Below are 288,358 nucleotides of genomic sequence, written 5' to 3' on the forward strand. Positions count from 1 at the left end.
ATCTGCACTCTGAATCTGCACTCTGCACTCTGAATCTGCACTCTGCACTCTGAATCTGCACTCTGAATCTGCACTCTGCACTCTGAATCTGCACTCTGCACTCTGAATCTGCACTCTGCACTCTGAATCTGCACTCTGCACTCTGAATCTGCACTCTGCACTCTGAATCTGCACTCTGCACTCTGAATCTGCACTCTGCACTCTGCACTCTGCACTCTGAATCTGCACTCTGCACTCTGAATCTGCACTCTGAATCTGCACTCTGAATCTGCACTCTGAATCTGCACTCTGCACTCTGAATCTGCACTCTGAATCTGCACTCTGCACTCTGAATCTGCACTCTGAATCTGCACTCTGAATCTGCACTCTGAATCTGCACTCTGCACTCTGAATCTGCACTCTGCACTCTGAATCTGCACTCTGCACTCTGAATCTGCACTCTGCACTCTGAATCTGCACTCTGAATCTGCACTCTGAATCTGCACTCTGAATCTGCACTCTGAATCTGCACTCTGCACTCTGAATCTGCACTCTGCACTCTAAATCTGCACTCTAAATTTGCACTCTGCACTCTGAATCTGCACTCTGCACTCTGCTCTCTGCACTCTGCACTCTGCACTCTGCACTCTAAATCTGCACTCTAAATTTGCACTCTGCACTCTGAATCTGCACTCTGCACTCTGAATCTGCACTCTGCACTCTGCACTCTAAATCTGCACTCTAAATTTGCACTCTGCACTCTGAATCTGCACTCTGCACTCTGCACTCTAAATCTGCACTCTAAATTTGCACTCTGCACTCTGAATCTGCACTCTGCACTCTGAATCTGCACTCTGCACTCTGAATCTGCACTCTGCACTCTGAATCTGCACTCTGCACTCTGAATCTGCACTCTGCACTCTGAATCTGCACTATGCACTCTGCACTCTGAATCTGCACTCTGCACTCTGAATCTGCACTCTGAATCTGCACTCTGAATCTGCACTCTGAATCTGCACTCTGCACTCTGAATCTGCACTCTGAATCTGCACTCTGCACTCTGAATCTGCACTCTGCACTCTAAATCTGCACTCTGCACTCTAAATCTGCACTCTGCACTCTAAATCTGCACTCTGCACTCTGAATCTGCACTCTGCACTCTGAATCTGAATCTGCACTCTGAATCTGCACTCTGAATCTGCACTCTGAATCTGCACTCTGCACTCTGAATCTGCACTCTGCACTCTGAATCTGCACTCTGAATCTGCACTCTGAATCTGCACTCTGAATCTGCACTCTGCACTCTGAATCTGCACTCTGCACTCTGAATCTGCACTCTGCACTCTGAATCTGCACTCTGCACTCTGAATCTGCACTCTGCACTCTGAATCTGCACTCTGAATCTGCACTCTGAATCTGCACTCTGCACTCTGAATCTGAATCTGCACTCTGAATCTGCACTCTGAATCTGCACTCTGAATCTGCACTCTGAATCTGCACTCTGAATCTGCACTCTGCACTCTGAATCTGCACTCTGCACTCTGAATCTGCACTCTGAATCTGCACTCTGAATCTGCACTCTGCACTCTGAATCTGCACTCTGAATCTGCACTCTGAATCTGCACTCTGAATCTGCACTCTGAATCTGCACTCTGCACTCTGAATCTGCACTCTGCACTCTGCACTCTAAATCTGCACTCTGAATCTGCACTCTGCACTCTGAATCTGCACTCTGCACTCTGCACTCTAAATCTGCACTCTAAATTTGTACTCTGCACTCTGAATCTGCACTCTGCACTCTGCACTCTAAATCTGCACTCTAAATTTGCACTCTGCACTCTGAATCTGCACTCTGCACTCTGAATCTGCACTCTGCACTCTAAATTTGCACTCTGCACTCTGCACTCTGCACTCTAAATCTGCACTCTAAATTTGCACTCTGCACTCTGAATCTGCACTCTGCACTCTAAATCTGCACTCTAAATTTGCACTCTGCACTCTGAATCTGCACTCTGAATCTGCACTCTGAATCTGCACTCTGAATCTGCACTCTGCACTCTGAATCTGCACTCTGCACTCTGAATCTGCATTCTGCACTCTGAATCTGCACTCTGAATCTGCACTCTGAATATGCACTCTGAATATGCACTCTGAATATGCACTCTGAATCTGAACTCTGAATATGCACTCTGAATCTGAATCTGCACTCTGAATCTGCACTCTGAATCTGAATCTGCACTCTGAATCTGCATTCTGAATCTGCATTCTGAATCTTCACTCTGAATCTGCACTCTGCACTCTGAATCTGCACTCTGCACTCTGAATCTGCACTCTGCACTCTGAATCTGCACTCTGCACTCTGAATCTGCACTCTGCACTCTAAATCTGCACTCTGCACTCTAAATCTGCACTCTGCACTCTAAATCTGCACTCTGAATCTGCACTCTGAATCTGCACTCTGCACTCTGAATCTGCACTCTGCACTCTGAATCTGCACTCTGAACCTGTACTCTTTATGCACGGATTAGTTCATAATGGCGAACCACACCTGATTGGAAGTGGGGCCCACTGCTCAATCTGCATACGTTAATGGCGGGCTCAGTGAGAGAGCCGGAAAGACCCTCCCCCTAATAGATGCCCATCTGCCTGGGAAAGGCCGCTCAACCCCCCACTGGCGGCATCTGAGACAGCCCAAATTGGCCACCACCCTGGCCAAAAGGCAGCTTCTGGCTTCATCTCAGACACAAGCCCATTCCAGAGTGCCTGCCTTACCAATCGCCCCAGTTTTGCAAGTGAGCTGTGGGAACACATTTTTTTCCAGTTGTATTCAGCACAAACTCGACCCGAAGATATTGGAGCGCTTTCCATCAGCATCAGTTACATAAGTACACAAGAACACATTTTTTTGTAGGCATCACGGGAAAATTAAAACGATTTGCCCAGAATCACAGGACCTCGAACCCACGCCAAAACTCGAACCCTTTTCCCTAGTTGCAAAGTTGGCAGCTCTGGACATAACGCACATCTCTCACCAGGGACCGACGGGAGCAGAAAAAAGGCCAGGCTTTCAAAATTAAAGTGCCCACAATAGCGAATCTAATAGCAAAAAAAAGCGTCCCACGTGAAAATCGGGCAGTTTTGAACTTATAGAGACACGTTGTGTAAGTGTTGGTAGTGTACCCCTGCCACTCCACTCCACTCAGCTGTCAAAACAAGTCATTGTTTAGTTTTTTCACGCTGGTGAGGTAATTATCCGTTCAAGAAGGGAATGTTTTATACACGCATGCATGATTGCGTATTTTACTTTTTCATGCTGGGCCACTGAACAGTAAGCACATTTGAGCTTCGCCCTGGGTGTGGTTAATTATTTCACTGACGGTCGGGGACGGTAAGGTCTTCAGCGGGAGGGGGGCGGGAACGGCCACACACTGACAGCAGGGGGGAGCGGGAACAGACACACACGGACATAAGGCAAACACAAAGCACTCACGCAAAAAGCCGTCATTTTAAAGTCACCCTTGGTTCATTTGGTATTCACCGACGTCCATCACTACCAACTAATGTGGCATGAATGTAAATGTATAGTGCGAGAGAAAGCTACGGGAGGAAGCCCTAACTCACGTCGCTGTTTTGACAGAAGCTGTTAACTTTAAGCCTCGCGACAAATAGTTTGCACTGCCGAGAAACGCCAGAGAGCAACAACTTAATGGAAGCTGAAGGGTTAGTCTGCGTTATTTATTTGTTTCGTTTAAACAGGATAAATGACCCCAGCGGAGGCGCCGTTCAGCACCAGCGGAGCCCCGAGTCAAACACATGCACGACTGTGAGCCATTATAATCAACAGGCGGGCGCGAGGCATCGTCCCGCCATTTCACCATTACAGGATGAACATTCCACCAGGATAGAAATGCAATAATTTGCCTCAGCAATTTGGATTGCCAGGGGAATGCGTTTCAGTTCAGAGTCGACGCTGAGAAGTACAAGAAACTAGAGGAGGGGGCAGCGGGGGGGGGGGCGGGGGTGCGCTTAAAGAAAGGGGCTGCCGACTGCCATGGTGTTGTTTGACCCGCCGCGTGCCTGCCTGTGTGCTGCCCGAGCTCAGCCGACTCTGCTCCGCTGGTGACCTGTCCTCCGCACCACAATGCCTGGCTGGTGAGGGACCGAAGGCACAGATGATGAAGCCCGGGTCCTCGCAAGCTGCCCCTGCTGCCGCTACACTGGGTGAGTTGTCTGGAGCCAGGCTGCTCGGTGGGGGCCAGGAGCACAACACCTGTAGCTCGGCAATTACGTGCAGCTCCTGGCGGAGCTCATTATTTTAAAACTTCAGCCTTGCCGTGGCCTAATCACGATTACGAATGCGGGAGGGAGGGGTTATGGCCGGGGAGCGGCAGAGCACGACGGAGGAGAGCTGCAGCAGAGGGGGGGGGGGAGGGGGAGGCGAGAGCACGACGGAGGAGGGCAGAGGGAGGGGGGAGGCGAGCGGAGCCAAGCAGCTCCTAAAAGCAGCAGGGAAGGGAGGCGAGCAGCTATGAAAACACGACCACGTCTCTCCGAGGCAAGGAGACAATGCCTCGGAGAAACGCACGGCCATTTTCGGATTCGGGGGCGTGTTTTTGCGCCCTGAGTGACAGACAACGTCACAGGGCTAAAGAATGCAAAAAATCACGCCCCCGAATCCGAAAAAGACGGAGCTTCTTTGGAGGGACGGCTCTCTCCTTCAATGGCTGGCCTCCTTTTAGGAAGCTAGCCAATGGGAGATGAGACGAAAAGGGAGGTGGGATAAAGGAGCCACTCTAAGTAGCATTAATTCTCCTGACTTCCGGTCTTGGCCTTCGGCCAAGCCTACAGTCCCTCGACCTAAAAAGCCATCTGTCACATGCTGCTGGCCTGCTCTTCCTTATTTATTGTGGATCAGGTTCTGCCTATATTGTTGTGTCTTCACACGTCTAAGACTCCAAAACTAAAGGTTGCAATTGTGCATTCTTACCATCCTAATTGGGCAACAATGTTCTATGCATCTCAAACTCAAAGAAAGATAAACATAGTGAAAATAGATGTCATATTTACTCCAGATAGAATTACTAATTGATTTTGGAAAGTTGCATGTTTCATCAACACAATGTAGATCATAATGTATGACCCACAAATTGCACACACATATTTGCAGCAAGTGATTACGTGCCAAGCTATTCAACTTGACAATAACCACTTTACAACCATTGCTAAACATCTATATAGAAAGTTCTGCTAGTAATGGTTGATTTATGAACATAAGAGAAACTATATGTGCAATAAAGTTTAAAAAACAGGTAGCAGACAATATATGCATTCTGTAATCAAATTGTTTGCAATGCTATTCATTTTGTACCCAATTTAGATTTTATCTTTAGTGCCAAGAGTCAATTTAGGGTTTTGTTCATGTTGCACAATTTTTCTTTGAAATAGATAGATATTAGAAGGAGCAACAGGTGAAAACATTATTGAGAGAGAGATGCTAATATGGAATGGCAGTGTGGGAATTTTTAAATCTCAATCTTCTGGTGTAATTATTAGAAAACCCCCACCACTGGTCACATTGGCCTTTGTTTGTCGACTTAGAGAATTTAACAGGAGCAATCATTTAATTTAATCTTTCAGTAGTAGCAATTCTTTTATCATCTGTAAGGCAATAAAGAGAATTTGTGTGAATTAAATAGCTTTACATTCCCCATTTTTGATGTCCAATAGGATCTCAGCAAACCATGGGAGAAGGTTAACTCCATAGGCTCTCACATCTTCACAGTGGACAGCATAAATAAATCCTTGAAAAGATACTTTATCTACATCTTGCCATTCAGACAGTTCTTCCCATGAGTCATGCTTCCTGCCATCTCCTCTCCTCCTGGTGAGAACCTCACTATCAGCTGTCTAATACAAAACATATGCCTATTTGGACAAAGAGAGATTAAAAACCAGCCTTAGGTCATATAAGGAGCACATTAGGAAAGCTAAGAGCGATTTTTACACGGAGAAAATTGAGAAGGCTAAGAACTCAGCAAAGGAACTTTTCAACACGGTGGTCAGTTTAACCTCCCCAAAATTGGTGGCTGTACCTCCCAAGATCGAATTCGTTCAGTCACTGGCTGACTTCTTTTTAAATAAAGTTCAAGTATTTTTTTTACACACTTGAACGGCAAGTGACTCTGAGCAGGGCAGAGGATCTACAAGGTGCCCTCCCGGTCGGGACATTAGAAGAGACTTTTGCGGCCTTCAACCCAGTAAACTCAGATGAGGTCTTAAAACTTTTGATGGACACTAAGTCCGGCTCACCCCAAGATCCTTGCCCTACGTCAATTGCAAAGCTGGCAGCCGTCACTATTGCAGATTCTCTGACTGGCATTTTTAATTTAATGTTTGAAAAAGGTGACTTTCCCTCAGTATGGAAGCGGGCATCCATCAGTCCACTACTTAAAAAACCCTCACTGGACACTAATGACCCGAACAGCTACAGACCAATTGCCAGAATACCCCTACCTGCAAAACTGGTTGAGAAAATCATGAACTCCCAGCTATGCTCCTTTCTGCGTCACGCAAAGGGTTTAGATGCGGCTCAACACGGGTTTAGAGAGGGACACAGCACCGAGACCGCCCTGATTAAATCTACAGAGGAGATCCGGAAGGTGCTTGATGATGGGGGCCAAGCAGTGCTGATCCTCTTGGATTTGACGGCGGCCTTCGATACGGTTCACCATGCTTTGCTGGTGGACCGGCTGGAGGGCTGCGGGATCCAGAGGCAAGCACTTAACATCTTGAAGGCCTTTCTGAAAGACCGGGTACAAGTGGTGGCTATGGGGGATGTCGAATCAAGATCTTTCAAACTCCCCGGGGGGGCCCCTCAGGTATCCTCCCTTAGCCCCACTTTGTTTAATATCTATGTATCCTCCCTTGCTCCGGTGATTAGAGCCTTCGGGTTCGAGTTAACCTCGTACGCAGACGATACTCAGATCGTGGTCTCGGTGCATCCGGAGAAAGAGCTGGGGCTGGCAGCCAGGTTTCAGGAATGTATGTCTGCTGTCAGTGCTTGGATGGCAAAAAGTTGTTTAAAACTAAACTCCTCCATGACTGAGGTGATCGTCTTTGGGTCCAACTCAAATCTCTGGAGTCCAAGATGGTGGCCAACAGATATGGGAGACCCGCCCGCTCCAGCTCAAAAGGTAAAAAATCTGGGAGTCATCATAGACAGTCAACTCTCTTTCAAACCCCAAGTTATGGCATTGACCTCGTCCATATTTTGGCTCTTGAAAACCATTAGGAAAGTGCTCCCCTTTTTACCTGAGGGAAGCAAAAAGACGGTAGTGACTGCACTTGTTCTCTCGCGCCTCGACTATTGTAATAGTCTTTTTCTCGAGGCCCAACAGGGAGTGCTGAACAAGCTGCAGGTCCTTCAAAACGCGGTAGCCCGCCTTATTGGATGTCTGCCCAAATTTGCCTCAGCTACCAAGGAACTGTAGAAATTGCATTGGCTCCCGATGCGAAAGAGGATCATGTTTAAGGCCCTCTGCATTGTCTTTAAGGCACTGCACGGATTGGGCCCAGTGTCTCTTCAGGATCAGTTCCAATGGTAGAGACCAGAGAGACAGCTGAGGTCTGCCAGTATGGGACTGATAAAAATAGCTCGGATCAGGAAGGCATGCTGGGGGGGCAGGAGTTTTGTCCGTGGAGCGGCAAAGGCTTGGAACTCCCTCCCCCTGACCCTTAAATCAATCACCAATCTGTTAGCGTTCAGAAAACATCTCAAAACATGGCTTTTCCCCTTTAGCCGGGGAATCTTATTCTCAGGGAGTTACCACTTCAGCGCCAGGATATCGGTTGGTATTAGTGTGCTTTATAAGTGTCAAAATAAATAAATAAATAATAAATATTTAGTGACCAACAGATAGCTTCTGGAAAGTTATAGTATCTTTGGTGAATGAGAAAGCATATTTTACAAAACAACACTTCAACAAGAAAAACATGCCTTTCACAACAAAACTATAAATTGCTCTTACTATGGCAGCAAAAAGCAAAATACAATCTAACTTAAATTATAATGCTGTGTTATTCTACATATGTGTATACAATGAATAAGTATGACTACCCATTACAAATTAGCATTTTTCATAATTGAATTACTTTGCATAAACATTTGCACCTTTCACATAAATGCATCTTTATTTTAAAAATTTGGAAATTCACATCAGCAGATTTCCCCCTCTGATCACTAGAATAGCCATCACAATTGTATCACAAATGAATCTCTAAGGTGAACCTTCCTCCCTTGCTGCATCATCAACATTACTTTTTAAAGTTTCAACTTCCTTAAGCTTCTTGAAAGTTTTGTTTTTTAAGTCTTCCATTTCTATTTTTTCTCTCCTTTCCTTTCTGTGGTTTTGTCAGTGTTCAATAACACCTAAATCCCTAATGAAATGCATAAAAACATTTTAAGCAAATGACAATGATTTATAACGTTTTTAATATTACTCCTCAAAATCCACTCCTTATAATTCCAAGCTAACTACTTATAGCAGAAGCTCCATTGCCTAAGGTTCCTAACACTCTAGTAGTTTCCAAAGGTTCTAATTCAGCTTTAAGGTTAGAAATGTTCTCTGCAAATTCTTCAATCAGAGTACTCTAATCAGGTATGTATGAACAGCGCTGTTGATCCTCCAACATTTTGCAGACTCTGCCTTTTTCTGCCAACAATACATCTAAAATGAATCAATTTTGAAAGACCATTGATCTAATAGTCACTAATTTTGTATTAACTACTAACAAAACGCCAAAATGCTCTAATAGCCAGCTTATTTGCTATTGTAGAGAGCTTCCAAATTTTCTCATCATTCAGACCTATTTCTAGTGGTTGAATGATTACCCCAATAATATCTGCCACTAATTGTGCTTCATCAGTGGCACTGTGTTTATGTCTGTATGATGGAGCCATTATTAAAACATCTAAGCTATTTATACATTTTGAGGAACAATCGAGCTAAATGCCAACCCCCCAATCAGCAGGTAATAGAAAATATGCACCTTGCCCACAACAAAATAGAGTCCAGAAAAAACTGCTTCTTCTCCTGCTAGCATTTGAACAGTTCCTTCAAGTGGCAGGACGAAAGGCAGAGGGTCAAGGAGAAATACTCCAGGATAGGACTGAGCAGAATCCTCCCTGCTGCATGCCCTGGAACCCGCCTGCAGCTCACCACACTGGAGGAGGATATCCTCACAACTATACACCCCCACTTGGTCCATGGGCTGCCTGTCAGTGATGTCCGATACGTGGTACCAGGTAAGTGGAATGAAAAGAAAAAGTGCATGAAGAGATTGTCTGTGTTACACTGTCATAGTGATCATGGAAATTGTCCTAAGTGTATATAAATATATGGTTAGTCAGAGACTCATGTGTCACCCAGTACGTAGCACCACAAGTCCCAGAATCCTTTGCATCAGAAAAGGCTAATACCCCCCCCCACCCTATTAAAAACCTGTGCACAGTACTGATGTCATACATACACAACCCAGCTAATTCAACAACTGTACATATTGACTGAAAATGTGCAATGACAAATGGAAATTGAAAAGTAAGTTAACAAAATAAATTAGCTAAAGACAAACATTAGCAGGGAAGCGCCAGTACCAATGTGACATGCAATTCAACCCTCGCACAAACACGGATGTGTTGTGTACATATGGTGGTGCACTGTGGTGCAGGGATAGACAGATGTGTGTTGAATCTGATGGTGTCTAGGGGGGGCTTTGCTGAAGTTGTGTCGCAAGAGCGTTGCAACTCCAACAATGTCCATGCACTGCCCATAATTAACGTGCTGCGCCACTCCTTACGTCTGCTTCAAGCAGGCGTAAGGTTACGTCGCAGCGGCCTCTGATAAGTGATACTGTGAAATCATGTAGATTACACTGACTCACTTGGACGCGGCTTATTCCAAAGGAGTGCACACACTGCCGACCTCCAAGCTGACATTGCGCAGGGCCTCACAATATGACGATTCACCATAGTAGCGTCACGTTGTGAATAATCCTAAATGTGTTGTCTGTTGTACACCACTGTTTGTCACAGAAGGGATGCAACAGCAGTGTAAATTCATTTTCTAGGGGGTGTAAACCTGCCACAAAATCTCCAAAAAGTACATCACCCTGTTCCAGCCTAAATCACAAAGCAGATGGTGAAAGTATCCTCTGATGTAAATATGTCCAACACATATCCTGTTGTCCAATTTCCACTCTGCCACGCCATTACATCCCCAACACACCACTGCTCCTACCTGCCCCGTCTGCGGCAGTTCCACGCAATACTGTTATCCCACAGAAGATATGGGCAAATCCACGAAACGTTACACACGCACATTCACCATTTGTCTACCTTTCTCTCTTCTCATCCATTGACACATCCAGCCAGAGCACAGACAACTGCAGTAGCAGAGGTCACCGCATCGCATATGAGGAATCGGACACGTACCGAGGAAGGCATGTCAACCACACTAACTGGTAAGTCAAAGTGGACAGGAGATGGTCAAAATGCATACATCGTCAGAAGACGACAGAGGGACAAATAGTGCCCAGCTATGTAAGTCAACCATTTATGCTACATTTGCTGCATTACAATTGGAGTTGTCAATGGACATTCACCTTTAACATATGACATTTGTGAACAGCGAAAGACAAATTATAAAATGTCTTGGCTCATCATACCTTTGTAAATGTGGTACACAACATGTATTACACCAACAGACCCAGAACGGGGAAAGCAATCCTGTAATCGAGGGCCACAACATGTCAAAAGGGTGTACACACCATATTGTAATAGTGTTTGTAGACCTAATCAAGAAATAGCATTTGCACCGATAAGGAAATGAAGACCAAACAGTTAGATACCAGTCTCTGTAGTATTGACAATGCATACACTGCCCAACTTCTAATCTTTCAAACATACTTTATTCAGCACAGTCCACACAGCTGATCATGTACTGCGTACATTGGATGGATAATTTCCGGACATCAACAAAACACGATAGTGGACTTTACCTCTGGATTCGTAGGCATGTCATTGTGATATGGGTAGCATCAAGGTAGTGGGCCCAATCTAAGTTATATGTGGGATCACTCATTACATAATGTATGACACACTTCTGCAATGGTGGTGACCATGACTGCTTGTGCCCGTCCTGTGCCAGAAATTGAATGCATCACATGTGGCAGCAGGAATGTAAAGTTGCTAAACAAACTTATCATTGTAGGTACAATGCGGTCCTCCCAGAACCCAAGACACCCACTGACTTCTGCTACTAGGTTGGACTTGACATCTGTCCAGGGACCACATACTGCTCCGGTGCTGGGCCACGGTAAGTCAAGCTTGCTGAATGCTTATTAATTGTGCCTTTCACCTCCACCGTCTGTGTTGTACAACACTGTTATCCTGCATCACAATATGCTCACATAGGGCATTTGAACACATGGCCGATCAGACCCTGGTGGCAAATGAGATGCTGACACTAAATGTATGCCAAGTGTGCGCGCAATGGACATACAATAGAACAATGTGTCAAAAGAAACTTGCACAACACAACAGGCTTGCAATTCAATAATATGCTAAATCCCTAGCAAAATTAACATGGTCAAATCAATATGAATTTGGTATGGTTGAGGCACACACTGGTGCCAGGTGTGTACCTGTGAGATGGGTGTAGGGGCTGCTAAGGTGAATCTTCATGCAGTTACACCTGCAAAATGATTTAGCTTGAAGAGCAACAGGATAATCCAGTGCAGGTGGGAAGATTCAAAGCTTCTCACCTCATCTGCAATGTGTTATCTAAACCAAATGTTGTCTTCTGCTTGCCTCCCTTCTACCATATTCACATGTATAGGTGTGTGTATGAAATATGAGGTTTGGATGTCTGCTGCACAAGACACTATCTGTTGTCATGTAAGTAGTACCATGATGTTGGAAATGGAGCATGGGAACAGAGAACACTCAAAGGATGGACATTAGTAATCTGTGTTCTCTCATACAAAAATGAGCTGTGTGACCTTGTGGGTAGGGAAGCACAAATGGGAAACATCAGGCCCCTGACAACTGCACATCTCACACTTGAACTCCTTTTTGACTTGTCAACAGACAACATTACACCCATGAAAAAAGTCAGTCACAATGGTAAGGGTGAAACCAGTAACCTTCTCATACAAGTTTGTCAGTTGATGTGTCATCTTATTGATGTCAGTGCTGCATGGCTGTAAGTTTGCAAATGCTGCTTGTGAGCAGGTGCACACATGTTAAGTCAATGAGCTACACATGCTGCACATCGTTCTTGATTATCCACAAATGGCTAATGAGAATGCAATTTGATCTCATAGCTACAATCTGTTGTACTAAAATATGGACATGTATTTCTCATCACAGGCGCTGATAGGACGAGACCACTGCAGTGGACACCATCCCGGGGGATGCATGACATCCTGGCTGCAGCTGTGAAACCGTCGCGCAGCTGTCCCTCATGTAAATCAGGCATGAGGAGTGTCAACAGCTTAGATTACAAAGCCATGACAGAGATCGAGATCCCCTTCTACATGGAATCAACAGTTGCTGATTACAAAGTGAAATACAGACCAGGAGAGACACATATGCATGTCTGTCATTTGGTGAGGCAGTTAATTGAGAATGTTGTTTCTACCCTCTACAGCTATGTCTACAACAACTATGAGGAGACAGGTGCAGCAGGATACACCAGGGGGGAACGCGAAGGTACAGAGACTTGTGGCTAGAGCTGGTGAGTTTGCTAGTATCATGTAGATATCCGTGTAACACCTCGGTGCTATGGTGTGAGCGGCCATTTGTGGTGGTACCCTAACCTGATCACATGATCCTCATCTGCTGATGCAAAGTGATGCAAAGTGCAGTAAATACAACCCTGGTGTTGCTGCACATGTAATACCTGGTCAATCACCAATACAGTTGCAACCTCTGTGTTTCAGATGATGCTGAGGGAGAAGCTGACAGACCGACAACCAGTGCTGGCCGACGGGCAATCCGAGGGGAGCTCTAATCTGGACAGCTATAATCAGTGTTTTAATACAATTCATAGAAGATAAAAGTATATGACTAAAACTTTACTCCAATCTTCATTGTGGTCAGTGTGTTCTGTTTCATATTGGTATAGGTACCACTATCATTGTACCCTAACAGGGACGGATGTTGTGAGTAACAAACCAGGGAATACTATATTACTGTGTATTTCAGTCCGACAGAACCATCTGAACTAATTTCTGCTCGGAGCTTTTCAGAATTCTGGAACCATATTTTGGCAGGTCTCACTTTACCATCCTAGGTGACACGAATTTCCATCTAGAGGACTTGGCTTCTAAGGATACCTCTTCCTTAGTCAACTCATTGGAATCATGTGATTTTGTCCAAAGAGTGATCCATCCTACTCACAAGGCTGGCCACATCCTTGATGGGATATTCTCTAATGATCCCAGATTAACTGTCGGCGTTCCTGTGCCGATAGTCTGGTCTGATCATCTAGCCATTCCATTGTCATTGGACATGCCCAGTTCGGAGGTCAAGGTGGGGACTATCAAGACATGTCTCAAAAGAAGCTTTAAGAATTTTACGAATGAGGCCCTGGCCCCCTTTATTCGTAGTACTAATATTACATCTCAGCGGATGGTTGATGAGACGGCTCTAGAACTCTCTGACTCCATCACTAAAGCAGTTGATGAGTTAGCGCCTGCCTCACTCAAACTTGTGGCGCGGCAGAAGCCGACAGCCCCTTGGTTCACTGAAGAATTGAGACTCCTCAGGCAAAAATGTAGAAGGAAGGAGCGATGTTGGCGCAAGTCTTGGGATCCCAGAGATCGAGAAGTCTACAAGGACCTGTTACGAGTTTACAAAAATAGGGTCATCAGGGAGAAACAGGATTATTTCACCAACTTAACCTGTTCTCTCACGTCTTCTAAAGAGCTTTTCAAGATCGTTGACTCCTTATGCACACTCCAGGTTCCTGACCCCGTGATTGCTTCACAGGAGCTATGTAATAACATCTCTGATTTCTTCTATAAAAAAATAGATGACATCTATGTGGCTCTCCAATCACAGAGGAACACTCTCAGTGAGGAAGACCTCTCTCGAGTTAAACATCTGGAATCCTGGGATGCGGGTTCTCCCCAAGTCTTGAACCAATTTCCCCTGCTCTCATTGGAGGGTCTCAACCTCCTATTAGACAAAACGAAATCTGCCTCCCCTCTGGATCCAGTCCCTTTGAGAATACTAAAGGACTGTAGGGATATCATTCTTCCTCCATTGTTGGAAATCATGAATGGAGCTCTGGAGCAAGGTATCTTCCCGGTGACATGGAAGAGGGCCATTGTTAAACCTCTCCTTAAAAAGCCCACCCTTGACCCCGGTCTATTGAAGAACTTCAGACCTATATCCCTTTTGCCGGCCCCTGCCAAAATGTTGGAGGCCCATCTGAACTACCATCTTTCCAGCTTTCTGGACGCTTCAGGATTCTTGGACGGGTCCCAACATGGCTTTCGAAAGCTACATAGCACAGAATCTGCATTGACGAAAGTCGCGGATAACATCGGTCGGAAAGTCGATTTGGGACAGACTACCGTGCTAGTTCTGCTGGATCTTACAGCAGCATTTGATACCCTGTCTCCCGGTACTTTAACATCTAGGTTAAGGGAGGCAGGGGTAGCAGGACCGGCCTTGAGTCTCCTGAATTCCTTTCTTCATCAGCGAGAGCAGCGAGTGATGCTTGGGGATTACCTCTCCCCTGTTAAGTCGTTGCAATGTGGGGTGCCACAGGGGTCGGCATTGAGTCCGACCCTGTTTAACATCTACGTGGCCCCCCTTGCAAGACTGGTAAGATCTCAGGGGATGGAGGTAGTGTCGTATGCCGACGACACGCAGATCATGGTGTCTCTGACCCACTCCGTGAATGTCACCGCGTCCAACTTCAAGTCCTGTATGCAACTTGTTGCAGACTGGATGATTCTCAACTCATTGAAGTTGAACGGTGACAAAACGGAGGTCCTGGTCTTTGGCAAAGACCAGGAACTGTGGTCAGATGAGTGGTGGCCCTCATCTTTAGGCATCTGCCCCACTCCCACACTATCTGCCAGGAACCTAGGCGTCATCTTCGACACTCGGCTCTCTATGGAATTGCAGGTGAACAGAACGGTGGCCACCTGTTGGGGTGTCATTAGGATTCTGAAAAGAATCGCGTACTATCTTTCACCACAGGCACGAAAACAGGTTGTGATCGCCCTCGTTGGCTCAAGGCTGGATTATTGTAATTCACGCCTGCAGGTTGTGCAAAATGCCGCGGCGCGCTTCGTTCTGGCCTTGCCGTGGATGTCCTCTGCGACCTCGGCAAGGAAGAATCTCCATTGGCTGCCTATCCCATTCAGAGTCTCTTTTAAACTTCTCTGCTTGACATATAATGCCTTGAAGGCAGGCCCGACTGATGCCCTAGGCTCTTTGCTCTCTAGGTATGTTCCACTCAGATGCCTTCGCTCTTCAGAGCTTAATCAATTGGTAGTCCCTCGAGCTAGGACGGCACGATGGGGAAGCAAGGCTTTCTCCATTCTTGCACCTCAACTCTGGAACACGCTTCCTTTGGAGATCAAACAACAGCCCTCACTTGATCTTTTTAAGAAAGCTCTGAAAACCTGGTGTTTTACCAAAGCCTATCAGTGAGCTCCTGTCTCTGTCTGCCCGCAGCTAAGTTTGAGTTAGGCGCCTTGACGCCCACTGGGCATAGTAGCGCGTTTATAAATTATATTTCATTCATTTCATTATTTTTCTATTACCCACCCAGGTTCTGAGGGTTACAGGGTCACCCCATTACATGTAATGTTCTTCCGACAGCAGGCAGATGTGAGGCAGGACATTCGGGCCATAGGGGCTACCCTGTCAGCCATTTCTGGGTCCCTGCAGGACATGGCCCAATTCCCTCAGGTGGGGGACAGGGTGGGCCAAGCTTTGGATAGGATGGATAGCACTTGGCAGGAAATGTCTAGAAATATGACTGACCTGATATACATCCAAAGGGAAGAGAGTGCAAGACGCCATGCCATGGCCATGAAGATGATGGATGGTATGGTGAGAGTGATCCAAAGTCTACCTTCACGGCCAATGCAGGGAGGGGAACAATCATGTCGGCCTGTAGGACAGCACATCCCCACACCTGTAACACCAACTGCACAGCACCACAGCCAAGGTTTACAAACACACCCGCACCCTGAACAGGCACGCCCACCACCCCAACTACCTGGCCAAACACCACAAACCTCTGGATTGTCAATCCCCCCACCCACACTACCTACCCAAACACCACCAACCTCTGGACTGTCACTCCCACCACCCCCACTACCTGCCAAAACACTACCAACCACTGGACTGTCACTCCCACCACGCCCACTACCTGCCTAAATACTACCAACCACTGGAATGTCACTCCCACCACCCCCACTACCTGCCCAAACACCACCAACCTCTGGATTGCCACTCCCACCACCCCCACTGCCTGCCCAAACACTACCAACCACTGGACTGTCACTCCCACCACCCCCACTACCTGCCCAAACACTACCAACCACTGGACTGTCACTACCACCACCACCCCAGCTACCTGCCCAAACAGCACCAACCTCTGGATTGCCACTCCCACCATCCCCACTACCTGCCCAAACACTACCAACCACTGGACTGTCATTCTCACCACCCCCACTACCTGCCCAAACACCACCAACCTCTGGACTGTCACTCCCACCACCCCCACTACCTGCCCAAACACCACCAACCTCTGCACTGTCACTTCAACCACCTGAACAACCAGCCCTTGTACAGCCACAGACACCTAATGTGCAGACACCATCGGCACCTGCACCTCTTGATCAGCCTGGACAACACCCACAGACACGAAGGCGACAACCTCAACCTCACCCCTCACCGCGTTCCTCCCCCCCACTATTGCGGAAACGCAAACATGATTGCCATTGACATGGCCAATTTGTATTGGGCTCCTTAGGAGTATTTTGACAATAAATATCTACTAAAGTAATATCCTGTTGTGTACCATGTCCCTTCTGACGGTGTAGGCATGTGTGTGTTTGTGTGTGAGACAGGTACAAGTGTAACACATCATAGCAACACGTTGTAATGTGCATAGCATATGACGTACTAAATATGTGTCTATATTTGGGAACAGATATTCAAAATGAAGTCAAACTAGTCAGACAAAGTATAATTCAGCAAAGTTATTTATGTAGGAACACAAACAAACCGTCCGTTTGGTAGGGAGAAAGAAAAACAAGTGATGATCTCAATGCAGAAGGAGAAGGGAACTTGGATTTGGGTGGGGCAAAACAAATATAATACGTCAGGTAGCGTCATGGGAACCTGTAGTGTAGTTCCTAGTTTCCCACTAGGCCCTGCGCATTGGAATAACATAAACAGTAGTATCGACGTGGAACTGCAGATATTCCAGGCCTCCACTGACTATGCTAAACTTAATTGGGTTGTGTTACCAACTAGCTCAGAGGTCACTGGAAACTTTCTTCTCTGCATAGGAAGTGATCAGCTTCCTTGGCACAGACAAGAAGGGATTCAGTTTTCCAACAACCGTGCAACATGACAACTTTGCTCCTCAGATCAAGAGTCAATCTCTAGGGTCGTGTGAAACAATAGACATAGATTTCACTCAGTCAGTCTAGTGCAGTTTACTTTCACGAGATGTAGAGAATAGAGAGACGGGCGTGTATCAATAAAGGTTAACATTTATTGAACAGTCTTTCTTCTCGTACAAGAGAAATGTATTGCCACAATTGCAATAATTGTTATTATAAAAAGTACGTACAGTAAGATAAGTATTGCGAAATAGAACTGTAAAAGCATTGATATGGTTTCTTAGCCATACAATGGTTTAAAAGTAATAAAACACATATACAGTCATATATACATTAGGCTAACATGCTCAACTGGTGCTTCTAACTAAGCCTACCCCAGTGTGCCTGACCTAAGCCTAACACGTGAGAAGGGGAGTAAGTAAGTAGCTTTAAGTTAAGTTGGTTTTGCCAAGGTTTGTTTCAAGAATTCTCGTCTAAGGGTTTAGTCAACACCATACCTCTGAATAGAATGATGGAGGATTGGTATCTCCTTCAGGGGTCTCTCTCGATATCCCAGTCACCCGCGAGGGTAAACCGGAAGCGCCGGGACTGGATTTCTCTGCACGAGAAAGGCAGCGGGTCTCTTAAGCGCGTCGAGAAAGGAGGGGGGACAGCGTCCGCGGGCAGCTGGAATCTGCTGGATGTCTTCGCAGAGGGACGGCTGTTCAGCTCCTTAAGCGTACTGCACCATAGTTCGCGCTGTAGCGGCGATAATGGTAATCAGCAGCTTCACCACCACAGGATAGCAGGCTGCAGCGACAGAGTGCTAGATTTACCAACACAGGGTCATGCAGGCAGCTGGCATCAGCAACAGGCAACGAACATTGCTTAAGGCAACGTTGGTAATATTTATACCTGACAGGTGCCGGGTTTGACGCAAGTTTGCTGGACATAAGACGTCAATTAAAGATGTCACTAGGAAGTGATAGTTATCAGTTGCTCATTAGAGTTCCATTACTAATCAAAACATAGCAAGCGGGGATTTCCAGGTTTGCTAAGTTTTTATCTTGTTGAAGAACTCGGAGTGTTATCTAGGAATATCAGATAGGGACTGCTGCACTGTCATTGCACTAATTGGTCGCAAAGGAAGTAGCAGAGAGTCATGCTGGAATGTGGCTCTGTTCGTGTGAGGCCAGAGATGACTTTTCAGAAAATCGCACTTGAACGGTTATGCCAATATAGGGAATAAATGGATTTATAGCCGAATAGGGGCATAAGGTCACAGTATCGATCAGGAACCTAGATAAACACGCAACACCCACTCCACGTTTTCATGTCCATCAAAATTACTAAAACTAAGCAATTAGATGCATGTGTAACATTGCCCACCCCAAAATACATAAATGCATTCGAAATAGGCGTACTTGTAATACATGGAATTTAGGTACTGTACGTTTTTTAAAGCATAGTAATCATTCAAAAAATTATTGCATATGAAATCAATGAACGATTATGCAAAAGGAATTACACATGAAGTATCTCTGACAGAAGAAAGGCGAGATAAATCATCACATAAAAATGCATTGTAATAACATGTGTGCTAGAGGCTGGTGTAATGTTGTTATGTCTCTAGATGTGTTTAGAAATAGAAGTGTGAAGCTTCTGTTCTCTAAGAATAGTTTATACGTTAAGCAAAGAATTGTTCGTGCCAAAAATGGTCAATATTAGAAAAATTGTCCAATTCAAAGAAAATAGATTTCCAAAGCTCTTGGCAGTTTTTGTTGATCAAAACTGAAGGCCGAATTCAGAGTTTATGGGAACGCTGTGTGTCGGAAAGCTTCTCAAAAAGTTATTGTTTCTCTATGGGTGAGAACATCGTATCAGACAGGCTCTCAAAGAATTGGTCTACAAAATCAGGTGATAGTTCAACCAAATTAGATAGCGCTGTAACTTGGCAGGTGTGAGAATGATTGCTGTCATCGAAGGCAGGACCAGCAATGCTCACAGAACGTTGTACCTGGATGATGTTGCTTTTGTCACTCGCTCCACTGTTACCACTTGGCTGTAGTACAGGAGTCTCCACGAATGCCGTCATCAGGATTGGTAGCCGCTGGGGACAACACAATGCGTGAGCCGTTATTGGACTGAGCAAAGTATCGACGTCCATTGGTACTGCTGATGGAAGTGAAAGACAGATGTCCAACACGCATTCATCGCCGCAAAGCATACACCGTAGCACAGGTAAAATGCAATTTTGCCATATCGGTCTGAATGAAAGGAACCAGGTCATGTTTAGATCTCTCAGCCTGGCCAATCCGAGGACGTTAGTTATCCTGTCCCGGTAGCGCATTGCTAGGATTGTCTCTTCCATTCCCATGGGAGCTATGTCTGAGCCGAGGCTTGCCATAACGTAGCAGGAGGGTCAAAAATAGAATCCCTGCAACGAGTCCCAAAAATAATGGTATGCCGCCAAAAATGGAGTGCACAAAATTAGGAAAGATTCCCAAAATTGCCTGGAAGGGTGTTAGCAGTCCCGTAAAGACTGTCTTAAATATGCCTGGGATGCTTGTTGCACTAGACATGTTAAGGAGTTGGCTGAACATTTCTACGAAATGCACGGGGCAATTTGTTGATAAAAGGTCATGAACCTCAGTAGCCATCCTTGCGACTAGAAGATCATACGTCTCTTTAGATGACGTTATAGGCACTGTTGTCTGTAAAAGTACAGATTTCATTTTGCTTAATGTATCAATTCGTATAGAATAGAGATTCAGACGAGGCCAGAGGGGAGTCACTATGTCTGGAGGCCCGCTCGGGAACAATGCTTGCATACAACATTTGACCATGGACGTAACTTGTACTAGATAACTTTTCCCTGGCGTCAGGCCACAACATCTGTGATCCGTTCTAAGAATGTAACTCCCGTTTGCGAGTTGCATAAAGAAGGGCTCTATCTGAGTTGCAGGTGTGACTAGCTGGTGGCATGAAAGGTTGTTTGAATTTCCATCACATGCTCCGTGTAAATTAATACCCTGACACAAAAGTATACCGCTTAGTGAGTGTTTACAGTTGTCACCACTAAGAAATACATTTTTGTCACTGTCACTTTAGCAAGAATGAGTGTATGGTAATTTCCATTCGGATTTTACATATCCCTTACCCAATTGTTCATATTGGCCAGCAGGTATGTACTCAAGGCACTTTTTAAATCGGAAAGTTGTAATCGGAATTGTGATAATTCCGTGTATTATCCATTCAATGACAGGACTCTCTGACATTGTCAATGATAATCTCTCGAGTTTTTCGATGCTCAGGATTGTATAGTCTGCTCCTTTCTGTGCCAAACTGATCTGTTTATCAGTAAGGTTAAAACTGGGAAAAAATGACATTGTGTTGATTAAACGCCAAGGCACATAGCCTGAACGAAGATTTTGCAGCGTCCAGCCTAATTCTATAATAGAGCGTAATTGAGATTGGCCATGTTGTAACATTAGCAAATCTCTGTCTATCACATCAAAGGCAGAGGATACAATATTGTCCAAAGAATATATTCTGGAAGACAGAGTCGTTAACCCATTGTCTACCACAGAAAGTGATTTTTCCAAATTAATACGATCAATTTCTCGTATTTTTTCAGCAGTTTCAATTTGCTTTACTTTCCAAGCCTCGTTGTAAGCAGCATAGATACTGGTCGCTATGAAACGCTTTTGACGCTGTTTGCGTGGTCCAAGAATGAAATAGCGCAAATCAGCACCATCTTTTAATAAAGACAAGTGTTGCTTAATTTCAGCCAGTGTGGATGTAGTTAGCCATTCTAGGCAGAGTTTTCCTACACTGTATGTTGTTATAATCCCTGGATGTTGTCTCTGGGAATATCTCGGGTCTAATCTGGTCATTTTTAACCCCTGTGTTTTATTCAGGAACCTATCTTGACAGCTATTTGTGTCTGTAGGCCAGATTAACCATTTTTTCCAATCAGGATGTGTTCTGTTGAAATGTAAAATTTGTGACACGTCTAACTCAATATCTGTGGTTGTATTCTCAGGTATTGGCTTCGATATAGACGGTGTTTTAAGGTCTTTGATCTTAGCTAGGCCAAGACAAGATGTTTGGTGTATTGTGTCATTTAAAAATAACATTTGTTCTGGTATCATGCAGGTTCTAAATAGTGCTTCAATGCCTTGCACCTGCCAATCTTTTGTACCCCAAATTGTTTTCGTTTCAATATTATTTTTCCAATAATCAAAACCAAATGTCATCATTTTGTCATAAAATGCTTCTGAATATATCAATTTAGAACTTGTCAGCATTGTTTTCATTCCTGTTTTATCTAACAGTTTATAATAAAACGTTTCTGCATTACTGGTGTTAAACCCTGAGAAGTATTTGAATTTCTCAAAAAATGCTTTAGAACTGCTTTTAGGTGGTGTAGCACAATGTTCCCATTGATTATACATAAAAACATTTCTAGGCTGTGCAGATTTATGCAAGTAATGATTCCCATAGTGGGTGTAACAGAATAACTGCTCATAACTAGATGAACCTTGTAAATAATCATGATCTGTGAATCTAGCTGACATTACTAAATCAGACATCATGTCATTAATACTGTTAAAGTCCCAATCATCAGAGAATGTACTAGGTGTCAAAAAGTCACTTAAGGAAACCTTTAGTTGATGAGAATACTTCAGGATTTCGACCGGACCATAGATCTCATAGTCTGTTTTCTCCCATACTACCCCACCACGTATTGGAATTGCTGTGACATTTACTGTTGACAGTTCTCTTTTCTTCAAGTGGGATGATCTGTGTGGTTTCAGGACTAGGTTGATGTTCTGACTTGCTGTGTCCATTCAATTGTAATAAACTTTCCTAAAATTAAAACTAAAATTAGGCATAGTAGGAGTATGAATACCCCTGAGATAATCCAATGCTCAATCAACGGTGAATCCAGATATAGTTCTTTGATTTGTTGAAGGAGTCCTGTTGTATTTTCTTTAAAATACTTTTTTGTTTCTGGCATCACTTCGGGGTCGTTTTGATCTTCAGAGAAGTTGTCGAAGTTGATGAAATAACCAGAGGCAGTTCTGTCAATTGATGGGATTGTTCTTTCAATCTGTCTCTCGGTAGCACTTTCTGATGCCACATCATTGTAGACTGGTGTTGTTTCTTGACGAACTGTTTCAATCTGTGTTTCAAGAGGCACGAGTTCCATGGCATTATTGCATAGTCCTTCATTGTGCACTGCAGGCTGATCGAATGTGATTAGTCTTTCAGTTTGAACCTCTTGGATTGTTGCAAGTTTGGGTATTCTGTTGTTTCTTGGGAGTCCACTGGGCCTACTGTTGATTATAGGCCACATGCTTGTGGTTTTACCAGATCGATAGACACGATTCTGTTCTCCTTTTTACCAGCAAGGGGCGGTAGCACAACTGATCTTGTTCCGGTGACTGCTAAGACAGGTACTGCTTTTCTGTAAGAAGGCCCAAATTCCTTCTTAACCGCGATCTTTTCTCTGACTAGATCCCCAATCTTTGGAATCCAGACAGGCCTTGCTGGGGCTGTTGCGGGTGGTGCCTCGTCAGTGGTACTTGGCTGTTGCTTTAACTTTATGTTGCTTAATGATTTTCTTGTTTCATTCAGTTCCTGTAAAACAGCCAAACGGTCTTTTACATCAAAGTGCGTTGTTTCTTCTTGTACCACTGACATCTGACTATCGAGGTCCTGAACGCGCATTCTAATTCCGAACAATAGTTCGTATGGGCTGAAACCTTTTAGAGAATTTCTTGGCATGTTGTTAAGACTAGTCTGGACACTTATTAAATGTTTGACCCACCCAGCGCCTGAACCTAATACCTTCGCTGTTATAGATTGCTTTATGTCCAGGTTTTTTCTTTCTACCACACTATTCCCTTCGGGGTGCGATGGACAAGAATACCGCAACCCAATTCCCATGCTGGCCATGGCCTCCCTATAAGCTCGAGAGCTGAAAGCAGGACCCTGGTCAGAATGGAACGTGGTAATTGCGTATGTGCCGATAAAGACTCGCAAATCTTTTATAACCGTTCTAGCGTCAGCCGAGCGCTGGGGCCACATCCATATGAACCTCGTACAGGAATCCACTGCTACCATGATATATCTATAGTTACCGTCCCTTTGTAGGGGACCACAGTGGTCCAGGTAAACGCATGCAAATGGTTTATCCGAGATGAGAAGGGGTGTCTGCGCTGGTCGTTTCACTGTTGATACTTTTATCCTTTGGCATATGTCGCATTCTAATACATACTTTTTAGTTTGTATTCTCAAGCGAGGCCACCAATATCTCTGTTTTAATAGTGATATTGTTGCGGAAACGCCAGCGTGTGCAGAAGCAAGCCCTTCGTGTGCCGCTTTGATTAGTCCTAGTCTGTGTTCCCTGTTTGGAATTACTCTATCCCCCACTCCAGGGATTCGAGCAAAAGGAACATTATTTTTATCCGTTAAGTACAAGTACTTTTCAGGAAAGCCTTTTGGGAGTGTTTTCTTATCATTTTTTACTGACGTACTGACAGCTTGTAGAATATCGCTGTCTATTTTTGTTTGTGACCGAGTTATCACAGCTACGGAAGCCGTTTGCACAGCAGCCTTCACGGCTTCATCAGCCAATGAATTCCCTGCAACGTGAACGCCATCACGTTGATGACTCAGTGTATGTATCACGTGAGTCTTTTGTAGTTCTTTCTGTAAAAGAACTACCTGTTCCCAAAGCATTTTATGCTTTATTGTGCCACCTTTTGCATCTTTGAAACCATTTTCCACCCAATTCTGCAAGTATTCATTATAAGATTGTACGCAATAAAAAGAATCGCACACTATTAGTGTGGGGAATTCGCGATCAGTATTTTCTAGCGCCATCTTAAATGCTACTAATTCAGCTCGTTGAGCCGAGCAATCTCCTAGAGATTGTGTTTTGGTGACCATTGGTCTAAATTTACCTTTGTGCCAGCGACCTTTAACAATCGCGCACGCAGCACTGTAAGCTTGCTTACCCCCAACTGCGGGTTGTGCCGATCCGTCTGTATATATATAATACTTCCGTATTCTTCGAGAGGCAGGATTTCAATTGGCAGAGGACATTCATATTCATATTGTAAAAATTCCTGTGTTTTTAAGTTAGGATCAAATTCGTAAACTACGTCTGTTGCAGCAAGAGAATTAACCCACTGAATCCATCTCGGATGCAAAGCTTTAGCATTAGGAATGCTTGCTTTAGTTACCGCTTCTAAAGCCGGTATGGGTGTTATGATTATTATTCGTTTACCTTGTGCTAGGGGCCTTTCTTTCGCTACAGCAGTCTGAACCGCAGTTAGAATTTTCTCCGTTGAACTGAATTTTATTTCAGCCTTTGTGTACAAATGTGATTTGTAAGCTATTGGTACCTTTTCTCCCTCATTAGAGGTTAGGTACGTGAATCCGCATCTTCCTGGGATGACTCGGATTACAAGATCACGTGTGTTGTCACATGTATCTAATTTAGTTTTTGCTAACATGTCTGTTTGCAGTGATCTCAAAATTTCTGTGTGTTTTTGAGTCCAATTGATTTGTTTAAAATCAGGTTTAATTAGTTCGTAGAGAGGTTTAACCCTCTCTGCGTAATTTAGTATGTAAGTTCTTCCGAAATTCAGAAAACCTAGTATGGATTGTAAATTCTTCAGCGTTTTTGGAGCTTGGAGTCCAGCGCACTTCTCTAAGAATTTGTCCGCTAGGCTTTTCCCTTCACTTGATAATTCGTACCCTAAAAACAGTACTGTCAGATGGGCAATTCGGGACTTTTTAAAGTTGAATTTGTAACCCTCTGCTGCGAACCCAAGTATAATGGTGTTCACTCTTTTCAAGTGAGTATCCAAGTCGTCGTCTGTGAGATAAATATCATCTACGTAAGACAATGCTTCATCATCATAGATTTGTAGTAACTCTGTTACCCTAGCTGAGAATAGTCCTGGGCTGTTCTTGAACCCCTGTGGGAGTCGACAGAATTTTTTCTGTGACCCAAATGCGGAGAAAGCGGTCAAATATCTGCTTTCTGGTGCAATGTTTTGACAAAAGAAACCATTAGAAATGTCTAATGTCGTTTTATATTTTTTCCTAACTATGTTATTCATTAGGGCTGCACTATGCGAGTTTTGTACTGCAAAAGTTTTGCAACATGTATTAAGGTGTCTGTAGTCCAAAACTAGACGATATGAATTGTCTGGCTTGGAGACAGGAAACAAAGGATTGTTCATTTGAGAGGTGCATGTTTCAATCACCCCCTGGTACTCAAGTTGATCTAAGATCTCCCTGACTTGTTTTTTAGCTTCTTGCTTTATGGGATACTGCCGTTGGGCAGTTGGTTCACTTTTTAATTGGATTTTGTGAGGCGGTGAATCCTCATCCCATCCTACATGATTTTTATATAATGCAGGTGCCTGGGCTACTGCCCATTTCCTTGCATATGTATATTTTTTGTGAATCGGAATGTGATTCGAGAAGGCAGGCATAATCACTTCTTCGCCACGAGGGCACTCCCTGACAAACTCCGGGGGCCAATCTTTTTCAGCTAACAGAATATCATAGCCTTTTGAGAGCTTATCCCAAAATAGACCCTTAATTTTCCTAGTCTTATCACCCTCTATACGCAATGTTATTTCGTATATTTTATGGGGCTCGCTAAGTCTGGCGTCGGCAGTTTCAACCTGAATGTATTCATTCGTGTCCACTGTCTCCAGATGACTCATTAAGATCTTGCGCGCTATACTGATTTCTGCTGCACTGTCCAACATTGTCAATGCCCACTCCCCGTTTTTCAACTGTGTCCTCAGTATTCTCGGCATGGTTGATTACTCTAATACTGGCTACCTTCTTTTTCTGAAATTGAGATTTCTTATTTTGAGCAGGTTCCTTGTCTTTGGACTTGGTGTGCTCTCCTGGGTCTGACCGTCCTCTTCTTTCCGAATTCTGTGGAAGAGATCGAGAGGGACGTGTATCAATACTTTGATATCTATCAGGTTTTTTCAGATTATCCCTATTTCTAAGGTTATATCTTTTCTCAGAGGGCTCCCTCTGGGGAGACTGGCGTTCTCGAGTCGGAGTTCTTTCCCTCCGTCGAGGAGACCTTCCTCTGGACTGGAAAACTTTTTCCTTGGGAGTGGATTGTTTATTTCCATCCCAGTTCTTTTTAGGAGTGTTTGAATTATTTTTAATAAATAATTTTTCAGGATTTTCGAGCAGTTGGGGCTTTACCGGTTTCCCACCCAAGCTGTCTCTACCTAATTCTTCATAGCACTTTTCTATGATTTTTGCAAGCTCAACAGGATCTTTTATATCTGTTTCCCTCAACTTCTGGCGGATCGCCACAGATGCTGCTTCCCCTCTTATATTGGCTAATAATATAGCCGAGACCTGCTTGAAGTCTTTCAGTAATTTCATACCTAGATTTAAAGCGGGCTCTGGACCGAATTCATTTTGAATCTGTTTTAGCACTTCTGGTATTACCGCCATAGACGGAACACCGTGTGTTTTTGTGTAAATGGAAGCAAAGACTGTACCCCAAGTGTCACAGTCCTCCACGTGTGGTGCGATTCCCATAGGAAGGCAGATGGTCAAGATTCTGTGTTTCTCAATGGGGGTAGTATCAGGAAATTCTGCCTCTATTTGAGTGATTTTCTGTGCTAACCAGAAAGGAATTTGTTCCCGTTTTAGGGGTGTTTTACCAAGACATGACTGTATGTTCTGTGGTGTAATTTTATTTGTGATCCCCTGATGAGGGGTCAGCTGTGGTGTATTAACAGCTGGCTGGACTGTTGCATTCCGCATTACATATTGGACTAATTGCCTATGTATTTTTATTAATGTGTTTAGCTGTACTAACAGCTCTTCTCTAGACATTTTTGCAATGTCAGGATGTGGTGTGTAGCTGGCTAGAACCGGCCACGTGGCTCCTGGTCTACCTAGTGGACCGAGCCTGGTTATGTGATCATTGTGTTTTAGGGCGCCATTAAACCAGAGCAGGTGCTCTTGAAATTTAAGTGGAATTTCAATCTCCTCGAAAGGAGCGTACTCTTCCGGAGGTTCCTCTATTTTGTAATAGTGAAACTCTTTTGTTATAGCGTTTACCGCTGGAAAGTTTATCCTTGAATAGAATACCTCTGTCTGCCGATACTCGTGAGCCTCTATCACGAAAATTACTGTACCACCTTGTGGTGTCAGTCCGTTCTCTATAAGTTTTAAAGTTATAGATCTTCTTAAGTGGACCGGGATGATAATAGCATCCGGGTCTGTGTATTCGGGACCTTGCTGAGTCGCATCTGCTGCGGCCCCAGTGGTTCCGTTTTCTGGCATTGTAAAAATGCGAGGTTTGCAGCGTGGGTCTCCAAGGAGACAAAGATTAGGTGCACAATATTTTGGAACACTGTATCCTTCAACGTTGAATAAACCAGAGCTTTACATAGGAATCTCTTCCTACTAAGGTCGGGCGGATTTTAACCTTTCACCCACTCCAGACGTCTATTGGAGTATTTACGGGAGAAAGGGGTGTGAAATATGCACGACTGAGTTACTCTACAAGTCTTGCGTTAATTTATCGCCTTACCAAACGTTTGGGCGCCATGTAGTGTAGTTCCTAGTTTCCCACTCGGCCCTGCGCATTGGAATAACATAAACAGTAGTATCGACGTGGAACTGCAGATATTCCAGGCCTCCACTGACTATGCTAAACTTAATTGGGTTGTGTTACCAACTAGCTCAGAGGTCACTGGAAACTTTCTTCTCTGCATAGGAAGTGATCAGCTTCCTTGGCACAGACAAGAAGGGATTCAGTTTTCCAACAACCGTGCAACATGACAACTTTGCTCCTCAGATCAAGAGTCAATCTCTAGGGTCGTGTGAAACAATAGACATAGATTTCACTCAGTCAGTCTAGTGCAGTTTACTTTCACGAGATGTAGAGAATAGAGAGACGGGCGTGTATCAATAAAGGTTAACATTTATTGAACAGTCTTTCTTCTCGTACAAGAGAAATGTATTGCCACAATTGCAATAATTGTTATTATAAAAAGTACGTACAGTAAGATAAGTATTGCGAAATAGAACTGTAAAAGCATTGATATGGTTTCTTAGCCATACAATGGTTTAAAAGTAATAAAACATATATACAGTCATATATACATTAGGCTAACATACTCAACTGGTGCTTCTAACTAAGCCTACCCCAGTGTGCCTGACCTAAGCCTAACACGTGAGAAGGGGAGTAAGTAAGTAGCTTTAAGTTAAGTTGGTTTTGCCAAGGTTTGTTTCAAGAATTCTCGTCTAAGGGTTTAGTCAACACCATACCTCTGAATAGAATGATGGAGGATTGGTATCTCCTTCAGGGGTCTCTCTCGATATCCCAGTCACCCGCGAGGGTAAACCGGAAGCGCCGGGACTGGATTTCTCTGCACGAGAAAGGCAGCGGGTCTCTTCAGCTCGTCGAGGAAGGAGGGGGGACAGCGTCCGCGGGCAGCTGGAATCTGCTGGATGTCTTCGCAGAGGGACGGCTGTTCAGCTCCTTAAGCGTACTGCACCATAGTTCGCGCTGTAGCGGCGATAATGGTAATCAGCAGCTTCACCACCACAGAATAGCAGGCTGCAGCGACAGAGTGCTAGATTTACCAACACAGGTTCATGCAGGCAGCTGGCATCAGCAACAGGCAACGAACATTGCTTAAGGCAACGTTGGTAATATTTATACCTGACAGGTGCCGGGTTTGACGCAAGTTTGCTGGACATAAGACGTCAATTAAAGATGTCACTAGGAAGTGATAGTTATCAGTTGCTCATTAGAGTTCCATTACTAATCAAAACATAGCAAGCGGGGATTTCCAGGTTTGCTAAGTTTTTATCTTGTTAAAGAACTCGGAGTGTTATCTAGGAATATCAGATAGGGACTGCTGCACTGTCATTGCACTAATTGGTCGCAAAGGAAGTAGCAGAGAGTCATGCTGGAATGTGGCTCTGTTCGTGTGAGGCCAGAGATGACTTTTCAGAAAATCGCACTTGAACGGTTATGCCAATATAGGGAATAAATGGATTTATAGCCGAATAGGGGCATAAGGTCACAGTATCGATCAGGAACCTAGATAAACACGCAAGTAGGCATGTGTGTGTTTGTGTGTGAGACAGGTACAAGTGTAACACATCATAGCAACACGTTGTAATGTGCATAGCATATGACGTACTAAATATGTGTCTATATTTGGGAACAGATATTCAAAATGAAGTCAAACTAGTCAGACAAAGTATAATTCAGCAAAGTTATTTATGTAGGAACACAAACAAACCGTCCGTTTGGTAGGGAGAAAGAAAAACAAGTGATGATCTCAATGCAGAAGGAGAAGGGAACTTGGATTTGGGTGGGGCAAAACAAATATAATACGTCAGGTAGCGTCATGGGAACCAGTCTATTCAAAAGGGGAAAAATAAATCTTCGTCCAAAACAATGTCTCAGTCCAACAGTCAAGTGTCTTTCTGGTCATCCTCCAGGACACAATGTCTAGATCCTCCGGGTCTGACCCATCCACATGGCTGGCTGATGCAGGAACAGGCACCACATGGGAACGTGACACACGAGGAGTATGGGGGGAAACAGTGTGGGGCAACGGACAGGGGGACACATTGACGGTGGTATGGGAAGGCACTTGGGAGATCAAAGACCTAATGGCTGTGTTCAGGGACTGGACTTGGGTGCCGAGGTTGTCCATAGATCGGACTAGGCCCGAGTTCAGGGACTGGACTTGGGTCGGGGGTTGTCCATAGATCGGACTAGGTCCGCTCGCATCGACCGTATCTCCAGACACACCTGTAGCAAGATGCAAGCGGACATGTCAGGTTGACCCTCGACCATCCAGATCAAGTCCCCTGGCACAGCCACAGGAGGAACTGCACCGGCACTGGGGGGGGGGGACAGAAGGGATGTGGTGCCTCAGGTCCGGAGCGGACGGGTTCAGCTTGGCGGCTACGAGGAGGGGGACAGGTATCAGGGGATCGAGCTGGAGCCCCCGATGGCATGGGGGACTCTAGAGGTAGGGAGGGGCAGATGGCAGGCCCAGATTGAACGTTGGCCTGCCCCGGGGACACCTCTTCGTGACCCACTGGTGATGTATGTGTGGGTGAGTGTCTATCCCCCACATCATGGTTCGAGGTGTCCGGTCCTTCACCCCCCCTTCAATGTCCAAAGCCTCCACCCGGGACATAGTACCAGTGTTGTGTTCTTCTTCATCCCGGGTGGGTGAAACCCCCTGGCCTGCAGATGTTGAGGGTCCCTCCTCCTCATCCTCCTCCTCCTCCTATCCTTCATCGCTGGTGAAAAGAGGGTTTAGCCGCCGCTGAACTGATGGTCTCCTTCTCCGGACTTGTTCCTGCGGATCTCCTGTCTCACCAACCGTGCCTGCAGATGTGTAAGCAAAATCCTGATGTGGTGGTTTTTCTATGCATGACGCTACACATACATAGAATAGCCTAGGTCCGATTTTGTTTGCCTCTGATCACACTGTACAGTTATCAGGGGCCAATTTACAAGTTCTGGCGCATCTCCGCTAATCAGCAGAGGTGTGTCTGATGAGTTGCAACGCATCAGCCCACCCGTGCGTCACCCCTGATGGATTGCATGTACAAAGCGGAACACCGTGACACTTGGGTGGGCAGATGTGTGATGCATCCCCGGTGGAATAGCCTGGCTTTGCTGGAGTGGGGTGGCAAGTGCGAACCCGCCTCCAGCAAGGCTCGGGGGTGCACGATCGCTAACATGCTGCGGCAATCCTTACGCCTGCTTCAAGCAGGTACGTAGATTTGACTCCGCTTGGCCCTTTTAGTGACTGAGTGAAATCTTGTAGTTTCACTCAGCCACTTTTAGGATGCGATCCTGCACCATATGCGTCACGTTGTGATAATCCAGCAGCACGGCGCTTTGTGTGATTCGCCGCTGCGTCACTAAAGTGACCCAATGGCGGTGCAAGGAGGCGCAAGTGCCTTGTTGATCTGCCCATCAGCCCTTATGGACTTAATGGTGGTTGGGAGCACACTGCCTCACAGTCCCAGCACAGTTTGCCCCTTTGCATCCGGGTAAATGCTGTTTACAGTACCAACTGACTCCTGAATCATCTGGGTTTGCTGGGAATGCTGCCAAGTTCCTCTCAGCTCACAGTAACACTCACAGGCACACAGCAAACCCAGATGAAACTGCTGCTCTCTACTGATGAAGCTCATTCCAGGAACACGTAACTAGAGATATACAGCTAAGTCAGCAGCAAATTTGGTTTATGACTCCAGATTATTCCAAACTAAGTTTAAACTGTGTACTGCATTTACCAGGATGCAAAGGGAGAAACCGTGTGGGGACTGTGAGGCAGTGTGCTCCCAACCCCATTATGTCCATGCACTTACATTACATGTATGCACACTGTCATATACTGATTTGAGTTTGATACGGACATCTCATGTGTATTATTGTGGCTTGCGCAACTGCATTATCCAAACCTCAACCTTGGCATTGTTGTGACCTGTGTCTCGTGTCACTGCTGCATGTGCCACTTCAACTACAAGTCCACCAGAGGAGAACATGAAGAGTTCAGATATAATAGATATTGGCCATTGATATGGATTAGCAGCTATTTAACGTCTGGACAAGTGTCATCTGCTTTGTAGCATTGTATGGGACAAGACAAATGTGGGTTCCTGTTAGCTTGCTGGCCCAGGTCATGTGCCCATGTCAGCTTGCTGGCCCATCCACCTCCTCCCGACCGTCTGTTGTCTGAGTCCATGCACCAGCCCCCTCCCTCCAGCCCTGCATGGTCCGATGTGCTACCACTGTCCTCCATTTAGCTTGATGTCCCTGCACACTCCTCTTGCCCTCTACTGCCCCAAACTATGCCCAATCATAGCTATCCTACTTAGCCTCTGTGCTTAGCTTGCTGCCCATACTCTCCTTCCACCTGCACCCTGATGTCTGTGTGCATGCCTCTACTGCCTCCCTTTTTGCCTACCATGTTCCACGGCCCTGTCTTCCCCGCCTATCCACTCTGAGTGTTCTGTTGAGCTGCCACTGCCTCTCCCACTGCCTAGCAGAGTCAGATGGCTGCCTTCTGTTCCTGCCACCTCCGCCCTGCCTGTCTGAGTGCCATGCCCTTATCCCCTCCCTCTTGTCCTTCTTAGTCCATTTTGCTGCCACTCCCTTTTGCCTTCCATGCTCTGTTGTGCTGCAACTGCTCCACCTGCTTGCCCTGCGTGGTCTGTAGTGAACTCACTTCCCCTGCCCTCTCTTGTCTGTGTCCAGCCCCTTTTCCTCCCTTCTCTCCTCCATCGTCCTTTGTGCATGTCCCTGCCCTTTCCCTATTGCCCACCATGGCCATTGCGCTGCCATGCATGATCTTCAGGTTCCAAAATTAAAGGGAGAGGGGAGTGCAGCCACCTCCCTGAGTAGCATTAGGTCCCAGGGGCCATATCCATCAAGACTGAATAAAAAAAAAAAAGGGACAAGAGGCTGTGTGGGCCCCCTCCTGAGCCTCAAAAGGCTGTGTGTTATTCAAAAGGGTATCTGGACCGCACAGTAAACCCCTTCCTGAGCCTGAAAAAGCCCCAGGGACCCCATCCCCTTGCACCTGCTCAATTACTCTGCCCAGGGGAGCTCAAACCCGGGACGGTGTGGTTTCCCTGCCCGCATCAGTGTGGGCAGAGTAACATATTGTAGCATAATGAAGGTTGTCTAAATCCAAATAGTTTTCATTTACATTTATTGAGTAGCAGTTTGCATGTAAGAGAGCCCCGCCAGGAGCAGCTTCCCTGCTGCTCAGCCCATCACCAACTGACTCAGGCACTCCAACATTCTACACACCACCATTCTTTCACACAGTCATTCTGGCTGAGCAGCAGGATACCACACCCAACGGGAGCATTTTTAAATCTCTGACCAGAACGGAGCTAACATGCCTTCCATTCCTGCAGCATCGCAGGCAGGGAAGGCATGTCTGCTGCCAGCTGGTGGGACTCTAGGAAATGCTGAAGCTGTGTGGGAGAAGGCTTCTGTTTTCCTGCCCACTCTCCTGCAGCTAGGGAAACAGATATTGCTCCCACCTGGAGGGAGCAAGCAAAGACAGCTTCTCTCTCCGGGTAGGAGCAATGCCAGATCTCACACCATGTGGTGAGCTGGCTTGGACTGCAGAGCCCTGAGGCTATCCCAATAGCCCCCAACTAGTGGTTTGTGGGTGTCCCTAGTGGGCTCTGGCTTGGATGGGGTCCCAGTGGCCCAAAAAGGCTTAGGAGAAGAGTGCCCCATGCCCTCTTACTTTAATAATGCAATTCAGCCCCAGGTGATGAGGTCCCCGGGCCTAAGAAGGCTTTGTAGAGCCCCCCTCCCCTTTTCTATCTCATTTGGCCCTAGGGGATGGGACATTAAAAAAACCTTAGAAATTAACTGAAAAAAAACGCGGTTAAAGACAGTGACATTACTGGCAGGTGTGTTGATAAGATCTGATTTTATTTTTTAATTTTAGACATTCACTGAAAAGGGTAAAGTGACATTATATATAGGTGTAATAATAAGATCAGATTTTTTTAAAAAGTAGAAGTGAAGATATAGTTAGTTAAAATGTCAGTGCCAATTGCACATTTGAACAAAAAAAACACAGAAAATCACCAGTTATAGTTAGCAGAGCTAACTACAACTTGCTCGCCTGCCATGCATTGCTTATGATTTCGCACATTACATCACTCATGACATGCTCTATGACATAATTTATGACATCAATGATGACTAAAATGCCTCTGATGCTACTGCTTCTGTTCTGAGGCCCGGCAGCCCCAAACACCATACCAGGACCATTGCAGTCTGCCTTGTTCCTCCTGACTCTCCAGCACAGCAGTACGACTGCACCCACCAAGACTTGATTGGACACCACAGAGGATGCCATTCCTGCTCTAAGACCCTGCAGACCTGAATAACATGCCAGGGCCGGCATGGCCTTCCTTCCTTCTTATATCCCTTCAGTGGGACATCACGGGTAGCAGCCACCAAGACTTGGGCTGCTCCTGAGGGAGCAAAAAAAGCCAAATGGGTATGCCCTGCCTAAATTAGAGGCTTTCCTTGTAAAAAAACATACCCTGCCAATATCAGAAAAAAGGTGACAATTATTTTTCTTTTAGTTAAACCCTCACCTGCTCTAGTATTGGCATACTTCATCATCGGGTTTCATCCTGGTCCCTAAAAACCAGGATGTGTTTGACCATATTTAAAGAAGCACTTTCAATATTTTCAATGCTGAGGTACCAAAGAAGATAACAGTACGTTGGGTATGTGTGGGAAATGCGGGAGCCTCGCTGGTGTTCCTTGCGTGGAACTGGGGCCTCGCTGGTTTTCCCTGTGTGGAACTGGGGCCTCGTGGTTGTTCCCTGCATGGAACTTGGGAGCGGGGAGGACGGCTGTTGCTGCCAATCGCAAATGCCGGATGGATGTGAATAACATCCTATATGTCAGTCTCCCTTTCGGCGACGAGCGGTCCATATGTCTTTCCTGCATTCCCGAGCTGGCCATTGCTCATTCCTGTGATGACCAGAGTATTGATTGGAGCTAGCAGTTCTCTCTATGCTTAGAGGTTCTTGCCGTGCCTTTTCCTGCACTGAGTGAGGCATCCGTGGCACTCACGCCACCCTGGTAGGGCGTTTGCCTTTTGCTCTGCTGTTTTGGGGGCACTGTTCAACTGTGGGCCTGAACTGTTGGTCCAGCGACGTGTGACGCCATTCCTTTCTGTGTCGGTGCGCGGACGCACCCCCACCTCAACTGTGCTAATAGAAATCACATGCATTGTGTGCAATGTTTTGCCATTTTGGAATGGGCCAGAAATGTTTACAGAGGCAAAACAGCACTGTGCCCAATTTCCTACAGAAATCATGCATTGCGTGCAACATGTTGCCATTTTGGATTGGGCCAAAAGTCATCTTTCTTATCCAGAGGGGAATTAGCACATAATCTTCCATTGAGAAGAACACTCTTGCTATCAAGCCTGTACCTTACCTGCGCAACGTTGGTGAAAGGCACACCTATCTTGCACCATGTACTGTATTGCGTGTTTATTTTTGGAAATTTACAGGTTTGCATATTGCTATATTTTTATACTTTGTGTTACTGTTGTGTGGCAGCAACTCACCCATGTAAATTCACAATGGATCGAATTTCTGCAACTCCATCTTTTTTTGCAAACAGTTGGCACTTCCCCTATGATCTGGCAACTATGGAAGGATACTTTTGAGGCTTATTTAAAAGCCATTGGTGGGGACACTTTTACTTAAAAAAAAAGAAGGCACTTTTAGTCTACAATTTGGGTGCTGAAGGCAGGAATATATTGAAAATGTCACCGTTAGAAGTCGTTAGCACCAATGTCAGTGGCGATAATCACAGCGATTCCATATTAATTGATGATTATGCATCCATCATCAAAACTCTTGACAAGAGATTCAACCCCAAGAAACATGTTGTGTTTGAACGTCACAAATTTTTGCAACAAGCACAGATTCCTGAGGAATTTATTGATGATTTTGTCGCTTCTTTAAGAACATTGGCCGCTACTTGTAATTACAGTTAGTTCACAGATGAAATCATTCATGATCAATTAATTGAAAGAAGTTATAAAAAGAAGGTTAAAAAAAACTACTCTCCACTGAAGATCCTGATCTTGAAATTGCTCTTAGACTTGCCAGGGGTATTGAACATTCACAATTGTGCAGGCAGGAGATGAATGATATGGCCAAGTCTGATGGGGTTAAACTCATATGTACAAAATGTGTTTCTCAACCTGCTTAGGGAAGTTCTAGTCAACAGGCTGAAATAACTCCCAATAAAGCACAGAATCCCGAGACTTTACCCAATAAGGCCAAATCCAACTGGTCTGAACTTGTGTGTTTTAGATCCGGCTGCAAATCTCATCTCAAAAGGCTAGATTTTATTTTGCTCTCAATCAGACTAGTTTCAAATGTGGTAAAAAGGGACATCTTGTAGGCATGTGTAAAACGACATCTTCTCACAAACCCTCCATGCACACTGTCAAAGCCATTGAGAGTCTGGACAGTTCAGATGAGAACTTTGAGTTATTAATGATATCTTCTTCATCTGTGCACACTGAGGTGGAACTAGGAGTATCTGCTTTGCTGGAATCTCATAGGAGAAAACCTCCAGTTTGTGTGGTTGAAGGTAACAAAAAGAAAATCAACTTTTTAGCTAACTCTGGTTCTCCTTTTACACAGAAGGATTTTAAAGAGTTGGTAGACATTATTACAGCATTCTAGTATAAAGATCTTCTCTTACGGAGGCAGGAGGGTGGATGTTTTAGGGAAATTTGAAGGAAGTTTGATGTTCCAAGGGAATTCTGCCACAGGATCTGTCTATGAAGTAAAAGAAGGTGCAAATTTGTTAGGGTGGCACGAGCAAGGGGATTTAGGTATAATTTTGGAGCCCAACCATCCTGACATGGTATTATCAAAGCAGAGAACGATAGAATCTTGTGGTGTATCCATGCCAACTTCTGCGTCTTGTACGGAGATTGTTGGACATTTGATGGCTGATGATTGGGTCTGCAACTATCCCGAGGTGTTTAGCGAACATTTGGGCAAATTGAAGGGCTTCCAGCACAAAATCATTCTTAGGCTTCTGCTCGTGCGATCGCTCATAGAGTGCGGAAAGTGCCTCTAAGTTTCCGTAATGAATTGAAATTAGAAATAAAAAGGTTGTGTGACACAGGGATAATTGTGCCAATTGAAGGGTCTGAGTCGTTAGCACCCATAGTTTTGGCGCGCAAGGTTGACAAGTCCATGAGACTTTGTGTGGACTTGCGTGACCTCAACTCAAACATTTGGATTGATCGCCAACCCTTGCCAAACATAACGAAATGTTGGCAACGTTGGATGGTGTGAAGTTTTTCACCTCTTTAGATGTTTCCTCAGCGTACCATCAAATCGAGTTATGTAAGGATTCTAGACATCTCACGTCTTTTGTCATACCTGAATGTGCCTACCATTACATACGTATGTCCTTTGGTTTGGCATCAGCTTCTGCAGTAGTTTCCTTGGAAACACCTTGGGGCTGGTATTTTTTTCAGGATGACATTCTGATTCATGGTAAGACAGAAGCTGAACACAATGACAGAGTGAGAGTGGTTCTGGACATTGTAAAGTCGAGTGGCCTAACTTTAAGAAGGATAAGTGTAAATGTTTCCAAGAAGGTGTTGATTATTTGGGCCATCACATTTCTCCCAAGGGTGTTGAACCTACGATGAAAATTTTGGATGCCATACAGAATGCTCCCAGACCTGTTGATAAGGATCAATTGCGTTCTTTTCTTGGAATGGTTGAATATTACGCCAAATTTGTAGGGAATTTCTCTGACGAAGTTGTGTGTTTACGTGTGTTACTCAAAAAGAACAATAGATTTGTTCGGAATGAGGAATGCAAAAATAGTTTTGAATGCATCAAAAAGGAGATTGTGTAGGTTCGACCTTTAAAGCCATTTAACATAAATGATGTAACTATTCTGTCCACTTATGCTAGTGCCGTGGGTCTTGGTGCTGTCCTTATGCAGAGAAGACAAGATGGCTCTGAGGAAACCATTGCGTTCGCCTCACATGCTTTGCGAGGAGCAGAGAATACTTACTCCACCATCGAAAGGGAGGCTCTGGTTTTGTGGTGGGGTATACAACATTTAAGGAATTTTCATTGGGGGAACATTTTCATCCGCAGGACTGACCACAAGCCCTTTGTGGACCTTTCCACCCCTAAAGGTGGTAGTAGAGCTACCCCACATATTGCCAAGTGGCAGCATAGATTATAGGAGTGTCACTACAAGCTTGAATATGTGGCTGGTGTTAAAAACCTTGTTGCTGATTGTTTATCAGGGTTACCCCAGATTGAAACTACTGAATGGAAATTGTGTGCCTTGTATCTTCTGTACATGATGTTGTCAAGGGTGCTTTGACCTACAAAGAACGGTTGTGTGCAGTTTCTGATGATGTGGAGGGGAACATTTTATTTAATTTGGTTGGCCCAATTGCAAGGACACCCCCACGGAATTGATTCCTTATAGGACAGTAGGAGAAGAATTGACAATGGTGGATGGCATTTTGCGCAAAGGTGGTTTGTTGGTAGTTATTTCCCTGTTGTGTGCGTAAGAGAATTTTGGACCTTGCCCACGAAGAGCCATGAATAGGAGGGTGAGAGAAGATTTTAGGTGTCCAGGTGTGGACAGAACCATTGAGCATTATGTGCGTGATTGCTGCACGTGTGTGCTTAGTGATAAGACTTAAGTTACTTGTCCTTCTCTGGTGGATACAGTTATTGTAAAAAACGCCCCTTGGTGTAAACTTGCTTTTGACATTGCGGGACCTTTCAGAGTCACAGGTTGTTCTTCTAAATATGTCTTGGCATTGATGGATTACATGTCCAAATCGCCAGAGGTGAAGTTTGTCGATAACGTGACTAGTGAGGTTGTGATAACATTTCTCAAAGACGTATTTTTCAGGGAGGGATTTCCTGAGGAATTGGTGACGGACAATAGGAAACAACTGGTGTCCAGAGAATGAATGAATGAAAGAAAAGTTATACCACACAACTAAAACCAGAAGGCATCAAGGCGCCTATAAAATAAATCATAAAAGACAGAGGCAAAACTACGGGTATGCTTTGGCAAATAGCCGTGACTTCAAAGCTTTCCTAAAGGTCTGAAGAGTGGGAAGGGCCTTGATTTAAACGGGAAGAGCATTCCACATTTTAGGTGCTACTGTGGAAAAAGCTCTGCCACCCCATTTGGCCCTGGGAATGCGTGGTACAGATAACAAAGATTTGTTAGCAGAGCGCAAATTCCTCGAGGGGCAATAGGGGGCCCAAAGAGCCCCAATCCCCACTGACCTATTTCTCGCTAGGGCGCCAAAGGTAAGGCACAGTATTTTAAAAGAAATCCTGTCCTCAACAGGTAGCCAATGCAATGCCTTCCTAGCGGAGGTGGCCGACGCACGTTTGGGTAGATCCAACACGAACTTGGCTGCCGCATTTTGGACCAGTTGAAGGCGCTGCAGCAGCCCCCTGCTGAGACCTGCATACAGCGCATTGCAATAGTCAAGTCGGGAGCCTATAAAAGCAACCACGACTTGCTTTCTGGCCTGCTGGGATAAGTAGTGTTTGATTCTCCTCAAGATGTGAATTATGCCCCAACAGGTAGAGACTGTTCTGTTCACCTGCTGACGCATATTGAGGGTAGGATCAATCAGAACTCCTAGGTTTTTTGCCAGGGCGGTAGGTACCGGACACGCCCCCAATGAGGCAGGCCACCAATTAGCCGACCAGATGTCCTCTTTTCCCCCAAACACCAGAATCTCCGTCTTCTCCACGTTCAATTTTAATGAATTGTAAGTCATCCATTTTGCGACTGCCTCTAAACAAGATCTAAAATTGGAGGCAGCCTCGTTAACGTGCTGAGAGAGGGAGACCAGGATCTGGGTGTCATCGGCGTAGGAAACTACCTCCATCCCAAAAGATCTTATCAACCTGGTAAGTGGGGTCACATAGATGTTAAAGAGGGTCGGACTTAATGCCGACCCTTGGGGGACCCCACATTGCACTGACAGGGATGGAGATAGAAACTCCCCCAGCATCACTCTCTGTTCCCTCTGGTTTAGGAAGGAGGTCAGCAGATCAAGAGCGGACCCCTCCACTCCAATCTCCCTCAGGCGAGATGTTAACACCGAGGGAGAGAGGGTGCCAAACGCAGCAGTGAGATCTAGCAGGATGAGGAGGGTGGTCTGGCCCCTATCAGCTCGAGTGCAGATATTATCCAGCACAATGGTAAGGGCCAACTCGGTGCTATGCTCCCTCCTAAATCCGTGCTGCGAATGATCTAACAAGCCAGAGTTCTCCAGAAAGGCCGCAAGGTGCTTATTAAGATGTGTTTCAAGCATCTTTGCGCCAGCAGGGAGCAGCGAGATGGGGCGAAAGTTTTTAAATACCCCAGGGTCAAGTGTTGCCTTCTTAAGTAACGGTTTCACCACAGCCCTTTTCCATGGCTGAGGGAAGGTACCAAACCTCATTGCCCCATTCATGATCTCCAAGAGGGGAGGTAAAAGGGTCTCCTTACACTGCTTGAGAAGCGTGAGAGGACAGGGATCTAAGGGGGAGCCTGATCTAGTCTTAGAAAGAAGGTCCTCTAGTTCCTGAGATACAAGGGGAGGAAAAGATGCCAAGCGTCCCAAAGGAGCAGCCTCCACCGTGGATAGAGCAAGCTCAGCAGAACCAGAGGAATCCGCAGTATCGGCCTTCTGAAGCTCTAATGCCGAACACAGATCAGCAATCTTCACCTGAAAAAAAGAGGCAATGTTGTTACACAACAACTGAGAGCAAATAACCGGATCAGGAACCTGCAGGGTAGTCAGAGAATCCACAATCTTAAAAAGCTCTTTCGGGGAGGAGAGTGAGATGGTACAAGCAATAAAGTATTGTTGCTCTTATTATCTCCGCCTTATAGCCCCTCAATAAGGTTTTGTGGGCCTCCTTTTCCCTCAGGTCCCAGCTGGCCAACCAGAGACGCTCCTGCCTCCTAACTCCCTGCCTGAGAAGTCTTAAAGACTCTGAGAACCAGGGGGCCGACGGCTTTTTCCTGGCAGAGTATCGTAAGCGGACCGGAGCAAGTTCATCTAGAGCCACAGTGACAGCCTTCTCAAACTTCGAGACGGAGAGACATACGTCTACCTCCTGGGAGATTGTCATACTGGGGATCATAGGGGCAAGCAGGTTGTTTGAGATGTTCTTAAGATTTCGCCTAGCTACCCTCTTACTTGGAATCCTTTCCAAACTGTCCAGAGTAGTACATGACAGTTCTATTGGCACCGCATAGTGGTCGGACCATGAGAGGGGGAAAGGGGTACTAACTATCAACCTTTCATCATTAGAAAAGATTCTGTCAAGCGTATGGCCCGCCTGGTGGGTGGTACCCCTCACCAGTTGGTTCAGCCCACAGGCAGACATAGCATCGACCAGGGAGAAGGTGTCACTGGACTCCGTGTTCTCCAGATGGTAATTCAGATCTCCCAGAACGGTAAAATGCTCACAGCCAAAATATGGTTCAAGAATGTTAACCATATTTTGTGCGAACTCCATTCTAGACCCAGGGGGGCGGTAAATAAGGACACCAGTAAACGGAAGCTCAAAAGAGCCTTTCAAGGAAAAATGTAGAACTTGCACATCATCCTTAGGGTCAGAAAGCGGTATAGTGTGGCATAGGATACTATCCCTGTATAGGATACCTAGACCTCCTCCTATGCGACCTGTCCTATCCAGCCTAGCAAAGAAGTAACCTTCCGGGACTGCTTCCACTAGGTCTGGACCCGAGGAATCTTTCGCCCATGTTTCTGTAACAAACACCCAGGTGGGTTTCCTATCCAGGACAAAGTCCTTGAAAGCAACATTGTGCTTAATTAAGGAGCGAGCATTAATGAGGAAGCCACTCAGAAGCCAAAGTAGAACTGGGGACCCCATGGCCCTCCATAAAGCAGCCACAGCGAGGATGGGTTAGAAGAACCTCGGGGGCAAGACTATGATGACAGGGAAGACCAGATGGCTTAAGCATTAACAGGTCTTGTTTGGCATACCTGACGCCTATGGAGGCAGAATCGGCAATAGCATCCGGCCAGGCGTCCAGCCCGTCCTCAGCGCGGACGGGCGCAGATGGGCTGGACTCTGGCGTGACTCCGGTGGTAATCCGGCGCACACGCTGCGCGCACACGCTGCGCGCACACGCTGCGCGCCATCTTGCTGATGATTTATAGGGCTATGACCAGTCAAGTTGACTGCTAGAGCGCACCAAGAAAAGCGTCAGCGTCCCTGAGTCCCCCCAAGATGGCGCTCAAAGTGGAGGAAGCCTCGCTGGTCAATCCGCCAAAACAGCGGTGCAGGGCACAATTTAAATGCAGGAATGCGGCGGTGAGTTTAAAAACAGGGGATAGAATTACAAACCATACAAACAAAAGAAAACGGGAAATTAAAATACACAGAGCGCCTAGAAGCAAAGCGCTGCGCGTAATAATGCGGAGCCTTACAGGCAGACTCTGCCTCTTACCGGCTTTAAGCAAGCACTGCCAATTGCCTCTGACCAGTCAAGCTGGCTGCTAGAGCTGCTAGAGCGCACCAAGAAAAGCGTCAGAGGAATTAAGAATTGTCTTTCAGAGAATAGCATCACACATGTTCTGACGTCTCTTTACCACCCATGTAGTAATGGTTTGGTGGAGCATTTGAACCGCATGATCAAGGATCAGATGCAGTTGGCTTTTGTAAATGGGTTGCATTGGAGACAAGTAATCGAAGATTTGTTATGGGATTTGAGGACTACACCTCACATCAGTACTGGTGTTTCTCCTTTTACCCTTTTGAGAGGTAGAGTGGCTAAATCTAAATTGAACATGGACTGGATGTCCAGTAAATCTGTAGAGGAAAGGAAGTTGGATGGTGTAGTCGATGTGAAGGCTGCTGTGCAGAAGAAGTACTCCACCAGAGATGTGTGTAGCAGAACATCCCCAGTGTGTGTTGGCAAATGGGTGAGAATTAAAAAACCTAGTTTAAATCGCAAGGGGTTGTCACGTTTCTCTGCACCTGTTCATATCAGGGAAGTGAAGGATTGTGTGGCCATTTTGGAGAATGATAAGGTTTGGAATAAGAGTGTGGGTTCGGTGGTGCCCAGATCTAAGGCTGCCTATGTGAATTTTAAACTGGGTGGACAGGTGGATTCCAGTCCGGCACCATGTGAGTGTGCGCCTTCCAATGAACGTGGATGTATTGACTCTAGCCCAGTGCACCCTAGCAGGGTGTCTTCCAGAGTTAAGGCAACACCTGCTAGATTCAAGGATTATTATAGGTTCTAGGTACCATATGTATTTATTTTTCATTCTTATTTGTTCTGCATTTCCTTGTTGTTCTTCTTCGTGTTCACTCTTCCATGATTTCTCTTTCTTTTATTATAACTTGTTTCTTTCTTTGTTCTGTGAAGGAAGGTGGGTTTGTTGGGTATGTGTGTGGAATGCGGGGGCCTCATGGGTGTTCTCTGTGTGGAACTGGGGCCTCGCGGCTGTTCCCAGCTTGGAACTCAGGAGCAGGGAAGACGACAGTTGCTGTCGATCGCAATTGCTGGATGGACACGAATAAAGGAGCTGTACTACTTGTCAGTCTCCTTTTCACAGTACCTCAAACCAACCTTGGTTTTCCTATATTAACAGTTGTTTGGTTATGGTTTAAAGAAATCTCAATTGCGGGTAAAGATATATTGGTCTTCTAACCCTAACAACACTTTGACAAGTTTCAGCCCCTAAACTAAAGCCACTTGGGTCCAGGGATTTCATCAGGACATCACATTCACACTGCCCTGGATTAAACATCACTCCACGCAGAAACTTGCAGCACTATCTTGCATGCAAGGTGAGATACTACTCACCTTTCATTAGCCGTAATAGGTCTTGATTCCCTTCTGGGGAATCCTAAATAGCCACATGGAAAGAGGGGTCAGCATGCCTCTGTAGTAACAAATTCATGCAGGGTAACATGCTGCTCTTTTACCTATTTGGGAGACTCAGTCTCCATCAGGCTCGTTTCTAGGGGACACCCTGAACAATGTTGTGTGCAATGAGTGTCCAATTCCTGTTTTACTGCTGCTTGCCTGAGTCCCTGCTCAGACTACTGATCGGCCTCTAGGGAAGGCCACACCTTACTACAAGAAGAGATCTGTGGGCCTCTTGTTCTCTCCCATGCAACAGAGACCTACTGACTCACAGGGCCTCTCTGTCCAGCTGGTTCACTGCACACCATAGCCCCCATCCTAGGTTGGAGAGTGGTGTCCAAGGGGTGCACTGCACTGAAAAGAGTCTGGGGCCTCCAAACATCGCTACTTCCTGACTCCCCCCCACATTTGCTACCGCCTGAAGGGCATCTAGCTTTGACACTGAACATGGAGTGACCAGCGGAGACCATTGTTTTCTCTGATGACAGAGGGCCCAGCCCAGTCTAGCCCCCCTAAGACTCAGACGTCTGATGCAGGGTGACATCAGGGCAGCATCTGGTGTCTGCTACCCCTCAGGGAACTCACAGGTTTCTTGCCTGCTGACAGAAGGACAAAGAAGACACCACTGTTACTCTACATGCTGCAGTCTAAACAGCCCACCAACTGCTTTTCTCAGAGGCGGTGGTATGCTCCAAACCACCGACCACCTGTGCGCCATCCTCCAAGCAATCTTCCCCACACAAAAGAGATGGACAAATTACTGAAACAGATATCAACCATGGGAGGCCACCCTCACTGACATGAACTGTAAAATATCTTATCTCAACTCAGAGGCTAAATACCAGAATTTTGAAGTGACCACGTTTTGCAAGTGTCTGGATATGCTGGATCAACATTTGGACCACCTGGACATGCTGCATGCATTTTTACCCGACTGGGGTACAGACATCGATTTTCTTATTCATAAAGTTATTGAGCTGGAAGACAGATCCCGCCAGAACTATATATGTGATTTTCAACGGTACCTGTATTCTTCACGGCCGGGCTCAGCTCCGCCGCAACGCCGCAGCGCCAGCAGTAAAGGGCCGGGCCTTGCTCCGCCTGTTTCCCGGCCGGGCTTGGCTCCGCCGGGCCCCTCCCACCACCAGTGACGCCCTCAACAGCGCCAGGAGGCGCATAAAGGCAGCACCAGGTCCGAGTCCTGTGGGGGTGATTTTCAACGGTACCTGTATTCTTCACGGCCGGGCTCAGCTCCGCCGCAACGCCGCAGCACCAGCAGTAAAGGGCCGGGCCTTGCTCCGCCTGTTTCCCGGCCGTGCTTGGCTCCGCCGGGCCCCTCCCACCACCAGTGACGCCCTCAACTGCACTAGGAGGCGCATAAAGGCAGCGCCAGGGCCGAGTCCTGTGGGGGTGATTTTCAACGGTACCTGTATTCTTCGCGGCCGGGCTCAGCTCCGCCGCAACGCCGCAGCACCAGCAGTAAAGGGCCGGGCCTTGCTCCGCCTGTTTCCCGGCCGGGCTTGGCTCCGCCGGGCCCCTCCCACCACCAGTGACGCCCTCAACAGCGCCAGGAGGCGCATAAAGGCAACGCCAGTCCCTCGTCCCGCGGGACGCGCCGGGCTAAGCCCGGGCAAAGGGCGGGCCCTCTGTGGCCCTCAGAGGCCTGAGGAGACAGGACTGGCCAGGGACCCTACACCTATTAATCTGGACCTTTATTGTGTATCATTCGCGTGAGACTTTATTTTTATCTTTGTGTACTTCATATGAGTGTGTAGTGGATCTTATACGACCTTGAATATTGCTTTCTATTTACATAAGATGTCTAAAACTAAAAATGATAAACCTGCAATAGGCCCCGGCACCATTGACAACTATATGGTGAAAAAAGTAAGTCAGATTAATAATGAAAGACGTGCTTCACTAAGGAAGGGGACTCCGATACTGGATTTACCAGAGTTGTCTCCTCAAAGGGTGATCACAGAGGCTGAGGCAAATACGAGCGGAACAGTCATAGTAGATCCGCAGACGGCCACTACGATGAGTGTCGAGGTACATTTAAACCAACACGTCCTGTCAAGTGAGGAAACAGGCGAAGCTCCGCCTGTCATTAGGCCGATGCGAACCTGCAGGATAGCACATCAAAAACGGGGGGGGGGGGGGAAACATAGCACTAAAAGAAGGGATCTGGATGGGAAAGAAACAAGTAGCCCTGTCATAAACCCCTTTGTGTTCACTGGAAATAATGATAGTGGTCTTAACTTAAATGCTGAACAGTTTGCTTCTCTTATTAAAAATCTAGAAGCGAAAATTGTAGTGAAACTAGAGGAGGTGATTAAACCACTGACCATTCAGATAGAGAGCCTGGTCACGGAAGTGGCTAGGCTGGGCGGCCTGGTGTCTGTACACCAGACTGCACCCACCAGTGGTAGGGTTAAGGCAGGGGGAAGAGGGCAGGAGGTGACGAGTGTTAAAGACCATCAGAACACTGGCAATACTGTTGCAGTAGTTACTACTGTGAATGATGCACTAAGTACACCAGTCGTCCCAGTAGCACCTTCTTTGTTGACACAACCCAATTTAGCCCCACGAAGTGGATCAGCTCCAAGGCCCCCCAGGAACAATCGATACTTGAATCCACCACCTGACTGTGCACCGTTTGTGGCGGTATTGACTAACGTTCCACCATGTGGTACTCATCCGCCTCACCATATGATGAATCTCACGCATCATTGAAAAATAAGACAGTAGCATGGCTTAACAAAAATGGTGGCTTTCCTACCTCTTATTCAGATCAGATAATGGCAGTAAGGAGGGTGAACTGGGTAGGCCCGTCCAAAAAGCTGGGAAGTGGGGATTGTATTGTTGTAAATTTTAAACATCCACAACATGTGGCAACTGTTCTCTTAAGAGCATCCTCACTAGTATACAATGAGAACAGCATTTGTGTGCGCCCGCTGGGGTACTTCTACGCACACCTGTGCAAACCCACTCCCCAACAAAGGATAACTAGGCGGGTGTTTGAACCTCAGACCCCAGCCATGGATACACAATTTATATATAACATTACTAATCCATGTGGGCCTGGAAACTTGGATGAAACCTACAACAGGATTACTAGCGCTGTACGCTATCACCATGGGTCTAACATCTACACACAGAACAGGTATGATGCTTTGTCTGGACTTGAGATGTGTGATTGACGGGAGGTACCTGCGGCTCAGGGCACTGTGGCTTCAGGTGAACCAATACCCGTAGAGAACTCACTGGACATAATATCTGGATGTTTTGTTGTTTCATGGAATATTGTGGGTTTGGCAGCCAAAATGGCTGATGAAAACTGGGTTAATTACATCAAGTAATTCAAGGTCATCTGTCTACAAGAAACTTGGCTGGTTGAGTGTGATCTTTTCCTGGAAGGGTACAAGGCCTTCTATGTGCCTGCCACTCCATCTGTAAGGGGTAGACCAAAGGGGGGACTTGTGATTTTTGTTTCTATTTTAGTCCCTTGGAAAATGCGCAGAATTGAATCACAGTATTCTGGAGTGATGGGCTTAGTTTTAAATGGAGTAAACTGTTGCGCTGGTTTGGTGAATTTTTATAATGCAACTAATGATAGTGCAGGCTTCAATCAAATATCGCTATTGAACTCTTTTATTACTACTTCTATGAAAGATTTTGGTCATAATCTTATGATCATGGGAGATTTTAATGTGCATCCTTGCGGTGATCCACTGAAAAAATGCTTGACAGATTTGTGTTGTGAGCGCCTGGGAGGTATACACATGGAACATACAGGGGATGGGGAACTTTGTAATGATCTAATGAATAAGTTTGACCTCTCACTGGCTATGACACTCAGGGATCCGTTAAAATGCTTTGATATTCCTACTTTCAAAGAGCATGGCAGGGGCACTTTTATTGATCATATGTTAGTCTCACTGACGATGCAGACTTTTCTGGATTCGTTCTGTATTGAGCAAAGTGAATTCAGTGACCATAACCCTCTAATAATTCGTCTGAAGGGACCTTGGGTTAACAAGGGAAATCAGAACTGTAGCTCAGGCAGGCTGTGTACAACAGATGGGAGGCGACGACTTAAATGGTCAATGGTTACCCCATATCTTCTCTACAAAAAATTGTGGATAAATGTACTGAGGATATTAAGAACTGTACACACGAGGGGGGAGATCCCAGGCAGGTACTTATTGTCTATCAAAACTTGTCGGAGAAGGTGTCAGACTCATGACGGCCCCCGCAAAGAACTTGGTGAAAGGGGGTCCTAGGTGGTTTAACCACTATTGTACTAAAGCTGCACGTAATCTCAGGTTAGCTCTGTCAGTTACCCCGAGAAACCAGGAGGGTGTAAAACTGTGTCGGAAAGAATACAAGTCTGTTATTGCATCCCGTAAGGAGTTTTTAAGAAAAGAGGCTTTGGATGAACTACTTGACCCCTCCACCTTAAATAATAGCGCTAAATTCTGGGCTTTATTTAAAAGACCGTTCCTGGTAGAAGACCCGAGTGATGGACTAGACTGCTGCATAACTAAGGAGGAGTGGGAACTTCATTTTAAAAAATTGTATCATTCAGCGGACCCTGTAACAGTTGATGTTTTACCTTATGCTAGGGGAGGTACAATTACATTTGATATTAGAGAGGTAATGGACGCCATAGAAGGACTTACAGCTAGGAAGGACCCTGGACCTGATGGAATCCCACAGGTTCTTTATAAATCAGATCCAGGTTTTTGGGCGCCCATCTTGGTAGCTGTATTTAATGCAGCTGCTATAGTAGGCTGTCCCCTGTCCTGGGGTTTATCAACAATTGTCCCTGTGTTTAAGAAAGGAGACAAGGGCAGCCCCCTCTGTTATCGTCCGATTTCACTAATAGATTCCATGGTCAAGATTATGGGGAGGATCTTACTGCAGCGTATATCAAGTTGGACGTCTGACAATAACATTATGTCCATCTCCCAATATGGTTTCTGTAGTGGCCGTTCCACCATAACCCAGTGCCTCAACCTCTTCCTTATACTGAGCAAATATATTGTTGTGCAGAAGGGAGCCGTCCACCTTGCCTTCATGGATCTGTCATCGGCCTTAGACTGTTTCAACAGGGGAAGGCTGTGGCATACCATGCGGGAGAGAGGTGTGGACATAGGGATTGTGGATTTTCTGGTGGACTTGCACAGTAACACTAGTGCAAATGTTAGGCACTCAACAAATGGGGAAACCCCTGGTAATTTTAACATTAATAAGGGAGTGCGCCAAGGTTGCATCTTGGCCCTATTTCTTTTTAATTTTTACATTAATGACTTAGATGCTGCACTACAGGAGGTAAAATCAGACTGCCCTAGAGTTGGCAGGCGGGGTATTCCTGTACTTTTATACGCAGATGATGCGGTTTTAATTTCTAGAACGGAAAAGGGTCTCCAGGCACTTTTGAATGCTTTTAATATCTTTATGACCAACAGAGACCTATTGGTCAACAATTCTAAATCATATATAATGCATGTTGGCCAACAACCAAAAAAGAATTTTATTTTTAAACTTGATGATGCTCTGATCCCCATCACTCAAACATTTTCATATCTTGGTGTCTTATTTGACACAAAGCTCAACTGGAGCCCTCATGTGGCAAGAAAGAAAGGGGAAATGACAAGGGTAAATGCCTCTATTTTTAATTTTGCTACAAAACTAGGGTAGAAGCCAAATACTGCAATGATGAAACTCTATAATGCTAAATCGATAGCTACTGCTGTATATGGCAGTGAGTTATGGGGCTATGTAAGTGGTGAACAGTTACAGGTTACTGAAAACAATTTTCTAAAACGTCTCCTCTGTGTTCCAGCCAGCACATCGAACTTAGCGATACACGAAGAACTGGGGACTCAGTACCTATCCGATATATCTGCGCTAAGACCACTGACATGCTGGGTAAAATTGTAGTTAAATCAAGATATTCCGCTTACCCACTTGATTGTGAAAGACCTTGTGTCTCAGGACAACTCAATGTGCGTGCCCTGCTTAAAATATCAGAAATCTTGTTTTTGAGACTTGGATGCTTGAATCTGTTTGAAAACCCTTGTAGGATTGTAAAGGGAGATGTGGCAGCAATTAAGCTGGCTTTTCATATGGACAGGAGGGCCCAAAGAGAAGGGGAGGAGCTCATGAAACCTAATATTAGGAAATATGTTATACTAAAAACCTGTGACACCATGGAATTATATTTAACATGTACTTCACTTCTCATGAGAAATTTCTGCTGACGAGGTTCAGGTTTAATATTTTTCATCATCTTTTAATTAGACCTAAGTCAGATATTTTTAAAACTGCTGCTCCCTGTGGCTGCGACGGGAAGTCTCCACAGGATATGCTGCATTTTATATTTTTATGTAGGTTTTATGAATACCCAGGCAGACGTTACCTTGTTGCTCTTTTAAAGAAACTGAATTTTAACCAAATAAGACCAGCACTTATGTATTTACAGCTTTTGCACAGTGACAGTGTTCTTCATGTCTTAGAATTTTTTTTAATTAACTGTCAAACTGAGAAAGTGCCTGGATCAGTGATTTCACACCTCTGAAGGATGATGTGCATATTTAATGAAGGACCTTATATCATGTTGTAAATCCAGAATTAATAGCACTTTATTGTTGATTTCGCCTACTTACTCATTAATGAAATACTTATAATATGTCCTTTTATAATTGTGATTTTAAATATGAAATGTTCAATGTATTTTATATGTGTACTTTTTATGGTTTGAAATATAATCGAAATAAAGTCTCTATTGAAATAAATATTGAAATATATGTGTCTTTGGAGTCCCCGAAGCGGTGGAGGGAAATCAAATGCTGAGCTTTCCAGAGGGCTTTATCACCAAATTACTAGACATTTCCTTCTGTGAGCCCCTGGAGTTCCAATGGGCTCACAGTGTACGATCACGCTCCACTGCCCCCCACCAGCCTCATGTCCAATAATCTCTCGCCTCCTGTGGCACCAACATGCTCTTCTTATTCTCCAAGTAATGAAATGAGCTCAAACACTGCTGCTCTTTAACGAACACTGCATCACCTTTGCAGACTGTTCACAGGCCACCAACATCAGGTGTAAGAAGTTTCTAACTCTCAGACCCCGGCTCCTATGCTGGGACCTGAACTATGTACTGCTTCATTCAGTGCACATGTAGGCCACCATAGATGGGAAAACCAGGCAATTCATTGAGCCTGGGGAACCGGAGACATTTCTAGACTTGGAGGATCCCTCCATTGACACAAGGGCCCCACAGATGAAACTGTTGATTCATTACTTTCTGAAGATGAGTGGTCTCAGCCACACCCAAGGCAGTTACACCATTACAAGCAGCCATGTTGTGCAAAGGATCAGACCAGCAGGGTCTCAACCAGGTGGTGGAGGCCTTTCATTTCAAGGGGAGTGGAACACTGCTGGTTGCAGGTATTAGCTCTCTTTCACCCTTACCCTAAACATCTCATTATTTTCTATTGACATCCCCCACCATTCTCCCACCCTACTTGCTAAAGGGGAATTCGGACATCACCCCTCTCCTATGAACCATGACTGGGTGACAGTAGCCACATTCTTACATCTACCATCACACCTACAGATACATACCTACATCCCTCACAACAGGATCATTGAATGTCACCAGCCTATCACACTTTAATAAACTGAAGTTAGTCCTTCACTACCTGAGAACAATGCGGGTGGATATCGCACTCATCCAAAACCTACTTATCATTGGCTGAGTCCCTAAAACTCAAATGGCATTGGGTAGGCACTGTGAACACATTTAAGCACATTAGACAAGCGGGCCACCCTCTCCCTCCCATAGCTGCTCAAAGAAGTATGGTGTAGCCATCCTTCTTTGATACAACCCTCTCTGCAGACTACTTAAGTCCTGGGTAGATGACGAGGGGTGTAAGGTATTTGTTAAACTCTGCTTCCCAGACCAGTAGCTTGTTCTGGACTCCATTTATGTACTCAGCACTAATAATAATTGTGTTCTGGCTGGTTTCTCCTGCATGTTCCTGCCCTTTGTCTGCACTCCCTCCTTTTGGGGGGCAACCGTTACATAACCCAGGGCCTGCATCTGGGCTGGATCTGGCAGGATGGACTCACGTATCTGTGAGAGAGGACTTTACTCCATGACCTAATGTCAAACCACACCTTTGTAAACATGTGGCGCCTCCTGCATGCTTTGGACAGGGAGTATACTTTTCTCTCAACCCACCATGGCACCCAATCCTGCATTCAGTATTTCCTCCTGCTGAACCACTTTCCCTTTGTTACTTGTTACACCATTTAAGAAGGGGCTGTTATATATCACGGTATGATTTGCCTAGAGCTGGATCTGGGCCCCACGTCTTCGCCACCCACTCGCTGGTTGATGTAATCCTTTGTCTACTCACTCCCAGAGCACAAGGAGTCCCTCCACACACACATATGTTCCTACCTACTGGATAACGAGGACTGGGTTACCTCATGCTGGATGCTTTGGGCTGCCGGGAAGGCAACCATGAGAAGCGTCATGGTAAAATACTCCACAGCAGCCAAACGTTAGTTCTGCACTGTCCTCCAGGACACAGAGAGGGAGGAGACTGACCTTAACCAGCAGTATACAGGAATTTCCATTGACACCTATTGTTGAGCCCTGAAACTTCCAAAGATAGGATTGAACGCACTTCATTGAACTGTGGCTGAAAAAGCCCTAATGAAGCTCCAGTGGCACCAGAACAACTAGAGTGAGAATGCTGGATGTTTGTATGCCGCCCAGCTGCATCATGGGGCTTCACAGCTAGTGGTTCCAGCTATCCGAGATGCAACCAGGGACCCTCCTGACTCATCCCCTGGACATTGTGGAGAGGTTTGCTGAGTTTTTAATCTGAATTTTACCATTCAGAGTTCACCTTCATTGCAGCGCAGATTGACAACTTCTTATGTCCTCATTGACTGTCCTCCGTAACGTACAAGGGATGAGTGGTGTTTGAGGGAGACATCGCCGTAGACAGGATGGTAGAGGCCATATCCTGTAATTCTCCAGGAGAAGATGGGTTCCATGGAAATTTCGATAAGACGGCTAATCCAATTTTGCCTCCAGTGCTGACAAAAAGCCTACAAGGAGGTCACTGAATAAGGCTCCATGGGGCTGAGCTGCAATTCAGCCATTATTACTGTCATCAAAAAAGAAGGTAAAGACCAACTGGAGAGTGTCAGCTTTTACCCAATCTCCCTGCTCAATATAGATCTACAGATCCCAGCCATAATCTTAGCTACTCTGTTTGGGAAAGTAACCCCGCAACTGTTCCATTCCTCATGTGTTTGCTTTGTCTTGGGCAGCACTTCCTGAGATCACCTTCAGATTCTTTCATATATTCTGTGCATGTTACAAGTGACCCAGATGACTGGGGCTCTCCCTCAATGTCGTAAAGGTTGATTTTACCTGTGTAGCTTTAAACCAATCGCCCCTCGGCGCAACGCTTGTAATGCTAGAATTTATGCGAACTTTTTAAAATTTGCCTTCTGCACAAACACCGCCTCTCGGTGCAACGTTTAATTGGAATTGTATTTCACTCACCCTGTACTGGGCTTCGTTCCGCCGCGGCTTGTGCCGTTAGAGCGGCGGGCCCACAGCAACACCATTTCCGGCACCCAACTCGGAAACCTCACTTCCGCCCTGACCTGCTGCTGAACAGGCAGGTTAGCGGTACAGTGAATGTTAGTGCCACCGGTACTTAAGACCTCGGCAGCTCTCACTCTGGGCTGACTGGCGGCTAGAGAAGGCCGTGTAGGCTCTACGCAGGCAATCAAATAATTGCAAATACCGATTTTAAAACTGTTGATTTTACCTGTGTAGCTTTTTTTTGAGTTCAAATCTTTTTTATTGAGCAAAAACAAAGATGATAACGGCCATAATGCATCAGTAGATTTACATTTGTATTGGAGTGACGCCGTGGTCAAGCATGGATCAATGCATATAGAACAATACATACAGGAACGGAAAATAAAGCATAATGAAAACAAGAAGGTAACATCATACCAAATCTGTAAATGAGATGAGATGAGTGAATAAATAAATGGATAAACAAATAAATAAATAAATGAGCAAGGTAAACAATAAAATATGCCATCATTGCAATCTTCACGGTTGTGCACAGTTCCGTAGAGCTCTCCATCCAAATTTTATCCGATAATACCAGGTATACTTGTCATCCCTGCACATTGTGTCTAAGTCTGGTAAGCCCATATGGGCAGGATATAACCAGTACAATTCGTGCGTCCAGCACCCCCACATTTACTAAGAGTTGATCTCATTGCTGGTGTATCACGGTGGATCGAAGGTAAAGGAGGCCTGGTCTAAAGAAGACCATAGTTTTTTGTTGGTAACCTGCCATGGTGATGAGTGAAGAGCAGGATTGTCAGTGCCCCTAATGCAGGATAGCCATTCTCTCCAGGCATTAAAAGATACCTCAGATGTTGATTTCCAATTGCATAGGACTACCTTGCAAGCTAGTGTTAGCAGGAGATCTAGGAGCTGACGGTCATGATCACCCTTTAGTAGTGGGTCTAAAGCCCCCAGGATAATGTAGATGAATTCCCTTGTAGGGTGTATGTCAAACGTGTGCCCAATGTAGTCAAAGATTCTAGTCCAATATGTTTGGAGCATGGGGCAGTTAAATAACATGTGTGGAAGGTCCCCAATACCCGAGGAGCAGTTCCAGCAATTCGGTGTATCTCGTAGCCCAACCTTAAATAATCGTTGTGGGGTCCAGAAAGCCCTGTTAAGAATCATATATTTGGTCTGTGATAGTATCGGCGAGACCTTATGTGTGAGTGCTGATGCATGTATCCTGACCCAGTCTATGCTTATGCCAGTGTTATTTGGTTCTGATTCCCATTTTGCTTCGTTACGCCTTATCGATTTGTTGGGTGTTGGTGCAAGAAGTTTATATATTTTTGAGACAAAATGTCCAGAGGATTGAAAGTGAGGGAGCATAGATTTCAGCCAAGGCGTCGCTAGTTTGAACGTTCTGCTGGATAAGGCTGACTTTAGTTTCAGGAATGAGTAAAAGTCAATCGGTAGTAGGGAGTGTCTAGCCTGCAGAGTCGAGAATGGTAGTGGCATGTTATTTTCGTGTAGGTCTGCAATCACATTAACACCTTTATCAGACCAGTGTTCCCATATTATGGGCGATCCGCCAATTTTGAGTGACGGGTTACGCCATAAAGAAGCAGATGATGAATTATGGATTTGTAGACCAGTTTTGTGAGCGCGGTCTAACCGCAAGAGAGCTCTCTTGGTATTAAGTATGATGTATTTAGAATTCGTAAGATGTGAGAGATCCATTGTGAGCACAGCAGAGAGCGGGGCCTTTCCGATAATGGATCTCTCGATTTCAATCCATAAGGGCGTATAAGTAGGGTCTTCGGTAAACCAGGAAGCTCCTTGTTTGCAGAGAAAGGCGGTTTGGTAGTTTCTGAAATTTGGTAGACCTAAGCCCCCTTTAAGCTTTGGCAATTGCAGTTTCTTCATGGCAATTCTTGGTTTCTTCCCCTTCCACAGGAAGTCCGTTAACGACTTCTCAACTTTATGTAGAAAATCCTCTGAGAAGGTCATGGGGAGCATACATGCCATATAATTTACCAAGGGACTGATCATCATTTTTAATGTTTCCGCCCTACCCCACCATGAGAGGAACTTTGGGGACCAGCCATCTAAGAGTTTTTGTATTTTTTTGTAGAGTATCTCCTCATTAATTTTTAGGGTGGTTACCAAATCCCTTTCAAATTCCAGACCTAAGTATTTAAAACTCTTCGGCTGCCAGGTCAGCCCGGAATCGCCCAGGATGTTTTTATCACACAGATTATTTAACGACTTCACCTCAGTTTTATCCTTGTTCAGGGAGTACCCAGATACACTTGAGAATTCTTCGATTGTGGAGAGTAACGCCGGTATAGCCTTATCAGCCCTTGCCCTTTCAGCATGTTTCCCTAAGTGTACCCGCACATTTCTTCTGGGGATAGAAGCTGACATCTGGAGTGGATGGCACTCAAGACTGAGGGCTACTGGACTCTGGGCCAGCACAATGGCTGGAAACCTTCACCTCCTTCCCATCTCTTTCCATAGCCTGGCCTTTGAACTCTGCAAGATAGCCCCTTACATGGGTGATCCCAAGTAGGCACCGGTATGTGCCACCACTGATAGTCACCTCAATCGGTCTGCGAGCACATCCCCTCCATGCTGTCTGATGTTGTCATTCCCCCAGGTAGAATAAACAGGCCAGAGCATGGATGACAGCCCATAAACGTCTGTGAGTTGGCCCTCTTCTCCAGAGCATGGCACTGGTGTAGAATAACGCCTCCCACTGCATTGATGGAGAGCCTTTTTTACTGGATGTTTTGGAATGCGAAGGGTGAAGCAAATCAATAATTTCCTTGGTGAGGACACTCTTAAGCCATTCCCAATTTCTTAGAGGTTAGTTTAAAGTCACTTAGGCAGACTATTGGATGCACCACCAACTATCCCACTGCCTCCAATCCGTATCAGACCCCCTCTGGTAGAACTTCCAGTCTCGCCTACATTACAATACCTCTGAGTATGGGGTGCTCTATATGGGGTGCTTATTGGAGAAGCTCATTCGAAGCCTACCTTAACCTTGACCTTCATCAAGTGGCAGATTGCCCTAGACAGAAAATACACCCAGACAGATTAGACGGAATTGCTTCACTCCCATGACAGAGTCCTTAGGGAATCCCACTTCAAATTCCTGGTCTTCAAGATATTACACAGTTAGTACTGGTCCCCAAAGAAATTGTAACAGATGGGCCTCCTGCCCCACAACAAATGCTGGAGAGGTTCAGGCACGGGTGCTAGCTACTGCACATACTATGACACTGCCAGAGAATACAAAAGTTCCACTTCATTATGTTCTCTCCACCATACATCTAGCCCTCCTACATGACGTGGACGATGCCCCTGAAATGGTCATTCATACTCACCATTGGCTGGCCACAGTACTGGTGGTGGTATGCATCCTCCACCCTTGGTGCCAACCAACATGCCTTACCCCAATGGAATGGGTTATAGAACTTCATTTACTGGCCCTGCAAGAAAAATTCAAGTACAAATTTAATGACAAATTGGAATGTTCAATAGAGTATAGGGTGCCTTCCAATAGGTGGGCGAGACCCTAGAATAAACCCTGAATTAGGGTGCTGCCCCACTGCGCTCTACCGAGACTTGACGAACAACTCGATGCCAACCCATGGCCAAGAATTTCATGCATCACTCTATGCCTGACTTTCATAAAATGTGTGGCTACCCAGCACATACTCACACACTTACAGCTGTTCACTAAGCTTCTATACTATGCTGCTGGCCATGCAGCAATTATGCTTTAATAGACCCTCCAACAGCCTGTTTTTCTGTTTTGTACCTTGTTAGGAATGATTTCTGACCCCATTAAATTCCTTGCCCCTTCCCAGCTCCACCCCACCCCTGCATTTCTCCCCTCTTTTGCTTTGCTAATATTGTATAGTCAATACGATTTGCTACCATCACTCCCTACCATGACTGACTGTCAATAGACTAGCCAAGCCTGCAAGGCATAGGGCCCTCACTGCAAGGACTCTGCAATGCCACCCTACTTACTAATCATTAGAACGCAATTCACCTGATTCACCCGCCTTCCCAGACACTGCTGCCCATTGCACGGACCAGCTGAGGGGTGACCTCACCTGGTTATGATGCTTCCCTGCTGTATTTTCTCTGAAAATATAAATAATGGTTGCAAAAAAAGTAGGACTTGTACTTTTACGTTTTACATGTCATGGCAGTGAAAACTCATATCATCTTTTTTCACTTCCTTGAATCCTACCTCTTCTATAAAATTACATTGCGTTATATATTACATTTAATAAGTGATAATATTTTTTGGGTTTCCTGGGTGACATGACTAGTTGTAGTTGGCAGTTGGGCTTTGACTATTCCTTTAAGACAGCCACACAATGGAGGCACTGGATGTTGGCAGGATGTCCCACACAAGGCAGAAATATGGGGCCAAGCTCTGCACAACCCTACCTGCACTTCAAAGACATTGACCCAACTTCTTAGCCTGTTGTGCCCCCAGACAGACTGGGATCAGAGCAGGAAAGCAGGAAATTCCAGGCACTTCTGTGGGGAGAAGTCCAGAAGCTTCTTGCACTTTAAAGGAGGCACAGGTATGAAAATAGGGTCCTGAGACCCACTCCTTATTCCACTCCTGGAACTGTGGACACCACAGAAGGACTGCCCTGCTGTCTGTGGCCTGCAGTGCTGTCTGAGAAGGAAGACTGGAACCTGTCCCTTCATCCCAGGCTACCTGAGTAACTCCAAGGACTAGTTATCTGGCATCATGTTCTGAGCTACTTGGACACAACAAGCTCCAGAGGCCTCCCTGAAACTGCCCAGCTGGCCTGCTGCACTGGACCTGGCTGGACCTGCAACTGGACCTGCCCGAGCCCTGCTGGCCTCTCCAGGAGTGAGTTCCTGATCCCCAAGAGGTGCCTTCCAGGTCCCTGAACCTTGGTGTGGCATCGGTTGAGCTCCTCCATTTAAGAAAAAAGAAAAATCCTGAGGTTTTGGGCTCTTTGTGACTGCAACGGGTTTGTTCACGCCTAGATATTGCAGCCCACACCAGCCGCCAACACGAAGCTCTGGTGAAACAGACCTTTTAACACTACCGTGACTGCCAGCGACATCCAGCAACACTAGATCTGTAATTTGCGCTACTAAATTGACAGCCCTCGGTGACCGCCAACTGAAAGTTCCTGCAATGACCGTCCACAATGTCTAACAGAATGATCAATTGCAATGCCCGGCCTGCTCTTTGCGCTGCAGCAGCGACAATCCACAAAGCTTTCCTCGCTATTCGCAGCCTCCTCCACTGCGAAAGGAACTCTTCATACTGGACTTTAGAAAGTAACTTTTCAGTGGGCTAACCTGACTTCTGTAGCCGGCCTGTGCTCCATCACAGTCAGCCTTAACTCGTGACTTTTACCCTGTCTTGCATGACCAGATAACTGCTAGTGTCGCTTTTCGGTTTTAGGTGCTATGCTTACCTTACATTTTTTTTATTGCATATCTCCGGGTTTACTGATTTAATTTTTGTTGTTTTGATGTCACATAATGTATTACATTTTACACATTGCCTTGAAGTTAAGCATGTTTACATTTTTGTCAAGCTACCAGTAGGTTAAACACAGGTTAACTTAGCAACTTCTGTGGTCCCTCCTAACAAGGATTGTGTCTGTTGCTTGAGAAGGGCTCTCAAGCAACAGGTGTGGCTCACTGGTTAGAGGCGGCAGACCCGGAAGCAGAGAACGGCCCGGGACCAGGGTTCAATTCCCGACGTGGCAGGGTCGTGGACCAGGGTCAGCGGACTTGATAATTCTCGCCTCGGAGCCTACTCTAACCAGGGATCACACTCGGCAACTCTGGCCATTAACCTGCCCCATCTCTACAACGGCCCCCCACATTCGCCGGGGATGCCTGGTTTCACCTTGGAGATACCCAGTAGGGACCATCTCACAGGGATTGCCAGGACGGGTTCCCCAGCGGTCTACACAGTCATTTCTTTTGCTGTGTGGCCACCTAGTACATCAACTGCAGTGTAAAATGAATGCAGAGTTGTAAATCAGTTGGTATGCTAAAAACATTAAGCTTTACGATGCTAGCTTTTTGCATCCGGTCCTTCATTGTTTTTAGAACATGAAAACTTCATCCTACCGGAGAAAGTGTGAAGATGGAAAGCATATCTCGTGATTGATACAAATCTTTAGGCTTCGTATTTATTACGTTCTTTTTTCTTGGAGGTCTTGCAGTTCAATATATGCTCTTCTCATTCCTCAAAATGGGTATAGGTTCGTCATCTGATGTGCCTTAACATGTGTGTTTGTGCTTGTGTCGTGCTTCTCTGTACCTCCTGTGTGTGTGTGTGTGTGTGTGTTGTGTGTGCGTGTGTGTCTGTAGGATCTTATGGTTTTTTCGTTTTACAAGGCAGTGCAGGACACGTCTTTCTTGTTTTCCTTAACATGATTCTAAACATATTTGACTTACTCATTTGAAAGCTATCCATGCAAGAATAAACATTGCATGAGAATTCTGATAATGAAGAAGATGGAATAAGGATTATGATTCTTTTACAAATTAAGCACTTGCTCCGTCTCACATTGTATACATCTATTATTATTTTAGTAGTATGATGCAGGGCCCTGGAGGGTCCATTTCTCTGTAATGCAAACATATTAAATCTGACAAATGTTATTTTGCACAATTTGAGCCACAGTGCCAAAAATATTTCTGCATTACGAACTGAAGCACGCACTGTTGATTTATTCCATGTAAGCATAGGGGCAACTATGGAGCAAAAGAGCATGTGCTCCATTTTTGTGCCATTGCACATCTCCAATAGCAGCTCCATTATGAAAGCGCAGGGCTCGGTTTTGTGACACACAAAAAGAAACGATGCCCTGTCTGATGCACATGTTAACATGGAAGCCCCATTAGTTACCACATGTGCTGCAGACAGACCAGAACGGAAACATTAAGCACCGCGGCGAAGGCAGAAGCATTAGAGCATGAGCACCAGGCAAGGTGATTTCTTTGTGGAACGTGATCACTAATCATCGTGCAATAACCACACTCCATGGTGTTGTGATGGTGTAAAAGGCCATTTATGAGGACAAGGTTGTTCACATGCTAATGAACTTTATTAAGATAAAAAATTAATTCCAAAATATGAATCTTGACATAACCCAGACAGTTCCATTTTCCCAGCAACATTCACAACTCACCACCTTCCACTTTCCCAGTAAGACCATATAATTTGCTTCACTCTTCCCTTTCTCACTCACTGGCCTCATTCGATGTACCCAATCTTTCTTTCACTTGCCCCCCAGAACATCCTCCCTTGAATATCCTTCCCTTGCTTATCGCACCTAGCACACTGCGATCAGTCACCTGTGCACTCTCCCCCGAGGGGTGGATATGGCCATATGTTACTCACCACCCACAAAATGTCACTTAGCACAGCAACCTGCCCTAAACTGGCAACATGTAACAAATGACATACCACACATTTTTCTTATAACATGTAGGATGTATGGGAGGCCTAAAAACCAAACCCCCCTCCTGTTGGTATTTGGTGTCATGAAGAGGCCGGTAGATGATTGATACCCCTCTCCTGACACCTTTATAGTCCTATCTAATATTTTTATTTATTTTTTATTTAACGATTTGTAGAGCGCCTGGTGACCCGGAGGCATCCCCGCGTTGTAAGGACTTGTGATGACCAAGGGGGGAAAGGAGGTCCTATTTGGGGAAAAAGAGAGTTTTCAGTTTTTTGCGGAAACGAAGATGGCAGGGTTCCAGCCGCAAGCAGCGTGGGAGCGAGTTCCAACCTGAGGACGCTTTTACTGCGAAGCGTCGACCGCCAGTGCGCACCTTCCTGAATCTTGGGACGTTGGCCAGACGCTCATTGTCCGAGCGCAGGAGTCTGGGTGCCTTATACGGGGTGACCATGTCTCTCAAGATCAAAGGGCCTAGAACGTTGAGGAGTTTGTGGGCGGTACACATAGCCTTAAATTATATCCTCTGTCGCACTGGAAGCCAGTGTAGGGCCTTGAGCGCTGGTCTGGCAGAGGCTCTGGAGGGAAGACTCATTAGGAGCCGGGCAGCCGCATTTTGGGTGCGCTGAAGTTTTGCCAGAGTAGATTCGGGGGCTCCTAGATAGACGGCGTTACTGTAATCCAGACGAGCAAGAATCAGGCCTTGAACCAGGAGTTTCCTCGATAGGGGAGGGAGTAGCGGAAGGATCTTCCGGATGGAACGCATGAGTCCGAAGCAGGTTCCTGCTGTTTTGGCTGCCTGGGTCTTCATGGACAAATCAGGTTCAAGCCAGACTCCCAAAGTCTTGATTTCCTTCTTCGGGGTGGGCACCTCGCCAAAAACATCGGGCCAGACCGATGGAGGAATAGTAGCCCATTTCTTGCCCATAAGCATGACTTCGGTTTTAGATCCGTTGAGCTTAAGTGATGACTCGCACATCCAGTGGTGGATTTCCTAGAGGCAGTTCAACAGATTGTCTGGGCGGTGGCCAAGATGTGAGAGTGAGACGACCAATTGCGTGTCGTCCGCGTAGCTCACTATCTTGATCCCGAATGGGGCAACTACATCCTCCAGAGGGGCCATATAGGCGTTAAACAAAGTGGGACTTAGCGAAGACCCTTGGGGGACTCTGCTAGAAAGAGGGAGTGAGGCTGAGCGGGAGTTGCCGTCCCAGACCTGGAACGAGCGGCCCGATAGAAAAGACTCTAACCAGGCGAGCGCGGTGCCCCCGAGTCCTGCCCTGGCCAGCCGGTGGAGCAAGACGCGGTGGTTCACCGTGTCAAAGGCTGCACTAAGGTCCAGGAGGATCACTGCCACTGACCCTCCTGAATCCAAAATGCACCTTGCCTCCTCGATGACTGCGAGGAGGGCGGTGTCCGTGCCGTGGCCAGGACGAAACCCAGTTTGGGATCGACGCAGAAGGTTGTTGGATTCGAGGAACTGGGACAGTTGGACATTGACCAGTTTTTCGGCCATTTTACTAATGCCCGGGAGGAGCGAGATCGGCCTGTAGTTTGCCAAATCGGTGGGGTCCAGTTGAGGTTTTTTGGGAAGAGCTTTGACTACTGCACCCTTCCAGCTCGGAGGGACAGAGCCTTGGGACAGCGAGATGTTAATCAGCTCCGTGATAGGGGACACGATAGCAGGGGCCACTGTTTTCAGGAATCTCATGGGAGCGGGGTCACAGGGGGAGCCGCTTTTCATCTTGGCCAGAGTCTTTCCCACTTCGTCCAGAGATACCGCCCTAAACGCGGTCAGCTGTGGATGTGGGATGTTTCCTATATGGGTAACAGGCACATCAATGTCCCTGTGGTTTGAGTGACTGGGAGGTGGGAGTGAGGCTAAGATACAGGAGATTTTGGAATAAATACAGCCCCTTCACCCTAGTTTTGCCTGTTCTAATGGCCCCACACAAAGCACCCCGGGGTAAGACGGGTCTGTGACCTTCACTTCCCCCTGGGGCTGACATTGTGTCTATATACCTCTGTACACAGAAAAAAAGGACCTTCCAACACCTTTCTATAGTATGATGTATCATTTGTAATAATGTGGAAAAAGGTAGGGCTATGACCTTTTTCAAGATTTGCCCGGCGCTAACCGCCCTTGTACCATTCAAATTACCAAGCAATGAGGCAGGCGCCGGAGACCAGAAGGCAGGAAACAGAAGTTTTATTCCGACGGAGCAGAACTCATCAGATCAGACAACAAGGTATCGTCTCGAGGTGCTCTAACAGCCTCTCGGAGGCCTGGCCTCTTATACACTGGTTTATGGCATGTGACCTTTCTTTATTACAATCAGAACATTGTGAAGTAAGGAAAAAGACATCCCCGTAATCCTCGTGTCAATCCCGCCCCATATACCTTCACAATAGAGGTCCTCAACCTGCTGATAAGAGGAGGGGGTCATCACGCAGCTGAGTGTTTCGCCAAGTCTTAGGATGTGTGCGCCTGATCATATCCCAGGGGGTGGGGAGGCCCTGATCAACAGCGTGTCCTTTGAAGAGGGGCGACTCCATACAATGAGGGGCAGTAAATGGTATCTCCCAGCTTAGGCGATGGCCTCGGACTTGTGTGGACAGTCGGACACGGGGTAAGGGGTCATCAATGGAGTGGTATTCATGCCGCGTGGACAATTGAGCGCGGAGGGAAGGTTTATCAACAGAGGGGCATTCATGGGAGGAGAGGAGGTGCTGGTCAGGCGCAGGCGTGACTCCCAAGGACAGGGTCATGCAGAAGGGTTAGGCTCGTGAGAGGGAGGGAGGGGGAGCCAGGATGCGCAGAGGATGCTTGCTGGGTCAGAGGGGCGCGCTGGCGATCGATCGTGGACAGGGAGACCATGATACCTAAAATGGCTGTCGTGCACGTCGTACGTGGGTGACAAGCTGGCGCAGATGATGTTAGCTCGCAAACTAAAATTCCACAGTCCTCCCTTTTAACATGTCTCGCCAACTTGTCAGTTCGGATTTATCCCCATAAGGCCACGTATTTCTACTTCATAGAGGGGACTCATGTGCTCATTTCGGAAGTCCAAAGTCTTTGGGCACATACAGTTAGAAACAAGGCCGCACAAAGATGGCAGACATTGGATACCTAGGCAACACCCACATAATATCACAACAGGTATCAGTATGAAGGAAAACAACCTCCAACCCCAGTTCTTCAAAGTGTCCCAAAACCAGCTCCCAAGCGACCATCCTTCTTGTTCTTGGTGAACCTCCGAGGAAAGTCTGTGGAGGTGTTCAATGGCTTTGTAGACTGATGGCGAGTTATCTGGCACGTAGGTGCAGCAGCTAGATCCGATGATGCGGCATGCTCCTCCTCGGTCGGCTAGGACCACGTCTAGGACAAGACGGTTTTGAAGGGTCACAAGACGGACCGCCTGAAGCTCTGCCGTGTTGTTAGCGAGGATGCCAGCCGTGATGTTGATCGTTGTTTCTACTGCCTGGGTCAGGTGTCGGATAGCGCGGCTGTTTGCCATTGGGCCCCACAGAGGAACAAGTCCCTTTGCTGCATCTAGGAACTGTGCTCCAGTGGAGTCGGCTTGTCCAATGTCATCTGCACGCCTCTGCCGGTGATGGTTGGCAGGGGCTACATACGTGGGGGGAAGAACGAAGGCAATGTAGCAGGTACCCTTCCAACCTTTCGGGAGCCAGGTGTAAGCTTTCGTGCCACACACAAAGTACATATTTGGAGAGGCAACAAAAGAAGGGGGGTCAGCTGAGTCCAATGTTCTGGTGATTCGGCAGGAACTGTGACCCACCAGCTGCGTTCCCTGGCCTTCAAGGCACACAAGACCGGTGATATTGATAGCAGACAGGGCCACAGTCAGAGTGGCGGTGGTTTGTTTTTGCAGATGAGAGAAGGTGGATCTAGCTGGATTGTGGAGTACCTGTACTTCGACACGTTCTTTGGCTGGAATGTCTTTAAGGAAGGTGGCGCCTGTGAGCGCAGGACACAGGGGAGCAGAGGTCTTTCCGGTTTTGTTCAGCCAGAACCCAGAGTAGAAGTGCGACACTGTCTGGCTGGAAGTGGCGTTGTCCTTGTGGCTCTCTTGCATGAGGATCAACCAGGCGAGGCAGGAGCCGTGAACTGAGAAAGGAGAAGGGATGAAGGGGATGGAGTGTCCAGTGGCATGCGGGAGCAACCCGCAGATCCAGCAGTTCGTAGCATTTGCAGCAAGGTTGTGTTGGTGCAACAGTTGCACGAAGGAATTGTTCCAGAATTCCCTGCGCCTTTCTCGGAGCTGAGGCGACAGAGAGATTAGGTGATGCTCTTTCAGGGGTGTTGGTGGTGCAGTAGGTAGCAATGCCTCATGAGCCGGTGTGCTTTCCTCCAGAATCCAGAAGGAGGTCATGAGGAGGAGGCAGAAGAGGAAGACAATAAAGAGGGCGATTGTCTTTGATTTGTGCAAATTGTCAGTCTTTGGGTTTCTATAGTGGGTATTTCCTGTTGCTTCCATCATCTTCTTATCTGGCATTTCCATCATCTTCTTATCTGGCGCTTCCATCACCTTCAAGGGGCTCGGTAGCGGGCAGAACCACAGACCTCATTTTAACTTCTCTCCCGGCAACCCTTGGTTGTGCTTAGGTCACCGTTCTGAGATTCAACTTAGTCCGTGGCCTACTTAGCCGAAGCTCCCTCCTTTCGACGCAGGAAATACCCTTCTCAGGACGGCACAGTGGGATCAGAGAATTTTGCAAGTTCGAGTGCCTCAGTATCGGGATAACAGTTCAATGTCGGTCGGTCTTTGTTCAGGAGCTCTTCTTGGGTGCTGACGTTTTCTGTCGTGGCCAGGTTTGCAGAGACCTTCCGGCAGTGATGTGCGTGCAGCCAGTGCCTCTTCCCCTCCACTCGAAGCGCCGTCCGTGTGGTAATTAGCACTTGCCAGGGGCCCGTCCACCGGGGTTCCAGACTCTTGGTCCGTTGGAAATTTCGTATTAGCACAAAATCTCCCGGTTGGATGTCATGGCCGGGGCCCCTGGAAGCATCGGGGATGGCCTGCTGCACCTGTTGATGAATGACAGACAACATTTTAGTTAACTTGCACAAATAATCAGACAGCAGGACGTCCGGTGTCGTAATTGGCCCGCTTGGATTAGCGACTAGCTGAACCTACACGTTGTCCTCCTTAACTTGGCTATATACGATAAACGCCATTTTGAATGTTGCAGCGGCCATCTTAGACCATGAGCGGCCTCGTGGCCGACGTGCCCTTTAGTCCTTTGTCCGTTCCACTGACCACTCTCATCTGCCCAGCAACAGGCTATTTTTAGTACTGGTCAAGCCACACATGCGCAGTTCTTACTGACCCGTAAACCCTCAGGAATGTGCCGCTAACTGACCAGCAGGTTTGAAACCCACCAATGAGCTGGCAGTGTTCCAAAACATGACCATATATGTCTCTAAAACTGTGTCTTAACTTGTGCCGCCTATCTTTTATTGCCCCAAAATTGTATATAAACGGGGTCACACCGGTGTTCGGTGTGATACCTCTTGCATTACCGAAGGGTGCTGTTTGAGTGTACCACCACCCCATGGGGTCTTAATAAACTTGTTCTTTGCATTTTACAGTTTCCGTGCCAACAGTTCTTGTGTGTAAGTGGGTAATCTCTGGAGCGTGTAGGCCTTGGGAACCCCGCAATACTTCAATTGGCGACCACGAAGGGACTCATCGGCGACTCGGATGCCCGAAGGAGAGGTCGTGACGAAGGCTTGGAAATCCGCCATGGGCGCGCGCTGCCACGAGTGACCCGAGTCTTGGCTGCCACGGTGTTTTTTCCTTTCCTTCCGATCTGACCTTCCAGGTGGCGCCGGTCTCCGACTGAGTTTTCGAAGTGTCCGCATCACTGAGAGAGTGCCGTTTGGCTGATTTGGCTTACAAGACCTTGGCAGTTGGAACCTGGACAGTTGAGTATTTGGTAAGCTTTGTGTTCGGTAAGGTAGTCTTCGGACGCTTACTGAAGTCCTACGAATTGTGTTCGGTAAGGTAGTCTTCGGACGCTTACTGAAAATCTGTGCTTTGTGATCGGTGAGGACGCTTGCCGAATTCTATGAACTTTGATTTGAGTTAGCTAACATTTTGAATTTGTGATCTTTGAACTTATATGTGTAGTGCACTTCACATAGGCAGGCATGTAGAGATGTTTCTCTAACTTTGTTTTTTTCCTTTGAGCGGCACAATCGTGAGAAGAACTGTAAGTGCCATTTGGTCCGGTGTCACGCTTTCGTGATACTCTTTGAACATGCCTGTTTTCAGCACACTCCGGGGAATGTGTTGTTTAGGAGATGGTACCTCAATTAGGTTAGCGGAATCACAGCCGGCTCCCCCAGAGGGAACACCAAATAGGGAGATGTATATTAAGTTTGGCCTCCCCCCTATTATGTACGGTAAATTATGGCATAAGTACACTAAGGCCGATCCCGAATTGCAATGGCCCCTACACGGGTCGTACGATTTGAGTAAAATCCAATTTGTAGAGCAATGTATGTTTCAACGCAGGTCTAGACAAAACATGTTTGATTGTGTGCGAATGTGGGAGAAAGCGGCGCGTGAACGAATGAAGCGTGAGGTTGCCTTGGCGGACAAAGAGCAGCGCAAGGCTGATCGGGATAAGGCTTTACAGCTGGAGGAGAAGGAGGCTCAGGAGAAGAAAGAAAGGGAGGAACGGGAGCGTAAATTGCTAACGACTGGTCAATTTCCTATTCGCCGACCACTTTATCCTGTCCTTAATAATGAAATTGATGATTTCTCTTTGTTAGATCGGTCACCGCCTCCGTACGTTACGCCGACGGCTCCAGCTGTGGATTCTGATGATGACGGACGGGATAAGTTGGGCAAGAAGGGTGTATCGGCTCTCAGGTTTACCGCGGAGAGGTCCGCTCATTTACGTAGTTGGGCTCGCAAAGTGAATAAGCATAGTGTTACTCAGGATCAATTGATATCAGAGAAAACGGGGTGGTCGGATCTTGAATTAATGTATTTTTTGTCCAGCCTAGCGGATGAAGTTGTAAGCGCATATCGTGAGTTTTCTGATACGTTAGAGCCTAAAGTTTTGTCGGTGTATCGTGAGAATTTAGCTAAAGGTGATTTTGATCTTACAGATGTTGATGACCTGTTCAAGCATTTGATCGCGCTGCGGGATGAGACAACCTATCTGCGACAGGAACGGAAACGGAGGCAAAAGGAGTCTGAGCCGGGAAATGATGAGGCGGTTAAGGAGTGTTCTCTTCGTGGTTCAGATAAGAGCTTTGCGTTGCATGTTATGCCTATGCGTGAAGCTGCGCCTTTGTATGTTCCACCAAAAGGGGAAGGTACGGATGATGATAAGTTGTCGAAGGATGCGAAAGGGTATTTTGTGTATAATTGGGTATATACGCCATGGAATAGAGCAGATGTGATGGCCTTGAAAAATTCTTTACCTGATCTTCGGAAGAATCCGGCAGCATTTTATGAGGGGGTGGAGGGGGCTATATCGTCTTGTGTGATGACTCTTGTAGATATAGATTTGTTTTTTGGGCTAATTTTACCACCTGATATGTGGAGGCAAATTCGTAAAACTAATGACGAAACGATTTTGGGGGGGACCTGGAAAGAGATAAATGCTGCAGATTTAGATAGAGAACCAGCATGTAAGCCTTGTCAGCTAATTCTAGATCTTCCGGCAGCTATTTTGCATAAATTGAAAACGCTCGTTCCTGCCAAAAAGATAGATTGGACCATGTTAACGTCGTGCAAGCAGAAACTCGATGAAACTGTCTCAGATTTCTTTACACGCTTCGAGGAGGCATTTCATGATTACAGTGGTCAATCTTTAACTGACGATACGGGTCGGCATTTGTTTGTAGATAAGTATGTGGCTAATCTCCTTCCAGAGATTGCAAAGCGATTGAAGTCGAGTGAGAGTTCCTGGGCCACGGCGACCCCTGCGTCCTTGTTAACCATGGCTCAGTATTATGAGCGGCAGGAGGTGGAGGCTAAAGAAAGTGTAGAGAAAAAGACGAAGGAATTGAAAACGAAGGTGATGTTGGCGCAGGTTCGGGGAACACAGGGTAGAGGGAATGAGAGAGGTAGACGAGGTGGAGGTAACGCATCGTATGGTCGTACGGACATTGCGGAGGATCAGTGTGCTTATTGTAAGGAGTTTGGGCATTGGGCCGACGATTGTCCGGTACTTCGTGAACAGCGTAGCCAGCGTGGGCGAGGTAGTGGAAGGTCAAGAGGAGGTTATACTGGAATGAGAGGTGGCGGAGGTGATCGTAGACAGGTTGAGGAGAGGGGCCGTGGCCAGGACGAACGAAATACGTTTGATAGACGGAATCAATATCAGATTTTGGAAGGAGAGAATGTAGAACATCAGGATTATGTGCATGCATAGGATTGCGTAGGATGGGGTAAGGAATCAGTTGAAGTGCCAGTAGATCAGCAAGGTCCATATGTAACAGCGGGTATTTTGGGTTCTACTGATCAGTTTCCAGTCGACACAGGAGCTACTCGTAGCGCTCTGTCGAAAAACTTGGTTCCGAGGGCTCCCCTGTCTGGCGAAATGATTACGTGTGTAGGGTTTGATGGCACACCCTCCCCCAGCCCATTGTCCAAGCCCCTTGCACTATGCATTGACAAGTACTTTAGTTTTGGCCAATTTTTGTTATCGCCCCATACCCCAGATAATATCTTGGGCATTGACTTGCTTAAATATTTTCGAGCAACAATACGCTGCGCTCCAGAGGGAGTGCGGGTTATTCTGAATGACAATTACCCTGACCCTGACGATTGCCCTGAACCTGACAGATTTTGTGTCATTTTAGATATTCCCGCTTTGGCCTCTCTGCCGCACACGTTGTGGGCGACATCAGATACGGATGTGGGAGAGATGCGTATTCCACCAATACACATTACTGTTAAGGAGGGGGCCCCCCTACCACGAGTGCCACAGTATAAGATCTCGAAGGAAGGCGAAATTGCACTAACACATATTGTCCAAGATTTGATTTCTGCAGGGGTAGTGGAGGAGGTCCCTTATAATGTCTGTAACAGCCCTATTCTACCAATTCTTAAGAGAGACTCAGATGGCAAGATCTATCGATTTATTATTGATTTGCGTGAAATAAATAAAATTGTCATTCCCCAATACCCAGTGGTGTCCGATATTACGACCTTGCTTACATTGGTTCCTCCGACGGCCACCATTTTCACTGTTATCGACCTAAAGAATGCGTTCTTTTCTATCCCTGTCCATCCAGATAGTAGATATCTGTTTGGTTTTACGCTCAATAATAAATCATATAGATTTTGTCGAGTTCCCCAAGGATATACTGAGAGCCCTAGCATCTACAGCCAGGCTTTGAAACGACAACTAGATTCCTTCGAATTGCAGTCTGGCGTTGCGCTCATCCAGTACGTGGATGACCTTCTGCTTGCCGCCGACTCCTATGCACAATGTGAACAGAGTACGCTTGCGTTGCTTTCCTTTTTGGCACAAAACAATCACAAGGTCTCCAAGAAAAAGCTTCAATACTGTAGACCCCAGGTGACCTACCTCGGTCATCTGTTGTCTAAGGAGGGGAGGGCATTAACATCTGATCGAATTCAAGCAATTTTAGACACACCAGTCCCCCGCACGCAGAGAGATGTGCGTGCTTTTATAGGGTTGACATCTTTTTTTAGACAATGGATTATGGGTTTCTCACATATCATAAAACCTCTGCTAGCATTATTGTTCAAAACTACACCGATGCCTCTTGAGTGGACAGACGAATGTCAGAAAGCCTTTGAACAGTTGAGACAGGCCCTTTGTTCTGCACCCGTGTTAGGAACACCAGACTACACGAAACTTTTCACATTGTACGTGCATGAGAATGATGGGTGCGCGTTGTCAGTGTTAGTGCAGTTACACGGGGATAAGCAGAGACCATGTGCATACTTCTCTGCCATTTTGGATCCTGTAGCACGAGGGTTGCCTGGGTGTTTTCGAGCGGTAGCGGCAACAGCAGTAGCCATACGACAGAGTGAGGGCATAGTGTTATCACACAAACTGTTGGTGTTAGTTCCTCACGCAGTAGATGCCCTGTTAAACCAAACAAAGACCCAATACCTCACGAGTGCACGACTTACAGGATATGAGCTGACACTTTTAGCGCCACACATAACATTGAAAAGATGCGCTACTTTGAACCCCGCGACTTTATTGCCCTATCCGGCCGAGGAGGGTCAGGAAGAAAAACATCATGATTGTGTTTTCCTGACTGAGGAACAGACAAAGGGTCGTGTTGACTTACAGGATGTGCCACTTCCAGATGTGGATGGGGAACTGTGGGTTGATGGATCGTGTTTGAGGCTGCCAGATGGTACGACTTCCGCAGCATATGCGATCACGACTCTTAAGACGGTGGTTGAAACAGCTAGAATACCACAAAAATCGGCTCAGGCAGCAGAGCTGATAGCTTTAACAAGAGCCTGCGAATTGAGTGCTGGCCTATGTGTGAACATATACACAGACAGCCGGTATGCCTTTGGAGTGGCCCATGACTTCGGACTTCTCTGGAGGGAACGTGGGTTTCTGACATCACACGGAGAGCACATTATGCACGGAGAGTTAGTGCGTGATCTCCTAAACGCGTTGCTTTGCCCCAAGAAAGTAGCGATAGTGAAGTGCAGTGCCCATAAAAAGATCACGGATAAAGTGGGTCAAGGAAATGCCTTTGCAGACAGCATAGCAAGGCAGACGGCTATGTCCCGAACTAGCTCCCCTATGTACGTGGTACAATCACAGGCCGAGAGATGGAGTGATGCTAGAGCAGAGATACGGGATATTCAAAAATCAGCTACAGAATCTGAGCTTGCGGCTTGGGCAGCAGAGGGGGTGCTAGATGACGAAGGTTGTTGGAGAAGCAAAGACATGGAGAAGTGGAAATTGCCTGCGGCTTATTTACAGGCGATGGTCCAGATGACTCATGGACTGGCCCATGTCGGAGCTCTTGCAATCACCCGGCTTTTAACACGAGTTTGGGAACATTCTGAGATTGCGAATACTGCAAAGAGAGTAGTGCAGACCTGCCTGGTATGCTTGCAACACAATCCTGGGAAGGGGACCCATACTCCGAAAGGAGGGTTCGTTCCACCTTCAGCACCGTTTGAAGTGCTTCAAATGGATTACATCCAACTCGAGCGCTGCAACAACCTGAAGTACGTCCTAGTGGTGGTGTGTGCTTTTAGCAAATGGGTTGAGGCCTACCCCACGAAAGACAATACAGCTTTGACAACAGCTAAGGTGTTGCTTAAGGAGTTCTTTCCTCGCTTTGGAGTTTGCAAATTTCTGTGGAGCGATAATGGGCCCCATTTTGTTGGAAAGATTGTGGAATATGTACTGAAGGGATTGGGGATTCAGCAAAAGTTCCACGCTGTATTCCACCCTCAGTCAGCAGGTTTGGTTGAACGGTACAATGCCACCTTGAAGCTTAAGCTGGCCAAAATAGTGGCGTCTACATCGTTGAAGTGGCCAGACGCATTGCCGTTAGCACTACTATCTCTCAGATCAGTACCCCACTCACGAACTGGCCTTACGCCCTATGAGGTGGTGTTTGGCCGCCCAATGAATATCTGGGGGGTGCCCAAGCCGCGATTAATACATGATGTGCCTTGTGTTATGATGAATGATTATTTGGCACGATTAACAAATGATTTGCTCTCTATTCACCAACAGGTTCGAGAAGCGCTCCCTGACAACTCTGCTGGAGAAGGCCACGATCTTCGTCCTGGGGATCATGTGATGATCCGTTCGTTTGAAAGAGCAAGCAGTCTGGAGCCCAGGTGGAAGGGCCCCGAGCAGGTCCTTCTGGCGACCCGCACCGCCGTACGAGTGACCAACAGGAAGCGGTGGGTGCATTCGACACATTGTCGCCGAGTCTCTCCGGATCTGGTGACTCCTGTTGTGCTGACTGATTATAAGGAGATCTTGGAGAAAGAAAAGAGCCCAGCTGTGACGTCGGCCGAAGTGGAGGGAGCCTTCCCGGACCAATCTGCTACCGGAAGAGAGCGCTACAATCTACGTCCGCGATAAGAAGTTTTTTTGTTCTTTTTTTTTATATAGACTGGTTGGTAACCGCTCCAGGTTTGTGAAACGGAAACCGGGAATTCCAAGGGGGGGGGGATCAGTTCTGCCAGAGTAGCGACACCCGTCTTGGCCCGGAGAAGAAAACAACGGCTACCTCGGAGTTCAGCACCGCATTTTTTCCTTTTTTTTAGGTATACACGTACGTGTATCTGAGACTATTTGTGAAAACTTGTGAACAATTTGTGTCATTTGAGACTTTGCACAGACTTTCTTGAACTATGGCATCAACGGCATCTCGTGACAAGAAACTGTTGGGTGCCTTTCTTTTTGTTCTAACCATTGTGGTGATAGCTGTTATAGCCTGGGTAGTCGAACTTGTGGTGCCTGTACGTGAACATTTGCTGCCGACTACCCCGGCACCGTCTGAACATTTCCATTTTACATTGCCTTTCCATGAAGAACGCCATCGCCAAACGTATTTAAATAACAGCTTCATTCAGATTCTTCACCACACGCATAACATGACCAATACCTCTAACTGCTGGGTGTGTGGAATGTTGCCTGGGCACCAGAGGAGAGGGGGCACCCCACTTATTCCACTCCCGTTTTCGCACAATGGGTCTTGCAATGCCTGGTACACTCTCCTCTTTACTTTGAGATGGCCAACAAAAGGGGGGGTGCTTTTTCGCTTAAATAAAGAATGTCCCCATGACAAGGATGGGTTTCAACGGGCAGAGGGTACACGTTTTGAATGGGAAGAATACAGGCCTGATAATGTGTCTGCCCCACGAATATATAGCAATCAGCGAAACGTGAATGTATCCAGTGCTCATGTTATAAATGTCATTGCCACCAAAGCCGATTTATGCATCAGAAACAAGGGCACGATTGCAGTGGGGAAAAGTGAATGTAATATTACTCTCACGTTTGATAGCCCGAATGGCATTTCATTTGTTGCATCTCGAAACACCTACTTCATCTGTGGAACGAAGGGGTACCATCAGCTTCCGGTGGGGTGGTTGGGCACATGTTATGTATCGTTTGTGCTACCTCCTGTATTCATTGCCCCTCCGATGTATCATAACGACTATACTCTGTACCACGATTTTGTTTTGAACAGAGTTAAGCGAACTGTTGCTTTAGAGGACATTGATCAAACGGACACTGCATTACAACAGTATGTGGATTTCAATCTGGGACTATTCTCCTTTGTGGGGGCTGCATTGAACAGCCGGAAAATCAGACGGCTGACTCGCGTTGTCGAGGCTGTTGCGAATGACACTGCTATTGCCCTGGGGAATATTACCGAAGAACTGCAGATTTCCAGAATTGTCACCCTCCAAAACAGGATGGTGCTGGATGTTGTTTTGGCTGATCGTGGGGGGGCATGTAGAATCATCGGAAGCAGCTGTTGTGTTTACGTGCCTGATAATTCTCCATCTGTGTATGATGCGATTTCCAAGCTGCATAAGATAGCTGCCGAAATACACCCGGACAATGGAACTTGGACACTTTCTGGATGGTTCTGGTCCATGATTGCAACTTGGGGCTGGAAACTGTTGACAATTCTCTGCATACTTGTGGGAGCAATGTTCTTTATATGCTTGTGTATCCAATGTGGCCCTGTCTTATGTTCAATGTGTCTATCAGCTTGCTTACCATCGAGGCGAGCTCTTGCCCATGACAAAATAATGCTACACAAAGAGGTGACACAAATTATGTTAATAGACATCGAGGACGAACATCCAGACTATGTTCATTATGAGGTAGATTCAGCTAAACGCTAAAAGGGTCGTCTGTCGTAATTGGCCCGCTTGGATTAGCGACTAGCTGAACCTACACGTTGTCCTCCTTAACTTGGCTATATACGATAAACGCCATTTTGAATGTTGCAGCGGCCATCTTAGACCATGAGCGGCCTCGTGGCCGACGTGCCCTTTAGTCCTTTGTCCGTTCCACTGACCACTCTCATCTGCCCAGCAACAGGCTATTTTTAGTACTGGTCAAGCCACACATGCGCAGTTCTTACTGACCCGTAAACCCTCAGGAATGTGCCGCTAACTGACCAGCGGGTTTGAAACCCATCAATGAGCTGGCAGTGTTCCAAAACATGACCATATATGTCTCTAAAACTGTGTCTTAACTTGTGCCGCCTATCTTTTATTGCCCCAAAATTGTATATAAACGGGGTCACACCGGTGTTCGGTGTGATACCTCTTGCATTACCGAAGGGTGCTGTTTGAGTGTACCACCACCCCATGGGGTCTTAATAAACTTGTTCTTTGCATTTTACAGTTTCCGTGCCAACAGTTCTTGTGTGTAAGTGGGTAATCTCTGGAGCGTGTAGGCCTTGGGAACCCCGCAATACTTCACCGGGACGTCATGAATGGAGGTTGGCTTGGGAGCGGTCCAGAGGTTCATCGGTCGCCCGAATACAACCTCGTAGGGGGTCAAATGGTGTTTGGTGGGAGTGGAGCGCATCGATAGCAAAGCCAGTGGGAGGGCATCTGGCCATTTAAGTCCGGTGGTGGCCACTATTTTTGACAATTTCAACTTCAGTGTGGCATTATGGCGTTCCACCAGGCCGGCGGATTGGGGGTGGAAGACTGCGTGAAATCTCTGCCTCACCCCCAATCCTTTTAGGATTAGTTGGATAACCTCAGCTATGAAGTGTGGGCCATTGTCGCTCCATAAAATTCGACAAAGGCCATAGCGAGGGAAGAATTCTTTCAGTAGTACTTTGCCAGTAGTCATGGCAGTGTTGTCACGGGTTGGATAGGCCTCTACCCATTTGCTGAAGGCACATACGATGACTAGTACATACTTCAAGCTTTGGCATCTCTCTAGTTGGATGTAGTCCATCTGAAGGACCTCAAAGGGGTGATTGGGGGTCCCAAACCCTCCCCGGGGTACCACAGTTCCTTTCCCGGGGTTGTGTTGCAGACAGATGAGGCACTGTTGGACTAGGCGTCTGGCTGAGTCGGGGATTTTGTCGTTGTGCCAGACTTTGGAAATGAGTTTGATCATGGGTGCAGATCCTATGTGTGCGGGGGAATGTGCCATTGTCAGTATGGGGATCAGGTATGAGTCGGGCAGCAACCATTTGTTTGCATCTTTTGTTCGCCAGCAGCCCTCATCATCCTTCAAACCCACCCCGGCCCACTTAGTCAGTTCGTGAGGGGTGCTGGCCGACTGGATGTCTCTGATCTTTTCCCTTGCGTCAGTCCATTTCTCTGCTTGTGACCTGGTCACATACATGCGTGTCACCGTCCTATTCTCAGCTGTGGTTCGTGCAGTGATGTCGGCCAGTGCATTCCCTTGTCCGACTAAGTCTGTCACCCTTTTGTGTGCCTGACATTTGATCACCGCTAATCGTTTGGGGAGGAGAACTGCATCAATCAGGGCGGAGACTAGATCTCCGTGGAGGATAGGGGTGCCGTGGGACGTCAGGAATCCCCTCTCCCTTCACAAGAGTCCAAAATGGTGGACCACCCCGAAGGCATACTGACTGTCTGTATATACATTCGCGGTGGTCCCTGCGGCTATGATGCATGCTCGTGTGAGGGCTATCAGCTCTGCTGCCTGGGCAGATCGTTGTGTGATGCAGGCTGTCTCAACTACTGTTCGGGCTGTCGTTACCGGATAGGCAGTTGAAGTGGTGCCATCTGGGAGTTTGATGCATGAGCCGTCTACCCATAGCTCTCCATCGGGGTCAGTGAAAGCAGTGTCTCGGAGGTCAACTCTACTCCTAGTTTGTTCGTCCGTGAGGGTCACACAGTTGTGTATGGGAGGAACGTCGGGGTCATTTTCAGGCAGGGGCAACAATGTGGCGGGATTCAAGGTTGTGCATCTCTTTAGTGTGATGTGGGGTGCAAGTAGCGTCAGTTCGTACCCTGTAAGTCGTGCGCTAGTCAAGTGTTGAGTCTAGGTTTGGTTCAGAAGGGTGTCGACAGCATGAGGTACTAACACGGTGAGGGAGTTTGAAAGTACTATTCCTTCGCTCTGGCGGATAGAGACAGCAGCGGCAGCTACTGCTCGAAGGCAGGCAGGCAAGCTCTGGCTACAGGATCAAGAGTGGCGGAGAAGTAGGCACAAGGGCGTTGCTTAGGACCAATTGATTGAGTTAGGACAGACAATGCACACCCCTCCCTTTCGTGGGTGAAGAGGGAGAAGGGTTTGGAGTAATCCGGGGTTCCTAGGACGGGTGCTGAACAGAGTGCATTTCGTAATTCACAAAAGGATGCTTGACACTCAGGGGTCCAGGGGAGCGGGGAGGGGACATCTTTGGCCAACAGGGCAAGTAGGGGCTTCACAATGAGGCTGAAATTAGGTAACCACTGTCTGCAAAAAGAGGTTAGGCCAACCAAAGAGCGGACTTGCTTTTGTGTTTTTGGGACGGGGGTGTCTAGGATGGTTTGGATTCGGTCAGGTGTAAGTTTCCTCCCTTCTTTGGACAGGAGATGGCCTAGGTAAGTCACTTGTGGCTGGCAGAACTGTAATTTCTTTTTGGAAACTTTATGGCCATTCTCTGCAAGAAAGTGTAGGAGTTGGACAGAGGCTGTGGTTGCGAGGGGGGTGGTGTCGGCTGCCAAAAGGATATCATCGACATATTGGATCAACACCACTCCATCTGGTAGCTGGAAGGCATCCAGCTGTCTTTTGAGGGCCTGGTTGTAAATGCTAGGACTTTCAGTGTACCCCTGGGGAGCTCTACAAAATCGGTACGAGCGGGATTTTAAAGTGAAGCCGAAGAGATAACGGCTGTCTGGATGGATGGGGATAGAAAAAAACGCATTCTTAAGGTCGATAACAGTGAAGGTGGTGGCAGTGGACGGGATGAGGGTCAGAATGGTGGTGATATCAGAGACTACAGGGTATTGGGGTACAACCACTTTGTTAATTTCTCGCAGGTCGATGATGAAGCGGTATGCTTTCTCATCTCCTTCGCCTTGCTTCTTAACAATAGGTAGGATTGGGCTGTTGCAGACGTTGCTAACCACTTCTTCAACCACTCCTGCATCTACCAGAGACTGAATGATCGCTACCAGTGCTTTCTCGCCTTCGGGAGATATCCGATATTGTGGGAGTTTCGGAAGCATAGCGCCCTGTCTTACAGTTATATGAATGGGGTCAATCATCATTCGTCCCACATCAGAGTCATTTTTGGCCCATAGGTATGGAGGCAGAGTATCAAGCAAGGACAGGTCAGCATCGGTTATGGGGCACATGTGTCGGCAGGGCAAGATTTAGGCATGTCTGGGTTGTCGTACAGGATGACTCGGATCCCATCTGGGGAACACCTAATGGTAGCTCGGAAATGTTTCAGTAAGTCAATGCCCATGATGGCGTCAGGGGAGTTGGAGGAGAGCAGAAATGTCGCGTCAGTGGTGTTGTTTTCTAGGTCAAAGGTGATAGGTACGGACAGGGGGTTAGTGGAGGGCGTCCCATCGAAACCTATCGATGTAATGTGTGAGCCAGACAAGGGTGCCCTTGGAATCAGTCGTTTCGATAACACACTACGTGTCGCTCCAGTGTCTACCAAAAATGGAGACTCTGTACCCAGGACCTTAGCAGTGACGTAAGGACCTTGCTGGTCAACACAGAGCTCGACTGGATCCCTCCCTTGCCCCTGGCAGTCCTATGCAAAATCGGGGGCATTCTCACCATCGGATAGTTGGTATTGGTTCTGTCGGGGCGGTCAAATGTGTTCAATCTCCCTGATCTGTCATTGTTGGTGTTGTTTGTGTGCCCTCGTCCTTGTACTCTATTTCTCGGGCTACCTGCCACATCCCTGGGGTCCCTATTTCTATTCATCTCTAGCAAAACCGGACACTGGGATTTCCAATGGCCAAATCCTTTGCAGAAGGCGCATTGGTCATTGCTAATGTCTCTACGTCCAGTGTGGGGTGTTGGGGTGTGATCTTTAGGAGGTAGATTTCTGGGGGTGGTCGATTGGTAGTTCCCCCTTTGGTGTTCCCGTCCTACCGCTATACCTTGTATCTGGGCTATCATTACCCTTTCTTTTAAATCTTTCTTCTTTTTCTCGGACGCCCTATCATTCTCATTCTTTTGGTGCTCGTAATACTGAGCCATCTGGAGGATAGCTGCGGGTTTGGAGGCCCCCCAACTACTCTCACTCGTCTGCAGTTTTTGGGAGACCTCTTGTGATAGGCCCTTTACATAATTTTGTACGAACAGGTGCTGTCCGGTTGCGGTGGTCATGTCTTGGCCACTGTAGTCGGAGAACACTGTCTCGAATCGGGAGAAGTATTCTGACACATCTTCCTGGGGTTTCTGTCGACAGGCCGTGACTATCGACCAGTCTACCTTTCTTTCTGGGATCAGTGTCTTTAACTTCTGAACTAGTTTGTCTGGGAGTTCTAGTATGTCCTTTACTGGTTTCCTTCCAGGCTCTCGCTGTCTATCTAGTTTACCGAGTTGGTCCCAGGTATGTCCGAACAGATCCGTGTGGTCAGCCTTCCGGATTTGCTTCCACACATCAGCTGGCAGGCATAACCCGAAGAACAAGTCGATGTCCGCTAAAGTCATTATCGTCGAACCCAAGGCTGTGCCTAATTCGGTATAGAATGCTGTCGGGTTCTTTCTCAAATCGGGCAGAGTTTGTTTAAAGGTTAGGATATCTTGTCGGTCCCATGGTTGGTAAACCCAATTGTACACAACTCTCCCTTTTGCATCTGCATGATTAATATCATCGCTTGTTCCCTGGCCACGTGGCGGGATCCAGTAAGGGGCCGCCTCTCTGATGGGCATCATAGTATTGGCTACTTCTACTGAGGTCGTTTCAGGGACTGTAACCTTGGCTTCTGGTTTTTGTTCCGTGAGGTGGCGGAAGACCTCAAGCATCTGCATGAAGAGTTCCGTCGCCTCACATTCAGTCCCATCTCCAACATCAATCTTCCTATACAGCGTTGTTAGTTTAGCGGGACCCTTACTTTGATACCTATCTTCATATGCGTTCAGGGTGTGGTAGCTGAATCGCAAAATGAAATTCCGTCTGTGGCTGTCGGCATGCGAATTATATGTGTTCATTGTGTATTCTTTGCTCTCCCTTCGTTCTACTAATGTCTTTGCTATTTTGTCGATCCCATCCCGCTCATCTTTGCTCAACCTATTTGGTCTGGCTGGTGGTTGTTTGCTAGCCTCGGGGTCGTCTGACGATGTTGTTAATGCGGCTGGTGCGGAGGCCGTGAGGGCTGGTGCACTAGCACTAAGGTCACTTTCGCTCGCACTCGGGGCTTGCAAGCTTTGTCGGCTGGGAGCATATGGAGGGGGCATGTAGATGATTGGGGGACCTAGCAGTAACTCATCGTTCGCCCGTTGTTTGGAGGGCAATTCAGGGTAGAGTGCAGAGGGGGTCCTAATAGGGCATTGACCTGTTGACCCTGATTCTTGGTTTTGTGCAGCTTCTTTTCTTTCTTGTATTTCTTCTTCTAGTTGCTTAGCGGCTAGGTGGGCTGCCTTTCGTAATTCTTTCCCTATTTTTGCTTCTTCTCTTTTCTTTCGTTGTTCCGTTTCTTTGCGCCACATGCCTATACTATCAAGCATAGTGGGCGTGGTCTTATTTTTCTAGAGCGCTATTTCCAATGTTTTTATTTTGTTTTCATCAAAGGAACCTATCAGTGGCCACTGACTTTCAGGGTTCTTCTTTGTATATTTATGCCATAGCTTAGTATAAGCTATAGCGACTAGTCCATGCTTAGTGAACATGTCCTTATTAGGGGTGCCCTCCAGTGGAGCTGGATGGTTCAACTCTAATAAGCGGTCCGGGCTGTACAGGCTACCAATCAGTGGGGAGAAGATAGGCATGACGGGTTACAACGGGGACAAAGGTCTGCACTACCTATCTTATCACGGCGGGCAAAGACTAGACAGAATATTTCTATTCTCCGTTGTTTGCCGGCTGTGAATACCTCAAAAGAACCAATACCGAACAGTCAATGTTCGGTCAATCAAACAATCAGTGGGGAGAATAAGTGGGTGCGAAAAGGTTTGCGTTACCCACTCTTTCTCTACCTGCAAAGAGAGACCTTGTTCTTCCCTGTTTGCAGACAAAGAATCTCCAGACAATAATCCACGAACGACAGTTCGGGAAAACAGTGGGGGAGGAAGATAGGCACGACGGATTACAATGGGGACAAAAGTCTGCGTTACCTATCCTTCACTGCTTGCAAAGAGAGAGCCTGTTGTTTTCTCCGTTTGCAGACGGTGAATCTCCAGAGGTTTCAACAAAGCGTAATACTAGTATTATCCAAACCAAACAATCATTTCTCAGTTTGTCGTGTCTACACGACCTTACCCGGACCGCATGGACGGTTTCCTGTCCTCTGAATCCAGCGCCCGATCGTCCTCTCTTCTTCGTGATGTTCGTGGCACTCCTGATGGTTCCCAGTCAGGACCGTAGATCACTCGAGAGAGGTCTGTTCGGAACTAGTGAAGGTCGGATGATCGGCTGTCAGACGAGGGTCTATCGGACACGAGCTCTCCCGATCGTTGCAGTCGTTCACTCTGTCGTCGAGACCTCTCCCACTGGATCCACGTGTCGCTGATGGGCCCCACATTGGGCCCCAATTGTGGAAAAAGGTAGGGCTATGACCTTTTTCAAGATTTGCCCGGCGCTAACCGCCCTTGTACCATTCAAATTACCAAGCAATGAGGCAGGTGCTGGAGACCAGAAGGCAGGAAACAGAAGTTTTATTCCGACGGAGCAGAACACATCAGATCAGACAACAAGGTATCGTCTCGAGGTGCTCTAACAGCCTCTCGGAGGCCTGGCCTCTTATACACTGGTTTATGGCATGTGACCTTTCTTAATTACAATCAGAACATTGTGAAGTAAGGAAAAAGACATCCCCGTAATCCTCGTGTCAATCCCGCCCCCATATACCTTCACAATAGAGGTCCTCAACCTGCTGATAAGAGGAGGGGGTCATCACGCAGCTGAGTGTTTTGCCAAGTCTTAGGATGTGTGCGCCTGATCATATCCCAGGGGGTGGGGAGGCCCTGATCAACAGCGTGTCCTTTGAAGAGGGGCGACTCCATACAATGAGGGGCAGTAAACGGTATCTCCCAGCTTAGGCGATGGCCTCGGACTTGTGTGGACAGTCGGACACGGGGTAAGGGGTCATCAATGGAGTGGTATTCATGCCGCGTGGACAATTGAGCGCGGAGGGAAGGTTTATCAACAGAGGGGCATTCATTGGAGGAGAGGAGGTGCTGGTCAGGCGCAGGCGTGACTCCCAAGGACAGGGTCATGCAGAAGGGTTAGGCTCGTGAGAGGGAGGGAGGGGGAGCCAGGATGCGCGGAGGATGCTTGCTGGGTCAGAGGGGCGCGCTGGCGATCGATCGTGGACAGGGAGACCATGATACCTAAAATGGCTGTCGTGCACGTCGTACGTGGGTGACAAGCTGGCGCAGATGATGTTAGCTCGCAAACTAAAATTCCACAATAATGTGTTTTGCAGTCCTTATAAACTGTCTCTATTATCTAAAGTTCCATAATGTGCATTTCATATTTTTTGTATCATTATGATAGTCTTAATCACGCAGCCACAAGATTATGTTTTGCCATCAATTTGTTGAAAAAGACAAAAACTGCACTGATGTAATGAAAAAAAAGTCAAATCAATTTATGGAAGTTTATATTAAGCAAATTCAGGTATAGGTGGCTTTGTGTATTGGTCTGTGTGAAGAGGAGCCCCAGTTATAGACAACAGACGGACCTATTCCATAACAAATATGATAGATTAAAAGAGTAATGCAGGAACTTGTAAACATAAGTCCGCCTGAGATCATGAGGGCTTACTGCTTATACATAAGCAAATTGCAAACTCCTTGCAATAATTCGAGAAACGACAGAACTTTGCATTGGGATCAAGAAAGGCTCTCCTTCTGAAAATGCTAGCAGTGCTAGAATTCTTTGCAACAGGGAACTATACAACAGACAGTAGGATTGGTGCTTGGCATTACTCAAACAATACTCTAACAGGTGAGGGATGGTTTGGTGAAAGTGAATTGGCAGCATATACACATCCCAAAAGGCATCCACACAACCAATGCCATCAAAGCAAAGTTCTATGCAGAGTGCGACTTTCTAGCATCCTAGGGTCAATTGACTGCACTATATCTCAGTTGTACATCTCAACTGGGGATTTTGGGTGCCTGGGGATCCCTACTGCTTCTGAGCTGGGGACTCCCTGCACTGTTTCTCTGGTGTTTCTTTACACTGTCTCTGTTGTGGCACTGCACATGCCCTGCAAACTATCCGGCAGTTTCTGTTTCCCTGGGAGCAACTGGCTGGGACTTCAGCAGACTTTTAACTTCTACCATTCAGCCTTAATCTCCTGCCGTTCACTCAGGAAGCTTTCTTCCCCCTAACACTCCACAATCTTTCCACAAAATAAATAAAGGACGTCAACTTGGTCTAGATATGATCCTGCAGGGCAACTAAAAGAGGATTCTGCCCTATCTACAGACCTGGAGCACAACCCAGTGGACTAAGGCTCAATGACGACCTCCTTCATAATGACACTCATGGCCCATTAATTACTCACTGACCTCTGAACTGTTGTCTTTAGTTAGCTAACCCTGTCTCATCCTTTTCCAAAACCTGCTCACTCCTCTGTCCTGAACTCTGTCATAACTACACCCCATTGGAACTACGCCAATACCCAATTCCTAAGTCCAAGTGTAGTAGAAGCTGGACTCTCCCTCTTCCTAGTAACTCTGCAATCAAACCTTTAACACCCATAAGCAAACACCCTCTCACACTGCTGCCTCTATCCTAACATCTCTCCCCTCTCTATCCTATAACTACATACACACTCACTTTCTCACACACTACTATGTCATCAAATAGCACCTACTTCGAAAGGCACAACCTAATTCCTACTGCAGAAAAAACTTTCCACTAAATCTCTCACAAAATGCAGTGAAAAAACGCAAACTCCACAAAGAACACCCAGAAACACTCATACCCAACATCTACTATAGACCAATACAAGGAGGCCATATAATGGACTTTATCTTCTACACCAAGAAATCTGCCTAATGGAGTGATAACTTCCTCCATCACCTATATGTAGCCAACACTATCAACATCCCATATGGATTCAAACTCAATATATCCCCATCCCCAAAATTAAAAGGGGAACTATCCATATCAATCTATGGAAATGAACACTATACTGGATAAAATATCCTCATTACATAAGGACATAAAGACTCGCTCCAACTCACCTCCAGACCACACAATGACGTGCACACTGATACGATCACAAATATGCATCTCGACTTACTGTCCCCTGACCTACTACCCCCTGCAAACACTATCACCACAAATCTAGAAGCACCGCCATTGAAATGTGGGAGCAAGAAGCTGAGCGTCTGAGCTGCACATACAACAATGCTCCCAACCTTCATCACCACAACAACAAGATTCTGGTAATCCTTGGCACTAATAAGATCTCTACCACAAATCACCCAACCCCCAGACCACCGGTACGACTCACTACCATCCAACCCACTCAATCTGAACCAAGAAAACTATCCAGACTAAATAGTTTGCTATTAAACTGTCATTCAGCAGTCAAGAATGGCACAGAAATATCAGAAACCATCCTTTAACATAAAACTGACATCTGCTTTCTAACTGAAACATGGCTTAGCACCCATTATCCACCAGTATAGATTGCCTTACCCCTCCAAGCTTCTCAATCCTTCATCGCGACTGCAAAGATTGTGTCAGTGGTGAATTAACAATCATTCACAAAAGATCTGTACCTAAAACCCTTCCATTCAGCGGAATACCCTATCTTCTAATTGGCTCCAAACCAATCAAATGTCACCTCATCTACCACCTACAAGGTGAACACCCCAATTCTAAGAGGATCTAACAGACCTAATGACCCAAAACTCCTTGCAGGACTCCCCAAAAATTACATTAGGAGACCTCAACCATCACCTCAATGATGCTGGAAATATAACAGAACGAGCCCTATCCAACCTTCTTGAATCAAAGAATTCCACACAACACTGCTAAGCAAATCTACAAGGACTCTACCCTCGACACAGTCATCTCCAAACTTAATACAATATCCCTCCAGCCCATACTATCCACCAACTGAACTGACCACCACAACATTCTTTTTTATCTCAATGTCAACCAACCCAAACTTTGCACTCAAACAAATCACCCCAGGCCTGGCTGAAAAAATAGACCATAATTCCCCAATCTGAATCAGAATCCCTCATCAGCTCCTAAATCTTTCCTCTGCCCAACCTTACTTTCAATGAGGACCTCACCTCCTACAATAACAGAAATTGACAGAACTGCTTGACACTGTTGCCCCCGTAAAACTCAAGACATAAAGAAACATCCCATCCAGATCCTGGTTTAGCAAAGACCTAAATATAAAGAGATGTCAACTCAGGCTGACTGAAACAAACTGGCAACATCCCTCTCTGCCCTATCTCTCCCTCCTCCAAGCTGAGTGAATGAAATATAAAAAAAAACATATCTACAGAGAGAAGTCCTCGTTCTTCGAGTCCAACGTAACCACTCTAGATACATACTTAAAGGTCTTATTCAACATCATTAAACAGCAATCCCCCTCCTTCCCACTACACTTGTAAGACGACTCTGTGAAGAACTTTGAGGAATTTGCCAGATTTTTATCTGAAGAAATAAAAAATATTGAACTCTCAATGGATACCACCACCTTCTCATCCCTTACCAATGATGCCCTCTCCACCAATGATGACCCCACCACTGCTAAACCTCCAACCAATGGCAACTCACCCAAACCCTCCCCCTCATTGCCCGAGAATTCCAACCTCAGTCCCATACAACTGGAAAACAATGCAGAGTGGACCAAGTTCAAAACTATCTCTGAATACGAAGTCACTAAAATTCTTTCATGCATGAAGCTGACATCACACATAAAAGACCCCCTTCCCTCATCCTTTGCCTAGGACCTCAGACACATCATCTCCCCAACATGGATTAAAATCATTAACTCCTCTCTATCCAGTGGCTCGATGCTGGCCTCAATCAAACTCGGCCAAGTCACCCCTCCATCAAAAAGCCGGACGCTAATCAGAAGGACTTTGAAAACTACAGACCCAGAACTCGCCTTCCTTTACTGGCCAAAACTAATGTGTAATGTGTGCTATCACAACTCAACAGTCACACTGAAAAATGTGACCTTTATGACACCTTTCAATTCGGGTCAAGGAAAGTCTGCAGTACGGAAATTGCAATCCTCAACATCATTGATAACGTACAAAGAACTCTTGATGATGGTCAAGCCTGCTTCCTAATTCTCTTTCACCTCTCACCTGCCTTCAGTACCGTTAATAACAACACTCTCAAAAACACCCTCTCACAACGTGCAGGCATCAATGGTGTCGTTCTTCAGTGGTTTAACTCATACTTGAACCAACAATTCCAACTGATCAAACTCAACAAATCCCCCTCAGCAACACTATCAGTGCCATAAGGAATCCCCCAAAGATCAATTCTGTCCCCTGCCCTGTTCACCCTCTATACTGAACAACTCAGCACCATCTTGAAGCAATCTAATATTGCATACCATCTCTATGCTGATGACAGCCAATTATACATCAAAATCCTGTCCTCCAAAGACATTCAGCACCTAAAGTACATGTGGTATCATTCTGACTGACCAAAAACCATCTGAAGATAAATGTAAAAAACTGAGCTCCTCCTCATCCAACCTAATGGAATGTCCCATCCCATAGACAACTGGTTTGACAACTTAACTGCACTAAACTGAAACTTTTTATCTCAAACTCTGGCAAATCTCTAGAGATTAAATTCGACAAAAACCTGAGCATGCAATGCCATATTACTGCTTCAGCTAAAAGTGCCTTCTACTTGTTTAAACACCTTAAAAATGTCAAACCCTTCATCCCCCTTTAAGACCTAAAGACCCTAGTACAATCCTTAGTTGTCTTTAAGCTGGACTATTGTAATACAACGCTCACTGGTGCCCCAAAAATACACCTTATTCCTATGAAATCTACACTCAACGCAATAGCCAGACGTCTTTCAGGAGAAAGTCGCTATGATCACATCACCCTCACACACAAGAAACTCAACTAACCACCAATCGAAGTAAAAAGTATGTTAAAAAAGGCCTGCATAACCCACAAATCTTATTATGCCTAAACTCAAAAAAGAAAATTCACTCACCCATTCCTTCTCTGGGAACACGCTTAGAATTTGCAATGCCCAGCCGCAGGAACTGCATGACAATCACTCATTCCTACACTTCAGGAAAAATCTCAAATTACTCCTTCTTGACAAATACTTGAAGCCACCGTCCTAAAACAACTAACCTCCCCAACGATCTTCCCCAGAAACAAGCAAGTAGCCTGAACAACTTTACCGCTGACTTTACGATCTTTTGAATTAACCAACCTATGTGTACTACATTGTATATTCACTTCAAACACTGCTATTAACCTGTCTACTAGGCCATCATTTACATATTAATATAATGTTTGCACATTGCCTTCATTATTTCCCCTATATATTGTCTGTAAATGTTGCTCTGCATAACATGAAAAGCGTTCAGATACCCTCGGTCTAGTTTGCGGTAGATAAAACTCAGAGAAAAACAAAACTGCCCTTGTGTAATCCTGGTGGCCGCACACAGATGGTATCAAGTGTACCACAACCATCAAATGTAGCCTGACATCAATGTGCATATGGTGCATGATGCAATCCTTTGTGCAACCACTATGACTTGGTCATGCGTAACAGCAAGCAAACAGGTGGGCTAGAAATAAAACAGACTACGCTTTTGGTGTCGTGAATTTGGTGTCATGAAGGGAAGGACTTCAATATCTGCACCATATTTAAGTCTAAGTACAGTACACACCTAATAGCATTTTTTTCATCCTAGTGGCATGTCATTCTCCATAGCATTGCCACTTGGCATAACATACTAGTGCAGATGGCGGAGATAGCACAGATGAAAATTATCTTCAGCAAACAACAACAAAGATAGAGAATGTGATGGGAAATCGCATATTGTGTAATATCATCATGCATTTTGTGGCAATGAATAAATGTATCATGTTGTCACATATTGATGGTAGTCCTGTACTTCAGGCGAAAGTATCAAGTGAACAAGGTACATTAGGCAGGCCTTTTGGCACAGCAAAGTATAATGTTTTGAAGTGAAGTCATGATGTATGTCCATTCATGCTCTGTTATGGAATTACATTGTTTTTATATGTTTTTAGGACCCTTATCATTATAAATTGTGATGGGAAGGGAAGGGAGTGTTGGAGCATCAACCAATGTATTTTAAATTTGGTGAATGTGTTTGTTGCACATTGATCCTTACATACAGATTCAAAGGGGTTGATATTACAATGCTCTGGCAGGCATACACTCTAAAAATATAGGCGATTAAATCCAGCAACTCCTCCATCACTCCTCTCATGTCTCTTTTTTTTTCTGTTTAAGTATTCTATTGAACTTTTAAGGATAACAAACACAAGAAAAAGAAATGGTAACAACATGATCAGAGCAATAAACATATTGCAAATAATATATAAGCATTTAATATATAACTGTAAAATGAGAAAACGCTAGCAGAAAAAGGAGAACAAAAAGAAAAAGAATAGGAGGGAAAAGAAACATAAAAGAAAAGTAAGAGGAAAATATACATGCATAGAATGAAATATTAAATTGAAAGGAGGAAATAGTTTAAGGTACAGGTGCATGTAAAGCAATGTAAGATGTAAAAGGTAACCAGAGAGATCCGATTTAATTTTCTGAGATAAAATAGACGAGGACACAGTAGCAATTCTATGTTCATCACAAATGAAATTCTACCAGATTAGTGAGAATAACTTAGAATTATCTTTCCAACATGACAAACAACCTTTAAAAGCTAATGCAATAAATAGGTCAAACAATAAAGATATAGAAGAATACTCATCTAAGTCAGGTGAAGGTGAACCTAGAAAAACATTTTTCAATAATAATGTAATATCACAGTTGAAGATTTTCATGCATGTAGACCAAATAGAACACCAAAAGGTCAAACCATTAGAACATTCATAAATTTGATGTGTTAAAGTGCCAGTAAATTCAGAACAAGACCAGCACAAGGGAGATGAAGAAGGGGAAATCTTGGATATACAATCAGGAGTAAGGACTGCTCTATTGTAAATAAAATAGAGATATTGAGTTATACGAGCAACAGCAGAAATTTTGAATAACTTAGACCATAATATATCCCAAACGGAGACAGATATTGAAAAGGATAAGTCAGTTTCCCAGGCTAATTCTGTAAGGGATTTAGGTCTTTCAGTAACATGTAATGACAAAAACTTTTAAATATGAGCGGCTTTAGGTTTGCATTCTTGAGCAATATTATATAGTTATGTAGATGGAGTAAGAGAGGAGGAAACGTTAGAGAAATCAAAAGTAGCTAAATGAGACTGCAAAGCTGTTGAAATTAAAATATATTCATGAAAGAATGTGTTGGGTAAATTATATCGCAATGTAATTCAGAGAAGGAAATAACAGAATTTTGTTAATATAAAGTGATTGGTAATATTCATAAAATAAATTAGCAATATCCTCGTCCAATGATGCAAGGGTATTAGTAGATTCATTTAAAATGGGTCCAATATTTTTTGCACTCAGATTTAATTGGCCAGCATCCTACCAGCTTTATTTTGGTCCCATAATATTTAGATTTAATTTTAAAAAGGACATTACAAGCTTCAACTGTAGCAAGTTTATTAAGTTCAGATTTGGCCTTAATCAATTCATGAAGAGCAGAAGGAGATTTAGAAGTAAAATAAGTATGTTCCAATAATTTGAATTGTTGTAGTAATGCTATATACTTATTTCGCGTAATTTATTTTTTCTTCGCTACATATGCAATAGTAAAGGCTACAAAAGGAGCCTTAAAGGCATCGCAATTATGAGGAGTAGAGGTATCAGAGGGGTACTAAGAAAGAAAAATTCATTAATAAAGGCAGTGGCTTCAGTAATGATCAGGGTATTAGACAATAAAAAATTATTTTAACTTCTAGCGGCTAAATTTTGGGGAACTTAACGAGGGGTCAAAAACAGAAAGGACATGTGCATGATCAAAAATAAAAATAGATCCAATCTCCGAGGACTAAATAGAGGGGAGAAGGGATTTACCAACCAAAATATAATCAATTCTAGAGCGTGTTTGATGAACATTTGAGAAAAAGGTAAATTCAAGGGAATCAGGGTTACAGGTTTTCCAAACATCGTACAGTGAACGAGAGGTAATGGCAGATTGAAAGGCTTTATGGGATTTATCCGGATTAAATTTACACTTAGGTTGTCTGTCGAAAAAAGGATCTATCCATTGATTAAAGTCACCAGCAACAACAATATTCGGACACTCACTGGAAGAAAGTAAAATCTTAATCGAATTCGAAAATTCTGTATCAGGTCTGACTGGGCTATAAATGTTCAAAAGAACTAGCTCTTTTTTGTGTATGACAACCTTAGCCATTACCCATCATCCACCAGAATCATTTTGCGCAGATAAAATTTGTACATGTAATGACTTATGAAACAATATCGCAATGCCCCCTTTATTGCTAGCTGAAGGAGAGCACACAACCTGACCCACCCATTGTTGTTTTAACTTGAACTATTCAATTCCCTGAATAAAAGAAACCTGAGCATTTAATTTTGATAAATAAGAGAGTACCTTTTGTCTTTTGACGGGGTGTTCAAGACCACAAACATTCCACGTGACAAATTACTCATAATGGAGGGGTGGAAGGGTAGTACATGAAAGGAGATGATGCACTTCAGGGAAGCATCTGGAAGGAGAGAAACACCATATATGAGATGAAAGTAAAAAATATGTTATATAACAATAAACAACACTAGTGGACACATGCAACAAATGGCACAATGTCAAACAAATAAGAAATGAATAGAGTAAATGCGTTATAAAAAACAATAAACTTCACAACACATGCAACCCATTGAACCCATTGAACATCATCAACTTTGAGACAGAAAGCAAAAATGAAAAAGAAGAAAAAGAAAAAGAAAAAGGGAGCAGAAATAGAAGAAAAAGAAGATAGATCAAGGAAAGAGATCCAGATCTAAGAGGAAATGGTAATGACTAATGCATGGGGCGCAACAGCACCGGAGAAAGAAGAAACGGCAAAAAAACATATAAAAAGAGTAGAATTATAACAGCCATAGTGAAAAAGATGTAGAAGAAATACATAAAACGTAGGAATGAAAAGCAGAACCAGTTGCAGGGTTTCTGGAAAGATTCTGGAGAAAAGACCTCAGTTTAATATGATCGTCGTAGGAACGTGTAAAGCCACATGAGTTATTTTACACAAGCAAGGATGAAGGATACCATATTGAATATTCATTTGTCTCATTTGAGGGCGAAGAGCCAGAAATTACTTCCTTCTTGCATTAGTAGTGTTATAGAGATCTTGTGATAAGAAGATGTTGTGACCAGGCCATTTGAGGTGACGTTTTGCTTTTGCTGCAGAGATGACTCACATTAAGTCAATAAATTCCAAAAACAACATAATAATTCTTCTAGGTTTGGAAGCATGAGGTTGAAGACTACCAAGGCGATGGGCTCGCTGAATATTTAATGAAGGTTCTGGAGGAAGGTCTAAAAGTTCTGAGAGGAATTTCTTTACGAAGATAGGCATATCTGGACCTTCAAGATTTTCTGGCAGACCATAAAGATGTAGGTTGTTGCGTCTATTACAATTTTCAAGGTCCTCAGTGTGGAGTTTGAGACAATGGATTTCTTGTTCCAAAAACGGAATTTTTGTGGGTACATCTTGTAACGCACTGATGCATTGCTCCACCTTAGCTTCCATATTAATCCATTGGTCTTCTATTTGTTGAAGATTCTCATTAGTTGTTGACATAAAAGACTTAAGCCCCCTCACCTCATCCAAAATGTCAAGTACAGGATTTTGAGAAGATAAAATGGGTGATGTAGGGTCATTTTTGGCTCTCTTGGGTCTAGTACCTGTAAATGATGCTCTGACTGAAATTGGTGCCTTATTGGCCATCTTGAAATGATGTGAAGAGCGAGCTTGTTAATAAGCCCCAAAAGGCCATTAAAACTGATTTGAAGGAAAAAAAGAGGTTTTTTTGTTCGTAAAGTCAGGCAAACTTCTACCCATACAATGCAAACTGCTTATTTAGTTAACATATAAAGCAGCAGTGTTCAGAAAATATAAAGGGAGCAGGTCACTCATTCCATAACTTAAATCAACCAAGGCAATGTGTCATTATATGTTCAAGAAATAGGTCAAGCATATAGTCGCAATACCTGTATGATTTTCAGAACAGAGGCGAATGAATGACGGTCTGTGGCATGAGAACATAAGCAGAGGTTTGTTGCTGAGAAGATCGTCTTCTATCTCCAGGACAAGAGAAATGTCTAATTGAGCAAAACAACTAATTGTGAAAACAATAGTAATAAATTTATGGCCAAAATGGTCACAGTAAAAATAAAACACAAACTTATTTGATATTAAGTGAGTGAAAAAACATCTAAACTCCGACAGGTATTTGAGGACTGAAGAAATATTTGAAGCCATAACGCAAGGTGTGTAATGTACCAACATCAATAGACATAATTGACAAAATGATCCTCCCTGAAACTTGAAAAAACAAGAAAAATGGCCTAAGTCAATTGAGCAAACAGAAAGCAGGAGAAAAGTGCACTTAAGATACTCACAAAGATAATGAAATTAAATTAAAAAAGGATTTATAAAGAGCAATACAAATACCCGAAGGTGTCAAGGTGCTGGTTCATCACTCTTAGTTCAAAGATTAAACATCTGTTTAACTGTGTTTCGTCTTTTAACCTCTGGGGAAGAGAGTACCAAAGTCTGGTTGCCAAACCAGGAAACTTCTGCTGCCCTAGGAGCTTTTCCTAAATCTAGGGATAACCAGATTGTGGGACTCAGCTGAAAGTAAGTGACACGTAGGAACATATCAGTGAAGGTTTTGCTTGAAAAAGGCTGGACCTATGTCATGGGTAGCCTTGAATGCTATGCAAAGGGCCTTAAACTCAATACTTCTCCTCACTGGCAGCCAGTGTAATTCTTTAAACGCAGCAGCAGCAGATTTGTGCTTGGGAATGTCAAACAAGATGTGTGCCAGTACATTTTGTACAATCTATAGTTTGGTCAGATATTTTGCTCTAAGGTGGATGAAGAGATCGTTACAGTAACCTGCTCTGAAGAAAAACAGAAAGAGATCACCACCATCTGCAGATTGACAGGAATAAATGGAAGGATCTTTCTGAGAAGTTTTAATGTATAATAAGATGCAGAGGTGACCTGATACACATGGCATTCAAATGTAAGCTTGGAGTCAAAGGTGACTCCTAGATTTTTTACCTTAGTTGCAGGGACCGGTGAAGGACCCAATTCCGATGGCCAGAGAGCTTGGGACCAAAAAGAGTTGTTGCTGCCAAAGAGTAGAACCTCAGTTTTATTTGAATGTATTTAATTTCAGACAGTTAGCTGCCATCCAGTCCCTGACTTGACGAAGGCAGGTAAAGAACTGTGATGCTGTGTCCGAAGGTGGACCTGTCATTGATATCACAATTTGGAAATCGTCAGCATAAGAAATTGCTGAAAAGCCCAAATATCTGATCAGCTGCACTAGGGGTGCAACGTAGATTTTAAAAAGGGCCGGGCTCAATTTTGAGCCCTGTGGTACCCGCACAGCAATGCAAAATTATCTGATTTGATTTCAGAGAGAGTATCAAACTGCTGTCTCTGTCAGACAAAAACAATCTAAGTAAGGTAACAGCTTTTCCTTTTATACCTATCCTCTCAAGGCATTCCCGTAATTTAGTGTGACTGACTAACAGTGTCGAAAGCAGCAGAGAGATCAAGCAGCACAAGTGCTGCATTGCCCCTTGCTCCGACTGTCTGCCTGATCTGTTCTGATGCTGAGATTAAAGCCAGTTCTGTGCCATGGTGCTCCCTAAAATCAAACTGAGTGGCACCTAGGAAAGCATGTTTCTCAATGTAATAAAAAGAAGTTGCATTCATGGCCTTCTGGCCCATTTTTGCGGGCAGGGGAAGCCTTGAGATAGGGCGGTAGTTGTTAAGATCCATCCCATCTAAATTAACTTTATTTAGAAGAGGGAGGACCGAAGCAAATTTCCAGTTGGTGGAAAATGTGCCTGAGGAAAACATTTGGTTAAAAATGGGAGAGAAATGAGAAGCAATTTTTGGGTGAAGATGGAAGGTCTTGGGGGACCATGGATCTAGAGGAGATCCAGAATTAGTGGACAGAAGTAGTTCAATAATCTGACTGGGTGTCTTGGAAGGAAAGTAAAATAGTTCCGTAGGTTCAATGGATTTTAGGGTGGTTGGCGAGGCCTCCTCTTTCCTGTTAGGAATGTCTAACGCCCGTTGAGAGAGGGTCCGATTTTGAGACACGGACGTGTAAAAACCATTGCAACTGATCTAACTTTGTCCTGATGAAGGTAGCCAAGGAATTGCAGAAAGATTGGCTTGCTGGAGTGTTGACTATTTCAAGGGGTTTGACCAGTTTTTTTACAGTACCAAATAATTCTTTAGATGAGGTCTCTGCTGCTCTAATGGCTCTAGTGAAATAACGTGTCTTTTCCTCGTGCATCGATTTTTTTTAGTTGAGTAAAGCCTGTTTATAGGGTATTCTGTCATTCATATCATACCAACATCTCCATTTCCTTTCGAGTCAACAGCAGTTTTGTTTCTGAAGTTTGAGCTGTTCAGTAAACCAGGGTTCAGGGTGTCTAGAATAGATCTTTGTTTAGTGGTAGACTTTTCAGGTAAGACCCGATCTATTGATCTGCAGAGCCAGTGTTCAAAGGCGACTGCCGCTGTGTTGGGGTCCTTATTCATCTTAGGGGGATTCTGGGCACGGGACCTTTCTAAAGTATCTGTTACAATATTGTTCCATGGGCGGAACCTTCTGGGATGCTTATTTCTCAGGTTCTCTGATCCCAGATGATGAAGAGAGAGGGAGAACATAACAGCTTTGTGATCCGACCAGGTAAGCAGGAGGGACGGAAAACATCTAAGAGCATTGTTATTAGAAATAATTCCGTCCAGCAGGTGCCCTGCAGAGCGGGTGCTTCCAGTTACAAGCTAAGTGAATACTAGGCTATTCATGATATTGGTGAAATGTATTGCATTCCTATCTAACTGGTCCTGAAGATTGAATTCCCCCAAGAGTGTAATACCCGGTACCCTGAGATATCACATCCAAGAAACATTTAATATGCAGTGAGTTAAAAAACGTTAAAAAAGTCAAGTCAAATTTCAAATTCAATATACGGTACGTAATGTGCAGAACCAGCAGTCAGCAAGACGATTAGTTGCGTGGTAGGAAACAAGTAATTTAAAATAGCAAAGCGTATCCCTTAATAAAAAGGACACTCTGGAAAGTGCGGCGTCTGGCCTGTTTACGAGATAAGAGCTATCTCTGAGACAGAGCTGCGGCCGTTCTTTTACCTCCCCCGATGCTCGACATCCAGACTGCCAACCCTCCCTTCCTGTGTTTCCGGGACTACCGGAAGAGTAATAATCCCAGAAGCCCCCTTTGCCCGCCCTAAGGAAAGTGCAAGTAGTTACAGAGGGTAAGTTTAGCTAAGCTAGGAACATTTAACATGCAGCGAGTTAAAAAATGTTAAAAAAGTCAAGTCAAATTCAAATTCAATATACGGTATGCAATGTGTAAAACCAGAATTCAGTAAGACAATTAGTTGCGTGGTAGAAGCAGAGTAATTTAAAATAGCAAGGGTATCCCTTAATAAAAAGGATACTCTAGAAAGTGTGGCGTCCAGCTTGTTCACAAGATAAAAGCTATCATGGTCCTTATAAATGAAGACTGCATGCCGCTTTAATTAGAACAATGTAATGACTTTCGCGCATCATCATGCAACTACTGGCCTAAGTAGACCACTATTTAAGGGAGAGGTGTAGGGCTACTAATGCTGGAATCTGGGAATCACGTTTCGATCCCTGGCGCCAGTAGCAGATTAGCCCAGCACCATGTAACTCTGGGCAATAGCTTGTTTAATCTTCCTGACGGCCCCTTGTGCCTGGAGACCAGTGAGGGTGATTGTTCGTGCTTTACAAATGTGGATTATTAATATTATTACTATAACCAAAGAACCAGGAAGGCATAAAATATGCACATCTTTACACACATGACCAATTCTTCATTAAACAAAGTACATGGCAGTGATGCAACCATGAGCATTACAGTGACCTAAAATGCTATGAGAAACACTGTATACTGTACTATACCTGCTCACATAGCAAGCAGGTTGACACTATCCTTGCATGTATCCCAAACCAGAGGTCAAACACAGCCTACTGCAGTACTATACAATGAAGGTAAACTGAAAGCTATCATATGGTTAGGCATAGTTCAAACATCTGTTAATCTCCAATTGCTGATTTTTTTGAATCAATAATTTTGTTAACTATTGACACTCACTGTAAACTACATGATGAAAATGTATGGGCCTGATGAAGGATTACAAAAGATAATACAAGAAATACCGGAAAGACTATTATGAATTTAGTTTACTTGTCTCTATTAGAGTGTTCAATATGTGTACGCATAATTAAAGTTCTTCTGGTGAAAATGTGAAATGAAGACAAATTTTGCAATTGAGAAGTCGTAAAGTTTCATCACTTTGCCAAAAATCACGTGGAAGACAGGGAGAAGACTATTCTGCTAAAATCTGTACTGTGTAAGGTTTTTACCACAAAAAGTATGTTTGGCTGTTTTTTTAAACAACTTTGTTTCGTTTTTAAAAGTTTAAAAGAATAAAACTCATGAAATTTATTGAAACTATGATCCGCAATTTCGCACACTTGTAGTGCCCAAATTTACTCCAAAGCATTTTATGCAGTAACCGTGGGTGGCATCATAACTTTACCACTTTGCTGTTTAGACACTGTCTTTAAGTTTTAGTAGAAAGAACAGCACAACGTGAATATTAGCTGTGTCTCTAAAATAACCTCCAGAAATGCCTTGCAGTATCAGTAGTTTTCAAGACGTTTAGATTTATCTTTGTTACAGTTAAGGGGCAGGATATTGTTGGCTGGAGAATCTAGTTAAATAACTTTCCCGTCGTCTATTGCTGATAATTCATGTTATTAAACCCCACTGCAATGCCCCTAGTCCCCAGTAAAGCTCTTTCTATCATGTTCCAAATTGTTCAAGAAATAATTCTTACATTGTTCCAAGTTTATTAAGACTACCATATGACTTCAATTCAAATGCTATAGTCTTGTGTTCAGCTTTACTGTGGAAAATGGCTATCTACCATGACATAAAATGTGACATTGCATTTAAGCTTTCATTATTAGAAACCAGCTTTGAGCTTGTTCAGTGAACACTTTGTTGGAACAGAAAAACTAAAATTACTTGATTTGTACTTTTAGATATAAGTCTTACAGAATGTGAGATTCTGTTTTATAGTTTGGTCACAATTTTGTTTTTAAGTGTGGCGCGTTACTGCGCAGTAACATCTCTTTTATCAAGAAGAGTACAATATGGTTTTAGATGCTGTTTAGTAAGGGATAACTACAGAAAAGAGTGGTTGTTAGCTTATATTGAATTGTAGATTGCCTTTAATGGTGGTAGGAAATGTTTGAAGAGAGCAGTATTCCCTACATATACCTCATTCATGTTTGGTTCAAATTGGATGGACCTATGCATGGCATTTACACACAACACTTGCAATTTAGAGCATCTGAGTTCAAAATATACTTTATTTGATTTGATAGCAAGACCATAAAAGCTCTGTACAATAAAATATCCAAGGATACAACAAGAAGGATATAATATGGTTACCACAATCAGATAGTCATCAGATAAGTGTGTGCATAATCACAATTAATATAATCTCAAACCTATACAATTGGCTTGCTAAAATGTGGTCCAGTTATATGCAAATGTTGTCAAATGAAAGTCTTATGGGAGCTTCAATAGTGACGCTAGTTATACCATATGGATGGGAAAGGAGGGGGAAGTGAGAAGGGAGGATGGATGTCTGGGAATTGCAAAAACCGAACTATGTGGTTAGCAATGCATCTCAATCCACCGCCCGCCTCCTAGCTAACTAATAGTACCTCCTATCTGACTTGTAACTACAAACGCTTGATTAACTGAACTGCTCCCAGTATGTAATTCATGATGCCAAAGCATAACTGCTTAGTGGAAAGCATTTGGAGATACGTAACATCCTTTTCAACCTGGCCGAAAATCATCCCTCTCAAGAGTGGCAGAATAAATTGTTTACCTAAATCAATAAAGTGCTAAAAAAATATATATATATTGTGGGTTGTGTCCTTGATGGAAAAATTATGGGAGGTAAATAATCCAGTTTGCTCTGTTTACACTGTTGATCTTGCAACTCATGTAATTGATTTAATCTAAATCTGGATTAACTGATAGTTCTTGCTTGTTACAAATGTCAGGTAAGGTTCAACACATTCTGTGTAAGGGCACTGACTTTTTTTGTAATTCGTCAACTTCACTCCTCACCAGCACTGAAGTAAAACAATCTTTGTTCCAAACTAGGAGCCCTATTTAGATCTTGGTGGACAGGTCACTCCATCAAATTAGTAACGGATATCCTGTCCACCGAAATATAAATCCCTTCATATCCTATGGGATTTATATTTAGATGGAGCAACCTGTCCGCCAAGATCTACATCAGGCCCATAGCCTGCTTTAGTTATTTTGTCCAGTTCAAGGAATACATCTAGTTTCACATATGCCTCTTTATTAGACCAAATGTTAATCCATCTCAGTAAAGAATGCAGTACATTAAATTTGAGGGGTAAATAATCCCTACTTCTTCATGCAAAGCATATGTAGTGGTGGGCTGAGGTAAGGATAACAAACTAACAAGAAATGTTGTTTCCTCTACCTGTAGGGCAGGCATCCTGGTATAATCCCAAATATCAGCACCATAGAAGACTGTGGATAAACATTTGGATTAAAATAGTTTTTTTTTATTTCAATTTTTTTAAATTTTATTAAGAAAATTCCAAATACATTAGAGTAGTGATGCAGGGGGGGGGGGGGTTTCTTGGCGCGTTCTTGGTTACATAAGGTCTGCTTGCATTCTCTGTATAGGTTGGTTTTCACTGTAAGTTCTGTGAGACCCCCGGCAAGCATGAAAGGAGAAGAAAAGAGGAAGAGAAAGGAGGGGGGGTGGGGTTGGGGGTGGGCGGAGTCCGTCGATACAATTCCCCTATTTGCTCTAGCTGCGTGCTTGCGGTAGGCGTTGATGGGAAATTTGTTCATGAGGGTTTGTGTGACCCCAGATGCGCATCGAGCGCCACCCACATCTCGTTCTTGGCCTTGTAGCTAGTTGAGAGTTTCCCAGTGATGTTGTCTGCTCCTCTGAGGAAAGTGACCCAGTTAACCCAGCCTTTGAATTATGCTTTGGCTGTGTTTTTCCGGTTCGCTAGTATGGTTTTGACTGCTGCGGTAAGTAGGAGGTCAGTTAGATCTCTGGCTTCCTTACTTTCTAAGTCTGGCGCCTACTTCTGCTAGTTATGTTATGTTATGTTATCCGGATTTGTAGAGTGCACAGATGCCCCAGCAAAGGGGCGTCCTGGCGCTAACAGGATAGAAAACCGGACGAAAGCAATACCAGGGACATAAACACAACAACACTAGGAATACGAAGGAAAGAGGAAAGTTTTAACAGCCTTCCTGAAGGCCAGAACTTCGTCAATCGCACGGATATGAAGGGAAGAGAGTTCCATAACCTAGAAGCAAGCACTCTAAAGGAGCGGCCGTCGGTCCTAGACCTCTTGAAGCACGGAACTGTAGCCAGGTGTAATCCTGAGGACCTCAGAGACCGCGTGGGCGCATATGGAGAGATGACATGCTCCAGAATCTGAGGAGAAGAGTGTTTCAGGATTTTAAATGAGAGGCAGAGAGACTTAAACTTAATTCTCTGAGCAACAGGGAGCCAATGGAGCTTATGAATAGTTTCTTGGGCCGAACAGAATCTTGGTAAGCCTACCAGGGCCCTTGCGGCAGCGTTCTGAACGCGTTGAAGTCTGGAAAGTTCAGCCTGATTAGCTCCAAGCAAAAGAGAGCTCGCGTAATCCAACCTGGACAAAATCGTAGCTTGTACTATAAGCTGTCTGGTTGGAGCATCAAAGAATTTAAAAATGGGTCTGAGCCTGCGAAGAGTCCCGAAACACGTGGCGGCAACTTTTTTAGTATGAGTAACAAAACTAAGTTTGGAATCAAGCCAGACCCCTAGATTTTTAACCTCGGTAGCAGGGCTGGGGATCGGACCGAGCCCAGATGGCCACCAATTGTCACCCCAGAGATACTCTGCTTGCCGACGATGAGCACCTCGGTTTTTTTGGCGTTCATATGAAGGTAGTTATCTGTCATCCAGTGGGCCACAGAGATGAATCCCTCTCGGAAATTAGCCGCCTCAAGGTCGGAAGCCCCACTTATTGCAACCGCCAGCTGCGTGTCGTCAGGATACCATAGTCAGGTTCCAGCGCTTGGCGACAGAAGCCAGCGGCTGCACATAGAGGTTGAATAATGTGGGGCTAAGAGCCGAACCCTGTGGAACTCCCTGGACAATAGGATAAGGTTTAGATTCGAAAGGTGGAGTGGCAACCTTGAATGTACGACCAGATAGAAAAGATCGAAACCATTCGAGTGCCACGTTGTCGACACCTGCCTCAACCAAACGCTGTAATAAAATAGCATGGGAGACCGTGTCGAACGCGGCACTGAGATCAAGAAGCGCCAGTGCCGCAGTATGACCAGAATCTACCAATGTTAGTAGGTGTTCAACCATTGAGAGTAACGCAGTCTCGGTACTGTGGCCGGGCCGAAACCCATTCTGCGAAGGATCTAATATATTGGCAGAATGGAGATGATTAGATAAGATGGTATTGACATAGGCCTCGGTCAGTTTTGCTACCCACGGGAGAAGGGAGATGGGACGATAATTCTCCAATTTCAGTGGGTCCAGGGCAGGCTTTTTTAAGATGGGAGTCACCTGGGCCTGTTTCCAACTACCAGGGACAGAGACTGAAGACAAGGATAAATTAATACGGTCAAGTAAGGGAGGGAGGCAGAATGGAGCAGATTCTCTGAATTGGGCAGGTCGTAGAGGATCCATTGGTGAACATGATTTAACTTTCACCACAAGTTTGTTAAATTCCTCTATCGAAAGCTCTGGGAGATAAGTCAAGGACATAGTTGTTTTCGAAACAGATTCCTGTTTCTCCAATGACACGGTAGAACCGGGAAAAGAGCGGTAAATGGCCTCCACCTTTTCAACAAAAAAAGCAGCCAGATCCTCACAATGGGAGGAGGAGCAGATCTCAGCAACTGGGGCTCTACTGGCTGTGAGATCCTTAAGCACCTTGAATATTAGTTTAGTCGGGTTAGTGCTGGTACTAAATTCAAGAGAGAAGTAAGCAGCACGTGCCTTACAGATCACTCTATGGTACTTCTTAATCCTAGCAAGGTACTGAGTTGTCCTTTCAGGCTGATATGACTTACGCCAGGCTCTTTCAGCTTGTTTACAGGATTTTTTTAAGAGCCGAAGCGAGTCATCGTACCAGGGGCTGGATCCGGCGAGCCGATGCTTACTCTCAGCAATTGGAATCAACCTGTCTAAGGCTTTAATCAGCCTTAATCAGCCAGTTAAAAAAGGGATCGTAGCCAGACTCAGCATCAGTAAAGGTGCCCGGAGGATGAAGACTAAGAAGCTGATGAAAATCGGCCAATTTCAGTTTTTTCCAAGGACGTCTGAGAGTGACAGGAATAGGGGCTCTAAGGGGGAAATCACTAAATGTAAGGTGCAGCTCTATTAAATGGTGATCAGTCCAGGTCATAGGCCTCGGGGGCAACACCTTAGCCATAGTTAAGTTGGTAAAAATAGGGTCCAAAATATGGCCACCAACAAGGGTGTGGTGATTAACTAGCTGAAATAGCTGGAGAGCCTCCAAGTTGGCGAGAGTACCACTAGCCGCAGGGGAGCGGGGGGAGTCAAAGTGGAGATTTAAATCACCCACAATGCTAAAATTGGCAGCTCTTAAAGCGAATGAGCTGACTGCATCAGGAAGAGCTGCCCTAAAGGCATCGTCCGGACCCGGAGGCCGGTAGATAAGCAGGCCAGAGAAGGTAAAATGGTGGCTGACAGAGACACAGAAATGGGCACTTTCACAACCAACTATGTCCATAGCCTTCCATACACATGGATAGCAAGATTTAACAGCAACCGCAATGCCACCACCTCTCGAGTTGCGGTTGAGGGCGAATATCGAGTACTCAGAAGGGAGTGCCAGATTAACTGCCGCCAGAGCTTCCTCATGTAACCATGTTTCTGACATAAAAAGAATGTCAGGAGTCTCCTCCGTTAATAGATTATAGATGTCCAAATGGTGCTTAACCAGGGATCTCACATTGAGATGGCACAACTTAAAGTCATAAAGGACCAGAGATTTCACATGAGGGGAACCAGTAGAATCTGGACCTCCTAAGGGAGCTATCCTATGGGCAAGTGTAGGGGCCGGGGATGTAAGTTGAAAAGCGCACCCGGGGCACTGAAAAGGGCCGCAAAGAGGGTGTAAAGGAGTATAGGTGCAGGGCAGCGAAAGATTGCGTAGACGGAGCAGCTCAGCTCTAGAATACATTCTTACAGAAATGAGTCGAATACAACACAGAAGAGAGAAAGCTATAGAGCCCTACCCTAGCACTGCCTTAGCGCTGACGAGCGCAGACGGGCAGGACTCTGGCACGACTCAGGCGCAGTGAAGGCGCGACCGCTGCGCGTCACCGCTGCGCGCTAGAGGGCAGGTTTAAGTAGGACGGGCGGGAAACAGCCACACCACTAGAGCGCTCGGTAAGGCGCCTCCAGAACGGCACAACCACACCCAAGATGGCGGCGAAACCAAACAAGCTAAGAGCCCACAGACCTGGACCCGCTAAGCAGCGGTGCTTCAACAATTATGGTGCAGGTGAGGGGCAAGAAGACCCAAGTAAAATCAGGGAATAAAAAATAAAATCAACAGAGATACGAAAACGGGCTAATTTTAAAAGCGAGTAGCGCAACCTGCAGAGTAGCGTTGCAGCGTGCGAGTCCTCAGCATACTATTGCTCGGGCACCTTGTCCAGGCTGACCCCCTAGAGGACTGGACTTAAGTAGGGCGGGCGGAAGAAAGCCGCACCACTAGAGCGCTCGGTAAGGCGCCTCCAGAACGGCACAACCACACCCAAGATGGCGGCGAAACCAAACAAGCTAAGAGCCCACAGACCCGGACCCGCTAAGCAGGCGCTTCAACAATAATGATGCAGGTGAGGGGCAAGAAGACCCAAGTAAAATCAGGGAATAAAAAAATAAAATCAACAGAGATACAAAAACAGGCTAATTTATTTATAAGTACCTAGTATATGGTCCCAACGGTACCCAGGGCATTTAAGACAGAGTGTCCCAGAGGGCTGCAGCACTGGTTGTGCCACCCTGTGTGCGACAAAGTACAAAATGTTTCCCAGCCTGCCATTGTAGCCTAGAGGAGCAGTTTTAGAACTGCTTGTTCAAATTTGCCATTTCAAGCAATGGCAAAGTCCCCACTTCCCTTAACAATATATATGTCTAACTTAAGTCGGTCTATGGAGCCCCAGGGCAGGGAGCTATATATTATTAAGTAGGAAACGTAATGCTTTATTATCTGCAATCTAGAAACTCTTCTATGTCTATGACTGAAACTAGGTATTTAAGTTGAAGTAAAATGGAGCTGATCAAATTGAGAAAGGCTGCTGTGTCAGACGAAACGCGTCTCTCTTGTCTGCCGGGTCGGAGGAGGCTATATGCAATAAAAAAGCCTTAAACCCAGTTGCCCTCGTGTGCATGCTCTTTTCCATCTCTGGCTGGAGTCCAGAAGGCCTTATGTAGGAGCCAGTATTTTGTCTGTGCGGGTTGTGGCGTAATTTTGTTGGATGTGGCTGACTTCCACAATCGACCCTTTTCATGCTCACTAAAGTGTCTGTTGTACAGTGTTTCCCAAAAGTTTGTTGCTTTTGCGTTTAGTTTTGATGTTTTGGGACTCAGGAGTTTGTAGATCTGCGATGTCTGGTGACCTATCATGTTGAGGTTGTTCATGAATTGTATGATAGTCGGTGTTTCATTATTTAGGTTCGCCTTAGTTATGGCTGTTTTGATTTTGAGGAAAGTGTAGAGTTCTATGTCCGGTAGGTTGTGTGCTTGTTTGAGGGTGTGGAAGGTAAGTGGGGTGTTGTTTTTTTAAACAGCACCAATAGAGGTCTATTCCCAAATCACTTGGCAAAAAAAGAATCGCTACCCCACATCTAGTAATAATAAGGTTCTTAGATACCTGAGCAGGTGACTAAGGGCTCCATTACAATGGCGGGCTGACCACCGTCAAGGAATGTGGGACCGTCCGCAAGGGGTGCGGTGGTCCCACACCTGAAATTAGTATGCCACAACCCTATTCCCAGCATTGTGGCAGGTGGTGCAGTGCACCGCCCACCACAATGCTGGGAATGCACGTTGTGCATTTGCATGCACAACCTGACAGGCACCGCGCGGTGTCTGCCACCTTGTGCATGCAAATGCAGGGGGGTACCATAGGTACCCCCCATGTGCACCCCCCAACATCCTGGGGACCTGCTATGGGCCCCCGAAGGCAAAGGCCACATGCCTTTCCATGGTGGCAACTCCGCCATGGAAAGGTACATCTCTGCAAACATCGTAATATGAATGGCGGTGTCTTGCAAACAATGCCACCATATTAGCCTTGTTTTCCTCCCGTCGACGAGTCAACCAGTGGAAAAGCTGACCCCCAAGCCATCATAATATGGCGGGGGTCTTTGCAGTGTGGATGGTGGGCGGATCGCGCCCGCCGGGCAAGCTGTGACTACCGCCGGCCCGGCAGTGGCGATCCGCCCACCATCCCAATGGACCCTAAGTGCCTTTTATTGCCAAAGATGATGCATAGATGGGAAAAGGATTCTACTTTGGTTTGTTCCCCCAGCAGCGGCTCCACCGAAATGGCAGAGTAGCGTCGCCCCACTGCATGCTTATGAGACAGCATTTGTGAGTCACTTTATCACTGCACCTTTGGAGTGGTACACACAGAACTGGTTCCTGTGGCGTCCTGAAGAAGAGCTTTGGGAGACGCTCGAAAAAATGTGATCCTCTACTAGGACCCCTGACTCATTATAACCAGGCTAACCTAGAGACCCACCCCATTTTTTAATATATCAACTAGGAGCAAGAATAAAAGTAATTTCGCCCACTAGTTAGGTATTTTTAAGTCACCCCACTCCAATGCACTACACATAGTTCCTCACTAGAGTGCTCCTACGTATCCGCGCAAGTCGCAGCTCGTCTCAACCCGCAGCGGGTTTGGGATGGCCCCTATGTTGAAGCATGTCACCGTGTGGGGAATCCCCGGTGAGTGAGGGGACTCAATAAAGGACATTTTTCTAGATTATGTTCATCACACTGATGATAATCTACCTCCACGGCTAGATTCTTTATCCGTGATCTTGGATTTTTTGTGTCTAACAATGTATTTATGCCATAATTTACCTAAAAAAACATTAAGTTACTGTCAGTTAGCATGGGCTTTGGCCCTCAATTGCAAGATGGGAATGATAACGTAGGTCTACTTTCCAGTTACAAAAGACTGTTCAATTAGTAGACTTTTTCCACTCTTTTCCTAGTATTACTGAAAACGTTGTGCATATATTTAATGCAGTGCACGTTTCGTTTGCAAATTTTGCTATAGCATTATGGCATTATAGAGGCATGGAAATATGAACTAGGAGCAAGAAGTGCAGACACTGAAATAAAATTAGAATGAGATCCGCTGGGAGCTGTAAAATATAATGGGATTGAAGCTTGAAAATGTTGACATTTTTTTTTAGCCAAAACTGTGCTAAAAAAGGAAATGTGAGATACAACACCAGGCACTGCCAAAATATTTATGTCTATCAGAAATGAGTCGAGCAGTTCCCTAAACCAGAAACAGTTTTTCCTGGTGGGGTGGATAATAAAAAGACAAATGTATTGCCTCCTGATTTGTGAATGCTGTCCCAGATGTTGAACCACAAGGCTCATAGGTTAACCAACCAAGACACTCAAGGAGAGAAAGAAAAGATCAATAGCTCGCAGTGGGACAGCGCTATTCTTTCCAAAGAAAGCAAACTATTAAGCTAACTAGGCAACAGTGTGTCCCACCGGGCAGGTCCTCGAACATCTCACATTAAACTCCATAAAGGGAGCTGCAGTGGGAATGTTAAAATGATGGAATATGATACACTTTGAGGCCATCTCACAGAAGCCCAGAAAAAAAGCGTTCTCGAGGCTCAGAGTATGAGAGTTTCAGTCCTAGGAACAGGCACAATATGTAGAGTTCACGATGTTAGGTGTCTGGGAAACGTTAAGCAACCTCCTGCAAGAGCACTCGCATGCAAATCACATATTTGTGGCTTTTTATAACGAGTCACACAAATGTATAAATCGGCACAAGCAGGATTCTGAATTTCATGAACTCACAACGAATTCCAAGTACAATTCAGGAAGGTTGCAAGTTTCCAAGAGCACTCATGGAAAGATTTTGCCAATTTATGCTTCACACCAAGGGCTTTCACGAAGGCCAATTGCATATGGTTTGCAATTGTTCATGCAAAAATGCATGTGTAGCTATTGAACCTTTTGCTATATTTTCTACAAAGAAAAAATATTTTTCTTAATTTTGGGGTTTGTGTTCTGTCAATTCTCGTCCTGCAAATGAATTATTCCTGCCCATGAGAGGAATTCGGATGGTGATACGCCAAGGAGAAGCTTATGAATACCCTTGAGCTTGAGAGTTTTTGGGTGTTCTCATATTGTCCACGGCGCGGTAGGTCTGGAACACCTGCTCCTCACCTGTAGTAAAAGATTTGCCCATGCATAGTGTCACACCATGTTGGGCTTATGTTACAAGTGAGTAAGTAAGTCTATTTACAAAACCAAATTCATAATTTCTGAATCAAGCTACTTGTACCTTTGCATTTAATTTAAACACGCACATGGGTTCATAAATTGGACTTTCTATGTGTTTAAATGCATTCACATTATCTCTTTTATGAAAGATATTGGGCATATTACCAAGGGCCATTATCGCCGCCTTAGCGGGACTTTTTCCCGCTAAAGCTGCGATAATTTTATCGCCCTATTACCTAGCTGTCGCTAACACCAGTTAGCGACAGCTAGTAGGAGATAGCGATCATCTTGGGGCCCACTTTGCATGTCAGCGATATTTATCGCTAATGACATGCAAAGTGGGCGTGCCAAGATGTTAGCGACTGGAAACAGTCGCTAATATCGCTATCTCCAATTATCAAGAAAGCCTTACTTTTGGAAATATTCGCACTAAGCGTGAATATCTCAAAAAGTTAACGCCTGGCCAGAGCAGTTCTTAGCCATGTTATCCAATGGAAGGTGGATAACATGGCTAAGAGCATTGTCACGATAATGCATGAATAGGAGTCCTAACTTTACTACTACTAAATTGAGAAAAATCGTAATTTTAAGACTTTCGGTATTCACAGAAGGCATTTAGGCGTCCTAAAGTTAGTAGTCCTAACTTTACTACTACTAAATTGAGAAAAATCCTAATTTTAGGACTTTCGGTATTCACAGAAGGCATTTAGGAGTCCTAAAGTTAGTAGTCCTAACTTCTGTGAATACCGAAATGAGTAAGTTCATTCTGTGAATACCAAAAGTAGTAAGTGCATTTTGTGAATGCCAAAAGTAGTAAGTTCATTCTGTGAATCGGGCCCAAAGTGTGCTGGCATCCATCAGAGAAATATCTAATGACCTACACAAAAGGTGCATTCAAAAGATGTAAGGTTGTTATGGGTGTAAAAGGGAAAATGTTCGCCAATGCCCTCCCATTAGCTAGTATCTCTTTGACAGAACCGTACGCTATCATTATTGTTATTATTAAACATGTATGACTGGTACAGAGAATAAGGAAGAGGTCCATTAAAGCACAATTAGTCAATCAAATTCTTCCCCAATGTATTTTATATGCAGAACACAAGTGTAAATTATCACAGAAAAATCTCTAAGAAACAGTATATGTATTCCAAAATTGGTCATGGCCATAGTTTTGCAAAGTCCTTCTAAAGCTGTTAGCAATTTCTCTGTAGATGTTCTGTCAAAGGTATTCATTAATCGACAGGACAGCCACAGTCCAAGTTAAGAAGTCAGTCCATATTCCATCACCAAATGTTTTAAGAGTGCCGTTCATCCAGTGGTCTGCCAAACAGGGGAGTCTGTTTGTTTAAACGTGATGGTTCATTGACTCTAAATAGAGTGAGGTGCAGTGGGCAGATCAACAATTTGACAGACAAGGTACTGTTGTAGTGCTAATGTGTTGGGCCCCAATAATTGTTTTATTTGATTTAGTTCTCTTAACCCACATAAACTTCAGTTACCATGTCAAATTTACTAAGTCCTCCTATGGATCTTGTTCTGTGCTGAAAGGAACTGGAATATTCAGAGGATAGGCAATTATCATATGGGGACCTGTAATAAGATAATTGCTAACATTTAATATCGGAGGCAATCCCCCAAGCAATCCCACGTTTTAGTTAACCACCAAATTGATTTGAATTTAGACACAAACAAATATATGAAGCAGAATCAGCAGAGTAATGTATCTTATTTTTAATTCCTTGTTAGATTTTCAAATAATTTGCATACAACCTACATTTAATCTAGATCAAATTGAATATACATTAGTAAATTCTGTGTGAGATCCAAATTTGAAGGAACTATCTTCCTCAGCCGAGGGAGATTTTATCCAAAAGGAAGTCAATTAGAAAGAAAACTATTTGTGTCTCATACGAACCCTATTAGAAAAGTTCAGAAATTCCAAATGACCAGATCCAGTTCTTGGACAGACCCGTCAGTCTCTGTCCACACTAGAGCATCAAGGCTACAGCTGCTCTGATGCACACCCTTTCAGCCAAAAAGGTTCCACTACGTTAGCATATCAGCTGGCATCAAATCACAGTATTTCATCACAGTTCTCATTGTTTCTGGAAGTCTCAATAGTCAGTTTCTGTACTGCAAGATGGGTAGAGGGGGTGATGCCTCTTAGTTCAAAATGTAGGCAATTATAGTCCATGGATTCCAGGTATACACCCCTTGATATCGCAAAATTTGTCGGACGACTCTGGCCCATTGGTTGCTCATGATAGGATGAGATGATGTAGTAGATAAAAGTAGAGAAATCCAGAAGAATTAAGTAATACTTTACTCACAATTTCCTTAGGACCACTGTAATTGAGTCGTATGATCATTTGCAGAATTCGGAAAATAGACGATTTCATGCTCTCATCTTTTGTCTGTCCATTCTAAAACGTTTGCTCCAGGAAGTAACACTTTTTTTGCAATTCTAGTCAAGTAAGCTACAAGCATGACAGAAGGCTTTTGAGTGTTAGACACAAGTGGACATTTTTACGAAAGGTTCCCATAGGCTTCAGACTATTCAGTTCATAAGCTAATACTAGGAAAGGAAGCAAAGTTTGTGGCCTTCATGAAGTACAACGTATGCACTATTAATTTGAGCTAAAATATGTATCTCACATTACATAGAACAGTGCATTAATTCTTCAATTAAGCATAATAAAATAATTTCAATGTAAATTGCACTTAATTCATGTAAGTATAGGGTACTCATAAAAATGTTAAGATTCACTTTTCCTTCACAAATAAGTTCTGTAAGTGTCTTTAGGAGTTTATATGTTATTGTATCATGCAGGATTTAAAGTACATCAGAAAGGAACTTTTACAAAGTGCAATTCATAACATAACTTCATGTAACACCTGCCTTTCTTGTCAACGTCAGTGGTCACGTTACACATTCTAGTGTTATTATCCATTTTCTAACATATGAAGCAATTGTATTCTTACATATACATTTTCTGTATTATTGTTTTATTCACCATGTTTCTCTAAGCATAAGATCACATGTTACTAAAATGTCATATTTCATATCAACCTATTAACTGAATTGTGTTATCAGAAAACTACTAACTTTCTGCATGATTTGACAATGCAGTATCTAAATCAGAACTTCATTGGTGTGTGTCTTGATTCATGGAGCCTAACACGTGTTTTGTCATTATCATGTAAATGTGTTGCAAATAATTTCTATGTAAAAATTGTCCTAAATAGATGAAACATGAAGCGACCTTTGACCCTGCCACCAGGCAGAGCTCGCTCCCCTCACCGCCACACAGCCCCCTGTGTGACCTGTGTGACCCGCTGCCTCCCGTGCTGATCCGCCTGCCTCGCCTCTGAGTACTGTTCTGCTTTGTCTCTGGTGCCCATTCTTTGTTCTATTTTGGTGCCCATCTGTTGCCCATCTGTTTCTGGTGTCCATCCTTTGCCTTATTTTGTGCCCATCTCTTTGCGTTCTGTACCCCTTGCACTCTGTCCCCCTATGCCAGTTTTCCTTAGCCCTGTGCCCCTTTCTTTTTCCCCCACCTCCCATGTCCATCAACGTTTCCTGCTGCTGCGCCCCTGCGGCCCCGCCCACCTGCATCCCATTGGCCGCCCCACTCCGACCTCCCAGCTGCTCCTCCCTCCCTCTGCCCCTCATATGGACATCGCTAAGCGGCCGCAGCGTCCGCACGCAGAGGCCGCGCCGCTGGTGCGCCGAAGGCGTGCCAAAGGCAAGCCCATCTGCGCCTGTCTGCGCCTGGACCGCACCCAGCGCCAGAACCCCTGGACCCCGTGCCCCCCGCAACGCCCGACTGCACAACGACTCCAACACCCTCCACGCACTCAACACCGGACGAGACCACCCCTGCTACCGGGCCACCCCGAATCGCACCCAAGGGCCCTTCACTGCAGATTCACCAGCATCCAGCCCACCAGACCACTGACCAGAGAACCCAACCACCTCCGCTGCATCCTCCTCAACACCCTCTCCGCACGCAAGCATGCCACCGAACTTTGGGACCTCCTAGACTCCACCGCCCCCGACTTGGCTTTCCTGGCGGAGACCTGGCTGAAGCCACCTCAGCACCAGACATCGCCATAGCCATCCACCAGGGCTAAAAGATCTCCCGCAGAGACCGCACCAACGGAGTTGGAGGGGGAATCGCCATCATCGACAAGGACACCCTCAAAGTCTCGACCAACACCGACGACACCCTCACCACTGCCGAGCACATGCACTTCCAGATCCACACCGACCCCAACATGACCCTCCGAGGAACACTCGTCTACAGACCACCCGGACCAAGACCACAGTTCTGCGACACCATTGCCGACCTCGACAGCACCCACACCCTCGCTTCAACGGACTACGTCCTCCTCACGGACCTGAACGCCCACCTCGAGAATAACAACAATGCCAACTCCACCCCCCTGTTAGACAACCTCGCCAACCTCAGACTCAAATAGCTCGTCACAACACCCACCCACGCCCCCGGACACATGCTGGACCCCATCTTCTCCACAAGCCCCCATGTCTCCTTCAACCAGACCACCGAACCCCACTGGACCGACCACAGATGCGTCCATTTCACCTTCAGGAAACCCACCACACCCAACAGCTGCCACACTGCTGCTGGGGCAAGGTCACCAAGGACCAACTGACTACCACCCTTGCCCTGAGACCACCCGCCGACCCCACCGACCCTGCCCCCGCCGCAACCAACCTCAAACAGTGGATCAATGACTGCGCCAACACCCTCGCCCCTCTCAAAACCTCTGCAACCAATCACACCAACAAGAAAGCCGCCTGGTTCACCGAAGACCTCCGGATCTCCAAGCGCACCTGTCGGAAACTGGAGAAGAAATGGCTCCACAACCAAACACCAGAGCGCCACCCTCAGACACCACCAACTCATCAGGACCGCCAAGAGGACCACCTTCAAGGACCGCCTCGACAACAACGCACACAACTCCAAGGAGCTCTTCAGCATCGTGAAACAACTCTCCAACCCCAGCTCCAACAACATACCACCATCACAAGAACTGTGAGACTCCCTGGCCACCTTCTTTCACCGCAAGATCACCAACATCCATGACAGCTTCAACTCTGAGATCCCCGCACCCACCACTGAGTCCAACACCCCCACGACCACAACCCAAACCAGCCGCCTGACCGCCTGGTCCAACGTTAGCGACTAAGACGCCATCATAACCATGAACTTCATCCACTCCGGATCCCCATCCGACCCCTGCCCCCACCACGTCTTCAACAAAGCCAGCACAACCATCGCGCCCCACCTCTGAAAAACCATCAACAGCTCCTTCAAGACAGCAACCTTACCGGAAAGCTGGAAGCACGCCGAGATCAACGCCCTTCTGAAGAAACCCAAGGCGGACCCCAAGGACCTCAAGAACTTCCGGCCCATCTCCCTGCTCCCGTTCACGGCGAAAGTGGCAGAGAAGATTGTCAACAAACAGCTATCCCGCTAACTCTAGGACAACAACATCCTGGACCCTTCCCAATCCGGCTCTCGCAGCAACCATAGCACCGAGACCGCCCTCATCACCGCAACTGACACCATCAGGATCCTAATGGACAAAGGAGAAACAGCTGCCCTCATCCTCCTGGACCTATCAGCAGCCTTTGACACAGTCTGCCACCGCACCCTATCAGCACGCCTCCATGACACCGGAATTCAAGAGAAGGCCCTGGACCACATCCTTCCTCTTCGGCAGAACCCGGAGCGTCCGCCTCCCACCCTTTCGCACAAAAAGCACTGAGATCATCTGCGGCATCCCACAAGGATCCTCCCTCAGCCCGACGCTGTTCAATATCTACATAGCACCGCTCACCCACGTCGCACGTCAACATAACCTCAACATCATCTCCTACGCAGACGATCATATCCCTCACCGAAGACCCCCACACCGCCAAAGCCAACCTCCACAGAGGAATGAAGGCCGTAGCGACTGGACGAAGGACAGCTGACTGAAGCTGAACTCAGACAAGACGGAGGTCCTAATTCTCGGACCCACCCCATCAGCCTGGGACGACTCTTGGTGGCCCACATCGCTTGGAACAGACCACGCACGCAACCTGGGGGGGTCATCCTCGACTCCACCCTCTCCATGACCAGGCAAGTCAACGCCGTCTCTGCATCCTGCTTCAACACCCTCCAAATGCTCTGCAGGATCTTCAAGTGGATCCCTCCCGACACGAGAAAAACCGTCACCCAGGCCCTCATCACCAGCAGACTCGACTACGGGAACGCCCTCTACTCAGGAAAAACAACCAAAATCCTGAGACGACTACAACTAATCCAGAACGCTTCGGCATGTATGATCCTCGACGTTCCCCGACGCAGCCACATCACACCCCACCTGAGAGGCCTACACTGGCTCCCCAGCAACAAGAGGATCACTTTCAAACTCCTCAACCACGCACACAAAGCACTCCACAACACCGGACCTACATACCTCAACAACCGTCTCAACTTCCACATGCCCACCCGAAGCCTCCGCTCAGCCAACCTCGCCCTCGCCACAGTCCCCTGTATCTGAAAAACCACCGCTGGCGCCATATCCTTCTCCTACCTCGCCGCCAGACCTGGAATGCACTCCCTACCAGCCTACGACAGATTCAGGACCTGCTGACCTTCAGAAGACTTCTCAAGACCTGGCTCTTCGATCAGTAGCGCCCCCCGCCAGCGTCTTGAGACCCTCACGGGTATGTGGCGCGCTTTAGAAATGCCATGATTGATTGATTGATTGAAACATAACATCGCTGCTCCATCAGTACGCTATATTTTTGGTGGAGTACCCCGTTCACCAAACTCTAAATAACACTCATAAACTGGCAAATATATTGTACATCAATTAGTTAAAGATGTTTAAACCTAACGTCTTCTGGAGCCTGTGTAAAAGGCAAAAAGCTTATTTGGGAAAGTCTATAACAGAGTAAAAAAGATGCAAGAAAGCAATAGTTCAAAAAATAATCAATGTTTCCTTCAAATAACTAAATATAATATTAAGGTCACTACATTCGACTGGTGGAACACACTGTCTAATACAAGACCTATTAGGCATTGGTGTGCTGAAATATAGCCATATTTTGTAATAACATTTTACAAATTGGAAAAAAGCATATGTATGAGAATAATAATATACTAATGAAATTGTATAGCATATTTTCGCCCCAAAGTTTCTCTTTGAACCAATGCATGTAACAAATCCACAAAAATCCTTGCATATCTTGGTCCCATACTCCAACTGTCAGATGCTGATAAAATAAGTACTGCTGAAATGGGCAAGCAACTATAAAGATGTGTTACATGCATTGGTTCAAAGAGAAACTTTGGGGCGAAAATATGCTATACAATTTCATAGGTATATAGGGCTGTAATGAGAGGCTAAGGCATCCAAACAGCAAGCACTACCTACACAAAAACTATAAATAAGCAAATAAAATGTTGTCCTGTTAGCTAAGTAAATATATTAAAAACACTCAATGAGTATCAAGCTGATATTTTAATTTTGAGGAAAAACTGTTGCTTCACAGCACCAATGTTCAGGAGAGTTGTATACCTCATTTTCTTCGGTATTTTAGGTTCATTAAAGGCTCTCAGCAAACTGGTAATACCACAGTGGCCAAGCATGTGTAAAATTACATGGTTATCAATCTTGGACCCCTGAATGGAAAAACTGCCCAGCTGCATGGCCATAAAAGCAAACTAATAAGTCCTGAGATAAGGGGGAGCCAAGCCGCAGTCTGTCTTAGGCAGTTGGAGTACTTTTAAACTGACTCTAGGAGATTTATTACAACATATAAAAGCTGTAAAGCAGCTCTCTAACTTGCAAATAATTTGTAGCGCCAGGAAAAGGTGTAGTCGAATATACTGGCCCAGAGGTTCTGTAAAAAGGGCAAACAAAGTAGGGGATAGGGGGCAATCCTTACAAGTCTCTCCACTGGAAAACGCTGTCATTGCACTTAAATAATTTATTATGATTTCAGTAAAAGCATTTTCATACAACCTAGAGATAGACCTTGTGAGTTGATTTGTCTAAGATTTTAAACAAAAATGCCCAGCTTACAAGGTCAAAAGCCTTCTCTGCATGAAGCTGGACTATGGCTGCAGGGATGTCATCAGTGATTACCAGATAGATAAACCCGGCCAAGTAGTAAGAATTGGCTCTCATACTGTGGCCCTGAATAAAATCACTTTGTTCTGGATGCATTAATAACTTCATTACTACACTAATATGAGTGGCTAGAATTTTTGTAAAAGTCTTATTGTCAGTATTTAAAAGTGTTATTGACCTATAAGAGGATGTGCCTAATTCATCCATCCCCTTCCTTAAATTTGACTAAGACTCATTTCTTTAAGGAAGGTGGGATGGTGACCCCAGTCAGGATAGAATTAAACAATTCAGAGAAAGGGGTTTCTACAAAAGAGAAAAACATTTATAACATTCGCCCCGAAGCCATCTTCCCCCGGTGTTTTAGACCAAGGCAAGTCTTTTATAGTCCTTTTAACTTCCACAGGGCTGACTCGATGCATCAAAAGGTCCACAGCTTCGCTGCTTAGCTTTGGAAGATGCAATTCACGTAAAATATTTTCACCAGAACTGAATCCCATGTTTCTGTTGCCCCCCTTATGGAGAGAATTGTAGTAATTCAAAAATATTTGGCCAATCTTTCCAAAATCCCTTTCTATTTCTCTTGTACCTGGGTCCTTTATGCCAGTAATTAGATTTCAATAGTTTCTTTATCTGGCCATCCAGGCTAGGAAATGGCTCATTTTCTCACCCTCTTCATACACCCGGCAATTGCTGGCATGACTGTCGAGAATTTACTTTCCCTAAAACAATCCTTCAAGGCGTCCCTCTTTTTCTGCCATAGACACCGAGAGCAGGAAAACTGCTCGATTAGAGTTCTGTGATATGCCTCATCAGACCCTCTCTAGGTTGTCCTGCTTTACTTTTACCATCTACTTTTTAAAGATCGAGTTGGATATCATAGAGCCCCGAATAGTGGTCTTTAATGCCTTCCAGGCAGTAGTGCCTTCTGCTGTGTGGGTATTAAAGGAGAATAAAAAATCAATCACCATTGGCAGGGACTGGACATAGGATTCCTGACCAAGTAATGTCTTGTCCATACCTATATTCTGATTACTCTTGGATGTAATAGGGGGGAATTTTAAATCAATTACCACGTGGTCTGAGAAGGCACTGTCATGATATTATAAGGAAATATTTGAGCTAGTTAGAGAGGGTAAAAATAGATCTATCCATGAAGCAGACCTTCTAGAATCACAGGAGTACATCATTATTGTTGGATTTAGCTTTCCCCATACATCCTGGACTCCCAGCGAGAACAAGGATCTTTACAAACCTTTTTATGTTCTTATGTTGCCAGCAATTTGGGTTAGAAGAATCAACCACAGGTGCAGAGAGATAGTTAAAAATACCCCCTATTATAGATATCCCAGGAAGATTACATAGCTCCCATAACAATGACTAAAGAGGCTTAATGTTGTTGTGAATAAGACCATAAAAGGAAACAATATTATATGTCACAAAGGAAACTACAATGGGAACTAATACCCAGAACACCCCATCATCTGATATGGGGAAAAGGCAGCTAACCAGAGCTTTATGACAGATCACCTCTGCTATCCCTCTAGGGCTGATTCGGCAGAGAGAACAAAATGCTGACTAACCCAAAGGTAGTGGAGTTTGTCACCTTCCTTCTCCCGAACAAATTGAGTCTCGTGTATAGGAATGACAGAGGGATAATGTTGCTGCAAACTCAAAATAAACAGGTCCCTCTTTCATCTGTTATTTAGCCGATTCACATTATGGTAAGCTATAGTAAAATCCATCTCCTTATTATCCATATCTATATATTCTATTTCACTCAAAATCAATGCCTCTATTTAGCTCAGTTGACAATTCTAAACCATAGATATCTACTGTTCCAAAACAGAGTTTTCCCCTCCCAAATGCAGTGACCCCCTCCACCAGTGAACATCACATCACATCATGTGGTAATGCAATCAATAGGGAAAAACACCATTTCCAAAGTGCACCAACCCAGTGTCCCCTACTCTACCCCTAATCCCTCTCACCTCCTGGGCACTCCCTGCTATGACCTCTGAGGCCTGACCTTAACCCATTTGGCACCATGGTTTTGTGCCAAGCTCCCTTACCCCACCCAACACCCTGCCACCACTCCTACTAATAGAGCAAACAAAGATTCTAAAGTTAATTTACAATGCACAAATTGCCAAGTCTAAGTATTCTCTGATATTCCCTTCAGGAGCTTCTGTGCCTCTTTAACAGTGGTGAGCAGACTAAACAGGCCATTGTGCAGAACTTTCAACTCAGTGGGATGGATGATAGTAGCCTGGGCCTCCATCTGGAAGATTGCTGGAAGCAGAGCCTTGAAATCCCTTTTCCTGTGGGCTGAGTCCATGGTCATGTCCGAAACATTAGAATGAAATACTCATTGTTCACATTGAACGCTTTTGCCTGGATTGACTTTCTTAGTACTAACCCCAGGCGGAGAACACCCCTCTGCCTGCGGAGTGTGCCGAGATTTGCCTTCTCAGCGTTTCCCGGAGAAGGCAAGTCTCCGCACACTCTGCAGCGGAGCAGAGTTGGCCAGCCCCCACCTCCACCCCTCTATTAACAAGTAAGCCAACATTAATTCAAAATAAATTTAAAACCACTTATCTCTGTACTGCGGCGTCCCTACGCTGCCCTACTCCTCTTCCTCGCCGTATTGGTAATCTTTGAGAAAACCGTGCATGCACACTCGCCCGCTCATGCACATTTCTCGCAAGAGCAAAAGTCTCTGCCCGGGGCAGCTACTTGATGGTTGATGGGTGAGAGCAGCTCATGCTCCAGGCTCTGGCTCGAAATTGGAGTCTGAGGGGTCTGTCAGGCATTAGACTACTTCAAAGTCCCATCACTGAAATCTAATGGACCATAAATGGCACAATGTAACCATCATAAGAATATCAGGGCCTTGCTTGACTATACATTCATGAAACAGCAAATCTTGAAAAACGCATTGAAACCAATTGCAGAAGGGGGCTGTTCTGAAGCTGACTCTCTCTGTGCCCTTATTTCACCATGTTGAAGGGTTAGTATGCAATCACCTAAAGAAACCTGTATCCAAACCTCAAAGACCACTCTTTATCTGAAAAATTATAAACAGTGCTGACCTCCAACATCCCCACTTGGTAAAAAGCTTAGAAAAAGTAGTACCTATTCAGCATTCCCCAGTCTGGATCAGACCTAGTAGTCTTGAGGCTGGTATAGCTAATGAAGGTTTTTGTTCAGAACTGGTATCATTTGTGTCCCCGTTCCCTGTATGTTTGAGCTGGTGTCTGGAATGCTGAGAGTTAATGTTGTAATATAATGTTAGAGTGCAGTTTTGAGTGCAAGCTAGGAGATAGGGACCGTTGACGAGAGAATGGACTATTGACAGGCCCTAGTCCACAGCATGCTAGGCCTTAAACACCTACTCCTCTCCTGTTGTAAAATATTTAGTCATACACAATTTCACACCATGCTTTCTCACACAAATAATTTGATTTACAAGACCAAGTTCAAAGTTTCTAAAGTTTTTGCAATCATATATCAAGTCATTTGCACGTTAGCTACTGCTGTTTCCTTGGCTCAAGACTTTTGTATGAAGACCCTGCTCTCCAACTACAACATTTTAGAGAAAGGACCTGTGTCAAAGTTGGAAGTTTCTGGAAGAGTCGGAGGCCTGCCACAAGAAGGATGATAGTCCTGTGAATGTGGAAGACTTGTTTGGGACTGCTCACCCTCAAATCTACTGGCAAGTGGTGTCAGCTCAAGCTGCTGTGAAGGAGGAGCCCAGTGAGGAGGACAGTCAAAGGTAAAGGAGCCAGCTAATGAAGCCCTTTGCTCCTCTTAACACCTTGGAAAGTGTCTTAAATTCATTCCAGCACAGGGCTGATGTTACTTCCCATCCAGAGTGATTTGGACAGTGTGTACATTGAGATGGTTCTCCATGCGCAAAATGCGAAAAATATTTTTCTAGTGGAGCATATCTTTTCAAGCATACTCCTGGGAGTGTTGGTGCATAGCAATGTTCTGGCAGAGGGGAAGATCTCTGTCCACATTTTTGTGCTTTTCTTTTTGTAAATCAGACCCATTACACCAATACTTCAATAACCCCACAGGTTACCAGTTTAGATTAAGTTTTCGTCTTTGACCATTGTACATAAAAAGATATATGGCAATAGCCCTAAATTCGCACTTTCATTCCCACCCAGAATCATTGTTCAGCTTGAAAAATTTGAATTAGTGTGAGTTTTGTTACATTATTTGCATTTGTTGCTGTAAAAGTGTGGCACTCACTATCTTTTGAGGCTAAATTTGTTTGCTCTTTAGAAAATCAACTAGAATCTTGCTTCTTTACTCACATTCTGCTGGTAATTTCTCATCATTGCATTCAGAGGCAGAGCTGAGGATGGTAAGCATGGTGTAAAGAACTTGTTAATGATGAAGATGATCATTGCCATAGAAAAATCTCAACTGATCAGGAAGGGCATGGATTGTGACAATTTGCACCTCAGAAGGACATATTTGAAAACTGTCGCAAAACTTTCACTCATTTTCTTTACCAACTGATAGTACTTCACAGATCTGCAATGAGTCGTAATTTAATCATGACAGGCATGCATACAAACAGGGAACACAACTATAATTATTCCAAACTGACTCAGGAAAACTGTACTCAAACTACATAATACCTGTCTGTCACTCTAAGCCAGCCCCACCAACACATGCAATCAGGCCCAATCATGAATCAGGACACCTACAGTACTGCAATTATAGGACATGAAGGCTAGTTTGTACACGCCACACAGATTCTTATGTTGCACAGGCTTGTAATTAATGACATTGAGAAAGCCACCATTAACACAGCTATACAGACATTGACCACCAAATAATTGCGTCCACAACAGATGTGCGATTGAGATAGTAGGAAACTGTACAGATTGACATATATTGGCATACTCATTCTTGCACATGAAGTGTGGCCAAAGTTATGACTCTTTATCATTCATTTAAAAAGTAGATCTAGTTGGAAGTTTGATCATGTTCTTCTTGACATATGTAAAATTCACAGTAGGTGAAATTCATAAAATGAATGAAATTTTGCTTCATGCAATTTTACAAGGAGCAATTTGGGCTCAAACAATATTCTGTGAGGTATGCCATCACAATAAAGTTTGACATGAAATACTGGTAAACATCCTTTTGTGCTGCCTGAATAATTTCACTTGATTGCATGTAATGTTTGCAAAATGCAAACCAAACACATGACTTCACCTACTGCTAGAAAAAAAGCAGGAATGCACCCAATAGAAGATGACATGGGGCACAATGTCCAACTGATTATATTTCAAGGCACTACACAAGCAGATCATGGAACAACTTAAGATCAAATTCCAACAAATAAGACTCCTCACCAGAAAAAAAGCAGTACAAAAACAGGCTTAGTTAAAAATCCAAATGAATTTCACCACAGAGGCAAACAAACATGAAAGAATGTTAAAGCCCCTAGGTCAGTTGCTGCTTTGTGGCCCATGCTGAAAAAAGATTTTGGGGCACATGCATCAAAAAAATTTTTTGCCATTCCTTAATAGCGATTTTTAGGAATTTGCTATTACTGAATCGCAAAAGTGAATGCATCAAAAAATCGCTATAATTTAGCGAGTCGTTAAAAATAGCTATTCTCAATAGTAATTTTGTTTTTACCGAATTGGTAATAGCGAATTCGCTATTACAGAACTGTTAATAGCGATTTACCCATATTGCTGCATTGAGATGGCATCACAACCAAGAAGTGTGTATGCCACAAACATGTGCAGAAAATACATAAATACATAACTGAACTTGCACTGTTTAAAATCACAGATGCAGCAGTGCAGGACGGGGATGTGGCTGACTCCTACGAATCAGAGGGACCAGTGGAGCAGTCTGAGGAGGGACCAGGAGTCCCAGGATCCTCACCCATACCTGCTCCCACTTGATGCAGGCAAATAGTCCCACCACTGCCTGCTTCGAACAGTGATGAAGAGAGTCACACAGGAACTCCCACACCACTAACAGGGGTACCAATGTGGTGCCGTGTTATCCAGTTCTGCACGCGAAATCCCAGGGCAATCCTGACGTCTGCAGACGACAATAGGGCACCTGCCTGGAGTGGGCTTGAGGGCAAGATGATGAGGGTCCAGCACCTGCAAGGAAGGAACATGAGGATGATGCAGGACGAACTGGGGTTAATGACAACACACATGGGGGAAATACGTGACTGCCTGAGAGAGCTTACCACTGCGGTAGTTGAAGGGCACAGGGCAAACACGGAAAACCTAGCCAGTGTTGGAACAGCTATGCACAAGTTGTGAAGGGTCATCCAGGGTGAGCATGCCTCCCATGGCAAGAGGCATCACAATTTGATGGGGCGCCTGGACGGTTACACCAGGGCAACCAATAGGCTGAATACAACTGCAGCTCAGCTTTCCAGGCGTGCTGTCAGCATGCAGGTGGACATGAGCCATTGCTGCTGGGATGTGGCCAGGGGCCGCATCCAGGTCACTAACGCAGTGGAACAGCTCCAGACTGCTCCAGCTAGTGGAAACAACGTGCTTGCAGAGGAGGACAGTGAGGAGGCCTCCAGCCTCAGCAGCCTACTGATACCTGTGACAAATCCCAGGAGGTGCAGTACCAGGAGCAACTCAGGCACAGAAGGCTCAATGAGGGATGTGGCTGAGCATACTGAGAGGGCCACAGAAGTGCGTGGCCGAAAGAAGTAGACATATGGACAGGTACAATTCTGGTGTGGTAACCAGAATCTTTTAAATAGTTCCCACTGAAGTTTAAGTGTCAAGGCAATGACATTTATTTGTCTGTACTCACACTGCACTTGTCTGCACATGGTATGTGTGCATTAACACAACCACACAATTTTCACAATAAACCTTTGAGCACATACTGTCTTGTTTCTGGATTACACACCTTAAAAGTAATGTTGCATGATTTCTGCACATCTCCGTCTCCCCTATGCTGCATTTGGACCACATGCCGCTTGTGGTGGTTGTCTTGGCTGGATGTATACCTCAGGCTTGCTGTCAGAGTCTTCCAGGGGAATGCCCCTATTAGTGGCTATGTTGTGCAACATGGCACATGTGGCGACTATTTTGCAGCAAGATTCTGACCTATACTGTAATGCACCCCCTGTTTTGTGGAGGCAGCGGACCCTAGATTATAGTAAACCAAATGTCCTCTCAATCCCATTGCGCATGGAGATCTGTGCCTCATTATATTGCTGCTCACTTTCGGGGTAGGATTTAGATATGGAGTTATGATGAAAGAACGCACTGCATGTGCACTGTCACCTACAGGATGTAATGAGAAAATGCATTAGTCACTGCTATGTGTCAGCATGGCAGACAGAGGTGCAAGAGAGTATTACATATGTTTGCCAAGCAAATATCCTTCGCCAAATTCCCCTGCAAGTAGACGTCTGTGTATGCCACAATGCAGGAAGATGTAGGAGATATGTGCACTTTTATGAAAACTAACCTATACACCGGGTTATGTGTGTGTTTCTTAAACTCTATCACACATTGGTATTAAATAGATTGGAGTGACAAGATATATGTATTTATAAAACTTCTTTTTAATTATTATTATTTAAACTTCTCACAATTGATAATGTGACTTTTTTTCTTTTCACACTATTTTTATATACACATAAATAATCGTTGATTCATACAAAATTCTAAACATAGATATATATCTGATTACAATGATTTATCATACATGTATTTATACATAAGTCAACAACTGATTATTCGTGACCAATACAAAACTAGATATGTGCACTGCCAGGGTAACTAGCCACTATGTCTGTGATAATGTTTTTAGAATTGTAGATTACTTGAATATTCAATGAATGATAAGATTTCCAGTTGCGGTAAATGTACTCATTCACTGATGGTGGGCAAATGGCTACAAGCATCCCATCAATGCAACCAATGACAAGTGGGAAATGGGCAACATGATAAAATCTAATGTAGTTTGCAGCAATTCCTGTGGTGTTGTGGGGGAACCTGATGTGGTGGTGTATCCTCTGCAACATGGCATCAAGGAATGCGCAAAGAAATCGTGATAGCGCACTTTGAGAGACATCTCCAGGTGAAGCAATTATTCACTGGAAGCTCCCTGATACTAGGAGGTGCAGTGAACAGAGGACCTGCATGTGAGAGGGGATGGCAGGTGTCCAGTGAGTCTAAGGCTGCAGTATTGGGTCCAAATCAGCTATGAGCTCATAGATGGTGTCTGCATTCAGCCTATATTTATCATAAATATCTTCCTCTGTCTGCCATAGCAAAGTAACGTGCACTCGGAAAATGTGCTCCCGTATCCTCCTTCTTCTCTGTGCTGCTGCTCTTAGCCCCATCGTCCTCTCCATGACGTAGAGAGTTGCCATTGTGAAGCATCCTGATGCTTTCTGGGACTGTTTAAGTAGTTTACTGATGATTTGCACCTAATTTCTTCCATTTGAAATGGTTACCACCGGATGTGATTTGTTCTTATTTAAGAATTGCTAATTGCGATTTTTTTAACAGATTCAGTATTTGCAAATGTGTAATGCATTGGATTTGTGATTTCTTATTAGTGATTACCAAATACCGAATCGCTATTACTGATTTGCTATTTAGGTAATCACTATATTTCTGGAATTTTTGATGATATTCTGCGAATGGGCTTAATGCATTTTAGTCAGCTGTTTTGTGATCGCAAATTGCCTTTTTTACCGGTTCACAACGTTTGCGAACGCAATTTAGCTTGATGTATGTGCCCCTCTGCCGCTAGCAGAGAATGTTCTTGTTCTTCAGGGACTGATAGTTGTCTACTGGGAGCCATTTTGAGAATCAAGAGGCAACCCCTGGAGAAGGTCCCATGCCTTCAGCAGGTAGACTTTCACTTTGAACGTTTCCCTAAAAAAGGCAGTGAGTAAGCCAATGCCTCAGATGATAATTCATTTTCTCCAGGCTTTGTAATTTCTTTTACCCTTATTGGTTGGTTTGTGTTACAGTTTTAATAATCAGGCCATCTTCAAGAAGCAGTAATTGTAGGTTGTTGTAGGAACTATGGCGCCAATAGGTGGTTGGAATGGAAGGTAGAGCTTGTAAATTATGTTTCTGTAAGCAAAACTCATCTGTGTTTCGGTCTGATTTGTGTAAAGACTATAGTGATATCCTACTTACTTACTTATGCCTACTACCCCTCCTGGGCTATAGGCCATCAGTTGGGATTGTCCTGCCATCTCTGTTCTGGGCTTTCCTTTCAATGTGACTGCAGATGTTACCCATCCCCATATAGTCAGCCTCATTGACACAACAGCAGGTGGTTCTTTGCCTTCCTCTTTTCCCTTTCCCTTGAGTCTTCCATTTGAGGACTTGTCTGGTGGTGTTTGATGCAGGCCTGCAGAGGGTGTGACTTATCCAGCCCCAGGTTCTTTTTCTGATTTCTTCATGAGCAGGGGGTTGGAAAGTCTGCTGCCATGGGTCGTTTTTGCTGAGGGTGTTTGCCCAGTGGATTTGGAGAATTTTCCTCAGACAGGTGTTGACGAAGGTCTGGACAATGTTGGTGGTGGTCACCGTTGTCCTCCAAGTTTTTGCTCCAAACAGAAGGACCCATTTTAAATGTAGTAGTTCCAGAAACACAATATTTTAGCAGGAATCCAAGATGCATTTGAAATTTATGGCAAAGCAGAGTAGGGCAACAGGTTCAAATATATATGTGTTTTTGAAGGTACAGTTTGTGCAATCAGCAACTCATATTGGTAGAGAGAAGGCCAAGGGTGTTATAGAAGCCCCCTTAAGCTAGCCATTATATAATACATAAGTAACAAGTAACCAAGTGGTGTAGTATTGCAGTGTATATAGTAGCATCATGTTTGGAGGCATTTATGTGCAGCAAGTATTTCATGGGGTAATGTGGACGTAACCAGATGTAGAAGGTTTTTAAAATGGTCCTTTATTGGACATTGACACAATATACCACACTGACCTACCAAAACTTCCCATGTTAACCCTCGGATCTGAGAGAGGTAGAGCGATAGCGCTGGCACTGGGGGCTGCCAAACAGGTATTGCTGGCTACATTGGGCAAGACAGAGGTTCCATCTCACCTGGATTGGCTATATAAATTGTGGGAATTTCTGGGTATGGAGAAGATTACGGCAGTCCTTACACACTCCCTTTCCAAGTTCGAGGACACATGGGGGTCCACCATAGAATTCTTGTCTAACGAATTTACGGAACTCACCTGCCCTAAGTACCTCAGAGTCCTCCGCCTCACTGGCTCCAACCGTCTACACACAGAAACATGATAGTCCGTCTCCCATCTCGTTCGCCTACTGACCATTTGCCAGGCCCACCTCACACTCACTTTAGTAATCACCTCCATTATCTTGTCTCAGTTTTTCCTACTTTTTTTTTCTCCTTCTATTCTTCTTATAGCTCAGTTCCAATGCAAGTTCCCCACCGGCTGGTGGATGTAGGTGGCGGGTATTGTTATGCTTGAACTCGCTTTACAATATTAAAAAGATTTAAACCAAAAAAGAAAAATTTCCTCAATTAGTCTAACTCTCTGTAAACATTCCGGGTCATTGTGGTCACTCAAAATAATCCTTTGGATGAAACCTCTTCTCTGATTGCCGATCTTCCTTCTCATGGTGTCTTGCATGAATATTTGTACCAGTTCCAAGTGCATGTAAAGAAGCTAGAGCTCTTCTCACTGTTGTTTGTTTTTTATTTCATTTTTATTCTTTATAGGGTGCTGAAACAACCCCCAGATAACAATGCATCACTGTATATGGCAACAGGAAATACATATCTCACATGATGGGTTCTAAGCATGTGGGAAGGCCTATAGAAACAAATTGGTGGGAGAGCATTTTGAAATGGGCAACGCGAGGGGAAGTTAGTCCTCAGTAGTTGATAAGAGAAGGAGATGACTGCTTATTTTTGTGTGGGAGGAAAGATATATGGCTGAAGGCCTTTCCAGAAGTGAAGCAGGATTTACCCAAATCTGAGGTGTCAATAGTTGTCATTCTTTAGTCTTAAAGCATATGCCAGAAACGCTTTTTTCGATGTACATGTGTTATGAGATTTTCAGATTTCAGGCTTGGCTAAGGAGGAGTGTAAATTGTATAGGGTGTTACCAGAAATTAATTTTGGAGATAAATTAGACCTTTTCTTCTTTAGAGGAAGAACTTGTTGATCAAGAAGGTGGGTCTGAAGAGGAGTTGTGCCAGAAGATAAAGCTTTCACACCTTGGATGGGTGAGATGTGTTTGAACATCCACATTTTGGTACATAGTGAAGCTGCTGCATGACATAATGGATCCTAGTTACAATTTAGATTTTGCCTGTAGTCAGCTTTAGCTGTCTACTGCTGAAGTCCTATTGTCTTTAATACAATATATACAGTGGGCTTTAGATTGCCCCCTTTTTAATTTGTGGACAGCTTTCTTGTCTATCCCAGTTCCCTGATTTTGTCCCTGCACTGCTGATGTGAGGGAGCTAGACTTTTAGATTTCTTTTAGCACTCTATTATTTTCATCTTTTTCTTGTTCATTCAAAGGCATCAACTGTTTGTACATTGCTTCCCAGGCTCTTCCCATGGCCCCCTTCATAACTTTTGAAAACATGTTATCCCCTAAGGATGTTGCTTGTGTGGGAGCCCAGGAAATGATACCAGGCCGCTCTCTTCTCTATCCTTTGTTCCCCATTCTGTGATTCTGTTTTAATACATATTTTCCGTTGTTCACCATACATACCAACTCTTTTTATTATATTCTTTTCTGCAACAGCCTGGCTTCACAGTCCATTCCTTACTACAATAAAACAATTGCCCTATGTTTTTCTTTGATTGTCTGGAGGCCTGGCAAGGTGGAACTGGGCCACTACTGCTTTATATGTTGTACTCCTGTCCATTGTTTTTTTTTTTTTTTAAATAGCTGTTAGCGATATTTGAATGGTAAACTAAAAATACAACATGGCTGCCGGTGTTTCACTGTGTATTCATGCTCGTACACTCACACATGCATATGGGAATGTTGAAAAATGGCCACTGCATGTATGCTTGTATACACCTACATAGTTATATACCAACAACCATTTTGCTCTTTAAAATATATTATTACAATGTGGCAATGGTAATTTTAGAATGATACATTTTACAAAATGTATATGTGTGGCAGCATTACAAAACAAGCATTGTCAAAGCCAGTAGGTCACCATTTGCCTTTGAAAGGCACATTTTATTGGCTTCTCCTTTGTGTCTTGGCTGGTATTCAGACAAAATATTGAGTTAGAAATGTCAACTTACACAAATATCGAGTTGTAAATAGAGTGACACAGAAATATCGACAGCAAGAATATCGTGGTCAAGAATATGGATTTTAAGGTAAAAAATATCATTTTTTTAAATATAGATTTTTTAATTAGTGTTATATATTTTAGTATATATTTTAAATGTATGTGTATTTTTTGTATACGTATTGTATATGTTTTTAATGTATGTGTCAAATTTTTAGCAGTTATCAATTTTATTTTAATTACATTTAGCATTTTTTAGCTCTGTAGCGGGTTGTGGGTCCATAGGAGAATAGGGTGGGAAGTAATTTAATGATAATAAACTAATGAGTATTTTTTATTTATTACTATTTATTTAATTGAGAGTGAAGTACTGTATTACTAATTAATTATTAATTGGTCATTAATTAATATAATTTAATTAATTGGTAATGAATTATGGTAATTGTGTAATTAGTTTTAGGTGTGGGATGTGGGGTTTATGTGATAAAGGGTGAGAAGTAATTCATTTTTGATTAATTAATAATTAGTTAATTAATGATAATTAATTGATTGAAAATTAATTATGTAAATTGTGTAATACATTTTAGGTGCGGGATGTGGGGTTTATAGGAGTAAAGCGTGGGAAGTAATGTATGTTTAATTAATTAATAATTCGTTTTTAATTAATATTAATTAATTAATTGAAAACTAAGGGCCCCATTAGGATGACGGGCGGATCGCCCCCGTCGGCTCGGTGGTTGCCACCGCCGGCCAGGCAGGGGCGATCCACCTGCCATCTTTGCTGCAAAGACCCCCCGCCATATTACCATGGCTTGGGGGTCCGCGGCAGAAGGGAAGACCGTTCGCCGCTTTTCCGCCCGGTCGACAAGTCGACAGAGGCGGAAAAGCGATCAATAAGGTGGCGGTGTCTGTTAGGCACCGCCAGCCATATTACGATGTGTCCTGTAACATGCCTTTCCGTGGCGGCAACATGCGAGGATTTCTTGCGGGGCCCGTTGCAGGCCCCCAGGTACTCTGGGAGGTGGGGGGTGCACATGGTGGGTACTGCATTTCAATGTACAACATGGCAAGCACTGCGCGGTGCCTGTCACATTGTGCATTTAAAAGCACAGCATGCATTTTGGCATTGCGGCGGGCGGTGTCAGGGGCGCATCCTAATGGGATGTGCGGGACCGCCACACCCTTGGTGAGTGGTCCCATTTCCCACTGGTATGGCGGGCAGACAAAGTCCGGCCGCCATACTAATGTGCCCCTAAATATGGAAATTGTGTATTTAATTTTATGTGTGGGTTGTAGGGTTTATAGGGTGGGAAGTAATATATGTTTAAATAATTCATATTTGTTGATCATTATTAAATAATTAATTAATTAATTAATTAATTAATTAATTGATATTTATTTGGGAAATTGTTTATGTTTCTGTGGGTGGGTTTTACTTTTATAGGGGTAACGGGCAGGGAGTACATTAATTTTACTACCTTATAATTAGTTAATAAATACTATTACTTTTAATGGTGTAATTATTTTTTTATAGTTTAATTTTAACTGTGGGTTGTGGAGATTATAAGGGTAAAGTGTGGAAAGTTACTTAATTTTTATGAGTTTATATATATTTTTTTAATTTAGATGTGGGTTGTGAATTTTTTGGGGTTATAGGGTAGGAAATAAAAAACTAAATGTAAGTAATAATTAATGTTTTTCTAATTAAAATATGTATTTGTTTAAAAAAAGTTTTTTATTGTATTTACTATTACATTTTTAGGTATTTGTCATATGTATTTAACATTTCTTTTGTTGTTAATATTTTTTTTTTATTTTGAACTGACTGGCGTCGGAATATTAATTGATACAGTTTCCCTACTGTTGCACTGGTTGCAGTGGGAATAGTACATTGTATTCCACCACTATCCAACACTCTCCCTACTGTTGCACTCACTGGAGTGGGAATAGTAAATTTTGCCCCCCCCCGCTATCAAACACTTTTCCTATTTTTGCATTCACTGGAGTGGGAATAGTAATTTTTACCCCTCTGCTATTCACCCTTTTCCCTATACTGTTGCACTAAATGGAGCGGGAATAGTATATTTGATCCCTCTGCCATCCAACAGTTTCCCGACTGTTGCACTCAATGGAGTTGGAATAATAATGTATACTAACCCTGGGCGAAGAACTACGCTCCGTTCGCGGAGTTTGCGGAGTTTCGGCAACTCCGCGCTCCGCGGAGAACGCGAAGTTGTTGAATACTCCGCAAACTGCTGCGTAGCGTAGTTCTCGCGCACTCAATAGCATTTTCGCGTGCGCGAGGATGCTTGTCGGTAAGATCGAGTTGCCGAACACGCAGAAACTGCAATCTGGCACAGAATAACTCGCGAACACGTTAGTAGTGACCGGAAATAAGGGGACGCGAGCGGGCAGGACAAACCTCATGGGTAACTTCGCGCGCTACACATCCCGAGCATGCAGGCAATCAATCAATCAATCAGGATATTTGTATAGCGCCCTACTCAGCCAGAGGGTCTCAAGGCACTTGGGGGAGGGGGGTTCGCTACTGCTCGAACAGCCATGTCTTGAGTTGCTTCCTGAAGCAGAGGTGGTCTTGGGTCAGGCGGAGGTGGATGGGGAGGGAGTTCCAAGTCTTGGCTGCCAGGTAGGAGAAGGATCTTCCTCCCATGGTGGATCTTCGGATGCGTGGCACGGCGGCGAGGGCGTGGCTGGTCGATCGTAGCTGGCGGGTGGGAGTGTAGAAGGTCAGGCGGTTGTTGAGGTACCTGGGGCCCAGGTCGTGGAGGGCCTTGTGTGCGTGGGTGAGGAGTTGGAACGGGATTCTCTTGCTGACGTGGAGCCAGTGAAGGTCTCTCAGGTGTGCGGAGATGTGGCTGTGTCGGGGGATGTCCAAGATGAGTCGTGCGGAGGCGTTCTGGATGTGTTAGAGTCTTTTCTGGAGTTTGGCTGTGGTTCCGATATAGAGGGTGTTTCCGTAGTCCAGTCGGCTGGTGAAGAGTGCCTGTGTGACCGTCTTCCTGGTTTCAGTGGCGAGCCATGGAAAGATCTTTCGGAGCATGCGTAGGATGTTGAAGCATGATGATGAGACTGCGTTGACTTGTCTGGTCATCGAGAGGGAGGAGTCCAGGATGAAGCCCAGGTTGCGTGCGTGGTCCGTTGGTTTGGGTGCGCTGCCCAGGGCAGGGGGCCACCAGGAGTCGTCCCAGGCGGAGGGTGATGATCCAAGGATGAGGACTTCCGTCTTGTCTGAGTTGAGTTTCAGGCGGCTGTTCCTCATCCACTCGACTACGTCTTTCATCCCTTCGTGTAGGTTGGTTCTGGCGGTTCCTGGGTCGTTGGTGAGGGAGAGGATCAGCTGGGTGTCGTCGGCGTAGGAGATGATGTTGAGGTTGGGTTGGCGTATGATGGCTGCGAGGGGGCTCATGTAGACGTTGAAGAGGGTGGGGCTGAGTGATGATCCTTGTGGTACGCCGCATATGACTTCGGTGGCCTTGGATCTGTACGGGGGGAGGCGGACTCTCTGGGTTCTTCCCGTGAGGAACGAGATGATCCACTCCAGTGCCTTCTCTTGGATTCCGATGTTGCTGGGGCGCTGCACTAGGGTGCGGTGGCAGACCGTATCGAATGCTGCAGAGAGGTCCAGGAGGATGAGGGCCGCTGTTTCCCAGTTGTCGAGCAGGGCTCGGATGTCGTCAGTGGCTGCGATGAGGGCGGTCTCGGGGCTGTGGTTGGTGCGGAAGCCGGACTGCGAGTGGTCGAGGCTGGTTGGGCGAGCGCAATTGGTGATCCGCTGTGTGAGGTTGTTGGCTGCTTGGTTGGGGTCCGTTGAGCTGGCGGGCTGGTTCTGGCTCAGTGCAGTGGTGAGCTGGTCGGTGGTGATCTTGTTCCAGTTCCTGCAGGGAACCTGTTGCGGGTGGTGGTGAGTCGTGGTCTTTCTGAAGCTGAAGTGGACGCAGCTGTGGTCTGTCCAGTGGAGCCCGGTGCAGTGGCTGAAGGAGATGTACTTGCTGGAGGAGAAGACTGGGTCAAGCGTGTGTCCGGCGTAGTGGGTGGGGGTGTTCACCAGTTGCATGAGTCCGAGGTTGGCGAGGTTGTCCAGCAGGGTGGTGGTGGTGTTGTCGTTGTTGTTCTCCAGGTGGAAGTTGAGGTCCCCTAGGAGGATGTAGTCAGCGGAGGCGAGGGCGTGCGGGCTGATGAAGTCTGTGATGTCTTCGCTGAATTGTGTGCGAGGTCCTGGGGGTCTGTAGATGAGGGTGCCTCTGAGTGTGGTCTTGGGGTCGGTGTGTATCTGGAAGTGAAGATGTTAAGCGGCTGTGAGGGTGTCGTCTGAGTTGGTCGTGATGCGGATGGTGTTCTTGTGGACGATGGCGATGCCTCCTCCTGTCTCGTTGACGCGGTCTCTCCGGGTGATCTTGTATCCTTCCGGGATGGCGACGTCGGGCGCTGAGGAGGCGTTCATTCATGTTTCCGTGAGGAAGGCGACGTCTGGAGATGTGGTGTCGAGCAGGTTCCAGAGTTCCACGGCGCTCCCGAAGACGAAAAATGGCTTGCGAACGGGTCAAGCAAGCTACTACGCATGCTCGCGGAGCTATGCGTAGTTCGCGGAGTGCAAGTGCATCTTCGCGTAGCTCGCGGAGTGCGGCTACGCGAACTACGCCCAGGCTTAATGTATACCCCTCCGCTATCCAACACTTTTCCTACGGTTGCACTGATTGGAGTGGGAATAGTACATTTTATGCCTTCACTATCCAACACTTTCCCTACTGTTGCACTCACTGGAGTGCGAATGGTAATTTTTACCCCTCGGCAAACCTACACTTTCCCTACTGTTGCATTCATGGAGTAGAAATAGTAATGTTTGCCCCTCCGCTATTCAACACTTTCCCTACTGTTACACTCACTGGAGTGGGAATAGTCATTTTTACCCCTCCATTAGCGTACACTTTCCTTATTGTTGCACTCACTGGAGTGGGAATAATAATTGTTACCCCTCCGCTATCCAACAATTTCCCTACTGTTGCACTGACTGGAGTGGGAATTGTAAATATTATCCCTCCGCTGTCCAACACTTTCCCTACTGTTGCACTCAGTGGTGTCGGAATAATAATTTTTACCCCTCTGATATCCAACACTTTCCCTACTGTTGCTCTGACTGGAGAGGGAATAGTACATTTTAAACCTCTGCTATCCAACACTTTCCCTACTGTTGCGCTCATTGGAGTGGGAAAGTAAGTTTTACCCCTCCGCTATCCAACACCTTCCCTACTGTTGCACTCACTGTCGTGGGAAATTTAAGTTTAAAGATGTTTAAATAGCAGCATATAAGGTATGGAAGGTTGTACGGAGGATGTTAGATATTCCGGAGATATGTTTTTATACCCCTACTAATTCCACAATAATGCTACCTGCTATATTTTGGGATCTTCGAATAGATTAACGAAGAGCTAAGTTGATAATGCAATTAGAAGATTTATTTGATACTTAGCGGACAGACATATTCAAATATCTGCTAATACGAGATTACCTATGGAAACACCAGAAGCAGAAAGAGATGAAGACTATCCCTCTTGTTGAGGCAGTTAAACGCGTATCTAAAATAGGGGCACAGTATGGTAGATTAATGGGTACACAGCAGGACAATCTGGAGGCCCAAGATAGGAAATGGCGTGCACGGCTAGGACAGGAAGGGTTGTATATGCAACAATCTATAGATATTGCAGGAAAAATTCTGGTTTTAGCTAGTTTGAAAGCCCAACATTTCAAGCTACTATTTAGCTTATATCACACATCTGCGAGGATGATGAAATGAGGGGGATCAAATGATGGGAAGTGTTTTAGATGTGCGATGGAGAAGGCTGATATCATGCATATCTTTTATGCAGGTACTTATGTAATGCAATGGAGGGGGCATATTGAGGGGTTTTTGTCTGAAATTACAGGGGTGGATATTCAAAGAATAATGGATGTTATGCTAACAGGAGTTGGTGACACTCTCAAGCGGGGCAAACCTTGGTATCCATTCAGATATCTAATATTTATGGCTGTGGTGGTAGTTTGGCTATGGGTTGCGTCAGTCTGGCTGCAGCAAGAAGCCCCTTCATTTGAGATGTGGCGGGCTAAATTTTATCATATTTTTAATTTAGAATTTAGGCTTTATTCTCTCAAATCAATGAAAAGACAAAAATTGGGCACTAAGGTTTAGGGGCCCATGATAGAACATATGAAATGAGATTGCCTTCCATTAAGTTTCTATCATACCTTGTTTTTTTTGTTTTTTTACAAGTCTATGGTTAGTGTAACTGTTAGCCACTTTATTGTATAGTTTGTATGCTATGTAAGGTACGAGGCTGATTTTGGTTTCCAATGATTGGTGTTAAAGTATTTATGTAACCGATCGTGATTGCCATTTGTTAAGGATTGAAAAAAAATTATATATAAATTAAAAAAAGATTTTTTAAATAGTTTCATGATTTAATTTGTAATAGAATGTTTTTTTACTAGATTTTATGTTATTGGTTAATATATATATATTTGAATTTTTTATATATATATATAATTTTACAATTATGAAATACATTAAAATAGTTTATTAATTGTTTTAAAGTACATATATATATATTATTTATTATGTATGTGTGTTTAACTTTTTTTAATTAAGTGTATTTGTTATATTTGCTAAAATGTATATTAAATCTAATTTATTCTTTTTTAATTCATTGCATTATTTAATATATTTAATATGTACTATTTAATTGTATATATATATATAAATATATAAAAATATAAAAATCGACATTTTTGTACAGCTATAATTTTCACATCGATATTTTTTGTGTGATATTTTTCTACTTACCTCATTAAATATAGGGAGTCAATATTTTTGCATTCTATATTTTTACCTCAATGTTTTTACATCTATATTTTTGAGATTGATATTTTGTCAGTGAACCATCTTAGTTTTGATTGAGTTGTTTTGTATGCTGTAAGGCTTGCTTTTCATGTGTAATGTGAATTGTGGAATGTGTGTTGACTAACATTTTATTTGTAGTTACTCAAAACCATTAAAATAGAGCAACAAATTACAGATAATCATTATTGTTAAAAAGAAACTTAAAATGAGAGCAACATAAACATAGTTAAAAATGTGAAGTTCATGAGACCATTAGTGCTTGCCCACAATTCTTGCCTGGTCTCGCTCATAAGGGCTAGATTGTCTCTGAGATGTGGGAGTACGCTATCTGGGCCAATGTCCTAGCTATGAGGGTCCATCAATTTCCGGCGTGTCTCTTGAATGAATTTGCTGAACGTAGCCATGTCTTTCACTGTTTCCATTGTGAATAGGTGGTAAACGGCCACCTTTATAGATCTGATACCATGTTTGAGTAAGGTTGGCTTTAGATAGAGGTTACGCTCAGAGGACAACGCCGGGCAACAGAATAAAATGTGTGCAAAGCTCTCATATTTGTATTTACATAGCCGGCACTCCGAGTGCTTTATCCAAGATGACCCCAAGGGGTAGAGATCTTTAAGGGGGAGAGGATGTAATCTAAGCGCTAAAATCCTATTTAACGCCTGTTTCCCCACCGCCTGGGTGAGATAGAGTTTGGAGTTCCGTTCTGTGTTAGGGAGTTTTAAGGACTTGTGAAAGCCTCTTGATTCCAAAGATTCCATATCCGAAGTGCCCGAGCAGAGGCGTACCAGTTTTTTTATCGCGCTTTTAATAGCAGCGTACTTTATTGATTCAGTGTCCCAGTTTTCCACTGCGAGCTGCAGAGCGTCTTTGGCGACGCAGAGGCTATTTGACCACGGATTATCTGGATCCAGGAAAATACTTTTTATTAAAAATTTCAGAGTGTTCTCTCTTGCCGCAGTGGCAAGGAAGAAGTATTTGCTCATTGCGGCCAACTCTTCATATTTTTGTTGGGTTAGGTCGATCTCCAGCTGCACTAAAATGTTTCTGGTGCGAGCGGGAAGATGAAATAACTTTTTATATGCTGAGCAGTGGATTTTTTCTAGTGTACTTGATAATTTACCAGGGAAGGCTTGTTGTGCGTAGTTCAGTGAAGGTATTAGCTTCGCCCTTAGTACTCTTCGAATTGCTGTTGTTGTAGGGCTACGTAAGGTGGCATGCAGTTTGCTTAGGGCATATGTAATGCTTTTCCCTTTTGCCCGAATTTTATCAAGATGTACTCCAGGGTGCCCTGTCTCGCTAAGCCAAATTCCCAGTTAGTTATAATTTTGTGTGCAGTCCAAAGACAACTTTGCTATCCTCCATTTTGTCCGGTTTTTTTCGGGTGGGGCCCAAAGATTATTATTTTAGATTTGGATGGATTTACAATCAATTTGTTCTTGGCATTGTAATTGTCCAGGGAAGTTAATGCCTTTTGTAGGTCGATTTTAGTGTGGTCTAAAAGCACCAAGTCGTCGGCATATTGCAATAGTTGTATCTTCGTGAATATAGTGATTGAATAGCTTTTAATAGGAGGGGGTCGATGTTCCAACTTTCCATTTTCTGCCAGAGGTTCGAGCGGTCCACGCCATCAAATGCCGCTGTGTAATCAATAAAGCAAGCAAAGATCGGGAGGGTTTTTCGGGCCACGGCCCTCTGGGCAAGATATGAAAGGGCTATGATATTGTCCACTGTAGAGGCTCCTGGTCTAAACCCTGTTTGGTAGAATGGTAGGAGGCCCTCCTTGCTGACCCACTTTGAGAGGTCCAATAACAGGGTGCTTGCATAAGCCTTACCTTCAATATCGAGCAGGGCAATCATTCAGTAGTTTTGTGTGTTGGATTTCAGCCCTTTCTTATAAATGGGGTGAAGTAGTTATCCTCTCCACGAGTCGGGGACATTCCCCATCAGTCGACATTCGGCGTATAGCCCAGTCAGCTTGTCAGTCCAGAAGTCTGTGTCTTGCCTGTAGAGAGCCCCTGGCAGGCCGTTAAGTCCTGGCGCCCCATTAGGTCTGATTTTTTTTTAAAAAAATTAACTGTCTTTTTGTCAGGTAGAGTCGGCTGCTTTACATTTTTTGTAGGATTAGTAGAGTAGGTTAATTGAGTGAATGTATCCAGGTCTGTATTTAATGGAGTTATACTGCCTTCCTCATTATACAATGTTTTGACATGGGCTACCCAGGTGTCAGAATCGATTGAGTTCTCCCTCTGATTGCCTCCTTGGTTAAAGGTGTTAAGATAGTGCCAGAATTCTTGCGTTTTGCTAGGACTCAATAGACCAAAAATCTTTAGCCATTTCGCCTCAATGTGACCCCGTTTTGCAGCCCATACTTGCTTTGAGTGCATTTTTTATATTTCTTGAAGTTGTCTTTTGTAATGTGAATTGTGTGCCTATGTCTGGCCTGGCCAGTGTTGGAGCTTGGGACCTCAATGAATATTTTGTTTACGATTCAGAATTTGGGTCTCAGCATACCTAAATATTAAGTCCTTGCTATTACTGGGTCCCTGGTCTCCAGTCCTTGGACAAAGGTAAAGAATTAATCAGAAGATGTGAATCAAAATTCAAGTTACGTATCACAGTTATATACCAACTATTGGGAATCAATTATGAGAATTTTATGTCACTTTAAAGGGTTTTATTCAAATTCTATTTTTTTTATTAGGCTTTTCTCTATTAGCATTATTTTGGTTTTTTTTCAAATAACAATATAGAACATAAAGCATAAAGCACGTTCCACATGAGTAAGATCCCTATGCTAAATCTTAAGATGAGAAAAGTATCTTGAACCCATAAAGAGTTTAAAAAGAAGAGATGAAAGCATAAAGTTTAAGAAATTCAAATAAAACCTCATGAAAAGAAGTTCAGGAAATTTAGTGGAGACCCGGAAATAAAGTAAAGATTCTGGCCAGGAGAAATGAATGGGTCTGCTCAAAGCATAGAGCTTTGGAGCGCAGGGAGTCTGGGTCTTCAATGAAAAAGAAGCTCTAAGCCTAGCTTTAGTCTAGGAACACACACTAATATGACATTTTGAGATATACAGCTAAAACAAATGATGCAGCAATCCATCTTCTCCATCAACACGAGCACAATGTCTTCAAGGGAACAGAAATCTTCCAAAGGCTACGCTTGAAACAAAGAGTTACAGTTGGAGAAGTGTGGCTCAATGATTAAAGCGGCAGACCCTGATGCAGAGGTCTAGCCCCGGACAAGGGTTCAATTCCCTGCCTCGGCGGGTCTTGGGCTCAAAATTCCACAGACCTGATAATTCTCGCCTCGGTGCCTATTCCAATCATGGAGTCCCACTCTGCCACTCTGGGCAATAACTTGCTTAATCTCCACAACGGCCCCCACAACGCTAAGGATTCCTGGCCTCCACCTTGGGGGTGCCCAGGAGTGGACGCCTCACAGGTAAAGACAGGATGGGTTCCACAGCCGTATTCGTACAAGCACCTTGAGACCCTTGCGGGTGAGTAGTGCGCTATACAAGTATCAATTTACAGATGTTGAGGGCCCAATTCCGATCTCGTTCGGATAGTATGCCAACCGAAACAGTACAGTCTAACCAAACGAGTGTGATGCATCCGGATATGATTCGGTTGGACTCCCATTGGCTTCAATGGGAGCCTGTGTTCCAAATGAGAACCAGGCTCCCATTGAAGAAAGGGGTGGCTGGGGAAAACATTGCACCCTGTGGCGAGCACCCCATGGTGCCTGCCACATTGTGCATGACTGGAAAGGGTGGCCCCTTGGGTACCCCATGTGCCTGATTGTGAGGGCCCCAGGTGAAGGAGGGCCTGCTACAGGCCCCAAAATATTGGTTCTGGCAGCCTTTTTGTTCTAGGAAAACCAAATCGGAAAGGCTGTCCGAATCGGTCATTGTACTCACTCATTAGTAAACCAAGTCCATAGAGCTGTACGAATCGGCTCTGGAAAGGCTCAACCTCTCCAAATGCCTTCCGCAACTGATTCGGTCAGCGCTAGTAGGCTTCCAGGCATCGTACTTGGTCGTTCGAAACTGGGATCGAGTTGGGCGGAAACAAGGGCTCAGTATCTGCTTCAGCAAACCCGAATCCGATTCGGAGCCCTTCCGATCATTGTCGGACTCGACCTTCAAGTGTTATACATTACTGACAACACGGCACAAGTTGTGGTTTGGTTCTCACTGGTTCACACTGGTCCATAATGTACAAAGAAAAACAGTTCAGGGTTAGGTATGTCCTTCCACAAATGAAATCATCTCTTTCTTACATATTGTAATTGACAAATCTTATTCATACGAGAAAATATTCAAGTAAAACGTAACTACATTTTTTAGTACACTATTGTATTATATGAAACACATATCAATAGGAAGGTAAAACTACTAGCTTTTTCTAGTTAATCGCATTTGATTCAGCACATTTTATCATTGAACTCTTTACATCTTCACATTACTAAGAATGTTGACATAAGGTCATTAAAAATGAAAAAAGAAAACTACATTCATTAGCATTTTTACTTAACATCGATTGTTATGGAATCCGAGTGCTCTCATTTTCCTTTTTAATAAGTGTGGCTTCTCCTTTCATGCCTACGTGTTATTTCTATATGTTAGTTGATTCAATTTGCTTTCATAAACACACTCTAACACCAGTGTAGAAACACCAATCTTTCCCACAAACTTGTAAATTCAGGTTGTGAACAGCAGCTTTGGATCATGCATGCATTTCCTTTCCTCCTTAAAATACCAATCCTTAAGCATTCAAAGTCTAAGGGGCAGATTTATGTTGGGAATGCGCCACGTTAGCGTCACGCAACTGCGGCGTAAACGTGGCGCATACCTACGACCCATTTACAACGTGACGCATCTAGGCAGATGCGTCATGTTGTAAAGCCCTGCGCCACTTGTGGGCGTTCCGGCGCAGGGTGGGCGTTCCGGGGCAGATGCGCCTCGCAAAAGTGGCTGAGTGAAATCTATGAGATTTCACTCAGTCACTTTCAGGCCAATGCTGCGTCAAAACCCTGCGCCTGCTTGAAGCAGGCGTAGGTCTTGACGCAGCATTGTAAATAAGGAGGGCACCCCCGAGCCTTGCTGGAGCTGCGTCGCGCTTGCGACGCAACTCCAGCAATGCGCCACCTTTACGGCGTCACGCATCTGTGCCGTTTTTGCCCCCTGGTGCGCTGCATTGTAAATGCTGCGCACCATGGGTGGCAGAGCAGCGGCGCAAAATAACTGGTGCATCCCTGGGGATGCACCAGTTATCATAAATCTGCCCCTTTGACTTTCTTAGCCAGTGCTCCAAGATTATGGAGCTCAATCCAACCAGGCATAAAGACAAACCCAGCATAAAACACTTTTAAAGAAAGCTAATGAGGCAGCTGTCCCAGGTCTGCTTCCATCAGCAAAAGATCCAAGGCTGCATAGGTAGTTGCTGAACTGATGCTGTCCCAGGATGTCATCTGCTAATATTCTTTATACTTTTAATCTGTAGACTACTCCTCTGAGCAAGACACGATGGGTGCAGGGTGGTTTGCCCTAAACCCATTGTGTCTTGCTCGAGCAATATAAAACTGCTAATAAAAGAAATACATTTTTTTGTTTGATTTGACTTTATATACTCAGGAATAATCACAGCAGTATTTTTTGTTTGAAGTCATAAGCTGAAACATGTCAATGAATGTAAGTAGGGACTTGGACGATGGAGTGGAGAAACTAATAACATCATGTTTGGCGTAATTCATCGCACCTGCACCTCAGCTCGCACAAGTAACATAATTTAGATTACCTCGCTCTCTCCTTGGTGGACTGCAGTTTTGTGAAACGCTAAGCGCTGCTCTGCTAAACTTGAATTCAGCGCCTTTGCCCGCCCGCCTCCCGCTCCTCGGCAGCTCCTGGAAACATCGAGCGGAGCGCGGTGCTCGGCTAAGGAGACTCCAACTCCCAGCAGCCCTAGCGGCACCGGCCGCGTCAGTTTCGCGCCAGGAGGCGCTGATAAACGGAGTCACCCCGGTCGAGGGGGTATTACCTCGCTCTCTCCTTGGTGGACTGCAGTTTTGTGAAACGCTAAGCGCTGCTCTGCTAAACTTGAATTCAGCGCCTTTGCCCGCCCGCCTCCCGCTCCTCTGCAGCTCCTGGAAACATCGATCGGACCGCGGTGCTGGGCTAAGGAGACTCCAACTCCCAGCAGCCCTAGCGGCTCCGGCCGCGTCAGTTTCGCGCCAGGAGGCGCTGATAAACGGAGTCACCCCCGTCTCGCGGGACGCGAGCGGGACGCCGGGCTAAGCCCGGGCAAAGGGCGGGCCCTCTGTGGCCGAGGTAGGCCGGGCTGGGCCCCGTTATTTTCATTTTCATTTTAAATTCCATACGTCACCCTATTTGGTCCGGATGAAGTGATCACATCAGTTGTGAGGGCTACTGCCTTCTCACCATCTATAGTACATGAACGCTGGCTGTAATTATTTTATTCCACAATTTAACATTGTGCATATTTAACTTTTAACCACTCTCATATTGGAATATTCTATTTTCACAAACGACGTAGGCGTGGGAAGCCTGCTGTAAAAGATGACTAAAAAACTTCGCTCTGGGAGAATGGTGGGAGGAAGAACCTGTGCCAAAACAAAATCAAATCCCTTGCAAAATAAATCGGTGAATAACCAGCTGCTAAAGGGTCAATGCCAGCTCTTTGAATTATGGGAAAAACCGGTGGATAAACCCTTAATGACTGGTGGAAATGATACCACAGCCCAAAACAACCAAGAGGTCTATACTCAAGCTGTAGATATCAACGTTCTTCCTGTAATCTCTGAGCCATCACAGATGATACTCACTGACACTCCCTGTATTGTGCACTCTGAGGAGGGTGGGGTTGTTGATTCTCTTGCACTCTCTCTTAAAGATAATCCAGTTAATAACTCTGCCCCTCTTTTGGAGTCACCCCTGAACAGCATGGATGGTCAGGCTTCACTACCACTTTCTATTGACCTCGAACTCTGTGGCCGCTATGTGAAACCTGACAGCCCGGATGCTCCGAAAATTAATAAACCCTTAGGAGGGGCGACCCCATCTGGGCTCCAACTCTATAGTAGCACCCCCTCTGTAAATAAACAAGGTATGTCTGATTTATTAAGTACTTCTAGGAGTCCGATTCTCAATCTTTCGGGCAGTTGTCCTACAGTCGGGGCTGGAGACAAACCTTTATCGGAATCCCTTATAGCCTTGGAACACCTGTTAGCCTCTATTCTGTTTCTACTGGGGAAATTTGTAGGCAGCTCGGACTGCATCTTGGACTCTGTCACACAAATCCTGGAAAATTTAGTTCAAAAAGCACCGGAAAAGAAGAACACCCCATTCTTTTCGCATGTTACTAACTTGAACAAGGGGGAAACTGAGGTGTGTACAGAAAACTCCAAGTTAAAGGTCCCTGAACCAGTACTAGCTGTAGCACACGATAATAGTGCTAAGGGCTCACCTATAACTGCTGCAACCAATTGTATTATGAATGTGGATCTAGAGATAGAGGAAGAAATGATGCCTAACCTTGACTGCCAAGTACCTCAAGAACTTTTTCCTATCTTCTGTGCGGAAAATAAAAAAGCAATTGCCGAGGTTAACCAAGAAGTAAGGGAAAAAAATGGAAAACACAAAAAATACAAAGGAAATAAAAGGAAACCGGTGCAAAAGCATAAGAAGAAAAGACAGAGGCGGATTATTTTTCAAGACTCTTTACATCTAAGTGATGGGGAAAATAAAGCCACTGAACTTATTCCATCAACTGCAAGGGTGGCTTTGGAAGTCAGTCTTAGCTCCCATACTTCAGAGACCCTTGGAAACTCTCTACCCACGATTAGGGAGGACCTAACACAAAAAGTTGGTGTGGGTTCAAAACCTTCCCTTGAATCGGATCTAAGGAATGTTAATCCAGTTAAATCTGGGGTACTTAACCCACTGGCCTCTCCTTTTACTATCACAGTTGGGGTAGAGGAGTCGCCACTTCCCACTCTTGAGCGAAAAGAGGCTATATCTTATGTGGACACTAATGTGCTGGATTTTTTTCCGCTATTTGATAATGATTTACCATTAAATAGATCATGGCTACTCAAACGCTTTAGTGAAATGGATAAGTTACATCTTATTCAATCAAGTGATATTGAGTTAGTCTCTTTGTTAGGGGGAAATAGTGTTTCGAGTATAAGGGTTAAATTTTATTCAAAAATAATTGTAAATCTGGTTCTGCAACAGGCAGAGTGTTTCCAATGCACAGGCATTGATGTCTTACCAATACTGAACTTTGGATATAAAGATGCGTCTTATAGGATGACCCATAAAGATGATAAACAAACTGGGGTTGTTTCATCCTTCAAAGACTTAAAGATTTGGGTAGCAAAAGGGAAACGTTTAGTGTCCCAGATAAAACCACTCCCACTGATTCACAATTCCTCTTTGATAGAGGACTCTAATCGGTGGAATTGGCTGCATAATGCTCTATCATCCAAATCCACAGATAATCCCAAATTATTTCAGCATCTTTAATAACCAATTGAAAATCATTTCATGGAACGCAGCCGGGATACACAGTAGCCCAGAGAAATTCGAGTTACTGTTCACGTTGGGTGCAAACGTGATTTGTATTCAAGAAACTTGGTGCACCAATAAAATTGATGTTAGAAATGACTAGTTTGTGTTGGAAGTTCCGGCTGTTGCTTCCAAGAAAGGCCATGCTAAAGGGGGAATCGCGTGCCTGCTATCAAATAAAGTGAACTGGAAATTTACTCAGTATACTGACCCTAGTAACCTCTTTCAAGCCATAACCATAGCAAATCTTCCCACTCTTCCTAAGATGTCGTCTGTTGTTATTATTAATGCTTATATTCCTCCAGAAGAGTGTTTTAATTCTGTGTTGAAGCAGGTTTTTCAATATATTGGCCTCATTAAAAACAGATCACCTTCTCCACAAGTCATATTAGTGGGCGATTTAAATTGTAAAATATCTAACTCCAGTATGAACCTTTTTAGAAACAAAGCCAAAGAAGAGGCGCACTTTATCCCACAATCCGTCTTCCCAGATAAAATAGCAACTAGCAAAAGAGGGAAGATTCTTCTCGAGGAATTATCGACAGTCGAGGGGCTTATTTTAAATGGGAGATTCCCCTCTGACGTACCTGCGAAATTCACGCATAATTCTTATTGTAAGCCCTCCATAATTGATTATGCGATATCGGATTATGATATATTCCCGCGCATCCTGGACCTTATTATAGTTCCCACGACATTGAGCGATCACAATATAATCCTCCTGGCTATTTCTTTAAAACCACCTAGTACGGTATCATGGTCTATTAATAGTAAAGATACAGCCTTTCATGCTTCCTCTGGTAGATGCTTTTGGAACCCATCTGCAATTACTGGGGTGCATACTATTTTATGTAAAACTATAGCAGATCTGAATGCTTGGTATGGTCTAGAAATCGCCAGTTTTGAAAACTTCATGCGGAACATTATCCTGGATGTTAAAAAATCTAGTTGTCCCCCGAAGCGGGTATACATGCCCAGTGCTTTGAGCACACTAAATAAAGAAATAAATAAATTAGTACGAGCCCAATTTTTAAGTAGATCTGGGGAACGGGAAAAAGAAGTATCTAGGTTAAAAAGAAAGAGAGTTAGATTAAAGGCGAAAATAAAAAAGGAGAAGGAAGACTTAGTATGGATTAACCTAAGGGAAGCAGTAGTGCATGGCAAGATCCGTGAATTTTGGTCCATAATCGGGAAGGGATGTGGCAATAGATTAACCCCTTGTTCAATTCCTATTGCCGAAGATGTCTGGTCTTCCTACATTTGGGAGCTTTATGGGGGGAATGGCACTATAGTGGATACTAACTTCCCTGATGTAATCTCTGAAGGAGAAATTAAGTATCCTACAGAGGAAATAATAGCAGCGGCCATAAAGAATATGCGCTCGTCCGGTGCAATGGGCCCGGACGAACTCCCCATGACAGTCCTGAAGCAGGAGCCTCTCCTTTGGAGTAAAATTCTTCATCCTCTATTCAAATCCTGCTTTGATTCGAAAAAGGTACCAGCATCTTGGAGGGGTAGTATCTTGGTCCCCATCTTTAAGAAGGGTCCAAGGGATATCCCTAGTAACTATCGCCTGATTGCTCTCCTCGACTCAGTCGGCAAGATCTTTGCGAAATGTCTCTTAAATCTACTTTCCGACTGGGTTGACGAGAGCAATATTTTACCACTCGAACAAACGGGATTCCGTAGGGAACATGGCACTTTAGATAATTTAACCACCCTGCATGTGATATCGGACAAGTATACGAAAGTGAGAGGGGGATTTGTTTATGCAGCCTTCATTGATTTCTCCACGGCGTTCGATAGAGTGGATCGTAGAACGCTGTGGAGAAAAGTATCCTCTCTTGGAGTACCCCCGTACTTGTTAGACCTTGTCCGTACATTACATACGGAAACATGGTGTAGGGTGCTGCAGGGGGGTGAAAGGGGTCTCTCTGACCATATTCCTCCCCTAAACGGCCTAAAACAGGGCTGTCTTCTGGCGCCCCTTTTTTTCTCCCTATATACGCAGGATTTACCTGCCGCTGTGTCTGTCTGTGAGGGTATTGCTCCAGTGATAGGGGGGGCCTCTATTTCTTGTTTGATGTACGCTGACGACATTCTCCTTCTAGATTTAACACCTAAAGGCCTGGCAAATAGGTTGCAAGCTCTTCATGCCTTTGCAGTTTCCCACTCTATGAAGATTAACATATCCAAAAGTAAAATCATGTGCATAGGGGGGAAAAAGAAGTGCCGCTCTGAAAACTTCGGGTGGCACATCGGCGGCCAAAAACTGGAGGTCGTTAAAACTTACACCTTTCTGGGAAAAATCATCGCGGCTAACCTGAGCGAGAGGCCTCACATTGAACACTGCTCCCGAAAGGCCCTAGCACATGGTAAAGGCTTAAATTCGCTCTACTCAGCAACTGGCAAAAGACACTTTGCCTGTTTGCTTGAAGTATATAGGGCTAAGATCCCCGCTACCCTTCTTTATGGTATTGAACTCATTGAACTAAAGCTCTGGGATTTCTGCAATAAAAGTGAAGGGAAACTTTTGAGATCCCTGTCTTCCCTAAACACTAATTGCTCTTTAGCAGCGTGCAGACTCGAGTTTGGGCTAAGGGGCAGTTGGGTGCAGGGTCTATGTGCCCTGGTACGATGGGTGGCCTCACTCGCCAGAGCAGAACCGGGGACAATGAGAGCCCTACTGAAAAGTGAATTATTAGGCAACTTTAAAGAGTTTTCACAACTCGTAAAGAACTTCAGAAGAGCTGTGACTCTTCTGAGGTTAGATGAAAGTACTCTGTTCCTGCACTCTCAATTACAACTAAAAATCCTGTTAAAACAGGCATCGTGGGAACTATGCTTTCTAACTGATAAGAACGTAATACAAGGAAAAGGGGGTTGTGATCTTCTCCTTAACTCATATGTTGCCAAAAAAGCCCTAAACTATGTTTTATGGAACTTACCCCATGGCATTAGAAGATTCTGGTTCCTTCTTCGTTATGACCTATTGCCATTAAATGTACTTCTCTCCAAATGGCATGGTTCATCTAACATGTGCAATTTTTGTAATGCAAGTATACAGGACCGTATGCACGTTCTGCTGATCTGCCCTGCACTTCGCACTTTGCGCCTTAAATGGCTAAAACCAATCTGCCTTCGCTTAGGTATATCTAATGTAAATATCTTTGTACAATCTTTATATTGGCCTCCAAATGAAATGTTCTGCTTCTATATTTTTAAATTTTTTAAAGGATTTTTAGATATTTATTAATATGTTCTCTAGTTACTTTGTGCCAGCTTTTATTTGTGCTTACTTTAATGAATGATTTATGGACTTGAATGACATATGTACATGGAATATTTTGATTGAATTTGTAGTTGTTTTGAATTTGTTGTACGTCTTTTATGTGGCCCTCGATGAGAGCCAAAACATAATAAACTTTGAACTTGAACTTAGATATTGTGCTAATGTTTGTATTCTGTAACAAAACATGATAAAATTGAGCTTAACAGTGTTTGATTGCAGAGAGAAACACGTGTTGACAGCAACATTTTTCCAATGTGATACCAATCACCGACTGTAAGACTACTGTCATATGATACACGACTGGAATAACACAGAAGTCCACGTTCAACTTCCTACAAAAGTCCGATTCGTTTAAAGTGAAGTAGAAAAGAAAAGAAAAGAAACCTGAGTGGGAATAAATCTTGCGCAGATGGAAGATATCTGGATGCACTGAAGCGCGACAGGGCGCAGTTCTATGATGATCAAATGGGTACAAAGTACAGATGGTTTGTGTGTTAATTAATCAGTTTGGTCTGTGGTGACTAAAGCTCCGTGGATGTCAATAGACTGGGAACCACAGTGCTTTGAAACCATCACGCACGCGGCTGGACTGTCCATCTGCCTCCGCGAGCATTTCCCGGTGGGCTGGATGTAACCGTATGAGGCCGGATTTTGAAATGACAAAGCTTCAACACTTATGAAGGGAGGTGTATGGGGAGGGAGGGAGCGAGCGAGAGAGCGAGAGAGAGAGAGAGAGAGAGAGAGAGAGAGAGAGAGAGATGTAAACTGGATGGATAGAGAGAAAAGATATATGAGGACAGAAGGAGAGAGACAGGTAATGTAGATGGAAACGCGCGAGAGTGGAAAGGAAGGGGGGTTGGCATGAATACTTTTCACAGGGCTTCTATTGGTTCCCGGACGGACCCTGTTCAAGCAGTGATAAAGACAAACTCGGTCAGTGTGGACAGAGCGCTCTAATTGGTTGAGTTTGTGGGACACATTCGCTGTCCCCTGGCAGAGACCCTTGCACAGGCAGCTCTGCGAGTAACACCATGCCACGGACCGAGGAGAAGCGGCATACCAAGCACTGGCCTCTTTGGTGAGAAACCTCAAGCTACGATAATGCCAGTAAGTTACAACTGCAAATAATATGCAACTAGATGCCAATAGTGACTGAAAGTGTAAGTCATAAATTGTAACTGGACACGGAGACTGGCATTCTTAATGAACGTCAGGGAACGCAGTTGAATCAGGCGCAATTTATCATGTCTGCAGTGAGAGGCGTTTAAACGATCAGTGGTGGAGCTCGGCCAGAGGAAAAGCACCCGTGGGACAGGGATCACATTCGGGCAGCGGGGCTTTCAATGCACTGTGGTTTCTTGACTGGGACGTCTGTCTGCAGACTATGCAGTAGGATACTGCAGTTAGGAGCAAGGCATATCATGGGGACTTATTTAAAAAGGCATTTGAGCTTTTTAAAGCAACTGGTTATTATGACTTGCATGGGGTATTTCCTTTTACAAAATAGTGGCGTAACCATAGTAGCTAACAAGAGAAATTTAAAAGAATTTAGAAATTTGATGAATGAGAATAGAAACTCTCCCTCACTAATGTGACATTAGGTTTATATCCTTTTAAAGAGGCAGAATTCTTTTTTCCTGAAATCTCTAGCAGCAAAGAGAAACAGCAGAGCACATTCAACTTGAAAGTAAAATGTTCCAACACAGCCACCATGAAGAGCAGCACACTAATAGTGCTTTGGACCCGTGATACCACCAACAATCCGCACATAGTCCAAAGTATAAGAACCCCTTTAAAGCACAAAACTTCCTATTCTTTGCAGTCATATGCAGACAACATATTAGATTGTCAGCCATTGTAGGAACAAAACGAAGGCATTATACATTGTTTCAGGAACTGATGCAGATCAGAAAAATATATCCACACAGAAAATCTCCAGCCTCTCCAAATCTTTAGGAACAACAGCCTCCAGCAGAGAGGAAAGCCCTGCCGCAATTCTTTGGGGGGCCATCTTTCTTTAAGGGATCCACACACCATAATTGAGTAACTTTTCAAGCAAACAAAAACAAATAAATAAGACACACATCCCAGATGGAGCTTACAGCTCACAGCATGTGTTCAGTTCAAAGTACTTGGAACAATCTATGTGCATGTCAATGATTGGTTGCACCAATGTGTGCAAAGGTGTGACAAAAGTGCTTGTGCAAAATGACTTGTGAAACAAGGAAGGTGAGTAAAGGTAAAAATGCTTAGAAAATCGAGCACAGTGTGCAAGCCGCCTGTTAGCCATCTGCCAATACAAATATGATCCAATTCGCCAGGGGCAACTAAGAAAGTTCCCTTTAAGTTCCAGGGGGATAAAGTTTGTGTGTAGACACCTAAAAGAGTGTTGACATTTCGATTTTATGTGGAGCGTGTTTTCAAATCATCATGGAGGGTCTTCATCAGGACATGAGGAAGTGAGAGAGCAACCTCTATGTTGAGGTGGAAGTAGATTAAAACCGGGTTTGGTATAAGTAAAAACATGAAAGGCGTGCTGAGAATCATGCAAACAATCACCTTAAATTACATGAGATAACACCCAGGGAACACATACGGAATTACGGGGGTGGAAAGGACGGCAGGCTTGCAGGTCCTATCATTATCTGTGAGTGAAATAACTGGCCTTATTAGATCAATTGTTAAAGGCTGGTGGGCCAAAGGCAAGGTGAGAGTAATAAAAGCAGCTTACCGCTGTGCACCAATGTTAGTCACTGATAAGAGGAAGATAGGGCTGTAGAAATTGACTTAAAGGGACAACAAATAATATTATGCTATAACCTCCAGGAAATGGTGGCTTCACTGTCAACAAATTACTTGTCCATTCAAATCAGGTAGTGGAAACTTACCCAAAAAATCATAAAAGAGCCCTTCCTGATAATCCTGCCTGGAATGGGCTGCAAAAAATACTAAGGACAATGGTGAATATATATGTGAAGCCCCCTCCCTATTACTCCACCCCATGCATTGGTCTGCGCAGGGGTGTTGTTTAGCAGCCCAATGATGAAGCATGCCACAATTTTATGCGTGAGTGCACCTTTTCCAACATATTAACTTTGCCATGAACCTCTATAAATGAGTCATAGCTCACTATTACTTCTCTTTTTGCGTGATTATATATGTGAAGCATCTGTTTCTGATTCCAATTCCCTAATAGATTAATTGAAGTGGGCAGGGAAACTTACCTAATGCGGCCAAGGTCTACAACCTCAATGTAGCCAATGCAAGCTCCGGCTGTTCACTACAGTTGAGATGACAGCAGAGTGCATGCTAGCCCTTTTATTAAATGAAAGGAACACCAGACGTGATTCAAGTGTGCAAGCTGATGTGTCAGAGCAGAGGTCTACCCCAAACATGACCACCCCCTTGGTGAGCAGTCTAGTGTTACACATTGATGCACCCACTCACACACTCACATACCCATAGAGACACTCAGGGACCCGCTCACAGACCCACTCAGACACTCACACACATTCTCATAGGTTACAGGTTATGGTTAGGAAATACAATTTAAAAAACCCAATAAATTCACAAAAAACAAAGGGTACAAGGACCTCATAATTAGGAAATAACATTAAAAAAACATAGAAATTCACTGAAAAAGCCAAAGGTTACAGGGACGTTACAGTTGGGCTCAGATTTTACTCGTACAAAACCATAGAAATTCAGCAGTTATAGTTACTTGAGCAAACTATAACTTAAGCCCCCTGCAATGAACTGCTTATGACCTCACATATTGCAACAATTATGACATGGTCAGTGACATCACTGATGACATCCCACATGACATCACTGATGATGTAATCTACAGAACCCACCCACCCGCTCACACTCCCATACAATTTCTCATACACCACTCACTTACCCACACAGCCAGTAATATGCCCATTCACAGACCCATACAAGTACTCATGCATCCACTTACTCATCCATAGAGCCATTCAAGCATCCACTCACTCACTCATACAGCCACTCACACAACCACTCACTCACCCATACAGCTACTAAAACAACCAGCCACTCACCCATACAGCCACACACACTGCCATACACTCACCCATACAGCTACTACACACTCCCATATTCCCCTACACAGCCTCTCACACACCCACTCAGTCACTCATACAGCCTCTCAACACAGCCCCTCACTCACCCATATAAGCAGTCACACACTCACGCAACTACTTACATATCCATTCACAAATCCATACAAGCATTCACACACCTGCTCACTCACCCATACAGCTATTCATATAGACACATACTCTCCAATACAGCAACTCACACACCAAAACACTTAACCAAACTCCCACTGAAAGAGCCACTCACTCACCAATATAGCACAATTACACACCCAGTCGCTCAATCATGCAGCGACTGGGTGCATGATTGAGTGACACCCTCTCATTCACCTATACAGTCACTCGCACACCCAGTCACCCACCCAAATAGCCACTGACACACCCACTCACTCACCAATAAGCCTCCCCCACAGGCACTCACTCACCCACACAGCCAATCACACAGCCACTTATACACCCATATTGCCACTCACATACCGACTCACACACAGATACACAGTCACTCACATATTATATGTTAAAAGTAGTATCACTCATTTGTAATACACCTAGTATACTAATTAAACATTTATAGTAGCTTAGTATATATGTTTAACACCTATACATTCTTAGAAAAAACTTACACTAACTGGATGATGTCATCAGTGAGGCCATCAATGATGTCATTTGAGCTGTCATCAGTGATGTCATCAGTGATGTCACTGACCGTGTCATGAGTGATGTAATATGTGAGTACATAAGAAGTTCATTGCAGGGACATAAGTTATAGTTAGCTCAGGTAAATATAACTGCTGATTTCTATGGTTTTGTGTGAGTGAAATCTGAGCCATTGTTATGTCACTGTATATATTCTTTGTGTTCCTATTTTTTATAGAAAACTGAAACACTATCAAACAACATTACAGCCGCCTGACATTTAACTCTTAGGGACATCTCTGTGAACACCCTTAGATACAGAGGAACAGAACCTTACAATAATAAAGGTCTTTTCCGTTATATACATATTGGAACCTGGAAAAACATATAATGTAACCAGTTTGCTACAGTGTTGTGCATATTCTTAATCCAAAGAACTTTATGGAATGAAAGTAGGAGAAATCCTCAATGCAATGTAATCCAGGCCGAGCGAGGGAGAAGTAAAGCTCAGACTGTCAGTATATATGTGCAACAATGATGTGCTCTAATGCTGAGCTGGTCAGTCAATGAATCCCACACAACACAAAAGAATATACATGATGAGGACAGCTCAAACTAACCTGAAAGAAACTTTTCTGCTGACATATAAAAATGCCTATTCTAACAAAAAAACAGCCTTCACTTAAGTCTCAGAAGCCAAACATTTTGTATTCAAAATCAAAAAACATATGAACTGCTAAAAAAATCCCAGTGCAACCTCTGGTCACAACTGTGAACAAAGGCCCAGATTTATCAAGTCGGTACAAAAGGGGGTGGTGATGGACGGAGCATCTGAACTAATCAAACACTCACACCCAGTCAACAGATCGGGGTTTAATCCATCACCGTTCTTTAGCCCACTCTGCCACCGCAGTTCAGACATGGCCATATGCAAATCAGTCTGACCCTGTGCCTCATGGGAACAGTCCAGCCCGAACTGCCAAGCCATGCCTTCCCTGGACCGGAATCAAGCTTCCTAGGACCGGTTTCTGGCATTTCAGCCGTCTTCAGCCAGGCTTGCTTGAATCCAGAGGTAAAGTGAGCAAGGGACTCACGTCAGAGCATACCCTGCCAACTTATGGCGTACAAAGCAGTACAAAAGGGGGTGGTGATGGACGGAGCATCTGAACCAATCAAACACTCACACACAGTCAACAGATCTGGGTTTGATCCATCACCGTTCTTTAGCTCACTCTGCCACCCAGATCAGACATGGCCAAATGCAAATCAGTCTGACCCTTTGCCTCATGGGAACAGTCGAGCCTGAACTTCCAAGCCATGCCTTCCCTGGACCGGAAACAAGCTTGCCTTCCCTGGACCAGAAACAAGTCGCTTTCTAGCATTACAGCCGTCTTCAGCCAGGCTTGCTTAAATCCAGTGGCAAAGTGAGCAAGGGACTCATGTCTGAGCATACTGCCAACTTATTGCGAACAGAGCGGTACAAAAGGGGGTGATGATGGACGGAGCATCTGAACCAATCAAACACTCACACCCAGTCAACAGATCTGGGTTTGATGCGTCACCGTTCTTTAGCCCACTTTGCCACCCCAGTTCAGACATGGCCATATGCAAATCAGAATGACCCTTTGCCTCATGGGAACAGTCCAGCCCGAACTGCCAAGCCATGCCTTCCCTGGACCAGAAACAAGCTTCCTAGGACCGGTTTCTGGCATTACAGCCGTCTTCAGCCAGGCTTGCTTGAATCCAGAGGCAAAGTGAGCAAGGGACTTACGTCTGAGCATACCCTGCCAACTTATGGCGAACAAAGCGGTACAAAAGGGGGTGGTGATGGACGGAGCATCTGAACCAATCAAACACTCACACCCAGTAAACAGATCTGGGTTTGATCCATCACCTTTCTTTAGCCCACTCTGCCACCCCAGTTCAGACATGGCCATATGAAAATCAGTCTGACCCTGTGCCTCATGGGAAGACTCCAGCCCGAACTGCCGAACCATGACTTCCCTGGACCAGAAACAAGCTTCCTAGGACCGGTTTCTGGCATTACAGCTGTCTTCAGCCAGGCTTGCTTGAATCCAGTGGCAAAGTGAGCAAGGGGACTCACATCTGAGCATACCCTGCCCATTTATGGTGAACAAAGCGGTACAAAAGGGGGTGGTGATGGACGGAGCATCTAAACCAATCAAACACTCACACCCAGTCAATAGATCTGGGTCTAATCCAACAGTCCAGCCCGAACTTGACTGAAGACGGCTGTAATGCCAGAAACCAGTCCTAGGAAGCTTGGGAGTTTGGGCTCGACTGTTCCCATGCCAGCCGTTTATACGTGGTGCCACTAACCCTGTTCAACGCTAACCGGTGACATGTGGTGCCACTAACCCTGTTCAAAGCCAGCCAGCGACAAGTGGATGGAGGACCAGGACTACCCTGCGGACCAGTAGGTCTCACATCCAGCACCTAGTCGAGAATCACGAATGGCAGAGTCCACACCAGTGGTCGCATGGAGAGGAGTAAGAGGAAGATGCGGCTCAGTCTGGATGAAAGCAGGGTTACAGTCACGGAGGTGACCGGACATGTAGTGCCACTGAACCGGAACTATGCAGGCCGGTGGGGCCACCAACCTATGCCGGCGACACTCAGTGAATGGCCTGTGTTGACCACTGCCTCCGGCCTACATTGCTGTCCAGTAAGTCAATGAGTCTTGAATTAGCGATGGCGGAGTTCATATCAGTGTAAAGGCATCATCGCAGACTGCATCCCCTCTCAGCACCGGTGCCACTAAGGCTGTTCCCTGACATTCATGGACATTCACTGGTCGTACATTGGTGGCATCTGAGTCTATGGACTAGGGGCTAGTTTTCATCCTCATGTAGCTGATACCGAATTGATGGTGAAAACAAGGCTTGCGCTTTCCACCCCACTATTTGCTACTTCCGGATAAAATCAAACCTTCCGCATCATGCCCAGGAGGACACCTTCCACTGTCCCTCGCGACACTCCGCAACATATACCTCGGACATTGATGAGGACCCGCTCAGATCGCATGGCCCATCTGACTGCACCACAAGTCACCGTCCCGTGGCTGGGTGCCTGTGCCGGCTGCAGTGCATCCGGGGCCACTAACTCTGTGCTGGTCCAGCCCGGGACCCCTTCTTCTGAGATATTTCATGGCCCCTGCAGCGTTGGGCTTGGGGTCATCAATGCCATTTCTCTGTGGCCCTGCGCTGTACGCAGCTTCCGGGCCCACCTGCGTCCCACCAGGGTTCACACACCAAAGTGAGTCCTGACCGGCCCAGATGTCTCATCACCGCAGAAGGCATACCAGTAGCGGATCCTGGAGGGAGCGCTGCTGGGTGGTGACGCAGGGCGGTGAGGGGCACGGTGGGGGGTAGTAAACACCGGCCTAACGGAGGTAAGTATACAAATACATATACAAAACTAATTTTGTTGCCCCTGCTGCATCACCAAATGCTATGCAGCATGCGTAATGAAATTCGTTGTATTTATTTATTTGTATACTTAGCTCCGTTAGCCCATAATCCGGAGTTTAGTACTCCCCACCCTGCCCCTCCCCCGCCCTGCGTCACCACCTGGCAGCACTCTCTCCAGGAACCGCTACTGAGGCACACTCGACCACCCCAAGGACCACCTCCAACTTCCATTTGCCAGAGTCAAAACGGTGGTCCTGACAGACTTACGGAGTTGCTCAGACCTGTTGTGGATGCCATCATCGGCCTAATACCATACTCAGCACTCCAGGTGCCAGTGACTCAGTGCACCACAGGCAATTGTCCTTTGCTGTTTGATTTTTTTGCTGTGGAGCAGTTGCACAGCTATGTCACCTAAAACAGTGTGGGGGCCCTGAGACATTGATGGGGAAGATGATGTAGGTCTAACACAGTCCACTGCATCTTCATCAGGAATATATCGAAGGTATCTTCACATCAGCGTCCTCATCTCTAGTGTCCCACCCCCAGTGCACTGCAACTCACGGACACTTCTGTTTGCATGTTGGCTGTCCTGTGGACTTTCTCCGGCTCACTCCATGTTGCTCAGCAGTTGACTCTGTTATGCATGTGTTTTCTGTTTCCGTTGTAGCACCAGACATTCCGTGCAGAACAGCTTGCATTCACTGCACACACATCCAGCACAGGCATCACTGTACATGTGGCTCTGCCAATAAAGGGGCCCGGGTGCATGTGCCCGTAGCCAGTTCAACATGATGTATGCATGTGTCCCTGTGGTCTTGTTGTTTGCATGAGGGCCCTCGGCCCTATGACATTACATTGTGCTGTGTACATCGGATGCAGAATTGTCACCGCAGGTAGCGGGTTGGAGCTTTGACATGTAGCTTTGTCGTCACCCAATCAGTTCGTAAGGGAGTGGCCAGGGCCATTGTACGCTGATCCAACATGGGTGTGTGACTGCTATTTGAGCACCCCTGGGCGTGGTTCTGTACTGTGAATGTGCATCTGTATGTGTCTCTATGGCAGTGTGGGTCTCCTTAGTTGGGTGTGGGTGGTCCCTGAAGGATGATAGCTATCTATGTATGTGTGCTAGTTCGCATTTCATGGGTTCAGCCCCCAACCACACCTGTTGGGCCACCTCCTTTTGGTGCGCTGCACTCCCTGTTGATGTTGGGTCAGGTCCTCTGGAGCTGTGTCAGTACTCCCTACTCCTTGCACCGTCTCCACACTGGTGCCTTGGTTTCCTCCAGCTCCTCCTGTGGCGCTGGACTGCCACCTCCTGTCGCCATTGCTGCCTTCCTGTTGGCAGTAGTTTGTGCCTGGTTTAGGTTGTCACGTCATGCTGGGGCCTATTGGCCTCCTTGGCACTCCGACTGCATTCCAAAGTGGTTTGCTTGTGGGTCAGTTGCTGGTAGTGTTCTGTCACCTCTGTGATGCTGGTCTTGTTTTCCTGCGGTCTGCACCCCGTCTTCCTCTCCCTCTTCTCCTTGGCCTTCCCCGACCCCGTTGTTCCTTGCTGGTGGACTGTGGGGGTTGTGGGGTTTGAGTTGGCCTCTGCGCTGGGTCAGAGTGCATCCATGTTGCTAAGTGCTTTGGCTTGTTTCTGGTGTGTTGTTTCTGTGGACTTATATTCCTGCGCTACAGTGATCATATCAAGATGAGATGATATTATTCTCAACCTTTCTTTAATTGGTGAGTTGGCTTAGGATGCTTTAATAGTTGTTTTTAGACAATGTAACTTGATTTGGTACTTATAAATTGAAATATGGTTATAAATATGTCTAGATTTTGGATAATCGAGAAATAATTGACTTACATGATATCTGCTGTAAACGTACAATGGTGATGGGCGGAGCATCTGAATCAATACAACACTCACACCCAGTCAAAATATCTGGGTTTAATCCATCACCGTTCTTTAGCCCACTCTGCCACCCCAGTTCAGACATGGCCATATGCAAATCAGTCTGGCACTGTGCCTCATGGGAACAGTCCAGCACGAACTGCCAAGCCATGTCTTCCCTGGACCGGAAACAAGCTTCCGAGGACCGGTTTCTGGCATTCCAGCCGTCTTCAGCCTGGCTTGCTTGAATCCAGTGGCAAAGTGAGCAAGGGACTCACGTCTGAGCATACTCTGCCACACTTATGGCGGCCAAAAGCGGTACAAAAGGGGGTGGTGATGGACGGAGCATCTGAATCAATCAAACACTTACACCCAGTCAAAAGATCTGGGTTTAATCCATCACCGTTCTTTAGCCCACTCTGTCACCCCAGTTCAGACATGGCCATATGCAAATCAGTCTGACCCTGTGCCTCATGGGAACAGTCCAGCCCGAACTGCCAAGCCATGTCTTCCCTAGACCGCAAACAAGCTTCCGAGGACCGGTTTCTGGCATTCCAGCCGTCTTCAGCCCAGCTTGCTTGAATCCAGTGGTAAAGTGAGCAAGGGACTGCCCCCGCCCCCCCCCCTTCTGCCGTGTACCAATCCCCTCCCCGCGCCACTCCGCTCCCGCCTCCCAGCTGCTCCTCCCTCCCACTCCACCCCTCCCACTGCGCCAGTTATGGCGGAGTCCGCACGTACGTGCAGCGTTCACGCGCAGCGGGCGTGCCGATTGTGCGTCAAAGGCACGCCAAAGGCAAGCCCGTCTGCGCCCGTCCGCGACTGGACCGTGCCCAGCGCCAGACCCCCTGGCCCCCGCAGATACCATCCCTCCCGCCAGACGTACGACGCCGCCACCCTCAACGCACTCAACACCGGTCGGATCCCTGACTGCCACCGAGCCACCCCAGGACGCACCCACGGACCCTTCACCTGCCAACCCTGCAAGTTCTCCTGCATCCGGACCTGCACTGCACCCCCACCCGCCAAGCCGAGCACCAACAGTAACCACCTGAAGTGCATCCTGCTCAACACCCGCTCCGTCCACAGACACGCGGTGGAACTATGGAACCTGCTCTACACCACAGCTCCAGACGTCTCCTTCCTCACAGAAACCTGGATGAATGCCTCCTCAGCGCCCGACATCGCCATCGCCATCCCCGACGGATACAAGATCACCCGAAGGGACCGCGTCAACCAGACACCATCCGCATCACGACCAACTCCGACGACACCCTCACAGCCACCGAACATCTTCACTTCCAGATACACACCGACCCCAAGACCACACTCAGAGGCACCCTCATCTACAGACCCCCTGGACCCCACCCACAATTCAGCGAAGACATCGCAGACTTCATCAGCCCACACGCCCTCGCATCCGCTGACTACATCCTCCTAGGGGACCTCAACTTCCACCTGGAGAACAACAACGACAACAACACCACCACCCTGCTGGACAACCTCGCCAACCTCGGACTCAAGCAACTGGTGAACACCCCCACCCACTACGCCGGACACACTTTTGACCCAGTCTTCTCCTCCAGCAAGTACATCTCCTTCAGCCACTCCAACCTACTCCACTGGACAGACCACAGCTGCGTCCACTTCAGCTACAGAAGGACCACGACTCACCACCACCCGCACCAGGCTCCCCGAAGGAGCTGGAGCAAGATCACCACCGACCAGCTCACCACATCACTCAACCAGAACCCTCCCGCCAGATCAACGGACCCCAACCAAGCAGCCAACAACCTCACACAGTTGATCACCAACTGCGCTGATGACCTTGCACCCCTGAAAGGTCAGTATTCAAGGATCGAATAGACAACAACGCACACAACAGCAAGGAACTCTTCAGCATCGTCAAAGAGCTCTCCAATCCCAGCGCCGGAACCAACGACATCACCCCCTCGCAAGACCTATGCGACTCACTCGCCTCGTTCTTCCACAGCAAGATCGCAGACATACACAACAGCTTCGGCGAACAGACCACGCAACCAACCACAGAACCAACGCCCCCCACCACCACCCTCCGCAACTGGACCCCGGTCAGCACCGAAGACACAATCCACACGATGAATACCATCCACTCCGGATCGCCAACCGACCCATGCCCCCACCACGTCTTCAACAAGGCCGACTCCGTCATCTCACCCCAACTCCGGGACATCATCAACTGCTCCTCCAACACTGCCACCTTCCCGGAGAGCTGGAAGCATGCCGAACTCAGCGCCCTCCTGAAGAAACCATCAGCAGACCCCACCGACCTCAAGAACTACCGACCCATCTGGCTCCTCCTGTTTCCCGCCAAAGTCATCGAGAAGACCGTCAACAGACAGCTTGCCACCTTCCTCGAGACGAACGGATCCCTCGACCACTCACAGTCCAGCTTCCGAGCCAACCACTGCACCGAGACCGCCCTCATCGCAGCCACTGACGACATCCGAACCCTGCTCGACAACGGGGAAACAGCGGCCCTCATCCTCCTGGACCTCTCCACGGTGTTCGATACTGTCTGCCACCGCACCTTAGTACAACGCCTCAGCAACGTCGGAATCCAAGAGAAGGCACTGGATTGGATCATCTCATTCCTCGCTGGAAGAACCTAGAGAGTCCGCCTCCCCCCGGTCAGATCCAAGGCCACCGAAGTCATCTGCGGCGTACCACAATGCTCATCACTCAGCCCGACCCTATTCAACATCTACATGAGCCCCCTCGCAGCCATCGCACGCCAACACAACCTCAACATCATCTCCTATGCAGACGACACCAAACTGATCCTCTCCCTCACCAATGATCCAGCCACCGCCAGAACCAACCTACACGAAGGGATGAAAGACGTAGCCGAGTGGATGAAGAACAGCCGCCTAAAACTGAACTCAGACAAGACCCTCTGACTCTGACTGGGACAACTCCTGGTGGCCCCCCGCCCCGGGCAGCGCACCCAAACCAACGGACCATGCACGCAACCTGGGCTTCATCCTGGACTCCTCCCTCTCGATGACCAGACAAGTCAACGCTGTCCCATCATCGTGTTTCAACATCCTACGCATGCTCCGAAAGATCTTCCGATGGATCCCCACCGAAACCAGGAAGACGATCACCCAGGCACTCGTCACCAGCCGACTGGACTACAGCAACACCCTCTACACCAGAACCACAGCCAAACTGCAGAAAAGACTCCAACGCATCCAGAACGCCTCCGCACGACTCATCCTGGACATCCCCGGACACAGCCACATCTCCGGACACCTGAGAAACCTGCACTGGCTCCCCAACAGCAAGAGAATCACGTTCCGTCTCCTCACCCACGCACACAAGGCCCTCCACGACCTGGGCACCAGGTACCTCAACAACCACCTGACCTTCTACACTCCCACCTGCCAGCTACGATCGACCAGCCACGCCCTCGCCACCGTCCCACGCATTCGAAGAGCCAACCATAGGGGGAAGATCCTTCTCCTACCTAGCAGCCAAGACTTGGAACTCCCTCCCCATCCACCTCCGTTTTACCCAAGACGACCTCTCCTTCAGGAAGCAACTCAAGACCTGGCTGTTCGAGCAGTAACGGACCTCCCTCCCCCAAGCGCCTTGAGACCCTCCGGGAGAGTAGCGCGCTATACAAGTTTCTTGATTGATTGATTGATTATTTGTTTCACACTGGTGATTCTGGTTGGGATTCGGCCTTTGACATCTCTCTTTTCCATACTTTATCTTGTAATTACACTGGGTGATGGAAGGGTGTGCCCTTTAATTCTCTGTGAAATTGAGATTAAATACTACATTACGTTGTAGTATTTCAATGATGGTTATTATTTGTCTTATATGTTGTTGTTTGGGTTGCAGCCCTGAAGAAGTCTAAAGTCAATTACTGACTAGACGAAACATGTGTTGGCTGCACTGCCCCTATGTTATGGGCTTTGAATCTATTGGAGAAAATAAAACTTGGATATAGACAACTGAAAACTGAAGTGGAGGACTGTTGTTCTTATTTACTACAAGTGCTCGGAAGAACTTTTGTCATAGTTTAAAATCACCAGATGGTGGTTGGATTTGGGTTTGTGGTAACCAATCCCATTTTTCCTGGAGCACTATATTGAGACTTGTGACATTATAATTCACCTATATTTGCTGTGCGCTCTGGTCTAATTGTTACCCCATTCCTTTGCTCCCTTAATAAGTTATTTACAGAATGTCAGATTTTTGCTGTTATACCATGATTCAGTAATAGCCTTACAGCAATCTTTGGTCATTGTATTACCGCAAATGTAGAGATGAATGTGTAAGCATTGTTTCTATCTGTTTTTTCCACAACCATTGGTGTAAAATGTACACCAATATTTTCCTTGTGTTCCGGATTGTAGAACTTTAGTCTAAATGCATAAATAGTGTTAAAATCAATAAAAACACTTTGCACACATTTTGCGAGATTTTTACAGCTTCCTACATACTCTGAATGACCACCTAAGTAGTATGTCCAAGAATTACAAAATACACAAAATATTGCTGCACAACTAATATAATTTGTTTGCAATAATGGCCAATTTGTGTAAGATAAACTTCCTTTTTTAGGTCTGGGTTACCGGTACAGTGTTCTGGATGACATAAAGTATGCATAGAATGGCTTTTGGCTTAGATCAGATCAGAGAGCATTACCGTCTCACTTCATGGTATCAGTTGCTGATGTATCATTCCGCCTTCCATGAAGTGCTTTCATTAAAATGCAAGAGGGACTATTCTAAATCTGGAAAATTAACTGAACCATGCTGTTTGTCACATTCCGTAATAAAAAACAAATGAAACTTTTTCCAGCAATGGCAAATGCTACAGGGTAGGCATTAATGAGAGAAAACCTTTGTGCATATGATGCATGCAAACAGCATTTGTCAATGCCTGTGTTTAGATTTGTTGGTAAATTAAAGTTAGATCTATTGGCTTTGCCAATTATTGTTTTCAAATGAGGATTATGAAGAAAATTCTTCCCTTTTTTCAGAAAAATATAAGAATGTGCGAGGGCAATGGTATTATCTCAGTGTTGGACTATGCCAATGACTACCACTTGGCATTGTCACCACCTCTAGCTGTACTCTCCTATGTGTTCACAATAGGGCTGTGCAGCTTATTCATAATTTATGTAAGTTTAACAAGGTTTTGGTGGCCCATTTGATGCTGCATTGGCTACTGGTATTCAGCCTGGTCACGGAAACCACCTGTAAGTAAAATCAATAATATTGCCTTCTATTCCAGTTATTGGATCATTAAAATGTCCTCGGCCTAGTGGTGAAACCTTTTCAAGGAAGTATGTAGAGTGCAGTCATTCAGTCATTCATTCATTCTGTGTCCACAGGCACCATTTTCATATTGCCAATTTCAAATTCCGGTGTGTTATTTTTTCCAAAGTTTGATAATGTAATTAAAAAAACCTGGTAAAAGGTCTCCTGCCATTGGAAATTCAGGTACTTGTGTTGTGATAAAAAAGATTAGAACTTTGTGGAAGGCATTCTTTGAGCCCAGCTGAACCATCCAAATCCTGAAATGGATGATAGTCTCTATCTTGAAATGCCTGTATAGTACAAACTGGTTAAATTGGTGAAGGTCGATTGCTAGACATACATTTTTGTTTTTTAGGTTGAATCCATCCGGTTTGCAAATACGTCTTGGGGACATTCTGAAAGCTTCACTGGGAATAACATTCCACCAATTGCTCACCATTGCCTTTGTAACTCACATTTTATATCTTTCATATTTGCTGTTTTATTTTGCTTTAAGCTGCAAGTATGCTTTTGTCCCTCTCATGGAGCATAGCCTCTTTAATGTATTCTTCCATGAGTTCTCATTTTCTGCAAACAGGCCTTTAAATTGTTCTTATCTTGTCAATTTTGATGTGCATTCAAAGACAGAGGTCAAATGTCAGGTTCTGTCTCTCGAGGCAGTTTGGTGTTTATTTTTCATTCTCTAACTTCAAAGTGATTTATCTGACAATCTCGGGGTGTGAATGGCTTTTTTCTAGCACACAAAATAATTTAAATGTCTGTAAATAAACTGTGACAATATGTCAGAATATATCAGATTTAGGAAATCACAAATTAAGCAAATTGTTTGTAATTCTGAAGTCTGATGAAAACAAACATTTTAATAAGATAAAAACAAATCAATATCCTAGGTGATGCCATTTCAACACTTCACCGTTTGTGTGCTATATAATTTTATCAGTTGAGCTGTATGTCTGTGCAAACGTAATGTTCATTTCAATTAAAAATGTTTTGTCTGTAATGGCAGTGCATTACCATACCATGGACACAACACTCTACTCCACTCTACACCACTCCAAGCCATTCTATGCCATTCCACTCTATGCCACTCTACTCCACTCTATGCCGCTCTACTCCAGTGACTGCCACTCTACTCTACTCCAATCTACGCTACTCTTCTCTATGACACATTACTCTATAACACTCCATGACACTCTACTGCACTCCACTCTATGTCACTCCAATCTATTACACTCTATGGGACCTTCTCCACTCTACTGCACTTTACTCCACTTTAAACTATGCCATTCTAAACATTCCACTCTACACCCCAATATTCTTTGTCACTCTACTCTATGACACTCATATCCACTCCACTGCACTTAACTCCACTCTATGCCACTCCACTCTATACCACTGTATGCCATTCCATGTCACTCCACTCTGCTCCACTCTATGCATTCTATGCCACCTAACTCTAGTCCACTCTAATACACTCCACAACACTCCACTGTATGCTATTCCACTTTGTGCCACACCGCTCTACAACACTAATCCACTCTGTGACACTACACCCTATGCCACTCGACTCTACAACACCCTATGCCCATCTACACCACTTCACTCTACTCCACTTTACTTCACTCCAATCCATAATACTCCACTCTACTCCACATTATGCCATGCCACTGCACTCGATTCTATGACACTCCCAACACTCTACGACCCTCTATGATACAACACTCCACTCTGCCCTACACCACTGTACTCTACAACACTCTATGATACCCCACATGCCTCTACACCACTCAACTCGGCGATACTCCACTCTACAACACTCCAATCTGCAACACTCCACTCTACCCCACTCCACTCTATGCCACTCCACTCTAAGAAATATCCACTCTACAACACTTGAATCAATTCTATGACCTACCCTATTCTATGAAACTCTACTCAGTCTATGCCACTTTACTCCACTCTACGGTATGCCACTCCACTCCACTCTTATCCACTTCAATTTACTCCACTCTATGCCACTTCACTCTATGGCATTCTGCTCTATGACCCTGCACTCTACGACACTCCACTCTACACCACCCTAATGTCCACACTCTACATCACTCTACTCTACTTCACTCCACTTTACACCACTACTCCCCACTCTATGCCACTCTACTCCACTCTATGCCACTCTACTGAGCTTTATGACACTGATCTACTCCACTCAGTGCCACTACCGCTATATGTTATGTTAAAGAAATGTGTATAGCGCATGGCGACTCAAAGGCATACCAGAGCTGATTGAGGAACAAAGACTGTAGACTTAAACTCTTTGGGGCTACTTCACAACAAGGTTTTTATCCATTTTCTAAAGACCAGATCATTATCAATTGTTCTCAGACAGAGGGGTAGCGTGTGTATGGGTGGAACAACAATCAGCATGGTGTGAGAGGTACTAAGAGATCTTCCATGTTTGTAAGGTGTAATTTGCTTTTGGGTTATAGAGGGACGTGGTTTTTGAAAGGCTCTATGTACTGTGGACAATACCTTAAAATTGATTCTCTGGGTGACCAGAAGCCGATGAAGGTCGGCCAGACCCGACTTGCCAAATGATGTCTGGTGATGTTTAACCGTGTGCTTGCTGCCGTGTTCTGTACCACCTGAAGTTTGACAATCACATCTTTGGGAGCTCCCAAGTAGAGTGAGTTACCATAGTCCAGGCACAAGAGAATCAATGCCTGGACAATTAGCCTCCTAGAGACTGTAGGGATCAGGGGCAAGATTTCCTGCAGCATTCTTTAAATCCTGAAACAGCTGGAAATAAAATGGCTTGTGTTTCCATTGAGAGGTTATGATCAAGCCATACCCCGAACATTTTACCGCCATTTTACGGGCCGGGAGAGGGCCAAGCCATGAGGGCCATCCCATGGACATATGTGGATTGACATTATTATCTAGTATCATCAGCTCAGTTTTATTACCATTGAGCTTAAGACATGAGTTGTCCATCATCTGGTGACACTCTCCAGGCAAGACTCTAGGTAGGGGGCATAGTGTTTGCTATACGGGGTGAGGGAGAAAACCAGCTGGGCATCATATGGGTAGGACACTAATGAGATCCCCCAGTGCAATACAATGTCGCTCAGTGGGTGCATGTAAAGGTTAAACAATGTGGAGCTAAGAGAGGACTCCTGTGGAACCCCACATCTCAAAGAAAATTTTTCCAAAGTGCAGGCTTTGTCAAAGACTTGAAAAGATCTGTCCCCCAAAAACGAGCTGATCCACTTAAGAGCTAGAACTGATACTCCTGCCTTCTGAATCCTCCTAATAAGAGTCTAGTCGTCGAGTATGTCAAAGTCGGCTCTGAGGTCTAGGAGGATGATGGCTACACTAACGCCCAGATCCACTTTACATTTTTGCCTCCTCCATGACCAGCCAAGAGGGTGTTTTCAATGCTATACTTGGCCCGAAACCCTATCTAGGTAGGATTCAGGATGTGGTTGGCCTCCAGGAAGTCCAAAAGGTGCATGTTAACATGTTGTCCAACACCTCACTCAGTCCAGGAAGAAGAGAGATCAGCCGAAAATTCTCTGGGCAGCCAGGGTCGAGATTAGTTTTTTTTCAGTATGACTTCCACCATAGCATGCTGCTACGCTCCAGGAACAATTCCCTTCTCAAGAGATAGGTTTGCTATCTCAATGAAAACTGGGAAAAGAGCATAGGCTGGTTTTGGAAGAATGTGAGGGAGAGCAAGGTCAAGTGGAGAGCGCACTTTAACTTTCATGATAAGTCTGATACAGTTCTCATAGGAGATACAAGGAAATTCCAGAAGTCTAGGTATACTATCTTCCTCGTTCTTAATTGTAGACTCCAGCTCATGGTGTCCTCCATAGTTCTGAAATGTTGCATAAATGTCCCTAAATTTCCTTGTGAAAAAGATAGACATTGTACACCGCTCTACACCACTCTACTTCATGGCACTCTACAACACTCCACTCTATACCCCTCTACTTTACGATGCTCCACTCTATGATCCAACACTCTTTGAGCTGACCCTCTACAACCAGACACTCTACTCCATGACACTCTACTCTACAAGGCTCCACTCTACGATAATTCACTCTATGACACTCTACGTCATTCTGTGCCACTCCACACCACTCTGCGCCACTCTACTTCACTTTGCAACACTCAATGCCACTCCACTCTATGACACTCTACTCCACGTTATGCCATTCCACTCTATGGCACTCTACTCCACTCTGTGCCCCTCAACTCTACGGCACTCTACTCCACTCTACCCCACTCTACCCACCTCCCTATATACCACTCCACTGCACTTTACTCTACTCTACGCTGCTCTTTGCTACTCAGTTCCCAATATGAAACATTACAGCACTCAACTCTACTACTTCAGTCTACGTCATTCCTCTCTATGCCACTGTATGCCATCCCACTCTATGATACTCCACTGTACGACACTCTATTCCACTCTATGCCCCTCCTCTCTACACCCCTCCACTGTATGCCTCTCTACACCACTCCAATGTAGATCACTCTACTCTATACCACTCCACTCTACACCACTCCACTCTGCCCAATTCCACACTACTCTGCACCACTTTACTTCACTCTACTCCAGGACATGCCGGTCTACGAACTCCACTCTACGACACTGGATAATCCATGATACTCCACTCTACAATACTCTACTCTACAAAGCTTCTCTCTACGACACTCCATTCTACAATAGTGCATGACATGCCACTCCACAACTTTCCACTTAACGCCACTCCATGACACTTTATGATACTTCACTCTATAACACTGTACACCAGTCCAATCTATGACACTCCACTCCACCCAATGCCACTCTCCTTCATGCCACTAACTTTTGGCCATGCCGAACAGCAGCCACACTTGTGTACACCATGGCTTAAACACATTCGCAAAGCCAACAGCTCTTCCTGAGGCGAGACTGTTGGGTTTGCCAATACTTATTTTCTTTATTAGATAGAGACTGCTTAGGAACCCTGACAGTTTGAAAGTAGATAATTGAATGGAATATTTTGACAAAAGATCTTTTATTTCATGAGACATCAATAGGTAATTTCTTTGACAAGATGCAAGCAGTGTTAATAGAAAGATTGAACATGATTGCTTCAAACTCTCACAGGCTATTTGGTAGTTGCAGTTATCTACCTCCAAGCTATTTCAACCTCAGAGTCAAGCCGGAACAGGTTGCACACTTATTCTAGATAACAGCAATTCTCATTTGGTCTCCGAATTGACCTCAACATCTATGTGATAAAGATTGGTCTTGAGTAATAGTATCAAAATATAACTAAGCTTCAACTTCTTCAAAAAGTCACAGGCCCTACACATAAGAAAGGCCATACACTAGACCCAATTTTTAGTAACAACACAGACCTGTTGGTGGGCGAACCCACTCCCATACCTTGGTCAGACCATTTTCTGATCCCCTTCTGTATAAGCCCCTTATTGCGACCCCTGGGCACTAAAATCATTAACAGGAAAGTACACCCTTGGTCTAAGCTCCCTGTAGACTCCTGGATTCTAGCTCTTGGTAACCTCAAACCTAAAACCAATCAAAATCTCATTGCAACCTTGGAAAACTTTACATGCTGGATTTAGGCCTAGCTTGATAAGGGAGCCCCAGCCAAACTCAGCCATAAAGTAAGAGAGAAAAGGACCTCAGTGTACTCCCCAAAGCTGCGAGCAATGAAACAGACATGTAAAAGACTGGAAAGGGAATGGAGGAAAGACTACCAAGACTAAGCATGGGTGGAAAATCCATTACGCTCGCGGATTTTGCGGATTTTCGGTAAATTCGCAATCCGCGAACACTCGCGAATTTACCGAAAATTCGCACACAGCGGATTTTTTTTTCTTGGTGATACAATTTTGCGGCGCGCGGCGTTCACTTACCGTCATTCAGCGTTTGCCGAGTTGTTTTTCTCGATATTTTGCGAGTGCTGCGCCATTTTGGATCTTGCTGCGGGATCCCGCGGGAATTTGGTGAGCGCGATTACGTCATCGCGGCTTGCCAACTTGCACAGCGAGAGTTTGTCAACGCGAGTACGCCGTGATCACGTATCGCGGGACTTCGCAATTGCGACCTTGTAGATGCGGCGAGCAGCAACAATCTCGCACTCGCGAAAATACAAAATTTGCAATTCTGCACAAGAAATCCACCAGCAAGCAGCATAAACCTTCTGGAAATGATGATTTTTATCTGAATAACTCCTCAGGTTGACATTTGCCTGCACTTTTTTTGCGAGGAGTCCATTTTGGGGAGGGGGGGGGTGGGAGGAAGGAAGTGCCCCACAGTCTTCAACTTCCTGTTCCTGTCCAGCAGGCTCCTCCCAGTGCTTTGTCCATCTCCTGGTCACTTTTCATTTGGATCTGGAGCTGGAAGGATTACTTTTTGTGGATGCTGCTGGATATTTGGATTTGAGGCCTTTTTGACTTTCTTTGGATCACTTTTGGATTAGAAATTTCACAAGTAAGTTTGTTTGGGGCATTACAGTTGCTGCAACTACAATTTTGGAATTTTCGATTTTTGGGCTGTTTTGGGGCCTTTTGCCCAGGGGTACTCAGTGGTGGGTGGACTGAGTCTTTCTGTGGGGTGTTTTGAATTTAAACATCATGGAGGGGCTGGATGGCTTGGGATTGTGCTGATCTTTCTGTGATTTTTGTTTTTTTGGCCTGTTGTTGTGGCCTTTTCACCAGGGGTAGTGAGTGTTGCATGGGCCTAGTCTTTCTGTGGGGTGTCTTGAATTTAAACATCATGGAGGGCCTGGATGGTTTGGGATTGTGCTGATTTTTCTGTGTTTTTCGATTTTTTGGGGTGTTTCATGGGGACAGGCCATGTGGGTGGGGGCCATTTTGAGTGCTGGTACAGGCAGGCCATGTGCTGGGAGGCAAGTGGCCATTTTGAATGCAGGCAGTGTTGTTAGGCCTGCAACCATTTTGCCTAGTTTTCAACCTTTATGCCCAGGGGTAGTGAGTGTTGCATGGGCCTAGTCTTTCTGTGGGGTGTCTTGAATTTAAACATCATGGAGGGCCTGGATGGTTTGGGATTGTGCTGATTTTTCTGTGATTTTCATTTTTTTGGCCTGTTGTTGTGCCCTTTTCACCAGGGGTAGTGAGTGTTGCATGGGCCTAGTCTTTCTATGGGGTGTCTTGAATTTAAACATCATGGAGGGCCTGGATGGCTCGGGATTGTGCTGATTTTTCTGTGATTTTCGTTTTTTTGGCCTGTTGTTGTGGCCTTTTCACCAGGGGTAGTGAGTGTTGCATGGGCCTAGTCTTTCTGTGGGGTGTCTTGAATTTAAACATCATGGAGGGCCTGGATGGTTTGGGATTGTGATGATTTTTCTGTGATTTTCGTTTTTTTGGCCTGTTGTTGTGGCCTTTTCATCAGGGGTAGTGAGTGTTGCATGGGCCAAGTCTTTCTGTGGGGTGTCTTGAATTTAAGCATCATGGAGGGTCTGGATGGTTTGGGATTGTGCTGATTTTTCTGTGATTTTCGTTTTTTTTGGCCTGTTGTTGTGGCCTTTTCCCCAGGGGTAGTGAGTGTTGCATGGGCCTAGTCTTTCTGTGGGGTGTCTTGAATTTAAACATCATGGAGGGCCTGGATGGTTTGGGATTGTGCTGATTTTTCTGTGTTTTTCGATTTTTTGGGGTGTTCATGGGGACAGGCCATGTGGGTGGGGGCCATTTTGAGTGCTGGTACAGGCAGGCCATGTGCTGGCAGGCAAGTGGCCATTTTGAATGCAGGCAGTGTTGTTAGGCCTGCAACCATTTTGCCTAGTTTTCAACCTTTATGCCCAGGGGTAGTGAGTGTTGCATGGGCCTAGTCTTTCTGTGGGGTGTCTTGAATTTAAACATCATGGAGGGCCTGGATGGTTTGGGATTGTGCTGATTTTTCTGTGATTTTCGTTTTTTTGGCCTGTTGTTGTGGCCTTTTCACCAGGGGTAGTGAGCGTTGCATGGGCCTAGTCTTTTTGTGGGGTGTCTTGAATTTAAACATCATAGAGGGCCTGGATGGTTTGGGATTGTGCTGATTTTTCTGTGATTTTCGTTTTTTGGCCTGTGTTGTGGCCTTTTCACCAGGGGTAGTGAGTGTTGCTTGGGCCTAGTCTTTCTGTGGGGTGTCTTGAATTTAAACATCATGGAGGGCCTGGATGGTTTGGGATTGTGCTGATTTTTCTGTGATTTTCGTTTTTTTGGCCTGTTGTTGTGGCCTTTTCACCAGGGATAGTGAGTGTTGCATGGGCCTAGTCTTTCTGTGGGGTGTCTTGAATTTAAACATCATGGAGGGCCTGGATGGTTTGGGATTGTGCTGATTTTTCTGTGATTTTCGTTTTTTTGGCCTGTTGTTGTGGCCTTTTCACCAGGGGTAGTGAGTGTTGCATGGGCCTAATCTTTCTGTGGGGTGTCTTGAATTTAAACATCATGGAGGGCCTGGATGGTTTGGGATTGTGCTGATTTTTCTGTGTTTTTCGATTTTTTGGGGTGTTCATGGGGACAGGCCATGTGGGTGGGGGCCATTTTGAGTGCTGGTACAGGCAGGCCATGTGCTGGGAGGGAGGGGGCCATTTTGAATGCAGGCAGTATTGTTAGGTCTGCAACCATTTTGCCTAGCTTTCAACCTTTATGCCCAGGTGTACTGAGTGGTGCATTGGTCTAGTCTTTCTGTGGGTTGTCTTGAATTTAAACATCATGGAGGGCTTGGGGTTGTGCTGATTTTTCTGTGATTTTCGTTTTTTTGGGCTGTTGTTGTGGCCTTTTCACCAGGGATAGTGAGTGGTGCATGTGCCTAGTCTTTCTGTGAGGTGTCTTGAATTTAAACATCATGGAGGGCTTGGGATTGTGCTGATTTTTCTGTCATTTTTGTTTTTTTGGGCTGTTGTTGTGGCCTTTTCACCAGGGATAGTGAGTGGTGCATGTGCCTAGTCTTTCTGTGGGGTGTCTTGAATTTAACATCATGGAGGGCATGGGATTGTGTTGATTTTTCTGTGTTTTTTCGATTTGTTTGGGGTGTATAACTGAACTGATGTTCCTCTGTCTTCCATTGCTTTTAGGCGCACAAGACTCAAGAGAACCACCAGTGCCAGGAAGAAGTCCTGCAGTGGTGTGTGTGTGCAGAATAACGTCACGCGACGTCACGTCTGGCCACAGACAAATCTGCAACTTGTGCAACTGCGGCCTGCTGTTCTGACCTGCTCTGAAGAAGATGGCCCCAAAAAGAGTTCCCCGTAGCTCCTCTAGCAAGAAAGTTGCCAGTAAGGAGCAGAAGAAGCAAGTTACCAAGGAGGCTGGTGTGCCGCCCGCCACGTTTTTTGGGAGTAAAAAAAAAGTACGCCTGCAGCAGCAGCGGGATCTGCTGGGGACCAAGCTGGGAGCAGCACCCCCGCTCCATTGGGCTCAGTGCCGCCACCACCACCACCACGCCAACTTAAGTCCAAGCCCTTGAGTGCTGCAGAGGCAGTCAGTGTACTTCTTCAATCACCATCGACCAGTGATGTTGGCTCATCGCAAGAAAGTAGCAGCAATGTCCCTGAATCAACACAGGTTGTTGTAACTCATCTGACAAGTGTTGAACAACCACAGCTGCAACAACAACCACATGTGCAAGTACAAGCCCACGTACATGTGGAAGGAGAGGCAGCGCAAAGAGATGCGTAAGCAGAGGTGCATGGAGGGTCACAAGTGCCCACAATAGTTGTTCCTCCCGAAGTAGGGGCACATCAGGAAATCGACAATCAAGCCGAGGTATAATTTGAGGAAGCCACTCCTCCTGATGATCATTCATTGTCTTCCACATCCCTAGCAAGGAAAAGATCAAGGGGGGTGTCTACATCTTCTTCAAGCACAACTCCTTCTGATGATCTGGATGAAAATGGGAACCACCACGGCCGTCTGAGAGTGAGGCACACCATGATCTGACAAAGGTACTTAAGCGTAAAAGGAAGGTCGTCAAAAAACTCATAGTTATGGAGTGTGATGAGGCTCAACAAGAAGTGGCGGATACTGCTGCTGATGAAGGTTCTCACGATGACGACCCAGTCATCATAAAGGTAATTGCAGCCCCAGCGGGCATGCAGCAAAGAGACATTTTGACCCTAGCCCGAGAAGCTGCTGAGCGTGATGATGATGTTGACGAGGAGGCAATGGAAACACAACAATCATTGGAGTTAACTAGTACACCAACACGTACCGCTTCCATATTTCTTCCTCGCCAGAAGGGACCTCCATCCACCTCGACCTCAATTAGTGGTGGTACAAGTGCACAACGTACTAAAGTTCGGCAATCCACATCCTCCACTTCATCTGGCATTAGCAGCATGGCCACCAGTATCGCTGCCTCCTCCGGCCCCCACAGACAATTCAAGTCCCCAGCTTGGGACTTCTTTAGTGTTTGCCCAAAAAGGGAAAACTTCGCCATTTGTAGCATTTGTAAGGTTGCAGTTAGTCGTGGTAAGTTGGTACCGGAGGCCAGAGAGGTCATCTTAAGAGACAGCACACTGTCCAATGGTTTGCGCACCTACATGCGATCAAGGAAGCCCGAATTGCACGTAATGAAAACGTTGATTTTTCATCTGATGATGACGAGGAGGAAGAAAACGTGTCAAACACTTCACTCACACCCAGTACCCCTGTCAGCAGCACACCCCATGTGAGCCACACTAAGAGTGTGGGAGAGAGTGAGACACCAATGCGAAAAAGTTAATCAGCGAGCGTAACTGGGTCAAAGATATCATCATCATCTTCCCGTAAATGCTTGGTCCAGGGCAACATTAAAAAGATGTTGTTTACAGAAGCGCAATATGAACGCAACCACCCACTGACGCGTCTGTATAACACTAAGCTGGCTAAAATGCTAGCTCTGGACCTTCTCCCTTTTTCTTTTGTAGAAGAGGTTGGTTTTCTAGAATTAGTGGCAGCGCTCTGCCTTAAATGGAAGGTTCCTAGCCGGTTCTATTTTGCCAGAGTTGCGATTCCAGCACTACATGAAGATGTGCTGGAGGTTATTGGGGCAGCTTTGCAGAAGAGTGCTGTTCACACTATACATCTGACAACAGACATGTGGACCAGTGGCGCAGGCGCTGATTACATGTGCATCACTGCACACTGGGTCTCTTTTTCAGGGGTTAAAGCAAAGCTAAACGCAGGTGTTGACCCGGACCAAGTATTTAAAGCTGCTCGGAAACATGCAACACTAGCCATGTTTGGTTTGGAGAAACGTCACACAGCACAAAACATTTTGGTTGAGTTTAACACAAAGGTCCTTCACTGGCTGTCCCCAAAAAATTGCCAGATTGGTTATGTTTCCACGGATAATGGCGCCAATGTAGTTAAGGCCAAGGAGCTGGGTCGCTATTTCAGAGTGCCATGTTTGGGGCACTGTATAAACCTGGTTGTTAAAAAATTCTTGAGTGATAAAGACAGTCCAGCGTACGAGGTAGTGGACACCTGCCGAAAAATGTGCAACCATTTTAGCCATTCTTTTAAGGCCCGGAAGCATCTGAGGAGCCTGCTACATAAACGTCGAATGCCAGTGAAAGCACTCATCCAGGAGGTGGCAACACGTTGGAACTCAACCTTCTACATGCTTGAGCGTCTGTATGAGCAGTATACGGTACTCGATCACTATTTCTTAAAACAGGGTACAGCTCACAAGGACCTGAGGATGGATGCAGCGCAATGGGAAATAGTTAAAAGCCTGACAGGCATGCTTCGTCCTTTTGAGTTCTTCACGCGTGCAGTCAGCAAGGAGGACTGTAATTTGGGAAAAGCTATCCCATTGTTGTACATGCTGGAGCACCAACTGAAGGCGGTGTCTTCTGAGTTTTACAAAAAAATGAAAAAAAACAAGACCCTTTTGTTTTGGCGGAGAAATTATTAGAGCGCCTACAAGGTGATGAACGTATTAAAATGATCCACTCAGAACAGCATTACATTTGTGCTACGATTCTGGATCCACGCTACAAAAAGGCGCTGGCAGGCCAAGCATTCTTTCCTTTTGATGACGAACATGTTATACAGTACAAACGTTGGCTAGTCTTGTCAGCCAAGAGGTTTGAAAGAGAACGGCAGCTCATTGAAGGAAAAGGCAGTATATCAGCATCAGCAGGCCATCCCCAGTCAAAACAATCCACTTCTGCACCTGTGGCTGTGGCACAAGTGACCTCTCAGCCGTTAAAGACACCAGCTACCGGATCATCTGCACCAGACACAACAGTAACATTGGAGGCTGAAGAGGATTGGCTATCTCTGCTTGGGTTTGGTTCTCAAAAGGTAACAGCAACAGCTAAGCAAAGTGGAGGAACCTTGGAGGAGGACCTTGAGTCGATGGTGCAGGACTATCTGAATGACTCAACAGAGGTCTATGTTAATGCTGACCCATTGGCGTATTGGCATGGGAAAAAAGAATTGTGGCCACAGCTCTCCAACCTGGCTTTCAACTACTTGTCTTGCCCACTCGCAAGCGTGTCTTCTGAACGTGTTTTCAGTGCTGCTGGTGGCATTGTAACTCCCAAACGGAGCCGCCTCTCGCCCAAAAATGTGGAGAGGTTAACAATGATCAAGATGAATCAGCACCTCATACCACCAGATTACAAAGTACAAGAAAGCACGCCGGATGAAGACGAGGTGGACAGCAACGTAGATGAGGGAATTTCTTCTCTGTTAGGTGACACTGAGCTCACCCTGCCTGAATTCGCAGAGTATGATGACGAAGCCTTATTCTTATTCCTGGACCCTGACACCGAGCCCTGAAAATGAGACAATAAATCAATAACTTTCTTTTTCATCCTTATTCACTTTTATTCCTGTGTGTCTGTCTTTCTTTGTTGTGCACAGTTAATATAATTCAAACTTTAATCACCTAATCACAAAAACAAGCCCATCAGCAGAACTGTCTTCACTTGTTTGCTTATTGATTTGAAGGTGCCGCAGTCTGCATTCCTCAGGTTCACAAGTTCAGAAGAACATGCTCCTCTATGCTCCTCCTCCAGACTCCTATTTCCATCAAAGCAGAGGGCTGGATTACACCCAATGAAGAAAGACTCAGCACTTGTGGGGGTGTTCTACTTCTTTGCGGGTGAGTTGACGGCTCTGGGGCCATTGCTGGGAAGCTCTAATACTGGATAAAAGTGGTTTGGACCAAATCGGAGTCGGAATTTTTTGTGTGTTTTTGCTGACTTGCTTGCTGGCCTGTCCTGGTGTTTGTGGGTGGGTTTCGGGGTCTGGGAGTACTGCTGGCTATGGATACTTTAGTTTGCAGGAGGTTTGAAGCAAATCCATGGTGGCAGAGGGGAGTTAGGGCCTAGCTGCAGAGCGTGCGCGGAGTGATTTGGGAAATTGGCAAAAAAATGACTAAGTCCCCATTTTTGTACTTTTGCCTTTTGGCTGTTTGGGGGTCTTCTACTCGTTTTATCCTGGGTTGACGGCTCTGGGGCCATTGCTGGGAAGCTCTAATACCGGATAAAAGTGGTTTGGACCAAATCGGAGGCGGAAATCTTTTTGTGTTTTTGCTGACTTGCTTGCCTTTGAGGTGGTCTTTGGGGGAGTTCCAGGTGTTTGTGGGTGAGTTTTGGGGTCTGGGAGCACTGCTGGGACAGTCTAATCTTGATTGCATTTGCTTTTCAGGAAATCCGTGGTGGAAAACTGGAGTTATGGCCTAGCTGCACAGCGCGTTTGGACCGAAGGCCGAGAAATATTGTAAGTATGAGATTTTCCTTTTGGGCTGTTTGGGGGTGTTGTGCTTTTTGGCGGGTGGGTTGGCGGGTCCTGGGGCATTCCTGGGAAGGTCTAATACCAGATAGAAGTGGTAGGGACAAAATCCACGCTGAATAATTTTTTGCTATTTCTGACATTTTGCCAATGTAGTGTTTTCGGGGGCCTGTTTGGGGGGCTTCCTGGTGTTTGTGGGTGGGTTTCGGGGTCTGGGAGCACTGCTGGCTATGGATACTTTAGTTTGCAAGAGGTTTGAAGCAAATCCATGGTGGCAGAGGAGAGTTAGGGCCTAGCTGCAGAGCGCGCGCGGAGTGATTTGGGAAATTGGTGAAAAAATGACTAAGTCCCCAATTTTGTACTTTTGCTTTTTGGCTGTTTGGGGGTCTTCTACTAGTTTTCTCCTGGGTTGACCGCTCTGGGCCCATTGCTGGGAAGCTCTAATACCGGATAAAAGTGGTTTGGACCAAATCGGAGGCAGAATTTTTTTTGTGTTTTTGCTGACTTGCTTGCCTTTGAGGTGGTCTTTGGGGGGGTTCCGGGTGTTTGTGGGTGAGTTTTGGGGTCTGGGAGCACTGCTGGGACAGTCTAATCTTGATTGCATTTGCTTTTCAGGAAATCCATGGTGGAAAACTGGAGTTATGGCCTAGCTGCACAGCGCGTTTGGACCGAAGGCCGAGAAATATTGTAAGTATGAGATTTTCCTTTTGGGCTGTTTGGAGGTGTTGTGCTTTTTGGCGGGTGGGTTGGCGGGTCCTGGGGCATTCCTGGGAAGGTCTAATACTGGATAGAAGTGGTTGGGACAAAATCCATAAGGAAAAGCCTTTTGGCACTTTTTGTAACTTAGGGTTCGTTAGGGTTAGCCCTAGCAGCAGGATTGCATGTGTTTCGGGGTGTTCTAGATTTTTGCAACTGAGTTCTGGGGTCTTAGAGCACTCGTGAGAATGTGTAATTTTGGTTGCAAGTCATTTGAAGAAAATCCATGGTGGGAAAGGGGGGATTTGGCATAGTTAAAGAAAGCCTCTGCCACTATTCTTAACTTAGGGCTCGTTAGGGTTAGCAGTATTTCTATTGCATGTATTTGGGTGGGGGGGGTTTCGAGTCTTGGAGCGATAATGGCTATGGATACTTTTGCTTGCTTGCAAGTGGTTTGAATACAATCCACGGTGGGTAAGGGGGTATTTGGGCCTACTTTTACTTTCGAAGTATGTTTTGTCACCAGTTTTCTGCTAGGCCTCGTTTTTTGAGATCTGATTGGGGGTCTTCTACATTTTTGTGACTGGCTTTAGTAAGGGTCTGGGTGGGAGCACTGCTGGGAAGGTCTAATTTTGTTCTAAAACACAGTTTACAGTACACCTAGCTTGAGGGGAAAGATCCGCTAAATTAATTTGCCCATACTTATTTATCCTTCAAAAGGTGACTCAGACAGAGTACGCACTTTCAAAAATATTGTATTGTATATTAGGAAAATCAAAGTGTGACTTTTTGCACTACACAGCGTACATACCTTATATTTATTTATCAGTGCTGTTTTTCGTTCAATAATTACAGGCCGGATTTCAGTCTGTGCAATGGGGAAAAAAGGATGGAGTCAGGCTTCACATTAGCGAGCCGCAATTCAGCATCCGCCAGGCAGGCAGTGGACAGGGTGTCTACTGGTCACCAACATTGATGGACAAAGCGTCAGCTGGAATGGAGGAGTGCCGCTAATAAGAGGAATTGTTTGCTGCATGCAACTTACTTACCAAATTCAACAGGAGGACAACTACAACAACATACAGACAGATACAGTATCCATTCTTTTCTTCTATGAGTGTGACTGCATTTCTTGGATCTCTCTCTGCTTCTAAATTGATCCCTACAGCCATTCTATAGGTTTTACTTCGGCTATTTTTTAAACCTAATTTAATGTAGCCCTGTACTGTCGCATTCTGTCATTCACGGTTGTCGAAAGTACTACTTACTTTTCAGTAACAATGCATTCAGTAGTGCATGCACTTCCTTTATGTCACGTAAAAGATTTATGGTTAGCTTTGTACCCAAAAATGTCTTTATGTTCAATTATTGTTTGTCCATGCTGTGCTTTTTTTTTTCTCTCAACAAAACCTACCCAAAAAGAAACCCCCATTCCCATCCATTTTACAAACCCTAACTAAGCATGGGTGAATTTTGCAAATCTCGCGTTCGCGAATTTTGCGGATTTGCGAACTCGCAATCCGCAAAATCCGCGAATTCTCGCGAATTTGCGGATTTTTTTTTTTTGTGTTCACGCGGGTTTCTGCCAGGTCGCGAGGATTTTTGTACAATTTCGCAAACGGGAACTTACCTGTCGGGTCGCAAGTTTTGCGAACTTGTTGTTTCTACGTGTCCAGCCTGTTTGGGACACTCTTCTTCATCACTGCCACCCTCTGTCACCACATGCCACCCTCTGGCTCACCCATGCCACCCTCTGTTTCATCACAGCACCCTCTGGTTGTCCAGTGTACATTATTGTGGCAAAGCAAAGCACACCTTCCCTGCCTCAAGTGACCTGAATTAATTTGGGGCTTATTAATGTGTCACAGAATATTTTTTTAGCTGGCACCTGCTTCCTTAGTGCTTCCTGATTAGTGATCTTTTGCACTTGCTAAGTGCTTTCATTGTTGCAAAATTAGTTACAACACCTGCCCTGCCCCAACTGACAATAATGAATTAGGGGCTGATTAATGTGTCACTGGATTTGAACTTCCAGCCTGGCTCCTGCTTGTCTGCCTTAGCTGTAATTCAGGACCTTTGTGTAACTATTCTGAGGGTCAGAGCAGGGTCACATAATAGTTGCAAGTAGGCAACTGAACTCTGGAGGGGCCCCTCAGGAAGCACTACAGGAAATGGCTACTAATGATGAGCTTGAACTTTTGAACCTGGTAAGTAGTTTCAGTTTTGCTAAGATCGTATTTCTGCAATTTAGCGCTTATTCGCGGGGCGCGAAGTTGAACTGGGAAGCCGCGAACTCACGCGAACAGTGCGAGCAAGCCATAAAATCCGCTGCTCGCGGATTTGCGGATTTTGCGGGAAATTTGCGAATCTCGCGGATTGCAAATTTACCGAAAATCCACAAAATCCGCGAGCGGAACGGATTTTCCGCCCATACTTTACCCTAACCCTCTTCCCCCGGGCTGTGTGGTTTTGCTTTATGTGTGACTAAATGACATCAATAATTCCACACACTTGCTGGGGAGGATAAGGTCATAGCAACAGGCTGGTGAAGGAATCCGAGGATATATTCTAGACTTACTCAGCTTCAGTACTATTTCTTGTAGTAGTAGCCAATGTCAAAGAAATCCTACACAAGTACAAGTTATACTATCAATACTTTACCATTTGTTGGGCTACATTGTGACACTGTTCTAGTCTAGTGTACTGTCACCTGCTATATTCTCTATCGTACCGTTGTAATGCTACAGTAAGGACAAACCAGGTTTCATTTTCTTTTTTTCCATAGCCATGCAACTGCCACTGTGTCACACCACTAGTACCACCGCAATGAGGAGAAAATGTCATCCGCCCTGGATTGCCAACCTTAATCGCCATTTCCCGTGGAGCCAGCCCTGGGCCTAGCCCTACTTTCAAACACAAATTACAGGTAAGATAAGCGTTTGGTTGGAGGTAGTATAATGGAGTATTAGGAGAGACGAGAGATTGACGGTAGTACGACTAAAGTCCTAGGACTATTCATGAAAACAAACTTACTGTTAAACCCCCACCCACCAGACTCAAAAGCAGTAAAAAACAGGTATGGTCAGATAAAGTTTCAAAAAGTATATTTTTATAGCCCTAACAATATAAAATCCCACAAGACCCTCCCTAACCCCAACGATTGTCCTTCAAAAGTCCCCAAAAAACCCAACTCCCAATTCCCACCCCCCAAAAGTCTCTAAAAAAGGGGCAAGGGACACTACGGCAGGGTGCTGTTGACTTTAGCGGCCAGGGCATCATGCTCCTTGCGGAGGGTGGCATGGTTGAAGCGGAGGCCCTCCACCAAGTTCTTATAGCTTAGGACCTCCTGCTCCAGGTAGGACACTCTGAGGCATAAGCGGTGCCGGCGTGCCTTGCAAATCTTTTGGGGGGCAGCTGCTGTCTTTGCTGCTCGGCGGTGGCGTTTGGCTTTGGTAGCCCGGCTCCGTACCGCTGGAGCACTGTGCTGGCTGGCAGCCCGTGGGGGCACGGAGGAGGATGCAGCTGTCCCAGTGGATGTTGTTGTAGTACCAGACTGCGTCTCCTCCTCCTCCAGGGCCACCAGCCGCCGATATTCAGCGACAGTGGCATCCAGCCTCCGTTGCCGGGCCATTCGAGCCAGCTCCCTCCTCCTTGATGGTCTGTTGGATTTGGAAGGAGCAACTATATGAAGAAAGAAAGACATAGTCTGTAACCAATGCTCCTTAAGATTAACACAAAATGATTGAGCAGAAAGTTGTGTCACAGTACAAGTAGCAAATTGAAAGCACAGTACATAACTATTGAGGACAGTATCTATGTAACCTCCGACTTCTTCATCCTTGCTCTAACATTAGTGGGAGTTTAAGGAAAAAATTCTACGGGCACTATGGACTTCCATTACAGTCGACCATGACAGTACACCAGTCTTCTTCTTCTTCTTCTTCTCTCTTGCTTAGGAAAATTGGTACATTATCTTATGCAAGCCGGCATAATGCCAGTGCAGTGAACTTGCACCCGAGAAAAACAGACGCACACCATGATGAGTCAGACAGACTTGCGTTACTGTACCGGTCCAGTACATGCAGGTGGTGAAGCTCTTACTTTTCTATTATGGGTGGCACTGAGAATACTCTGTTAAAAGGGCTACTGCTTAATTAATTTAGCTTTCACCCTATAGTGCAAATGAGTATTAGAAAAGGAAAATGAAGAAGCTAAATAAACTGATTATCTATCACTTCACATGGGATGTATTTGATGACATATGGGATGATTTTAGGTGCTTTGCTTAATATTGAGTGAACAGTGATACACCTACACATGAATGACGTACTACTACTAAACTAAAGTTATTAAGAGAGGTAGGGAGTGTCCACCGTAATACCCGGATATATGCTGTGCTTGCAGTTGCAATACATACTACTGCTACTATTCATGGTAGTATTTGGACAAAATTACAACTTCTTTTCCTTGCCTTTCCTACACTGGAACGGATGTGCGGGTGCGCTGTTACATGCTATTCAAAGTAACACGTAGTTCATCCAGTGACCGTCTACTCTCTCTAGATACACATATGCTATCTAAGAGTCGGATAGTACCATGATCCAGGCATCCATCCATTCAAAGTATATGCACACATGCAGTTTCTGTTTCACCCACCCAGGCTGTTCTCCTTCCACCCATCCTTGCTTCATCATTCACCCAGCCATGCACCATACCATATTCTTTCCTTCCCAGCCACCTCGGGGACCAAGCAAACACATATCATTCTTCTTTGCCAGTCATCATTACATTTCTCGTCCTTCCACACTTAGTTATACCCTTCTTTCGCTTTTCGTTCATCCCATCCATCAAGTTCATCTCAGATCTGATTGGGATTCTTCTCGCCAAAAACTTCACAGCTAAGTCGAAGTACATTTAGAGGAGGCTACTACCTGGTTGATTTATAATACACCCGTGCAGAAAGCACACTCTGCAGTCTTCAATCTCAATAAGTAAGGAATATATAGCTTACCTCTGCCCGCCACCACCGTGTTATCCCTCACAGAATTGTCCGGCACTTCCACCGCCTCCTCCCCAGAGTTGTTCCCCTCGTCCAATGCCACCACCACCTCCGCGCTGGCCCCGCATCCAGATGTGCCACCTACAAAGTACATTTGATAATGTTAGAATACACCACTCACTACTATATAATATTTGGTCTAGGAGGAAGAAAGAAATGTGAAAAAAACAAAATACAATTTAATAATTTGTGACTGTCTACTCTAAAGTAAAAATGTCCCTTTTTCCAGGGAAGGCTGTTGTCTTGCTGCACTTTTTGGCACAACTGATGAATGCTTGCTTATTATTTTTAACACGCACCACTTTTTCTCCTAACAGACAGAAGCTTGACTTCTAAGAACACGAGCAGGATCAAGTTCAAACCAGGTGAGAGCTCGGCTCGACCACAAGAAATGTGTCCAATTAATCGTCAGCACTAAGCACTTTTCCATTTTCAGTTAAACGTTTACTTTTATGACAAACTTGATTTTAATAAATGTGTTTACTTTTAATAAAGCTTTTAAACTTAAATAGACTCTGTGGTTTTTGGTCCTCCAGACTAGAGTGGATGAGCTAAAGGTTTTGGAATTTTTGCAAGCATGAGTCCGTGTCTCTGACATCATTGGGGATCAATCATCGGTCACTTTGGGAGCTAAATGACTCTGCCACACTATCTAGTCAGTAAGGAGATTGGGGGTTCAACTACAAAGTCTGTTATCACTGAGGTATGTGGAAAGTCTAACAGCACCTATTATAATTGATAAGCTAAGCAATGCATTATTTAGTGTCCATAGTTCTGTTTGTGCAGATTTGTCCCTGCAACACTAGTAGAATGGATTGTCCTACTATCCAAACCAAAAGTAAAGTAGTATCTTATTCTTTCTTGGTGGTCATTCACCTTTTTATTGTTGGCAATTGTCAAAGCATAAACATTTTGAAGACTTGAAAAGACATTATGGACAATCCCAGAGGACTGCACTCAGTGCATAGAGCTATTGCTGACTAGAATGGGAGTCCAATGGAATTGCCAAATGTGAAATCTTAGTTAGCTACACAGACAGACTAATAAGAATAATCTAGTAATACCACACAGAGTCATAGTCGAGGCAGGATAAGAATTTAGATGCAGTCTACCAGAAGATCAAAGACGATTTAGAAAAAATCGAATGAGGAATGCTAGGAAAAAATAAGTACTCTATATTAAAATTAAAACTTACTGGGACCAGAAAAGGAGCCCTCGCCTGCCCGATCCTGGCCTGCATCCTGAAAAGCACCCTCCTCCTCCTCCTGTGTCCTCCTCTTGCCCCTGGGGGGAGCTGATGTACAACATGAAAGAAAGAAAGACCAGAAAACATGGATGATATTTGTCAACCAAATCAAACATTTCAAAAGAACTAACAAAATATTTTGGCGAAATAGCAAATAGACAACTATTCCACGGGATATATTATTGACCAATCTCATGTGGTCTACTACGTTATTAGTATTGCTTCATTTGCGTACCGTCGAATTGGAAACTTCTTATGTAACTCACTAAACAAAGTACTGAAAAGGTTTGCCTAGGATTGGCAGGCAGCAGTCCGCAGCACGCGAAGTGACAGACAAAGTCCATCGTGATTCCAGATCAGCGACAACACTAAAGTTTCCTACTACATTAACCAGTTATTAAAATACTCAAACTATCAATCCACCACCACTATTTCTTCTTATCGCCATGTGTACAAAGGAAGGACTGGACTTGAGTCTGTAGGGGCTGATTTAGAAGCCCCTTGCGGCTCTTTTGCTCCATTGTTGTGTGACTTTTGTGATGCAGTGGCAGCACAAAAGAGGCGCAATGGTGCGGCGTATATTAACAACGTGACGCATATGGGAGATGCATCAGGTTGTAAAGCCCTGCGCCATCAGGGGGCGTTCCGGCGCAAGGGAGGGCGTTCCTCCGCAGGAACGCATCCTAAAAGTGGCTGAGGGAAATCTACAAGATTTCAATCACTCACTTTAACGACAATGATGCATGACTCAAACCCTGCGCCTGCTTGAAGCAGACGTACGGCTTGACGCAGCATTGGGGAGATAGGGCACCCCAGAGCATTGATGGAGCTGCGCCATCGTTGCGACGCAACTCCAGAAATGCGCCGCCTTTAAGGCACAGATGCGTAACGCTTTGGTGACGTTTTGGGCCCATGGTGCGCCGCATTGTAAATACGGCGCACCATGGGTGATGGTGGCGTGGCCACAATTACTGGTGCATCCCTGCTACTTTGCAGGGATGCGCCGGTAATCAAAAATCTGAACCTTAGTGTCTAGCATTACGCAGTTCTTTAAACTACACTCATACATAATTTCACAGGCCAATGAAATGAACACAAAATCGAAAACGAATAAGCATAGTAGCAACACTACTGAGAAGGAGAGCAGTGCACCTGAAATGCACAGAAGATTTTGAAATATAATTTACCTACAATGTAATGAGCAGCATTATTGCTCTTGGTAAAAAACAAAAATTTGCAATGTAATAATACACAGCAGGAGAAAACAGAGTAGTAAAGAAATAGCTACTACTACTCACCAAGCCCGGGGATCTCAAGGCCAAGCAGGTCGAGCAGATCTCGTTCACGGTCCAGGACATCCGTCCAGCGGTGGGTGGCCTGGCTGTAGGTGCGCTGGACCCGAGAGTGGTGGTACATGGCCCGGCACACCTTCTCCCACCGCTTTCCGCGCTCCCGGATCCCCTACCTGACACCGATCCTGCCGCCTGCCATGATGGTCCTGGGGAGGCGGCGCTGAACATAAAAAATGAGTGCGGCCACCTCCTCCGGGCTAAAGATCTCCCGGTGTACGACCTGCTCCCCCCTCAAGCGCCCGCACGGGAGCCGGGCACGGGGTGCGGGACCCTTCCCCTTCTCTGGATGCTTCCCGGCTCCCTTCACCATGGTCTGGGCGGAAAGGAATAAAGAAAATAGAATAGGGAAGAGAAGAAAAGAAAAGAGTTTAAAAAAGTAGTTTAAAATTAACCAAAAGTAGCAGTAAACACAAAAATATAGGGCTAGAAAAATAGAGGGATAGATAATAAGTAAAATAGATCCAAAAAAACTTCAAACAAGCAAAGGATGTCAGAGATTTAGAGAGGATACAAAAAGCATGCCCAGAACTATAGCAATGAATGAGAAACAAGATGGCCGCGCCCATTCACGATCGCGCGGGTAAGTTCGCGCGAGATTTTTCTCGCGAACACTTGCGAAATTGTACTGGCGACCCGCACACTTTGCGAGATTACACTTCGCGCCCGGAAACGGAAATACGACATGCAAACAAGATGGCCGCGCCCTTGAACGACCGCAAGGGTAACTTTGCGCCTTGCGCTACAAGTGGATCGCGAAAACGCTCAAAACCTTGCGAACTAACACGCCACAAAAAAACAAATCGCATATTCGCACAAATTCGCGGCTTCTGAATCCGATCTCGCGCGTGTTCGCGCCCCGCGAATAGCGCGAAATTGCAGAAAAACGAGTTATGCAAAACTGAAAGCACTCAGTAGGTGCAAGAGTTCAAACTCATCATTAGTAACCATTCCCTGTAGTGCTTCCTGACTGGGGCCCCTCCAGAGTTCAGTTGCTAGTTGCAACAATTGTATGACCCTGCTCTGACCCTCACAGCAGGCTCATAGAATAGCTACAAGTAGGCCACAAAGGTCCTGGAAAAAAAAATTGCACTGCAACAGAAAGCAAATTACTGATAAGGAAGCAGGTGCCAGACCTGGAATTTTAAAACAGTGACACATTAATAAACTAACCCCAAATTAATTCATGTCAGTTGAAGCAGGGCAGGTGTGCTTGCTTTTCCCCCCCATAATCTACAGTGATGATGAACCAGAGGGTGGCATTGATGTAAAAGAGGGTGGCATGGGTGAAACAGAGGGTGGCAGTGGTGAAACAGAGGGTGCTGGGAACCTGTGATGATGAAACAGACGTAGAAACAACATAGTCGCGACCGTTGCAAGCCGACAAGTACATTTGCGATTGCGAACTGGTACCAAACCCTCGCGAACTGGCAGAAACCCTTGCGAATACAAAAAAAAAACGCACATTCGCGAGAATTCGCAGATTTTACGGATTGCGAGTTCGCAAATTCGCAAAATTCGCGAACGCCAGATTCGCAAAATTCGCCCATGCTTAACCAAGACCTGAGCAAACATAAATACAGAGAATCCATAAGAAGCTACCAAAGGGAAATAAAAGTAGCGCAGTCCACCTACTATGAAGGTACCATCACTGCCGCCGCCAATACTCCAAGGGAAATTTTTGGCCTTGCAAAATATCTCCTAGAGCTCCCAAACCCAGAACTATCCCTCAAGACCTCCCCAGAACGCTGTAACGAACTGGCATATTTCTTTCAGGTAAATATTAAAAATCTTTACACCACATTACCCAGCTCCCCTCGTCCTAGTGATCTTCTACCTATGAACAAGCCCCGTCCTCATCCAGAACACGCACTTATGGAACTCCCAACCTTAAATCCGGACAAGTTGTCAGAAATTCTCTCTCAAATATAATCAGGCTCCACCCAAGATCCAGCCCCACCCACACATCCTACATAAAGCAGAAAACGTGATCTTCCCTACCATCTTGGAAATTATAAATCTGTCTATTTCCACTGGATCCGTACCCCCTCCATGGAAGCACGCCATGGTTAAGGCCTTACTAAAAAAACTAGCCTAGATCCAGATGACTTAAGTAATTACCTCCCCATCTCGCTGCTCCCAGTGATCGTTAAAATCTTAGAAAAACGTGTGAACTCTACCCTCTCTGACTTCTTAGAAACCCATGACCTCCTGAATCCTGCCCAGTCAGGGTTCCGTCCCAAATATGGAAGGGAAATGGCTCTTCTTGCCAAGGTCAAGGACTCTAAACAAATCCTCTACCAAGGAGGAGCAGTGGCCATCATCCTCCTTGAGTTAAGCTCGGCCATCGACACAGTCAATTTTACCATCTTAGTAGAGAGACTTAAGAGGTTATGGATACTAGGTGAAGCAATCATCTGGATACAATCCTACCTTGATATTCGAACCTTCCAGGTTTTTTCAGGGGACTTAATATCCAGGAGACTAGTGCTCAGCTGCGTAGTCCCACAGGGATCCTCGTTGAGCCCCACACTATTTAATGTGTATACGCTGACACTAGCTGATATTATCTTGCCTCACAGGATTACAATTGTCACCTACGTGGCTGACACGCAGCTGGTAATTACCCTCAATGTTCCCAGTAACTTCCCCTCCCACTTTGCAACATGCCAGGAGAAAGTGGCTTCTTTGATGGAGCACACATGTCGCAAACTTAACGGAGGAAAAACTGAACTTATGCTTCTGGATAACAACCCCAGCATGGACCTCAAACAGATATGGCCCAAGTGCCTGCCCCCTCCCATACTCAACACTAAGATTAAAAGTCTGGGCATCTAGTTATACAATTCCTTCACGTCCGACCATCAAGCAGTAAGGGTGGCAGGTACCTGCTTTGGTTCACTCAGACTACTTCGGAAGATACTCCCTCTCCTCCCAATGGCTGTAAAAAGAATCCCGATATAGGCCTTGGTCCTGTCGCTACTGGACTATGACAACTCTCTTTACTTAGAAGCCCCCAAAGCAACATTAAGAAAAATACAAATGGCACAAATTTGTGCCGCCAGGATGCTGCTCGGGATTCCTAAAACTCAGTCAGCCAAGCCAGCTCTGAAGACCCTACATTTGCTGCCAATCCCCCAAAAAGTAAAGTTCAAGGCTCTCTGCATAGCCCATAAGACCATGTGGGGAACTGGCCCTGCCAACAACTGTTCCCTCATCACCTCCTATCGCCCAAGAAATGCCTGCGATCGGCTGATCTTAACCTTGCAGTCACTCCCAAAATCAGGAAGGCAAGAAGCGGAGTAAGAACCGTTTCCTGTAATGTGGCAAGGCTTTGGAACAATCCCCCCCTCAAAAACCTGGTTATTTGAACAATTCACCCTATAACCCCACTCCTTTCCCTCTGTCTAGTCTCTAGCGCTGCGATGCTCCAGGGTGGGCACGCGCTTTACAAATGCTGAATAATATTAATAATGACCTGAGGAGGCTGGCAAAACACCTTTTCTTCTGTCAGTCCTCGAAAAAACCTGTTGGCCAAATACTTTTTTAAGGATTATTGGGCCTTACTGATGGAAGAAAGGATGTTCATGTGTTTATATATTTAGTTGATGAAGTTATCACTAAACAAAAGCTCAGCATTAGCCAGTCTCTCTCTCTATATATATGCCAATTATGTTGGATTAGGATCCATCTTCATCATCTTGCAATGCTCTGAAGAAATTGATGAATTAGCATTCTGATTAGGCAAATTACTTTTGGAATCCAGTTGATGAATTAGCATTCCGATTAGGCAAATTACTTTTGGAATCCAGTTGTGTTGTGTAGTTCCTACACTTTATATAGGATTTGAACGTTTAGACATCATAAACTGTGGCACTGGTGTCCAAACTGATTCCTGACACCCCCACCGGATATGTTTGCCTGTATACTAGCTAGCTCACAGTGCCACTATGAACTCCTCTTACCAAGGAGAAAATAGTTTTGGGCAAATCTCGAACATGACAACCCTGATCCCTCGGGGATCATGAAAACAGTACAGTACAATACTTTTCTCTCAGTCACTCGTGCTCACTTTGCCTCAGAGAGATACACAGATTAAACAATGGGGAGGTTTTTTGCGCCAGTGTCATTCTAGTGTAAAATATGTGTGCTGCAATAAACAATTAAAAGCACCAAAAGAGTAAATGGATGGTAGATGTCTACCATAGTGCTAAAACAATAGATATTTTTTAGGCAATATAATAAAAACCATGAATTTGTAAAGCACACAGCTACCTCCAAAGTGGTTTCCCGGTGCTGGGGGCCCTCTGGAAGATTAAGCAAGCTATTGCCCAGAGTCACATGCTGCGAGGTTGACCTGCCACCGGCGATTGAATCGTGAACCCCGTGGTCCAGAGCCAGGCACCCGGCAGCTGCACCACACCTCTTCCACAGGTATATAGATACATAACAGTAAAAATACGGACTACTACGATGCTAACCCTAACTAGATGTACCTATATGTACCTAGTATGTATGTAGTTGTTGTGCCAAGAATCCCCCTAGGATGAAGCCAAGCCCATTACCTGAAGTGAGAAACTATAGGACCCCGTCATGGTGTTGAGATAGACACCCCGCGAGGCATATCAGACCACTGCGTGCTGGAGTGACTGCGTGCAGGATCCTCAGCATCTCCCGTCAGTGTATCAGCATGGAAGTCTTTTTCCTCTGCCTCCCCTAGCAAAGATATGGTGTTTATATACCCACAAAGGTACCCTCAGGGGTTCTACCTTGCTGTGTTATGTTGGCCGAGGATGACAAAAGGGATGACCTTTGTACATAGCTATTATGCAGAAGATGGTAGTCCTGCTGTGATTCCGTTAATCCTTATGCATAATAAATGAGGCTAGTTTGCGGGCAAAACCACATAACACTTATGAAGCACCTAACTAGGTAAAAGGTCGGCACAAACCTGTTATGTCATATAATGACACAATAAATGTAGGTGAAAGGTTAGGTGACTACCCAAGCCTATACGGGGGTGCATTAGAAATCATAACTGTTGGACAATTCTTTAAGATCAGCTGTTAAAGAACCTTCTGTTGTCTGTTTGACTATTTAAAAAATCCGTTCTCTTCATCACATCTTTGTTATACTTTGAAAAGAAAGTTTGGATTTTTGAATGGACGGCAGGGTTATGAGAAACTTGTCAGGAATACGGGTATGGGTACATTCAGATTTAACCTGAATTCTAATGGTGGATGAATTTGTCCTCTGATATGTTCATCAGCATGGTAAATAGTGGCACCATGTAATAGAAGCAGGTGGAATAATAATGTAGGATATAATAGGGGTCTCCTGTTATTTAATTCATACGTAAACTTAGAAAGCCTTTTCAGTTTACTCATACTGGGTCCAAACCAATTGGAGTCCAAATTATCTTATTTCTCAAATATGTAAATTTTTGAAAATCTTGTAAAATTGTTTTCTGTTTTTACTCTTTTGCTCCACCTCTTCTTCTTTAAAGAGTGTTTTTTGCATGGCTTACCACCAAAATAATCATTGAAAATACCATTATCAAATCTGGGCCTGACAACATCAGAAATTTTGACACCAAATTGTCCTGCTGTATCCACAGATACATGTTTTTCATGACATATATATTGTTGGCTCTTGTTAGGTGCAGCTTTAAAACAATGCAACAGTTATACATTGAAATATTGAAAGTGATTGTAGTGAAACTATTATTGAATAACGGTATATCAATAGAAAGTGAAGGAAAAACAAAACCTGGGAAATGGGGTTTGTTTCCTTGTAACAAGAGGTGGAGTATTGTTGTTTGGTTTCCTTGAATCAAGAGGCATTACCAAGCCGCTGGTGAATTTGAAATAGTTTTTTTTCTGAGTGGAGCTTATAGCATCTGAGCAGAAGCGGGAGTCATTGTCAGGAGTAAGAAAAAAAAAGCTCATCTTCTCTGTCTACAGACAGCAGCTAGCGCAATTAAGTGCACACAGTTCAAAGCAGCAAGACCTTGTGGTTGTGGGCAATTTTAAATCCACTTCTTGTAAGCTTGCAGTAAACTATGCTATTGCACAAATAGTGAGCAGTCAAAAGAAATCACTCACCATTTGTTACCTCTATCATAACCTCTTCATAGAAAAAATATCACATTGAGCACCAGTACTTTCATTTCGGTGCAACAATATATAAGGCCAATTTCTTGTATAAAAGAGCTAGCATAGGTAAAATAAGGCACAATTCTTATAGAAAAAGAACAGCGTATTGGACACAAGACTAATATCCTGATGAAAGCGTCCTTATAACATTGATATATTCCTCATGTTTTTTCTTACCTAGGTACTCCCATTTCATTCTATATGTTTTTTTTTCAAATGCAAATTCTTTTCAGTATAAAAACAGAGCAGGCAGTATCGTTTAATAATTTTTCATTGCAGTGTGATGACTCAACTTGCTTGAATCTATTTGTTGAACCTCTTTTCATTTTCCATTCTCCTGGCAGTGTGCAAGTATGAAGGAAACCAGAACCCCCGAACTGAAGAGTGGGAATAGATGTCGAAACAAGGGTCTACCTCAGACCTTAGGACGACCCTGATTGAATCCAAACCGGTTTTTACAGATTCAGTCAGATTCAAATTTTAAATCACTTTATTCGTTTATAGAAACAAAACCATACACAGTCAGTCAAAAATCTTTATTCGGCTGTATATCAGCCAAAAAAGAGTGCATCATAAAAACATTTCAGAGAAAATGACACAGTAAAACTAATAAAATACAAACAATGAATAATAATTACATAGCGATGACAATTGCAAATAACAGGATGTCAGTCTCTTAGGGCAATTTGTCCACAGACGAGGAACCATGATGCCTAGGCACAGCAATATTTCAGTCAAGATAAAAAATGGATAAGGAAGGGGAACATTTATATACAAACTCCTTATAAGTGTCAATTTCAATTATGAAAATTGACCATTGTAATAAATTAGTTCCACATAAGGAGATCTTAAATACTAAGCACAAAAATATATTAAACATTCATAAAATCATTTTCCAACAATATTCCGGAGCCGAACAGCCGATTCTAAAAACAAATTTAGCCAAGATATACTTGTGGACCATTAGGCAAATGAATTCATCTTTAAAAAGCTGAAACTAATGTAACACGGCCCTACACTTTCTTATATTTAGAAGTCTTAAGAGTGGTTTTAAAAAAGCACGTCTGGGGTTAATATAAAGTTTACAAAAAAAACATAATATGCAAGGTGCTCTGAAATGACTCTGATTCACATAGACACAAATCCAATTTGGCATCGCAATACGCATCACGTGGATATTAAACCAGTAAGTGGGAGATGCCCACCCTAAACCTTATAATATAAAACATTTTAACATGGCTGAAATAAAAAGAGAGGTAGGGCTCAGTACCTAGAGAGCAAACTAGCAGTGAGTGGTCAACAACCCTTTTTTGCCATCTCTAGGTTACCTCTAATCAAATAGGAGTGAGTTAAGAAATCTCTTTAGGGGGAGTGGCTAGCAGCCGATGATGGCGGCAGCAACCTAGAGAGGCTCCCGGAGCAAGGCGGCTTCCCGCAACAATCCGCATGCCTATCCGTTCACTGATCGCTCCAGAAGGGGTGTCCTGGGTGCGGCGACCGAACGGCGTTCGCAGGAGAAAATTGGGAGCACTCAGACCTCGGAAACAGGACGAAACTTCATCTTAGTCCTTCACTGGCGAGGGGCCTGGTGACACGAGGGCAGCCGCGGTGTCGAGTTGAGCCCTTGGCCGAGCGGAAGTCAACCCTCCTCGGCACGATCGACCGGAAGTAGCCGCTGAAGACAGCACTCGACATCAGCGAATCGCCGGACCGGCGGTCCCCCCCCTACGAACACCTAATCCTCAACGCGGCCTACCCAGTGGCGCTGCACAGTAGTGCCTCTTCACGACACTCGGCCAGGACTCGTAACTTGCTACGCAACAACCGCCATCTTGCCCTGACTTGCCGAGGCTGCAGCGGATCCGCGGCTACCGGCCGCACCCTGCCATCGTCAGCGACCACTGGCCTGTTCCCGAACTGAACCTCCTGTACAGTCGCCTCGGCACGATGGGCTACGGGCGATCGGCCCGCTTCACCATAAACTGTGTCTCGCCGCAGAGCCAAAATGGTGGGGAAAGGGCCACGACAAAACGCCGCTCAGGCGAAACTCGGCAAATTCGCCTACGATAATCAGACGCTCTCTCAACCTGAGCAGCGCAAATCCCTTGGCAAGGGCGCAGACAACGATGGGACGAAAAAGGCCACACTGGACGATGTCCTACGTGCTCTGGAACAGGTTCAGGCCACAGTGGGCTCGACTGCTACCGAGGTGACCCTCATAAGAGCCGACCTCCAGAAGATGGGCGAAAGGGTGAAACAGGTGGAAGTGGTGACTAAATCGCTGATAGAGGATGTCTCCGACCTGCAGGTAGCTGTGGAAAGACTACAAGCGGACAATAAACTCCTAAAAAGCAAGTTGGACGACCATGAGGGACGCTCCAGACGCAACAATGTCCGCATTTTGGGGGTTCCGGAATCGGAAACGAAAGGGGCCATGGACCTGTACGTGGAGGAGCTCATAAAGACCCGCTTGGCCCCGAAGGGACTCTCCAATTTCTTTACGGTGGAGCGTGCCCACCGGGTACCCGGCGGGACACCTACGCCGGGGGCTGCCCCACGTCCCATCCTGGCGAGACTCTTCAACTTTAGAGACCGCGACACTGTTCTCCAAGCGACCAGAGTGGCACCGCCTATCCACATCCAAAACTCCCGGATATCCTTCTTCCCAGACTACACGGCGGAGGTCACCCGCAGAAGGAGAACTTTCCTGGAGGTAAAGAAAACACTCCGCGAACAGGAATTGCCATACTCCATGTTGTTTCCGGCCCGTTTGAGAGTGGTGGCTGACAAGAAGGTCTGGTTTTTCGACTCGGCTGAGTCGGCAAGAGAATGGCTGGAGGGATGGCGCACGGTGGAACGCACTTCTAATCGTCGACGCAACAGGCCAGAAGAAGATGGCCGACCGGGCTCACAATCTTCAGCCAGGGGAAGCGCGAACGAATCGCCGTCACAGGAACACGCTGGGGCCGCTGGGGGTGAATGAAACCCACACGTGATGGACTGAATGGACTCTGATTTACTCCCATGAGGATTGCTTTTCACGTCGTTCTTGGACGCTGGCCCGGACATCCCGAGGGCGGCAGAGGGACCGCCTGCTTTGGGGGACACTCTCCCCCGACGTGCAAGTACTCTGTTTTTGGCATGGGATAAGCGCTCTGCTGAGTTGGGGTGGCGGGCAGTTTTGAGTCCGTTTGGCAGGGAGGCAGGGTGGGGCGGGTTGGGGGGGTTGGTTCTTCTTTACGGGAAATTCACAGAGTCGATCTCGAATTGTACAATGTACTTTGACTGCTAATGTAATGTTGCTGGTGCGATGGAGTCTATACTGGTGGTATTTGTTTCTAATCTCTATTGATGGCGGGTGAGCAGCTCAATATAGCGAGAGCGGATGAGACGCAAGTAAGCGGCTCCAACCTCCGACTTCTCACCTGGAATGTGCGAGGCCTGGGTGATAAGGTGAAACGCGGCCTCGTTCTGTCCGAGGTAAAACGCTACAAACCAGACCTGATACTCCTGCAGGAGACCCACTTGGTGGGTAGTGCTACCAAGGCCTTGGACAGAAGGGGGTATAGAATGTTAGTCCACTCCGAATTTTCCACTGGTTCCCGGGGCACGGGCATACTGATCAGAAAATCTTCCCACTTCATTACCCTTAGCACTAGAACCGACACACAGGGTTGCTTTGCAGCGGTGGCGGAACAGTGGGACGGACACCCCTTAACAATAGTGTCAGTTTACATCCCACCTTCACTGCACTCGGTGATGCTACCGGCCCTGGGTGACTTCTTGCTGTCCCTCCCGGAGGGAGACATGCTCATAGGTGGGGACTTCAACGCAGCTGCAGATCCGCAGCTCGACAAGTTCCCGGCGACCGCCCTTCCGGGGGGTCCCTCCCGGTTTCGGCGATTTCTAGAGGCGCTGGGGCTGGTGGACGTTTGGCGCCATGTTCACCCGATGGTTCGGCAATACACGTTCCACTCCACCGTTCACAATAGTCTATCCCGCATTGACTACTTTCTTGCTTTAGGGGATGGGCTACAGCGCGTAGATGAAGTGAATATACACCCTCGGGGCATCTCAGACCATTCACCACTGACTCTCACTGTCACCTCACGGACGCGATCCCGCCGCCGCATATTCCCCATTCATGCCTCTTATCTTAAGGTCCCGAAGGTCAGGAAGGCCCTGCAGAAGGCCACGGAACACTATTTCACTGAAAATGAACCAACCGCGGCCTCGGCTGAGGTTCTCTGGGAGGCCTATAAAACAGTGTTGCGGGGGCAGGCGATAGGCTTTATAACGGCACATAGAAGGGAACAGACAGCTGAACACTCTGCCCTCGAGCTCCGACTGCGCGCAGCCACTACTGCCCATGAAGCCGATCCCACGGACGATACAGCGCATACCCTCGCACTTGAACAGCGTCTATACGCAGACCATGCACGACTCATTACACAGGGACACATCACCGACACACAGAACCGGGTGTACGATGTGGGGGATAAGGCAGGGAAGATGTTGGCCTGGCTCAACAAAAGAGGGGGTAGCTCCAGAGGGATCCAGCAGGTGAGGAATGACGAGGGCAGGATTCTGACCGACCCTGATCGAGTGGTAGAGGCGTTGGCGTCCCACTTTGAAAAAGTATACACCCCTGAACGGGAAGTTACTACGATTGCGCCCCAATGCGCGTTAAGCAGTATAGACATCCCAACGCTGCAGCCGGAGGCCATAGCTGATCTAGAGGCGCCGTTTACCACAGATGAACTACGGGTGGCCATCGGAGCCCTCGGAACCGGCAAGGCACTCGGGCCAAATGGCATCCCATTCGAATGGTTCCAAGCACGTACTGACGCTCTTTGCTCGCACTTGCTTAAAATGTATGTGGAATGTCGAGATAAGGGGATGCTCCCGTTGGACCAACGGACGGCCACGATTGTGGCTATCCCTAAGCCCGGCAAACCCCCCGAGGAATGCTCATCCTACCGCCCTATCTCTCTGCTTAATGCGGAGAGTAAAATCCTAGCAAAACTCCTAGCTAACCGTCTAATGCCTCACCTGCCCGACCTTATCCACCCGGACCAGTCGGGATTCATGCCCCACAGAAACACCGCGCTCAATCTCAGAAGGGTGCACGGGGTGCTGGCGAGGGCAGACTGCATTGGCGAGACTGCGGCTATACTGGCGCTAGACGCGAAAATGGCCTTTGATCTGGTGGAGTGGGCCTACCTCTTTGAAGTCCTTTTGTGCATGGGATTTGTCCCAAACTTCATCTCATGGATAAAATTACTTTACACAGCACCAGTGGCGCACGTGGTGGCGAACGGCCACATATCACGGTCTTTTCCGCTTGGACGTGGCACCCGGCAGGGCTGCCCTCTTTCCCCCCTTCTTTTTGCACTCTCCCTAGAACCTCTGGCTATCCGCATCAGAACTGCCCCCTTACTTAAAGGGATTAAATGGAGGGAGGGGTGGGAGGACCGCATATCTCTGTATGCAGACGACATGCTGGTATACCTAACGGATCCCGAGCATGGCGTACCAGCTCTTTTGCATCTCTGTAACGACCACGGCGAAGTTTCAGGCTATACCATCAACTGGAACAAGTCAGAGTTGTATGTCCTGACAGGGGACCACCCAACGCTTGGCCCGGACTGCCCTCTACGGCTGGCCGGTTCCTCCTTCAAATATCTAGGCATCCACATTACGAGTGACCCTACCGAACACGAGAGGCTGAACCTCTTGCCGCCACTGGATCGTCTCAAACAAGACGCAGGCTTCTGGGCAGGATTGCCATTGACGATGCTGGGGAGAGCTGCCTTGTTTAAAATGAAGTCCTTACCCCGTTTCCTATACATCCTAGACAACACTCCATTTCCAGTGTCAATGGGATACTTCAGGAAGGTTGCAGCAGTAGTCTCTGGATTGTTGTGGGGCAACCGCCCTGCACGTATAGCCCAAGCCAAACTCTGCAGGAGCTGGTACGAGGGCGGCATTGCACTCCCGAACCTGCATCTATATTACTGGGCAGCACAACTCAGGCCCATTAACCAGTGGCTGCATGCATCGCAATCCGACCCGGCGTTCCAGGCGGATAGGGCTCAACTAGGCGCCAATAACATACTGGCACCGCTTTATGATCGGAGGAAACTTAGACCACTGGTGGGCCCCACTAGGCTCACTGTGGCCACTTGGCATGCAGCCACCGCTGCGCTAGGGTGGAAAGACACGCTCACTAAACTCACTCCGCTCTGGGACGCGCGTGCCTTGGGCAATCTTCGGGTCAGTAAGGGGTTCTCCCGATGGGATGACATCGGAATCTCCACGGTGGGGGATATGTGGGAGCGAGGGGACGTCATCACCTTCGCCCGTTTGAAAGAGATTTATGATCTGGGACCACACGAAACATACCGGTATGTACAAATTCGCCATGCACTACTATCAGCCATCCCGGCTGGTTCGACTCTTCCTGAGTCCTCCCCGTTGGAGGATCGCCTCCTGACGGACTATATGGTAGAGAAGGCGACCTCCCTCACATACCGGAAGCTCCTTAACAACTCCCCGGATCCGCTGATATCCCTTAAGGGGAAGTGGGAGCAGGAGGTGGGCGCGCTTGACGAACATGAGTGGAATGAGGCATTGGCTTCCCCCAAGGAAGCAGGCATATCGGCCAGGATGAGGCTAATCCAGCTCAAAGTCCTCCATAGAACATATTACACTAGAACACTACTACACCGCATACAACAGACCCCTGATCCCTTTTGCTTGCGAGGCTGCGGGGAGGAGGGCACCTTCTTCCATACATTCTGGGATTGTCCACGCATACACAACTACTGGCGTCAGGTCCTACGCACTGTATCACAGGTGCTGGAGGTCTCGGTACTACCGGACCCACGACGGTGCCTCCTCAATGTATGGGAACCAACAGATTTGTCCCGGCATGGCCGCCTTTGGGTGACACTAGGTATGATGGTAGCAAAGCGAGACATTGCGCAGCGTTGGGGGGTGGCGGACCTCCCGACAACATCACAGTGGTGCATTAACATGGACAGAACGATGGTTACAGAAAGGGCGGTATACTTAAACCGAGCTTGTCCTGGCAAGTGGAACAAGGTATGGTCCCCGTGGAACACTTACCGGGGTGACATCTGCGACCCGCTGCCAGAAGATGACCCATTGGACTCGGATGAGGATGACGGGTTGGAGTGAGGGTGGTTGGTTGTGGGGTGGGGTCCTTCAGGAGGGGTGGGGGGGGCTATGTTTCCTTTACACCCTATGTTAACTTGTGGATGCAAATGACGTTGTTTTAATCCAGGTGTACTCTCACGTCTATCTAGCAATATACATAGTCAATGATCGTACTGTGATTTCCCGATGTTCGACTGTTCTTTTAGTTAGTTTTGAAAAATAGAAAATGAGAACCTCACTCACCCTGCATGGAACATTTGCTTCTGACCTTCACTACTTTCGCTGGCGGCCTTTACTGATATGACTTTTGCAATAACCTACACTGTCTGTATTTATGAAGGTCGTTCTAATGTGACACTCCAGATTAGCGGCCGGCCCTCTCGGGTTGTAGGCGGCATGCTGTGTAAAGCTGTGAAGATATAATAAAGGTTTTCGAAAAAAAAAAAAATAATAATCTCTGTAGAGCTTTGCTCTTGATATTTTAGCTATATTTCCGGGGCTGTTGAGGAAATTCGACGATCCCAGTTTCTCCAGCTGATCATTATTATAAGTAATCCAAGGGATTTTTTTACACAATCCAATTTTAAACAATCTAAAATAACAGTGACATTCAGAACTGCTTCTTCTTTTGCCCAAATATTGTGCCATTGTAATAGAGGTGCTAGTTGAATATATGAAAGGACAGCGGAATCACACCAAGTTCGCTATGACAGATGGTGGCCGCAGTGCTTTTAGGGACTGTCAATCGTTTCATGAACGTATTCTTAGCTCTCTGTAGGCCCTTGATATTACGAGAACACCAAACTCCAGCACCATACAAAGTAACAGCACACCTACGGGCTTTATAGATATCTATGATGGCTTTAAGGGTCCGGGAGCCTACATTTTTGGTAAATCTGAAAATAGCTTCTACATTTTAGTTGAAACCCCTGATCCTTGCCTATACTAAATGAGACCAATAACTGTTTGGTCAAAAAGAATTCCTAAATAAGAAAAGGTTGGCACGAAGGACAATATTTATTGTTTATAAAACATGTCTTTAAAATCGTGGTGGGTTTACTCACCACCATAATGTGAGATTTTGCTACATTAATTTTTAGGCCAAGATCATTCATAAAGTTGTTAAAACTAGTGAAAAGCCTCCGCAGCCCCACCCCAGTTCTGGACATTAAGACACTATCGTCTGCATATAGCAATGCTGGTAGGGACCTACAGCCTATCAGGGGAGCATCCACATTCCCATTTAAATATGGCTTTCTAGATCATTTATACACAAACAAAATAGAAAAGGGGCAAGAACGCAGCCCTAACGGACCCCGTGATCCATCTTTATTGGGGCAGTGAGTTCACCACCTGCTCCGTATCAAACTCTCCCCGTCAATTCCTGATGCATTGCTGCTAAAAAGAGTCCAATAGGCGGTTCAAAGCCCATAGTCAACATCTTCTCCCAGAGCCTCACTCTCTGCACCCAGTCAAAAGCGGACATCAAGTCTATGAACCCAAGTTGGAGGGATCCAGATTTGGCTAGAGTGTATTTACCTATAAACAGGTGCAGATTGAGCCACTGTTCAACCGTATACCAGGCCTCTCCTGAAGACGTATTGGATATCTGAAAACTTCCCATTTTCTGTTACGCATGCCTCCAACCTCTCTAATATCACTTGGCCCATAATCTTACAGGAGCAGTCAATTAAAGATATGGGCTGGAAACATTTGGGGTCCAACTGCCTCCATTTTTAGAAATGGGGACTATTGTGACCGATCGCCAGGAATCAGGGGGACCCTGGACCACGTGGCATCTAAAAATATGTGTTAGCAGCGGGAGCCACAGGGAAGTATTAGCTAAAAGCAAGTCCGCGGGAATACCGGCAGGGCCAGAGACCTTATTCTTCCCAGTCTGGGATAAAGCCCTGTCCACCTCATCTAATGGTGGGGATGCTAAGGTAGATTCCCCATATTGAAGATTAGTACTGGAATGTGGATCACTACCAATTTTATAAAGGCCAGAAAAGTGATCTACCCAAGTCTCGGGCATAATTGTCACATAGATGTTATCATTATCAGTTCCATTAAAATATTGCTGATTGACAATTTTCCAGAAAAGTCTAGGGTCTTTGCTCTTGCAGGCTACATAATGTTGTTCCCAAGCTTCTTGCCTAATTTCTAGCTTTCGTTTCTCTAACGCCTGCTTATATTCAAGGTGTGACACTTTTACCTCAGGTATATTTCGGGGTTTAACTTTTAATGTCTTAATTAGTTTATTGTGGAAGTGTATGCATTGACTATTACATTTTTGTTTCTTAGATAAAACACCTATATTGTCTCAGTTATTGCCTCGAAAGATGTTATCATAACTTGAGAATTTATACTCTCTTCCAGGCAGTTCAGAACTTGGCTAAATTTGTTTTTATAACCTGATGTAAAACAAAATCAGGATCTAAAGTAGACAACTTCCGTAATAGCTCCTTATTTTTTACATAAGTTAATGGGGATGATCTGGCAGATGCAGTTAGATCATCAAGTTGACTCTTCAACTCCAGAGATAAGGGGTAGTGATCACTAAAAGTTTTGTGTCTAGTTGAAAATCACAGAATGTGAGTTAAAATGGTCAGACAGAGCAATGAAATCAATTAAAGTGCCTTGGCCTCTCCCAGCATATGTTACTAAATCGAGACCTTCCATTTCAATAAGATCAATTGGTTGAAAGCCAATTCACTGCAATTTAATGCAGAGAAAACGGAAGTGCTGCACTGCCCTAGGCCTAGGGTGCAAAATTCTTTACCCTGTAACTTCTGGCCTGGGGATTTCTCCTCAGAGGTACAGCCAGTGAAGGTAGTGCGCAACTTAGGTGTCATGTTCAATATGGAGCTTTCTCTGGAGGCGCAGGTATCGAAACTAGTAGCTGGCTGTCTAGCTGTCATCAGACTACTGAGAAAAATTCTTCCCCTACTTCCGCCCCCAGCCCGGGTTGAGGTGGTACTTTGCACTGTGCTCAGCAGGCTAGATTATTGTATCTCCCTGCTGCTGGACTCTCCAAGCTTTCTTATGGATAGACTTCAGAGAGTCCAGTCTGCGGCGGCTAAACTAGCCCTTGGGTGGGCGACGAGAGCCTCCTCCTCTATGGCTTTGGCCCAGTTACACTGGCTCCCGGTGAGACAGAGGGTACAATTTAAGTCTCTCTGTCTGACCTTTAAGGCCCTGCATGATCTTGGTCCTGTGGGCCTACAAAGGAAATTTAGATGGTATGTTTCAGCCCACAGCCTACGCTCCTCCTCAGCCAGGTTGGTGATAATACCTCGGTTTAAGAAAATCAAAGCAGGAGGAAGAGCGTTTGGCGTAACCGCAGCGAAACTGTGGAATGCTCTCCCGGCTGAGCTCAGACACATTTCCGATCTCCTTCTGTTTAGGAGGAGATTGAAAACATTTCTCTTCCCTAAACTTTAGTCCGCTACCGCCCTCCTCTTACTGCTGTCTTGAGTCTGCTAGCGACAGGATGCCTTTAAGGTGACAGACGCGCTTTATAAATGAAATAAATAATCAACAGTTAACAAAAGAGAACATTTTGACAGTAGTGAGTTAAAAATGTTCCCGCAAGGGTTATGATAAAAATGACAACCACCATCAGTGTCCCCAGCTACTAAGTGACATGCAGACTGTTTGGAAAGGAAACGTAATTTACAATTAAAATCACCTCCCCAGAGCACTGCAAAATCCATATTTATCTCCTCTATGTGTCTTGATATGCAGTTTCCAGTTCTTGAGCAATACTAATCTTTGTAGTGTTGAAATTATTATGGTAAAAATGTATAAGAACCAGAGTCAGATTTTTGCAAAATAAGATATATGGAAATGTGGTGAATCAAGCTGGATTTTTCCTAATCTACCATTCAGTGTCGTTGAAACCAGAGTTAATAATCCTCTTTGTCATGTTCTCCTAGGGAGACTTTGGCTGGCCTATGGATAGAGTAAAATCCATTTATATGTGCAGTGTCACGCATCCAAGTTTCCTGTAGGCATACTATGCTGTATTTTTCATTAAAGACAACCTATTATTTTGAAACTAATTTATTCAACAATCCAGCAATATTCCAAAAAAGACTGCCATAAACAGGTGTATTATTATGACTAATATGCCCTCTCTCTATACAACTAAGAGATAAAAAAAACAGCCATCTTTGGGCACCATATCACTTATTGCTGCATGGTAATCTGGCTCACCAAGCAGTAATACTTTAGATGATGCTGAAAAAGTCTCTGATAGAACAGGAGTGGGGCTACGTGTATCGTCCGCGCCAGGTGATGCTTAAAAGCGGCTGCCGGCTCCCGCCGGGTGGGAGCCCTTGTCAGCAGTTGGCAGTAGTAGAGCATTGAGCATTTTTTCTTGCACGTGGACACTTTACCAGGACCGGGGGTCAACGGGACCACATTAAACAGCAACCTTTGTGCCAGGTTAGCTGCTGCGCATATCGTCCGCACCTGGTGGCACTTAAAAGCGGCTGCCGGCTTCCTCAGCGCGGGACACACGAGGGTGTGCCCGGTCTACACCCGGGCAAAGCCCGGGCCAAGGGCGGGCCCGTCCGCGCCCGTCCGTGACTGGACGAGGCTGGGCTGGGCCAGGTCTCTTGGCTCCGCGCCAGTACATCAGGACACTAGGGTCGTTGCTTTGCTATAGCCAGTCCTCTTGAGACATTTTGGGGAAGCGCAAAATCGCTATGCCTTTGCAAAGGATCGCCCTTTAACTACATCAATCACCAACTTTTTGACAACAGAAATGGAGGTAATAACAATTGGAATTGAGTCTATGGAGGAGAGACTGGGGGCAGCACAAAGAGCTCTACATAACGATACACTAATGGAGACAGACATTGAGCATGACCGAGTAGTGGAGCTCGTTGGTGATGGTGGTGATGGTAATCACAAAAGTAATGATCAAGCAATAGGAGCCCTTGCATCTAATGGCTCGGAAACATGCAGGAATGCAGTTAATATTAGCACTACCCAACAGGGTAGGTTCCTAGATACTTTATGCCCTCTTCCTTCAAAAAAATCTATGGCATGTGGTAAGGCTGAGAAAGATGCAACTGTGGCACCTCTCCCAACGAGAGCAGCAAGGGATCAAGCTTCAGATATTGTCATGGGCCCAAGGATGTTGAGTCCATAGGGGATTCCGTGCCACTTATACATCTCACTAGTTTGCTGGAGGTTGTTAATAAGTTGATTCACGAACCACTTGTAGGGGTGTTAAATAGTATTGATGTGTCTCTAAAGATATTAATTGGTTCCAGTTTTTCAAAGATAACCTCTGGCCTGTACACTGCTTCTAAAAGACTGTCCCACTAATACCTCTCAGATTGCAATGCAACTAGCAAAGCCGCCAATAGCAGACGTCCACTTGATAGGTGGTGGCCGGTCAGGTATAATATCTGTGCAAAGGGAGGCTGGCGGGCCCAATTCTATTGATAGTCATTATAACATATGTTCAACTGGAATTCGAAAAGACACAGAGAGACCACTTCATCTCCCTCCCGAAGTTACCCCATATGTTATTGTCCTAAAAAATGTTCCATCCTTGCCAACCAATAAGGAATAAGACTGGAAGCAGCTCAAGAACAATACAGTACATTGGTTGGCAAAAGCATTGGATTGGTTAAGAAGTGACGATTTGTATTACAACATAAAAAACGTTGAACGTACTTCATGGGTGGGTTCACAGGCAAAAAGCGAAATAGGGGATTGCATTGGTGTAAATTTTAGGAACAGGTCTGTTGTATGGTGGTTTATGGACAGGCTTCCCTGGAGTCAAAAAGCGAGGGGCTCTATTGAAGCAGCACCATTAGGGTACTTTTACAAGCCGTTGACAAACAGAGGATTGGGCCTGTTCCCTTATCTGCCAAAATGCTGCCAGCATTTGCTATTCCAACTTTAAACAACTTTTCTCCCTTATATCACGTGGACTGACTGAACTCTCAGGCATCGGGCGTGCTTGGCGTTAATAAACTAGTCCTAACATGTAAACTACCTCGCGCCCAGGTATGTGGGGTGGACAACTTAATATCCTTTCCTATGCCTGAGATAGGCAGTGTTCATTATTTTGATTCTATAGCGAATCCCTTATTATTTTTCAACATCAATTTGCAAGGAGAGCTACCTCCCGTCTATGTATGTGGTTTGATAACTTAATCTTTCCTACTATGCTTAAGACAAGTACACAGTAAAAACAATAACAACATCACAAATAAAAATAACTTAAAAAGGCATATTTAGTCACAGAGCTTGACACTGCCATTAGGTCCTGGCTGATGAAGGCAGCCAACTCTTTGACCTCTATGACGGTTGTTAGGAAAGCAACTCCAGGCCATTCAGCATGATGGCTCTCTCAGGAGTTAGCCCTGGAAAGAGCAACGTGCAAAAAACTAGAAAGGACGTGGCGTTGCCACTCTCATGAAACAGATAACACACATTACAAACTGCCCTTCAAGGTCTACCATCCAAACCTTAAGAGGGCTTGGAGCACCTTCTATTTGCAATGAGGCAGACAATAATGGGAAGGAGATTTTCAAACTTTTTCGCCATTTTTGTGGACCTGAAAATCATGTCCCCCTAGTAGAGGTTAGCCAAATACTATGCTCAAGACTCAGCAACTTATTTGAGGAGAAGATTCTAAAAATTAAGACCAATTTAGTGGGTGTGAATGAATGTATGTCATTACATCGCATACTAATACCACGCATGCCATTACAACGCGGGTATAAGTATGCAATGTCAATGACATCGCATGCCATAACATTGCATACTTTTACCACGATTATGCTTTTACCACGCATGCCATTGCAACGCAAAGGCATGCGTGGTAAATCTATACTTGTGATAAAAGTATGCAAGGTAAGTAACATCCCTATCCCTACACCTACACAACAGACTACTCCCACCCCTACACTGCCCCAACCCAAAAACACTGCCACACTACTGCACTACCCACACTACTCCCACCCTTACACTACCCTAAACCCTAAAACACTACTACGCTACCCACACTACTCCCGCCCCTTACACTACCCTAAACCCTAAAACACTACTACACTACCCACACTACTCCCACCCTTACACTAACCCAAACCCTAAAACACTACTATGCTACCCACACTACTCCCACCCCTACACTACCCTAAACCCTAAAACACTACTACGCTACCCACACTACTCCCACCCTTACACTACCCTAAACCCTAAAACACTACTACGCTACCCACACTGCTCCCACCCTTATACTACCCTAAACCCTAAAACACTACTATGCTACCCACACTACTCCCACCCCTACACTACCCTAAACCCTAAAACACTGCTATGCTACCCACACTATTCCATCCCTACACCACCGTAAACCCTAAAACACTACTACGCTATCCACACTACTCCCCCTTACACTACCCTAAACCCTCAAACACTACTACACTACCCACACTACCCCCACCCCTACACTACCCTAAACCCTAAACCATTAATATGCTACCCACACTACTCCCACCCCATCACTACCCTAAACCCTAAAACACTACTACGCTACCCACACTACTCCCACCCTTACACTACCCTAAACCCTAAAACACTACTACGCTACCCACACTACTCCTACCCTTACACTACCCTAAACCCTAAAACACTACTACACTACAACACTACCCACACTACTCCCACCCCTACACTACCCTAAACCTAAAACACTACTATGCTACCCACACTACTCCCACCCCTACACTACCCTAAACCCTAATACACTACTATGCTACCCACACTACTCCCACCCCTACACTACCCTAAACCCTAAAACACTACTACGCTACCCACACTACTCCCACCCCTACACTACCCTAAACCCTAAAACACTACTACGCTACCCACACTACTCCCACCCCTACACTACCGTAAACCCTAAAACACTACTACACTACCCACTCTACTCCCACCCTTACACTACCCTAAACCTTAAAACACTACTACGCTACCCACACTACTATACTAATATGCTACAATAAACAAACACTACAACACTACACAAACATTACCACACTACTTTTAAACTACCCTAAACCCTACAAAAGTAACCCCCACCACATGCACAAACCCCCTTACCTCTCTCCTATCCAGCGTCGCCGTCGGATCCTGCTTCCTCCTTCCTGCTTGCTTCACGTCGTTGTTAGGAAACAGCCTAAGTTTCCTCACAAAAACTTGAAAAGCCGCCCTCGCCGCCATTACACATTACTTCACATGCGTTGTAAAAGCGCATGCGATGTAATGGTATGCGTGGTTTTACCACGCGTTGTACCATCGCATTCGTTGTAACGCATGCGATGTAAAAGCAACGCGTGGTAAAACCTGCACTGTAATGGCTGTTCCCCATGTGAATCATCTGACTCTTTGGCCATGGTCAGGAGACATAGTAGGACCAATGGCAGATTCGAAACTATAGTACATTCAGGTCCCTTCCATGGAGGTATTGATGGCTCAGTTTGCGAACTGTAAGTCAGGGTACCCAGACGAACCCATTCCATCCCAGATCCTGAAGTCTATCTTGGGAATCATTGCTCCTATCTATCCTTATATGCTATCACCCTCCATTAAGGCACTATGCCAGATGACTGGAAAAGAGCAGATGTCATCCCTTTGCTCAAAAAGGCTAAAGCTGACCCCGAAATACTTGCAAACTTTGGACTAGTCTCTCTGCTCCCAGCAGCCCCAAAAAATATGGAAAATGTGGTGAATCAACGGCTTGCCACCTTGTTAGACGAGAACAAGTTGTTACACCCATCCCAGTCTGGCTTGAAAGCTCACCACAGCACCGAGATGACATTATTCAATGTCTCAAAATCTATTAAGGCCAACCTGGACTTCATAACTAATTTTGTTCTGGTGCTGTTAGACCTGTTAGCAGCAGTTGACAAGGTGGACCATACCATCTTGCTGCACAAGCTAGAACATCTGGAGGTGATGGGCTCAGCTGTAGGCTGACTACGTGCCTTTCTTGAGAGAAGAGGGCAGGTAGTTTGGTTGAAGCTTTATGCCTGGGGAGCAAAATTGTTGAAGTGAGGGGAGCAGCAGGGCTTCCCCCTGAGTCTTACTCTTTTTAATATCTATATGACTCTCTTGGAATATTTGGTTGAACAATTTGACATCAAGGTCCTATCAAACACCGATGGTCCGCAGATTCTGCTCACTTGTGATACGGACTATGCAAGTGTAAAAAAAGCATTTGCACTACGCATGAAGGCTTTAATCAAATGGCTCAGAGCCAATAATTTGCAGTGCAACCCAGACAAAACCAACATCTTATTATTTAGGCTGAATCCCCATTCAGGGTGGGCAGGAGCATCGCACAACAGCGTGCCCCCTCCAACAGCAGTGGCCTGGAATCTAGGTGCTATGTTCAACTCCCATCTATCTTTCAATAACCATGTGTCAGCAGTTGTAAAATCCTGCTTTAGGATCTGCCCCGTGCTGAGGAAATTTCTCAACTTCCTGCTCCATGATGCGTAAGTCACTGTGGTCAGGACAGTGATTCTCTCTAGGCTGGACTATGCCTATGTTCCATGCTTGGGTCTTACTGAATATGTGGTTCAGCTTTTGCAAGGAGTTCAGAACATGGCATTCAGTCTACTCTATTAACTACCCAAGTACGCCGGTATCTCAGCTGCGGGAGAAACTACATTGGTTGCCAGTTCAGCAATACATTATGTACAAGTCTCTGAAACATCAAGCCATCCACAACAATGGGCCTGTGTGTTTAAATGAGAGGATCAAGGAATAAAGACCAGGTAGACCTCACTGCTCCAGTAATGCCAGCCTTCTCTAAGTCCCCCATTTTAAAAAACAGTGCAGAGGGGTTTCTCCTTTACTGTCAAGGCACCCAGCATGTGGAAGCAGATGCATGGGCGCCTGAGATCAATTACAGAGGAATATAAATTTAGAAAAGAGCAGAAAAACTATGTATTCAAACTTTTGGGACAATATGACTCTTGCTGTACCCTTCTTCTACTTCTACGAGGATTTACTGGAACACAAGAAGGTGAAAGGAAATTTAGCAAAGTCTAAGGAGAGTATATAAGCTGTGTTAGAATGTTAATAGCTAGCGATACTGTTAGAACTGGCTATTTCTGGTAGGCTAAGGCTGACGCCAAAGCCAGGCAGAAACCACCATTCTAGTCAGGGCAAGGAAGTCACACGCCAGGATAACCCCTGCTCACCCCCTTGGTAGCTTGGCACAAGCAGTAAGGCTAAACTCGGAGGCAATGTGTAAAGCATTTGCGCCAGCACACAACAGCAACAACATACTAGGCACACCACAAAAGGAACTCCACACAAGGTTATTATAAAATAACTTTTGTATTGTAAAAACACATCAGATAGTATCACACAAATTACATGGTGCCAACTGGCACGGGCAATATTCACAAGGGATTATGTACAGGACAGGGCCACATGGGCCACTGTCAGAATCAACACTTTTAGAAATAGAATAAGTATAGCACAGGATAACAGGTATAAATCACATCCAGTAACTACTGGGAACAGGTAAGTACCACCTACGCAACCCTAACCACCTTAGGAGAATGTCACGTAGGGAACCAGGTCCTTACTAGGACCACCTGTACTAAAAAGAACAACCACCTAAGTATCACACAGCATTTAGGGATATAAGCAAGAACACATTACCCATGATGCATGAAACACATTCAGAGGAGTAGTAAAGGAAAAACACATGATGCCTAAAAACATTCAGAGGTGTACGGACAACCACCTAAGTATCACACAGCGTTTCGGGGTCTAGGAAAGAACACATTACCCATGATGCGTAAATATACATTCAGAGGAGTAGTGAAGAGAAACACATGATGCATAAACCTACACATTCAGCGGTGTTAAGAACAAAGCACATGATGCAATAAAATACATTCAGAGGTGCAGCGCAAGAAGACACATGATGCCTAAAACATTCAGAGGTGCAGCGCAGGGAAAAGGAAGACACATGATGCCTAAAAACATTCAGAGGTGCCAGAACAATACAATAGCGCAAAAATCACATGATGCCTAAAAACATTCAGAGGTGCAGGAATAACACATGATGCAAGAAAACACATTCAGAGGTGCAATAACCATACAATTGCGCAAAACTTACATAGGCCACCACCGGTGGCAGTCCCTAGGCCAACTGGCCTTGTTGGAGCTCAGACGCCCTGTGTCCAAATGTCAGGGCGCGCTGCCAAGCAGCGCCAGTCAGGGTGCGCCACTGGCGCACAACCTAAACGTTGCAGGTGCCCACTACTTGCTGGGCACCTGACGACATCCCAAGACCTAAACGGTGCAGCTGCCCACTAATTGCTGGGCAGCTGAGAGTCCAAACTGCGACAGGGTCCTCACTGACGCTTAGGCGCAAACTGCGCCCACTGCTGGAGCCACACAGGCTCTCTATCACACTGCGCAGCCCGTTGGAGCCACACAGGCTCTGGAACTAGATATGGCCGTTGAGCCCTCAGGCTCTGCAAACAATGGACCCTCGAGCCTCGCTGGGCTCGTAAATACAACTGCCCTCAAGAGCCTCACTGGGCTCGAAATATCGATGTGCCCCCTAGAGCCTCCATGGCTCTAAACACAATCTGGGCCCTGAGCCTCGCTGGGCTTGTAAATCTACTGAAATGCGTCCTTGAGCTTCTCGCGGGCTCTGTAACCACGGTGGGGCGACCCACTGCCATCCGGGGCCGCCCTTACTCAGTGCCTCGAAGCGGCACCAACATCAGCATCGCGGAGCCCCCCCAGCCCTTTCTCACTACGGGCGTCACTCACCAGGGGCTCCTCTGTGCAGACGGGCAGTCCCCGGACGTCTTCTCCAGCGGCGGCACCTCGCGGGACAGGAGACGAGCGCTGGACCAATCCCAGCGCGGCTCCTGGACGAGCCCTTCTTGACGCGGCAGCATCTACGGCGGGGATCAGCCAACCAGAACGCTGCCCCCCAGCCAGGCCCTCGGCAACGGCCCAATCAGAGCGCGGCCTTCCTGGGCGGGCCCCTGCGGCCCACCAATCGCAAAGCAGCTCTCCGGCGGCCATTGTCCAGATGGCTCGGGCCGCGGCGGTGGCACGAAGGTGACAGAGTGAAGGGTGAGCACCCGATAATTAATTAAATAAACGGGGTGGAACCCGTAGGTAAAACACAACATGAATCGGGCGCCAAGCAGGGTAGGCACCTGCAAATCCTCACGCAAAATGCGTGACGGCGACCCGCTCGTATTTCAGCAAAAAGCGCTCTCAAGCGCTGCGGGACAAAATAAAGCGCTTCCATCGCGCTGGGGCACTGGCAGCACCCACAGGCCCCTAGAAATGACCCCTATACCAAGAAGGGTCCACAGAAGTTCTTCAGGGGATGCAGCAAGGTCCTTACAGACACTTTAGGCTATAACAAGCCTTGGCAAAAGCAAAAGAAAGTCCCCAGAAGTAGCATGGGACCACAGGCAAAGGTCCCCAGGGAAAGTCCATCAGGTGTCCAGGGGCTGGGCATTGCCCAGGGATTACCTGAGCCCAAGCAGCAGCACGCCCCTGGTAAGATTCAAGTCCACAAACAAGAACAAATTGGAAGGGGACACAGCCCCTTCTTATACAGGGAAAGGTCTTTGAAGTCTTTGTGCAGGCAGTGTGAGAACCAGCTAGAACTGGTTATAGGGAAGTCCCTTCAGTATCAGGGACAGAGGTGACAGTCGCCAAGCGGGGGGGGTGGAGCCAGCATTGTGGTCAGGCAGGCACAGCCCTTCACTATCAGGTGCCATCTCCTCCCACTTCCCTGGCAGCAGATGCTGCCTTTCATCCATGGGCTGACTCAGACAACCTCCTGGGCTCTCCAGCCCCTGTCACCCTCAAACCAGACAGTCAATCCACAAGCAGGCCCAGGCACTCCTGGACCAGGCTCACCAGCCAATCACACGCCAGACACAAATTACACAAATATGCCAACTTTTAAAAGTGACACTTCTAGACTAGACACACTCATGCCGCATATATAATTATGCAGAATTCACTCTCACGAGTTCGTACATATGAAACTCGCCCCTGCACTCCCCACACATCAGGAACTACCATGGGCATACATATTCCCCATTCATTCCTATGGGAGGGCAGGTCACTCACCACACATACACAGAGAGCTCAAGCACTTTACACTGTACCACAGTGAAAAAGTGTGCAGAGGCTTAAAATCACCAACACCAGGTTCCAGAAACAGGCTAGGAAAAAGCAAAAAGTCTCGGGGTGAACCTGCCAAAAGGGCCGGGTCCAACACCAACTCTATTTGCATCCATAGGAGAGCACGCTGAGAGTCTCACAGAAGAAATCTGTAAACACCCTTTCCTTTTTTGAGGCTAAATAAATGGACATCTACCTCCAGACAGGCTTATTCCCTGCATGGAGAAACAATAGCGGGTGTGATGGTAGACAGAAAAAGTTGTCTTCTTACGGAACAATACTTTGTTGTTCCAGTAAAGTATGCATGTGAGATCAAAGCCAACCACGAAACTCGAACATGCTCCATTTGGTGCTAAGATTAGTTTAGTTAGTAGATACATTTTGAGTTACTGAGATAATGATGAAATATTTTATACTTTTCAATTTGTTAGCCAAGATCATTGTCACTGTCCTGTTTGTTTTCATAGTAATCACTATTCTGTGTGCTATCGTATTATTTTGTTTTAATAAAATCATACAAATATATTTCTAGTATAAACTCTTTTGTGTATCTATTTATGTTGAAAAGAGGTTTGTAACAACAAAAACTCGTGTGAGTCTCACAGGACTGATGTTTGCCTTAAATGCACCTTCCTCATGTAATGCTCAGTGGGTTGTTTGGATTACAGTTCACCAGGTTTTCTGTCCAATGAAGGTATGTTGACTGAGTCTGTGCTGCTAGAGGGACTAAAGAATTCAAATCTAGTGCTGTACTCTGTAGAGAATCCCACAAATGTATCTGTGTTTCCAGAGAATTCAGTTAATCACTTCAGTCATTTTGAAAAGAACTAAATAAAAGGCTGACACACCCTGCACACATAGCTTGTTATGTCAGCAATTTGGGGGAGCAGAACAGTCAGGTCTCAGCATAATGTTCATACAAAGAAGTGAGCTGGTCTTCTAGTCTATGCTGCAGTTGACCTCTGGATGTAGTATGTAGTAAGGTTCAATTTTTAAACAACTAAAATATCATTGCAGTGCACAATTGAGTAAAGAAGGAGTAAATATAATAATCTTCTGAGATTGGAAAAATAACCTTTAAAGATAGAAAGTACAACTAATTTCAGAGAGGAACTCTAGGCATGCATATATTGAACTATATGTTGAAATGTTAATCTTGTGTTGCCAAAAACTAGGTATGCATAGACAAATGAGAATCTCACTCTGAAGTTCAGAAGTGAGTTTTTGAAAACAAAAGTGTAAAAAGAACTTGACAAGAGAATCCTGAAGTGAGAACTCAAATTGGATGAAATAACATAATAGCTACTGATCCTTGATGAGAATAGATGAAATCAGTAGACTTAAATATAAACACTATACTTTCCAAGTCCCTTTTAATCAAGGTGATAATGAACTTTACAAAGAGTGTAACATTTCCAAAATAATTACTCTCCCATAGGTAAATTCTTGAATGATAATAATTTTACTTTAGTAACTTTGATGTATCACCTGATATCACCTGATGCATCACTTCTTCCAGATCTCCCTTTTCACAATATTTTCCTCTAAGACCCTCCCTTCATTTGACCACTTTGTACCTTTGGTTTTCTAAAATACTGAATCGGTGCTGCCAGAAGGTGGGCATTTTGAAGGTTCTGCTCCTGAGGCACTTGAAAACTGGCTGTGATGTAAAGAGAGAGAACAAGTGTGCTCACAGATAACAGGTAAACAGATATGCTTGATATGGCAGTCTCTCCCTCCTCTGGACCTGACACTGAAAAGCAGTGTAATGTGTCTTCATAGTCACAGAGCACTTATATGGGTATAATAATTTGAATACCACATGAGGACATGTGCATGTAAAGGACACAATTAAGCCAGTATAATGGTGCAGTTAATGAAGCTGCTTCATTATAAGTGGACCATGTAATTTGTTTCTGAAGGTTTTCCGGATTCTGTGCTCAATAAGAAGCAGTAATTAAAGTATTGTAAGAGCAAATAACAAAAAACTCTCACTGTATAAAGAAAACAATTGATTCACAAGGCAATAAATGTGAACTGAACTGACAGAAAGCAGCAATAACGAAGAAGTCCTGGACCTTGGGGTCCTCTTACATATAGGCTAATGATAATACACTTGGGTTTACTACAGTAGCTCCTAAACAACAAAGCTGATAGCTGTTGTAGTTTTCATAACAGTTGTTTGTGATTGTTCTGTTCTTTACTTTATAACTGACTGCTTTTGAATTAAACAGCAGGATAGACAGCACAGTAAACATAATGTCTTTTGATATTATCTTTGGTAACTGAACAATACTTATAACTTGCTGAATAAAATTAAAATATTAATTACAATTTACATGACAGTTGTTTTCTTCCTTGGAGTTGGAGGGTCAATTAATGATACGCTTGCAATTTTCTAAGGCTGCAAAGTATATTCTAGCAATTGCCCCACAGGAGATGTTGTTTCTGCTGTGCTGGGTCCTCTACCTGTTGAAACAGCCTCTTTTCTTTTGGTTACTAGCATTTACATTCTCGACCTTGAATCATACCACCTTTTTCTGATCTTCATACATTTTGTGACCTTCCACATCATTTATTCTCCACAACATTCATGTATTTTGGTTGCATTTTGAACAGTTAAGAAGGCCTTCCCAAATAAACTATATAATCAAGGAACGGTGTTTCACTTGGGATAACCACTGCCAACAGAGGACAGGAACTATGAACATAAATGAGAGCACATATTGATTAAAACAGTAAGCAAGTCTAACACACAGATAACCCCACACATCATATGTTTGTGAGCCAAGAAGAAGAGATGAAGATGCTGTGAGGAGGAACTATCACTTTGCTGTGTGCTTTCCTGTGTTGAACTGAAGTAGATGCTTCTGTCTTGGGCAGAGAGGGGACTGGACAGAACTTTCTGCAACTTTTTTGTTTGAGTTTCTCCAAGGGCTTGAGGTAGAGCTTGACCCCTGTTCAAGAAGTCTCAGGAATAGAAATAACTTAAAGTTAATCTGCTACTAGCACTGGTAACAGTGTATTTTGTGCTGAAACAGAAGAAAAAGCAACCCAACGCCATCACTGACGACACTTCCGGATCATATCCTGAAGGAACCGCAGAGGGCAACGCTGCACTTCACATCATAACCCTGACAACGCAGTTTAACACCACCACTGAGCCGCTTCTCGCACTGCGTCCTGTGGGCACCACACTTCACACCGCCTCACTTCATGACACTGCCATGATATTCACAATGACGCCAATCCATGCTGACATCGACGCCGATGCTTGCTCCGTGGTTGAAGGGCAACGGTCATAAGTTACACAATGCATCATCCTCATCCCACACCACAGCCTTGGTCTACCGCCACCATCAACACTGGTTCATCAGCCGACTACAATGCTTCCACAATGACGATGCCTCTGCTTGCACCTAGCCGCTGCTTGCACCGGGACCTGAGGATACAGCACGCCACAGCACTGCAATTTGCACCGTGGCACGACACCAGCCGGCACTCCTGACTTTAACCGCAAGGAAGCCGATCTGCAACTCGTGTGACTTCAAGGGCCCGGCGACCCCTGCACCAACCTCTGGAACCAGAGCCGGCTAACGCTGGCTCTTCGGAGCTCAATTAGAGGTCTCTGACACCCTGCATTTTTAAAGGTACTTTTTTGCAAATCTCCCCGACACCATAGCCAGCCCTTGATGGCGCTATCAGCTAGAACTGTTTGGATTTGTCTTTCACAACGCTGTGATGGACCCGGACAGAGCTATAGACTTCAAGGAACTGTATTTTAAGTCTATTTTTGATCACTGATATTTCTGAGAACTCTGTGGTGAATTGTTATCATTTTTGGTCTTGTTTCAACATATAAAATATTGGTTATTTTTCTCAAACTGGTGTGATGTTCTTTTGTAGTGTTTTCACTGTATTACTGCTGGTTATGTGTAAATGCTTTACACACTGCCTCTGAGATAATCCTGACTGCTCCTTCCAAGCTATCAAGGAGTGAGCAAGGGTTATTTCAGTAGTGTATCCACTTATTCTGATTAGGAAGAAGGGTTCCTACTTGGAGAGGGTAGCAACCTACAACTAGATACCCCAATTTCTAACATTGTGCTACAAAGACGAATGGCACTGTGCTTTTTCCCTTTCTGTGCTTCTCTGTTGCTTCTCCTTTATTGAATTTGTCCTTTAAAGAGAGGTTGTTTGTCCTTAATCACTAATTCTTCCTACCTTGAGCTGCTTTGTTTAATTTCAATTGCTATTGATGCATGTTGCTTTTAAATATTATATGTTTTTAGTTTGTGCCACACAGGATTGAATGAGTTCTATTAAGCATGCAGAAGCATTGCATTTGCTGTCCCTGTATTTCATTCTTGGAAACTCTCACCCTACTGATTTTGCCTGGGGTATGTCTGTCATTTTCTTATCTCTTAATGGTGTACTGTCATTTTAGAACATTACACACAGTTGTGTTTAATGTTCTGCCGTCTCTGATCACCCTCATGAGATCACAGTGAAAACATTTGTTACCCCTAACTTGGCCCTTTTTGGTTTTGTTCTTTTAGAAAGAGTATTAAACAGGGTTGCTTATGTGTATAATTTAATTGTGTTTCCACTTTATTAGGTGTGAATACCAGAAATCCTGGATTGAACAGAAAGGGACATTGTATTGCCTATTTGTCCTCGACCATAAACATCCTGCTTTATATAAAACACTGTAATTGTGATGCATACTCTGTTCACCTTCTGACCACATAACCTGTCCCAGTGATCATTTGTGTTACACGAATTTAGGGACATATTATCAAGGACGGCGTTAACATTATCACCAGTTTGGCTGCAGAAAACTGCAGCAAAAGCGGCGATAATGGGCTTTATAATATGCCTTGGAGAATTCCAAAGAAGCCCATGTTCACACCAGAACATGGACTTCTATTGGAATTCTCAAGGGCATATTATCAAGCCCATTATCGCCGCTTTACCAGCAGTTTTCTGCCACTAAAACGGCGATAATTTTTAATGCCGTTCTTGATAATATGCCCCTCAGATTTTTTTCTTGGTCCATTTTTTATATGGTCTTGTTTCTACATAGGAGACACAAGGGTTTGATTCCTCCGTTTTGGAGGCTGCTCACATCATAATTGATTGAGCGCCAATATGGCATTTAAATTATTTTTAGGGTGTTTGTCCCCCCCTCCCGGTACATGGACCTGTATTCACCTTTAAGTGTTCTGAAGTAAGTCTTATTTAATTTGGTAGCTTTAGTCCTTCCCCTTTGTTTTTTAATTTAAATTAATGAAGTACACTTATAATTGTTTAGGTGACCTTTGGACATCTCAGCATATCCTCACGCTATACTAATTTACTGGATTACTGGACGTATTTGTTGCTTTGTCCAATTCGGCATTGTCCTTTATAAAGTAAGTCCTTGTCTTGTAACTTTACTAGTGATGCAGTCTAGGTACACCTCAAATTTAAATGTGTATTTGCTGTCACTGGGTGTGCTGTCGGCCACAGTCTTTTGATAATATCCTGTGGAATGCTTTCACTGTTTCTGGGGACTCCCAATTCCTCATTAGTTAGGGAACTTACACTCACGTTTTCCTGATTTGTGAATATTGGTTGCACTCCTGCCTTTGACAACATAGTTGGCTCTATTGGGACTGCTTGCCTGGTTTAGCTTTTGATCTGTTTCTCTTTTTATATGACTCGTTTTTTAATTGTCATAGTAAGCCTGACCATTTGGCGCTGATAGCCCCTTTTCCTTTGTCTGCCTTCTCTCTTTTCATGTTCCCAACAGAAGGATGTGTGGTATGATGTGTACAATACCATTATGTGCACTAATTGTTTACTTATCTCCCTTTGTCTTGTTTAGGTTTGACAGTGTACCATTTTTTTTTTTGATGAAACATTTTCCTGATGATGGCCCTGGTCAAGTTTACCTCTGGGCTGGAATGTCAACCTGTCCTTATGTAATATGAACGGTTTATTGATTTGGCATATTTGCTTACTTTAATTCCATTTTATTGTGAGACTCAATGAATGGCGTTCTTTAGTTGAAATTAATGTTAGCCTATTGTCCTGCATAGTCCTATCAGCATTATCTGTGTTGCTTTTCAGATTTTTTTAGGATTAGAATTATTTTGTGACCAGTTTTCAATGTTCTAAGCATCATTTTTAGTAATAGTTTCCTATTAGTCATATGTTCTGACTCAGCGAGTAATTGTATATTCTTGTGTTTATTTTGGTTTGGTATTCACAGACATATGGTGTTTGAGGCTTTCTGCGTGTCAGGTGTATCTACGTCTTTAATCAATATGTGCTATCATTTACATTCATATCTCCAGTTCTGTGTTGGCTATCCCAAGTGAACCACAATTACTTGATGCTATATCATTGCCCTGGTTGTTAAGGTTACTGGGTTGACTCTGTACCTTGATATTATTTTCCAAATAACCTGCCACTTTCATCTATACATTCTTCTACTAAGACCCTCATTATGGGTGCCCAGCTGTGAAGGAGATTATTATTGCACCTTTTAAAATCTGGGATCAGAATTTAAAATGTGTGCTAATTATCGATTTTTGCAAGTTTTGCTCTTCATAATGAGGCATAATGGAATCGGTATTTAACATCCAGAGGGCTCAGGGGGATATTGTATTCTGCAATGTGTTGGTCACAGGATTGGGAGTGGCCATCTAAGCTGAGATCCCTAAAGGTGGATATTTTTTGGGTAATCCAATAATTTAAGTCCTTGGATAAGTTCTGTACCTCCTGGAAGACCAGGGAGTGGTATTTCATGGACATTCAGAGGGACATGCCTTGTGAGATGAAAGACTTTGCTGATCTATCTTTGGATAATAGTTACTGAGCTAGGAGACTCGCGTGGTAATTTTGCTTTGGAAAAGAGGATTTGGAGCACAACCTTCTGGTTTAGTGTGCCCTCAGCCAGAGATTTGTCTCAAAGGAAGCGATCAGCTAGGCAGCGGGATAACCACCAGAGTTGGGCAGCTAGATAATATTGTTTGAACGAAATACGACCCAGTCCGCCCTGGCCAATAGGCAGTAGGAGTTTATTCAGAGCTATTCTTTGGCATTAGGAACCCCAAATTAAGCTGATACGCATGCTGTCGAAATCACTGAAGAATTTATGAAGGGAAAAGACCAGCATGATTGCAATACAGTATAGCAAACCTGGTAGCCCCTTAAAGAGCCCAATGGCGGTGCAGATGATCAGATATTGTTGAATTATGCCCCCTGATTGCTGGAGCCTCTTATGCACTAACTCTCCAGTGCCCCACAGGATGAGATGAGCTTATAATGGGGGAGACTGGGTGTTAGAAATGGGGGTCTCTAGTTGGCAGAGATAGGAACCTTTGTCCAAGTATGGACCTTTCTTCCTAGTCAGGGCAAGGAAGTTACACTCCTAAAATAACCCCTGCTCACCCCCTTGGTAGCTTGGCACAAGCAGTCAGGCTTATCTCAGAAGCAGTGTGTAAAGCATTTGCACATAAACAACAGTAATACAGTGAAAACACTGCAAAACGACACCACATCAGTTCAGAAAAATATCCAATTTTCTTATATATATCCAAAACAAGACCCGAAATGATCAGAATCCAACATACAGTACTTAAAATACATACTTTGCAAGCTATCCTTAAAATTGAAGAAATATCTCAAAACACAGTTCTTTGAAGCCAATAGCTCCGTCCAGGGCTATCACGGCATCGTGAACAACAAATCCAAACACTTCTGGCTGACCTCAGCATTGCGGTCCAGCTACGGTTTCGGAAGGACTCATAAAACAGTACCTTTTTGAAATGTAGGGTTTTAACGACCTCTCGTTGAGCCCCGAAGAACCGGAGTCCGCCGGCGTTGGTTCCAGAAGTTGGTGCTGGAGTCATTGGCCTTTGAAGTCATATGTGTTGCAGATTGAACTCCTCATGGTTGAAGGCAGGAGCGCCGGCGTCGGCAGCCATTGGGTTGCGGTACGAAGTGCAGAGGTGCATCGTGCGGTGGTCTCAGGTCACGGTGCAGGCAGTGGCTTGGTGACAGTCATCCAGCGGCGTCGGTGAGACAGGGTTGCAGTGCGAAGTGATGTGGTGCTCGTCGTGGTGCTGGCAAGTCACGGTGCAAGCAGCTCCATCGTCTTTGCAGAAGCACTGTTGTCGGCTGACAAACTGAAGTTGATGGTGCTGGCAAAGGCTACAGTGCAGGATGAGGGCAGTGAATCGTGTAACCTACGAGGGGTACCCTCGAACCTCGGTGCAAACAGCGGGATCGACAGGGCCAGACTAGCTACCGGGCATTTTGGTGTTCTGCAGAGCTGGGGGCTGATTTCCTTGATGGGGACCTGCGTGTGCAAAACGAAATTCGTTTTGCATTGTTGATTTCAAAGTACATGCAGGTCTCCATCTACGAAATTAGCCCCCACCGCGGGGACATCAGCCCACAGCTCTGCAGAATGCCAGAATGCCCTGTAGACAGTCCGGCCCTGGGGATCGATGTCGGTGTGGAGTGGCGTCGTTAGAGAAACCACGGTGGGGGAGTGAAGCTTGGCGGTGCAGAGTGCGGTGCCCACAGGTCACAGTGAAAGCTGTGGCTCGGTTGCAGCATCAGGTGGCATCATCAGTGAGACCAGAGTTGTGGTGCGAGGTGTGGCAGTGCCCTCTGCAGTGCCCTCCGAGGTGCCTTCAGGACACAGAGTCTCAGCAGGGTCGTTTACAGCTTCGGGTTGCTTTTTCTTCTGTTGCAGCACAAACACACAGTCCCCAATTCTGGTAGGAGATCAACTTGCTGTCTTTGCTGTTCCTGAGACTTCTTGAACAGGGGGCAATCTCTACCTCAAACTCTTGGAGAAACACACAAAGAAGTTGCAGAAAGTTCAGTCCAGTCCTCTCACTGCCCAAAACAGAAGCAGCCACTGCAGGCCAACACAGCAAAGCACACAGCAAAATAGTAGTTCCTCCTCACAGCTTCTTCAAGTCTTGTTCTTAGCAGTCTTCTTAGTCCCAAAAGAGTTCTAAAGTTCTGGGACCTGGCCACAATACTTATAATCAAAATGCCTTGGTACTCTCAGGCAGAGAGTGTCGGTGCTTAGTCCAAACCAGTTTGGTCCTCCCTGGCCCAGCTTCCCATCAGGAGGTGGAGGCAGCATTGTTTAAAGCAGACCATGCCCATTCAGGTGAGAACAACAATTTTCAATTTAATGGTATCACTATTTCCCTGACCTGCATGACAAATTGCAAGACGAAGCATATTATATATCTATTAATCTGTCCATGCAATAACGGTTATGTTGGGGAATCTTCACGCTCAGTGTACACAAGAGTCACTGAGCACAAATCAGCTATTCGCACAAGAAAAATGAATGCCCCCTTAGTAGCCCACTATGTAGAATGTGATCATAAACCAGAAGAAGTACAGTGGACAGTGCTAGAAAAGATTATGACAAAACCTGGAATCTGTGTGGACAAAATTAGACCTAATTGTGAAGTATATTGGATATTTACGCTTCTCACAGTAAGATCTGGATTGAACTCTGAAATCCCGTGGGAAAATGCCATAATATAACAACCTTCGGAATATTCCCCCATTGATATGTCATCTATTATGGTACAACCTTCAACTGATATGCTGACAGTATAATAATTTGGTGCAACTGGATAACTTTAGATAAAAATCCACCATTCAACGACCATGTTAACGCAGTTTTGACATAATATGAGATAGTTCAACTTTGGACACCAAATCTATTCAGCTGATCATTGGAACTATTTTTATTGTTCATGACACAGTTGACTTATATTAGAAAAACATATATTTAAACACTCGGTAACAATTTGTTAAACATCGATAATAGTATTAACTCTGCTGTCCACCTTTATAGGAGTATTATATCTAATTAAGCAGTAGAAACTTATTCCGCTCTTTGCTTTTTTTAAGAAATAGTTTAAATACACGTATTTAAACACTCGGTAAACTTTGATAAACATCAATAAAAGTGTGAAGTCTGCTGTTTATCTCTATAGGAGTACTATATCCAACTAAGCAGTAGAGATCAAGTCCGCTTTCTGCCTCTAATAAAATTCGACCGAGCAGCATATTCTGCCGACAACCTACTCGAATACACTAAGAATTGCCATCTACATGCCATCTACATCTACATACATACCGAAGTCTGCTGTCTATCTCTATAGGAGTACCAGATCTCACTAAATAATAGAAACCAAGCCCGCTTTCTGCCTCTAAATAATTCGACCAATCAGCTTATCTTGCAGACAGCATCCTCTAATACAATAAGTATCGTCATATACATGCGCCAGTCACCGATAACACACCTGTATAACATTAACCTAAAATACGCGGGACTTTAGCTTTATAAACATGCTCGTTCCGCGGTTAGCGTCATTCAGGAAATTCATGCGAGGAAAAGCAGATGCCAGAACGGAACTCCCGCTATATGTAAAGCCGCGTTACTTTTAAGGTACGTTGTGAAACTGTTGACCATCAAACTATACTAAGATAGACAGAACACCATCAACTACAAGAGTAGAACAGAGGTTTTATTCTCTCTTTCTTTGTATTACTTGTCATCCTTTTAGATATACCAATCGGCACAAGATAATTAAGGATTACCAGAAACTATTATAGCAGGTAACTTCTGATCCTACAAACTACTAGTTATATCATAAGAACCCCGTTTTAAATCAACCAATAACTAAAATATTACTTTTAATAATTCCTTAGAGCAATCACCAACTCAGCGGATGTCCCTGGCTTAAATTGCAAAATAAGAATGCTTAACTAAAGAAACAATTTCTCTGCATCTGTCATCGTGACATTCTGACAGGTATTACTAAGAAGAATTTTCTAACATCCTTATAAGTTGACAGTCAGTATAGCAGCCGTATATAATCATGTTTATTTTATCTCCATCAATGATCATCTCCTTGCCGCCATCTAATAATGATATCGATCAGGTTAGATTAGCATTCAACATGAAAGCTATGTATAACTGTATGTATGTTCGTTTAAAAATAAAAGAAGAGGTCAGTTCCACTAACAGGCATTTAGTAAGCGCTTATCCATCATTATAGACTTTCGTTTGAACTTTAATACTGCACAAGATTGATGGCTATACATGAGTGGTTAAACCCTATTCAAAACTGAGTTGATAGTAATTGAAAGTTATCTGTATAAAATTTATTTAAACCTATCGAATTGGCTTAAATTGTACTTTCAGTCATGAGTTTTTTGTTTCATTTCTCATTAGTTTGAAATCTTGTAACGAAAATAGCAAATATCTCCTGTCCCTTTTCCTGGTGGTCTACATATAATAAAGTAAATCAAGTGCACAACCAACTAGGATCAGCTTCAGACCCTTGCTAGGTAAAAATCCAAGCATAAATTATAATAATCACCCCTTTTCTTTATTTAAAACTATCCGAAGACTAACCTTCGCTTAAATAAAACAAAAATATATTATTCTTTCTCTTTCATAGTACATCTGAAACGCTGTCAGTGAAAAGAATATATTATTGGAAACATTAGAGTGGATTTTCACTAAATATCACGCCTGTAAGTAACTGTTGCTTCACACAATTTCATTTCTTTATCCATGTACTACCTCTTTTCCATCTTCCACGGATCTATACTCCATCTTTATTTCAGAACATAGGAGTAGAGCGTAAATAAATGTACTGATCAAAATAACACCAAAGATTAGAATGCTAAAGACATGTACCAAGTAGGTAATTGAGACCATATAACCTATAAGATCTGGAGTCACACCATTGATTTGTATATAGAATAGGAGAGACAGATGTTGTTATGGATATGAGAATGTTTATAGATTGACCCTATAGATACTGGAAGTCCTTAGAGTTTTTCTAAATATAAAACTAAGGAAATATATGTTGTTTTGCTGCTACAAGATATCACGAAGTTTTTGATTTAATTACTGACCCATTAGTTATCAAAAGATGTAATAATGTATTTTGTTGTATATACAAAAGCGACCACATATTTATATATTTATATATGTATTATATGTATCTTTTGATTTAGGTCCTGTCTTGCACATTGTTATGTCCCTACTCTGCAAATGACGGTTACCTGACGAAGGCCCCAGTCCGAAACGCGCGTAGTTCAATTCCACCGCATTGCCCTCTTCAAATGTGCCATCAACTGAATATATCGCATTACACATTTTTCCCCCTTTTTTCTCTTTATGTATTGTGATTATGTTATGTAAATATATGTAATGTATGTATTTAAATGTGAAACATGTAAATATTATATATTTTGTTATATTTAAACAAAACAGTGAGAAACGATAAGAAATACAAAAAGGAGACAAAAAGGAGAAAAAAAATATATATAAATAAAATGATCTCCAAACTTTGATATATCACTTTTGTGTTAACTGAATAATTATTGATGGTCGCTTAATGTTGTGAGTACACAAATTAGGGCAGTATAGTAATAACGAGTTTGCTATTCCCTACGAACAGCAAACTAAACAGTGTGTAGGGGTCCTCTTCATTCCTATAATTGTATGCTCATGGCCTGACCATGATGGGAATTGCAGTTAATCGATACATCAATCTTTGAATTAATAGTCAGCAATTGTCCATGTATCTCTACAGGTCAGCTGCATACTAATTCCAGCGATACTGTCTCTATCTATATTAGTTACAAGTTATTTACCAACAGTAACTGTTCCTTTTCTTCTACCACCTTATTCTCTGTCTGTCATCTTAGTCTCTTTCACTATAGAGAAATACGTGCAATATCTAAAAATATTATCCCGTCTGTCCTACTTTATAATATGGCTACACTAAAATCATATGGATTCAGTGATGAAGAATTTGCGTCCATGGTAGGATCATCAGTAAGTTTTGAAACCAGAAATACCACTAATGAAGAGCAAAGTGGTGATCTCATAAAACTACTAGCTTTGAAAAAGAAAACAAAAAGAATTGAACTCCATGGTAGGTTTATATTAGATTACCTTAAAGCTGGAGTGATCCCTCAAGGTCTCCAGGTAAAAAATATCCCTGGTTTATTTATCTATCTTAAACACTTCCTAGAGCGTTGGTCCCTCATCGCAAATAGATGTTCGAGGGACCTCATGATGCTTATTGTAGAGACCGTAAGGGAAGTCATAACACAGTTAGCACAGGAAATCACAGAACTTGAGGATAAAATCAAAAATTCCACTGTAATATTAGATATTAAAAAAAAGCTAGACGATATAGAAATGGATCTAAGTTCATACAGTGAATATCTAACTAAGCGAAAAATGGACAAACTTCAGAAAGATATCCGCTTTTTCAGTAAGGAAAAAGTGTATCCTTATCTAGCCGATAACTTCTATGGCCAATCAGATGCAATGGATCAAGACAATATAACATACCATCCTGAATCTAGATCCACTAAATTTACCACTTTTTCCAATTCCTCTGATTCAGGAAGTAATGCTAGTATGTCACCCTACCAACCCAGGGGAAACCGCTTCAGAACAAATCAAGGTTATAGACCTTTTTTAGGAAGGCGCCAACAGCGAAGCAATTGGAGACCGAACTATCGAACACAATATCGATCCCAATATCAATTTCAACAAAACCAACAATATCAGCCTCAGGGACAATACCCACAGAACCAACCTTATCAACCCCAGGGACAATATCAGCCGCATTTCCAGGACCATCAACTGAATGCGGACAGATACCTGGAAACAAGAAATGCCCGGTATTGGAGGGAGTAAAAACAATTCCCATTTTCAACCTTAGCAGTCACGATGCTAGTTCTGCAACCTATTCCATTTTATCAAAGGGCCTCTCTTTTGTTCCCCACTCAGGGTTGAACAAGTTTGAGCTGTTTAATGACATTGCAAGCTTTTTCCGCAAAATTCGGCTTAAAAGCTTTTTCTCTAATAGAGAATGTGACACTACTGAATACAATAAGTCTGGGTTGCCTCCCAAGTCAGTGTTCACTCCTACCCTTGATCAAGTAGGTCCTGAAATAGGAATCTTTGAAAAGATTGTAACTTCGAAATTAAGAAACATAACGGGATATATTCCACCTACTCCTTATAACACCTCAATGGAGGAACATAAAGCCATTCATGACCTAAAAGATTCTACTACAATCACTATAAAAAGCTGTGATACGGGAGAGGGTATTGCCATCTTAGACACAGACAAATATATTGAGAAAATAGAGCAAATGCTAAATGATACCACCTTCTATACTAAAATTCTCAGGGACCCAACCACCAAAATCAAGACAAAAATGTTGAAACTAACCCAAAAGGCACTTAATAATGGTGACATTTGCCATAAAGAATATGAGTACATGAATGTTGACAACCCCAAAATGGCTAGCATTTATGGCATTCCCAAAGTGCACAAGAACGAACATGACCCGCCATTCTGTCCTATTGTTACTTCCATTGGCAGTGTCACCGAGCCTATTTCCAAATATTTGGATGTAATTTTACGTCCACACATTGGAAAAACTATTAGGATATATTCAAGACACAAGGCACATTATTACTCAATTAGAAGGTACACCGTTCAATGCTCACCGACAACGGTTGGTGAAATTGGACGTAGAAAGCCTCTACTCTAACATCCCATGTCCAGGGGCTATTGAAGTCTCAAAATGGTTCATAGAATCGTTCAATATTGACTGCAATTTATCCTTTATTTTAGATTGCCTTAATATTATCTTGGGAAATAATGTGTTTGAATTCAGAGGGAATCTGTACAAACAGATAAAAGGAGTAAGTATGGCCGCTTCTTGCGCCCCTACGATTGCTAATATCTATGTGGCACATTTCAAAGGGAAACATATCTTTAATGAAGTGGCACCATTTTTCGAATCGATATTTTACTGGTCAAGATATATCGATGATATCATTTTTATTTGGGACGATAATGAAGATATACTACAAGAATTCGTATCCTGGCTTAATGCTTGTGATACCAGCTTAAAATTTTCAGAAAAAGTGAGCAATTCTGAAATAGAATTTCTAGACCTCAAGATAAAACACCAAGAGGGACAGCTTATCATGGACCTCTTCGTTAAACCCACTGCTCTGAATACTCTCCTTCACTACAGTAGCTATCATCCAACATCACAAAAAGATAATATACCATTCAGTGAATTTCTTAGATTACGAAGAAATTGCACAAGATTAATTGATTACGATGATAAAGCGGCTGTAGTGAAGGAGAAATTCAAAGAGCGTGGATACCCATATCGATTGATACGCGAGTCATACAAAAGAGCGAGATACTATGACCGACAACATGTCCTTACAAACACCAAGACTAAACGTGATGCTAGTCTGGTGTTTGTAACCAGACATTCCCTACTAAACAATCAAATAAGCCAGATCCTTTCCCAAAACTGGCATGTGTTAAATGTCAATAAAACTCACGAAGAAATGATTGCAAAACCTCTCTTTGCATATAAGAAGAATAAAAACTTAAAAGATCTAGTGGTGAGATCACGAATGTCAGTGGAGAAGGCAAGAACTCAAAGAAATATATTGACCAGGGCTCCGGTAATAGGTAACCACAAATGTTGAATATGTAAAATCTGCCCTCTAGCAATTGAGAATAACAATTTTCAATTTAATGGTATCACTATTTCCCTGACCTGCATGACAAATTGCAAGACGAAAAATATTATATATCTATTAATCTGTCCATGCAATAAGGGTTATGTTGGGGAATCTTCACGCTCAGTGTACACACGAGTCACTGAGCACAAATCAGCTATTCGCACAAGAAAAATGAATGCCCCCTTAGTAGCCCACTATGTAGAATGTGATCATAAACCAGAGGAAATACAGTGGACAGTGCTAGAAAAGATTATGACAAAACCTGGAATCTGTGTGGACAAAATTAGACGTAAACGTGAAGTATATTGGATATTTACGCTTGACACAGTAAGATCTGGATTGAACTCTGGAATCCCGTGGGAAAATGCCATAATATAACAACCTTCGGAATATTCCCCCATTGATATGTCATCTATTATGGTACAAACTTCAACTGATATGCTGACAGTATAATAATTTGGTGCAACTGGATAACTTTAGATAAAAATCCACCATTCAACGACCATGTTAACGCAGTTTTGACATAATATAAGATAGTTCAACTTTGGACACCAAATCCATTCAGCTGATCATTGAAACTATTTTTATTGTTCATGACATGGTTGACTTATATTAGAAAAACATATATTTAAACATTCAGTAACAATTTGTTAAACATCGATAATAGTATTAACTCTGCTGTCCACCTTTATAGGAGTACTATATCTAATTAAGCAGTAGAAACTTAGTCCGCTCTTTGCTTTTTAAAAAAAAATAGTTTAAATACATGTATTTAAACACTCAGTAAACTTTGATAAACATCAATAAAAGTGTGAAGTCTGCTGTTTATCTCTATAGGAGTACTATATCCAACTAAGCAGTAGAGACCAAGTCCGCTTTCTGCCTCTAATAAAATTCGACCGAGCAGCATATTCTGCTGACAACCTACACAAATACACTAAGAATCGCCATCTACATGTGTCAGTTACCGAAGTCTGCTGTCTATCTCTATAGGAGTACCAGATCTCACTAAACAATAGAGACCAAGTCCGCTTTCTGCCTCTAAATAATTCGAACAATCAGCTTTTTTTTGCCAACAGCATCCTCTAATACACTAAGTATCGTCATATACATGCGCCAGTCACCGATAACACACCTGTATAATATTAACCTAAAATACGTGGGACTTTTCCTTTATAAACATGCTCGTTCCGCGGTTAGCGTCATTCAGGAAATTCATGCGAGGAAAAGCAGATCCCAGAACGGAACCCCCGATATATGTAAAGCCGAGTTACTTTTAAGGTACGTTGTGAAACTGATGACCATCAAACTATACTAAGATAGACAGAAAAACATCAACTACGAGAGTAGAACAGAGGTTTTATTCTCTCTTTCTTTGTATTACTTGTCATCCTTTTAGATATACAAATCGGCACAAGATAATTAAGGATTACCAGAAACTATTATAGCAGGTAACGTCTGATCCTACAAACTACTAGTTATATTATATAAGAACCCCGTTTTAAATCAACCAATAACTAAAATGTTACTGTTAATAATTCCTTAGAGCAATCACCAACTCAGCGGATGTCCCTGGCTTAAATTGCAAAATAAGAATGCTTAACTAAAGAAACAATTTTGCTGCATCTGTCATCGTGACATTCTGACAGGTATTAATAAGAAGAATTTTCTAACATCCTTATAAGTTGACAATCAGTATAGCAGCTGTATATAATCATGTTTATTTTATCTCCATCAATGATCATCTCCTTGCCGCCATCTAATAATGATATCGATCAGGTTAGATTAGCATTCAACATGAAAGCTATGTATAACTGTATGTATGTTCGTTTAAAAATAAAAGAAGAGGTCAGTTCCACTAACAGGCATTTAGTAAGCGCTTATCCATCATTATAGACTTTCGTTTGAACTTTAATACTGCACAAGATTGATGGCTATACATGAGTGGTTAAACCCTATTCACAACTGAGTTGATAGTAATTGAAAGTTATCTGTATAAAATTTATTTAAACCTATCGAATTGGCTTAAATCGTACTTTCAGTCATGAGTTTTTTTGTTTCATTTCTCATTAGTTTGAAATCTTGTAACGAAAATAGCAAATATCTCCAGTCCCTTTTAAAGGTGGTCTACATATAATAAAGTAAATCAAGTGCACAACCAACTAGGATCAGCTTCAGACCCTTGCTAGGTAAAATTCCAAGCATAAATTATAATAATCACCCCTTTCCTTTGGTTAAAACCATCCGAAGACTAACCTTTGCTTAAATAAAACAAAAATATATTATTCTTTCTCTTTCATAGTACATCTGAAACGCTGTCAGTGAAAAGAATATATTATTGGAAACATTAGAGTGGATTTTCACTAAATATCACACCTGTAAGTAACTGTTGCTTCACACAATTTCATTTCTTTATCCATGGACTACCTCTTTTCCATCTTCCACGGATCTATACTCCATCTTTATTTCAGAACATAGGAGTAGAGCATAAAGAAATGTACTGATCAAAATAACACCAAAGATTAGAATGCTAAAGAAATGTACCAAGTAGGTAATTGTGACCATATAACCTATAAGATCTGGAGTCACACCATTGATTTGTATAGAGAATAGGAGAGACAGATGTTGTTAAGGATATGAGAATGTTTATAGATTAACCCTATAGATACTGGAAGTCCTTAGAGTTTTTCTAAATATAAAACTAAGGAAATATATGTTGTTTTGCTGCTACAAGATATCAAGAAATTTGATTTAATTACTGACCCTTTAGTTATCAAAAGATGTAATAATGTATTTTGTTGTATATATAAAAGCGACCACATATTTATATATTTATATATGTATTATATGTATCTTTTGATTTAGTCCTGTCTTGCACATTGTTATGTCCCTACCCTGCGAATGACGGTTACCTGACAAAGGCCCCAGGTCGAAACGCGCGTAGTTCAATTCCACCGCATTGCCCTCTTCAAATGTGCCATCAACTGAATATATCGCATTACACATTTTTTCCCCCTTTTTTTTCTCTATGTCTTTTGATCATGTTATGTAAATATATGTAATGTATGTATATAACCTCATAAGTGCTGCGCCTAGTCCAACGGCCGATGGCACCACTACCTCGGGAGTGCTGCCGTCGGCCGTTGGACGTTCGAACCTCACCTGCGCAATGGAACGGTCAGCACTGGAGCTGGACGTTCCATAGCTGCTAAGGTGTTAAATGTGATACATGTAAATATTATATATTTTGTTATATCTAAACAAAACAGTGAGAAACGATAAGAAATACAAAAATGAGAAAAAAAGAAAGAATATAAATAAAATGATCTCCAATTTTTTATATATCACTTTTGTGCTAACTGAATAATTATTGATGGTCGCTTAATGTTGTGAGTACACAAATTAGGGCAGTATAGTAATAACGAGTTTGCTATTAAGCTTTCTTCTCTACTTGTTCACGTATTCCCTACGAATAGCAAACTAAACAGTGTGTAGGGGTCCCCTTCTTTCCTATAATTTTCAAACACAGAACATAAAAATCATCTTTACTGAATTTTTTTTTTTTACATTCTGAGTCCAGGCATACTAAACTTCATTTCCCTTTCTTGTCCTGATGGGAAGTTATGCTTATAAGATAGTATATGTGAAACGCCCATTTTTTGCTATGGGACAGATAGCCTTGCAGTGGTGAAAAATTAAATACACTGTAATTCACCACCAGGACATGTCACACAGACCAGTACAGATCCCACCTTTAACATTCTCAGCACCCTGCCCACAGGGGTACAATGTGCCGACCTTAGGGGTGACTTACATGAAGGAAAAGGGAAGATTAGGTCCTGGCAAGTGGGTGAACTTGCCAGGTTGACATGCCAGTCTACAAACTGTGTGCAGACTCTGCAATGGCAGGTCTGAGTTACATTTACAGGGCTACTTCTGTGGGTGGCACAATCAGGGCTGCAGGCCCATTAGTAGCATTTGTTTTACAGGTCCCGGCACTCTCAGTGCACCTTACTAGGGACTTACCAGTAAATCAAATATGCCAATCATGGAAACACCAATCCATAACTCAATTTAGAACAAGAGAACTTGCACTTTAACACTGAACAGCAGTGAGAAAGTGTGCAGAGACATTCGACCAGCAAAAACAGAGACAAAACCCAGAGGTCAGAAAGCAAAAAGAAACACGCCAAAAGATGGCAGGTAAATTATTCCCTTGCCCTGACGAAGATGTTGCTTGCTGAATTTATAAATTACTGAATTTGATGAGTAAGACTATTCTTCAAGGTGTCTGCCTCACACCAACTGAGTAAGCAAATCCACTCATTTGTGAAACGTACATTAAATGATAATGGCTGTGCTCCAATAAAGTCTGAATTAGTTAGACGTGGCTTTGAGAAGCGACACTTATGAAGGGGTGAGACTTGTGGCAAATGAAAGATTTTGAGCAGGAACTAGGTCTTTTAGCAAACTAATTAGGGTGTGCTCCAAGACATTTTACTTATAAAGATTCAGTGGTACTTTTACAAGAAGTGAGTATCCAGTCCAAAGGCGGAAAACCTTCCTTGGCGCTAAGCTAATAGTTGGGGATGTGGAATGGCTTTCAGAGCCAGCAGCTTTAAAGGGGTCAATAGAATCTGATATTTTCATGGGTTACCTAGATGTCTGCAGATGTGTAATTTGAAAAATGTGAGTCGTAGTCAATATTTTCCTTGCCCTGGATTCTAGTAGTATTTGTTCACCAATAGTTACGGCACCAGTGGGTTTGGAAGAGTTTTAAAGCACACTTAAGGATGAGGTCAAGGGCTTTTAAATTATGGGAACCTATACACCCCAAACTCAACTCAGACATTTATTGTCCCTGGTATGTATGGGGTACAAGGATAGTGCTTTCTAAACCTTGAATAGTCATGCAAAATCTTAGGTAACTCCCATTATCTTCATAGACAACCATGTTGGATTTCTTAAACCTAGAGGGATAGTGGCAGGAAGGATGGTTTTGACAAAAGATAAGAGTTTCCATGGTGGATGAACAAAGTTTTTTGTTAGTGCATTACAGTGAGTTTGCGCAGCAGAGTCACTATTCAGATGCTGCACATCTGGATTTGGTAGATCATTGCTGATCATCTGCATTTTAGAGATCAGTGTTGTTATTCTTCTTTGGACCACTGAATCCACTCCACACACATCACTTTTCTTTAGTCACACAGAATCCTTCATTTCAGGAGCAGAGTGGACAGACATTCCTGTAAGTTTCAATTATGCGTCATACTGGTGGTGCGTCTGTCCCTTCAGACAACTCTTTAGCAGTCAAGCTGGAATTCCTCTTGGGCAGAACTGCATTACAGATTGAAGCAGTTGTGCCACATACAAAGTTCTTTCCTGAGGACATAGTAAGTGCGGCAGGTCAAACCTAGGGGGTAATTTACAAGCCACTTGTGCCACATTTGTGCCACAGGAGCATCACTTTTGTGATGCTCTGGAGGCACAGTGTGCAGACTCATTACTATGCGGCCATGCAAAGTCACTTTGCATGTCTTTCCATGGCCTTGTAGATGTGGTATAAGGCAAAGCAGCTTTAGTTGCTGTGTTGACTTACTCTGCGTCAGGGAGGTGTTCCATAGGTGTTGTGATTGGTGTTCCATGCAACACCCATGGATTTTGATGCTGCCCAAGATTTACAAAGTCAGGTAAACCTGGAGCAGCACCAAAACCTTACACCTCCTCAGAACAGGCATAACGAGAAGAAATGTTTTAATTTCTCCCCGTTTATCCTCTTTCCTTGTGTGCTTCATTATGCAGCACAAATCCAATGAGGAAAAAGCCTCCATGGATTGTTTTTGTGCTGGGAGATGTCCATTGCCTGCACAAAAATAATCATGCAACAATGCAGACACCAATGAGGGAGTATCTATACCACCAAGATATTGGTCCGCTTGCCCGATTTCTATGCTGACAGACCACAGGTTTAATCAAGGTGGCGACTCCTCCATCTCAGTTGCGACTATATTTCTCTGATGCCACTGCGGAGTAAGAGCCGTCGGAGGCAGACCTGGTATAAAGACTAATTCCCTGGATCCAAATGTCACTCACTTGAGCACAATTTAATTCAGTGGGAGTGAGTGTTTCAGGTTGCAAGGTTTGTCTAATTGATTATTTTCTTTCTCACCTTTCAAACAGATTCTGGAAAATGTCAGGAGTGGCAACTCTGAACCTATTACATTTTAGCAAACGTATGTGAAAATTGTGTTTTATAATTAACTATGTGTCCTTTCCTCTGCACTGGTGCACAATTGGCTGCCTAGCACCAATGAAGGCATCCTTGCAGAATTGTGAAAGGGTGCCTGCATTGGAGCAATGATTGTTTTTGTGCAGGATGCATGGATGGCGTTAATGCAGCACAAATAGAAAGAGCAATTAGTAAGGGGAAAAAAAGATATTTCTCCTATTGTGCCACTTTAACGCCTCCCCTAGGGATCAGTTAGAATCTGACACATTCCCATGTATACGAAACCTTGCAAATCTAGAAATGCATCAGAATCCATTGGTGCAGGGTGGGTACACCCAGAACAACATAACCATGGAATGCCCCTTTCACGCAGAGTAATGCATGAAAGGGGGTCATATTTACAAGGCCATAGAAAGCCACAGAGGGTGGTTTTGGTTGGCCTAGTAAATATGGCTCAGCATTGTGCACCACCACAGTGTAAAGAAAAATTGATGCTTCAAGGGTGCAGGAGCCTTGTAAATGTGCCCCTTCCTGTTTCTCAATTAACGAACCTTCAATCCGCCATGGTCCAAACATGGACCACTCAATTCTATTCAATCAGCTTTATTCGATTAAAAGAAATAATCATAAAAGCACAAAGCAATTTTTGGACACAATATATGCATACATTAGCTTATAAAATGTATGTAATAACAGTACAGATCAGATCCAATAAAATTAGAAAATGTAATTATACCATGATTGAATTTCTACATTTTAAAACATATTTTTAAAATGTAATATTGAAACGGTCAACTGTTCTTCTCCGAGTGTTTGTAAAAACAGAAAAGCAGAACAACATTGTCTTAAGCCACTATTTTTTAAAATTGGTAAAATCCACTTATGCCTATTATGATAATAAAATGTACAAAAGAACAAAATATGGATAGTCGATTGAAAAGACACATGGACCACTCACCCGTTCAGCATTCTTCATTCACCATCCCTTCACATTCACTGATCATCCATCTCATTCATCGTCCAGATGTGAATCCATCTTCTCCTTACAATACAACTCTTCATCGATCTATCCATCCATCCAAGTACCTATCCATTCACCACTCTCTGCATTCATCACTCATGTAACCAATCATCCACCTCTTCGGCAAAACCATTAATATTTTAAACAATTCACCCAGACTTTCTTAACAATAAACAAACACTTTTCCATGTCCTTTTAACTGTAACTTTTAGAACTGGAGAGAATACTCCTGGCGAGACACACATAGACAATAAGGCAAGAGGTTCTCTCCAGAACTAGATAAATATCCCAAAGGATTTGGCACAATGTCCAGCAGGTTCCTTAAGAACAGGACACAATACTAGAAATAATATTTCTTGAACTAGACAGTATTCCAGATAAAGGCACTAGAACTGGGCACAATAACCCTGTGGAGGCCTTAAAAAGTCTACATAGTGATGCAAAATGTGACCCTACACAACAAATATGACTTCCAGAACTGAGTACCATCCTCCAAATAAGGCAGTTTATACCGCACACAACATTTCTGGAGATCCCTCAATAAGTGAACTACTGCCTCTTGAAAAGAACACAATACAACATTTCAGATTATTTTTTCCATTGATGCAAATTGTGGTAATAAAACCTCCCTTTTCTGCTAGTTATATATCTTCTTCTTTTCCCCAATGTTCCTTATTATACTGTTTACCCACTATGGGCCTGGTTACGAGTAGATTTTTAAACTCCATCCTATGAGTAAACCAACTCAACAGTCAATACATTTTGACAGGTCAATATTTATCAGGGGAAAACCATACGGTATAAACTGTATCATGCAGATTGTTATGCATTAGACACTAAAAACTGCATGTTATTCACCAACAATTCGTAGTAGGTGGTATTTATCAGAGATATTTATTGCACACAATAAATAAGGTGCACCATAGTATTTTTATTTATCATGTCCGACAAATACCACCTATGCTCGTTATCAGCAACTATGAGGACACTCAGTGAAGAACTCACTGATGCTCTAGTTCAAGAGAAGCTTGCACTTCTTCTGACCCTGTGTTTCTAACTAGATGCTTGGGTAAAAGACATCGATTCAAAAAATCTTGAACAACTGGTATTCTAACAGGTTGTTTTCTTAGCTTTCCTTTCATAAAGGTGCATTTTTCTCTACTGATTTGCCTTCAATTGTCACACTTTTTTTTAGTCCAATGTACCGAGCTGCAGGTACCTATTTGAAATGTCATTAGTCTAGTTGTTCCAGTGCTTTCCTGTCCACCTTGATGATTTCTGTGTTCTTACTTATCACGGCAGTCCTTTTATTATTTTTTTCACCTCATCTTATTTGTATTTATTTTTTTCTTGATCAGTTATATTAGACTTTGTTTAGTATTATGAATAGTTTTGTCCCTGACCAAACTGTTCTACCCCTATTTGTCTCAATAGTCTTAAAAGTAGTCATATATTGATTCTGAGGTGCATATTTACAAGCCCCTTTGCGTCAATTTTGCGTCAACTTTGCAGCACTTTTAGTGACGCAACAGCACTGTAAATAATTCACCACGTTGCGGCCCATTTACAAAGTGAAGCATCTAGGGAGATGCATCAAGTTATAAAGCCCTGTTCTACATTTTACCTGTGTCAGGTATAATTTATGCAGGGTGGGCGTTCCAATGCAGAAAGCCTTGTAGAAGTGACGCAGTGAAATCTACAAGATTTCACTGTGCCACTTCTAGGACGCCATTGCATCAAAACCTTATGCCTGCTTGGAGCAGGCGTAAGGAGTGATGCAGCACAATTAGTATAGGCCTCCCCATGCATTGCTGGAGTTGTGTTGTGCTTGCGACACAACTCGGGCATTGCATGACTTTTGCGCCAACAGATGCATCAGAATTTCTTTTTTTTTTGTTTAAATATATTTTTATTTTTCCTTTCAAAGAAAAAAGCACACATTAAAGTAACAAAAAATAAACAAGCTTTTCTCATCTTACATTTGTTCACCTCACAATATCAAAGAAAATCCTTAATCGAAAGAAACAAAAAAAAGGAAAAAGAAACCATATACATTTCATTGAAGGGAGCCAATACATGGACATATCATATTTTGACATTTTAGCAATTTACCCCCTATCAACCTATTCCTGCCCTCCATTTCTCCAGTGGTCCCCAAATCTTGAGGCCCCGAGTTCTCCCGACCCTGCCTTTTCTAGCATAAATATGTTTTTCAAGATTATATATAGCAATAAGATTTGCTAACCATATTTGCATAGATGGAGGACTCTTATCTAGCCATACTCTGGCTAACATTAATCTAAACACAGCAGCTGCCATAAACAAAAACATTACGTCGCCCGAGTCCGTTTGTGGATTTCCCTCATCAACCCCCAACATAATTAAGCTTACTGAAAAGGTTATCTGTATCCTTAATGTATTGGCTAAAAAGTGTTCAATGTCCTTAATTAATGTATGTAGCTGCGGACATGTAGCAAACATGTGGACAATATCAGCCTCGATGGAGTTACATCTAGGACATGTAGTGCCCTCTGAACCCCCCCACTTCGCAATCCTAGCTGGAGTATAATACAATGAAAACAAGGTTTTATAATGTTGGGCTTGCAAGGGGGCAGAACAAAGCATGGTCCGACCTAGTTGTAGGGATTCGTTAAAAACTTCCGGGGTAGCCTCTATCCTCTCCTCCCATTTAGCCCTATGCTTATCTAGATCATCTGGTCTATTTTTTGCCAAGGCAGCATATATTAACCTAATGGAGTATTCCTCTCCCGCAATTATCCCTTCCATCAGCTCATAAGGTTGAAAACCCAATGGACCCCCTTGCTTGTTTCTTAAAAAACTCCTTATCTGAAGATATTTAAAAAAATCTCTTCTATTTATGTTGTATATATTCACCAAATCCTCGAATTGTACCATAATCTCAGAGTTCATTAAGTCCCCAATTTGATGTATCCCTTTATCTTCCCAACCAGCCATTACATGATCAGAAAAAATATCTTCAGGGAAGGATTTATTTTTATAAACTTTGGTATATCTATTAAACCTGCCCATACCTGTTTTCTTCAAAAAAGAACTCCATATTTTAAGTGCCGCCCTAAGTGTCTTATACGCCTGTCTTCTAAGCTGACCCAAGTCAGTAAAATAGAGAAAGCAATTCTCAGCATTCTCTCCTAGTACCGCTGTGTAGGCTTCCACTGACATATTAATAGACTTTGATGACCCTCCTCCTCCCCCTATCAGTCCCTGGATATACTGGAGAGCCGCAGCCAAATAGTACATCCTAAAGTCTGGGGCGCCCCAGCCCCCTCTATCCCTTGGCAACGTAATAAATTTATAAGCCCTACGAGTTTTTCCTTGGGCCCATATAAATCTATTAACTACATTCTCCAACATACTAAACCATTTATTCTCGAAAATTAAAGGTATTGACCTAAATAAATACAAAAATTTGGGTAAGACCATCATTTTTAACACATTCGTGCAGCCAACCAGTGAAAGGTGCAAGTTGTTTATCCTTTCCAAATCACTTTTTACCTTCACAATCAATGGCTTGATGTTACACTCGACTACCTCCTCCAGATTTGCGGAAATATCAATCCCTAAGTATAATGCACTGTTAACCACCCTAGTATCCTGACTAATTGCAAACCTATTCAAGATTATTTGGGTCTTTGTTTTGTTTAGACTATAACCCGATACCAGTCCAAATTCCACTATGGGCCTGGTTACGAGTAGATTTTTAAACTCCATCCTATGAGTAAACCAACTCAACAGTCATTACATTTTGACAGGTCAATATTTATCAGGGGAAAACCATACGGTATAAACTGTATCATGCAGATTGTTGTGCATTAGACACTAAAATCTGCATGTTATTCACCAACAATTCGTAGTAGGTGGTATTTATCAGAGATATTTATTGCACACAATAAATAAGGTGCACCATAGTATTTTTATTTATCATGTCCGACAAATACCACCTATGCTCGTTATCAGCAACTATGAGGACACTCAGTGAAGAACTCACTGATGCTCTAGTTCAAGAGAAGCTTGCACTTCTTCTGACCCTGTGTTTCTAACTAGATGCTTGGGTAAAAGACATCCATTCAAAAAATCTTGAACGACTGGTATTCTAACAGGTTGTTTTCTTAGCTTTCCTTTCATAAAGGTGCATTTTTCTCTACTGATTTGCCTTCAATTGTCACACTTTTTTTTAGTCCAATGTACCGAGCTGCAGGTACCTATTTGAAATGTCATTAGTCTAGTTGTTCCAGTGCTTTCCTGTCCACCTTGATGATTTCTTTGTTCTTACTTATCACGGCGGTCCTTTTATTATTTTTTTCACCTCATCTTATTTGTATTTATTTTTTTCTTGATCAGTTATATTAGACTTTGTTTAGTATTATGAATAGTTTTGTCCCTGACCAAACTGTTCTACCCCTATTTGTCTCAATAGTCTTAAAAGTAGTCATATATTGATTCTGAGGTGCATATTTACAAGCCCCTTTGCGTCAATTTTGCGTCAACTTTGCAGCACTTTTAGTGACGCAACAGCACTGTAAATAATTCACCACGTTGCGGCCCATTTACAAAGTGAAGCATCTAGGGAGATGCATCAAGTTATAAAGCCCTGTCCTACATTTTACCTGTGTCAGGTATAATTTATGCAGGGTGGGCGTTCCAATGCAGAAAGCCTTGTAGAAGTGACGCAGTGAAATCTACAAGATTTCACTGTGCCACTTCTAGGACGCCATTGCATCAAAACCTTATGCCTGCTTGGAGCAGGCGTAAGGAGTGATGCAGCACAATTAGTATAGGCCTCCCCATGCATTGCTGGAGTTGTGTTGTGCTTGCGACACAACTCGGGCATTGCATGACTTTTGCGCCAACAGATGCATCAGAATTTCTGACGCATCTGTCAATCCTTGCACCGTGGTGCACCGTATTGTAAATACAAATCATCCATGGTGTAGCAAGGGTTTTGCACCCAGGCGCTGGGAAACTGATGCATCTCTGCTCTAATGCAGAGATACATTAGGTTCTTGTAAATCTGCCCCAGCGTTATTAATTGTCCCAGAAGGCAGAAAGAAATTAGACATAAAAGGCAACATAAATAGAGACCTTCGCGCATCAGGAGAAACTGGATTTAATTATGCGACTCTACAAACTTACGATGCACTTTCATTTGACAAATATAAATATTTTATTTAGCTAGTTGATTGTATAGTTACAGCATAGCTCTAATGTGAAAAAACATACAAAGAAAGTAGAGTACCATTTTGTAAAGAAGTGTGACATTGGCTAGAAAAAGTCATGTTATGGCTCTCAAAGATAACCTCGACCACCGCTGGTGGTTGCAGACGCAAAGGAAATGTTAAAGGTCAAAGTTTATCTCCAACACAGTAGGAAGATCTTTTGAGCCATGTGAAACTTTTCTACAATTATTAAAAAATGTGTTGCTCATTCAGATTTCTATATAAACAAATAACATTAGTACATAGAGTGAAGTATATTTTATTAACATTTTTATTTTAGCCACTAAATGTACGAATTTTTAGCAAAACAGCGGTGTTAAAGAGATTTTTTAAATTATGTCGCCTTTCCTTATGATTATTTACTTGACTCTTTACAGAGCTCCCTGACATCAGAGGCCATGTAACAGAAACGGTGAACTGCTTCAACAAATGGGCAAAATATTGTGTAATTATATAAAGGATAGAGCAAACAGATTGTCAACAAGTCCCATTCAAAGAAAGATGTTTGCACTATGGCAAATTGGAAATTAAACCAGATGCAGCACTTACTGTGGTAACAAATAATTTTAATTTAGTCATAAATATTTTAGCAAAGAAATCATCCTCGACGAGCACCATCTGTTGTATGAAATATAGTAGAAAGTAATTTCGTCTTGGGTTGCTGTTTATATATTTAAAAAAGGTGATGCCTAAATCAAAGACCCACATGCATTACTTGAAAAGATTTAACCGTTTTACATCCTGTAAACAAAAAAATAGCTGGATCTATGATTTGAACGACACGAACAAAACAAGCAGCAAAAAATGGCGAACATCAATTTGCCTTTTCTTTTCTCTTTGAGGAAAACGGACTGTTTTTTGGGCCAAGCATTTGTTGCCTTAAATTTCACTGGAAAACGATGTTCAGTCTCACACTCTGGTGCTTGTTTCCTTATTTCATCACTTTTCTTCCTTAGACTTTCACAAACTATTTTGTCTTCATTAGATCTAGAAATCGTTTCCACTTGTGTTGCTCTCAGTGTCCTTCCTTTACTGTTATCTATTCTTGGCTATATGTGCCTGTCATAATGTATTACCTCTTTTGGAGCACAACTGAACAACATTAGAACTAGCCCTAAGATATCTGGCTTTATTTTTTACTTTTTTGATGGCTTTCCATTCTGAAAATAAACAGTGTTTGATGTTCTTCTCTTTGCTTCCACCCTCCCCACCTTCTCTCTACCAGGGGCCGTTTGCTGGTAACTCCACCACTCAAAATTATTTGATCTCGTCTGTTATTGCTTCAGATTTTCTGAAATATATCATCTCTAAAATTGCTTTATTTCCTCCTCCTTTATCCCCTCTTCTCCATCCACAAATAACCAATGACTATAATGCCACAAGTCCTACTGCCTCACTATTTAACGCTAATTCAATTTCTTCTCTTTTTAGGCTTTTATTGCTAACCTGACCTCTGTCGCCTGTACCCTCCATCTGATTTGCTTAGTTGTAATCTGTGGCCTTTCTTTTTCTACTGGATTTCACCAAATTCCTTCAAACATGGCACTGTCCTTCCCTTTCTCCTGAAACTATTTCTCAAACCGCCTTTCTCTGAAAATTTAAAAATTATGTCACGCCTGTGTCTTTTGTTAAAAGAAGTTTAAATAGAGAACTGATCGCACTCTGTGTAAATTGAATGTTGGAAAAGTTTTGTTAATCGGTGGTTAGGTGCTAGGTGAGTACCTCCTTCTGAGTCTTGGAGGTGAGTATATGAACAATTATAGCGTTATTCCAGTCGGGAATGACGTCCTCACATGCACACTGGAAGAAATTTCCTTAGCAACTTTGTGTTATGTTCAAAATAAAGTTTTATTGAAGTTTTTCTTTCAATTTCAATCTCATTTTTTCATGATATTCTTATTCATCCAATATTTTTATCACATGGCCCAATGCATTTCAGGCAAGTATGCCCTTCCTCAGGGGCATAAGTAAAGCTGTATTGTATTAAACGTCTGTTAAAGGTCGACATGTAGGTTAAAATGTATACGCGCTGTCATCAAGGTTTCACAGATCGCGTACTAGTTTGAACGGCTTGTTCCGCGCTAAGTTGAAGCGGGAAATGAAGATACATCGTTTAATACAATACAGCTTTACTTATGCCCCTGAGGAAGGGCATACTTGCCCGAAATGCATTGGGCCATTCCCGACTGGAATAACGCTATAATTGTTCTTTTGTTAAAAGCCCATCCTCACTGGAATCACTTTCAGCTGTTTTCTTTTATAAAGCTCCAACCCATTCACAGTCCATTTTGTCAGAGTTTTTTTTTATCTGCTTACCACAAGAAAATGCATTCCTGCCACATTTCTGATAGTAACACTTAACACTTGTCTTGCTTGACTGACTTGATCACTGTAGATTTCCAACACTCATTCCACTCACCTAGTTCTGAAATTGTATTTTAGCTGCTAGTCTGCAAACTTTGTGTGACAACTTGTAATATATTGTTCAGGTTCCTCCAATCCGTCTTTCTCTGCCGACTATAGTGTGTGTGCCCATTGGCTTGGTACCTAGCTTTATTCATCTAGTTATATAGCAGTTTTCTGTGCGCTTTTGTCTCCTCATTTAGCTTGCATTCAGCTGCACTGTTGATGGTTCACATATATTTGCCTAGAGATCACCCTGCTAATGTTACACATTGGACTTTTTCTCAATTTCTTCATCTTCCGCTTTTCAAAATAAAAATCTTATTTCATGTTACCATCACTCTCTTGCACACTTTGTCCTCCCACCAACATGTATACAATACCCCGCCTTGCAGAATATCGGCATCATCCTTCACTGATCAATTGCTTTTCATTTCACTTATACCCATCATCCAACATTTGTGGCTTTTAACTTTTCAGATGAACACCTATGCTCCATTATAACATGTGTGTTAATAAATGACCTATTTATATGTTGTATAAACTTGGGTATAGCTCCTAGTTAAACATTTTTCGAAAACCTATTCACCCTTTCCCTTTATATCAAGACAGCAATTCACTTTTTTATTCTAACGACTTTTTTCTTTTATTCTACAGTTGTTAATGATTCCTTTGAAATCATCAATTCATAATGTATGCTGTTATATATGCATAGTGTGTCACTGCAACCAAGCCATACCCGGCTGATGAGCCCATAACTAGGGCGAAACTGGTCCTGGGTTGCTTGTGTTCCGGTTCAGGGAGGACATGGCTTTGCAGTTCGGGCTGGGCTGTTCTGACTGGAACAGGGTCGAGTGATTTGCATATAACTGGGTCCCAACTGAGGTGACATGGTGTACAAAATAACAATGGGATGGGAAGCGGCGTTTGCAATTACCAGAGGCAGACACAGATTGAAGCATTCCATTTATCACTTTTTGTATACTTTAGTGTGTCGCCCTAAGATGGACGGGTATGCAGTCTGTGTCACTAGAACCAAAACCTGGCTGATAAGCCCATAACTAGGGCAAAACCTGTCCCGAGTTGTTTGTGTTCTGGTTCAGGAAGGAGCTGGCTTGGCAGTTTGGGTTGAACTGTTCCGATTAGAGCAGGGTCAAGACTGATTTGCATATGGCTGGATCCAAACTGAGAAAATTACAAAAAAAAATTACAAAAAACAATTTGATGGACAGAATGAAGATCAATGTCTTACATTCACCCCAGTACAAGGATCTGGGCCTAAATCCATCGTTTTTTGCACTCCACACAACTCTGGGTTAGATAATGGCTTTATGCAAATCAGCTCTGACCCTGTGCCCCATATTCCGCCCTAAGTGCGCTGGGGATGCCCAGACGTGGGTCCCAGGCACTCCACACCACTGGAGTCAAGCTAGCCGGGCTGATGAGAGGTGTTACCTCGAAACCGGTCCGGTCCTCGGATGCTTGATTCCGTTCTGGGAAGGACATGGCTTTTGTAGTTCGGACTGGACTGTTCCCATGAGGCACAGGGTCAGAGCTGATTTGCATATCGCCATTGTCTAACCCAGGGTGGTGTGGAGTGCAAAATAACGATGGTTTTGGGCCCAGATCTTTGGACTGGGTTGAGTGTGTGACATTGATCCACATTCGGTCCATCACCTGTTGTGTTTGCATATTCCGCCCTAAGTGCGCTGGGGATGCCCAGACGTGGGTCCCAGGCACTCCACACCACTGGAGTCAAGCTAGCCGGGCTGATGAGAGGTGTTACCTCAAAACCGGTCCGGTCCTCGGATGCTTGATTCCGTTCTGGGAAGGACATGGCTTTTGTAGTTCGGACTGGACTGTTCCCATGGGGCACAGGGTCAGAGCTGATTTGCATATTGCCATTGTCTAACCCAGGGTGGTGTGGAGTGCAAAATAATGATGGATTTGGGCCCAGATCTTTGGACTGGGTTGAGTGTGTGACATTGATCCACATTCGGTCCATCACCTGTTGTGTTTGCATATTCCGCCCTAAGTGCGCTGGGGATGCCCAGACGTGGGTCCCAGGCACTCCACACCACTGGAGTCAAGCTAGCCGGGCTGATGAGAGGTGTTACCTCGAAACCGGTCTGTTTGTGGATCCAAACTAAGGTCACATGTTGTGCAAAATAACAATGGGTTGGGATGCAGCCCAAGTAGTTACCAGTGGCTGAGATTAATTAAAGCATGCCATTCATCACTTTTTTGAATGACATTATATAACATCATCACTCAATCAGTTAATATTCATTACTGAAAATACTAAAGGAACAGATTTAGAGATTTAGCAGTTACACAACATTAATCCGTTTGTTGGACAGGCCACGTGAAAGGCTTGCTCCCTCCCCGCACGACCAGGCCCGAGCCCGGCTCTCCAGGTGTTACACGCAACAACCACCCGTTTCCCGTCTCATATGGGACCCCTGCCCCTGAACATCCCCACATCATGGGCCCGATTCCCTGCCGGCCCTCTAGCCCGGCCTGGGCGCCATCTTGGACACAGCACCACGAGGCCGCGTGGCCTCCGATCGACCCTAACCCTGGGCCTGGCCAGGCCCCGACATCCCGGCACCACCATCCACCCAGGAGATGAGCGGACTACTTGGCAGGTCAATGGGAGAAAGAGGTGTCGATGGTTCTCCCCCGCCAGGTGCCGATCGCCCCCAGCTCCCCCAGGCGCTGGCTCCACCCCCCTGCTGGGTGACTGGACTCCCTCATCCCGGACCTCCCGACCTCCAAGTGCGAGGGTCCGGACATCAAAGGGCGCCAGACCTATAACTGGGGCAGCTCCAGAGCAGGAAGGCAGTTGTATCCTGGAGTCGAGAGACGCAGTGAAGAACTCATCCTTGACGGACTACTGGCGCTGCCGTAGCCCTGCCTTGCGAACTATCGACCTGCCTGCTGGCGCTGCCGCAACCTTCTGAAACCTTCATCGTCGTCGGGACCTGCTGGCGTGGCCGCGGACCGTTTGTAACCACCACCTTCATCGGGACCTGCTGGCTCCGCCGCGGATCGTCGCTACCTTCAACCATCCCGGGACCTGCTGGCTCCGCCGCGGCCCGATCATCTAGAACGCCGAGCTCGAGGATTGTGAGCTATTCATCGATCACCATATCCACCAGATTGGTAACCAGACTGTCCCGCTACCCCCTTTCCCAACCAAGAGACTAGAACCGAGGGGACCCCTGAGTCCAGACCTCCTTGTACCATTTCACCGTACTTAAAGAATTACTTATAAAGAACGTTAAACCTTATCCTTGTGTGGTGTACATCTGTGGGGGGAAGTTACTTGTCTGTACGATCGCTGGAGACGGCTCTCCCCGGAGACCTCTCCCCTTGTCCTCGGCCGACCCTCCCGGTCCGTCTAACACCGTTAAATGTATTTTTTGATTATTTACATTTTTATTTGTATTGTATGTTTGTCAAAGAGGTACACACAAATGGCACATCTATAAATGAAAATTGGAAACATTAGAAATTGTAAATTACCAAATAAAAAAATTAAGATAGGTGGGGGCAAACCTAGAAAAATAGAAAATATTTCAGGCAACATGCAGAGATGAGTGGTCAGTGAGTATTAAAAATCAGAGGGAGAAAAGCCAAATGTGAATGTCTGTAATGGCAACTCAATATAAAAGTACAGGGGAGTTATAATTGTTGTAGTTTAAGTGCAGACAAAAATGATGCATTTTCAAAGCTTTTCTGAAGGATAAACAGGCTGGTAGAGTTCTCATTTGAGATGGTAAATAATTCTATGGGTTACCAACTGTCTAACAGAAATAGTTCTTCATGACAAATTTTGCCATGAATATCAGCATTTTGATTGGAAATGAGTTCTTATTCCTCAGTCCACATTGGCTTCCAGAGAATCTCAGAAAATTAGGTGGGTAAGACGGTATCTTCAAATGGATGGCTTAGTAATTCAGACTGCTATTTCCGAATTGTGCTTCACATGGTAGCTAGTGTAAGTCTTTCAAAATAGGCATAAAGTGATTACATTTTATTTTTGATGAGGCCAGTATAGTTGTTGAATGAAAGAGCGCTCTCAGCTGGGTTAGTGAATGTACCTGTATGGAAAACTCAATAAAATACTTTGAAATTAAATAAAAAAGAACTTTTGAGTTATGCATGGCAGTGATCAAAGAATTGCCAGAATCTTCACGAGAGTTAATGAGAGTGTGAGCTGCTTATTTTATCTATATTTCGTCGGAAATATTGGTTTAGAGAATGGAGAATTAAGTTACCTCATATGGTGATTTTATTTATGTGCAGGGTCAAAGATAGGATGTTACCCAAGATGAAGCCTAGTGAGCGCACTTAAAGCAATACCATTATGGAGAAACCTTCTTACTTCTGCTCAGACAGTGAAGCTGGGTCTGTACTGATGTTTCAGAGAGACAAGAAGAAAGTCAGTGTCCTGTGGATTTAGTATAACTAGATTGCCTGACATCCAATGTAGTATTGTCATGAAGCAAGTTTGTAAAGTAAGAATATCATAAGGTAAAGATAATGCATTAAGGTATAGTTGCATGTCCCCTGTACGTGCTGATGTACAGTGACTTTGGAATCTGCCAGGGCTAGGTAGAGAAATTCCATGTAAATAATAAACACGTTTAGGTCCAGTATCGATCTTGGTACATGTCCCAAATAATGTTGGAGGTTCTAGAGGTGTGCAATCAGATTTTCATTATCTATTACCTTTTGCAAATTACCTGAAAATATTACACTCCTATTGAGTTTCCCCTGGGTTTAGTCTCTGATCAGCAGACTACACAAGTGTTACTGTGAATGTTATACTTATGACAAAAACCAAATGGTGTTAAAATGGCTAGAAAACCTTTCTGATTAGAGCATCGGTGTCAGGAATCTAGTGAATTCAGGACAAGGCAAGGTAACAGGGATAATTGCTGACTGCAGAAACAAGGAACTTCTACAAAAGGTGTAAAACTTATCAACAAAAGAGTTTAAAGGTCAGGAGGAAGACAGGGCAGAAGCTGAGGAAATAAGCAGGTTGGAACACGCGGTAAACAGAAAATTGGGAAGACTGTAGGGGAAACTATGAAGATAACACAAATCAAACACGAGGAAAGGTAAGCAGGAAACCAATACATAAACTATGATAGATGATAATTTTTCAGCTGCTCGGAAGTGATTTCTCTGTGAGGTGAAAAGTATCTTACAAGAAGCAAATTGACAGATTAATCTGACAGAGTTGAGCGAGGCACCCAATCACTCCTATGTAATTTGGTGCCTCAGGAGCACTGAGTGGTTGTCTGTGCCAAAGATGCAAGCCTTGGAGTCCAACTGGCACCCTTGGATGCAATGAAAACCAGGACAATAGGATGACAACACAAAAAACGAAATGGCAACATTGGAAGGTACACAGAAACAGGGTCAGAGAAAAGCTGTACTGGAATAAGGGTCAGGGACACAACTGTAATATACAAAACTGGGAATACTGGAAATCTGTATACTAATTAAGACAGGACAGAATTATTCTGTCTGAACAGGAACAGATAACACAAGTCAATGAATCTGAATATTTAAGACAGGTCTGGATGTGCGCAGTGGGAATTAGTAACAAGGTAAACACAGGAACAAAGAGGCAGGAAGAACAAGAGACAGGTTACAAACACAACTATTCAGAACAGAAATATGAAATCAAATTCCAATAAAAACAGAAATCAAAAGGCAAGTCTGGAATATAGTAGCAGGATGAAATAGAACACAAGGATATTTGGCAGTAAGGTCAGTTGTGAACTTCTTCATTCTGGGGTCACCATGCAGAAATAGGAGAAGACTAGGGGTAGGCGCACAGGTGCAGGGAGAACGCCAGATGCATGTAATCAACCAGGTGCAAGAAATGAAGGAACCACCAATGAAGGGAAGGTAGAACTGTGATTTGGAAAGGGGAAGGCCAGAGATACCAGCAGACACAAGACAGGACACAAGAAATCCAGAAATGGAGTATGGGTCAGAACCAAGAAAGTGAAACGTCCAGACAGCAGGTATAAAGATATCAGGAAGGCTCTGGGATCCAGGAATCAAGAGAGAGAATAGAGCAACACCACCAGTACATGATCGGGACAATGTTTAAGAGACAAAACGGACAACAGGGACCATGATGCACTGGGAAGGTGGTGCACATGCCTGACTGGAATGTAAAGTGGATCTGGGAATGAAACGTGTAGAAGTATATATAATCCCATGCAGGGATAAAGGCAGGACACACGAGGCCCTTCGTAAGCACCACCTATTGCCAGATACTAAACACCTAACAGTGGGGCAATGATGTATGCCCAAGATTTGGACTGCTGAGTGGAATCATATCATTGCTCTGGACAACAGAACCTAGAATTCCACTTCTTGGGCTCTTTTAAAGCAACATATTTTTGTCTTTGCTGATAATCTTGCACCTAATAGAGAAAAAGGGCAATACAAAAATCATCCATGGCCATTAAGCAAAGTAAGAGTAATTGGCCAACAAGAGAGTCATTTAGCTCCAGCTAGTTGGAAAGGGATATTCGCAGATATGGAGCTGGCAACTGGGAAAGTATTTTTGCCGGAAGCTGAGGTGGCCCTGTTTGGTATTTGTAAAGAGAGGAGCAGGTTTAACAATACAGAAGAAGTATTTATTTTTATTTCTTGTGTAGTTGCACGGTCTCTGATTCTTCAAAATTGGAAATCCGGGGAGATTCCATCACAGCTAAAATGGTTCAATAAAATGAGAAGAACATGTAATTTTGAAAGAGCTCATGTAGCCAGGGTGTGAGCCATTGCAAGATTCGAAAGAAATTGGAAATATTTTGAGAATCTGGAATTGTTGAAGGGAAAATGATGAGGAAGGAGAGGAGAAAGAGAATATTTGTACTTTTTTTGGTAGTATTGCTGCTTTATAATAGCTGTTTTTGCACTTTATTGCACTAGCACTTTAAAATTGCACTTTATTGGATTATATCTCATCTTACAGTTGCACTTTATTGCAGTTTTTGCACTTTTGCAGTGGTATTGTTTACTTAAAATCGCAGTTTTTGCACAAGGACCGTTGTAAGTTTTTATAATGGTCTCTTTCCGTTTTAATCCTCTCTTTTTACTCCAGTTCTGTCTCTTGTAAACTGTCTACAAATTGTCTAATTGTTAAAAATGTGATGTGAATAATGTCTAGTTTTTTTAATTCTGTACCTATGACTTCCTATTGCTTTGTTCAATAAAAAAAATAGAGTCATTTAGACATATACTTCTTTGAATTTAATGTAGACTATCTGTCCCTTTGGTGACAATTAGAGTTAAATATAAAGCACAATTCCACAATTGATTATCATAAGGATTAGTCCAAAGGAAAGAGGCGTACACAATAATCAAGTTAATGTAAGATTTCTATATCATTTATAGATCATGAAGGGTACATAACAGAAAGAATACCGTCCTACATTAACTAAGTACATCTGAATACAATCAAGAGTCAATATTAAAAACACATAGTTCAATGTATGGCAAGTCCACTTGTCTAAATGACTACCTTGTTAGACAATCTACCACTGTCATCTCTTTTCTCTTTAATTTACCCTTTTTATTTCTAAGCATTCTTAAATGGCTTGCTAATCACCAGTAAATAAATAAAGAATCCCTGCTATTCTTGGACAAGGTGGAGGGGTATGACACACACTTTATTCTATGCTTAGGCAAGGCAGCGGACAACAAATGTCTTTCTATGTATGAGCAAGGTGAGTGGGAATAAAGGATGTATATGTTCATTACCATATTGTAAGACAAGTGGTGAACATTTCCCATCACCACCCTTGGGAAAAATAGGAGGATAACAATCATCCCTGGGGCAATGTGCTGGGATATCATCCCTTGGGCAATGTGCTGGGTTACAGCCCATAATCTTTGGCCAAGAAAGATGTTTGAGAGAGGCCCTGATTACTTCTCCAGTCCTTTGTGCAAGATGGGTATCAGTAATTCCAGAGGGCTATTGGGAAAGGCTATGGGCAACAAATAGACCACTGATTTAGAGAAAGGTTGAGTGTAAAGGTGTGTCAATTTTCCCTGTTCTTAGGCAAGGTGAGTATTCATCACTCTCCCCTGCCTTTGAGCAAGGTTGGAAGCAACAATTAGCTTCCCAGAAATACTGACCTTAGGCAGAAGGTGTGCACAGGCAAGTGCATGTACTGAGTTCCCAGTAGGGGGCATATTTACAAGCCTCTTGCACCGCCAGTGTGTCACTTTTTGTGATGCACCGGCAAAGCATTTTGCTGCCCCATATTTACAAGGACACAAAAAGCCACCCTGTGTGGCTTTTCCTGTCCTTGTAAATACGGAACTTTTACACGCAGCACGTTGAATGAAAGGGGCATTCCATGACTGTTGGTGTGGGTGTTTCCACGGAACACCCATGGAATCTGACACATTCCCAGATTTACAAGAAATCATAAACCTGGGAATGTGTCACAATGCTTCACCTTCCAGGGGAGGCGTAGCAAGGTGCAGCGAGGCAAATGTTTCCATTTCTCCTCATTTTTCTTCTTTCTATGTGTGCTGTTTTCTGCAGGACACATAGAAAGAGGAAATCATCTCCTGCACAAACAAATCTCCCCACAATGTAGGCCCCCTTGCACCATGGTGCAAGGGTGCCTATATTGACGCATGGCAGCCAATTGTGCACCAGCGCAGGGGGGAGCACAGGGATCCGTCATATCAATGTAGATATCATGAATACCTGTCTTTGTAGGTGACTGGGTAAGGTGCAGCAATATGGCTGAGTCATTTTGTTGTAAATAAGGCCCTAGATTTCTTTTAGTTGTGAGTTTGGGCACATATTGCACAGTTAATAATTTTGCACATCTAATTAGAGCTAAAGAGTAACAAATGTAATTTTCTACTATGTTTTATAAAACAAGGATGTTTGGTTTTACATGAGTAAGGCTCTGCGCCCACCTGTGATTTTAGCTTTGCACATTTTAATGCAAGCAGTTTTTCAGTGCTTGAAAAAACTAATCTTCCTCCAAGCTGACTGTGTGCCTGTAAAATGTGGAGCTCAGATGTGTCCTTCAGGCTCCAAATATATTTTACGAAATTCAGTCAGCTCAATGTTCTGCTTGCACTGTATCTTCTATATATATAAAATCGAAAGTATGTCTGTTTGTCCTTTATGCATTACTCTACCATTCATCCGATCGTCATGAAACTTTGGGAAGTTGTTGAGTACACTACCGCGAAGGTTTAAAAAAAGAAAGAAAGAAAAATATGTTAAATATCGGCCCACCGGCCCCCCAGGGCCCTCATAATCTTTCCAATACTGAATGTTTACACTTTCCGGTGCGACTCGCTTTTGCAATGACCATCAACAAAGCACAAGGACAATCGCTGCAAGTGTGTGGACTAGATTTGGAGAATCCGTGCTTCTCACAAGGACAACTGTATGTGGCAGGCTCAAGCGTCGGAAAACCTTCTGATTTATTTGTGTACCCACCAGACGAAAAAAAAACATGTATCCACAAGCACTCGAATAAATAAACAGTATTAAAACAACACTTTAAAATGTTTTCCATATTAAAATGAATAAGTTATTTATTTTACTTATTTTTATTATTTATGTGCTTCTATAGCGCCTGAATAAATCCCCGAAGGGGTATCTCCGCGCTTATGCTGGTTGAAGGAGATTTATACCATGCCTGGTCACTTACAGAGGTAGCAAGGAATGAACTGATTAACTAATAGTAAAAAGGTGAGTCTTGAGGGTTTTACGAAAGGATAGGTGGTTGGTAATGAGTTTGAGTTTGGGGGGAAGGGAGTTCCAGAGAGCAGGTCCTGTGTGCGACAGAGCTCGACCTCCCTGACGAGACTTTTTTATTTTAGGGACCTGTAGTAAGTGGAGATTGCTCGATCGTAGGGATCGGCCTGGGACATAGGATTGGAAAGCTTTAGTCAGATATTTGGGGCCCTTTCCTGTCAGGCATTTATGAATGGTACACAGAATTTTAAACTTTGTGCGTTGCCGCACTGGCAACCAGTGGAGTTTAGCTAGTAGAGGACGGGAGGGAGTTCTAGATGGAACATTAAGGACTAACCTCGCCGCCGTGTTTTGGACTACTTGCAATTTATTTAATTGGCCTTTATTGGTTGACAAAAGAAGGCCATTGCAGTAGTCCAATCTACTGATCACTAGTGCCTGGACTAGGGTTTTCCTGTGACTATCAGGTATATAGGGGAACACCCTTTTCAATAGTCCAATGGCCCTGAAGCATGTGCCAGCAACTTGGTTGACATGATGTTTGAAAGTCAAGGCTTGATCGAATAACACCCCTAGGTTTTTGACAGTCTGCTTTGGGACAGGTACTGGTCCTAGTTCTGTGGGCCACCACTCTCCAGACCAAAATGTCGCCGCCTCCCCGAACAATAAAACTTCCGTTTTGCCCACGATGCATTGTAGGCAGTTCCCGGCCATCCATCTTGACACGGCCCTCATGCCTTCTGCAAAGGATTTTTGCAGGGCAGGTGTAAAAGTTTTGAAGGGGAACAGAAGCTGGGTGTCATCAGAGTAGGATATCGGGGTAAACCCAAAGGACCTCACTAAGTCGGCCAGGGGGGCCACAAACACATTAAATAAGTTTCAATAAAAATGACACAATGTAAATTGAATTTTATCATAACAAGTTTCCTTACATTTTCTTTCTTCTGAGATCGCAGCAACGCGCGACGGGTAAGTTAGTCTATGTATATAAAAACAAATGTATGTCTGTCTATTTGTCCTTTATGCATTACTACACCATTCACCTTCTCAACGTCTGGACTCAGCTGGAGTCTTTGCCTCTGCTGAAACTGGAAACATTGGAGTCTCTAGCACAACAAATAAAAAACGGCTCTCCGTGTGACCCTGCTCCACCGGGCTCGCTGGGGCTGGACAGCAAAACCATTCTCCCCACCCTTCTGGAATTGCTGAACTCTTCCATATTGAGTGGGATGGTACCTGCGACATGGAAGCATGCAATGGTATGGGCCTTATTAAAAAAACCTTCCCTCGACCCAGCTAACCCAGGCAACTACCGCCCGATCTCCCTGCTCCCATGGGCATCTAAGATCCTGGAGAAGCACGTCAATACCACTCTGACAAAATTCCTTGAGGAAAACCATCTCCTTGATGCTTCCCAGATGGGTTTCGCCCCAAACATGGGACAGAGACTGCTCTACTGGCCGTAACTGAGGAGGCGAGACAGATCTTGGATCGGGGGGGGGTCAGTGGCAGTGATCCTCCTCGATCTGAGTGCCGCGTTTGACATAGTACATCATAAAATTCTGTTGAACCGTCTCGCCGACCTAGGAGTGTCCAGAGAAGCCCTGGTCTGGTTTGAGTCTTTTCTATTGGACAGAACCTTCCAGGTCTTTGATGGCACATCCGTGTCATCAAGCAGGCCTTTGGGGTGCGGAGTTCCGCAGGGTTCATCCTTGAGCCCTACGCTCTTCAACGCATACATGAGGCCGCTGGCTGGGATTGTTCGTCTGCATGGTGTTAACATCATCTCCTATGCGGAAGACACCCAGCTGGTGGTCTCCCTTGCACAGAAGAGCGGCCTCCAATCACCACCCAATCTAGCGGCATGCCTGGAGGATGTAAAGAGCTGGAGGATGAGCTCATGTTTGAAGCTCAACGACGACAAAACCGAGCTCATGCTCCTGGGCCCGGCGGCCCCTTCTACTCTGGAGCAGATATGGCCCATAAGCATGGGTACGGCCCCACCCCCCCAGAGATAACATCAAAAGTCTGGGGGTATGGCTCGATACGTCGCTGAGCCTCAATACACAGGCCACCAAGGTGTCAGCCACTTGCTTTGGCCTCCTTAGGGTAATCAAAAGAATTCTTCCCCTCCTTCCATTTGAGGCCAGACAAATAATCATACAGGGCCTTGTCCAATACTGCCTGGACTTCAACAATGCCCTCTATCTTGGAGCACCAGAGTACACCTTACAAAAACTTCAGCGCACTCAAAATTGTGCTGCCCATGCGCTATTATGAGTCCCACGGAGGACCTCAATAAAAACTGGCCTAAGAACTCTACACTGGTTGCCTGTTAGGGACAGAGTAAAGTTCAAAGCTCTGTGCATTGCCCATCAGACCCTCTGGAAAATGGGTCCAGAAATCAACTGTTCCCTGATTTCTCCATATCTGCCCAACAAGGCGCTTCGATCCTCAACCACATCACTAGCCAAAATCCCTAGAATCTTTAGAGCCAGAGCAGGAGGACGTTCGTTTTCGTACAATGTGTCAAAATTGTGGAACACTCTCCCTCTGCAAATGCGAGATAATTCCAACCTTACTAGTTTCCGGAAACAGCTCAAAACATTTTTGTTTAGTAATTAGTAACCTCCTGAGGGCACCTTCTGTTTTAGTTTCAGCGCCTGGACTCCTCAGGGCAACTATAGCGCTTTACAAATCCCATTTTCATTTCATTCATCTGATCGGCATGAAACTTTGGGAAGTTGTTGAGTACACTACCGCAAAGGTTTCTGGCAAAATAAATAAATAAATAAATAAAATTGTTAAAAGTTGTTGGGTACACTCCCGCAAAGGTTTCTGGCAAAAAGAAAAATGTGTTCAATTTGTTAAATATCGCCCCCCCCCCCCGAACCCACCAGGGCCCTCATAATCTTTCCAATACTGAACGTTTACAGTTTCCGGTGCAACACGGTTTTTCAATGACCATCAACAGAGCACAAGGACAATCGTTGCAAGTGTGTGGACTAGATTTGGAGAATCCGTGCTACTCACATGGACAACTGTATGCGGCCAGCTCACGCGTCGGAAAACCTTCTGATTTATTCGTGTACGCACCAGACGGAAAAACAAAAAATACCGTGTATCCACAAGCACTCGAATAAATAAACAGAATTAAAACAACACTTTAAAATGTTTTCCATATTAAAATGAATAAGTTTCAATAAAAATGACACAATGTAAATTGAATGTTATCATAACAAGTTTCCTTAAATTTCCTTTCTTCTGAGATCGCAGCAACGCGCGACGGGTAAGCTAGTCATTTATAAAATGTAATGTTTGGCATTCCTGATGTTTCTGGACAAGATAGATTTTCCAACTGTATTCTAATTGAAGGCTACTGCCTTACTTCCTTGGTTGAACTAGAGATGCTGTTTATAGTCTGAGTGTAGTATTTTTTTCTTTGTAATGCATAGTACAGTTTTTGGTACAAGAGGATGGTTATAGATTCCTCTGTTACTGAATAGAAATAGTTAGCGGATTAGAAGGTTCTCTGGCATAGTCCTATTTCCGGAATCATTCAGTCAGATTATAGTATCTGCAGAGGTTGCATTGCATAATTATGAATAGGGCCTGTCTTGTGATGAATGGCTCAGTGAATTCATTGTTCAGCGATGTGTTTGGATTGTGGTACCTTTTTGAATGATTTGTTATGCAATATATTTGATTTATGTGGCTGCTTGTCAAAAGGTTTGTGTGGCACATTTAGTGTTTCATTTTGCATTAGCCATGTTGATATTTGAAATTTTCTTTTCTGTGCAAATGAACTGTTGCAACTGTTTTAAATTTGCTTTTATTGAATTTTGCATTTCAATGTGGTTATCGTATTCAAAGCAAGCCAAGATCTTGAGATACAACTTTTTAAGTTAATTGTCTGCTGAAGATGTGTGTTGGCATATCAAAAGGTTACAGGTTTAAACCTCCAATGAGGCAATAATGGACTTGTTGTGTTTGAACTAACTAGGGTTGTTTTCTTAATTACTTATTGCACTGGTAAAAGACGCACAGTCTCAGAGGTAGATTTGCGCTTGTCCGAGAATTATCTTAGTGTGACTTCAAGACTTATTTTGAAATTGAATTGTGATTAGTTAGCTGTTTTCAATTGCTCAGCCTAACTTGATGTAAAATAGATGTCCCTTGGAAGAGATGTCCCTTTGAAGAAGTCTACAGTTCCAGTTCATGAGTGGAATAAAATGCCTACTGCGGTTTCACCTGCTCATTACATGCCGAGAAATGTGTGTCTTCACACTAGTCAATGGGTATGTGAATGGCACAATATTATTTGACTAGTTTTTAAAATTAAATCACAAGATGGAGAGTGAAATGATTTTTTTCCAGTTTTCACACTAGAGGACCTGTGCTACAGATGTACAGTGAAAGAAGAAGTTTGGGATTTTACTGGAAAAGAAATGGATTAACTGAAAGTTCAGAGTAAGTGCAAATTAAAGTGAAACCTGATGATATCTACATTTAGCCCTTTTTTTAACACTGCCCACAATAATTTCAATAATTTCAACAGCAAAGGATACCTACAAGAGAATTCTTATGAACTTAAAGATGTGTTCCAACTTGCTGAATTAGTCAATAGAGTAACTCAGTCATCTTGTTTTCTTTATCATTATGTTCTGCCTGTGAAGGTTTACTTAACATCCTATAGTAGGGACTAGGAGCAAGCTGGAGTGGCTGAACAAGCGATCTTTACTGAACTTATGTTCCGAAGCAATATTTGTCATTCTGCATCATTCTTGTAAGGGATTAAGACTAATAGTCTATGCCACTGACAGCCCTAGTGCTACAATACTACCTGTTAAATGTAGAAAATACTGAATGCAAGGAAATATCATGCTGCTGGGGAGAGGACAGGAATGTCAGATCACCCTTAGCTCTCTGGGGGAGTGAGAGAGATTGCTGAACCATTTTTCACGTTGTGCAGAGTCTGTACAGCACCATAAAGATGGGACTAGTGTACCAAATTAAGAGAAGTGTACAGGAGTAGGATGGCCTCAGATAAGGTGCCTCAGTGAGCAGGCCTTTCCTCTTTACATGGGGAATTGCATCTGCACATGTATCCAGCTATTAACCATCACACAAACCGATGTGCACCCCCTCCAACTTCCTTCTAGCTCAGAAATGCGGTGCTAAGCATGTGGGTTAACTAGGAGAGTGGTCCTTATAGTGCCTGCACTCCCTTGCACGGGGTGGGCATCCCTATCCTCTGTACACTAGTCTTAATCTGCTGTTCCAACCTATTGGTGGCCTCATGTTCTTGGCGGGCCTTTCAACCACGCCTCTCCAGGGGCCCCATATCAATATCAGCAGTGTCAGAGTCTGGCAATGATTCATGGCCTGCTCTCTTCAGAATACCAATGATTGCCACCCCCATGGCTACATGCGCTGAAGACCTGTGTGCAATCCTGACAGACTTCCCTGTACAGCACAGTTTCGCTTTCTAAGGCTTCCTTGATTGTGTATCTGTATCCTTTCACGTCAAAATCCAAGCCTGCTCATCAGCTCAAACTACCAGAAGCCATGGCAAACAAAGCCCGGGTCTAAGCTCTGACCAGGGAATCACCCCAGCCCCTGCTCTACAGGAGTTGGCCCATAAAATGGTTCTGAGTGAGCTGGCTGATATCAAAGGTTCTATTGCACAGATGGCCACAACTATTACCGCAACAAACTTCGAAGTACAATCCCTGTGAAGTGAAATCGATAACCTTCAGACCAGACTAACTACAGTTGAGGGGCAGCAGACAGACATGGAAACGTGACTGGATATACTTCCGGACCAGAGACAAGATACCTGTGATCTTCAGCAGAGGGTCATCGCTCTGGAAGACTGCAGCCGCCGAGACAACATAAGTGTTATTGGCGTCCGAGGCCCAGACTGATGAAGGTCCTATCGTAAAATCGAAACGCTGCGTCGACAACTTTTGTAACAACATTTTTTTTTAATTGTTTTTCATGTGGATTGACACATTTTTAACTGTTCTCAATGGCACCGTAAATTATTTTAGGGAAATGCTCTTTTTTGAAAAAATAGTTTTATGAATGTATTATTCTATAAATAAATTGTACAATTTTTCTATATATGATTTGTAATTGTTTTTTATCTTGTTATATCCCCTTCCGTGATTTATTATACATGTGGGTATGGTCTGTACTTTAGGGCTGTGAGTACCTTCTCTACTATGCAGTAAACGCCCTTTTCCACCAATCCTATGGCAAGCTAGGGAGTTATCTATATTTCTACTGTTCATTACTCCTTGTCCCTGATTGGATCTAAAAGGAGACCTCCCTGTCTTTTGAGAAATAACTCAATAAATACATCTCGGAAGAAAACGTTTTGGCACGTTCTGCAGCAGTATAGTGTATAGTGTATAGTAGTGAATGTTAACATTCAAGATAAGATGCGAAAATCACAGGAGCTGAATTGGAGTTGACTGTGTCATTTAGTGCATCAAAGCATCTTGAAGATAACGTTGTACCTACTATCTTGCAATTGTCCACGTGCACTATAGTGTTAATAATAATATATTGCATTTTGTAAAGTGTTTTATACCACAATACTGCCATTTATAAATGCTGTAAATAACAAATGTTACTATTACCGAACAAGGAAGAAGTTAGAAGATAAACATTAACATTAACATTAACATTAACATTAACCAATAAAATATCAAGTATAAGAGATTCCTCTACACCTGACCAATAAATTATATTTTAAATTGTATTCGTTTGGTAAAATGAGTTGCTATCTTAATCTGCCTTAGAAGCACAGAGACCGGAAGCGGTATGGTTAATTTTATTTGGGCTTTTTGAAGTATGCACGAATACAGTGTATGTAGCCTGTGCAGCGAAAAGTGAGAAAAGAGTGAAGATCTACTATTTTTCGGTTGGAGTATGGGAAAGGCTGATAAGTAGCATTGAGGAACCAAAGAAGTTGTGAGAAGGAAATAAAATGAGATTTATGAGTCATCTCTGCGGTCTGAAAGGAAAAAAAAGTCGAGATTTCGTTTCAGGTTATAATAGTTAATGTATGCTGCTCGCTTTTTTAAGGATGCATGGATTAATATTATGGAAATATTACTTTGCTGTATTATAAGCTGAATGATTATTTTTTACCCTGAATGTATGTACATATTATTCATAGTTTAAGCCGAATTACCAAGAAAAATATGAATGCACAATGTAATGGTACTCCATTTAACAACCTCGGAAAAAGATGAGTTTACCCTGTTTTGTCAAAGTGATGACCTTCAAAACTCTTCTGATGTCAGCAGAAAGCATTAAGGGGCAGATTTACAAGCCCCTTGCGCCTCTTTTGCGCCACCGTTGTGTCACTTTTGTGACGCAGCAGCGGCGCAAAAGATGTGCCATGGTGCGGGCTATTTACAACGTGACGCATCTGGGAGATGCGTCACATTTTAAAGCCCTGCGCCTTAAGGAGGCGTTCTGGTGCAGGGGGGGGGGGCTTCCGGCGTAGGAACGCCTCCTAAAAGTGGCTGAGTGAAATCTACAAGATTTCACTTAGTCACTTTTAGGCCAATGCTATGCCAAAACCCTGAGCCTGCTTGAAGCAGGCGTAAGGCTTGACGCAGCATTAGTAGAATGGGCCTCCCAGAGCATTGCTGGAGCTGCGTCGGGCATGCGATGCAACTCCAGCAATGCAATACCTTTACAGCACAGATGCGTGACGCATCTGTGCCGTTTTTGCCCCATGGTGCGGCGCATTGTAAATGCGGCGCATTATGGGTGGCGGAGGCATGGCGCACAATTACTGGCGCATCCCTTCCCTGCTAATTTGCAGGTATGCGCCAGTAATTGTAAATATGCCCCTAAGTAAGTATACGAGCCATCTTGCCTGCGGTTGATGATGACACTAGCGAGTATAACTCACTGTCCTGAAAGAAGGGCAGATTTCCAAAAAATTAGCGAGATAGTCTTGTGATTTCTTAATTTGGAAGTCCCATCTGCTGCTTTCCAAATGTGGGGCCAGAAGTGGGCCAGACCTCCTTTGCGTTTTATCCTCTCAGCTTTGCCAGCTTGCTGCAGAGCGGTATGCTCATGCCCCCGGCTACCTCATAAAGAAAATTGAAGGTCACCTTTTCCTATTTCTGGTCCGTATTGTAACGTCTTTATGGCCCACCTTTTGACATCCCGAACTCGCCCTCCAGGCTGCGTTTGATTTGTGATCAGAGTTACAATAGTTAATTACAGGCTCTGGTCTTCGGTGACCAAAGCTGTTTGCATTAATAGCATCTTGATGAAGTCCAGAGCTAAAGGCTAAACCATATTTAATTTGCCCAACACGTTTTTGGTTAAAGTCCCATCAAATGAGAGGCTGGAATCTCTCCTATTCAACTGGTAAAGTCACTTTGAAGAAGGCGTTTATTAGCAACATTCTCCGTCTTCTCTACTAGAGGCCTCGGGGGAAATCAACAGTTGCTTAGAAAGGCTCACACTGCTTTTCGCCGCAGAAGAGAGAGTCAATAACACGATGGATATTATTGTGAGCTATTGGTTTTGCAGGAAGAAAGGCCCTGTATTTATAGGTGTTAAGGGGTGCAGTTCCTTAACGTGTTTATACTCTATATATGAACGGGTCCAAGTAGTAAAAGGGAAACAGAACTGTATGTAATATGGTTAAAAATACTCCAATAGATCGATGGATACACTAGAAATGTTCAATGTTCATGGGGGCGCACCAAATAGAAGTCCAAAAAAGATAGTAAGTAGAAAATTTCTTTATTTGTCTTTGTCCATCATTAAAATACAGATCATCAAGTAGTAAACAACGAATTCAGCCAACGCGTTTCACTCCCTACCAAGGGAATAAACCAATTAATTGATCTGGAGAGCACAGCTACGCCAAACAGCAGCTGGCGTTGGGGTTGGCAGCACAAAAAAACACATATAAAAACAGGACTTAACTTGGAACTGGATTTTAGGTGCGGCATTGTAGGGTCCGCTGCTGTCTTTCGTATTAACACTAGAAATGTTCATTGGACAGTATTTAAAATAGGTAAATTATATACTTTGAAGGCAGTTCATATGTCAGCATTGGTTCTTCTACTGTGCTGATTACATAACCCTCCCCATTGTATAAGTAACCTGTAGGATGCACAGGTGTATGCACCTCTCTTTATCCTGCAAGTGTAATATGGAATTACGGAAAGAGGTGTAGGTGGTTATTTTGTTGTATTCGGTTGAGTGATGGGATCCTAGCAACAAAGTGTTTTTTCCTCCACTTGTAAGAGGCGTGACCTGTGCAAGTGAGTGAATGCCAAAGCCAGTGGGTCTTTGCAAGTTACCACAACACAATTTCCCTGGCATGTGGCGCACCCTTAGCAGCTAGCTACATCATCTGTAAGGGGACATAGAATCTTCTATGGTCCTGCCATAGATGACCAACGAGGAATTAATTTATAGACTGTACCCTCCATGTACTTTTTATGGGGGGTGGGGGAGCGTCAAATTTCATGATGCCACTGTCTCCTAGATTTGCTTTCTTCACTGCACTTGGTCATATCACAACCTGATCAGCTTTTCAGTATCCATGGGGATACTGCCTTCTCAGGCCTGCACCTCAGACAGCCTCCTTGCCCTCGGAAGAAATTTGATCATGAGGCTCTGGCATCCTCTCTTACCACATACGGTATTAAGTTAGATGGCCATGTTAAAGACGCGGCCTCCAATTTCACCCACTGGATTACAGATGCCAGCACCCAACGTACATTTGTACCACCACATCTTGAGATGCCCCTACAAACATGCACCGTCGTTTAATGAGAAAATCAGTCCAGCCAAACTCACACTTCATCAGATGAAGAGGCGCTGGTGCTCTGACTATGCAGCAAATAAAAAAGATCAGTTTAAAGAGAAATTCGAAGTCAATAAAGCACAGCTGGTGAGAGTCAAATCCGGCTTTTATAACACTTGCATCAATAAATACACTAATAGGCAAAAAGAAACCTTTAAGATCATCGAGGAATTGTCTAGCACCAAGAGAGTAAGTTGTATACTATAGCCTTCCCAAGAGTTATGCAACTCACTTAACAATTTTTTTATCAGAAAGATAAAGATGATCAATGAACAAATATCAACGTCGCTCCTGTCCTGCCAGTCAACTGGCACCGCGGCATCTACTGAATGATCCGAATGCATACATTCTCAATGCTTTTGTAAAGATGACTTTTTGCACTCTAATTCACAAAATGAAATCTGGATCACCCAAAGACCCCTGTTCTCCAGCTGTGTTTCAAGACATGGCTATGGTTATCTCTGATCCCAGGTTGGAGTTACTGAATATGTCCCTTTTCCAGGGAATAGTACTTACTTTGTTCAAATCAGCAGTCGTACACCCACTACTCAATAAACATGGAGATGACCCAGAACAACAACACAATTTCTGACCTATCTTGCTCCTGCCAAAACATTTGAATTGTATGTTACCCTGGAACTTAATAACATTTCCAACTTCCTGCACTCACTTCAAGTGGATGCAGGTGCTTCTCATAGAGCAAAAGCAGTTTTGCTGTCCCTGCTAGATGGTCTCTGCTTGGAGTCAGATGTCAACCACACCTCCACGTTAGTGCTTTTGGACCTTTCGGCTACAATAGATTTGGTCGACCATAAAATTCTGATTGATCCTTTATTGGCAGCGGGGTGTTTCTGGAGTAGCTCTAGAATGGCTTACCTCCTTCCACATCTTCACTGCAGCATTCTCAAGGGTTCTTCTTTGTCCCCTGCTCTGTTGAACCTTAACATTCAACCCCTCGTTTAGGACCTCTCTCGGAGGGGCTGCAGTTTACATATTGACGCTGATGATTCACAACTTCCTTTTCAATTAAGGGGCACCTCCAGCTCTCCCCTAGAGTTTCAGACAATCATAAGACTCATTCTGTCATGAATACAAAGAAACTCTTTAAAACTAAATCCAGATAAAACACACTGCTTGTTATCAATAATAACAGCAGGCTATGGCCCAGTTCCTATTGGACACCAGAGCTGGACCTAGATCCCACCCTAAGTCATCACCTAAAAGCCTGGGGGTTAGGATAGATTCCCAGCTTTCACAGACTACACACATCAATGTGGTCTTGTATAGGTGCATTGGTCTTCTTCAGACCCTCAGGAAGCTAGTTCCTATCCTCTCTCCTGAAGCACTGAAGTCAGCTATTACCGCAATCATCCTAGCTAGCCTTGATAGTGCCAATTCAGTTTAATTGGGCATTTCAATGAATCTGCTTCATAAACTTCAAGTGATTCAGAACAATGCATCTCAAATGATTCTCAAACTTCCTAGGCACACTCGCACAACTCACACACTGAAGAGGTTTCATTGGCAACCAGTCAAACAAAGAGTTCAGTTTAGGATACCTTCAAAGGACTTAATAAACCAGCTTGGCCTTTCTTGCATATAGCCTTCATAGGTATGCCCTTTCACGTATCCTGAGTTCTCAAGGTGCTGCATATCTCTCTGTTCCTTGCATCTGTAAACAGAGGTGATCTGGAAGAGGCTTTTCTCTACTTGCCCCCTCAGTTTGGAATTCTCTTCTGCTAGAACTCCACCAGGAGGCTAACTGCCTGAGGCTTAGAACAATGGCTATGTAGGCAAACCTTTTTTACCAAATGCTTGCTTTTGTTAGTTTTCATTTTTTGCTGCACCCTAGCTTATCTACATAACCTCCCTCCAACAGAACATAAAAGTGATTCATCAGGATTTCAGATTAGAAAAAGCCCAACATATCACAATGGTTTATCTGCGGTTTGGGTGAATGTTGATTGGTCCACTCTGCACCAGGACTCTGATGGTGTTCTTGACTTTGTCTATGTTGCTCCAATTTGGGCATCACCTGCTTCAAAGGGAACCGAAGGAGTGACACCATTGGGAACACGCAATGCAGATCTGAAGAACAGACAGCATGAAGAAGGGACCAAAGAGTCAACTGCATTATTATGCTTCTTGTTGGTCTCCCTTCTGCTCCTATTATAGGCAGGGTTAAAACCTGTTCAAGCACCTTTCCCCAATCATCTTGCATGCTTTGTGTACAGTGCTCTGATACCCTGACAGGTCATGTTCACGCTTTATAACATCTTTCAAATAAATAAATAAAGCTACTGTTGACACAATTCTGATGATTATGTATGGAGGTGGTGGATTCATCCTATTAATAGGACTTTATTCTGTGTGGAAGGCAGGCGATTTAATCTTAGTTTTTAACTTTTTGGGCTAACAGTAGTGTTTTAGCATCTTTGCCATACCAAGTGACATATTAAACTGACACCACTTCTCTAGCTGACTGTTATTGCTGAATGGAAATTTTGTCATCAAACACCAGCAGCAAGGTGAGTGCAGAAAATTGAGGACTAGCAATTCTTTTTTAATGCATACATGTTTCTGATAGACCATATAGCCCACACAATCGAAGGCCATCATGCCAGTCAGCGCCTTAATGCATATAGTTAGATGAACCTCAGATAAACTCAAATGAAAGGAAAAAATCTGGGAATTTTCAGATATTAAATAATTACTTAAAAGACATCGCACTCAATCTCAACTGGCAATGTCTCAATAGAAACATGATTGTGGATGGGTGCTGTGAATTCTTCTTCTCCAGGTTTAGTCTGGATACCTCATTCAGCATACACACACACTGTTGTGTTGTTCCTACTAATCTGTAGGATCTGCGCATTGTTTGGACAACATAAACTAGGGTCTTGGTGCGAAGAATGATTCCTGACAGCCCCCGCAAGATGTGTTGGTCTATAAAAAAGCTAGCTCACAGTGCCACCGTAAACACCTCCAACCTATCTGGGAGCAAATGGTTTCTAGTAACCACTGAACATGACAACTCTGACACCTCAGGGATCGTGGAATCAGAAAAGAACCTTTTGCTCAGTCACTTGTGCTCTCTTATTCTCAGAGAAGTATACAGCGAATACACAGTGGGACGATTTCAATATATTTATTGAACCAACGTTATTCTTGTATAGAATACATGTGCTGCAATGATTAATAGACAGAAGAAAATAAAAGTGATTACAAGCACCAAAAGCATGAATAGTAGATATAGTTCTACCATGGTGCTAAAACAATGTATAAATGAAGGCATATCAAACAAAGCAGTAATCAAGAGTACTCCTACTGTGCACATCCTAATCTAAGTGTACCTTGAGAGTGTGTAGGTGTAGAGCCAAGAGTCCCGTAAGGGATTATCCAACCTCATTACCTGGTGGGAGAGACTGAAGGACCCCGTCTTGGTCACAAACTAGACACCCTCAAGCGATGTCAGACCGATACGTGGTAAATTCTCAGCATGCATGGACCGGTGGTGTCAGCTGGAGTGCCTCCTTTGCTATTCTATCAGGATGTTCATCTTTTATAATAGAAAGCAGCCTTGCAATGTGCGCACAGATTCAGGATGTTATGGACACATAGATAGCCCTGTCGCCTCGTGGATGAAGATAGAGATGACATTTATACGTGTGAAATGAGACCTTGTACATGATGATCAAAGCATTGTGATAATGGTGTGCAAAGCTGGATGCATAAACAAGTTTAGTTTTAGGGAAACTAATCCAACATTGTCACGCAATCAAATATGTTCAAAAGGTTACTGCTGAAAGATAGGACAATGTAAGAAATAAGCTGCTTCGCTACATGGGCCTAACTCTGGAAACACACACACACACACTCACACACTCGCACTCACTCTCCCACTTACACACGCACATACCCGGGTATACAAATGGAACCATTAACGGATGTTTTGACAGTGACCTGTAGTTATTCCTCATGCCAATGCTGTAATGAGGAGCCTGTGCTATCACTTACATGAACTTTGTCAATTCATAATGTAATTAGAACCCAAACCTCGAAAAATGCACATTTGTACTTTATATAGCATAAACTTATAGGATGTGTATGTACGCTTGGGTGTTCAAGTATCGATGAGTTGGGGTATACGTAAAATGAATTACGGGCTTGATGAGAAGACATATCTGGGCTCATTTTGACATTCTATATGCATATGGGGACACTAACCAATAAGATCTTAATTGCTTTAATTGGTTTGCCGTGACAAGGATGGTGAATCCATGATGTAACAACAAATGAAAGGCATGTATGTCAACAATGATGTTATAAACACACTACTATATTTCTCATACCGTATGCTACACTGCTCCTTAGAGCATGAGAAATAAAAAAAAAGAGAGGAAAATGGAGAAGATGCGAGTGAGGCATCTAATAAATCGTTATCTAGTAATTTGTAGGCAATTCAGCTCAATGTGCGATCATTATTAGTTAACACTGTGATGTAAAATATAGTGAATACTGTGAGTAACTTTGAAATCCATGTTTTAAAATTTAAGGTATGTTGAATCAGGCTGAATATGGGACACTCCAGGGGGCATATTACCAAGCCTGGTGATATTGGATTATCCCTGCTTTAGCTGCCGTTTTCGTCCGCTAAGCAGGCGATAATTATATCGCCCTATTAGCAAGCTGTCTCTAATTGATGTTAGCAACAGCTTTTAGGCGATAGCAAGCGGATTGGGGCCTGCTTTGCATGTCAGCGATATTTTTCCCTAATGACATGCAAAGTGGGTGTACCCAGCCAGTTAGCGACTGAAAGCAGTTGCTAAAGTCGATATCGCCTATTAGCAAAGCAGGTGTAGTGATGAAAATATTCGTGCTGAGCGCAAATATCTCCAAAAACTAACGCTTGCTCAGACCAGTTCTTAGCCATTATATCCAATAGGAGCTGGATAGTGTGGCTAAGTCCCTGTTAGCAATAATGTGTGAATATCGTTGGATTCTCAGCGATATTCTCGCATTTCGCCGCTACTGCCTGAAATGTTATCACTTTTGAGATAAACGTTGCTAATAGCACGTTATCTCTGCAATAAAATCAGGCGAAGCACGGCGATAGAAAAAATTACGCTAAGCTTAGTTAGCAATAGCTTTCGCTAGTTGTTGATAATAGGCCCCCAGATTTTTAACCTGAAAATGGCTTTCTTTTGGCTGTCTCATGTCTGAAATTGCCTCTGCTTCAATAGAAGTCAACAGAGGAAATACATTCTCCCGATTATTTTTTTTTAAATCTCCCACTTGCCTCTTCTAAATTGTTGGCACGTAAGTGTATTCCACACGTACATTTCTGGATTGCATAAACAGCAGAGGGACAGTTGTAATAGTGCACCAGAATTTGTACCGACATTTGAGGCAACAGACTGGTACAAAATATATATTTTTCAGCAATAGCTATTGCAGTGATTCTTAACATTTTGACTTTGTGGACCCCCCCACTTAACCATTATTGAAATCTGGGGACCCCCACTGAGTTCTTTCTCGATGCCTCCAATTTCAGATTCCTTCACATTTAGAGAACGTTCTAAAATCTTAGATTTTTATTGATGCTTCTTTATTTAGTCACTTCATGAATCTGATAATATTTAATTTTCTAAGCAGTCGCTGACCCCCTGAGTAGGGCTCGTAGACTCCAGGTTCACCGGACCACATGTTAAGAACCACTGAGCTAATGCCAATGTTTTTATGATTGGCAGGCAGCGCAAGGGTCAGAAAAACATTTAGGGCCTCATTTATGAAGCTGTGCGTCACTTTTAAGCCGCCGGTGCGTCACTTTTTGTGACGCACCAGTGGGGTAAAAAATGCGCCTTGTTGCGCCATATTTACAAAGTGACGCATCTAGGTAGATGCGTCGCTTTGTAAACCCCTGCGCCACATTATACCTGCGCCAGGTATAAAGTATGCAAGGGGGGCGTTTTGAGGCAAGAAAGGGTCGTAGAAGTGATGCAGTGAAATCTATGAGATTTCACTGCGCCACTTCTAGGACGCAAATGCGTCAATTTCTTACGCCTGCCTCACAGCAGGCGTAAGACTGATGCAGGTCCTTCCACATGGGGTTTTCCCCATGTGAAAGGACACATTGCTGGAGTTGCATCACTATTGTGACACAATCCAGCAATGCGTCACTTTTGCGCTTACAGATACGTCAGAAATACTGACGTACCTGTAACTCCTTGTGACATGATTCATCATACATTAAATATGACGCTTCTGGCACGTCGCAAGGAGTGTGCACTGAGAAGTGACGCATCGCTGCTATCACACAGCGATGCGTCATTTCTCATAAATGAGGCCCTTAAGTGGGAGCAGTGCACTGTATGAAATCCAAAGAAATGATGGACAAACCTTCATCAAAACGAATGTAAACTCAGCCAAGAATGAATTGGAAACCTCGACCGATGCTTTACTTGCACAGATAGAAGCACGGGGCACATTAATGCCCATACCACATTGTGTAACTACAGGAATTATCCAGTGGTCTCCATTGGAATATGTGTCTGTAATTATGCAGCATAAATTTGCACACATGGTTTCAGGAGTAATCATATTCAATTATTATACATGATCTCCTCAAAACCATTTTATTGGTAGTCTGAATGTGTACAGATTAAGGTTTAAAATACATATAGACTGGATAATTTAACACACAGGGCCATTAGCAAATGCAATGAATCCCACTCCCTATCATTTTTCCCAGGGGCATTATGGGAGATAGACCTGCTGATATATAATCGGGGAGAAAGTCCAGGTATATGAAGCAAAATCAGCATGTTATGCCTGATTAAGGGCGATACTCATAATTAGAGACAATTAGTGCACACAAAGAATTCAAAGCCCCAGGGCATAGAATTCCACAGGGTTCACTAATTATCTCCTCCTCCTCCTCCTACAAGAAAGTCGTACTGAGGACGTCAATTTTTCCCTTAAAACTTTTGAACTTAAACTTTAGATATATAGAGATATCAGTCATTCCTACATGTGGCTATAGCTGCTTGAGAAGGTTTCTTTCTTTATACTGTCTGGACCAGTATTGTTTGTACTTACACATCCAATCACCTCACTTTGTACATCTTTAACCCCTTGGGCGTGGTCGTGATTCTGCACCTGTGCGGCCGTTTTAAAGAGTGGGCGGATTCATGATGGCCCCCAGCTGTCATCAGCACACGAGCACCGTGATGCATGACGGCTGGGGGGGCGTCATCAGCATGGAAGGTGTTAAGATCATACAACACAATGTACTGCTACATTACCTCTATGTCCCTCAACCACATCTCAATCATTACACTGGGAGGGGTGATCCACCCTCTGGATATATAAAACACAGGCTGTACCCACCCTCCTTGGTGCTTTATAATGGATAGCTTACCTCGAATACTTTGGTTAACTGTTCTTTCCTCTGGGATGAGGAACACACAACCTAGAAGTACATTTAGGGGTGTAGGCCTTTGCCTGCTGGGCTTGTAGGCTCTGCCCCTCTACTATGCAAAAGTTTTGACTGGGTAGCAATGTGCATTCTGGATTGTTCCTCCTTCTCTCGGTTGGTGAAGGAACAGAGGAGTAGAAATTAAGTGGTTGGTGCGTATTCTGCTGGTGGTCGTAGGATCCACTCTCTTCTACTTTCCTTCTCTCAATCTATGAGTAACAAGGGAGCGGAGGTCAGAGGGCTTGTTCCTCTCCCTTTTATAGGAAAAATATCCCTATTTGGTCTCTTGGCTGGGTGTTGCCAGCATTGTCTAGGAGTGGTGTTCGTGAAGGAGCGCATGTTTGGTAAGAGTCTGTCAGTTCTGAGGATCCTTTCATTTTCAGCCCTGATTATGTTAGACGCATCTCAGAGGAGTATTGAGTCAAAATTCCTAAAAGAGGCAGATAGTTTTATAAATGTATGATTTCTTGTGTAGTTTTTCTGTTGGAGCCTGAATGCGGTGTTATTATGGCGCTTTTCTCTCTCTGGATGAAAATGGGAAAATATTCTGCTAAGAGGCATCACATCTCTTTCTCTAGGTCTCCGTCATTCTCCTTTTCAGACAGTGCTTATTCTCCCTCTCCTAAAAGTTGCACGAGGGGCAGAGAGGAAGATGGAGAAGAGAGGATCTTTTGTGTAGTCCTGGAAACTTTGAATGATTTTAAGGATGATTCTAGGAGGGAGATTAATAAGGAGTCCAAAGCAAAGTTGGAGGAAGACCTACTTTCTGCTTCTGATGTCTCATCAGACAGTATGGATTAGTTTCCTTCTCCAGATTTCAAGGGGAACTGTCTATCTAAGGAGCTCATTACCCATCTTTGGGAAATGTGGGTTTTCCCCGTGCCTCAGTTTCACAAACTTGGTCCACCAATTCATCAATTTATTATGAATGTTATTGAAAAAGAATGGAGAGATCCTGAGAATTTCTATGCCCAAGTTTTTGATAAGACTTTATGCTCTGGAAGAAATGGATCCGATTCTATATGATACGATCCAGGTTGAATAAGTGGTGGCGAGTTTAATGGGTCGGTCATCCATGGCAGAAGAGAATATTGTAACAAAATCACAAACAAAAAGGAAGATTCTTTAAAACAATCTTTACAGGATCCCAGATTGCATTGAGAACTGGAGTTCATGGGTCATATACAATGCAATCTTCACTTACAGACTTACATTGCTGTTCCACATGATCCAAGAGGAGAAAGACTGTCTTCACTTGTTAGAATCAATTGAACACCAGATAGAATTGTTTGCCTAATATCTCTTTTGATGCTGTCAGATCCTCGGCTCTTTTCAGTAGAACATCTATTTCTGCCATAAGAATTTCATATCTAAAAGATTAGAACACCGGCACAGCTCAGAGGACGACTCTGCTTCAAATGTCATTTGAGGGTTACATATTGTTTGGAGCAATGTTGGAGGATAAGCTGCATCATCTTTTTAAAAAGAGGGAACATTCTTCCTAATAAAGAAAAAGGCGACAAAATCTTCTTGTGCCAAAGTCTTCTAAGTCTTCTGACTCTTCTGGATTGCAGTCTTTAGGCAACCTTCAAGAAGGCAAGTTCTAAACCATTAGGAATTCAGGAAGACCTTCAACTTTAAAAACGTATTCTAGACACTGGGAGACGTTTCACAAATGGTGTTCCCAGCATGATCTCTTGGCCTCTTCCTGTCCATTTTCTGTGGTACTACAATTTTTGGTGAAGGCAGCTCAACTTAATCTTACACTTTCTACACTAAATACTCACTGGTTCTCTAATAAAGCCTTCAGGGAGTTTTCTGAGTCTCAAAAGGAAAGTTATACTTTGCTTAACAAGATCTTTAAGAGCGTTTTTATTTCAAGACCTATGGTAAATTTTATATTTCTTGGGATCTGCTTACAGTTGTTAAGTCTTTACAATCCCCTCCATCTGAACCTTAAGAGCAGGGGTCTCCAACCTTTTCTGTATTGAGAGCTACTCATGTTCAATGAACGTATTGACAGCTAATAATATTAGTGCTGTCTAATTTCATTTTTTTATGTATCATACTTCAAACTAGCAAAAACGTTATAATTTAATAAGGTGAGCTGCACATAGGTGAGCTACTTGGAAGTAGCTGGAGAGCTACAGTAGCTCACGAGCTACTGGTTGGAAACCCCTGCTTTAAAGGAAGAGGCCTTAATTTCTTTCATAAAATGTTATTTTTCTAGTGGATATCACAGCAGCCAGAAGAATTGAGGAATTATTGGCTATACTCTGTTGTCCTCCTTTTTTAGGATTCTTTGATGATGGTGTTATAATCTGAATAGATCCCTTTTTTTTCTTCCTAAAGTTAAGTCTTCCTTTCACAACTCACAGTAGGGGATACTTACTTATTTTTCCCTTCTCCATCCTCAGAGGAAGAACAGTCACCTTACACTTTGGATGTTTCAAAAGTTCTTACCATTTATCTCAACGGGTCACATGTGTTCAGGAAACTATCAACTGTTTTTGACTTTTGGACAAGCAGGTCAAGGCAGTAAAGCAACTAAGACTACTTTAAGTAAATGTTTAATGCTACTATTCTACATGCTCATCAGGGATCTTCTAGAAGTAAATTTATTCAGGGAAGATGCTTTTGGCAGAGTTCCAGGGAGTATCTATCCAAAAGATTTGTAGGGTGGCTACCTGGTTTCAGACTCTGCATTTTTTACACATCACAGACTGAATAGTGTGCTTCCCTGTAATACGAAGTTTGGTGTAGGGGTCAACTATTCAGTTCTTGAGTAATCAATTTTGTTGTCTTGCTAAGTAGTGTATTCACAGGTTCAGTATGCATTGAAATCATTGGATGTGCATACTTTTGTATCTACCGTGTATTATTGCCAATAGCTTATAATGTGTGTGTTATATCTCATAGTGTAATGATTGGAATGAGGATGGGGGACATAGAGGTACTGTCCTGATTACTTACCAGTAATCTTCCCAGTCCTACATGTCCTAGTCATAGTCATTACAAATCCCCGACCCTCCCTACGTGCCTTTGACTTTGTTTGGTTATAATATGAGGATTCTGGGTATTCTATTCCTTATAGAGTACCCCGGAGGGTGGGTACAGCTTACTTAGAAATCTACTGTGTTTTGTCTGTCCAGAGGGCGGAGTCACCCACGTAGCATATTGACTGTGACAAGGACAAGTAGTACTAAGTGTAGTGAAGATTGCAGGTAAGTTATCGGCATTCCATGTGAAAGTGCTTTGCGAATCAGGACGTGGGCCCAAAACAAGATGGCTCCTGGGACCATGAGTGAGGTTTATAGAGATCCCTTTCCTACACATGTACGATTTCTTAATGAAATGAAAGTAATTGCTACCTAATTAAAAAAACAAAATGGGGCACAGAGTCAGTAGAGCCTTTTGTGTGTCCCAGTGTGTGGGCAAAATAGAAGGATTGCATGCACAATGCTAAAGTACTACGTTCCCAAACCCCCATTCCCCAGAGAAGTTAACCCCCTTCAAAAATAAGTAACACCTGTCCATGTCTCAGTTAACTGTATGCGGTCATTCAACGTTTGCAGTGGCTTTCAGGAAAGGTGCTAACCCAAATACAACAGCAGCCATTCCTCTTTCTCTCCCTCTGACCCTGAAATGACTTTGGGTAGGTTGAATGAAAAAATGTCTTTTCAAGCGAAAAAACATTTCGCTCTGGGTAATAACAAGAATGTTTGCTTGCAAATGTTTCAGTGCCTTTTGCATGGATATCTGCATACAGTAATAAAAAGTGGTATTTTGATATAACTGTACCTAGTGGTCTTCACGATTAGGAAGCTTCAATAAGACAGCTAAACTGTGCAAGAGTATTTTTAAACATTCTAGCATTGGGGATAGATTTACCAGAGAGCTTATAGCTCATAGCCTTATTAACCTGAAAAGACAGAAAGTATGTTTACCTTTATCACAGTTAGGCATAGCATTTTATATAGGAATGTTTTATCCAATTTAGAAAAAAATGATTAATTAGAATAATAGCGTTATGTTGAAGGAAGATAACCCACACCAACACTAATGGTGCAAAGCTGGAGCAATCAGGATCATTTGAAGGAATGAAAGGGGCAAATGTTTAATGGTTGCTGTTGATTCAGTTTACAGCATTCTGCAGTGCACTCCCTCTAATCTCTGCAATGACAGCAATGTGCCTGTCTCCCTGCATTGACTTACTGATATCTTGAGTTCCGAAGGGGGATGGGGCTGTGTGTTCTGATGTTAAACAGTAGCATAATGGAAGGATAGGTCTTTAATATACAGGTAGGGTACGTTACTAAGCGTCATTAGAACATTGGAATGTTGGGAGCTCCATTGCAGACAATGGAGTGCTCCCTGCTTCTACGGGCCGGTAAAGGCCCGCAGAGCAACATTCCAATGTTCTACAATGGCTTCTCGAAGTTCGAGGGGATTTATATCCCCTCGAGCTTCGTGAACCCTTTGATTAATTTGTTAGAACATTCTGCCCTCTAGTGGCAGAATGTTCTAATAGCCTTATAGCCCTTTGTTTTTTTTTTTTTTTTTTTATTTCTGAAATTCTTTATTGTATATAGAAAAATATAATTTTACATACATGGAAGAGGCTTATACATGAGTGGAAAGAAGAAAAGAGAGAAAAGAAGAGAGAGGGGGGGGGGGGGGGGGGCATTACATACTCTTGAGATCGTTCGCCAGTTCGTGGTCTCATAGTCCAAAAGTCTCATAGTCTGGTAGTCCATATTGCGCCCATTGGTATACCTTGGCGTTTGTTGTCAGGCGGCTTGCTCCCCGCGCCACCCCGGGGGACAGTAGAGAGAGGTCTAGGTTATAGGTTATAGGTTGAGTAGGAGATGTGCTCGGTGCTCTGTTGGCACTAGCCTATTTCGGCCTGTGGCCCCAGATGTTCATGGCGGCTTGTGTGATGATGACAGGTAGTGATCTAATGATCCCCACATGGTCGACTGTTTGTGCGTCTTCGGTGTGTATTTTGCTGTTATGTTGTCCGCCCCCCTCAGGAACGTGACCCAGTTGAGCCACGCCTGTGGAGACGCCTTTGATGTGTCCTTCCAGTTAGTTAGGACGACTTTGACTGCGGCTGTCAGCATGAGATCTATGAGGTCCCTGTCCTCCGTTTTTGTGATCGCCTGGGATGTAAACCCTAGTGCTAGGCCTGTGAGGTCTGTTTGTATGTCTGTGCCTGTGATCTCGTGGATAAGTGTTCTGATCTTCCCCCAGAAGTCCTTGATTTTTGGGCATTTTAGTAAAAGGTGTTCTAAGTCTCCCCTTTCTTCATCACAGTTCCAGCACGCGTCGCTGTCTCTAATGCCTACAGTGGCTAAGCGAGCTGGTGTCCAGTATGCCTTATGTATCAGCCAGAATTTTGTCTGGTTCAGCGTGGCCGTTATTTTTTTCCGACTGGTGGACCTCCATAGCTCTGCTCTGGCTTCCTCACTGAGTGCTTGACCTGCTGCCTCCCCCCAGAAGTTCATGACCTTGTCATTGAGTCTGGTGTGTTTGGGGCTTAGGATCTTGTAAAGGTGTGCTACCTGGTGTCCCAGTGTGTTCAGACTGTTAGCCAGCTGTATTATCGAGGGTGTCTGGGTGTTGAGGTTAGCCTTCCTTATTGCGACCTTTATCTTCAGGAAGTTGTATAGTTCTACGCTCTCTAGGTTGTACTCTCCTTTCAGGGTGTCAAATGTTACGTCGGCGCCCTTTTTCTTAAAGTCATTGGCTGTGGATATGCCTTGGCTGTACCAGTCATGCATGTCTAAGACCTTACCCCTGTATTTTAGGGATGGGTTGTGCCAGATTGATTCGAAAGGCCCCCTTTTGATGCTCGTATTTAGCAGTTTGTCAATCTTGAGCAGAGCTCGTTTTGTGTTCCTGAGTATCGGGTTATCTTTTATTGCCGGGTGTTTGGTGGCCGTGAGGAGGGTGATGGGTTTCATGCCGTTTAGCAACCCTTGTTCTAATGTTAGCCATGCCGGGGTGTAGTCCTGTCTTGGGTCTAGCCAGTGCAGTCCCTGTCTAGCTAGACACGCCTCGTGGAATCGCTTGAAGTTTGTTATGTTTAGCCCCCCCTGTTCTTTTGATAGTCTAAGTTTTTGCATACTTATTCTGGCCCTCTTCCCTCTCCATAGGAAATCATTCAGTATCTTGTCTATCTTTTTGTGGAAGTCCTCTGTGTTGGTGAGGGGTAGCATGGCTAGCATATAATTGAGCATTGGTGTGATCATCATTTTAATTGTCTCCACCCTCCCCCACCATGTTGTGAACTTTGGCGACCAGCCGTCTACCTTGGCCTTGATTTTCTGGATTATAGCCTGTTCGTTATGTTCTAGTGTCGTGCTCAAGTTCCTCTCGAAGAGGATACCCAGGTACTTGATAGGTTTATTTTGCCACGCTAGACCTGATGTGCCGAGTACTGTCCTTGTTGTGTGGATGTTGAGGGGCTTGCATTCTGATTTATCCTTGTTAAGTTTGTACCCTGAGACCTGGGCGTACCTCTCAATTGTGTCTGTCAGTGCCTTGATGGATCTCTCTGGGTCCTCTGTCATTATTAGCACGTCATCTGCGTACGCTGCCAGTTTAAAGTTTTCCCCTCCTATTGGATACCCAGGTACTTGATAGGTTTATTTTGCCACGCTAGACCTGATGTGCCGAGTACTGTCCTTGTTGTGTGGATGTTGAGGGGCTTGCATTCTGATTTATCCTTGTTAAGTTTGTACCCTGAGACCTGGGCGTACCTCTCAATTGTGTCTGTCAGTGCCTTGATGGATCTCTCTGGGTCCTCTGTCATTATTAGCACGTCATCTGCGTACGCTGCCAGTTTAAAGTTTTCCCCTCCTATTGGCACCCCCTTTATGTCTTCGTTAGTTCGTATCATTGTTAGGAGCGGTTCTATCGCTAGTAGGAAGAGGCCGGGTGAGAGAGGGCAGCCTTGTCGTGTGCCTCTGCCTAAATTTAGTGTGTTTGAGGTGCCTCCGTTCACAACCACTCGCGCTTTGGGGCTGTTGTAAAGCGCCATCACCATTCTTCTGTAGTTGGGTCCTAGCCCGAACTTCCCCATGCAGTGATCCAGGTAGGGCCATGAGACTCTGTCAAACGCTTTTTCGGCGTCCAGGGCTATCATGACGGCCGCTTTGCTGCTCTGGGCCGAGTGGTTGATGATATGGCATAGTAGTCTGGTGTTGTCATGGGACATGCGGTTTTTGAGGTATCCTACCTGGGAGTTGTGTATGAGTTTTGGTAGGTAGGCGTTAAGTCTATTGGCTAGTATCTTCGCGTATATCTTGCAGTCTACATTTATGAGTGAGATCGGCCTGAAGTTCTTCGCCTCTGTCATGTCTTTCCCTTCCTTTGGTATGACTATTATGTTTGCCTCCGCCATTGATGGAGTCATGCGTCCTTTGAGGACGCACTCCTCAAATACCTGTTTCAGAGTGGGTTGGAGTGTTGTCAGGTGTTGTTTATAGAACCCAGCTGTGAATCCGTCCGGCCCTGGAGCCTTGTTCTCTTTGAGGCCGACCGTGGCCTTCTTTATCTCATCCTCTGTGACCGTGAGCTCTAGAATGTCTCGTTCCCTGTCTGTTAGTGTGGGTGTAGCTATGCTTTTGAGCAGTTCCTCGCCTCCATCTTCCTTTAGTGTGTCATCTTTTGTGTAGAGACCCTCATAGAAGTCCCTGAAGACCTCGAGGATGTTTTTATTGGCGGTCTGGGCTTTGTTGTGCTTGTCTTTGATTGCCCCAATTGTGTGTTGTTTTTGTTTCCCTTTCAGGTAGCTTGCTAGGTTTTTCCCCGCTTTGTTGGCGGTGCAGAGGTTAATTGACTTGTATTTGTTGATCCAGGTCCCTGCTCTTTCGCTCAGTATCCTGTTGAGCTCATACTTCCGTTTGGTTAGCTCAGTGAGTGTGTTATTGTCTTCCAGGCTGGCTATGTGGCTGTTCTCTAGTGTTTTGATTTCTTTCTCTAGGTCTGCGATCCTATTGTTTCTCGCCTTGTTCATTTTCCCTTTTATTGTCATTACTACCCCCCGTATGGTTGCTTTAAGAGCATCCCATAGTACCTCTCTAGGCGTCTCTGGTGTGTCGTTGATTGTCAGGTATTCTCGGATTGCTGTGTCTATCTCTGCCTTCGCTTCTGTGTGTTGGAGGAGGCCGTCATCAAAACGCCACCTGCGTGTTGGCTTTTCATTGTGTCTGCCTGATAGTGACAGGCTTATGTGTGCGTGATCTGATATGGTCCTGGGTCCGATCTCTGTGTGGTCTATTATGTGTGTGTGTTCCTGACATCAGTATGTAGTCTATCCGACTGTAGGAGTTGTGGGGGTTGGAGTAGAATGTGTATTCCCTGGCATCCGGGTTGCTTAGGCGCCACGGATCCTTCAGGCCTAGCTTCGAGCACAGGTTCTTGAGGATGTTAGGGCTAGCGGTTGTGTGGCGTCTGCAGGGGTGCTTGTCTATAGCTGGATCCAGGACTTGGTTAAAATCCCCTGCAACAATCAATAGATCTTCCATTGGTAAGTTGTGTAGCTGGGCACCTATCCCCTCCCAAAACTGTTTGTCTTCACTGTTCGGGCCGTAAATGTTTGCGACGTGGTAGGTCTCTCCTGCTCGCTTGAGGCTGGTCACTAGTGTTCTGCCCTGGGTGTCAGCTTGGTAGCTAGTGATAGACAGGTTCGAATTCTTGCTTATTAGTGTTATTACCCCATTCTTCTTGTTTTGTGCCGGCGATCCCACCACCTCCCCTATCCAGTTGGCTCTTAATCGCAAAATGTCTGCCTCTTCTAGCCTGGTCTCTTGTAACACATAAATGTCGCTCTTAAGTTTCCTTAGGTGGTCAAGCACCTTCCTTCTTTTAACAGGGCTATTTAGCCCTTTGACATTTAGGGAGTGGCAATGGAGACGGTCGTCTAGGTCCGGCAGCTCCACACCCCTGAGGGGAAAACCACCAGCCAAACAGGAAAATACCGACTACCACGGAACAATAGAAAGTGCACAAGGTGTAGGAAGGTCCTGCGCAACGAACCGAAGAGCAGGAAGAACGGGAAGCACAACAACGACGGAGAAATTAGCCCACGAACATACCGGGCAGGCAACAAAGCGAGACGCAAGATGGCGGTGTGAAGCGAGGGGTGAAGGACAGCGGTGAACAAGAAGTGAGGTGAAGGAGCTCCGTGTCGGAGACGCGACCGCGGCACCTCCGAGGCTGTTCAGAGGGACCGGAGCAACCCCAAGACACACCCGCAACTGAAGCGTGCGAGGCCAGCTGACTGATAGCGAGAGCCACCTAAGGGACGACAACACAAAGAAGAAGAAGCCAAACTGCAGTGTGGAAGGAAGGAGCGGAGAGTAAGTGCCCCCCTACCTTGCAAGCGGTGTGTCCTCAAAGCGAAGCCCGGAGGGTCGACGCCAGGCAGCCGGAAGTGAGCGGAGGTGAGGCGCCATTACCGGAAGTCTTCCCCGATCTGAAGCGGAAGGTGAAAGGTAGGCTGCCAAGCGACCCGGAAGCGGAAGAGCCAGACAACCGGAAGTAATACAAGCCAAGAAGAGTGACGGTGAGACAGGAGAGGCGAATGCCAGAGAGCGCCAGCGGGACCCAGCGGAGCTCAAGGAAGGCGCGAAGGGCGGCGGCAAGAGCTCCGGAGGTGAGCGCTGGAGGTGGAGTGTCTAACGCGCCAGAAGCGGAGAGGTCATCAGAGCGCTGAAGGGGGGGAGCATAACAAGGACACAAATAACAAGGCAAGACAAACGGAACAAACGGATCAGCCGGAGGCTGGAGGCGGTGTGTCGAACGCGCCAGAAGCGGAGGAGTCATTACAACGCTGAAGGGGGGGCATAACAAAGGGCATAACAAGGACACAAATAACAAGGACACAAAGACAAACGGAACAAACGGATCAGCTGGAGGCAGGAGTGTCTAACACAGATCAGCCACAGCAGAAGGGTGCTCCAGAGGACGCAAGAGCGAAGGGGGAGGGTGCCAACTAGCACTGACACTAGCACTGACACCGAGCAACAAGAAAGGGGGGCTGCATAAACAGCAGACTAAGGGTGATCAGCGCAACGCAGAAACAGCGTGACAGGGGGCCCTAATATACAGTTGCAGCGAATGCGGGGCAACACCAAGAAAGGTGGGGCTGCATTAAGGGCAGACTAAGGCGGACTAAGGGTGACCCGCAGAAAACAGCGCGAAATGAAGACCCGCGACATGCCAAGCCGCAACTGAGGCGAAGCGGGAAACACAGCCCCGGAGAGGCAACGAGCAGGGCCAGAAGCCAGAAGCCAGGAGCAAGCACCCCAAGCCTGAGAGGGCCACATATCCACAAGACACACAGAAACAGAAACAGAGGAAACATACAGCGCAGCTCATAAGACCGCTGAGCAGTAGGAGGGGTGCGAGATACCCAGCCTGTCAAGACAAAAGCGCCCAGGCACCCCAGCACAACCCCCTCTAGCCAGGCGAAGCCAAGCGAAGCCAAGCGAAGCCGAAAATAGCAAAAGGGACCAGCGGACCAGTGGCCGTGCGAGCCACAACCAGGCAGCCAGCACACTGGCCGGAGCAAAAGCAAAAACGAGAACAAGACACATCAGAGAGCCAAGCAGATACAGACAAGCTGTCCAACCCAAGGCGGTAAAGGCACAAACAACGAGTACACCCAAGGTGGTGCAAGCAGGAGGAAGACTGATTAACATCCTGTCAAGGAGGGGCATCCGAACAATGGCAGGCAGCGACGGGAAGCTGGCAGGTGACCAACAGAAAAAACCGAAATTTGACAACCAAGGATCCCCAACCAAAGCAAGAGGAGAACCGGTAACGCTGGAAACGATCCTGCGGAAGGTAAACGAGGGCAATGAGGTGGGAAGAGAGACAAAACTCAAGCTGGAGAACATGCAACTGGAGATGGCGGCCATCAGAGCGGACCTGCACAAAACAAACACAAGAATAGAAGCTGCAGAAAGCCGAGTAAGCCTGGTAGAAGATGAAACGGGCAGGAACACCAAGGCGATAACAGAGCTGAGAAAAGCCACGCAGGCGGTACAAAAACAGCTAGCGGAGAAGGACGATAGGGCCAGAAGGGGCAACATAAGAATACTGGGAGTGCCAGAGGGAGCTGAAGATAAGGCAGGCTCCTGTTCCGCCATGCTGGAGGAGATGATCCCAAAACTCACAGGTATCACTTTCCAGAGAGGCTTTGAGGTACAAAAGGCCTACAGAATACCAGCAGGAAAACCAACCACAGGCAGAGGCCCAAGAGCGATAATCTGTAACCCGCTGAGACTCAATCAGACTGAGGCCATTTTTTGCTTTCGCCAGGAAAAATCAGAATCTAACATGGGCTGGCAGCAAGATAGTACTGACCCAAGACTATTCGAAACCGACAGTGGAACTAAGGAAAGGCTTCCTGGCGCAAAGAGACACCCTGCGAAGAAGAGGAGCCACGTTCAGCTTTGTCAGCCCGACGAAATTCAAGGTGACAGACAAATGGAAGACGTTGTTCTTCGAATGCCCGGAGGCCCTAAAACAATATCTTCAAGGTCCAGCAGTGGAAGATATGGAAGAGAACAAAAGCCCAGGGGCAGCAAAGAGAAGCGCGTCGCCGCTAGAGGAGCAATTAGAGTAAAGAAGCGAACAGTGAGGACCGACAGGACGCACAGAGCAGCGTATATGCAGCACATAGGATTGAAGGTTAAGCCCAGATGCAGATGCAGATAGAGACTGAGAGAATGAAGGGCTAAAAGACAAAAAAGAAACCCGAACATGGAAGAACACAACTGCCAAAGATATAACCAACTCTACCTCAGGGATGATGCGGGCAGAGGAACTTTGTCGTCGCACACCCTTTTTGCAAGTAAGGGAGGGCGGGGGGTGGGAAGGCGAGAGTGGGGGAGGGGGGAGGAGGGGAAATGGGGAGGGGGAGGTTTTGTACATGGGCTTACTGACTATCTTTTCTTTCTCTGCATCTCTTGCATCTTTTATTTCTCTTTCACACCAGCACCAAGTAGGAGCACAAAGAAACAGGAACACATAAACAGGCACATGGCTAGGGGGACAAATGATCCTAAGAGAAGCCCACCAGCACAGCGAACGCACACCAGCATTAATGACACATAACGGGCAGAGCAGCATAGGGTCAGACATCAAAATAGCCTTATAGCCCTTTGTAACAGGGCTATACCGGCTATTAAAGTCCCTCGCCTTTGGCTCGGGCCTTTAACGATTCAGCAGGCCTTTAATAGCCGGTATAGCCCGCTACAGCGGGATATAAGGCTATATTAGAACATTGGAATGTATGGAACTCCATTGAAAACAATGGAGTTCTCTGGGCTTTTAATGGCTGGTATAAGCCTGGAGCTCCAACATTCCAATGTTTCTTTGTTCATAGCTCTGGCTGTGAACAAAGGCTTCAGGGAGCTTGAGGGGATTCCAATCCCCTCACGCTCCCATAAGGCTTTGTGTTTTTTTGTTAGAACATTCTGCCATCTAGTGGCAGAATGTTCTAAGAGCCTTATAGCCCTTCCTAGCTGCGCTATACCGGCTACTAAAGTCCCTCTCCCTTGTTAAAGGCCCTAGAGACGGCCTTTAATAGCCGGTAGAGCCCTCTACTGCGGGCTATAAGGCTATACAATAGACTGTAAAGGAATTTCACATTTCTAGTTGGAAATGATATTACATACGTTTGCTATATATTTTAGTATTTATCATGACTCACTGTGGCATTTGAAAGACATTTTGATTTATTTTCTTACTTTGTCTGCTTCTAAGACACTGCTTATTTCTTCAGTATTAATACCAATAGTATGTTTGTCTGAAGAAGATCTAAAATTAAACAATCCTTTCGAAATTGGGCGCTAATGTGACTGAAATGTGTGCCGTGCTTAGCTGGGGCGGAGCAGAGCAGAGAATAGTATAACTCTGACTTGTATTTCGTGCCTGCAAGTGGCGGTACCACGGTTTGTTTACATTCTGAAGCGCCTTTGAAAGAACAACTCGAGAAGACAAATCTAATTTGATTTCGGTGTGGTTGGTTTAACGTATGCAAAAACCAGTTAGAAAAAACTGGGAGCTGCTATGTCCCGGGTCCAATTACACAAAGAAAGAGAACGCACGAGGGGTCCTGGTAGCACTTTAAGGGCCCACTCATTATGAACTCATCTGTTGTTGATTGTGGCATCTGAACTCGTAATGGATTCCTGATGTGTTTTCATCACGTCCCACGTGTTGCCCTTCTCTAGCTGTTCCATATAAAGGTGCCGTTATTAGAACGTGTTGGAGAGCACATTCTTTTCGGACGGAGTATATAAGTGTTCCCTAGAACGTTTTGGAACCTGTGGGGTTTTTCGCGCCTGCGACAGTTTGGTGAAAAGACAATCTATTAGAATAATGATATCTTAGATAGAAAAAACAGATAATGGAAGCCAACGTGCTAAAAACATACAGGGGCATATTTACTAATAAAGTGGTGAAGCGTGTCCTTAAGCCAAGAAGGCTATACACGCTCAGCCACTTTAGAAATGCAGGGCTGCACCATATTTATAAGAATATGGTGCAGCCGGTGCAGCCCTGCATTTCCCCTAGCGCTGGCACTACATTTAGCTGCCTAGTGACAACGCAGGCACCCTTGTACCATAGTAGGGTGTCTGCATTGCAGGGGAAGATTGTTTAGGTGCACGAAGGTGTCCCTTCCTGCACATAGACAATCTGTAAATAATGTTTTGTAACTTCTATGTGTGCAGCACACATAGAGGTTGCAAAATGTCATTTTAAAAAAAAATGATTGTGTGCAGAATGGGACATCTTCCTACACATAAACAATAATTGGTGTTTTGCGGTTTCCATGTGTGCTGCACAAAGCAGAGCACATGAAAACAGCAAAAACGAGGAGGAGTTAAACATTTCTCCTCGTTTCGCCAGGGTAAGACCCGGGGGCATATTCAAAAGCCCCTAGTGCCACCACAAAATCACTTTTAGTGATGTTGGGGTTGGCATAAGGGATTTGTCTTATTTACAAGGCAGCGTTAAGCCACTTAATGTGGCTTAACACTGCCTTGTAAATAAGGCACCCTTTCATGCTGCACTTAGCATGAAAGGGGAGGGCAATGGGTGTTGCGGTGGGCGTTCCACCGCAACACCATTGGTTTTGAAGCTGCCCACTATTTACAAGGGTGGCGTAAATAGAAGGCAGCGCAAAAATTAATATACAACAACAAATAATTTCACAAGACAAAGTGAAATGCAGAAACATGTCGACCACCATTACGTGCGGTTATTATTTAAAACCTGCACCCACACCTGCCTTTTAATCTTTAGGGGTTGGGGGATATTAATAAAATTTCTTTTTCCACCCAATTCACCTAATTTTATAATTACCCTTCACTTTTCCACTCCAATCACCATACACTGCTTTTTTCATTAGCCACTATCATACCCTTCTGTTCTGCCCTCACATCACATCTCGGTCACGGTAATCATATACCGGCCGTCTTGTCTCCTGGGTAAGGAGATCCCAAATGATGACAACAAGGGCGGTACAGTGTGGCTTCTGATGGGAACAATACATTTTTCTCCATGTACTCTTGAGTCTTGACTTGACCGTTCACTAACTATTATTTCTCACTGGTACTGTTTGGCATGCTTTTGGTGTAGTGGTCCTTCCTGCTAGACTTACTGACTCTCTCTTTTTGACCCCCAGATATTGTTTGTTGTTGTATATTGAGTCCGGGGCTTATATCTGGTTGGTCGGTAAACCTGCCCTTAGACCCTCCCTAACTTTTTGTTGAACAAGCGCAAAAATTAAGACAAGGGAAAATCTGGTCTTAAACAGGCTCTCCTCGTTTTTGCTCTTTCCGTGCAAAAAGGCCATGGATTGTTTATGTACAGGAAGGTCTTCCTTCCTACACATAAACAATCAATACAAAAATGATGTTTTGCAACTTCTATGAGTGCTGCATTTACCAGCACACATGGAAGCTTCAAAACGACATGAATGATTGTTTATGCGCAGGAAGGGAGACCTTCCTGCACATGAAGAATCATTACCCCCAACGCAAACACCATTGCACTATGGTGCAAGGGTGACTGCATTGGCGCTATGCAGCTGAACTCAGCGCCAGCCCTGGGGGAAATGCAGGGGTGCGCCGCATTCTTGTGAATACAGCACGTCCCTGCGTTTTCAGAATGGAGAAGCATGGTGTTAGCATTGTTTGCTTAATGCCACGCTTCTCCATTCTGCTGTAAATATGCCCCCAGGTTTTCCCTGGTCCTTATTTTAGTGCGGTCCCATATTTACTTCACCCTTGTACATATGTGGAGGCATCAAAATGAATGGGTGTTGCGATGGAATGCCCACAGCAACAGCCAATCCCCTCCCCTTTCACACTAGTTATAGCGTGAAAGGAGGCCTTATGTACAAGGCACCATTAAGCCATGTTAAGTGGCTTAACGCTGCCTTGTAAATAGGGTGATGCCCCTGTCGCCACCATAAGGTCCTGAAAAGTGACGTTGTAGTGGTGTTAGGGGCTTGCAAATATGCCCCACAATGCAGACAATGACACCAAGGTCATTTGCACCATTTTTTGCTAAGTGAATAAAGAATAAAAAAAATTGGTATTGGTGAATATTCCTAACCCAATTATTGGATCCAAAAATGTGGGTGAAAAAGGGTTTGTGTAACAAAATATGTGCAAATTTCACACTGCATATTAGCTTTCCTGATCTTTGAGACTTGCCCTTCAAACCCAGAGACTGGAGTCTATTGTCAGTAGGAGTGGGAATGGGTAATGGAATGAGACCTCTTTTCCTAAATTGTCCTCACACAACCAGTAGGACGAGACAGGAACCAAAGTCTCAAAATTGTTTGAACTCGAGTCCAATGAAGGAGTAGATGGTTCAGAAGAGGCTTAAAATGAAACCTAGTGAAAGGAACCACCTCTGTCGTAGAAGACATTAGACCCTGGGCCTTCAGCCAGAACCTGGAATGAGCAGCAGGCTGATAGAGAAAGGTTTTGAGATTGGATTGCAGAGAGTTGATTCTGTGCAGCGGGAGATGGACATAGGCTCTCACTGCATTGGATGATGCTCCTTTAAGCTGTAGCTGTTGTGAAGGAATTCGTTGAAACTCCTGCTAATTTAGCAAGAGGTCCAGATGACAAAGAAGACTGGTCGTCATTTTCACTGCTTCTTGGGCCTTCAAAAAAGTGTAACCAGAGATTAGCCAGCCATTGAAACAGGAAAAAATAGACAATTTTTTCAAATGAATGACCACCATAGGAGCTAATAAATATTCCTCCCACGTAAGACCTTCAAATGGATCCCCCTTGAACACAGAAAAAACAGGCACTCACGCCCTGATCACCAACAAACTGGATTACGGCAATGCACTCTACGCCGGAATAAACAAGAACCTCACTCGCAAGCTACAGAACATCCAGAATGCTGCTGCAAGACTGGTCCTCAACCTGCCTAAAAACAGCCACATCTCCCAGCACCTACGCACACTGCACTGGTTCCCCATCAAGGCAAGAATCACCTGCAAGATGCTCACCCACGCACACAAAGCTCTCCACAACCCTGGAGCAGCATATCTGAACAGCCAACTTCAATTCCACGCTCCCCAGAGAACCCCGTGATCAGCCCAGCTCTCCTAGGCCGTGGTCCCACACACCAGAAGAACCAGATCGGGAGGCCGCTCCTTCTCCTCTCTAGCAGCCAAAGCATGGAAAGCCCTTCCACTCCACCTCATGCAGACAGCAGAGATTCCCATCTTTGTAAGAAACCTCAAGACCTGGCTCTTCGACGACCCCCCTCCCTGGTGGACTGGAGCCTGCACCCCCCACCCACAGCACCTTGAGACCCTTACAGGTGAGTAGACATGCTTAACAAACTTCAGATTGATTGATTGATTGGAGATGTTGACAGGCCGAAAAGTAAGAACTGAAACTGATAATGTTTGGTCCTCACTGCAAATCTAAGATACTGCTGGGATTCAGGATGAATAGGAACAAGAAACTAAGTGTCCAGGAGCTCCTGAGTGGCCAAATAGTCACCTTTGTTGATTAGAGCAACAATTGTTTAAAGGGGTACCATTCAAAAAGTCTCTACCAAAACAAACTTGTTCAAAGACTTTAGATATAACACAGGTCAAAGGGATCAGTCTACTTTTGGAAATAAAAACAGAATAGAATAGAATTCTTTCACTTGTTGTGGTTGCACCAAAATTCTTGCCTTCTTCAGAGCTAACTTCTGTATTCCCTCTAGCATCGCTTCTCTTCTGACAACATCTTTTGAAAATACAAAGTAGGTCTGACTTGGGAGTCTTGAAGGGTTCTGAATGGAACCTTGAATACCTCCTAAATTATTGAGATGGACAACTGATCTGAAACATGCTCAGTCCACTCTTAAAGGAAGGTGAGGCACATATCAAATTTTTCCACATATTTGATTAGGTGCAAGTCACGCATTAGCATTTAATTATGTTTGGTGTGAAGGAATACTTTATATTTAATTAAATCCAAAATGATGGTTGGAGGGAAGCAGGAATAAGGATTGCAACCACTATCACATACATTTGCCTAAAGGGGATAGCGTATCCTATATTGGGTTAAAAATTGTTAGACTTGGCATCCTAGGTGTGTTTCCCCAGACTTTTTGCATCTACCTCCTGTATTTTTTTTCTTTTTTAAACATCTTTTTATTGCTTTTACATACAAACAGTACAGCAGCAGTACTTGACCAACACCAATTAAAATATGGCAATTGATTATAGCTACTAGGACCCCTTGTGAACTCAGACGTTAAGACAACATCACATTTCCTCATCCTGGACCTCCATATTGTTGCCCATCCCACCTATTTTATTACCACGGGTGAAAGGGAGGTTGCATATATTGCCTCTGTGCGTGTGCCACTTCCTCAAAACCCAGTCCCACTTCCGGGGGCATCCTCTGTTTTTGTAGACCTCCACTTCCTTCTGCAATCATACACCACTCCATGTTCCTCTTCTATTCAATTAAGGCTGGTGATTTCATTGCTTCCCACCTCCGAGCAATATCACGTTTTGAGATCATGAGACTCATAGTAGCCCATAGCTGTTCAGCTTGATTCATGTCAGTTGCTTCCCATATATTCAACAGGCACAGTTTAGGGGACAATCGAATAACCCCACAACTAGTGTCCTTCATTCATGTGAATATTGCTTCTCAGTATAGTTTGATAATCGGACATTACCAAATATTATGGTAGAAAGTGCCAATACCCCCACATAGCCCTCTGCACCCAATCTCTAAATGCTTGCCCATTTTGACCAGCATTGTGCATGCAATGTATGATCTATGGAGTTTTTTTGATTGGACAAGTTGCAGTCTTGATGATATTGTGACTTCACAAGGTGACACCAGAGCCTCCCATCAGTCTAAGTTCCCGATATCAGCCTGCCAGCGCTCCTGAAGATTAAGAAGCAGGTCAGGTAGGTTGTTAATAATTTTTTTGTAGGTCAGGGATATGACCTTGCACTGCATATATTCAGACAGGAGCCGGTCTTCCAATGGTGAGGCCTCCGGTATGTCTTCCCCCACCGGACCGCACCCCGGAGGCCGATGCGTATTTGTGAGTACTTAAAGATTTCTTTCTCAGATATCTCATACTCTTTCTGTAGTTCCACAAATGGGATTATTTTCCCTCTTGCCCACAAATCATTCACCCTTGAGATGCCAATGGTGTCCCATTTGTTGAAGCCCTGATAGCGGCCCAGCTTTTCCAGGTGCCCTGCCCATCAGAGGGGTGTGGCGACCATCACTTTGTTACCGTACCCGAGATGTTTTGTAACTCTGTGCCAGATGGTGACTGTTTGGGCTGTTGGTCCCAGGAGTTTCTGCTTTTTTGGGTTGATGTATAATGCTTTGATATACCCCCACCGGGTCACATCAGCAACTCATCCATATGACACAATGGATCACCCAATGCGGGGAAACATCCTTTACAACAAAACTTTTTCCACGCAGTACCTTTACAACGCAGGATTTACAAGGCAAGTTGTTACAACGACTTGCGCTGAAGTGCGCTGTAGGATAGGGAATAGTTTAATTTACTATCCAAAACCTTCCCTACTATCCACGGGGACTGGACCTGGAATAGTAAATTAAACTATTCAACATCCAGCGCCCCCCAACGCAAGTCATTGTAACGACCTGCGTTGTAAAACCTGCGTTGTAAAGGCATGCATGGAAAAAGCATGCGTTGTAACAACAGACATCCCCCTATGTGTAATAAGCCCATTTATTTATGACCACTAATTGGGCTGAGCAATAGTATGCAGGAATATTGGGTAATGTGATTCCACCATCGTACCAGCCTCTGGTAAGTTTGTGGGCTGCTATACGGGTGGTTTCCCACCCCAGAGTAGGTTTCTAACCTCTCCGTCTATTGATCTGAAGTAAGCTTCGAGAATTTCATAGGGCATATTCTGTAGAGCATAGAGAAATCATGGCAGTGCTATCATTTTAAATAATGCTGCTCTTCCAACAGAGAGAGCAGCAGGGCACGCCAGTGCTGCACATCTTTCCATAGTCGGGCTAGTGGAGTGAGAAGATCACGTTCGTAAAAAAGTTCCACCCTGTAGGTGACATAAATACCTAAATATATGAATCCCTCTATCACAATTTTTGCTTCAAAGCCAGCCGGCAGGGCAGGAGCAGGGCCACGTAAGGGGAACACCACCGACTTGGACCAGTTAATAGTATACCCAGAGTATCATCCAAAATTGGAACAAATCTAAAGTATCCTGTTGATGGAGGATCATGGCAACGCAACATACAGCAGTATGTCGTCTACATAGAGCATGATTCTGTCTTCGCATCTCAGCCCACAGATAATTGGATCTCCCTGTATCCAGCTCGCAAAAGGCTCCAGTATCAAAGCA

The sequence above is a fragment of the Lissotriton vulgaris genome, chromosome 3_1 (assembly GCF_964263255.1).
Source record: "Lissotriton vulgaris chromosome 3_1, aLisVul1.2, whole genome shotgun sequence".
Taxonomy (NCBI): Eukaryota; Metazoa; Chordata; class Amphibia; order Caudata; family Salamandridae; genus Lissotriton; species Lissotriton vulgaris.